The sequence below is a fragment of the Grus americana genome, chromosome 2 (assembly GCF_028858705.1).
Source record: "Grus americana isolate bGruAme1 chromosome 2, bGruAme1.mat, whole genome shotgun sequence".
Classification (NCBI taxonomy): domain Eukaryota; kingdom Metazoa; phylum Chordata; class Aves; order Gruiformes; family Gruidae; genus Grus; species Grus americana.
In genome coordinates this window covers 102,078,129-102,366,486 of record NC_072853.1, presented here as the reverse complement: position 1 = coordinate 102,366,486, position 288,358 = coordinate 102,078,129, and the positions used below count along the sequence as shown (strand labels likewise).

General features: G+C 41.3%; 6 protein-coding genes and 1 long non-coding RNA gene across 24 annotated transcripts in view; 3 read left to right on the top strand and 4 right to left on the bottom strand.

Annotated features, from left to right (window-relative positions):
* The first annotated feature begins 70,548 nt into the window (after positions 1-70,548).
* Positions 70,549-132,446, top strand: KIAA0319 (KIAA0319 ortholog). 9 transcript variants are annotated; one of them, XM_054816533.1, is made up of 21 exons: positions 70,549-70,686; positions 83,057-83,215; positions 92,077-92,849; positions 102,204-102,387; positions 104,533-104,631; positions 105,312-105,409; positions 105,791-105,878; positions 106,423-106,515; positions 107,150-107,282; positions 109,128-109,356; positions 111,182-111,305; positions 113,546-113,678; positions 114,563-114,711; positions 116,643-116,794; positions 118,357-118,495; positions 119,725-119,884; positions 121,180-121,322; positions 122,679-122,801; positions 124,198-124,288; positions 126,353-126,441; positions 127,299-132,446. In XM_054816533.1, the coding sequence occupies exons 2-21, from the start codon at positions 83,167-83,169 to the stop codon at positions 127,475-127,477; spliced, it is 3,228 nt and encodes a 1,075-aa protein (XP_054672508.1). In that variant the 5' UTR covers positions 70,549-70,686; positions 83,057-83,166; the 3' UTR covers positions 127,478-132,446. The 9 variants fall into 9 exon arrangements, with proteins under 9 accessions (XP_054672508.1, XP_054672505.1, XP_054672510.1 ...); XM_054816530.1 differs by having other exon boundaries at positions 126,350-126,441; XM_054816531.1 differs by having other exon boundaries at positions 70,645-70,746; positions 126,350-126,441.
* On the bottom strand, positions 121,432-145,525 carry ALDH5A1 (aldehyde dehydrogenase 5 family member A1). Of its 4 annotated transcripts, none has more exons than XR_008575861.1 (12): positions 144,772-145,525; positions 144,533-144,616; positions 143,391-143,561; positions 142,980-143,096; positions 142,398-142,541; positions 141,368-141,511; positions 139,741-139,899; positions 138,234-138,403; positions 137,417-137,475; positions 137,175-137,239; positions 136,699-136,836; positions 121,432-121,447 (listed from the first exon to the last, which is right to left on the bottom strand). XR_008575861.1 is itself a non-coding variant. In XM_054816539.1 (11 exons), exons 1-11 carry the CDS (start codon positions 145,477-145,479, stop codon positions 136,801-136,803), a joined length of 1,857 nt encoding a protein of 618 aa, XP_054672514.1. In that variant the 5' UTR covers positions 145,480-145,525; the 3' UTR covers positions 134,380-136,800. The 4 variants fall into 4 exon arrangements, 2 of the variants coding, with proteins under 2 accessions (XP_054672514.1, XP_054672513.1); XR_008575860.1 differs by lacking the exon at positions 121,432-121,447 and adding an exon at positions 134,380-134,702; XM_054816539.1 differs by lacking the exon at positions 121,432-121,447 and having other exon boundaries at positions 134,380-136,836.
* A 6,632-nt stretch (positions 145,526-152,157) lies between these two features.
* On the top strand, positions 152,158-179,149 carry GPLD1 (glycosylphosphatidylinositol specific phospholipase D1). 3 transcript variants are annotated; one of them, XM_054814993.1, is made up of 25 exons: positions 152,158-152,558; positions 155,378-155,433; positions 156,418-156,496; positions 158,502-158,599; positions 159,801-159,911; positions 160,180-160,228; positions 160,771-160,825; positions 165,093-165,200; positions 165,914-165,941; positions 166,029-166,168; positions 168,137-168,202; positions 168,764-168,884; positions 169,430-169,578; positions 170,505-170,691; positions 171,720-171,830; positions 172,839-172,913; positions 173,305-173,461; positions 174,195-174,336; positions 175,076-175,175; positions 175,268-175,361; positions 175,919-176,095; positions 176,399-176,559; positions 176,824-176,850; positions 176,946-176,996; positions 178,192-179,149. In XM_054814993.1, exons 1-25 carry the CDS (start codon positions 152,462-152,464, stop codon positions 178,267-178,269), a joined length of 2,517 nt encoding a protein of 838 aa, XP_054670968.1. In that variant the 5' UTR covers positions 152,158-152,461; the 3' UTR covers positions 178,270-179,149. The 3 variants fall into 3 exon arrangements, with proteins under 3 accessions (XP_054670968.1, XP_054670969.1, XP_054670970.1); XM_054814994.1 differs by lacking the exon at positions 155,378-155,433 and adding an exon at positions 157,069-157,177 and having other exon boundaries at positions 152,407-152,558; XM_054814995.1 differs by lacking the exon at positions 152,158-152,558 and adding an exon at positions 157,069-157,177 and having other exon boundaries at positions 155,415-155,433.
* MRS2 (magnesium transporter MRS2) lies at positions 176,885-192,505 on the bottom strand. Of its 2 annotated transcripts, XM_054814996.1 has the most exons (11): positions 192,200-192,503; positions 191,793-191,866; positions 190,527-190,563; positions 189,787-189,899; positions 189,145-189,318; positions 188,312-188,442; positions 187,494-187,610; positions 184,816-184,968; positions 183,601-183,718; positions 182,673-182,786; positions 176,885-181,599 (listed from the first exon to the last, which is right to left on the bottom strand). In XM_054814996.1, exons 1-11 carry the CDS (start codon positions 192,387-192,389, stop codon positions 181,489-181,491), a joined length of 1,332 nt encoding a protein of 443 aa, XP_054670971.1. In that variant the 5' UTR covers positions 192,390-192,503; the 3' UTR covers positions 176,885-181,488. The 2 variants fall into 2 exon arrangements, with proteins under 2 accessions (XP_054670971.1, XP_054670972.1); XM_054814997.1 differs by lacking the exon at positions 184,816-184,968 and having other exon boundaries at positions 192,200-192,505.
* A 1,405-nt stretch (positions 192,506-193,910) lies between these two features.
* Positions 193,911-199,686, bottom strand: LOC129203157 (uncharacterized). The gene is made up of 2 exons (XR_008575924.1): positions 199,528-199,686; positions 193,911-197,642 (listed from the first exon to the last, which is right to left on the bottom strand). It is a non-coding gene; the product is annotated as an uncharacterized LOC129203157 (long non-coding RNA).
* A 733-nt stretch (positions 199,687-200,419) lies between these two features.
* DCDC2 (doublecortin domain containing 2) lies at positions 200,420-273,124 on the top strand. Of its 3 annotated transcripts, XM_054817245.1 has the most exons (12): positions 200,420-200,862; positions 205,615-205,666; positions 217,997-218,011; positions 223,141-223,217; positions 223,332-223,463; positions 228,238-228,384; positions 229,522-229,576; positions 232,040-232,241; positions 254,593-254,693; positions 268,104-268,451; positions 269,418-269,449; positions 269,719-269,854. In XM_054817245.1, the coding sequence occupies exons 1-11, from the start codon at positions 200,570-200,572 to the stop codon at positions 269,424-269,426; spliced, it is 1,431 nt and encodes a 476-aa protein (XP_054673220.1). In that variant the 5' UTR covers positions 200,420-200,569; the 3' UTR covers positions 269,427-269,449; positions 269,719-269,854. The 3 variants fall into 3 exon arrangements, with proteins under 3 accessions (XP_054673220.1, XP_054673218.1, XP_054673219.1); XM_054817243.1 differs by lacking the exon at positions 269,418-269,449 and having other exon boundaries at positions 269,719-273,124; XM_054817244.1 differs by lacking the exons at positions 217,997-218,011; positions 269,418-269,449 and having other exon boundaries at positions 200,570-200,862; positions 269,719-273,124.
* An 11,076-nt stretch (positions 273,125-284,200) lies between these two features.
* Positions 284,201-288,358, bottom strand: part of NRSN1 (neurensin 1) — an 8,334-nt gene continuing 4,176 nt past the window's right edge. For both annotated transcript variants that reach the window (XM_054818200.1, XM_054818201.1), the window contains exons 2-3: positions 286,826-287,023; positions 284,201-285,778 (exon numbers count right to left, since the gene is read on the bottom strand). In XM_054818200.1, coding sequence (XP_054674175.1) covers positions 285,380-285,778; positions 286,826-287,014 — 588 coding nt within the window. In that variant the 5' untranslated portion in view covers positions 287,015-287,023 and the 3' untranslated portion in view covers positions 284,201-285,379. The remainder of the gene's footprint in view (positions 285,779-286,825; positions 287,024-288,358) is intronic.

The following is a 288,358-nucleotide window of genomic DNA, read 5'->3' as shown; positions in this document are numbered from 1 at the left end:
TGTGGTGCAGTTGACACGCTGGAGGGAAGGGATGCCATCCAGAGGGACCTTGACAGGCTGGAGAGGTGGGCCTGTGCGAACCTCAACAAGGCCAAGTGCAAGGTCCTGCACATGGGTTGGCACAATCCCAAGCACAACTATAGGCTGGGCAGGGAATGGATTGGGAGCAGCCCTGAGGAGAAGGACTTGGGAGTGTTGGTGGATGAGAAGCTCAACATGAGCCAGCAATGCACACCAGCAGCCCAGAAAGCCAACCCTAACCTGTGCTGCATCAAAAACGTCGTGACCAGCAGGTCGAGGGAGGTGGTTCTGCCCCTCTACTCTGCTCTCATGAGACTCCACCTGCAGTACTGCATCCAGCTCTGAGGGCCCCAGTACAAGAAAGACATGGAGCTGTTGGAGAGAGTCCAGAGGATGCCATGAAGTTGATCAGAGGGCTGGAGCACTTCTCCTCTGAAGACAGGCTGAGAGAGTTGGGGTTGTTCAGCCTGGAGAAGACAAGGCTCTGGGGTGACCTAATTGTGGCTTACCAGTACCTGAAGGGGCCTACAGGAAAGATGGAGAGGGACTGTTTACAGGGGCATGTAGTGACAGGACAAGGAGTAATGGGTTTAAACTAAAAGAGGGTAGATTTAGATTAGATGTTAGAAACAAATTCTTTACTGTTAGAGTGGTGAGGCACTGGCACAGGTTGCCCAGAGACGCTGTGGATGCCCCTTCCCTGGAAGTGTTCAAGGCCAGGCTGGATGGGGCTTTGGGCAACCTGCCCACAGCAGGGGGGTTGGAACTAGATGTTCTTTAAGGTCCCTTCCAAACCAAACCATTCTGTGATTCTATGATTCTATGAATATAAGCCAGACGAATCACCCTCAAGAAGTGTCTTTCTCTAGCTTGAATATTAAGGAAGCTTAGACAGCTAGCTCAGATTAGACACCTAATTTTTAGATAGATAAAATCAGTGAGATGAATCTGGCAAAAAGCCTGGACTGGATCACTGGAAAGTCTCCTTACTTTATATGTCTGCTTACTTTAGTCTGATGACAAAAGAGTCAGAACCTTAAGTCAGACCAAATTTTTACCCACAGTCCCTCTGCCCCTCTACTAACATTAGGTTTAATAGCTAAATAATTGTTAGGCCTGGATCTAATAGCAGGTCCCCTCCAGAGTTTATGAAGTTTTATAGATCAATCAGTCCCATACCCTTCACACCTATCAGTATATGCAGAGAAGCTCCATACAAAAATAGAGAAAACAATCCTAGCATACAGGGTAGTGCCCCACTATAACCTCTAAAATATGATACACTTTTCTTTGACTATGGGATTCAGGCAGGAGTTAAGACATGGACTGGAAATAATGGGCAGGGCATTATAGACGCTAGAGAACAGAAACCAGTGGAAGCTGGTATGGCTCCTTTCTTTCTACATTATGTTCTATCATGAAAAAAAAATATTCAATTATATGTGTCAGGGACATACCTTGATCCAATCAGTTCTCTACCAGAAAAAATATATGGGTTGGAACATATAGGATGGGAGATTTTAATCTATCCCTGACCATAAAGAAGGGCTGCTATGTATGCGCTAAATAGTAGTATAGTAGTATAGTATGGTAGTAGTACCCTTGTATATAAGTATGTGCCATTACAAATTGAGCATGTGGTAATATTGTCATCTGGATTATGTCCAAAAACCATACTACTTTCTGCACACCCAGAAGGCCAAATACTATAGCTTCCAATTATATAAAACTAACAGATTGTGGGACATTTGCCTTCAAGGGGCAATTCTGGATTTTCTGCTGAAAAAATATAATGGATTAAAAAACTAAGAAGACAGAAACATTTTAGCTGATTAGCTTGTCTAGTGCCAAGAATTCATTCAGATACATAAGTATGTATTATTTCTGGTATACATCGAAATGTGAAATGTGCCCCGCAACTTAAGAAGGATGTGCTCCACACTTAAGGTGGTCATTGAATGTGTCCAGAGGCAGGCACCAAAGCCGGTGAAGGGCTGAGCTCTTCTCCCTGGGATCCAGTGCCAGGACACATGGGAATGGCTCAAACCTCAGGGGAGTGTCAGACTTGACATTAAGAAACACCGAGAGGGTGCTCAAACCCTGGAATAGACTTCCTAGAGAAGTTGTCAATGCCCCATGCTGGTCAGTGTTGAAGAGGCACTCGGACAACACTCTGATTAACATGCTTTAACTTTTGGTCAGCCCTGAAGTGGCCAGGCAGTTGGACTTGATCATTGCTGTAGGTCTCTTTATACTCAACTCTTCTATGTCAGTCTATTCCATTCTGTTCCATTCTATTCGATTCAATTTCATTCAAACACCTTCCAATGCAGGAGATGGAAGTCCGGGGGTTTTCAGCTCAGTGCTGCTTCTCTTTGGATAAATAATACTGGGATAGGGAACTTCTCTCCCTTTCTGAGAGGTCCTCATGCTCTGAGGGCCTTTGAGACAGAGCTTATCAGTTAGCAATCGCAATGCACAAACCCCTCTAGGGCACAAACTCTGAACACCCTGGGCAGCCCAAGTACTGCACCCAGCAGGAACCGGACAAACCTTGGGGTGTTGTTTCCCATACCCCAGGCACGGGGATCTCACCTGTTCAGGTATTGTTCAGAATCACAGAGTGGTTGAGGTTGGCAGGGACCTCTGGAGGTCCTCCTGTTCAATCCTCCTGCTCAAGCAGGGCTGCCAAAAGTCAGTTGCCCAGGACCATGTGCAGACAGCTTCTGAATATCTCCAAGCAGGGAGACTCCACAACCTCCCTGGGCAACCTGTGCCAGTGCTTGGTCACCCTTATAGTGAAAAAGTGTTTTCTGACGTTCAGAGGGAACCTCCTCTCTTTCAGTTTGTGTCCATTGCCCCTTGTCCTGTCCCTGGGCACCACCGAAAGAACCTGGCTCTGTCCTCTTTGCACTCTCCCTTCAGGTATTTATTTATAGACACTGATAAGACTTCCCTTCGCCTTCTGTTCTCCAGACTGAGCAGTCCTGTCTCTCTCAGCCTTTCCTCATAGGAGAGATGCTCCAATCCCATCATCATCTTCATGGCCCTTTGCTGGACTCTCTCTGTCCATGTCTCTCTTTCACAGGGGAGCCCAGAACTGGACCCAGCACTCCCGCTGTGGCCTGAGCAGTGCTGCATAGAGGGGAAGGATCACCTCCCTCAACCTGCTGGCAACACTTCTCCTAACGCAGCCCAAATGCAGCCCAGGATAGCACTGGCCTTCTTTGCAGCAAGGGCACATTGCTAGCTTGTGTTCAACTTGGTGTCCAACAGGTGCCCCAGGTGCTTTTCTGCAAAGCCACTTTCCAACTGAGTGGCCCCCAGGATATACTGCTGCGTGGGGTTGTTCCTCCCCAGGTGCCGTTATGGTCTAGTCAATCGCCTGTGCTTAGTGGAAAGATCCACTTTGCTCCAAGTGGGTTAAGGAGATAGTACTGGGTGACCAGGAACGTTTTGTAAGATGAATGCAGCCAGCCTTCTTCTTGTACTTTTCTGTGCAATGTTAAATCTGTACTTTAAAGGTACCCCACATTTTCTGAGCACTCAAATCCGACAGGTGGATTTCCTCCAGTTACTCCTGAAAGCTCAGTGAAACAATATTCCCTATTTAAGCCTTTCTTGGACGCTGACCTGCCCGTACTTTCTTGAAGAATGCCACTTTGCATGCTGATGGTGAAGTGACAGGGAATAGGGGTTCTTCACACACATTCGCAGGATTTGGAAATGAGCTTGAGCTGTCTGTGCAAGCGGGGGCCCTGGGATTAGTAGGAGGGAGATTTCATATTATGTGCTTGATTGTAGTTCAGTATAGTCTCCAGTGCCCATTCTATAAAGTAAGCTTGCCTTCCTCATAGTTAAATGGGAATATTTGTTCCATCTTTTAAGAGACTTTTTCTCCTCTGTGGGGAAGAACTGCCCCCGAGGGCAGTAACAACCTCAATTACCCTGACCAGCCTCTCCTGGGGTCTCCACCTACCCTGCCCACAGCCTAGGAGCTCCATTTAAGCTCGGCCTAGGGCTATTGCTTCCTCCCTGAGCAGTGCTGCAGGAGTGCTGGTCTTCATTGCTCCAGATCCCAGCATGTTGGCTGCTTTTCTGGCTGTCTTGTCACTGTGGGCTCGCCTGGTCACTGTGGGGCTGTGTCTGACCTTGGCTGCACTGGCTGGACATGATCCTGACTTAACTTCCTGGTGTTTATCAGACCTGTGCTGTCACCATGGCCTTGCCTGGTGCTCTGGACTTGTAGCCACTTCTGGGGCTGCCCTGCTGCCTTACTGGGAAGGTCAGATAGGTCCTGCTGGCCTGGAGATCTCCATCCCTTGAGGAGCAGCCAGCTCTTGCTGTGCCTGGACTGGTAAGCAATCTTTCAGCCTGTTTCTAGATCTGGGGCAAAGCAGTTTAGATCAGCCTGGGTGTGTCAATGTGGTGGCAGAAAGTTTTTGTTTTGGTGGATTTTCTTCATTTGGTTGGCTGGTTGTTTTGGGTGGAGGTAGTTTGCTATTCTTTTTGAAATCATATTTTGGAAAATCAAGATCTGTAATTTAGCACAAAGATCTGAAAATAGCTGTATTATGAGATGTATTGGAAGTGCTGGCATGACCTTAGTTGGATAGGTTGGAGCCTGGGGATTGATGCTGTTTAAGGGAAGTCCGTCTCGTGAGTCTTGAGAGGCTTAAGCTGGGTCTGTATGTAGTAGCAACTCCAGAGCCAAGCACGCTTGGCTGGACTGATGACACTGGGTACTGTGTTACCCAAATACAACTGCACCCATTTGGATGCAGGCTGGCAGAGCTAGCACAGTACATGTGTAAGGCCCTGATAACAAGTGAATGTCGCAAACACCTGTCTTGACATGGACAGGGATGGGCTGATGATGACCAGCGAGTGTTGAACAAAGATGGAGCCTGTGGAGGCAGGATGATGTCTTGAGACCACTCCTCTATTCCTGAAACACGTAAACAAAGACCATCTGTGCCCTGTGCACCATGTGCCTGTGACACATCACCACTCACTTGGTCAGCCCTGAAGGGGTGGGGGGGGGGCAGTGAGACCCCCATGACCCCCACAACCCACCGACTCATTTCTAGAACATTTCTGAACATTCCTGAGCACATACTGTGCCTGCTTAGTGATGACAGACCCCCGCCTATGGGGTGGGCACATCAGGTTATAAAAAGGGGAAACATAAGTTTTTGGTGTGCACCCACCACCTGAAGACTACAACTACAAGCAGAGAACATTGCTGGATCCAAGGGTGGTGATATCTTCTCTCTCTCTCTCTTTTCTTTCTCTCTTTCTTTTCCTCTATATCACTCTCTTTGTCTCTAACAATTTTTGGCACATTAGGGTAATATTGTCACACGTTTTGCTAAACCCTTACCTTTCATAGTTCTGCTAAAGCTGCCAAGACTCTATCTTTTGTAGTTCCACTGAGTTTTAAGTAAATTTATGATTGGTTTGAACGTCTAAAGTAATTGTCATTACTCCTGATTACCACGCAGAGAATTAAAAAGTTAACCTCGCCCTCACCCCCTGAGTGGGATGGGACAATGTGGTCTCACACCATATGGGCCACCTGGCTTAGGCCACATGGTGTAGATGTGCCCTCCGTGGGGATGATCGGATATCGCCAGAGGAGAGTGTTCCCAAGGCCCAAGAGCAGTTCAGGATGCTATTTCTATGTTTCATGGCATCTTTTTCCTTGTCTCTAGCTCTCAAGAGAGAGTTGTCAGAAACTGCTTGCTGTGAGGGCAGGATGGGGTGGAGAGCATGGAGCACTGGCATTGCCATATGCCAGGCCACGCAACCTGGCACAGCAGGCTTATCAGCCTGTCACACAGTCCTGTGTTGCAACTGTGACCTCACTTTGGTCCCAAAGTAGTATTTTAAGGAACAAAATGCCTTTTTCTGTAGTCTGTATAAGAGCAGAGATCCTAATTTTAAGCAATAATTAGATCTTGGAAAGCTTTCCAAGAAAAGTAAAAGTCATTATTATGCCTGTTTGATGGATGAGATCAAAGTCTAGCACCTAGCTGAAAGGGAATGAGGTACTATGTCTTAAGGAGCTACCATCTGCAGCTGGACAGTAGCAGATACGCATGTCCTGGGCTCTAGGGCTGTTGAAAAATTCTTTTACCAAACAATGATTAGCTTTGAATTTAACAAGGCTAATGAGTGATTAATGTATACAGAGAAGATATCCTAACCTTTAGAATAGACACATCCTGGCATGATTGCCCAAACAGGGTTGACAAGGAAGAACAGCTTGGCCGGACAACAGAGCTGGGAAACATCCAAGGAGAAGAAATTGTCCTCAAGACCATAAAAGGGAAAAAGAAGTGGGGGGCTAAGTCCCCAAACGACCACCGATGACAACCCAAGACCCCCGTGCATGCGTAGTGTAGTTTTGCAACACCAGCATTATGTAAATAATATTCACCCAGGCTCTCAAACTCACCCTTGATGAGGCAAATACATTTAACCATATTCAAGTCGTTGATTGCAGGCTGTTGCTGAGGCCTTTCCCCATGATTTAGCTTTCTCTGTTATGCTACAATAAACTTAGCACAACCTTCCCACTCTTTTGAACAAGAAAACAGAATGGATCAAAACTCTGGCAACAGATTTCACTACTTCCCAGTAAAATGATGAAACTCATGGGAATTTAGAAGGATCAAAATGAAACAGTTGATTTTCTCCTGGTTCCTCAGAGAAAAATTGTTCTTCATCTGCTTCATTCATTATCAAACCATTTCATAAGCTTTGAATTTAATGTTGCAAGATATGCAGAAGCCCCTAGCTTCTGCAAGTTTGGGAATATACATGCAATTGTTGACTGATAACACACACCATGAATATGTGGGTGAAACTTACCTGTATTAAACATCTAAATCCTGTTAAGCTGATCCAGTCTATCAAGGAAAATTCTCCCCATTCGTTCCTGTCTTTTTTGTCTGCTCTGTTGGCAGGAAATCATTTAACCTTACACTAATGTAGCTCTCAGTATCTGTGTATAATCTTTACCTATCTCACATTTGTGCAGTGAGAAGTAATTTGTGTCCGAAGACACTTGGAGATTCTTAAAGTAAAGCCAGGCTTTTCTCTTATGTATGCAGTATTGCTCTTGGAGAAAAATGGAACTATGCTCAGTGTGCGAATGATATAATTATGGGGTCTGTCTTCGAGGAGTAGAAGGAAGATATTAGTTATCACAATGTGAGTGAACTTGGACTTCAATGCAAAATTTATAAAGAAGATACAAATGGATCATTTCTCCTAAATAGGGTAGGTCTTGGTGAATAATAGCATGAAAAAATACGCTCAATAAATGTGACCCTTACACTCATGGAAGTGCTCGTTTTTGAAGGAAGATTGCAATTTCTTTACTTTCTTTTTTTGTAGAGTCTTTTGCTGTATTGCTGATTTTAAGTATGTGAAAGGTGGTTACTGAAATTTGATCTCTTGTTAGGGGTAGCAACAAATCACATACTGTTATTTCTACTTCCTGACTGTATCAGCAGAATCCTTGTAATCAGGAAGATGCTTTAGGAATGCTACTGGGAATTTTAATCTAGCCTCCTGGATAACATAAAGAATAGAAGTTTTGAAAAAAAATTGTCAACCAATTTGTCAGTCCTGAGTGGCCAGGCCTCTCCTGAAGTGTTGCACCTAGAATATTTTGTCTCCTTTCTGATATATTGGTTGCACGCAGTTTAAAATTTACCTTGTCATCATATCTGCCCAAAAACCATTACATAAGCAAGTACAGTCCTAATTGAGATAGATCTTTTTCTACCTTTTTAATTAGTTCTAGAAAGGTTTTTAAAGGGGTTTACAAACTTAGATTATGCAGTGTCCCAGTTGCATAAAATCTATTGCTTGCCTTTTATTCATATGCATGCTTAAGATGACTTGTCTTTGTGTGCCTATGAGAATAGGTATTGATTCCTTGACAGACCATGTTAAGCAAACCAAAACCCAAAGGAAGTAAGTTTTCAAGCCTTTGTGACAGGTTTTGCTGTGTCTGCTGTGTTTAGAGATGAATGATTTGAGATGAAATGAAGGAACCTCAAAGAATTCGTGAGATATGGTAAGTTTGCACCAAGGTGAAAAAGTTCAGATATCTTTCTAGGTTTGCTCTGGAAGCAAACATTCTGAGTCTACATAACTGAATGGAAAAATTTCCAGTTTAAAATGGGCATGTTCAAAACTTCCTGCTTTTGGGATAGAGCAACAATATACATCAGCAGTATTCGTCAAAATTTTGCTCTTGGCTTTTTTCACATTTCTTCCAGCCCTAGCAGGTGTAAGGTAGCATGGGATATAATTTCACAGGAACAACATGCACAGGCATCATACGCAGATAACGCTACCATAAGAGTACGTTAAGGTTGGTATGTTGAAAGAACTTTCAGAATTGAAAATGACAAAAATTAAGGACTTTCTAACTTACAAGGACTGACTTTAACATCACTGATGGTATTTTAGTCATGCCCTTCTGACTGAAAATGTTTTTAAGCTTCTTACAACAACGAATCAATTCTTTTCCCTCATTTTCTTTTCATCTTGTAGCGTCATGCCGACAGCCATAAAAACCATCAACAGAAATGGGCTCTTTCGACTGACCACTCCAAAGCCTGGGACCAGAATAAAGGGGCGCAGTGTCAGATCGTTGTTCCCTGTGTGAACAAGTACCCAAAAGGGGGATGAAGCAGTCTTAGTGGAGTGGAGATCTACTGATGGCTGAGGGTGGTGAGCCTCAGGGCTCTTTGTTTCTGATCCAAGCCCAGGAAGAACATGCCACTTGCCCTTCTGCTCATTTTCTCCAGATTCTCTCTCCGCTGTCTCCTGTGCTTCCAGGTTGTCTGAGTCCTTTTTATTCCTAGGCCTGTATACAGGGGACCCATTCTCAGCTCTTCAACGGACAGATACAGCTGCTTAATACCTCTCTTTCTGGTCTTGCTCCTATAAGCCTGGAGGTTTCTCTTCTGATCACCCATATGTTGTTCCCCATTGCCTTCACAAAGTTCCTGCTCCCAGTTCCCTCCACTCTTTTCTCTTGTAAGATACGTCCCCTCCTTGCTACTTCCACATATCACACTAATCATGTTTCCAATTCCCATTTCTCTTGTCAACCTCCTTCCCTGCTCTCTGCTCTCATTCAATTACCTCCTCTAGGGAGACCTCTCGGGTATGATCACAAGTTCTGTGTGTGATAAATATTTATTCATTTACCACCTTAGATGGTTGGATCTGATTTTAGTGACTTTGGAGGTGATCAAAATGAGAGACAAAACTTGAATGAATTCTTATCCAAACCTGTCTATTTGCGGCTACTGATAAGCTGATTGGGATTTTTACTGTTTCGATTTTACAGAGTATTTCTCCAGCTGTATCATTCTCAGCTCTAAATTTCATGTGGAGGCTGCTCTCAGGGCCACCACTTGTCTTGTCAATAGTTTTATTTCTCAGCCCAGATGGGATGCCTGGCAAATGACCTTTCCCTAAGGGTCTTTTCATTTCTGCTGAAGAAGCCAGAGCTGGAATTACAGTCAACAGACTGTCAGGACAATGCTGCACCCAAGTTAGCAGTGACCTATTAGGTAATGTGGCTGTACTGCTATTTTTCTCTATATGGCACTGCAGTGAATGGATAGTCCAGGTAGTACAGAATCCTTACTCTGTGCTCTGCTGCCTCAGGGTGTTGCAAGGTGTGTACCATGAAAATTTCTTATGGATGCTTCACCATTACCTAGCTTTAGAGTAAGTGCAGTAGATAGATACTGGATGTCCAGTATTAACAAAATAGTACAGGTCAATTGCCAACAAAACATCCCAAATCTCAGGTGCTAACTGTGCTGCAGAGACAAATATAGTCAAGATCTCCAGGGCCACCTTACTTCCCTCCTGCCAACTTCGTAAAGTGGAGACTTTATCATAGATAGCGTGACAATGTGTGTCTTTCCCCTGAGCCTCCTTCCAGGCATTGCGACTTTGCTCGTCCTTTTGCCTAGGAGACTTTACAAGCTCAACACCTTCATTGGAGGCAGAGCATATGGAAATGAACTGCAGTGCAGCATCATGTGGTATGACAATGATTTTAAATTCTGTCATTATCACAGTTTAGCATTGTGGTGGCAGCTTTCCCTTAATTACTCCCTGGAGGGGAAAAACTGCTGATACTAACTAGACTGAGGCCATCTACTAAACCAAATGCCCTTTTTTAATTCTAAAAATTAAATATTTATTGTTCACAGGAGCATTTTGTTAAATAAAAAAACCCAAACAAACCACGAGAGAGAGAAAGAAAAAGGGTTGTGGAGATTTAGTTCATTGCCTCATGGGTGTCAGTGGCAGATATGGATGTGCATTGCTTCAAGAGGCCAAACTCCCTGTTGGCAGCAGGAATCAGAGATCTGACTCCAGGCAGGTCTGAGGGTCTCAGGTGGAGCTGAGCAGCAGTCATTTGAATGCTCATCTATACTCTCTCACTTTGAAGAGACTGTTAATTTTTTAAATCTCAGCTGCATTGGATGTTACATATTAGGTCCGTAGACTTTAGAGCATTAAATTCACTCTGAAGGTCTTTAAGAGAACTTAGCCCAGCATATTCTAGCCTTTTTTTTAACCTCTGCTTTCATGTCTCTTCCTATATGACGATGAAAAGTTTTCCTCACTTTTCTATGCTGCTCTGTTCATGCCTTCCATTCCTCTATAATGCCGCATACTCTTTCTCCCTCTCCTTTAAAGAGTTATGCAACGCATAACCAACTTGTTAACAAGGTGCATGTACTTTCCAAGTGAGAGCTGTCCTGCAGTCATTAGTGCTCAGTCTAGCAGAAGGCAGATGAGATTCTAGGAATGAGGAGATCTTGGTATTACTCCTAATTTTGCTTCTGCCCGGGTGTACAATTTTGGGCAAATCTCTTCTGCTGGCATCTGTTTTCCAATGAAAGGGAGATTCTACTTGCAATTGCTCAGCAGCCACTGATGCTTCAAGGTGGACCTGCTGCAACATGGACTTATCCACAGCCACAGACACTTTGGAGTGTCCTGCTCCCACCTGGACTCATCCACGGGTCACAGTCCCTTCAACTCAAGTTCACACTGGGGTTCTAGCCTGTCAGGGAGGCCCAGCAGCTGTGCCCAGTGCATGGCCACCAAGGGCAGGGACAGCCCCCTGGGCACAGGCCAGCACCGCAAAGGCTGGCCGGCCTGCCTGCCTTCCTTCCTAGGATTCTGGGTGGAGGGGTGATGGGCGGGGCTGCGCATGGGGGCCCCATCACCCCCACATCACAGTGCCACCGCCCGGCAACACAGCAGTCACAATGCCCCGGGGCAGGATAAATGGAGCATCCTCCCGTGTGCCGCTGCCAGAGCTGGCCTGAGGGCAGCTCAAAGACATCCAGGAGGAAGTCCTTGAGGAACCGGTGGAATTCGTCAGTGGAGGCTGAGGGAGGAAGATCTGGACGAGGCTGCTGGGTGTTCTCTGCTGCAAGGCCAGCTCCTAATGCTTATTGGATGGATGGATGGACAGATGGAAATCTTGCTTTAGCCATCGGGGAACAGACACAAGCCCCTCAGGAGATGAGAACCACCACCAGCCCCTGGAGGTGCCCAAAGCTATCAGGCCTTTTCCGCTGGATAGCAGTGGCAAGACCAAGGGAATGCCTTCTGGAGGAGCACTGCATAGCTCACCATCTTCATCCCTGGTGGAGCCAGGGACAGCAGCCGTAAGAAATGGGATGCAGAGATGTAGCAAGGGGTCCTGGTGCTTTGGGGCACCCACAGGTGTCCCGCCAGACACCCGCAGGAAGGATTCTTGCCCCCAAGGTCGATCAGGCCGGGGGCACTTGGCCACTCTGGGAAGCCCCTGAGATGGCTCCAGGCTGAGGGAGAATAGGGCTTGGGCATCTAGGTCCTGGGAGGTGTGACCAGCCGGTGGGAGGAGGAGAAGGAGGAGGAGTCCGGTCTTGCTCACATGCTCAGGGAATAGCCGATTGCCAGCGCTGGCTGGGGTCAGGAAGGAATTTTCCCCCGGGGCAGATTGGCACTGGTCCCCGGGGGTTTTTTGCCTTCCTCTGCAGCATTGAGCATGACCACTTGTCAGGGCAGGGCTCCTCTGGTCCCTTTTGGCTAGGTCACTGCCTGCTGCTGCTCATGCACCGCGAAGATGGCCCCTCGTGCCCTGCAGCTGGGGGGAGGAGGCTTTTTTTCCCCCACGGTGGGCTAGCAAGCGTCACCAGGGGTTTTTTGCCTTCCTCTGCGGCCTTGAGCACGGGCCCCTTGCCAGGCCTGCTTTGGGCCTTTTTGGCAAGGTGCCTGCTGCTCATGCTCCACGAAGGTGGCCCTCGTGCCCCGCATCCGGGGGGAGGAAGCTTTCTAGACCCCCAGGGCAGGCTCCAAGGGAGGCCCCCACGGGTTGCTTCTTGTCCTCTGTCGCATTGAGCACAGCCCCTTGTCAGGGCTCCTCTGGCCCCTTTCAGTTAGGGTCTTGCCTGCTGCTCTTGCACAGCCAAGGTGCCACTCTCTCGGGCCCTGGCTCTCTCAAGCTCTCTTGCCCAGTGCAGCTTCGTAGCGGGAGTGAGCTCTGCTCTTCCCTTGGCTCCCTTTCCCCAGGGGTTCTTGCTTGTGCAGAACAGCCGGTGTTTTTGAAGGGCTCCAGCCTTGCTGCACCATCAGAGCTGCTGCTCTGCAGCTCTCCCCACGGGCAATCCAAGTGCAGGGCAGGCACAAGAGCGCTTTTCACGTGTTGCTGGCCAAGAAGCACAGTGGAGCAAGTTTTCAAGGGAAAAAGTATGCTTGACATCGCTACACATCATACTTTTGAAAATCCCCCATGGTACCACACACCACTTCTATTGTGTGTGGTCGGTCCTGATCCTCATTCTTGATGTTCTTGCTCTTCGGGAAACAGGGACTGTTTGACCTGTATTCTATGACATGCCTTTGCCAGACTGCAAGGGATGGCTTTTCAAGCTAAACTGAAGAATGCATCAGCCTAATCCTGGCTACACATATGCATGGTGGTAATGCTTGTGAGCATCTGTGCTGAAACATTCAGTAAAATAAAATAATAAAATAAAATCATGTTTCCACTTGTAATCTTTGCGTTATGTGTCGTTCAAAGTAGTTTCGGAGCTGAAAACCCCCTAGCATTTCAGGCAATTAACAGTCTTGTCGTTTGACTCCCAGTAAGCACAGGGAATAGAACAGTTGGAAGGGACCTACAACGATCATCTAGTCCAACTGCCTGACCGCTTCAGGGCTGACCAAAAGTTAAAGCATGGCCTTAATGGCATTGTCCAAATAAACGCCTCAAACACTGGCAGGCATGGGGCATGGACCACCTCTCCAGGAAGACTGTTCCAGGGTTTGACCACCCTCTTGGTAAAGAAATGCTTCCTCATGGCAACTCTGAACCTTCCCTGACAGATGCAGCTTTGAGCTGTTCCCCCGCGCCCTGGCACTGGGTCCCAGGGGCAAAAGCTCAGCACCTGCCTCTCCTCTTACCTCTCCTCAGGAAGCTGTAGAGAGCAGTGAGGTCGCCCCTCATCATCCTGCTCTCCAGACTAGACAAACCCAAAGTCAGCTGCTCCTCAGAGGACATGCCTGCCAGCCCCTTCTCCAGCTTTGGTGCCCTCCTCTGGAGGCATTCGAGGACCTTCAGGTCCTTCTTAAATTGTGGGACCCAACTGATGGGATTACATTCTGGTAGGAATGCTGGAGACAGAACAGACTCCTTGCAAGGGAGTGATGTTTCCCTTGGCAGTGAAAGAAACAGCCTCAGCCTTGTCTTGTGGCCATCCTGGAGTGGGAGTGCTCAGGGACCACCTTTGGGCAGCAGAGCCAGGGCTGAGCTGAGATGCCCCGCGCAGCAGCGCTTGGGACTGGTGCTGGTGCAGGAGTAAATAAGGAATCTGGTTGTGACACATATTTGCAGACTCCACCTAGAACCACATATTGTGGTTCTATGCAGCCTAATGCATTCTTCATTGCCTTTTCCTTTTATATTTAAGCACAAATGTATTTTTAATTTGCCTCGAATACCATAAAAATTTCCTAACACCTTTCTAACCTTTGTCTCTCTTCCATGTATGTTTTGCATTTTTCAGTAGGAGGGACTCTCTTACCATATGATTTTGATGTGGTTTTACATAAGGAAAGCACAAACTTGTCTGGGGCTTAGTGCTGACGCTTCCAATAGTAAAGGACAACTAAGCAAAACAGATTGAAAGAAGCAGGATTCACCAGATGAACTCTGTTTTTTGCAAGTTAAGCTAAACTCTCAGTTCAGTCAGCAAAGTTTTTTCTGGAATTTAAATGTTTCTGCAGATCTTTTTAAGCAATGTAATGCTTAGCAAGCCCTTGCATAGAGAACTCACTCATCTCCTGTCCCTGTAGACTTTGCCTATACATCTGGTTTTGTTTTTAGCTTTGCTGTCTGAATAACAAGTTCTACATAGATAAATCAGTTTTGTTCAAGTTTAGAAAGATTACAGTCTGGGGCTTAACCCAAGTATAGGAAGGCTCAGGCCAAATGAAATTCTCAGAGATTTTGACGAACCAGCACAAAAGGGAAGGGGTGCAATGACAGTAGAGATTTCAGCTCTGCCTCCACAAGCAAAGAGGCTATGATTTATGTAGCTGTCATTACCTATTGCAAGATGCAATCCTAAGGAAGATGAAGGCATGAATAATTCATATTTTATGCTATTGGGCTGTTTCTCAAAATCCTTCCTTCAGGGTTTACCTTGACATAAGAGGTATACAAAGCACCTTGTCTGTATCAAGGCCTTTCAGTAAAAAAGTGGTGGTGGTTTAAGTAGCCTTAGACTTACAGATCCTGTCACCTCCAACAACCAGGGCTTGTGTGCTGGACTTAATAGGCACTTCTGGAAGTAGAGATAGGAAAGCTAAACTTAATTGCTTCCTTTTCTTTTCATAAAGCTTGGTAATTTTCAATGCCTTTATGCAAGCTCTCAAGCCAATTTTTAATGATTTAGGAAAACATTTGAGGACATGCTTTGATCCACCCTATTCGGCAAAGCACTTATGCACCTGTTTATGTGCCACTTCAACAGGTTGAAAGAGATGCTTAAGTGTCTGCTGAATAGCAAAAGATTACTGTCAGGACCTTAAGAGGGAGCTGTTTGAATTTAGTGATCACAGATACAGGTCCCAAAAAAGTGTCCAACCCTGTCTGCACTGAGAAGACCGGAGAGCAGAGTTGATTACACAGCAGCGCAAATGGCTGAGAAAAAGAAAAAGAAAAAAGGAAAAAGAAAAGTTTCCAGGATAACAAAGGAGACCTGGCAGTCCAGTAGTGGGACAGCTACACCAGCTGACAGGCTGAGAGACTGCTCCAAAATCCCCAGCGCACCTGCATATGTGGAGCCACATGTCATAGGAGTGAAAAATATATCCTGAGCTATAGAACTGCGAACTCAGCAACACTTCTGCAAGTTATCAGAGGAGTGAAATGGCCCTCATGTAAGTTTTTGTTGCCAGAAGGTTTCTCACCAAAAGAAAAAAAAAGTAATTTTGTCATTTTTACAGTATTAGGACTCCTAGAATGCATATTACCATAGTAATGAAAAATGGCCACACCTACAGGATTACATATAGTGTATGTATATAAAGTTAAATTGGGTGAGCCAGGTCAAAATGCTCTTGCTTATATACTGTGTGGAGTCCAGCTCAGGATAGTAAAGGGTGAGATGCAGGGTGGAGGGAACACGGGACAGGCAAAGCAAAGATTCATTCCATATTCTGTACCCACTGTGGGTGGCAAACACTTCCCAGCTCTCAAAGAACTGCCAGAAGTATAATAGGCTGCAGGAGAGACTGAGGCCATGATCCAGGGCCTGAATCTGCACAGGAAACCTATTGGGTAAAAGTCTCAGACAGTTTTAGGAAGCAGGGTACCCCAATGGATGTGGAAACAAGTAGTCTGACTGTGAGGAAAATTCCCATCAAACCTGATTTCTACCTAATTCCTGAGTGCATTAATGCCACTGTTTGCCTAAAGGAATTTAGTGTGACGGGCGCACCTGTTTATGCAGCCCAACATTTTCTGTCTAGCTGTGGCACGCGCCGGTGCTGCAGCGGGAAGTGAAATAAAAACAGCAGAAACCAGTTGCGGAAGGGGGATTTTCCAGGCAATTGGTAGAAGGTTCAAACATAATTGCCTGTAAAAATGACACAAACAAAAGATGATTGAGTCTCCTCTCAGAGGCACTCAGGTTATCAGCACATCATGTACCAAGGACGCAATGTTAGAAGTTTAATTTCTTGTTGCTGGGATTTGCCAAACAGCAATCTCACATCTTCAAATGGCATAGATGCCTTCTCCTGATGACTCTTCTTAGTCATTTTATCACTCCCCAGATGATTAGAAGTTTCCTGTATTCGTTTACCTCTAACATAGTCGTCGTCGTCTTCTTATCCCTCAGTTTCCACTCTGCTGCCATCTTCATATTTACCCCTACGGTGTATTAATAAGGAATCATCATATAACATTCCAACCTTTGGCTAAATTTGACAATCAGCTCATGTAATCTCATACCGGAGGTTTTGTTTGCTGGCTGTTCCCACAACCAGGCATTAGGCATTTTCTTTACCTGCTCCAGTGTAAATTTGCTTTTGTAACCATAGCTCACTGTAGCTAATGTCCCCAAAGAAGTCAATGTACAGTTTCATACAGTGTTACTGACTGCATGAAATGCTTCTGTTCTTAAAAAATATCTTGCCTTACAAAAATATCCTAAAACCACATTCATTTTTTCACGGCTGTATTGCTGTAGCAAATGGTGGGCATTCACCAGTTACCAGAAACACCAGATCTTCATTTCCTTAAAGCCTCCAGATGATGAGTCCAGTCCCAGAGTTCTATCTTGAGATATTTATGTTCAAAGTACATTTGCCTTTATTCATCCTTGAATGAATAAATTTGTACTTTGGGCTGTTCGGTCCTACCCCTTCACTCTTTTTTGTGTTTATTGTGTGCTGGAAGGGAAAGGATTTGTGATCTTGCTCCCTTTCTAGTGAAGTTTCACAGAAGGGACCACTCCCACACCTCTGGATGCAAAACATGGAAGTTAAATATTGGAATAAGAAAGGTACAAGAACGGGATACGTTTTATTGTACGTGTTTTACTTATTGAAAAGTACCAACCTGAGCTAACTGAAACTGTTTATGAACTCACTTGTACTTTGCCTTCCATATCCAACATACACCCTGAAAAATAAAGAACTGGAATGCTTCAGTTTAAAACAAAACTTAAATTTCTATTTTGTTTTTAAATATAGTTCTTTTGTTTTGAACACAGCGATGCTTCCCTAACTCAGAAACAAAATGGGGTGATTTGAAAATTTTGACGCAACCTCAAACATGTGTTTAACAATGCTCTCATTTTCACAAGGAAACCACATATTTTTTCCTTTTGAGTAACCTGAAACCAAACCCAGCCAGCAAGTGGAAAACAATGGTATTTGTACAGCTTTAGTTGATATGAAACTGCTCCTATTTCTTGTGGTGATTGCTGTGCAGAAAGTTCATAGAAATCTCACCCCTTGTGCCATATGCTTCTTTTTGTAACTCATTCTTCGCTAAGTAGAAATCAATTTCATTTTGTCTTTTGGAAAAACTGAGATGTAAGCCATGACCAGCTGCAAGCTTTTTTTTAGTATTATTATTTGTGTCTTTGCTGTTGAGGTGCAAAAGGCAAAATATTCCTATATTTATAAATTCAGAACCTAACTGTCTTGATAGTTATAAAGAATAAAGATTGTGTGGTAAATATTTTTGTCTGGAACAAAGCAAATCTGGTTTCAGTTCTTGTCGGTAACAGTGATTTCCAGTGTGACTTTGGTCAACTCGGTAAATCATTCTGAGCTTAGCTCCAGTCAGCTGTAATGCCAAAAGAATAGTGTTTCTTTTCTTCCACCTGTTGTGTAGTTTATTACAAACTCTTGAGGCAGGAACTGATTCTTTTCTATGCTTTTGTATGACGCTTAGCCCAAACTTTGTGGAAATAATTAATTTTTCAGTTTGTGGTCATTCTAAGAAGTAAAAAACTTGTATGTGTGGGTGAAATGAACAACTTTCTCCTCCAAGATATTTTATTACATTAAAAAAGGTTAAAAAAAAAAAGGTGGGTTGAATGAATTATAAAGCGGGTTTTTTTTCAAATTCAATTGTGAGGAAATACAAACATAAGCAATATTTTAATTAAATGTAGACTCTGGTTTAAGCCTGAAAGTTAAGTTTGAATTAAAATTAGAAGAAAGTTTTCTGACTAGAGAGAGATTTTGGGGGTTTTTTTCCTGGCATGAATGTCTAACTGAAACATTAGCATTTTTCTTCTCCTATAACAACATTTTTCAGGAGATGGTTTTGGTTCCAAAATTTGATCCAACTGTCTCCAACATGGTTAGATCCTGATTTTTGAAGGGAGCTGGAGGTGCTCTGTAGCAGTATGAGATACTGACCTCACTGCTTAACCTCAGCCCTTCCCTGGACTGATGTAATGGGGACTCAGAGTCTGTCCTGCTGATGAGGTAAGGGAGTTCAGAAGCCATTTCTTCAGCCTGTTGGAAAATTACCTGTAAATTTGCTAGCGATTTCCTGTGTGTATATGTACGTATGTCCTGGCATGGCTCAAACACTGAAATAATAAGCAGATATTGACTTCCACCAAGATATCTGCTTCCCTGAGCAACTGTTTGTCAATTAATTGATGCAGTATTGGCAAGCATCTAATTCCCTGTTAGGGGAGGGCTGCCTGCTGGTAGTGACTTCTCACTGCCAGCTGCAGGTATTTCATTACAGAAGAGATGTCTTTGGTGTAAAGGAGGGGGTCATGCATGATTGTTGGAAATCAGGAGGACTTCTGTTTAATTATTTAAAAGACATTTTAAAAAATACATCAGTTTTAGCATTTTAATTAATTCTGGTGGATTTTGTGCATGCTCAGTTTAGGATATGTTGACTTTTAACCCGTTAATATATCCCTTTAAGTCAGAAACGCAACAAGCTAGTTGCACAATTAACACCAACAGTAGTCAAGGGATGCAAAAGCTAATATTGCAGTAGTAACATTATCTCCACCGGGCTACACAAGTCAGTGTGGCCTACATTCAAAGACATGACCAAAACACTCAAAAGAGTGAATATAAGCTCCAGTTAAAGTCAAGGGACACCAGCCCCAGCTGCTCTGAATTAGTGTAATTCCAGAAAAAAATGTTGGCATCATGTCAGTTTATACATGTTGACCCCACAGGCTTGGCTCAGTTAAAACCTGCAGTTCAAATACGGATGTGGACGCTTTCAGAGAACAGCCCTGCAGCATGCTTGGCAAGTGGATAGATGGATAGATGGATAGATGGATAGAGATAGATAGATAGATAGATAGATAGATAATACCCTGATACAGAAATACTTCTTGGACACATGCTTAAATTGTGTCACTAACGAAGGTAATTGTGCATTTACATCCACGGGAGGCAATCTCTGTCCGAGCCCCCACGTTTACTTGTGAGCATGGATGGTGGTTTTAACTAACTTTTATTACTGTCTTGAGGGAGATGCGTTTCAGAATGTGGATTTTCCCTGTTGTTCCTGAGGAGGCTGTTACCTGTGCATGCATATTCCTTGCTCTGAGATGGCATTTCAGGGCCTCGTATGACTCTTCCAGTGCATCTGTTAATGGTTGCTGACATACCGCAGCCTCACACACTTACCTGCTAACGAAATTGTTCAGGGTTTATGTGCAGACACATGTTAGAGAGCAGTGCCTGGCTTCTGATGTGTCAAAAAAAATCTTTCAGAAACAGTTCAGTGGCAAAGCCACAAGTTAGAGTTGTTTATCCTTGTCAACAGACTGAACTAACGGCTTTTGTCACGAGAAATGTTGAGATTAAATAAGAGGGTGTAGGGGAGGAAAAGTTGTTATTGTTGGTATTATGTGTATGCACAGCAAGCAGGTTAGACGGCATTTCTTTTCATATGGTATGACATCCCGGTATGAGGAATACCTTAAAGACTTGTTAACATCACTGGCCTGGAGTCTGCAGGAATCGGTATGGTTGGAAGGGAATGCAGATCTTGTTGAAACACAGCACAATCTAAACTTTTTCAGGTCATTTTAAAAGCAGGACTCTGACGACTTGCAGCCAGTAAAGATTTCAGTCCACCGCCTGTAAAAATTGGGCGTGTTAGACCATTGGTTCTGGAGAAATCTCAACTGGGTCATTGCATTTCTCACGCCCTTCTGAGTGGTCCCTACAGTTTCATGAGGAAAATCTGGTTTCAGTTGCATATGGGATTTTTCAGGTTCGTTTTTGGTCTGTCACATGATGCTGCTGTGTTTTCTTGTGCCATGGATGAGGTTGTATAGCAGTGATGTGTGACGTGTATAAATTGTTCACTGTCTGGCTATGATATGCGAGAAAACATGGACCTGAGAAGAAATCGGTCTTTTGCAATCCTGTGACTGCATTGTTTATCTTTTCCTATTGACTCTACCTTTCCTGCAATTTAGTTAAAAATTTCCTGTTCAACTTTCAGGAGCAGCCAGTCCTGTAATATACATAACTAAAATTTACCTTCTAGGACTTACACATATATACATATAACCTTTGTTTAAAAGCCTCTGAAATGCATCTGTGCTCCATATGGTTCGCAAGGTGGCATAGCACATGAGGTTCATTGGCTTGTGACTAGACTGACATCACCATTTGTCAGCAGCGCAGTGCACCACATCACAGCACACTCAAATGAATGAGATATCTGGGAGATACCAGCCAGAATTCTTTTTCTTCTTTCTTTTCCTTTCTCTCTCTGTGCTAGCATAGGGCTTGAACATGACCACGCTGTGGCTCCAGCAGAAATGCTGCAGCATGCTGTGGGATCCAGTTTGGCTCCCCACTGCGAAGGGAGAGGTCTGTGAGAAGACTGGGAAATGCGACTGGTGGTTTTTTCATCTTCTGCTGAAATATTCTGTGACTCTGCTGGGATGTGTGGGCAGGCAGGAGGAACTCAACTCCTGTCAGCAGCTTGTTGCAAATCCTGCTGGAGCCTTTTTTTCTTTTTCAAAATGAGCACACATTTTTTGGTACTTTGTTGATAGTTGGGTTTTTCTAAACCTATTTAAAGCCTTATTGGTTTTTGTGTCTACCTGAACCTCTTACAAGTAGAATAGGCAGGTCTGTGGCACAAGAGCCAACTGTATTTTTGACCTGTCCATTTACCAAAATGCTAAAGAGGAAGGAAAAGCAGTGGTGCTTGAACAATGGCTATTCTGGACTCAAAGCCGTAAGTCTGTGCTGTTGGACTGGTGCTGACACTTCCTTCCAGCAACGGTTGTCAGACCAAGAAGAACTCTATTAACACTTTATGTCATAGAAGGGGTTTTTTTGCCCAGAAAAAAAGGTTGGCAAGGCTTAATCTGTGCTGTGTTGAGTCCTAAGCAGATGAATTTGCTTATGGAAAGCAACCGAACAATTTGCTGTGTGGCCTCTCTTCTCTTCTTTCTGCCTTAACCCCTATACTGGTATCCTCCAGAAACCAGTACTACTTCTGACAGTTCCCCGGTGCAAATTCTGTGGTTTAGAGGGGTGTGGATTTATTTGGGAACACGTAAGCAGGTTCCAAAGCCACACTGTATTCAGACCAGAAATGTTGTTGCTGGATGCAGGTTCCTATTATCTTCATGAATAAGGGAAAGAACCAATGGGTTCAGGAATTTGAGATGCCAAGGAAAACTGCCTGAAACCAGAATAAAACCAAATACAGTACACATCATGAGACAGAGAGGAGTTTGATCCAGTTATGGGAAAAATATCAACACAGCTGTGTGCTGTAGATGACCCTTTATGCACTATTTTGCTGTTACAACTGTTTTCACGGGATACCACTGCAATTACTTTTTAAATTATTATTATTTAAATGCAGTAGTGCTTTTTCCTTATGCTTCACGTAAGCCAAAAGAATGTCATCTTTGCTGTAAATCCTCTGTATTACAGCCAGCCAAATTCTTACTTTAAACTTGAGTTCATAAAGCAACTGTAATTCTCGCCATAAGCAGAGAAAAATCCTCCAGGTTTTTGGGGGTTTTTTTGGTTGTTTTGGGTTTTTTGGGGGTTTTTTTTGTAAAAAAGTTGAAAGAAAAGCTGGGCCCTGTGGTGGGTCCTTGTCACTCACCACAGGCCACATCCATCTGTGCTCAATGCGTCCTCTGAACAAGCATACCCAAGTGTTGCAACCACACACACTCGGGACTGTTTTCCAGGCATAAATATCAGGAGCAAAGCAAATGAACACAGTGAATTTTAAATAGCAAGTAGTATTGTCACTACATCTTTTCAGAGAGAGAGGTGTATTCAGCAAAGTTAAGGAGGATGAAGTTAAAGTGATTCTGCAAGTTAACTTAGGTGCAAATTGGATTTACTTGCAGTATAGAGGACGAACTGTGGATTTTGTATTTAGGTATGTTTAGGTTGGCTGGACTATCAGGCTCAAAGTGTGGTGATCAGCAGCACAAAGTCTATGCTGGCAGGTGGTTGTCAGTGGAGACCATCAAGGTTCAGCACTGAGGCCAATATTATTTAGTGTTTTTATTAATGATGGGATGATGGGAGAGAGTGGAGTCTCTTCAAGTTCGTGGACAATACCAAATTGGTGAGATTGGTGAGAGCAGTCAGTATGTTGGCAGGGAGAGCTGCTATTCAGAGGAACAGGACAGGTTGGAGAAATGTGACGGGAACCCCGTGAAGTTCAACAGAGGAAAATCTGAAGTCCTGCACCCAGGACAAAATAAGCCCATGCCACAGCAGAGGCCAAGAGCTAGCTGCACAGGAAGTAGCTCTGAAGGAAAAAGAGCCAGCAGTGCCCCCTTCCAGCCAAGAAGGGCAGACATATTCCAGCCTGCACCTGTAAGAGTGCAGCCAGCAGGTCTAGGGGAAGCGATTCTGTTCAATGCAGGTGCAAGTTAGGTACCTTAACATAAGTGGTCTAAGTCGCATCCACAAGGACTAGCTAAGCCAATGCCAATACTGACATAGATCAGTGCAGTTCAAAATCACAACTTTTTGGGGGTGTTCAGGGTGTTTTGTTTTTTTGAAGAGATTAATTTTAATGCCACAATGTCTCTCACATTTCAGAGAAACACCAGATTGTTAACTACAAGGTCATTCTCCTCCTTTCCTTGCCAAAGTTGGATCTGTAGCTTGCAACATAAATTACTTAGAAGAGTATAAACAGAAATCTCTCCCGGTGATCATGCAATAGTCATGATTGCTAAAGGACGGAAGAGAGACAACCTTTGTAAGAACAAATATTTTTTTCCTGCTATATCTTCTCATGTAAGAAAATGTGCTTTCAGGCTGACATGATCTGGTCTGTTTACCAAGAAGCTATTCCTAATTGAGGTGCAAGTTATATTTACAGCTGGGTGGGCTGGAATTCACTGAGGACAAACAAAACAGCCAAGATTGTAATCACCACAGTAGCAAGGGCGGGGGGGGGGGGGGGCGGCGCAACAGTCTAAAGTCAGAAGAAAACCCGAAGCAGCTTAAAAACTTGTTCAATTTATCCATCTCAGTCAGCTGGTCCGGTAAAATAGTTTACTTCTCTTTACAAACCTGGCTTCTTGGAATAATTGCAGAGAAGACAGGTCACTTGTCAGCTGGCACCAAAAATATTTTAGTTCCATTAACTTTGTGAGGTTAAGGCAGCTTGTGCCAGCTGAAGATCTTTTGAGCACCGCATATATTGAATGTGCCCTTCATTGGGCTGTGTTTGCTCCTCCCATCTGGCAACTTCAGTTCAAGCAGAGAATGAGTGACAAAGCAAGGGGGGTGATGACATCTGTCACACTTAGTGTCTGCTAGTAAAAGTAACAGAAACACAACCTGCCAGGGTGGTAGGAGGAGGGAATGAGTTCAACCCTGGCAGGAGTTGGTGGGCAGATGATGGCATCTCTTTGCATTATGTGACTAATAGAGGTCACTGTTAATAGCTTGCAAATCATCCCATGGCAATTTTCTCTGAAATGCTAGGACAACGTGCATGATACTGATACGCGCTTGTCTTTCATTTGGAGGTGTTAAGAAAGCAAATTGATATGCTCTTTTTTCCCCCTTTCTTTTCCTCTGAAGAGATACATGGTCTGTTAAACTTTTGTAAATATTTGAAATATACTCAAGAGTGCATTTTCAACTCCTGGACTAAGCTATGGTTTGGAAGATGTAAATTACAAGAGATCATACCATATTTTTTTCTAATAGCCTGTATTCTGTAACAATTTTATCTGTGTTTTGAAAAAGTGTTCCGCAAGAGATGTACTCTGATGGTTCAATGAGTCCACTTGGAAGTACGTTCCACTTTGCACGACTAATTATCTTTATTAGTTCTGTACCTTGAGAGTGTTTCAGCAGAGCATTTAGGACTGTCAAATTCTATTAAGCATAAATGAGCTTATGGAGGAAATAATTTGGAACTGTGTGCAAATGGTGATACCTTAAGAGGTTTAACTGAGTGTTCAGCTAGGTGGTTTTGCCACTTATTAAAGAAAAGAAAAAAAAAGAAAAGAAGAAAAAAAGAGAGAATATATTTTTTCATTTATTTGGGCGGAGAGTGCCTTATGTCTTTGGAATGGCAGCCTTCCCTCTGTGGTGGTTTACCCTCGGCTGGACGCCAAGTGTCCACCAAGCCGCTCTATCACTCCCCTCCTCAGCAAGGCAGGGAAGGGAGAAAATAAGATGGAAAAAACAACTCCAAACTAGTGGGTCAAGATAAAGGCCGTTTAATGTAGCTAAAGCAAAAGGCCGTGCGTAGAAGCAAAGCAAAAAGGAAAAGATTATTCTCTACTTCCCATCAGCAGGCGATGTCCGGCCACTTCCTGGGAAGCAGGGCTGCAGTACATGTACTCGTTACTCTGGAAGTCAAACACTGTAAAAAAACCTAAATGCCCCCACCCTGTTCCTCCCCCTATTCTCAGTTTCTTATTGCTGAGCAGACGTCATATGGTATGGAATATCCCTTTGGTCAGTTTGGGTCAGCTGTCCTGGCTGTGTCCCCTCCCAAGATCTTGCCCACCCCCAGCCTGCTGCTGAGGCGGAGGAAGAAATGTTAGAGTCAGCCTTGATGTGTGCTGGCACTACTCAGTAGCAGCCAAAAACACTGGTGTGCTATCAACACCTTGCTAGCTACCAGTACGCACCACAGCATTATGAGGGCTGCTGTGGGGAGAATTAACGCCATCTCAGCCAGGCCCAATACACCCTCATAAATAAATGTGGAAAATCTTACAGCTTCTACATGCAAGCAACTGATGACTAAGATAACAGGTTGCTACCATTTTGTAATCAGCACAGCTCAAAAGTGTCATTTTATTGGTATAATGAAATTTGAGTAGTAAAGGAGTGCTACATAAACCATGATGTTTTTCTGAAGTGCCTCTTCTCTCCAGGAATTGAACTGCAGAGATCAGACAGGAAATAAGCAAGGCCAGTACTTGCATGGTTTAGGAATCCAGTAAAAGATGCTTCTAACCCATCCTCTGCCATGTACTGTTTGTGAAAGCCACAGTAGCTGTGGAGTTTCTGTCGAGCTACACCCACACGCACTAAGGTCTCTGGGATGAATTACAAAATGATCTGTCTCACCTGAGTTGCGGGACAAAACTATGGAGAACACCAGGGGAAAGTGCTGAGACCCAGGGAAAGGATTTTGTTAGTGGTAAACAGGAAAATTAAACTCTAGAGGAAGGCTGTGGTGGTGTAAAGTGTGTCTTGCTTGATTTCCCTAGACAGCTCAATTTCATTGAATGCCATTAGTGCTTACATTCAAGACGGTGCATGTATTACTCATGCTGGAACTACTGTCCTCAGCTCTCGGGAAGTTTGGCTTTCCTCCCTCCAACAGACTCTTTAGCATCTCCAACTTGCTCTTTCTCTCCTTTTGTCTGTGGTTGATATTTGCTCCGTGGTTAAAGGGGACCAATATGGAAATGACGAATTCTCTGTACTAGCAGAAAGGACGTACCAATTATTGTGAGCTAGAGAGTGTTTCCTTTTGCTTGAAGTACTGCCTTTCCCACTGCTCCTCTTCCTCTGGAGTTAGTTATCATTCTGGTTTGGGGTATGCCGTAATAAGGAGCACAGCAAGATGTCTGTGACAAAGGCACAAGTGGACGCGTTTGATTTCCAGAGAGTGACAGAATGGTTGAGGTTGGAAGGGACTTCTGAAGATCACCTGGTCCAACCCCCTGCTCAAGCAGGGCCATCTAGAGCAGGCTGCCCAGGACTATGTCCATGCAGCTTTTGAATATCTTCAAGGGTGGAGATCTTTTGAAATAATTTTACAAGTACCAGTGAAAATAGAGCATGAAAGACTTGAGAGTTACTTGTGTTAGCTGTGAAACATCTAGCTACAGCCAAAGATTTATTATGGCAGTCCCTCTGTTGCTGCAAAAGGGCAGCAGAAAGGGTGTTCAGAAGTAGAGATTTCTGTAATGCTGTTAAATGGACCCTTTTGCTCTTTGCTTTATAGTCAACACTTAAAAACACACCCCAAACTAGAAGAGGGATATAACTGCTCATGGCAGTGGAGAAAATGTTGGTATTACATTGAAAATAGAAGGCACAGACATAGCCCTAAGAAGGTGAAGACTGACTATAACACTATAGCTTATACTGATGTTTACAACATGATTTTCAAAGTCTCCTTCTTTAAAGCAAATTAGCTGTAGAATTCACAAAATGCTCCACACAGAGGATGCTTCTCCCTGTGAAGTGACTGAAGAAGCTTCATAGCCGTGTCCAGACACCTTGAGAGTATTCAATGTACCATGTAGTCATCTCTCAGTCCTAAGTGGAGTGGGAATAACTTCATGGCAGTCAACAAAATGACGCAACTCTGATATTTGAAGGCAAAAAAGTCTAGGACAAAGCATAGAACACTGCTGCTGTAAGTCTTTTTGCAGAGCCAAGCACTGAGAAGTTAGGAATGCCAGCTATATTTTTCTAGGCAATTTTATTTTTGCCCTCTTGTATGTGTCCATTATTATTTTCAATTGCATGCTGAGCAGAACTTAAAATCTGTTTGTCATTGTCTCCCCTCATTCTGTAAAGAGGTGGTACAGCTGAATTTATAGAAAAATTGAAAGTTTTCGTTTCAATTTCCTTTTTGTGGGTAGGCTGGGTAAAAATGCCAACAGAAAGCGCATGTGTAAAGAACACATGATGCAACCGGATTGGGAAGCTTTTATCTCTTTTTGCTAGTGTTGTTCCAGAGTCAATCGAATGCCCCTTTGCCACCAGGGGATGTCTTTGAGAACTTCCTCTCCTGCAACCTGCTGCAGGTTGCTGCTGTGTACGGTGATGAATGTTACGCCCAGTAAAGACTGGTCTCATGTGGCTTTGTGGCCTGTTATGAGACAGATATGGCATCCAAAACCACGCAGGCTTTTTAACGTCTTTGGAGCATTCACAGTGCCACCCGTATCTGGAATCCCTGAGGCCTGGTAAAGGTTGTGCTAGTACTGACACCTCTCTGCCTCTCTCTACACAGCTACTATGCACAACTTAGTATAATAAAGATTCTAATGTGGGTGAAATTGCCTAGCTGATTGAAAAGCTCTTTGGGGGAGGATGACATATCACCTGTGTATGAGCATCTGTGTTTTTAAAAGGAAAAGGATAGTATCTTTAATAGACCATTTGGAGAAAATGCAGAACCCTTGGGAACTGAGCCTTTTTTAAGGTTAATAGCATATCTCTTTTTTCTTCAGCTCTTTTAGGTGATCCAATAAAATGTGCTTCCTCTCATTACAAGCTTTGTGTTTTCTAGCTTTAAAGCCTCGTGGCTGCAGCACCAATGACTACGCTCAGAGTGGTGCAGGAAAATGAGTAAATAACATAAAGCCATTTTCCAGGACAACAAGGAGTAAAACTGTTTAGTGGTGAGTGTCCTTCCTGCTGCTTACAGAGGCTTTCTTGGCATCTAATTGCTCTGCTAACCAATGTATGAGGCATGCTCTGTGTGGCTAAGAAGAACTACAACTACCTCCTTCGATAGGTACATTTCTTTGCTCTGCCTCTCCAAGCTGTCGTTACACTTGCTTACCTTCTTCCTTGATCTTTCTCATACTGATTCTTCTATGCAAAATTTGTGTCATCTTGGATTAGAGCTCATAGCTATCTGTGATGACAGTTTGTCAGCACTGCCCTTCAGATTCCTTGACTGTGCATTAGTAAGTTGGTAATTGATGTTTAAAATTTAGTGATTTATCGTTAAAACCAGACACATGCTCTGCTCACAGGTAGCTGATTGTCTATTGCAGTCATCCTCCTCCTTGATGACTCTAGCAGTAACTTAGTGCTTTTCTCCATACTGACTTCCACAGATCTTGCACGGTTTCTTGTATAATAACTTTTTCAAGGAAAAGTATGAACAATATTTGGTATGAGTTCTTATTCTTCTGGGAGGAGGATACAAAATTAAGGTCCAACTTCTGCCAGAGTCAGCACTAGTAGCAGAATTCGGAGAGTAGGGGTCAGGCACGTTACAGCTTTCATGCTAGGATGATGACATGGGCTCTAATACACTCTCTGTGTTTTTCTGAAGTCAGAGAAAAGTCCTTTGCCTTCCCTGGTGGCAGAATTAGGCCAGCTCTGCGCATGGCAAAAATGCTGTCCCTTTTTGGGGAAGCCAGAGCCAAGACTTGGACTGTCACATGGGAGATGTCACTCAGGTTTGCCTGGCCCTCTGGCAGTGTGCCTTTGCACCTTCAGCCAATTCCAAAATTTTGCTTTCTCCTTCCTGAAACAAATCATAATTTTTGTTATACAAAGCAATTAGCCATTTAGATGAAGTCTCAGATATTTTAATGAACCATAACACACTATAATCTCATGCTTGATCAATTAATTTTTCACATCATTTTTCCTATATCACACCGCTTATAAAACGTGAAGAGCATGGCTGCAAAATGTTCAGTGAATAAGGTAGGGTTGGGGATTTTTCTGAAGACATATGAAAGGTTTTTTTGCCGTTGGCTGATACATTGAAATGTGATGGAGCTATCAAGTTAAAGCAGTGCAGGTTCCTTCAGGGTGTGCACAGAGCATATTGTCATATAGGCAGAGACCTGTGGCCCCTCCAGGTGTGTGTCTGGGGTAGTACATGCTCCGGAATCATGTCCCTTATCCAGGGTAAATGGTGAAATCCCTTGCTTCTAGGTATCGGATAAATGCTTTATCTATCATGGTAATAAGCCCATTTTTATGTATGTTTTTAAGGAAACACACACGAATGTCACTGAAGTTACAACTTTTAAATCGTCATTTGCGGAATAGGAGCTTGAAATCAAAATACTGTCTGGAGAGGAAAAATATGGAAATGGTTAGGAATAAGAGCAGTAATCACAATGTGGTAAGTGTGTCTTAGACTTAAATAGCCTAAGGCAAGCTGTAACTCTTTTTAATAATGATGGGATACAGGCGTGATGCCCTACCTGAGTAATTTTAAAATAATTTTCATGTAAGGGACATGTTACCAAATTCATGACAGTGAAGTTCAATTACCAATTTATAAAGTGGTATGATACTGCTGTGTACTGCAGTCTAAGAATATTGATTTTACTTTTTTTAGTATACTTATTATTTTAAAGCACTAAGTAAGATTTTTTCTTCCAGACCAAGAGAAGGAATTGGACTATTTCATAAGAGCCTCAACTGATCCTACAAATGTTTCTGCTTATGCTTGGCTTTACTCATGAGCAATGTATTGGAGCTGTGTTAAACAGAAGGTTGCAAGATCAGGCCCTAATTTAAGAGGACATCGTGATTGAGCTACTAAACAGGAGAAAGACAAGGGATGTAGCACAATGTTTAACTACACTACCTATGGGCATTGTATCAAGAGCAAGCTGTGGCTTTACATTCAAGATACTGTTGTCTTGTTTTTTCTTAAGACATCAAATTTAAGCCCTGATCCTGGGACATACTGAAAGAGCCTATGCATACTGAGGTCAGTGGGAAGGAATGAAGCAAAGAATCTTGTAAATCAGCCCTTTAGGCATTTTTTTATTTTTTACTTTATTTTATTATAATAATATTTTATTATTTCCCTCTCACTTTAAGAATAGCTGAAATCTGCTTTTTTAGTTCTGAGTCTTAACCATTTAGTGCTTCCACTGATGACATTTGTTTCACCATTCCTTAACGGTTCTCCTGTGCTCCCAATCTGTTTCCAGAAGCTTTTAGTATCCCACTCTCTGGTCATGAACCCTCACTGACAACATAGTTATGGTTCCTTCATTTCCTCTTTTCCAGCCCTAGAGGGGAGAAGATGCTGTGGTAATGAGCACAGATATTTCAGAAGAACATACAAGTCTCAGATTATAGCGAGAAGCAGCACGAGCTATTGGATCGGTTACTAATTACCGACTCAGAGACAAAAGAACTTGAAGGAAATAGGGATAAAATAGAAGTTACCAGGGGTTGTTAATTCCTGGAACTGAGTCTGAGACAGTGGAATTTTATAACACTGCAGATTGGAGGTAAAATTTGTATTGTGTAAGGTCACCCACCTGTTTTATGAAAATGGTCTCTGAAGGATCTATAACCAAGTTTACAGAATGTTAATAATTTTAGCTTAATGATGAAGTGCATTCACAAGAATGCTTTGTTATTTTTGCTGGTGGCTTTTAGACTCTACTGTCCATGAAAAGTAAGCAGAAAGATTCTGGCAAAAGGCTCTCATATTTAAATGCAACTTCAGTCAGAGTTATTGTGCACAACAGGCTTGTAGTAGGCTTGTTAGACACATTCTCCGGTTTTCTTCGTCAAACCTACGGTTCAGATTGCATACGTGGACAAATGTTGCAGGATTTGACTGATGCAATGTGGTATGTACCATACAGGCAGCTCATCTCCAAGACACCAATTCTCATGAGCGAGAGTATCTCTGAAATACAGTCACCCCTGCTGCAAGATTTCTGAAGGATCAATGCTTGGGTATCACTAACTGCTCTCCTATTTACTGAGAAAGAGTTACAGTGCTGATATGCCTTCAGAAATTTATGTACAGAGAAACAGTAATACTTTCACTATGTATACATATAGCCTTTGGTCTTCCTTTTTATTCTCTTAAATCCAGTATGACCTGAACAATAGCTTACAATGAAACTACCTCCACTCCTAGTAATGTTCCCCCGAAGGGAATGTGTTTTGGTGTGCTTACCTAAGTATTGACTTTCTTACCACTTCATTTTCTTCTGAACAAGAAGGAAACTCAGTGCTCAATTTAATGTGTAAAAAAAAAAAAAATTAAATACCAGCTGTCAGAAAGAGATACATCATTTTTTCAAACCTATGTAGATATATAACATTCACCCTGTTCTTTAAGATTTGCTGCCAACAAATACAACATTTCTGTTAAAAAACATATACTTAAATGAATTTCCTGAAGTTGTTCGCTTTAAAGTATGAAATGGGGCAGGAGGCTGTCTTTCTCAGTCCTCTTGTGATACCTGTGAATATTGAAATATTAAGATCAATTCAAGCAATTAGAGCCATTGCTCAACAGATGTAACCAAACAAAAGGGAAACCATTGTAACTTAGAAAATAATTAGTTGTAAGATAAGAAGCTCTGGAACAATCTCATTTTAAACAGCTTGGCCTTGGAAGAACAGATGCGCAAAGATAAGAAAGTTACACGGTGATCACAAAACCAGCCTTGAGGGATAAGGTGTACGTGATACCAGGACTGAGTCTGAAGACCCCCGACGACCACCCGGAGGTGCCAACAAACATGTGCAAAAGACATTAGCATATGCTAACAAGTTCCCAGACAATCCATGAATGTGATAAGCACTACTCGGAAATATACTGAATATGTATATTAACATAGTATAAATACTTGCTAGTTTTGTCTTTTGGTGTGCAGGTTAGGTGGAGTTATCCCCCGTGCACCCAGCACTGCAATAAAGAATGCCTGCTTTCTAAAACTTCAAAATAAGTCTTAGAGAGTGAATTATTTTGCCGCTTTCTGGTAACATGGTCATCACCATCCAATTCAAACAGGTGTTGTGTGCAGACGCTGTTTCCACTGTTCAGCACTCTTAATGAATTTAGTCCTGTTAGATGCACCATAAAATGAACTTGTGGAAGTTTATGCAGACACAAAATCCAGGCTGGCTCTGTTTTACCTAGACCCACCACTGTTTATTGCCACCTCCGTGACAGCGAGGAGATGAGAGTATGTTGGGTTTCCTCACCTTGGGCTGCAAGGTCAGCCTCGCTAGCCCACATTTTTAGTACACACACATTGTCCACCACTGCTGCTCCTGGTATGGGGATTGCCACAGGCAGAGATGTCCTAAACCGCTGCCTGCTTGCAGATTGACTCCGTATTTAGATCCTCTCTGTCCCAAATATTACAAGTGGCCTTTGAAAATATCTCCTTTATGTCCAGAAATAACCTACGGTCACTGTTTACCTGCGGTAGCTTCTGCTTGCCCGTGAGTGCTGTGCAGAACCACTGGGCTCAGTGTAACAACCAGCCCTGCAGCGAGTGAGCTCATACAGCACGGCACAAGCATGGGGCAGTCCGTGGCACCTCCCCAGCCCCGCACAAGGGAACACTGCAGCGAGGCAGCTGCAAAGACATGACCCCAGAGGGATGCGTGGCCTGAATCCTGCTGTCCTCACTGCGTGTGCCCCCTGCCAGGCGAAGGGGTGCTGGGTGACTGTGGTGCTGCTGCTGGCATCTGGCCAAAACATCTCAGAGCATACGGGCCTTGCTCGTATCATCGCTCCCTCAGTGTTTCCCCTTGGTAGACTCATACCAGAACTACAGCTTTTGTTGAAGTCTCCTGTCAACAGAGGTGGAGAGGTGTCTGCAGAGCAGGGGACACAGGACAGCCCTGGGCTGGTTGAGGAGCAGGGGGCTCCGGCTGGCCTGGACATGCATTGCCCATCTCTGCAGCACAACCGAGCTCAGCTCCCCACGGCTGCTGGCACAGGCAGCTCCAAAAACTGTTCAGCCCTGGCAGGCAGGGCCAGTCCTGGGCTCCTCTGGAAGGGCAATGGGAGGGAGACGTCGTCTTTGCAGCCCGAGGAGGTCGGGAGCCAGGGATGTTTCCATCCCCCCTTTCTGTGGGTGCAGGGGATGAGCGGTATTGTCTGTTGCTTAATCCTGAGAGACGGTAGATCATTCTTTTTTGGCACACCTTTGCAGTTCTCCTATTTAAAGCAATTCTTTGTATATAAGATGTTCCGATACCGGTAACTATCACAACTTATTTCCTCTGCGTTTCTGCAGAGTATGATTTTCTGTATCTTACTTAATAATGCCTGAGCAATTGATTTGGTATTTTTTCCTGCTGTTGATACCACATTTTAACAGATTGTTCTCACTGAAGCAATCACTAAACAGTCAGTTATAAACCTGGTGGACTTGGCAGGGAGCAAAAGGCAAAAATCCTCAGGATCTGAAAGAGACAGATTGAAGGAAGGAATGCGTGTCAGTCTAAGTCTAACCACATTTAGAGAGACATGGAGACAGAAAAAAAAAAAAAAAAATTGCAGCGTACTTGAATGAACAGGCTGCACGTGACATTGCTTTCTTGCTCTCTGATGCAGTAGTGGCACTGTTTTCGTCCAGAAAAGGAAGACCGCCCTAGAAAGAAAATTCCCATTCACAGTTGATTACATCAGCGATGAGTTGCTTGGGGATCTCACTGTAAGACCATAACAAGAGGAGAGTGAAGCAGCGGGCGGGAGTCAGCTCTGAGGAGCAGAACTGCTTGGGAAAGGGGTGGATTCTTTCCAGACGAGCAAGAGAAGTGGGATAACCGGCTGCAGTTATTGGACTTCTCGATAGAGGTGCAGCTGGTTGTTACTTTTGTGTTGCTAATTGGTATCGCTGAAGGGTTACGTGAAGAAACGGAGACAATATATATGCTCAGGAAAGTGTGCCTATACTCTGCTGTCATTTTAAATATCTAAGGAAATATAGATCACGGTCCCAAATTAGCAGGGTACTGAAGTGCCTTTCCAACTTGCAGTGCCCTGGTGAAGTTTTGTGATCCCTATTTTACAGATAGGAAATTAAAGTCGGCTTTGGCAAACACCAGCAGCTGAGAACTGCGTCCGGATTGCACAATCTCACCCGGAGATAATCCCGAATGGCAAAAAGGGACACTAAGAAGCAGTCAAAAGCGCTAAGTTTACTCCCGCTCCTTTATGAAGAGGATGAAGAGCAGCTGAATGTATCTTTTCCAACCAGCCGAGGCGCAGCCGGTGCCTGGGTGCCGCGAACTCCCTGACGCTGATAGCCTTGACACACCGCGGCCGACACCCGTGTGGAAGACGGGGTGCTGCCGCTACTGCTGCTGCTGCTGCTGCTCATCATCATCATCACCACCATCATCATCATCATCATCGTCACCTGCGCGGAGCCCCCCGCCTGGCTGCGCGGAGCCGCCCGCGGGAGGGAAGCGAGGCGGCTGCAGCCGGGCGAAGTTGACGCGACTCAAACCCTCCCCGGCCCCAAACTTGCTGCGGGTGGGGAAGCAAGGTCCCGGCGGCGGGGCTCGGCGGCTTTTCTTCCGGGAGGGGAGGTGGGGCCGGGGAAGCGGCGCTCCGGCCGTGGGGTCGGTCCCCTCGGCCTGGGCCAGCCGCGGAGCGTCCTGGTGCGGGTGGGCGCCGAGCCCCCCCTCCACGGCCGGGCCCCGCCGGCCGCCGCCGCTGTCCGCGGTGCTGAAGCTCCGCTAGGGGCGGGGGGCAGGAGGGGCAGGAGGAGCAGGAGGAAGAGGAGGCGGCGGGCGGACCGGCGGAGCCCCCGACGGCCGTCAGTGTCTGCGGGGCGGGGGCGCGGGGGGACGCGGAACCGCCGGGTCTCCCCGCAGCCGCCGCCGGCACCCAGCCGCTGCTGCCGCTTCCTCGGCGCGGGGTTTGCCCAAGTGGCGGCGGGTCGTGCAGCCCTGAGCCTGAGGGGGAAGGCAGGGGGTTCCCGAGTGTGTGCGGGGGAAAAGCCCACCCTCGGGCATCTCCCTCCTTCACAGCGAGGAGCCACGGGGGCTTGTTTAGAAGTAGAGCGCCGTTTGCTCTGGCGCTGGTGTGATGTGGGAAGGGGGCCGGAATCGTTGCGAGGAAGCGCATCACTGGAAATTGGGTTAAGCCTTCCGGTTTTCTTAGGCAGTCGTCCGGGTAGAGCTTTAGGATGAGGAACGAGCTTGGTGAGTGGTAGGAGTTTCTTGCTGGGGTGCTGGCTGTTTGAAATTGCTCCCTCTGTCTCAAAACTGACGCAGCTCGGATTTCCACTCTTGCTCTGCGTGTCTGCTCTGTCCAAAACTTTGCCCGTTGCTGTCCTTCAGTTTCCAAACAGCACGCCGCACTTTTCGGATGATTTCAAGTCGTCCAGTGTGTTTTATTCAGTCAAGAGTACTAAAAGCGTAAGTCTCGATAGTGCATGGGTTAAAAAATCTTTAATGTGTTGCACAGGAAGGCAGGGATGTAATCTCAAGATGAAAACATTACGAAGCCTAATAATACTAATCTAACTACATGCAAAGTGTGGCTCCTCACTGTGAAGTGCAGGATCTCTCCTGAGAAGACTTGACCATGCTGACCTTTTCCTTCCATACCGTTTCCATCCTATTTTAATATCGCCTGTCTAACTCCTAATTTTCTTCTTGACACTGGGCTCAAGATGCCATTTACCTGGAACTTGAGTTGAAGGAATTAATTTGGCATTAAAACAGATTGTAGAGCACTTGGCACTTTTTCTTCCCCTCTGAGTGGTTTATAGGTTCATGGGCTTCAAATACTTTAAAAATCTTGCTGCAGTGCATGACCAGTGTTGTAGTTGTTTCAGTTTAGAGGGATTACTGTGCCAAGCCTCGAGGCAATGGTCTGCAGCTGACACTTCTAAATGAATTCACACCTGAATGAGCACATTCACAGGGTGTTTGGTGTTGCTTAGCTGCACATTCTAGATCTAAATATTTCTCAAGATTGTTCTCAGCAATGATATCACCCTTTCTTTTGTTGCAGCCAGATGAAGTATTTTTTAAGACTCATGCCAGGAACATGTACAAATGTTAGCTAAGCAGTGTCAAAGGTAATAGGAAATAGATTTCCTCACTTATGCTGTAACCCACAGAATTAAACTTAGGAATGCTGCCTTACACTGGCTGCGAAATGAAACAAGTAGACATGATATGTGTCTTGCAATTGATCCAGTTTCACTGGAGGAGAGCAAAAGACAGTCAGGAACTATTTGATTTGACTGGGTTTTGCTTGCACCCAACTCAGAGGCTCAGTTTTAGCCTGGGCTTAAGCGATCGGTGGGGCGGAGGTACAGTGCTCTTATGGGAGTTCCTGGAGACACCGTTCCTCAAGGGACTTACCTGGTAGTTTCCTGAGCTCTGGGGAGTATGGGTACAGAGCTGGTGGGAAATGAAATCTGCTATTTTGTTCGCTTCCCATCACATATGTCAAAGACAGGGCCTGACACAATTCATCCTGAAATGCCACAAATACCAGCATGTGGCCTTTCCACTTATGAACATTTGCATCCACTTCAGAGCAAAATATATTTCAGTTACCATTTGAAAAGGCATAAATTAATGAAACTTCAATTTATCTCTAATGATTTGTTGATCATAAGGCCTCAGGCAGTAGAGGAAAAAGGTTTGTGCTGACAGAGTGCACCAGCCTGTCTACATCACATGAATTACCAGCAACTTGTTATCACACAAGATAAAGGTAGGAAAACAGTCAAGCCCTCATTTGTTAATTAGCGCTAAAAACTTAGGAATTAACTCCTCTTTTCAGCACAGGGGCTTTTTCCTGAAAAACTGATGCATCTATCATTATCAGTGACTGCTTGCCCTCCAGCTTTTCCCCACTGATTTACTGCTGTCTTTGTGTTCAGTTGAACTCTGGTTTCTCTGATGCCTTCAGAGGCATTTCCTGGCCCTCAATCAAGAACCTGAAAAGTCCACCTGAGGCAAGAGTGCTCTTTTCCACGGCTGGCACGCAAACAAACATCGCGTGTTGTCTCCTGGCAACCTAACCATCCTTCATAGAGCCCACAGATGTTAAAGTGCTCTTTCATCTCGCTCCTCCTCCATGAAACGATGAGAACTTGACACATTAACTGCAATGAGCATGAAGGATGAGAGGACTCAGTAAGCTGCTTTGTTTCTCTGCCCAAGCACCAAACAGTCCCAGTCCTTGCAGTCGGACAGCACAGTCGTTAGTGAGGTTCTGGTTAGTCATCTTTTGCTTCACGCAGTGTGGGAGTGTGGGAATGACAGATCTTTCCGCTAGATTAATGAAATATGCTATGTAGAACTCTTAGCATTCCTGGGACTACGTTATCTGTGGCAAGTCTGTGGTTGAAATGTGATATATTTGGTTTGGATACCTTTTTGAATTATTTTTTTTTTTATCTGTAAACATTTCATGTAATCTGGGGGACACATGATTAAGCTAGACTTGTGCATGCATACATTAGAACAATGGGCACCACTTCAAAGTCCTAAAGGCCTAAAGGATGGTAGGAGATAGTTTTAATGTCATGCTTTCATCCATTGGACTCTGTTACACTGTTAGCCACATCATTATCTCTTCCAGCTCAAGGTGTGATTTACATCCGATACCACTGAGAAAACAGGAGGGGAAAGGAGAAAAGAGTTGCGAGTGGCGGAACATTTTGACTTTTAGGGGATTTGAGCTGCAAATGTAAGTGTACAAAAGGATTTCCTAAGATCAACAAAAATACTTAAGAGGTTTTAACTTGACTTTTAGGGAAACAGCATTCTTTGAGTTGAGAACTTAGAAGCCCTTACTTTGTTAACAGACAACATTTTGTCAGACACCTGCCATTCTTTACATGCTGTGTTCTTTCCATGGACCTTTATTGATTGTTTTTTATTTTTGTCTCCTCCTCTACTGTCTTCATTGATGATCATTTCCTAAGACATCTCGAGCTATATCTTATAATGAATGCAAATTTACAGAAAGTGCCTGATTTCTGGCAATATGTGCATACAAAAATAGTTTTTAGAAGTCTATATTAATTACTTACTTATGGTGCCTCAGGGCTCTAGTGCTGGCTGTTTATGGAAAAAAGAATAATTTAGGAAGCTAAATTTGTATTAAACAAGTGAGATGTCTATCTCTCAATTGGGCTCTTGAGGACTGTTTCAGCGCAAGAGCATGCAGTGCTGATAAAACTTGCTAATTGCTGGCTGGCAATGCAGTTACTGCTATGAAATAGGAAAGACCAGAATCCAGTCCATCTTAACTAGCTGAAAATGCGTAAACCCAGTAAAATACTAATTTGATCTGAAGGTTTTTGCTAGATATGTGGCCAAGGTATTGCTGTGAAAAACTACATGTCTGACGTTATTTCAATGTGGTGATATCTGGCTCTCAGAGTAGCAGGGGCATGTTGCCAAAATGCTAATAAGGGATTTTCAGAAAACATACCATTTAGTCAATGGTTGGTGTGCCCTCAGCCTTCTGATCCAAAGCACAGACCTCTGATATTTCAGCCAATGGAATAATGAGTACAGCGGTACAAGACTTTATAACCCTTTTGAGCATATAAGCTGCACGCTGCCAGTAGTTTGTTCGATTAATAATCTATGTGTAACAACATATCTGGCAAGCTTCTAGAAGAGATAACAGTGGTTAGCAGGAAGCTTGCATTTTATCTTGATGGTAGAAAAGGTTGTGGTGAGAATCATAGTTTGAGAAAGCACATAGTCTAAAAGGCAGGTTTTAAATAGATTCGTTTTGTATTTAAATAATGGACTCATCCAATTCTTCCCGCTGTCTCATTTAAAAATGCCCTGATACTTCTAATCCATGTGAATATAGTTATTTCCCTAGTAGTAAAGACTGGGGATGAAAAAAAAGATATTGAACACCTTCTAGTGGAGGAGATGGAAATCATAGTCCAGGGTTTTTCAGCTCAGTGCTGCTTCTCTTTGGATAAATAATACTGGGATAGGGAACTTCTCTCCCTTTCTGAGAGGTCCTCATGCTCTGAGGGCCTTTGAGACAGAGCTTATCAGTTAGCAATCGCAATGCACAAACCCCTCTAGGGCACAAACTCTGAACACCCTGGGCAGCCCAAGTACTGCACCCAGCAGGAACCGGACAAACCTTGGGGTGTTGTTTCCCATACCCCAGGCACGGGGATCTCACCTGTTCAGGTATTGTTCAGAATCACAGAGTGGTTGAGGTTGGCAGGGACCTCTGGAGGTCCTCCTGTTCAATCCTCCTGCTCAAGCAGGGCTGCCAAAAGTCAGTTGCCCAGGACCATGTGCAGACAGCTTCTGAATATCTCCAAGCAGGGAGACTCCACAGCTTCCCCGGGCAATGTGAGGACACTGGGTTTGTCTTGTTTGGACAGAAGAAGGCTGAGGGGCAACCTCATTGTTCTCTCCAGCTTCCTGAGGAGGGGAAGTGGAGAGGGAGGTGCTGAACTCTTCTCCCTGGGACTCAGTACCAGGATACGTGGGAATGGTCAAAGGTCAGGGGAGGGTCGGACTTGACATGAGGAAACATGTCTTTACCGACAGGGTGCTCAAACCCTGGAACAGGCTTCCTAGAGAGGTGGTCAATGCCCCATGCTGGTCAGTGTTGAAGAGGCATTTGGACAACACCCTAATTAATGTGCTTTAACATTTGGTCAGCCCTGAAGTGGTTGGGCAATTGGACTTGATCATTGCTGTAAATCCCTTCCAGCTCAACTCAATCAACTCAACTCAACTCAACTCTTCAATTCAGATTGATTAGATTCCATGCTATGCTTTGGTATTCTATGCTATTCAGCTCTTTTCCTGGCATTAGTTGAATAATGATGAAACTATTATTTTCCTGATTTGCCAGTCATTTCTCAGCTGTAAATACACTTTCATGCACACACATCACAAAGGTTACAGGTCGTAACAAGATTTTATTTTATTTTTCTGAATCTATTTAGGAGCAGATACTCAGAAGCATTAACAAAAAGCACATGTGTAGGCTGATGCAATCCTCAGTTTAGTTTGAAAAAACTTCATTTGCGGTCTGGCAAAGGAAAGGTAGAGCTACAGAAAGTCACAAATCCCCTATGTCTTGTGGAGAGCTGGATGCTATTGATACTGCATGAGGAACAGCAATTTCCGGCTGACTTGTGCCTCTTTTGACAAGGAGTTAATGGCAGAGTTAGCATCCATCACAGTTGCTATGAACTCCTCCTCTGGTGGGTGAGCATTCACAAGCTGTCCTCGAAATGCAAACACTTTGAAGTTCCTAGCCCATCCTTGAAGTGCAACCATGATAGTCTGATGAAAGGGAGAAACTCCTAATAACTGGGATTTCCGCAGAGCATCCTGTCCTGCACATAATGGATCGACAGGTGTTCCGTATCCCAAAGGCGTTCTTCTTCCCAGAGCACTGACGGAATGAAAGAACAGTTGCTGACAGCTAACCTCCAGCAGCTCCTGGGAGCAGCTGGTGGGAACAACTGTCCTCCAGGACCGTACTGACAGATCCAGATGGCAACACTGAACTGGCTTCCACCAGTGGTGACACCGAACCAGACCCAAGCAGGGTCAGATACATAAACACAATGCACGCACAGATGATCAAAAGGCTTTTATTACCTTGGTGTCCCAACAGGAGTTCTCCTGTAGTTTCCTGAGTGAGGTAAGCAGCAAGCAGGGAGATCCTTGGCACCACGGAGTGACGCCTCATGGTGGCGAACAAAGGGCATGAGCTTATGAAGCTTTTATGTGAGAATGCGCATGTGCAATAAATCTGTGTGATGCAATGGCTAACGGACAGCCTTGCAAGCAGACATGCAAAAAGTGCATGGCCAGCTACAGAGAAGGCGCATGACAGAGGAACCTAGCCAGGGACAACATAAGTAACAATATGCTACAATGTGGAATAGAAATTTCTGTTGCCTTAACAAAGCATAAAGGGATTTATTACAAGGAATCTGGGAGACAGCTGTACTGATCTCCATTGCCTATCTCCTCGCCATTCTTCTGCACTAACTGTACACCTAAATTCGAGCTGGGCCTGGCATCCATCAGAGCAGAGGACAAAACTTTGGCACCAACAATCCCAAACTGTGAGTGGGGCATTGCTGGAGTGGTCAAAGGAAGCCAGGATCTGGCTCAGCCCTTGCCTTCCCAGGGCACCCGAGCTGACACCTGTGCCACCGGTGCAACTGCAGTGCAAGGATCATGCATTGTATTACCCATTTTATTACTGTGCTGGTTTATCTCTTTTTCCTTTGTTTATCTAAGCAACACATTTGCAAGTTGTGAGGATGAGATAACATTTTCCATGTTGCTGGCTGAGCTAGTGTTTTACGCTGAATCCTAAAACTGTAACCTGTCCCTTGTCATTGCCAATCAAAGACCTAAAAAAAAATGTGTTAAATTAATGTAAAGTAGAACAAGTACTTGAGAATTGCTTGCTTTAATTGCCTTTTTTGTTTCCCCTTTCCGCATTCAGACTTCACATCTTTTCATCACATTTTTTAGTATCGTTCATGAAACATAGTCTTTTTCCTGGATTCACACAGTTAAATACCTCTGCACACCAGGGTACGATTACTGAATTTATTAATTGATGATTATGTCTGCTTAATAACTTAAAGTTAAGCACAGGTGAAGGACCATATATGAGAGGCAGAAAGATCATAAACTTCCATGAAATATCATGGAATCCACAACTCTGGGTAGAGTGAAATAACGATATTGAAATATTCTACTATCTATTCGTGTGCTAGCCTGTGACATTTAGATTTATGAGTACATCATGTTTTCAAAGTATTTATTTCACTTGAAAGAGAGTAATAATTTTATACAAATGAAACCTTCCTGTAAGACAGATGAGATATATTGAACAAAAGATAACCTTTTCCACCAAAACCAAGAAGGTCCAAGGGAATAGCTTTCTGGACTAAGCCCTAGCAAAGGATAATGTTTCTCTAAGGAAAGAAAAAAAAGTATAAGATAAAAGAAATTGCAAGGAAGTCCACCTGTAGAAAGCCATCCTGGACAAGAAGATGAGATTGCTTTGTGGTTTAACACAAAACAAAGTTTCTGTGTTTTTTATTAAAGCCTAAATACTCCTTGGTGAATTGTATCTCCTATTAGTCCTCCCAAAAGTAAATTCAAAAGGATCTTTCATGTAAGTGGATGTAGCTCCATTTAACTCTAAGCCATTAAGGAGTTCATTTAGCGTTAAGATTTTTAATACAGCACGAGAAACGCATTAAAGCTGAAGGTTTCTCATTTATTTGCAGTAAGTCTTTAATAACTATATGAAAGATAAAATATATAGATATTTTTACACAAAATATTTTAAAATATTTAACAAATAAATGCTTGCTCTAGAAGTAAAACAACCATTTTTGCACCCTTTTCACGTACATGCTCTCTTACATCTGAAAAAGGCATTTGATTTTCAAGCAATTTGGATAAAGTAAAATCATGTGAGAATTATCACATATAAAACAAAGATTTATTAAATGTACAGGGCACTGCATTAAGAACCCAAACATAAATAATTAGAGGTGCAAAGCTGACATGCAGTAATGCATCATCTGCTTACTTTTTCATAAAAGTGGAATGACTTTATTTCATTTAAAAAAAAAAAAAAAAAAAGGCATTGTAGTAAGTTAAAATATCTTTACTTCTGAATGAGAACACCAGAACATTCATTCAATGTATTTTACCTTTAAATATTTGATCTTAACTTTTCTAATTGTCCAACCAGAGATGTCCTGGGAGTTGTAGGAGTGATTGAAATTTCCTTATAAAATGGTTGACATTAGTTACACCTGTTGAGAAGGAGGTAAGGGGAGTATGAAGGAGGGGGTTATGCAAGGCAAGACTAAAACCACTTCCATTTCCCTTGCTTTGAATAGATGGAGTCCTCCAAAATAATGTGACAGATATGCGTGTCAGAACCTTTACCATACAGGGTTTCAGTTTTTGTTGTTCTAGGTAATAAATCACTGAGAGATTCAGCAGAATATCTCCACAGTAGATTAACTTCAATAAATTAGAGATAATGCATTGTGGATTTATAATATCTCCAGACTGTCCTTACATTAGATTAAGTTAGCTTCAGAGCAAGTAACAGAATAATGGTCAGAAATCTCCTGGGGCACAAGGAAGACCGTAAGACATACCTGGATTCAATCTAGACTGTTACGAAGGAAAGCCCAGCCAACTTTTTTCCATAACTGTTTGCCTGACTGCTATAAAATGTCCCTCAAAAAAAGGTTATAATGTGTTAAAAAGTGATAAACAATGGTAATTCTAGAGGAAGATGTATGTCAGAATAAAAGACCTTAATTAGCTTCTGGAAAGAGTCATTCAAAAGATCAAATGATTCAAATGATAGAGTAAAACTGAACTGTAATTCATAATTCATTGTCAAAGCATAACATATATGCCTACATTTAGTGGCTTAAAATTAGATGCCTTCATGGAAAATAATGCCCATATTGTTGAGAGTCAAACAGATAACCTAATACTTTTGTATCATGTATAAAGTGGTGTGAGTTTGGGGGTTTTGCATTGGTTTTTTTTGTTTGGGGCTTTTTTGGGTTTTTTTTTAAGAATGTTTTTATTGAAGGAATTACCCTTAAAAAAGGTATGATTACTATCCAAATGTTTTTGTCATTTCATTAAGCACTTTTTTCTTACCTACTCAATTGCCTTAACATCTTGGAGACATTAAAATTTTGGTGTTTTTTCTTTTTTCAGAGTCTTATGTAGAAGTCCTACTCTCATTGTTCACAGGACCAAGCACTCCAAAAGCTGCCTGCATGTTTGTGAACCTAACTGAAGTAAAAATAAGTATTTTAAAAGTTTCATGATGAGGTTAGCCAGCACTGAGGTCTGCTCCAACTCCTTTTCTTGCTTCGTTTCCCTGTGAAGTCCTTTACACAAGTACTTGGTCAGACCTGCTTGCATGATACCTGGTTCATGGAAGATGCATCTGTTTTGGGTGGGGGGAAAGGCAGTCTGCTTGGTTAATTTCCAGTTACAAACTTCTCAAGGACTGAAAGTGGTGGGGAAAAAAATGATCGGAGTAGACGAAGAGTGGTTATTGACCCTTTCAGTAATAGCTGATCATGAAACTGCTTCCTCTTTCAAGGAATTTTTACTCTGCATTTCTCCTTATGGGGACTAGGACTTTATATAGAAAGTCTATCTTTGAAACATATTGATTGTTTTGAATCTTTTATGAACTTAGAACAAAAGAAGGTTTGTAATTTAACAGTAATACTAGCAAATTAAAGGAGAAACCTAACAGAGCAAAAATGTTTGGGAAGTGTTAACTGAGCATGAATTTAGAAAGGAGAGGGAAAAAATCAAGGTAGGAAAAATAATATCCAGCTGGATGAAACATAATATAATACAATATGTTACTTTTTATGTATAACCTTAATTTTTTTTCCTTTCCACAACTGTAAACCATTTTCTATGTAATAAGGATAAATGCAGTAAATACAAATAAAATGCATAGCAGAGTATCAGAGAGCTGGATTACTCTTACACATTCGCACATCATTTATTTTCAAATTATTCCCAAAAATTGAATTTGCCTCCGCTTACTTTTTTCAGTGTTCTAGCATGCTCATGCTTCATCAGTCATAGGGACTAAATCATGAAAAGAAGCAGGTCTAAAAGATTAAGTTGGGGTAATTAAATTAATGCAGTGAAATTACAACACTGACCTTAAAAATCTAGCAGATTTTTCATACTCAATTTTTACGTTTAAGACAGTGCACAGCATCCAAGTCCATCACATCTTCTTTTGGCTTCCTGTCAGCAAGCTCCAACCATGCAGTAGTGTCGCCTACCGGGTTCCCGTGGGGCACAGCAGTGAGGTCCCACAGGACGTTGTCTTCACCACACCATGCCGCCAGGCACTTCGTCTTCCCTGGGCACTGCTGGCTGACCTCCGTAATCAGGGACCTTCCAGATTCATATGCATTGGAGACTGGGCTGTTAGTCGAATTCAGTTTGTATATGATTACTGCAGAAGGTTAAGCTGAAGGAGGGTGGAATTAGATTATATATTAGGAAGAAATTCTTCACTGTGAGGGTGGTGAGGCACTGGAACAGGTTGCCCAGAGAAGCTGTGGATGCCCCCTCCCTGGAAGTGTTCAAGGCCAGGTTGGATGGGGCTTTGGGCAACGTGGTCTAGTGGAGGGTGTCCCCGCCCATGGCAGCGGGGTTGGACCTAGATGATCTTTGATGTCCCTTCCAATCCAAACCATTCTATCGTTCTATGATTCTATGATTCTATGACTGATTACTGCAGGTATGTGCATCTTACCTGTCCCCCCACCAGCCCTCTGGCAAGCGTGGGTAGCCACGCAGCAGACTCATGGATGGGATTTCAGCACAGAATACAAATCTTCTGAGGACCCAGCTGTGCACCATGTTAACCTACACTGAATACAGGCTGCTGCTTCTCCTTCCATCTCATCACTACCTCTACCAACAAGAGAGAGATGAAGCATCTGGTTTCTGCCCAAGCTATTTCTTTCTCAGTTACAAATGTTTGTTTACCTGTGTTGGTACAGAAGTGTTAACCGAAGCAAACAAACAGCAAACATTTCTTTTTTTGTCACTAGTATTAGCGGTTGTGACTTGGGATGCGTGGAGTCACTTTTTGAGGGTCTCTTGCATGCTGTCCCAGCATGTTTGCTTACTATTTCACTGTTACACTCTAACTGAAAATTCTGGAATGGTGGGTTCTTTCAGCATCTGCTGCAAATTAAACAACTGTCTCCTATATATGCCCCAATCACATAACACAATACTCTGGAGAAAAAAGAAGCTTTCGTTATTGATGCAGGGAAAAAAATGTAGCCGGCACTGGATGGTGTACTGAAAGCCATGTTCCAGCCCAGAGCAAACTTGGATGGCTAATTTTATGTGCCAATGAAAGAAAAAAAAGAAAAAAGAAAAGAAAAAAGAAAAGAAAAGATGCAAATTAACTAAAGGAATGTGAACTGTACCTACAATAATAATATTACAAATTACATCCAGAATGATGTGGATGGGGTTTTGGCTTTAACTGTATTTTTTTGGCTTTTTTGATACACTTTATTTATTCATTTAAACAGAAACTTTTTATGTTCTTAGCATTTAATATCAATTTTGTCCTTAGAGTAGGTTGGAGTGGGATATGCTGAAAGAGGACACTAGATTTTTGTGTGTCTTCTGAACATAAAAATATTTTTACACTACTGAAATTATAGAAAATCCAAGCAAATACGAAGGGTTCCTTTAGAGATATCAACATGACCCCACATCATGGACAGATTCTATATTCTAATAAGCAAAATTTCTTGATTTTAATAAGCAAAAAGAGTGTGTTTTAAAGTGTGCTGGCTCTACACAGTTACATTCACACAGCCAAAAACCTCACTGAGAGGAAAACTGTCTAATCAAGGTAAGGAGTATGATCCACATAAGATTTCTCTGCTGCCTTCCAATAAAAACGCAAGCAAGATGTCTGGAAAACTCTTAACCTTGCATAGATATAAATTTTCTTTAGGCTAGAAAAGCTGCCTTCTTTACACAGTGATAAAAATAGATAGATAGAGCCCTTTTCCATGCTGTGACTGAACTGGCTGGCTGTGGTGATGCTATCGGGCAGTTCCCATGAAGCCAAACTTTTCGATTGAAGCATATCCTTCCTAGCAGGTCAGAGCTGTGCACAAAAAAACCCCAACAAACCCAAACCAAACAAAATCCAAACAGAACACAATTTGTCTGAATAAAGTGAGCTTTTCTCTAGCTAAATATTCTATTAAGTTCTCCCTTGCCAAAGTCTCTCACACACGTTATGTTGACAGATAAAGGTCAGTTACAGTCTGGTTATCTACTTTGTTCTAAAGAACTGTGACTGGTACTTGATACATATGTTTCTTATTATTTAACCAAAAAATCCCCAAACAAACAAATAATAATAAAAAAAACCCCCTCACAACCTTTGAAGCCTTTTTCAAATTAGTAGAGCTAAAACCAATTGGTTGTTTATGCTGTAAGGAGTTATCGTACGTGCTTCACTGATCCCACAGCGACCTGGTAGAGAATAAAGCAAAGGCTTCCAGGGAGGAAGCTCTGTGGGTCTGGGTGCTGCAAAATGTTGTTGGACATACCCAGAAGGCTCTCGGGGCAGAGCAGATTGCAGAACACTCTCGGCATATACTGGATTGAAGAGCACTGTGAAAAACAGAATATATTTCATAGGAAAGCCTTCACAAATATATCGCAAGAACAAACAAGAGCGGCAATAATTTCATGCACATCCTTCTGAGGCCTTCAGAGGATTAAGGTACAGTGCTGGGTAGATGTTATGTGGAGGTGATCGCCAGAGCACAGATGTTGAAATGGACAGAGCCAGATATTTAAGACCACAGAGTTCATGGAACCCAAAATACCAGAGGATTTGAGTATCTAAGTTAGACAGGATGCACCAGAATTCACCAGTAGCTGCCTAACTAGAGATTTTCAAGGGTAGGGAGTATCTACGGAAGGAAATGTAGTTTATTCAGCATGCTTAGCACTTAACTGTCTAAATATGCAGACTCCAAGTAGCAAGACTGGACAATTCCACATTTAAGAGACATCCAAATATACATCTATTATTATATACATTTTAAAATACATCTAATTATTATCCTGGAGCTGCAGTGCAGCATACAGATCTATAGTCAGCTTTGCTGCAAGCAGCAACTGAAGCCTGCTGACGGGAGAGACTACACCCTGGGAGATCTGGGTGGCATGTTGTTGCAGGGTTTTTTTAATGATCATTTAAATAGAATAAATATGTCTGATTAAAAGATATAAAGAAGCAGATGTTTATGATGAAAAAATGTACTATCTTGCAGAATTGTAGACACATCTGCACTCTTCCTCTCTCATCATCTCTGGATTACACTTACTTATACCTGAAGATTTTTCCCTTGTTACTGTTTTCCTCCATCTAATACAAGAAATGTAGTTGAAGGCACTGTTCTTAAAGAGGTGTCTGAGCCCTTTTCATAAAAAGGATGCAACGACCGGCAGCAGTGAAGTGGCAGGTCGTGGCAGATCACACTGGGATAGCTAGAAAATTCATATCAATTTCCACTAAAAAAATGCACTGTTGGTGCAAGATTTTAATTTGCTCCCATCGTATTGGGATGCAGAGAGGTAACAATGCATCAGCTAAGTAGTAAGATAAAAACAGATGGCTAAAAAAATGGAAGATAAGTAATCACAGGACAAAGGGCAGAGACTGACGCGAGAAATAGAAGAGACTGAACATAAAAAAAAGTGTTAAAACCATTCATAAATCTCAGAGCAAAGATGTATACCTGCTCATATTTGTAGAAGCTTAATATTTTGGAATTTGTTTTGAAGTATTTTCCCTCTGAAGATAGTAAATATTGTAACATTTCCCAGCAGAGAGTCATTTTTGAAGATTAGTGAAAATAAAATTTATTTTCATAATCTTTATTCATTCTAAACTTGTTTTACACTAATTTCCCACCTTAGTGACTTAGTAGTCTTGTGCAGCATCCAAACTACAGTGCTAATTACTTGGAAACTCATCTATAACATCTGACTTTAACTGATGTTATAGAAGATAACAATATGAAATAATTTCTGGTTCCGCAAATTTCAGAACTGGATTTACTTTCTTGCTTACTATGCACGTTTAATGTAGATATTTTATATAGACTTTCAGAATAAGTAAAAAATGTATGCGAGATATACGACACTATATATGAATACAGTAAAAATCAGGACTTTCTGAATTGTTTTGTGCTAACATTGTAAATTTTAGTCAACAATCACATATAACCATCATGCCCCAGCACGTAACTGTACATAACTGTAGATTTGCTTCTACTGAGATTAAATATGTTCCTTCACGATACCCTCACCATTGTGATTAGTAACAATCCCTAATGTTGACAATCTCTATTTGATCCTTCTGCTCTAATCATAAAAATAGGATATAAAGCACATTGTTTACCTTGGCAAAGTGATGGACTGAAAAAGGTCTAATATCCAGTAGCAATGTTATACCTGGTTCATAAACAACCCTGTCTCACAAGAGAAACCCGAGAGCAGACAGCATAACAGTCTGACTCTTGAGAAACATTACAAGATGAAATCTTCCTTCCGACTTTTAACTCCCAGCTCCTGCTTTTGTTAGTGAAATTTAAAGGTTTTTTCCTGATTTTTTGGGGGGAGGTTGATTCTGTGATGTTTTCCCCTACTTTGAATGCTGAAGCCAAAGCTCAGTATCTTTCACTTAAGTGCTACCAGCAATAATCAAACCAGGGAAACAGAACATATTTGCTGAATGCATCTACGTTTGTTCCCCTTCCCTTCAGGTTCACTACAGACAGCAGTTTTTCTTTCTTATCTGATATCATTTCTCATATTTGTGTGAAGAGAGCACAGAGTGCAATCTAGTTTGGCAACCTTGAAGTTGTATTAATGATAATTAATGTAATGATATATATCATCACATATTATGATATGCCTATATCATGGCTTATTTGCACAAGTCAGCTACAAATTATAACAAAAATTCTGTGCACCAGCCTGTCACCAAGAATATCTACAGTGAAGATTCTTAAATTATGCCACTGAGCCTTTCCCCACATGTGGATTTTCAATAACATAAAAAAAGTGTCTCTGTTTTTTTCCCAGAAATTTATGTTCAGCAAACCTACTTCTTATTCGAGTGCAGAAATGTTTCTCAAAGAGTCAAACTGTTATGCTGTCTGCTTCTCTGCCTTCTCAAAGTGGTCTCCAAAACGTCACTCATGCTTTGCCTAAAACGTTATTGTTATTGCAATACTTAATGACATAGTGGTATTTTTTGGCACCTGTATAATAAGAGTCAAACACATTTGGTCACAAGTAATTTCAGTAAATCATAGACCTTCTTCTGATGTTTTGATTTAATTTTGCTGGTTACATCTATTGCATGAAAAATCGGTATTATGCGTCACCAAAAGCAATCATTGTGCAAAAGTCTTTGCAGACATATTGCATCTCCTCTTACTGTTTCTACATTATCCCAACAAGTATGAGCAATAGACACATGGCAGTATAACTTTACATGGAAACAATACCAAAACTGTGGCGTGCTCATGCTACCAAGGTCTCACTGTAAGGGCAACACAAGTCCTGTGCACGTTTACAAATACTTCTGCACACTGCGGCATTGCACCAACCCTGCTTCTGCCTCTGCACTTCTCTCTTCCCAAAGCAGGGCCAGTAACGCCACCGGTATAGCTGCTGCTATTCTCCACCGCGACAAGATGGGTTGAAAGTGAGCCACAACCCCTCATCTCCTGAAAGCAGGACTGCTCCTCTTCAGGTGCAGGGGGGAAAAGAGGGGTACGACCAGGTGTGAGTGGGGACAGATGGGGTTATCCCCACACCTCCTGTACTGCAAGAGAGAGGGGCAAGAGAGGAAAGGGGAAACACCTCATGCAGCAATTTGCGCCACACTGAGGTTCTTCAGGTGAAATTTTAGCCTAACCGGGCCCTCCAGTTGATTTGTCTGGACAGAAGATTGAAGGGCGACCACCCCCAATTACTGCCTAATAATTACTGCCATCTGTTAAGGGAGACAAGATGCAGATACCTCAGTGTCTCAGTATCCCTTTATCTGCAAGTTTTCTCATTGGGATGTTTCCCAAAAATTATACCTACAGGTGTTTTAAACACATAAAAAGGCATTAAAAAGCAATAATAAAAAGTTACAACAAACGCACTGAATTTGCTGTAATATTTAGCATTTGAAGATTGTAGGGCTTGCTCTGCAGGATAGTAATTCCAATCAGCAGTTACTATCCATGACATTTTATTCCATTTCATTGAGTTCTGCCATCCAACTACCCATACAGACCTAGGAAAGAGTTGTATCAGTATTAGCAGACAGTCTTACTGTAAAACTGCTTTATTGGAAAGCAGTCAAATTGCACCTTGTTCACAATGTATTAATGAAAAAATGCTATGATGTTATTAATGCTCTATTGTTTCAATTGATTCATATCTACAACTGAACTTGGAAGAAAGTTTTGGAAGATATTATGGAGCCAAAATGGAAGAGCCCAAGGAAATGTCCAAGATAAAATAGTATATTCTTATTTTACATTAAACTGCTTAGAAAATTGTATTAAAGGATATAATTTCATTTTTCACAGTGTTAGTATATGAAGATCTGAAACTACAGACTGATGGAATAAGTAGAAGAGAAACTAAAAAGGTAACAACAAACAATTAAGCTAAAAAAATCTTCAGCCTGATGTCTGCATTTATACACAACAGTATTGGCTATATAAATGATTACAGAACTATTCTAGCACTTACAGAATGTCACATAGTACATATGGATAAATGCAACAGGACAGTTTCCAAATACGCTGGAAGAGAAATGTGAGAGAGAGATTAAGCATCTTCTAGCTTGCAATAGTAAAACATACAACTTCATTAAATTAATCTTGTGACCTGGAAGTTCATCATTCCTTTTTACTACTTAATGTTGCTGCAAACAATTAATTTATATACCTAGATTTAAATAGACTGGCTTCACCGTTTAAAAATTCATGACTAAAAGTTCTGAAATTTTCCATTTATGCAGACCGTAAGACTTCCCCATGCTATGCATCTGGAAAAAGACAAGAAATGCGATGGATGAAGTGGTGAAAGCTGAGTGAATTTTGCAATGAAATAAAGGAGGAAAGAAATGGGGAAAAAGAAAGGAAGAAAAAGAGGAAAGGGGAGGAAAAATATACTCACAAATACCAAATTTATTTATCTAGATTAGCATACCATATTTTAGAATACCCTTTACAAAATACTTTAGACTCCGAGGCATCTGTGAGTTAAGGCTGGGTGAGAGAAAACTTGGCTACATCCCACTGGAAATCCGACCAGCTCCTTTTGCATGGATGTGACACCATTACCAAGATCAGCCAGTTCCAAAGTGAAAGAAAAAAAAAAAATCTCTCTTAATAATTTTTTCATCATGTAGTAAGCTTGTAGCGATTTGACATGTTTTAGGTAAAACATGATGTCTCTATTTAATCCCTATTTATCAATTAAAATTATCATGTTGTTCCTGCTATGATGATAAAAAAATTAGTCACACTCTACTGAAGCTGATATAAATGACTGTCATTTAGATGATTCTGCAAAAAAAAAATTCCTATTGTACTTCACTGAAAGAGATCAACAATTTTCTCTTGCTGAATGAACATCACTCCTCATTCCAGACCAAAAAGCATGTCCAAAGTAGGCTCAATCATATTGTTAGGAAGGAAAACATTAAGATGCAAAATTAGCATATGTGCAATGTTTGGCTCAGAACCTGCTATAACAAAATCCTCTACTATGTAAGCCAATGAATTTGCTTGGCTTACGCTGCTTACAAGGCACAGAGGACAATATGAGATGCTTGCTAAACAGTAATATACATCCTTTGGAAAGAAGAACTCCACTCTGGTGACAGAAGTTTGAAATAGGTTGAACTTCAAGCAAAAAAATTCTTTATACTAATCACTCAAAGTTTGCATAAGGATCCTTAAAATAAAATGTATGAATCTTGACAGTTGGACCCAAAGACGCTGCTTGTGTTGAAAGAGATGGCTGAGACAGATAGATTACAATTTACATAGATTGACCTCATGTTACCAGTACAAGCAACATCAGGAACTCTTCTGACTTATCAAAAGAAATGTGACAATAAACAAATTTGAGACTTTCTGTAGGTAATGGAAAATAGAAGAGTTGGAGACTTCTTGGGGTGCATGGATTTTACAGCCGCCCTGCCAGAACTGCAAAATCACCTGAGATTAAAAACAGAGTCAGATCCTTTAATTTTGCAAACCTCTGTCAAAACAAATAACTTATGGATTTAAATAAACCATCAGCAAAAAAACCACCTGGCCCATTAAGTTTTAGGTGAAACTTTCATCCCATTTAATATGCTGCTAAATCCTATATAATACAGAATACTACACATGGAAATGAGCTCTATGGAGGGGATCTTTGGAGGTCTGAGGTGTGCGATCCAGCAGGTCAGTAGATAAGCTGGGAAATCAACAATGCTAGGAAAAAAAAGTAGTGCTTATCTAAAAAAATAAACTTGGCAGATTAAAATCAGGAAATAGATAAAATAGATGTATGGGGTGCAGGCTCCCAGGCAGGGGGGCTGCAAGGCACAGCTGAGGGGAGCTGGTGGCACCTCTGAAGTTGTTATCCCCAAGTGTTTAAATATCTGCCTTCTTTGTTTCTTGATACCCAAATCAGTAATTATATATTTATGTTAGGTGGCAATAAATTAAGTTAAATTCCCCAATTCGAGACTGTTTAGCCCATGACAACAAATACAGCACTATTTAGATTAAAAAACAGTTAGTTGAATTGTGTGGGATTTGGTTTGAATTTTATTTTTCACTCTAATAAGAATTTATCCTTAAAGTTGAGCTGCTTGGAGTTGTCAAGATTGCTAATAATATCTTGTATTTCAGCTTTTCATACTGAAATATCACAAAATATTTTATAAATTACAGCTACTGGTCATCCAGCTTCCTGACAATTACAGCACACCCAGTAACAAAGGGTAAAGAATAAATTTGGCAATGGAAATGACAGGCACATTTAATTAAACATACATTTTTCAACTGCCTTTGGAAAAAAACCCAGAACAGCTGACTGCCTTCCAGGAACAAGAATTCACCACCAGAAAATTACCTCTAATGCCTTCTCAAAAAGAACATTTTGTGGAGCCAGTCCATCTAGAAACAGTAGCAGGAGCTTTCTTCAGCCACAAAATATCAGTCAGATGTTTGGGGTTTTTTTAACTTCAGTCCAACAGGAGAAAAAGAACAAAATTTCCTTAGATTTGCCACTTCTGGGGCAAGCATAGTTCAGGCTAACGTATTTTGCAATTAGATCTATCTGAAACATCTCTGATAAAAATATCAGTATTTCCACCTTTGGGCTACATTCAGAATTCTACGATACCCTTAATCATACACATTCATGCAAGGTAGAGTTGATCATAGTACCTGTTGAAAATAAATAAATATTTAAACCTGATTTTCTTTCATTGAAATTGCATACTACTGAAAGTGGCAGCTGCTTCAAACAGAGCACTGGTTCCTTCAGCATTTTGAGGGTGATCATTACTCTCACATATTTGCTAAAAGTGAAAATTATATTCTTCAACAGATTTTTAATACATCAGAATGAAGTTTTAACAGCTAGGGAGTGAAGAAACATTGTGATAGGGAAATTTAATTTTCAGTTCCGTTTCAAAAAATCCAGTTTATTGTATAGCATGTGTCAAATAAAACATTGTATTCTGTTTCTTCTTCAGGTTCTGGGCAAGTGAGGACCTGAGAGTAAAATTTTCAGATAGTGGTACATGCAAATTTCAAACTTTGCCTTTGACAAAAAATGGAGGATTTTAGGCAGAATATCTTTTTTCTTCTGGCACTCTTTGTCTATTTAAAAGTAGCAAAAGATTCAAAGCCACTGCATGAATAATTCATACTGAAGTCATCCTGGGCAAGATTTTCAGAAGCAGATTTTTCATTCTCTTCATGCTCTGAATGGAAATGTAAATGTCCTTATGTAGAATATGTTTCTATGTACACTGGTTATACGTTCAGTGGTTTCATAGAAACGGAAGTTTTCCAGAGAATTCCCCAGCTTTACTACTTAAAATTGCACACCCTAACGATTAAAAATACAGATATTATTATGCAATTCCATACATAAGATGATTATTTTATGTTCTTTTTGCCCTGTGTTCATTAGATATTGGGTATTTGCTAATTTTTGCTTTAGCATTTCTCTTGCCCTGCTAAAGTTTCTCGTCCTCAGCAGATCTGCTGAAGTGTGACTGACAAAAGATGTTCAGGCTGACGAAGAATCTGTGACTAAAAGAGGAGGTTGCTGGGGAAAGAGGAAAAAAATGTGCCTATTCTCTGCTTTAAAAGCTTAAATGCAGTGAGATGTCCAGATCAGACTCAGATTTATGTTGTGACTGGCTTTGAAATGTAACTGTTTCTCTTGTACCATAGTTTTCAGAACATTTCCAAAAAGTTTCTTACAGGGCTTGTCACTATAAGCTGTGAAGTTGCAGGAAAGGAATGCTTCCCACTCCTCTTTTGTTTCCCCAAAGCTGATGACTGATGAATACAGGTTACTGATTTCAGCTATGTTATTTTCCTCACTTACTATGTCTGAATCTCTGTATTTATCTTTGGGTCCTTAACTAATGCTTGAGTAAATCACACAAAAATTAGAGAAGTCATTTAGAATGAGGTAACTAATTTTCAATGTTCATTTAGTTAATAACTAGTGGTTTGATCTTGATTTTCAAATAAATTACTAGGTTGCACATAGTGCTCTAATCATTTGGACAAGTTAATGCATTCTATACACTGTGCAAGTTATTTGTTTCAATTATCTGTTGATAGCCAATGAAAGGAGGAAGGGAGGATCTTTGTCAAATACGACACACAGTATTTTCATTAATGATGGAACAGAAAGGCAGAATAATGAATAACTTTGGATGAAGGAATAGTGAACAACATTCCTCCAATCCCATTAGCATCAATGTTAATGGGTTTAGTATTGTAGCTATTTTCACCAGTGCTTCAGAGTATTCTGCTCTACAGTCACAGTTGTGGCACCACAAACACAGCAAACCACCGGTATTTTACGCACATGCACCTTTCTAACCGATCAGCTGGCTTTACCTGCTCCCTGTGCTAAAGCCAGATTGCTCAATAGGAGCTGGTGCTACTTCAGCTACTTTTAATACATTTTAATTTTTTTGTTACACAATGCTAGCATTTTTACAATCTCATTACATACACAGACAGATTCAGACTGAGCGTGAAGCCCTTTACGTCTCATCACAGGAATGGCCAATACTTATGTGCAATATTAATTTACCCCAGGTTTCCTCATCGTTCGTGGCCTCTTGTTTCTGTTTGAATTAGTCAGTGTCCTGAATCAGCATGAGTCCACTGGACATTGGACACAAATAAATCAAACTCGTTGTTCTCCAATAAGGTATTTGATATGGACCAGTCTCCTGCAGTTCAGAGACCCCACTGGAAAGACAGTGAAAAAGTCCATGAAAGTACAGAAAATCAACTCACTAGAAAAAGGGGCTGCTAAACACTATGGCACTGATTTTTTTTTTCCAAATATTTACAGCTAGCAGCATTTGGGGGAGGGTTAATTGGAGCAGCTCAAAGCAGAGGGTACTTAGGTTTATCTTCAAAATTCCATTCAAAAGAAGGGAAGTCCAGAGAGTCTTAGGAATGCTTGGCCCATTTTTAAATATTCTTGAAAAGTAATTTAGCTCTGAAAGAGCTTGGGAAAGAGCAGCTCAAATGTTCAAAGTCTGCCAAAGTCAAAGTCTTACAGTGGAGAGTGATTGCCAGCTTTAAAATGTTTCTGCCTACCTGCAAAGATAGAAAAGCTACAGAAGAGAAAAAAAGTCAGTAAATCCATAGCTGCTTCTTCAATGTATTAAAAAAATCCTTTTAGATTTTTTGAAACTAAAATCCAGCAGTTGTTTTAGATTTTTGCTTTTCTGGAAGATAATATTTAGCTTTTCTGGTATTTTTATATACTTTAAGTTCTTTTTAGTGCCATGGAGTACGAAATTAGAAAATCTCTCAAACCATCTCTAAAGAAATAGCAGTGTTAGATATCTCATAAAATAACCGTCAGTGCAATTTATTAACATATATCTAAATTAAAGAAAGCTACAAGAAAGGACAGGTGAAGTAGCTTATATTTTCCTCAAGTTACAAGGTCATATGCAAACCATTATTGCAGAGCAGCCATTTACAGTCATGCTTTTCTAAGAGTGGTTTGTTTATGTACTATACTCTTACTCACATCAGCCTCAGTAAATATCTCCTGATTGGCTTAGCAGCTCAGGTTTCAATCTTTTATGATGTGGTAATTCTATTAGATATCCATCCTAGCATTATTTCCTCTGTTCTTTTCACTACTCACGTATTTTGTTTCTCTAGCTAGTCAATCCCATTTTTAGGAGCCATCCTTTTGTATGGCTGAGCTTTTGGAGTTTTAGAATGTCATTGTACGTTCCTAGTAAGAAACACTAGCCTAAAACCCCTCACCTTCATCCTAACAATAATTAAACTGTTATTTGTCTGCTTTATTAGACAAACTAACCATATTTCTCTCTTATCTTTCACTTTTCTCACATTTCTTTCAACTTGCTAGTGACCTTCACTGCTGCTGTCCGAAATGTCTCCCATTTCATTAAACCTCTTTTTTAGCAGTTAATTTGACTTCAGATATCTCAGTATCTGACTTCTTGTTGTAAAAGTCTCTGTCTGTAATTACCTTTCTATTCTTTGACTTCAAGCAGCTTTGTCTGTACCCTAAATCAGTGCTGGAGATTTTTCCTACAGTAAGCTTGATGACACCATTTATAATTGTCATTTATTCCAACACTTTCTCCTTTCCTTGCAATTCCTTTCCAGGGTGAATATCTGCCATCTGTATTCTTTCCTTCTCCCTGATTTAAGAAGAAATAAATAAATTTGTCAGATACCCTCTCTGGACTGCTTCCCAACATCCCAGAGTGAGCCTGGGGCAGTAAGCTATCATGAATATACCTCCTACTGCCCTTACACTTCCCTTTTCGATGCAGTAGCCAGCCACCATGAGGCAAAGGCAGTTTTATGTATATTAACCTTCAGCTGCAAGTTTAATTATCTCACTGCAGTAACCTTAGTCCCCTCTGCTTTGTCCCTGCCGTGTTCTCCCACCAGGCTCAGCAGTAAGGACTCCAGAGCCGTACAAAAGACGCAGCATGAGAATTCAAGGTGAAGAAAGAAAGGACCAAGCCTCCTGCACCGAGTCTTAGATCTCCTCTCCTCCACGTCAGTTTCTTCTCAAAGGATGCTGTGTTGTTCCTAGATAAAAGTACCCTGTTAAAAAATAAGTTAAACGTCTTTTTTAACAGGAATTTGCTGACTTGCTTCCCATCCGTAGCAGTTCCCCGGGTACCGCTGAAGCCAGTTGCAGTTTTCTACTGCAGCTGTAGAGAGCAGTCGAGACCAGACGGATCAGAGGGGTTTCAGATTTCTTCTTTCAGACTGTCTTCCCCTATTTCTCAGGCAAAAGTCTTGATCTGAGCATCTTACTCAAAACAGCAACAGATATCATTTTTCATTATGAAAGTACTTTATGTGATTTGACTACTCTTAGGCCTTCAGAAACCTGTTTCTTGAATGACATAGGAGGATAGTTTATTTCAAAGCCAAATCAAGGCCGGATCAGAATTCAGTAATTCCCTGAATGACATCTAAACCAGATACTGACTAAAGAATATCCCCACAGTGCAAGGATAATTTATTCCTTTGGAGAGATACTCCTGGGGAACCTTTGCTACGGTATTTGTATGATGCTAATCTATGCAGGGAGGTACAGGAATGTACACGCATTTGGTGCAGTGAACTGGCAATATAAGCTATTGTGCAGGAATTCACAAATGCTCTGCGCTTAGTGGATGCACGTACAGAACAACAGAACTCAATTAATTGATCTAAGTGTGATCAGAAAGGAAAAGGTTATGGAGAAGTGACATCTCATTTTTCTTTGTCATATGTTTTGTATGTAGCTTTTTGCTGGATGTTTTTTAGTGATAAGACATAAGTCATTCCAAATGATTAATTTCAAGATAATATCTCCAGATATTAAACATCGATTGTTTCCTATGTCATGTAGGTAGGTTAGATTATCCAATTTCCCATAAACATTGTTTTTGGTCTCCATGGTTACTCAGGTGATGCTGGCATTTCTCTTCCACACCATTGGTTGCCAAGGATACAAATTGTTATAAAATACAGCAGCTACAAGTCAAGACTGCAGGGGTACAGTCCTTCTGCATGCGGCACTTAGACATAATAAATTTTGCTTGACACAGCGTTTGAATCCTGAAGGTATTTTCAGTGGAGTTCTTTGAGTTAACCAAGTTAGTATGTTTGTTAATAAGAGGATGCTCACCAAAGCTATCAAATGTAAAATGCATACGGCATAACTACATTGCCTGAAATAAAGCACTTGAGTGCTTTCTGGCAAAGACAGGAATATCCCAATCCTAACTATATTATTCTCAAATAGAATTCCAACCCAGACCAAAGGAAACTGAATCAGAGCAGAATGCTTTCTACATTTAAAGCCAATATTACTTTACCAACAGGGATAATCTCCTGCACTGTACAACAGCTGCTTGTTAAAAAGAATTATGAATATTTGCACATGTCTGCTGCACTATGTAAGCTGACAAAATGAGACAAAACAGCCTATAAACACAGAAAGAGACAGAATAGGAAGTGCACTTGGCTAAGTTTGTGTTTTTCTGCCCACAAAATTGCAAAGACAATTCATGTGGACATTCATATAGTTAAGTATCTGAGCTGCAAGCAGAATATACAGCTGAAATAATTGAACTGTATTCAGGAACTGAACCCTTAATGATCTACATCAGATTGCATATAAAAATAGATGCTGTTTGTAATTTTGCAGTTCATATCTATTAAAAAATAACCCCCTGCATTTTCATTAGAACACTGTTCTCTAAACTCTAAGCTTTTCAATTATTTCAAATTGAAAGAATAAAAGAATAGCTATACTTTTCAGACATGTGACCCCATAAAAACAAGCAACTTGCTGAAAATTAATCACTTCTTACTGTGTAAAAACTCAAAAATTGCTAGTGTGCTATAGCACATTATATTGTCCTAGTAGCTATAATATTTACCCTTAAAAAGACAAAGCAAAATATAATTTGAAAAAACCTTCTCAATATTGTTGCTGTCTGAAATGACAGATCACATTTCTCAGACATAATGTGACTGTGAATGAAAAATACCTTTCCTCCCATGAAAGAGAAGATTTTCTTGAAGATTTTTTTTTTTTTACAGATGTTCATTTTCTGACTTACGTACCAGAAATCCTGAGTATCAAGTACCTAAAATAAAATCTCGAAGTGTTTTTTGTTCTGTCTTGTGATTTTTTGGAACTGTTCTTGCCAAATGGACAACTCTTCATTTCATTTTATAAGACGCTATATTTAAATCTGATCACACAGAGAATTGTTTTTTAATCAATATAGGAAATTTTTAGTCATTTCTTCACAATATTAACAACATATTCACAGTAACTTTTTAATGCACAAAATGTATGCAATAATTAGAAAAAATAGAAATGGCTTTCATTTCTGAAACATACACTATCCTTATAAAGTTAGATAAAGTTAATGGACAGTCTCAACATCTGATTAGGAACATAATACAAGAATAATTTCCAGAGACCCAGAGTTTGCCTTTTAAAATATTATATTGCAATTTTAAATAGTTGACCATTCTTATACTAAGACATTACAGAATCTGTGACAGGAGTCTGATTAGCTGCAGAACACAAAAGATTGTTTGGGGGTTTTTTTAATATAATTAGGTATTGTTCTTCCGTCAAATTTCCCACTTTCCTTTTTTTAAACAGGTTTTACTGACTTACCTCAAAGTTCGCGGTTTCAGTTTCTTAGCTGATTAAGAATGCTAGTAGCCAGCTGATTAAACAACTCCATGAAGAGATTTGCAAATTTATAATAATCATGCTTTATTTAGGGCCAATTCTATTAACTGTAGTTGGGGAATGACTTCTTAAGCTACCAGTGTTATAAACCTAAGGCATTAAAATTACATCTGGAATTCATTAGGAAGTTGCAAGCTTTATGCGAAAGCTAGTCCCCAAAGCACCCTGAACGAAGCAGAAAACATGCTAGTAACACTGTTAAAAGTGTTGATATAAAGTACAGAGCTAAATCTTTGCTATCTTTAGGCTTGCTCGGAACACAAAAATAAAATCTGGATGTTTAGCTCCAACATTAGTGAGCTTTTGAGTCCAGGATTTTGATGTGATCCATTATTCAAGATCTGGCTGAAACCACCTTTCTAGAAGAGTTGCGCTCTAATCCATGAAACATGCTTCTGTGCAGCAGAAAATAGCTGCGTAAACAATAGTGTAGATCTAGTAGCAGAGAAAATATACTGCAGAATTTCAGCAACACTGAAGAAAATTGTGTAAAGCAAGAATATGCTGCACAGTGCATGGTGTGGGTGTTTAGGAAATCAGACTTGTCTGATGCCTCTTCTGAGCCACTTCTTTGAAAATTCAACCTCCCTATGCTTTCTATCAGCTGCCAAGTTGTGGGAGTTTGAAGCTTTAGAGCTTTATTTCTTCTTGCCAACGGATGGTATGGAAACTCAGAGCTAACACAGGTTCAAAAGGAACTTGAGTGCTCATGGACTAGAAATACACAGACACTGAAATACCACAATCTGCTCACAAATGCCGAGCCAAATGCAGCTAGGTGCTGGGCAGATGTTAAAGCTAGAGTGTACGTTTTTCCCTAGCCATTTACTTTTGGCAACGATATGGGACAGGATACTGCACTAGGTGAACTTTTGGGTTGACTGCACTTACGTAAGAAATGTTTGACATTTAATTTTAATAAGCAGCTCTCCAATATAACAGAGGGTAAGAATGAGTGTTACATGGAAGATTCGGCTCGAGATAAAATTACACGGTGAGATATAAAAACACTTGAAGCTCAGCCTGGCTAATTACGAATAGCTTGGATTTTTTGTTCTGGGCCCTCCATCGCTTCCTGTAACTATAAAGATATGGTTATAAAAATGGACCATGATGACACCATTTCTTTTTTCAAGAACCTCTATCTGCTTTAATATGCCTATTCCAGTCAGCTATTCCTTTTTGGAAGGGTGGCCTCACAGGGCAATTTCTTGTTGAGTATCTTTGCCAGCAGGGACTGGACCAGGTCACGGAGCCATGTGAGAAACCAGAAAGGCAGCAGGGCCAGTCATTTTACTCTAAATATGTGTTAACTATGTCAATGTGTTTAATTCCTCTGTTTCCACAGCTGACTTGGTTTTAAGGACTGATTAAGACTATGGGGATCAACTATTGCAGGCAACAGTGACGAACTTTCAAAACTTGAGGGAAAGACTTCTGCAGGGATCCAAAGGGAAAGAGCCGCCGTCCCAGTGCCGCACACCCCTCCGCTGCCGTGGAGCCTCAGCGCCGGCCCTGGAGGGTGTTAGCCTGGCCCTCCTGAGCCATGCATTGTGCCCCCCAGGGCACAGTCACTTGTGGGGGAGCTTGCCCTGCTCAAGTAATAGGTTGCCCTCGTCCTGTCGCCATGGGGCTGCATGCCTCTCTGTTGCAATGGGTCATGGCATGTAAGTACAAATGTGAGATCACCAAGAACATTTGAATTGAGGAGAGGGTTAGTCAGTGTGAAGTAACCCTTCCTCTTAGATTAGGAGCCCTGCTTACCTCCTGGCCTCAACAAGCTGCCCAGGTGTAAAGAAGAGTCACATTTAAACACAGCTCTTTGTTATTTTTGGCTTCTTTCATTATTTTTGTTTTGGCAACCATGATATGACAATTGCAATAATATTGCCATAATATTTTAAAGGAACTGTTCTCAACGTGCCCAAAAAGCTTCTCAGCAGTAACACTCAGCTTAGAAACATCAGTGTGAAGTCTCATGAAAGCTAAGCCAGAAGACTCCGCGCTTGATTTATTCAGTTATGTTCCCAAATAACTAAAAGCTCATGAAATCCTAAGATACATATTACTTTTTACAGAACAGCTCTCAAACATACCAGCAGGAGAAAGAGTACTTGGGGTGGGGTTTTTTTCTTTTCATTTTGAAAAGGTTTTTTGTTTGCTTAGACTTTCAAGGAAATTATGATGATAGAGAAAAGTGGGGTTTAACTTCGCTCATGGTTTCCCATGTTGCCATACTGTGTCTTTTATGTGTCTTCATACTCCTTTGGCCTATGTGTGGTTTTACAAGGAATGAATCTGATGTTGAATTAAATGACTGTCCCCAGTTTAAGTGACTGGGAACATTTCAGTGCTAAGTGAATTGGACTGAACTCGGTGGAAAGAAGGTTTTTTTGTACCAATATTCAAGTCTAATCCTAACCCTTGCATAGATATGAGAACTGGGACTGTGATTTAAACAATACCAGTGGTATGAAATTTGGGAGTCGAGTATCAAATCATCAGTGCCAGTTGATGCAAAAAAGACAGTCTAGCTAAGACTCACAATGTCAGTTGAAAGTTACTGGCGTTCTAAGGAGTTACTTCTGTACCAGTTGACTTTAGACCTCAAGAGAGGTTATCTCTCTGCATCAGTAACTTTGCCGGAGCAAGTCTTCCCTGTGCTCCTGCAGCTGGCTGTGAGCGACAATGCTGGCACAAGCCACTAATGCCAGCACACACAAATAGCGCTCACACCTTTGGATTTGCTGCATGCTCCCTTCTTCCTCACTAAGAGGAAAGAAACGTCATGGGGTTTGCTTTCACCACTTAACATCTCTTTCCCCTCCCTGGTAGATGGAACCAAAGGATTCATGGGGAAGGTGAAGACAGGGGATGGCAATTTAACATCTGCAAGGATCCTGGAGAAAGGGGAAACACAATAAACTCGTGCTTTGCCAAAGAAACACCAGTTTACATGGCCTCCTGCATTAGGGCTACTTTTGTTTGTGTGGGCACCTTCTGGACTATTTTGAAAGATATGAAAAAGGCTAATGGCTGATGTTGTAGGATACGTTTTTCATTTGGGGAAGAAAGAAAAGAAAAAAAAAGGGTTGAGACCTGTGTGTGATTCAGCACAATGCCTAAACTGCAGATCCATCTCTAGCATTGACTAACTGACCCCTCCTTTGATTGGCAGTGTTTCTTAACCTTTGAAATAGTGAGTGAGCAGGCAAAGCCACAGTAACAGCAGAAAATCATGTTATCATGACTGAAAGTATACACCTAAAGAACATTTATGCTCTTAACTATAGGGAGTAATCTGAAACCATAACTAAAATTATTTTACAAAGAGGAGGTACATGGAAGATGAAAGCTATAAATATCACACATCATATAAAGGTTTGGAAGTCAATTTGATACAAGGACAAAGAAGACATATCCAAAATTACCTATATTATGGCAACACCTGCAATACCATGACTATTGTTATGGTTGGTGCACAAAGTAAAAGTCCTTGCCCTATAGCTCTTAACTGAGAAGGTAAAACAATGCTAAGAGTGGAAACAGTCAACAAGGAGAGAGTAAAGATGGGAATAATTACACAGAAACATATGGGTGTGTTTTGATGAGTAATTGGCATGATTTTCAGCTGTATCAGCTCAATGTGATTGGAAAATCTCCACAAAGGTTATGCTATCACTTCTTTGTCTTTTGGTGTGTTTTTACACAGCAGCAGGCAATCCAATACAAAATCCTACTGAAGACACAGCGCGTGCAGGTGCTGTCTTGAAACACCTAGTGTGGGTAAACCCCAAGCAGGGGTTACAGAGTGACTCCACTTAACTTCATTTGGGTAAAAGTTTCCAGGTTTTGTGTTCACTAAGAGTATAATAAAGATTCATAATAGCATCTTTTTATTTCTTGGAGACGAGGGATGCTGTGGAACACCAGTTCAGAGAAAACAGAAGCCCAGTGACAGAGAAGCCGTCAGTGCAACGCTGCCATTTTGGTAATGGCTGAGAAAATGGGAGGCTTAAACAGGAGATGTGTACCGTTAATTAGTGGTACCGTTATTTAGGTATACATGCATACATGACAAGAAATGGATCTACTAACATAAGGAAATGTTGCAAAACTACAGTTTTGATTAAGGAAAAGGGTAAAAGTATACATTTTCCTCAATGAAAGATAATCATAGAATCATAGAATGGGTTGGGTTGGAAGGGACCTCAAAGATCATCTAGTTCCAACCCCCCTGCCGTGGGCAGGGACACCCTCCACTAGACCAGGTTGCCCAAAGCCCCATCCAACCTGGTCTTAAACACTTCCAGAGATGGGGCATCCACAACCTCTCTGGGCAACCTGTTCCAGTGCCTCACCACTCTAACAAGAAAGAATTTCTTTCTAACATCTAATCTAAATCGACCCTCCTTCAGCTTAAACCCATTACCCCTTGTCCTGTCACTACACTCCCTCATAAACAGTCCCTCTCCAGCTTTCCTGTAGGCCCCCTTCAGGTACTGGTAAGCCGCAATTCGATCTCCCCAGAGCCTTCTTTTCTCCAGGCTGAACAACCCCAACTCTCTCAGCCTGTCCTCACAGGAGAGGTGCTCCAGCCCTCTGATCGGCTTCGTGGCCCTCCTCTGGACTCGCTCCAACAGCTCCATGTCTCTCCTGTACTGCGACCCCCAGAGCTGGACGCAGTACTGCAGGTGGGGTCTCACAAGAGCGGAGTAGAGGGGCAGGATCACCTCCCTTGACCTGCTGGTCACACCTCTTTTGATGCAGCCCAGGACACGGTTGGCTTTCTGGGCTGCCAGCGCACACTGCCAGCTCATGTTGAGCTTCTCATCAATCAATACCCCCAAGTCCTTCTCCTCAGGGCTGCTTTCAATCCATTCCTCGCCCAGCCTATAGCTGTGCTTGGGATTGCGCCGACCCACATGCAGGACCTTGCACTTGGCCTTGTTGAACTTCATGCGGTTCGCACGGGCCCACCTCTCCAGCCTGTCAAGGTCCCTCTGGATGGCATCCCTTCCCTCCAGCGTGTCGACCACACCACACTTGCTGAGGGTGCACTCGATCCCATTGTCCATGTTGCCAACAAAGATGTTGAACAGTGCTGGTCCCAGTACCGACCCCTGAGGAACACCACTCGTCACTGATCTCCACTTGGACATTGAGCCGTTGACCACAACTCTTTGAGTGCGACCATCCAGCCAATTCCTTATCCACTGAGTGGTCCATCCATTGAATCCATGTCTCTCCAATTTAGAGACAAGGATGTCATGTGGGACAGTGTCAAATGCCTTGCAGAAGTCCAGGTAGATGACGTCAGTTGCCCTTCCCTTGTCCACCAACGCTGTAACCCCATCATAAAAGGCCACCAAGTTTGTCAGGCATGATTTGCCCCTAGTGAAGCCGTGTTCGCTGTCACCAATCACCTCCTTATTTTCCATGTGCCTGAGCATAGTCTCCAGGAGGGTCTGCTCCATGATCTTGGCAGGCACAGAGGTGAGACTGACCAGCCTGTAGTTCCCTGGGTCTTCCTTTTTACCTTTCTTAAAAATGGGGGTAATGTTTCCCCTCTTCCAGTCGGCGGGAACTTCACCAGATTGCCAGGACTTCTCAAATATGATGGCGAGTGGCCTGGCCACTTCATCCACCAGTTCCCTCAAGAGCCGTGGATGCATCTCATCAGGTCCCATGGACTTATGCACCTTCAGGTTCCTTAGATATTCTCGAACCTGATCTTCTCCTACAGTGGACGGTTCTGCATTCTCCCAGTCCCTGCCTTTGCCTTCTGTGACCTGGGCAGTGTGGCTCAAGCACTTGCCAGTGAAGACTGAGGCAAAGAAGTCATTGAGTACCTCAGCCTTCTCCATATCCTGGGTAACCAGTTCACCCGTTTCATTCCAGAGGAGACCCACATTTTCCCTCGTCCTCCTTTTATAACTAACACACCTATAGAAGCTTTTCCTGTTGACCTTAACATCCCTGGCCAGATTTATTTCTACTAGGGCTTTGGCTTTCCTAACCTGCTCCCTGGCTGCTCGGACAGTTTCTCTGTATTCCTCCCAGGCTACCTGCCCTTGCTTCCACCCTCTGTAAGCTTCCTTTTTTTGTTTGACTTTGCCCAGGAGCTCCTTGTTCATCCATGGGGGCCTCTTGGTGTTTTTGCTTGACTTCCTCTTGGTTGGGATGAGCTTGGAGGAGGTGACCCTTGAATATTAGCCAGCTGTCTTGGGCCCCTCTTCCTTCCAGGGCTTTGTCCCATGGTATTCTACCAAGCAGATCCCTGAAGAGGCCAAAGTCTGCTCTCCTGAAGTCCAGGGTAGTGAGCTTGCTAATAATGTACTTCAGCGAAAGAAAGAAGGGAAGGATTATACCATGTTATTCTAACCTTTTGCACTCTTACTAGATTTCCTGATACTGTCACTGGTGGGACAGAGAAGCAGATAAAAACCTACTCAGAAATAATTTGTCAAGGCAGAAGCTTTACCTGGACACAGCAGTAGAAATAACATGTGAATATAACTGACAATGCTGGACAAATCTGGCCAGGAAGGGGAACTCAGCTCATTGTAGATTTCAAAAATTCTCACAATTATTGAGGAATCAGAAAAAAAATCTGTCTCAGATGCCTTGAACGTGAGTACTACCCTCTTTTTCAGTGTTGGCAGACACTTCCCTGAAATGAAACAGATCAAGTTTTTTTTTACCTGTTTAAGATGGGAAGTGGGGAAAGTGTATTTTCTGAAAAGCACAATACAATCTAACAAAGGTTAAGTATTGGTAACCAAAGTAGTGTATCTCCCAGACCTCTTTCTTTTGGAATAGATGTCACATGGAAAACTTCAAAGCAACTGGTTTAGCAAACCAGGCGAGAAGGGGAAAGGAGAGCAGGGTGGCGGGTGACTGTGAGGGCTGCACCAGCCCCCCAGGATGAGAAAAACCTTCCAATGTCATGCCTCAGGCCAGGGCTTCCCCACCACAGTATCAAGCTGCTCAGAAGGGCCATTTGGCAGTGATGGGGGGTGCACGTCAGAGGCAGACTCCAAAATGCCCCCTGGATGTCTGGCAGTGAGTTAGCTGTCCTGGGTGATGACAGCTTCACAAGGCTTTTTTCTGATCAAATGAATGCACTTGCTGTGGGAAGGCAGCTGGAGGTAACCAGATCAACATTTACCTGGAAGTCTATGTTTTGAAGTTTTAATGATTTTCAGATAGCATTATAGCACGCTAAGCCTATTATTTCATGAGGGTTAAGCCTATTAGTTCATCAATGATATGAAAGGCAAGAATTAGCTCAGCAAGAAAATATCATCTTAGAGCCTCAACCATCTGCAGTGAAGCTGCTTTCTCAGTCTGTTCTGCCATTTCATAGTGTTTCTGGAGTTTGCAGACTGTGAATAGACACCAGGTACTGCTGCTGGGTTTCTCGAATGGGAGCTGTTCGCTCTGATGCATTTGCGTAGGACTAGCTGTGTCCTGTTCATTCAATGGAGAAAGCAATCTGCTTGCAAGAAAGTCAAGGGCACTGGATCAGCTACTCCTGTGCCGAGAAAGCAAACAGAGGGACAGTCACTGCTCTCATGCTTTTCCCCCTGCTTGCACTAAGAAGGTGGGAGGTACCTCCTCACAGGACACGCAGAGGACTCCTCTCCCTAACCCTGTGCTGTGCTAAGGAGCTGTTTACATACCTGCACAGGTCATTCAAAAAGCACTAACATCAAGTATACAAGTGAATAATCTTTCCTGCAAAAGAAATTTAAAAAGTAATAAAATTGCGCCACTCAATCTGGTGCTTTTGCAGTCAGTAAAATTAGGATCGCACAACCATGCAAAGCATTGGAGGACAATACTCTTCCCCCACTGGGTCAGTAAACCAACCCTCAGTGCTGCCAGCAAGGCTGCAAGGCATGACAAATGGGGCTGCCTCACAAAGGAAAGACAGCCAGGCTTCCTCTCTACGTGCACATTTCCTCTTCAAAGTCAAGCAGCCTTGATCGACATTGGAAAAAATATAGCAGTCTTCTCATTGATCCTTTTGTGTTGTTATTAGAATAATTCTTAGGAGTCCACAAGATCCTTTTTACTTTAAATAAACAGAATTCAGTCTCCATAAGCTGGACAAAACAGCCAACACATGGAAATCACAGAAACTAAGGAATCAAAAGTGGCATAACAACATAGCAAAAAAAGTCTTTTAAAAATGTGAACAGACAATTCCTTTCGTCTCCTTCATATATATTCACAAGCAATCCTCTATTACAGTTCGGAGATTTAATTCCTTGCTTTACAGAGCAAGCACACGAGCTACGGGATCCCCATACCAAGGAAGATTCAAATAGCTCCAGGAAATGTCCTACAGACATTTGTTAAAAAAGTTGGTAAGGTGGGAATCAGAAGAGGAGATAAAAAGAGGAGGTAAAAGGAGTTGTATGCTCAAGAGATGACCTTTTTACATCTTTAGACCACTTTTATATTCATCATCCTGTAGCACCTGCAAAATACCATTTACCCCGAGTAAAGCGTTGGCAATTCATTAAAGACTAAGCAGGACTTGGGAATACACTAGCATCATTAGCAGGTGGAACAGAGAATTTGTGACCTTGACAGGCTGGTGCAAATCAGCATGAAACCTTTGCAATTAAAGTTTGAAATTCACAGCTTCTTGCGTTTTATTTCACTTGAAAATGAAATTGCTTGCTTAAAATGTTCCTAAGACAGACAAACCACTTCTCTATAGCACATGGACTTCAGTGTTGAGTAGAAAAATGCCTCCTTCTAAATGGAAATAGGCCAATTATTTCAAAATGTAATTGTAAAAATCTAAGAAATGAACAAACCATTTCTGCATGCTCTGACTGCAAACATGCCAGAGTCCCTCAGCAGAAAATGTGAATGAGGCAAGAACTAGGATAGAGCAAAATCAAAGACACAGAAATGTTGAATATTTTATTGAAAAGCTGTGCTGAATGAGCTATGAGTACTCTTACAGAGGCTTCAGACAGATACACCTGTCATTAGGACGCAGGGCTTTGCTAGCTGACACGTGTCAGGTCCCTAGCCCAATGTTTTTCAGAAAATTGGAAAGGTAAGAATCAGAAGGAAGGTAGGAGGAGGATGTGTAGACTGCGGGGGGGGGGGCTTGCCTCAGTGCAGCTCATGTCAGACGGGTGCTACCCTCCAACCACAGTCCCTGTGCAACCGGTGACTGTGGAAAATCCCTACCAGGAGTGACAGCGTCCCCAAAACATTGTACATGGACACAGAGCAGTCAGAAGTCATGCAGGTGGCGAAGGTCTGGAGACCTTCAGGCAACATGATGATACGATGGCTGTGGGATCCCACCTTCGAGGCCCCTTGGCAGACTAACAGGGATACTGCGGTCGCCTTTTGAGCACCTGTACGCAAAGTCGAGTGGCACAGAGGGCTCGGCTACCTTCTCACGAAAGCTTGGTGGTTCAACACTTCAAGACCTGGGAGCCTCTTGCTGCTTTTCTCCAGCAGCAGCACCGAGGCTGAGTCTCTGAAAAGGTAAAACCCCTTTCGGAGTAACCCTGCGGAAGGTAACACGGCTGTGCTGCAACTACACCCCGCTGCGGCGGGCGGGGGTGGCAGGCGGGGCGGACAGCCGTGAGAGCGGGACCGGCGCCGCCCGGCCCCGGCCGCCGAGGGGTTGACACTGGCCCCCTAGGCCTGGGGGCCACTTCGAGCTCGCAGCCCTGCTGGGGGGCGGCGCCATTTGCTGCCCCCTTCCCCTGCGTCCCTTCAGCGCCCCCTCCTCAAGATGGAGGCGCGGTGGCTCCTCGGCTTGCTGCCGGCAGTAAGCCCCCGCGCTCCCTCTGGGGATGTCCCGCGTCCCCGCCTGGGGGCCGCTTCCCACCACTCTTCTCCCTTCCTCGGGGTCGCTGCCGCTGCCCACAGGTGCGGATCCCTCCCCCTGCGTCGGGCTCGGCGGCCTCAGCACTGAGACAGCGACCGGCGGTGCGTGTTGCGGGGGGGGGGGTGTCTGGGCAGTGATCCTGCGCGGAAGGCGGCGGCCGCCCTCGGGAGGTGTGCGGAGGGACGGCGCCTGCTCCTGAGTCAGCAGTGGCGAGGAGGCGAGCGGCACCTCGCCGCCCGGCCCGGCCCCGCCGAGCGCCCCGGGCCCCCTCCACCACTGCGCCGGCTCCCAGTCCCTGGCGTCGCGCATCCGCGGCAGGAAGGGGGCCGTGGGGGCCCCGCCAGCTCCTGCCCTCCGCCGCCGCCGGGTAGGCTCGCCGCCGCGGCCTGGGTGCGGTCGCAGGTGGGGAAGGGGTGGAAAACGGAGTCGGTGAGTTAGCCAGTGAGTAACTTCCCGCGCTGAGCGCTGGGCTGCTGCCCCCGGCTCTCCGGCGAGGGGCTGGGGTCCGCGGGGAAGCGCAGCCCGGAGCCGCCCTGCAGGCGGTGTGAAGGGCCCCGGGGGAAGGAGTGCTCTGGCACCGCTGTGAGCGCCGTGCTGAAGTGCTAACGGGATTGCGGTAGTGAGGATCCGGGGAGTTCTCCCTCCTTCCTCCGCCTGCGTGTGGCAAAATGTGTGTCGGGTGCATATGCAACCTGTTAGGCCGGTTGCGTGGGGAGAAACAACAGTGGGCTGCGTTGGAGAAATGTCTATGCGTCTTGGTTTTTAATTTGCAGATAGATTTATTTATATACATATATTAAAATGTATATTATTATATATATTTATATATGAAGGATCAAAGAGTGTTGATGGGATGTTTTCTAAGTGTGTATGTGTATTTAGTAATACCTGATCTGAGGTCAGAAATCATAGCGTTATGTTGTCTTCTGTGTATGTGTGTATATATATATGTATATTTGGATATTTATATAACCAGAGAATGTAAGAATATTACTCTTGCCAAGTTGCTGTCCAGTCTTCTGTCAAAGTGTGTGTTTGTTACAGCCTAACCAGGTATTTGTTTGTGACTGGGGAGCGAGCGTAGTGCTAATGTTTATTATGTGAAATGCTTTGTCAAATTGCATTCTGAGCAGTAGAGCAGAGCTTAAACAGAAGAAAATACTGTGTGTGTGACTTTATTTTTTTTTTAATATTACTGCAGTTTTGACTGCTATCTACATTGTGATTGCTTTACAAAAACAGAAGACAGTTCCATCATTCCCCTGACCCCCTTCAGGAGCACGTCACAGATAACCTATGAACTAGTCAGATAGTTAAGGGAACAAAATGAAGCACAAACTGTTTGGCCTTCCGTTCTTCCCTGTGTGTGCGCTGTAGGAGCACTCTCATGTTCCTCATACTGACTGCATGACAAGATAGTGGAGTTGATATAGGATATAACGTCTTTTAAACCTTTTGGGGTAGGTTCTGTATCTGCCTTTGCCTTTAAAATATCTTGTAGTAGGAGACTGATCCTCAGCCACACAATATTTGTTTGCTTTGTTTAATTATCTGCTCCTTGTGTTTGCAAGGTTGATGGTTGCAGTTGATATTTCACAAATAAATATTGTCTTTGAGCCAAATCTGAATCATTAAAAACCTGGCATAGTTCAAAGTTAATAGGTGATACTGCCCATACTCATTTTGGTAGCTTAGATGATGGGAGTTGAGCTGCTCAGCACGTTACACATCAAATTGTGTGCCTGAGTAATGCAGGTAAGGTGACAGTGTATGTGTGCAAGCTTCATGGACTGATGCTTTTCCCTTAAGCACAAGCCAAAGGAAAACACAGTGTAGCCTGGATTTTACATTATTGAAGCTAATTGGAGTTATGGTCATGGTCTGTGGAGGAGGCTGTGCTCTGGGGATGGTTGCCTGGTTTAGTCTTTCCCTACCTTTTCCTGTGATGGAGGGCTGAGGGTGCACTTCTGAAAACTTCAGGTTCCACAGGAAACACATGCAAAGATGAATCTGTTAAATCTTCACTAGCTGCCTATCAGTGAGCTGCAATTCTGTCTAACGAGCTGCATGGAGTGAAGAAGTTTTGGTGACCTGGGCTTGCTGTAATTTAGTTCAGCTTTGCATATAGCTGACCTCTCACTGTGTTGGTTTTGGATGCTGTCTGATGAGGCTGCTGATTTCAGTGGTGTGGAGATGGGGGAGTTTCCACGGACAGGTTTCTGAAGCTGCTAGTGAAATAGCAATCAGCAATGCTTTAAAAACAGTTGATTCCCTCTCCTTCGCGTGTGCACAGACACGGTATCTGTTTCAGGTGGAGCCCTTCAGACCCTTTCCAGCTGTACCTTCTGTGGTGATGAATAAAGTAGGCTTGCTGTGGGATTATTCACGTATTGGTTGTATGGACTTCACTTACAGAGCTTTCCTTTAAGAAAACATGCGGTGATGCTTTATGTTTTCTAGGTTTGATAGTGGTACTAAATGTATAACCTTAGTAGGAAATTGGTAATCAGACGTGGAGTTGTGATCAAGTGCTGTATATCCAGCAGTCTCCAATTTCAGTGCTGTAGAGGAAGCACAGAACCTCTGTAATGGATATTGTACCCATGGGGAGAAATCCTTCCCACTGTCAGACAGTTAGCTTTCATTTTCTGTCACAAAGTGTCTTTCTGTACAAATTTATAATCTAATTTAACTGCAGATATAGTTACTCTTCCATTTAAGTACCTAATATCTTTCTGAATGGTGCCAGAGTATGACTGTTTAGTATTTTTCAGGATGATGTGACTTTGCACTGAGCAGATAGGAATTCAGTCAATCCAGTTGGAGGTAATATGAATGCAGTTAGCCTGATGCCAGTTTTTAGCTAGTCAGTGCTGATGAAGGGGCAGTTTAGTGGTTGTTTCCTGTCCTAATGCCTTTTCCTTGATAAATCTGTCCTCTGTACAGTTTATTAACTCTTCTGCATGTTACAAGGAGTTCCACTGGTTAAATATAGGTGGATTTTTAAAGAAATAAAATGTGCTCAATCATCTGAGGTGGAGCTCCAGAGGTTTGCATCTCAGGGGACTGTGTGTGCACACGTGTGCTTTATATGTTTATAACAAGCAAGTAGTTTTCGGAACAGCAGCGTTAATGAAAATTTTTGTGAATTTGTATCTTGAGGTCAAACAAGGATTTTTTCCATTGTCTTTGCACCTCTAGGTTTTTTTTCTACGTAGTCCCCTCTTTCCACAGACTGCACTGATGGTGTGACACATGGGCTACTATTTTCAGTTATGGAAATTGGATAACATGGTTTTTGGGGGTGGGCCTGTAGAAGTTCAAATTGCTGTTTTGCCTTCTCTGGTTTGTCTGTTTTTACAGAAATGATAGGAACTTAATTACCTGCTGGTAATCTGTTCTCCTCTGACTGAAATCAGTCGATGGCTTAAATGGTACTGTAAGTGAAAAAAGGGATCTATTTACACAGCTGTCAAGTTTTTTCTCTGCAGGAGAACAGGCTAACAATGGACATAAAACTTGGCATGGTCATGTAGGTGAAAAGACTTCTCCCTTTCTCGCCCTCCCTTCCTTAGCCAAGAAAATTTACTCATTTCTCTGCTCTTATATCAACACACAAAATTTCAAGTCTAGAAGTGGATGTACGTCATCCAGCTGCATTGAGTCTTTTCTTGAAGGTGATAAATAGCAAGACACAAATGGAGAGAGTGTTTATGCGCTTCACTTGCAAGATTTTGGCTTTGCTGGCTATCTACTGTTTTATCCATGCCACCTTATGCAAGCTTTTTTCCTGCAGTGTGCGCGATTGTATCTCAGGCAGTGGCTGGGCGTTCAATACTCTAATCTCAAAAATGGTCAATTAGCTTTGTTGACATTAGTACTTACATTGCTTGAGCCAGTCTCTGCCAATCAGTCTGTGAACAGCCCTGGAAGGGTATCATAAGTTAGATGCACTTATGTAACTTCTAAGTCTGGTTTTATAACACCATAGTCTTTTAATACAAAAATATTACTTAAAATCATAGAATCTTTTTGCTTGGAAAAGACCTTTAAGATCATCAAGTCCAACCATAAACGTAGCACTGCCAAGTCCACCACTAAACCATGTCCCTAAGCACCACACATACGTATCTTTTTCTTCAAGAATTACAGTAGTTCAGGAAATGGCACTTTAGGAAAAATTGTTGAAATCGTAAGAACTGCAGTACAGCAATGATGATTTGAATCAATTAATAGTTCCTTTTTATTTTTCAGGGCTTATAGTCTGAGTGGAGAAAAAGAAACACTTCTCAGTTTCAACCCAGTGCTATAGCAAAACTTTTGTTGTAGTTTTAGTATGGTCATTTTTGACCTTGAACAAGTGCAAAATAAATAAATTCTTGTGCTCTGTGTACTTATGTGATCCAGCTTAACCTATATATCTGAGTATCTTTCTTCTAACTCACCTTATAATTTACACAAGTTTCTCCAGAAGCATTATCCCTCACCTGCCAATTGTACCTCTGCTGCGAAAGGATGTCTCAGTATCTAGTCGGAGCCCTCTGTGTAGTGCATCTCACTGTATTTATTGCTTTCTGTCATAATGATACTTAAACTGGGAAGTGGATTATGACCACAACTTTTTCACACAAGCCTTCCTTCAGGCAGCTGTCAGACAGTAATAACTTTAAGTTCTACAAGCTTGAAAATTATTCATATCACCTTTTCTACGTGTGTATGTCTCCTACTTCCAGGCAGTCTGCTAAATCTAGTTTTCCATCCAGAGCTCAAAATTGGTGTTATGTACACCTGTTGGATAGTTGTTTTCTGTGGTCTGTTTTCCTGTTGTAAAAATAGTTAAATACTGGAAGAAGAGAGAAAGTCTGAAATACCTTTCCTGAGAGGCTTAGGAACAGGTTAAACAAAAATCCAAAGGAGGATGTAAGGATGCTTTGTCTTGCCTCTGGGCTGTGGTATGGACAAGATACCATCTGGTTCCTTCAAGCTCTCCCTTTCCAGGTCTCACTTCATGCTCACTGCAGAGTACATATTTGATGATAGCGGAGAGAATTAATAAGTGAGCCCATGTTCTTGTGAAAATGAAAAACATATGGAAACTAGAGTATGTTGTTTTAGAGGAATTGTCCAATAGTTTGCTTTTCTTCTGTGGGGGGGATATTTCTATGTCCCTGGCCTGTCAGTGGGGAGTACAGGGCTCTTGGATGTCTAATGGTCTCACTCTGCGTGACTAACTCCTACTGAGGTTAGCTTTTGATTTGTGGGTGCCCCCTCTGCGATGATCTGGCTGACCTCAGGACTACACAAATGTCTGTATTGCAAATCTAGTAGCAACAATTCTGAATTATTCTGACCTTTTCTAACTTAATATTGTATGCCATAATATGATGTAAATACTGACACTAATAATAGTGTTTTTATTTTTCTCTGCAGAGCAGTTCCACCATTCATTGGTGTTTTAAAAATATTTTTTCTTCCCTGCAAATAATTTTTGACACTATACACCCCTGCTAAGCATCTCATCTTTAGGATTTTCACTGTTGTTTGCTTTCTCCACAGCAGTTGTAATAAAGGCTGCTTAAATATTTTAGAATAAAATTACTCTTTCCATGAAGCACTGCTGTTTTGTTTTTATTTGTCTGATTGGTGTCACTTAGCAGTTGACAGAGCTGTGGGTGCCAATGGAACTAGTGGAGCATGCAGTCTGTCCAGTATAACATGGCAGGATATTCTCAGCTATTCAGTTTGTTGTTTTATCACCATTAACTTGCTGGTTTTGCCCTGAACTTGACCAAGGAAATTGATTTAGAGTTGGGGTGTAATGCCAATCTAATGTCAGCCTTCAACAAGACCTGTGGGAGCCTCTCTGAATAAAGCATAGACAGCTTTATCCTGTAGCTGCAGTAACTTTCCATCGGTAGTCATGGTTTTGTTTTCAAGAATAGGTATCTATTGTTAGAAAATTGTGTGAGAGGGGAAGGTGATTTTGCACAGGTCATAAGCATTGGTGACTCTGTGATATCTTCAACATCTGTTGAAGAGCTTGAAAATTATCCCCTTTATTTAGATGCCTAACCTGTGGCTGTTTTGATGATCTGTGTTCATACAGTAGCTGTTAATGTTAGAACTCCAAGTACCTGCACATGTCCCAGGTTTTTCTCTGTGTTATTAGGGACAAATGCTACTATCATGAAGTTTTTATTTTTCTCTCTTCTGCAGTATTAATATGACGTTTAGGCTCAGCTGTTAACTAACTGGCTCAGATATTAATGCATGTACAATAGCTGATGAAATAACTAATTTGAATTCTTCAAGAGGGGTGGATTTCCTGAAGGATTGTCTTGTATTATCTTTAATAGGCATGTTAACATGTGCGTGGGTGTATATGTATATATACACCTTCATTAATTGCAGGAGCACCAAATTGATAATGTGCTCATTTACTCAGCCATCTTGCTTTGTTAGAGATGCTGTCAGTTCAAAAATGGGAGTGTTGCTTTGGCTGTGGCTTGAGTTTCAGATGCTGTTTCAGTATTTCTTTTGGCATGTTGCCTCGGTTAATGACCAGAAGGGCAAGGAGGTGAGAAGCCCCTGCTTGCCTTTCCCACTCTCCTGGAGGCTTCTGCTGTCTGGCATTGCTCTTTGGCTGTGCCACTTGTTCCTGTCTCTGATTTTGTTAGCTTGAAGGGGTTCTGCTACACCTTTTGTAGCATCAGTGTACTACCTTATGCTGTATTTGCTGTTGTGCAGCTCTAGGATTTGAATGTATTCCCAGATGCAGCTAATAAAGTCCGTACACATTCTCACTGTTATAGCCCTGGTCTAATTATTTGTAGGGGGTGGCAATATAGTTCTGCTCTAAGGGAGAAAGTTACTTGAGTCTGCATTAAAGTCCAGGTGAACCAAAATGCGGAGTGAGATTTGAGGTGGAGGAGAGGGGGAGAATACAGGCAATTCCTTTTCCTTGGCAAGCTGTTGTACTTCATGTGTTTTCTCCCGAAAGATGTTGTTGTCCTGGTCAGCAACCGCATATGTTCAAAAGATTGTAAAGTCAAACTGCTTGTATTGAGGGGTCAGTTCAGAATTCCCCCTTCTGTTGGCTAGAGCACCACCAAAAGCTGTCAGCTGGAACAGAAAAACATAATGGCCTTCAGGGTAAGGCAATATATATATATAACCCATGTATATTTTTACCATACTTGCCTATACACTTCTCAAGGCTGCCATCCCTCATCTGGGTAAGAGTGCAAGTCAGACTTGAACTGTTAAGAGCCAAGAAAAGCCAAAGTCATTACCAGCAGTGCTACCTGCTCGTACTGTTACAAAAATAACAGGCTTTGTGATATCAGTGAAGGATAAAGATTTGGCTAGAAAATTAATCTCATGGTCTTTCTAAGTTTTTTTTAACTGCTGGAATCTCATGGCTGGCCGCCTTCTTAAATTTTAATGTCTCTTGTGTTTGTGTGATAAAACTTGCACTTGTGGGGAACAGTACAGTATTATGGGGAAGATGAAAGGAGCACTGCATGCATACACTGCAGCAGTGTTTACTGTCTTAAGTATTTAAGAAAGCATGCAGTTTCTGGTGGTTATGTTCTCATCGGTGGATCAGAAGCTATGCACTGAATTGTGACTGCAGGTGCTTTGTGTCAGAGCTTGATCGTAATATCAGGAAATGCAAGCTAGTTTTGCAGTGAATGCAAGCTCTTTTATTATGTGGAAATTAAACATCAATACATGTGCAGCCACAACGAAGCATGGGAGGACACAGTGCTACTTTTGTGCGTTCACTGTATCCTCACATGCTGTCCCCCCTAAGTATTCTATGGAGATTGTGCATGCAGTTCAAAGTCTGGCATTTTGCAGCTTTGGTAACTCATATTTTCTTAATATAAATCAAAAAAAACCCCAAAACACAGCTGTTTACTCCAAGTACTTGTGTTTCTCAACTCAGGATAATGCTGCAAAAATCTGGATCATTTGCATGATCTCTTAGTGTTGCTAGAAGTAATCATGTGGAGTCCTCAGTCAGCTCTTCTGTAGGATATAGAAGCTGCTACTTGGCTCCTTTTAGTGGCAGTGAGATTGTGAAGTTGGCCTTGCAGAGGAAAAAGACCTATAAAATAAACAAAATTATTTTTCTGCTTTCCGATTGGGGTTAATTCTGACCTCGTGATGTTCTGATACGGAGACTGGTGCATTTTTCCTTAGGCTAAAGGACTGAAAGTCTTTCTTGGGCATCTGGTCCATTTGTCTGCTTCTGGGAATTAGTGAAGGTTACAGCAAATGCACAACATCTCAGAGACCTTGAGTTTAAGTAATAAGCTCTTCTGCAAATCACAGTTTTTGGTGGCTAACAACTTTCCCAAATCTAGAGAGATTTCCATAGAAACAGGAAAAAGGCCCTGTGTGAAACTGTGCTCTTATTATTGTACTATCTTCCTTTCCTCTGTCTGCTGAGGTAATGTGTTAGAATAAATGCACAGATGATTAGTATGGGCAGGTGTACGTCAGTGGGTTCAGCTGGAAAGGCTTAAGAAGTCATCTGTTTTCAACTGGAGATCCCTGCCTGTGTAGCTGAGAGCCAGGATAAATTCACCAAGGGAAAGTCATGCTTGCCCAACCCATTAGTCATTTCATTGTTGAAGTCTGGTTTGGTGGATGAAGGGAGAACGGTGGATATTGCCTACCTTGATTTCAGTAAGGCTTTTGACATGTTCCCATAACATCCTTGTAGTGAAGCTGTTGAAGTAAGGGCTGTGTAAGCAGATAGTGAGGTGGATTGAAAACTGGCTGAATGGCTGTGCCCAGAGGGTGATGGTCAGTGGCACAAAGTCTAGTTGGAGACTGGTAACTAGCGGTGTACCCCAGGGATCAGTACTGCATCCAGTCCTGTTCAACATCTCCATTAATGATCTGGGTGATGGGGCAGAGTGTAACCCCAGCAAGTTTGCTGATGACACGAACTTTGAAGGAGTGGCCATAGGGTTGTGCTGCCATCCAGAGGGATCTCGGCAGGCTGGAGAAATGGGCTGACAGAAACCTCATGAAGTTCAGCAAGTGGAAGTGCCCATGGAGAAGAACAACTCCACATATCAGTACGTGCTGGGGACCACCCAGCTGTAAAGCAAATGAGCAGAAAATGACCTAGGGGTCCTGGTGGACATCAAGGTGACCATGAGCCAGCACTGTGCCCTTGCCACAAAGAAGGCTAATCATATCCTGGGCTGCATTACGAGCAATATTGATAGAAGGTGTAGGGAGGTGATCCTTCCCCTCTACTCAGCACTGGTAAGGCCAGTCCTGGGGTCCTGCATCTAATTCTGGGCTCCCCAGCACAGAACAGATATGGAGCTATGGGAGAGAGTCCACTGAAGATGATTAAGGGACTGGAGCATCTCTACTATGAGGAAAGGCTGAGTGAGCTGGGGCTGTTCAGCCTGGAGAAGGCTTGGAGGGAATTCTTAAGTGTGTACAAATACCTGGAGGGAGGGTGTAAAGAAGATTACTGGCACCCAGTGATGGGCCAGGAAGCAGCGGGCACAAACTGAAACGAGGTTCCCTCTGAACATCAGGAAACACTTTTTCACTGTGAGGGTGACCAGATACTGGTACAGGTTGCTCACAGAGGTTGTGGAGTCTCCATCCCTGGAGATACTCAGATCTGTCTGGACATGGTTCTTGGCAGCCTGCTCCAGGTTCCTTGAGCAGACAATATGACCTCCAGAAGTCCCTTCCAACCTCAACCATTCTGTGGATTGATTGTGTGAGTCCGCATAGTTCATTTCAGTCCAAAATGAAACAATTTCATTTGCATCACCTTTACAGTGAAATAAAAAGATGATGTTCCATGTCGTGGGAATTTCAGGACTGACTTAAACACTCTTCCTCTCCTATGCTGAAACGCTCGTTTCTGTTCATTTGCTGATGATACTGTGCCCTGACACTGCCCCAGGCTCAGCCACTTCAGTGGCTGTGTTCTAAGTGATACATTTGGAATGATTTGGCTTAAAAAATAAGAACTTTCGGGCTTTTTCTCTGTTACAAAACCAGATAACTTTATAGTTGATGGAAGGACAGAAGAGCAATTGGGGAATGCAAGACAGTAAAAAATGGCCCTGTTGCTGAAGAGTTTGTATCATAGAAGTAGTGCCTGGAAGCATCTAGACAACTTGTTGCTCTTTCTAAGGTGAAGCCTTACTAGATTAGTCCTAGTCACTACAGAGGAGCACAGCTATGTGTATTCTGTCAGGAATTGCTTCCTGAGAGAACATCTAACTGCGGATATCAAAATACTGTCATGCCAGAAGCAGCGTAATGTTGTTGTGTGGTGTGTTTTGGTTTTTTTGGTGACGGTTATTTCTTGTGATTAGAGATAATTTTTGTAATTGTGCAGCATATGAATAAATTGGGAGACCAGCTTACTCTTCAGTGTTCTGGGCACTTTGCAGCTGCCTTAGGAAGGGGACTTTTGTTGATGTTGGATAGAACAAGGGTCATGGAAGTCAAGTTATGTTTTAAATCAAGTATCAGGGCTTTTGGAAAGTTAATAATAGTCTTTCCTGGTTTTGCAAGGAGCTTGCCCAAAACCTTATCTTTTTGTACTTGGGACTTGTTTTTAAATCTATTTTTTTCTTTTTTCTTACTTTAATGATGTTTTGTGGTCATTTTGTTTGTCTTGAGCAGAGTTAGTGTTTGCACCACAGACTTGAGGAAAAGTTGTCAGATTCTAGTACTCTCTGAGCAGGTTCTTTTAGATATCCCATGTGTGGAGGGTGTAATGTTTAATAACACATTTCTTATTTGGAGATACTTGGTGTGACGCAGGATTTCTGATTTAGCAGAGCAATAGAAAATATACTGAAATCACAATGCAAATGTACATTACACTTAGCAAAATATATAGCAATGACAGTTTACTGTTCAATTGCAATACCAATGTGATTCCTGTTACTGGTCTCTATAATGTTTGCTGTTGTGACACTGGGTGTCCCCCATCACTTGGAAGGGACAAGTGGGTTGAAGTCAGCTCAAGCCCATTGCTCTCTTCAAAATTCTTTTGTTAGTTGTTCAGTTTTTATGCTAATGGGCTGAGCCACATAGTCACTTCCCCCATGCTAGTCTGGTTAGCTCGGGAGATACTCACACTCTTTAATGATCTAAATGAACAAACATTTACACCACCAGTTGATCCACTCAACTATTGATAGGTGTTTAACAACACCTGTTGCCTAAAACAAAGACCAACCTCTGGTCCCCTTTGTGTTGAGATAAGTACACGGCTTGCTTTGCCAAAGCTGTGGTCACTCACACCCCACCTTATTCCCTGAGATCCCTGGGCACGTTGCCCTTGCCAGTCTCCTCCGAGACTTCGTCCATGTAGGGGTTTATTGGTGATTGACAAATGTACAAGTTGCAGATACGGGTCCAGTTGCTCCTGTGCTTTACAGACCTGCCATCTGTAAAAGATCCTTTCTCAGAGAGCAGAAATCCAGCTGCTGAGCTGCCTGGGGCTTCTACGCTAGTTCAGTCAGCCTTAGCAAGAGTGGCGTGTCTAAGTAACTTCCTTCTTCCCTTTGCAAGGGAGAAAAGCAAGATGGTCTGTCATCGTATAAGATTGTGTGTGGTAAGGAACCTGCCAAGAGCAGCCACTTAGCAACATTTCTATCACGTGTAGATATAGCTAGCTGAAATATGAAAGTCATTACCTTTCCTAAGTCAGGTAATCAACATCAAAGGGAATTGACTGGGATGCTCTGCCTTGAGAAGGGCTATTCTCAAAAAAACCCCACAAAAAACCACTGGCATTTACTTAGGATCCTTTATATGGGAGGAGTTGCGAGTTTGACTAAACTTTTATCCTGACTTGAGTAATGTTGCTTTGAACTGTTCGTTCCTTACTAGACCTATTTGTTGCTTCTGCTGCCTTATTTGGAGAATTTAGTGTCCTGGCAAGGAACGTCCTCTTAGAAATTCCTGAGAGGTGTCTGCTTGCGTTACCGTGATAGCTGAGAGAATAGCTTGAGCTCTGCCTCAAGAGCTGACTTAACACTGCATGGATTTTAGCATGGACAATACTGTCAGTGATTCCTCAGTTAAGGGTACCTGCTAGTTTTTGTTTAAAGTCAGAGCAAAACCAGGGTCTGGATAACTGCAGACAGAATATTTTTGGGGTTTGAGGTACGGGAGCCCAAGCATGCAAATCTTTCTGGGATATTTTTGCATCTGCAGAAAATGAGATTTCCAGGTAGGTAATTTGTTCTGAATCTTCAGCTTGCCTGATCTACTGTGTCATCCATCAAGAAGTCAGGAAGTAATAATAAAGCCTGCATTTAACCTGTCTATTGGCTTTTACTGTGACATTGTAATTAGTGCTGACATCTGACCTATTTTGTCTTGTGCTGTCTGTTACAGTGCTTCATGGCCACAGAAGGCTACTAAACAATATTAGAGGAAGCCAACATTAAGACGCATAATTTCCACGCAGCTGGTTGGAAAAGTTGTCACTGCCTTCCTGGTGCAGCATGGCATTTGGACTTGGTGTTCTCTGCCTGTTACTATGGGCAATAACAGGTAGGAGTTTACTTCTTGTGTATCTGAATCACACAGAACGAGTGAAACAAATGCTTCTGGAGTGTATATGCAGGTGAGAATGAAATATGAATAAGGCAAGAGCTGGGAAATCTTGTGACTCCTCAGTGCAAAAACTTCTTGTAAGGTACAGCTTCATAACTGCCGGTTGATTGCAGCACAGAAATGCAGTTGTGAGTAGCTGTTTGGAGCCAGTTTCTTAATAAGGCTGTTTGAGGGGAGATGCATAGTGGGAGAGTTCAAAGAGTTTACGTTCTCTTTCTCTTGCAGGACAGCAATTTAAGAATGATGTGTTGCTTGTTTTCTAAGCTACTTTTTTTCTTCTGATTTATGAGAAGCATAAATGCATTTGTTTACATTTCTCACCTCATCATCCACTCTATAGACATGTATTTCCTTTCAAAGACCACAGGAAAGTCCTGTAAGGTTCTGCTTCAGCCACAGAGATAGGTAAATTAATTCCATAATCAGACAAATGAAAAATGATAGTAATTCTTAATACTGTCTCTGTGTTATAGGGAGACAATCTGGTGCAGGCAGTTTTGACATGGCAACTACAGAACAATATATGGAAACATGGGGTTTATTTCTTTAAAAAACAGTGTTTGAAATCTGGCTGTGAAGATACCAGCAGTATCTATATTAGCAGGAATTGAGAAAATAATACTCAGTTATCTGGCTTTCATCTCCTGTAGTATAAACAGGATTGGATGTTTAATGAGGGAGAGCCTTGCTAATGTGCTAAGACTTAAATTGACTACTGAATTTGGAAATGTTGGATGAGGGGGAGGATAGGCATTAACTACAGCTGTGCTTGTAGCTGGTTTGAAGTAGTCCTCAAGATCACCCTGAGGATCTCATAGTGCCAAGCTTTTTGAAGAAAACGTGGAGCTGAGGTTTTTGTTGCTGTAGTAAACAGTAAGTATGCCTTTTGTAAATAAGTAAAATGCTCTCCTTTGAGATACTGAATACCTGCTGTAAGGTCCATCTTTACGAAAAAAAACCACAGGAACTTAAATAGAAGGCAATAATGTGCAGTAAACACTGAATTTTGGCTGTAGAGAATGTCACAGTTTTATGCTTTTGATAATGCTGTTAATTGCTAGCAGGCTAGAATGTCCTCCATGTGCATATGTAAATTCTTGTTTTTATTCTTTAGTTGCAATTTTGCTACTCTCTCTTGATTTATCTGAGAACAAGACCATTGCACTCAGACTGCTGGCTGGATTCCAAGCCTCTCCCTTTATCTCCACACAGTGTTTAGGGGCTAATACATTCTAGTATTGCATATTATTTAGGATAAATTTTAATATTAATTTATATCCAGCTCAATGATTTGCAGTATTTTCCATCCAGTTAATATTAACTCTAACTAAACTGGAAGGTACTTGCTGATTTTCAGGATCTGTTTGCTGAAATACATCAGTGGATGCTCACCTTTAAGTCAAAAGGACTTATTTTTTGAGCAAGCTTTAAGATGAATTGACTCAGGCTCAGAAAGTTGCTAGATGTTCATTTTGCAGTTTTTCTCTGCACATGAGCTTGTACTTTTAAAGGCTAGTTTTTCTTCAAAAAAAAGTTTTCTTACCACTTGTTTTAACTTAAGATGATGAGAAGGCAGACTTACTATAAGAAAGGCTTGACATTGCATCATTGAGAGAATAGAGAATTGGGCTCGCTAGTGAATATCTTCAGAAGGTTATTGAAGAATATGCTCTGGTTTGTCAAAAGAAATTGAGGTGAGCTACTCTCTCCCATTTCAATGACGTTTATTTGTTTTCTTATTTTGTGTGTGATGGCTTTTGGCTCATACTGTTTGACTGCTTTTCATGAATGTGGTGAGTTAGCCTTGGCCTTTCCATGGGTGCAGTCCTTCAGGAACAGACTGCTCCAGCGTGGATCCCCCCATGGGGTCACAGGTCCTGCCAGAAAATGTGCTTCTGTGTGGGCTTCTGTCCACAGTTCGTGCCAGGAGGCTGCTCCAGTGTGACTCTCCATAGGGCCACAGCTTCCTTCAGGGCTCATCCACCTACTTTGGCATGGGATCCTCCACTGGCTGCAGGCGGATATCTGCTCCACCATTAACCTCCATGGACTGCAGGAGGACAACCTGCTTCACCATGGTTTTCACCACTGGCTGCAGGGGGATCTCTGCTCTAGTGCCTGGAGCACCTCCTCCCCCTCATTCTTCACTGACCTGAATGTCTGCATGGTTGTTTCTCTTGCATCTTCTCACTCCTCTCTCCTGGCTGCTGCTGTTGTGCAGTGTTTTTTACCCCTTCTTAAATATGTTATCACAGAGGTGCTACCAGTGCCATTAATTGGCTCAGCCTTTGGCCAGCAGTGGGTTCCTCTTGGAACTGGCTCTGTTTGACATGGGGTCATCTTCAGGTGTCTTTGCACAGAAGCCACACCTGCAGTCCATTTTCCCCCACCCCCCAACTACCAAACCTTGCTACATAAGCCAAATACAATGAAAAACAAAGCTAGGAGAGTAGGCAGATCACCTAATGGGTACAGGTATCTACCACTGACTAATGTTTGTGCCTCTCGGGAGACTTGAGGTGGATGTGGAAGTAGGTAGTGTGTACCATGTATACCATGTACCATGTCTCTGTCACTCAGTGTTCCATGCGATTTGATTGACTTCCCAAACCTGTGGATGCAGCTCCTGATTTCTCCACATAGGCGTTCCTTATAATGCCAGTCTCATTTCACTGGTTTATATCCATTCATTGGTGAAATCAGCTTATATTGAAATAGATTTAAGTTATTCTGGCTGTTAATAAAAATCAATATTTTTATGCTAATGCATCCAAAAATGATTTTGGTTTTCTTATGGGAGATAAAAGATACTGCTTTGCACCACAGAAACTTTTTTCACTTTGTTTACTTTGTAACTAGAAATCCAACACCTTGGAATCAATTCAGTCTAGCTCTCATCTTGAGCGGGATTATTCTAATCTGGCATTTGAGGCAGACCTTGCAAAATACTGCTATTGAAATGCATTTCTGCAAATATAATAGCGTTCTCATGGCTGACTCTTTTTTCTCGTACTGTGTATTCATACTGTGGTGCTTTGTTCTGAGATTAGCCACTCTAACAAATATGCAAAGATGGATTGGCAGGTAATTGCAGTCACAGATGTTGTGCAGTTTAGTCTCCTGTTCTTAACTCCACGCAGCCCAGCCATACACTACATGGCCCAGAGTCTTTGCTAGACATTACCAGTATCCCTTTCTTTACTCTAGAGGAGAGTGTTTCCAAGTACATTACAAGCCATCAATTTTCAACACATTTCACTACTGCTTTCTTGGACTTTGAAGAATAAGATGAATGCCTTTTCTTCCCACGTATCTAACGTGTGAAACACAGGCCAGGAGTGTCAGAGGACACTTTAAGATGTAGGTATGCCTTTGAAATGACAGTGGAACCAGTAGCCTGGGGTCCCAGTGCATTCTTTGTACTTATACTGCCCTGGCTAGGTGTTCTAGTAATGTGTTCTGGTTCACGCAGGTTTTTCCGGAGAGACAAGGTGGTGTAGTGCCTGATTATGATCTCTGAGATTATAGTGAGTTATGCAGTATGCCAGGTTAGTTCACATCATCCGTGTCTCTGTTGGAAGTGATCTGGTGTTTCCTGGTGGAGGGATGTAGTGGCTGCACCCATGCATCTACCCTTCTAGTCCCCAGCTGCAAATATCCAGTGTCACTGATGGGATAAACGAGCTGAGTGATTCAGTGTGCTTCGATGCTCATGTCTAAATTAAGGGGAGAATGGGCTGTAGGTTGAATGAATCATTTTGACAGGCCAAATGTGGTCTGCAGTTTGGGCACACTTGGATTGTGAGCGTATCCACAGCCTGGTTTAAAAAAAAAAAAAAGGTGGGGGGGGGAGGGAAAGTGCTCTTAAGTGTTCTTTAGGTGTGGGTTTGTCTTTTTTTTTCTTTTTTCTTTTTCCCTCTTTAAATAGCATTGATTTATTAGTGACAAACAGGGATGATAACAGTTCATGGAATGAAGACAGTACTTGGAGAGGACCATCAGGCCCTCTGAACTAATTAGGGAGCTTTGATAGATCCTGGACAGGGGAAGTGAATGATAAACATCATAAAGGCTATTGTAATGGCCACAAAAGCTTTGTAGCTCATTGTTTGTAGATGTAACTAGAATACTATTGGCTTAGTTTTGTGTAAGGATTTGCTTTTACATAACTGAGCATTTTTTTAATCTATTTGTTCTCTTTTTCCTCCCCTTGCAGTGCTTAATCTGCAGTCAGCATCCTTACTGAGGCCCAAAAGAGCACTTTGGTATCCTGTATGTATCCCTGTTTAAAGACCTGTGAGATTTCAGGGAAAGGAAGAGGAAACACCAAATAACCTAAAAGCAGCCTGTAGAAAAAGAATGAAAACACATTCATGGTGTAGCAAGATGTTAGCTGTTGCTAGAGGAACTGATGCAATGACATAGCAAATGTTGATGAAGTTCTCAGTAATACGGCTTTTCTGGGTTTCAGGACAGTACTTTCTATAGGCCCTTACTAAAGCTGCTGGAGTATAAGCCTTTTTCAGCATTTATGATTTAAAGCGTGCTTTTTAAGAGTTTATAACTCTGCTATGGAAATCGGCTCTAGATTAAAAATTGGAGTTCAAGTTCTCCTCTTGGGTGACTGCAATTAAAAAAAAAAAAGTTATTTTTATTTTGCTTCCAGAAGCTTATCAGAATGGTTTCAATGTGTTGTTATGGTGACAGGAAAACCAAAACTTATTTCTTACTAATACAGCATCTTTCCTCTCAAAATTTACCAAAATGAGGTACAAGTTACTTGGATAAATTAAAAAAAAAAAATTAACCCTAAAAATAGAATGGAACTAGTTTGATGCTTAAAGAGAGGGGAGGGAGTAGATGTCAAGAAAGCCGAGACAGTCATACTCTTCCTGTAGGAAACTGCTGTAGGACCTTCCATGCTCATGTAGTTCAGAGGCTTTCAGTCCATGAGAATAGTGTGCCACATGAGCTCTCAGTCCTGTGCTGCCAGCAAGAAGGTAATGGAAGGTGATTCTGGTCAAATGTGACTTTTCTTGGTGCAAGGTCTGAATCTGAGCTCTTCTCTATTTACACATTCCCTGTTGCCCCTTTCTGCTTCTTGTTGTAGTGCTTGCTGCTAGGGAAAACAAATAGACCAGCTCACAAGTGGATAGTTCTGTTCTTGCAGGGTTTCAGACTGGTGTAATTATCCATGATGAACCCAGTGTTAGTATACTGTCACAATTTACTGCTTACCGACTAAAGAATATTTGCCTCCAAGTCATTGAAGTGCTCATGGTTGTGTGGGCCTGCCAAAGAGGGAGGAAAGCATCTGTTAGGTTTTGCAGTTAGTCTCCATGTCCAGTCGAGGAAAGGTCTCCAGCCAGCTCCGACAGAGGAACAGCTGTGTTCCTGCTGGGCTCTTGCCATCAGTGGACGCAGGCACCAAGATGTGAAAGAGTGGCAGCTCAGAGAAGGGTGTTTCCTCACTAAAGGAAGAAATTTCTTTATAATGAAGCTATATTCCACAGTGTGACTGTTAATTAGGGTTTTGGTGGGGGGTATGGAGTTTTTTCAGGCTTGTCTGACTAGGTCTCTGGATATGTCAGTGTTGTCCTATGGTAGACATAACAAGGTACAGCTAAAAAGAAGGGAAACACTTGGCTTACAGAACTTTTAGGCTGTTGATGGCCCAGGCACCAGAAGGCTTTCAGTGCTCAGGATAAAGGGAAGCAGTCTTTCTCTTGGTAACCTGAATGAATACTTCTGAAACAATAAGCAGAATTGTGTGATGCTATTTTTTTGCCATTACTAGTCAGAGTAGAACAGTCCTTTAATTTCTGAGTTCAGTTAACTAAAGGAAGACAGCTGTGCTACAACCTCAGACAGCAGGTAATGGTTTAGCAGACATAAATGTTACTAGTGACCTTTCATGTGGCACACTTTCAGTAAATTTTCTGTCAATAAGAGACCTCACTATTTCTTACTTGAGCCCATTGCAGACTTGAGATTCGATGGGGTGAAGGGGAACGTGAAATTAGAGATCAGATTAAGTTCACTCTGAGTAGACCTAGTGTCAGACTGAAATAACCTGCTAAACTCATCCATTCTTGCCCACCTACTGCTAGAGTTTAACTCAGGTGTAACTAGCTGAAGCAAGAGATGGAACTTTGATTACTTTGATATTTGGATGACACTGTTAGATTTAATTTAGAGTTGGTGGGAAAATAATTCTCCCATTGTACAGAAACTCTGAAACTTAATGTTTTTTTCCATTTCTTATCAGGATGAAACCAAGGCCAGGGGTAACTCGCCTTGAAAAAGGGGGTAGCTAAGGTCTGTGGCTAGGATGCTTGCTTGGGAGATTTAGGTTCAAAGTCATGCATTATCTTAGGAATATGCTGGACTTGTTTCTCTCTATGGCTAATAAACACCATTAATTTTGTGAGAGGTTGACTCTGCAGTGTAATAGCTGATGTATCGAACTGAAAGTGGCAGAGAGTTGAAGCTTGCTTTGACATCAGGCTGAGTGAGGACTTGAAGTCTAGGCTCAGGTTTGGATTATTCCAATTGCGTAAGTCTTTCTCTAAGACAATTGTTGGTCATTCTTTTGTGAACAAATAAATAATGAAACTTTCAAATTTATTTTAACAGGTTGGTCACTTTCTCCTTGAGGGATGAGGTAGAGAAGGGAAGGGATGAAGATGACCCTCAAAGGAGTTTTTTGACCCACCTTAATACTGCTGTTCCTAAAGTATTAATTGCAGTGAGTTGCTAGTGACCTAATATTGCACATTCACACAGAGTCATGTTTCTGTTTTACCCTATTAAAGGCCTGTTTCTCATCTCCCTGCTGACTTACAGGATTAACTAATTTGAAAGGTTGAAAAAGGACAGAATGGTTAAATGGGCTGCCTGACTCCTATACTGCATTTTAACCCAGAGCTCTGCTAGCTGCCCTGTCCTAAGTTGTGCAGACAACTTAAAGACTTGTGAGTCTCTGCCAGGGTCTTAAGCTCTTGGAGGTGAAGGGAATGTAGAGGAATGAATTACATACAATGTGAAAGAAAAAAAATGCAGAAATCCTGAGCATCTCCTGGGTACAGATAAAGACACTTCATGTCTGGGCTATGTTAGAACAGGATAGATTGTTTTAAATTCATGTTCCCCTGGAGAGATTTTTTTTTTTCCACTGAAAGTGTAAAGTTGAAGAGAAAACAGCATCCTAGCTCTGTGTGAAGGGGTAGCTGGAGTCAGAAAAATGGTACTTGAAGCTGTTTATCCTTTTTGGCAGCTTCCTATTCAGCTATACCTATTTGCAAGTCATTGATCTTTTTTAAAAAAAAAATCTGGGTTTGTTTCATGTTTTTCCTTACCCCAAATAGCTAGCTCTGCAAAACAGTCATAAAGTCTTGTCTTCTCTATCCCTCAGTGTGTTGTGCAATTACTTTGTTTTGGTTTGGGGTTTTTGCATTGAACCTAACCTACTTTGCAAGCTGTACATTGATCCCAGGCAGTATGATGCCCCACAGGTATTTCAGTAGCTGTATCCAGATCATGTATTGTGTTCCGCAGTTCAACCCAGAAGGCGTGGTGGCACCTGTAGTGTGGTGGTTCGACACACTGCATGCATAGGAAAATCTCTGCATCTCCAAGGCTCTGGGTCATGGTCAGACCGAGCCCCTATTGCTGGCCTGTTCCTGCTCTTTGATTTAATTTTCCTGTCCATCAGCTCAACAGGTTTGAGCTGAAATCTATTAGTCAAGCTACCTTCTTCTTTTTATCTTGGCATGTGCTCTCATGAATAATGAGGTTTCTGCTGCCAGAACTCAAAGCTTTGTTAATGACATGCAAGGCAGGCAGAGTCAACTTTGTCTTCCATTACTGTGTTAGCTCCGCAGTGGTGGCATATTGTTTTCATGGGTTGAGTTAGCAAGTCTAGTTGAAAAGCCTGTTAAAAAGAATGTCCTGGTTTTACTCAACTGTTTTTTGAAGCATGATCAGGTTTTTCAAGTTGCATTTTGGAGAGGGAACTTCTGAAGAGCAGTTATAACCTATAACCAGGAAAAAAAACCACCTACAAAAGATGTTAAAAATTGACACATACACTATGTTGATTCATGCTTGATTTAAACACTTTGCACTCAGTCTGTGATGTGCTATGAAAATAATTCTAATGTCATACTAAAAGATTACAGCTTCACTGCAAAGGAGGTGAAGATGCTTCTGCAGCAAGCTCTTGGGATTTCACATGAACTAGTGGTTAAAGCAGCAGAAGTTTGGGAATTTGATCCAGCTTTTATATTAAGCCCAGCAATTACGTTGATGTGAGGGACTCTTCATGAAGTTCAAGTGAGATGGCAAATGTTTCTCCTGTGTAGATTTTTGCTGCCTTCTCCCTCAAATGGAACAATGCCATGTTACAGCATCTTATTTGAGCTTTGTTTTAAAACATGTTTTGCTGACTATGCTGTGGGGGTAATGGAGGTGCCCCATGATTTTTTTAATATTCCCTACTCTGTTCTTAAGTATTGGCAACTTACTTTAATCTCTTTATATATTTGTAGCAAGGGAGTAAGAGGTACTTTGCAAAACATATCAAGATCCCACACTGGAAAATCCTCTGAAGTATAAATACTACTGAAAAGGGGCATGTTGAAAAAACAGTGGTGATGTTAGTGAAAGAAAATGAGTTTATTTAAGCAAGGTACCACCTGTCTTTATCTTGTCTCCTGTAATAAGCCATTTTTGGTGACAGTAAACTTTATTATGGCTTGGTTGTAGTGTTGTACCTTATGTTGGTGGTGTTGTTTCAGGTTCCACTTGTGAGCAGTGCCGAGAAGGAGCCATGTACTCAGGTGCAGTAATATCTCCCAACTTAGAAACCACTAAAATTATGCGAGTTCCTCATGCTATGTCAGTGTCCGACTGCATTGCAGCATGTTGTGACCTCTCTGGTTGTGACTTGTCCTGGATGTTTGAACGACGCTGTTACATCGTGAACTGCCAACACAAAGAGAATTGTGAACCTAAAAAAATTGAAACTGTAAAGTCCTATCTTACTTTTGTGCTGAGGCCTTCTCAGAGACCAGCCTCGCTGCTAGGATTTGGGCAAGTGATCCCAAGCATGGTCCACTCTGTGGGACTCCAGAATGAGCCGTCTGATGAAGTGAGTAGCCTGAAGGAGCTGTCTCTGCTTGGCAAAGATCCCAGCCTTGAGGAGATACCTGAATACATTGATGATTATAAAGAGTTGGAGCAAGACCCCTTTCAGGTCAGCATCAAACATGAACGGAAGGAGAGCACGGATTATGCTGACTGGGGCCTGATGGTAGCAGGTGAAAACAGCTTCAACTCTTCAGTGGGTGATGGTGGAGATAACCAGGAAGACTTTGCTGAAAAGAAAGGGGAGGCTGGGAAGGCGGAAAGCCTTCTGAATAAAAATGGCTCTGAATTGAGCTTTGTCACTGAACACTCCATAGAGAGGTTATCATCTCTGCCAGAGATTACGCCATTCCCCAGGAAGACATCTGAAAGTGAAGCAGCTGTTCAACTCCTTGCACAACCTGATGATGCTTTGCAAAAAGAGGTATGTGTGCCCCTCAGGAAGCAGCAGAGTACGGTGAGGCTGCTTTGAAATTGTTTTCATTTTCAAATCAAATTAGGTTATTGCTTTGTAATGTAACCTTAACACTCAAATGACTTAGTCCTATTACAGTGTAGAAAAGGCTGAAGGGGAGAGGATTGTCTTAATAGGCAGATGAATCACTAAAGGACTCTCTTCTGTCAGATGATAAGGAGCAGACCTCCTTTTGGGACACTGTGGGGTTTCCTTGGAAGTGTACGCCAGGGCTTGGACCTGGTGTAATAGGAGTGTTGTGGTATTCTTCCATTCTGACCATTGGCAACTCATTAGAAGAAGTTAGCTGAGCAATACTAGCGGACCCTCTAGTTTCTGAAGGCCAAGACCAGTAAACATAAGGTCCTCCATCAATAAAATAAAGCCTGTTCTATGGGTTTCATGTTGTTAGGGCGTAGTGGTGGTACAAATGTAACGGTGCTGAGTAAATACCTTTTGTAATGCTTTTAAAACATATGAGAGAGACAAGGTACATAAGGGGGGACCGTGGTAGGTTTGGGCCATAATGTACAGCAGAATAAAGTGGATAAGGTGGTGCGTTTTTTTCCTCAGAATCCTTTTCTTAAGTCTGGCAATAAGAAAAACAAGTTAAATAGTTAAAACCTAATTTAGATACTTAAGTAAGATGCACCTGTTCTCTATTTATGTCAACCAGTTTGATCAGTTGCAACTAAAGGAGCTCTGGTTCCTTAAGAACAAGGTGGGATCAGTGGGAAAGTTGAAACAGGGTGTAAAGTCAACATTTACTGGTATTGACACACACCCCTGCTAAAGGGAAGAGGAAATTAAGTAACGTTAGCTGCTAAATTTCACCAGATTTTGTAACCAGCATCTACCTACCTCTTGCTGTAAAAATAATTTCTTGCCATTACTGTAGGGAAGTAAAATACAGGTAAATAATAAAGTTGCATGAAATCTGTGACAACTGAGGTTCTTGGAGGGGATGACTGAAATGGCAAAAGTATGTGTGGAGAACAGCAAGTCTTAAGACACATGCTAACTTGGATGCCATTGGAGCCTAGAGGTGTGGCAGTTTCTGGACTCGGCTTTGAGATCTTCTAGATATTCTGTAAATTTCTCGTATTCTTGGGGTGCTCTGGGAGTGCTGTGAGGAACATGAGTGGTTGCTACAGCTGGGAGAGGACAGCTAGCAGAGGTGGGGGCCTCTAGCAGCTTCTCAAAGCTCTGTCAGCTGTTCTTGATCAAAGGGTGCTTTGGGCTTTTGCCCTAGTTGGCTTATGATCAGGGAGGGTGGTGCACTCTTTCAGCAGGTGCTAGGGGGAGGCCTAGGAGCTCTGCCTAGAGATGGCAGTGAGCTAGGAAAGAGCTTTATGGGGCGGGGCTGGCAAGCCAGCTGTTGTGGGCAACATTAGGGTGCGTGTCTGCTCCAGACTGCCTGGTCAGGAAGAAGTAGATGAAGCCTTCAGGCAACTAGGAGGAGCCTCATATTCACAGCTCTTTGTCCTCATGAGGGATTTAAGCCACCCTGATACCTACTGGGAAGGCAAGAGAGCAGGGCATAAGCAGTGCAGGAGGTTTTTGGAGTGCATTGATGGTAACTTCTTGACAGAGGTGATTGGAGAGCTGACAAGGAGAGAGGCTCTGCTGGACCTTGCAGGCAAGGAGGGACTGGTCAGGGATGTGACCATGAGGCGGTGGAGTTCAGGCTCCTTAGAGAAGGTGAGAATAAGTCAAAAAGCAAGGTCATGGCCATGGGCATCAGGAGAGCAGCCTTTGGCCTGTTGTTAGTGGGGACCATGAAAGCTGGTTGCTTGTCAAGGATCACCACCTCCAGGCTTGAGATAGCCTGCGATTTTTATGATCGACCAAGTGATCTGGAGTGTATTGCCACAAACGAGAAGAGATTAGAACTTGTCTCCATGTGTATGGAAGACTATTTGATATCGGGTAAAGTGCTGTTGCACGTTGAAAAGTGAGTACTGCTTCTGCAAGCAGAGTTCACAGAAGACTTGTTTTAAAACAAGTATCTACCATGCAGACCTTGAAATGAGCATAAATTAACATGGGAGTTTAGGTGAAAGGGATAGAGACTATTTGGGTTTTTTCTATTAGTATGCAAAAAGTGTGTATAAATGTACATGCAAAAAGTATGATACCAAAGTACACCATCCTGTTTAACCACAGCCAGCAACTAAGCACTGCACAGCCAGTCTCTAACTCCCATGGTGGGATGGGGGTGATAGTCGGAACAATAGAAGTAAGAAAACTCGTGGGTTGAGATAAAGACTGTTTAATGGATGAAGCAAAAGCTGTGCACTCAAGCAAAGCAAAACAAGGAATTCATTCACCACTTCCCATTGGCAGGCAGGTGCTCAGCCATCCCCAGGAAAGCAGGAGTCCATCATGCGTAACGGTGACTTGGGAAGACAAACGCCATCACTCTGAACATCCTCCCCAACCTTCTTCTTCCAACAGCCTCATATGCTGAGCATGATGTCATATGGTATGGAATATCCCTTTGGTCAGTTGGGGTCAGCTGTCCCAGCTGTGCCCCCTCCCAACTCCTTGTGCACCCCCAGCCCACTCGCTGGTGGGGCGTTGTGAGAAGCAGCACAGGCCTTGGCTCTGTGTAAGCACTGCTCAGCAGTAACAAAAACATCCCTGTGTTATCAATGCTGTTTTCAGCACAAATCCAAACCATAGCCCCATACCTGCTGCTGTGAAGAAAATTATCTCTATCCCAGCCAAAACCAGCACAGTCTCCACCCCTTATTCCATACAATTTATGTCATGCTCAGGTCCCACACTATCCGATACAACCTCATTAATCCTCACCAATATCCCATCCAATACAATCCTCATTAAACCCTACCACACTTCCCATCCTTTGATACAATACATGGCTATCATTCCCTTAGTTTATGGACCACCCCTATAAAATGTCCACAGAATGTCCACTGAGTTCATTTAGCCTGTGACCTTGGGCTCCATCTGTTATGGTGGTCACTCAGGACAGGAGAGGTGGTGTGTTGTGTGGAGTTGCTGGGCACCAAAGCCAGCTCAGGTTGGGTCACTGCTGCACTTGCGCTGCTTCTTGTAAGGCTTGTCCTCCACTGATTCGGATAGTTCCTGCTGTAGTAATTCCTATAACATGCCACTCAAATCCTGGGTTACAACAATGTAATGGTATTTACATACTGATGACATTAACAGACTGACATTCTGTCATGCACTAGAGTTGCAGTACTAACAAAGGGCAATAGCTGAGCTGTTTTTACAAAGTTCAAATTAAAGAAACCCAACCACCGCTGTACTAAGGTCATCTCCCCTTTTTTCTCCCATCTGCTATGGGAAACTAACAAGCATCTTCTAGTTACAGCCTGTGCTGTGTGCTGGAAATTAAGCAATGACAAGAACCTGCAGTGGCTCCATGGACCACCATGTTTGTACACTTTGGGTGTGCAGTAAGACTTGAAGCTTGCCTCCATTGTGTTTTGCCGGCAAACAGAAGCCACAGTTGCTCTATGCTAAGCTTTAGCCAATTGTCTCAGTCTCTGCTGACTGAACTGCTTATGCCTTGTGCCTTAGAGAAGCCATACAACGTGGAGTTCACCTAAAGCGTGTGGCAAACAGAGCTGAGCAAATTGTTCCCCATCTCTGACTGATCATGTGAATACAGCTTTATGGAAGTTGACATTTCACATCTTGGAGTGGTAACAATATATATGGCCAAACCTACTTTGTAAATCTCTACTTTGATTTTGCCACCCCAGACAGAGTAGAAAGATTTTGCTTTCTCTTTGTGCACTGCCTGTGTAGATGGGAGTTTATTGTGAAGTGGAATGGAGAGAAACCTTTTTCTCACTGGGACACTGAGGAGGTGTTCCTGTGTGGTCTTTACATTATGCCGGCACAGCCATTGAAATTCCTGTGGAAAGGCTGAGGAATGAGCTTGCTTCTTTCAGTGCAGAAGGGACAAAGCTCCAAAACTGGGTCAGTCTTTAGCCCCAGCTGGTAGTGACATTGAAGAGCTGATAAGACAACTGTAGTTAGAAGGTGATCTGGCAGTGCTCTGCTAGCAGAGCTGTAGAGGGTTGATGGGATAGCATTGAAAGCCGTTCATGAAACGTGTTGTGAAATGACTCTAAAGGCTCTCTATTAATGTAGAGAAAGGTTAAGAATCTGGAGAAGCTGAAGATTTTGGGAAACTGCCAGAGCCTGTGCAGTCTTGGTTTCCTAAGTGGGAATCTTTTGAATTTAGACATTTGTAGAGAAATGAAGATGATGAACAGTTTTGACGAACGCTTTTCCCTGGCCTTCCCCAGGTTCAACTTCAGTCCAGACACATCTCCTCTCCCCTTCCTAGTCTCCACTCCCCTTCTTTTCACTGCACATTACACTCAGTCCCTTTGGTGAGGTGACAGGCAACACAGGAGCTTGGGGTCAGTCCATGCTGGTTTCCATTTTGCCACTTGTTGCTTCTTTCTATTCTGTCACTGTTCCTTCCTTCTTACTTGTTTCCTCTGCTCTGGTGTGACCTTCTCTGTGGGCCTCAGTCCCCTGGGAGGTGGCATGAAGTGCCTCTATCCAGGAGGGTATCTCCAGCCCTACGCCAAATAATGTCCCCTTCCACATGTTCTCTCTCGTGTCTGCTGTTATCTGTCCCCCCAACCTCCTCCCGTGTCTCCTGCCCCCAGTGGTTACTGTCCTTTCTTAACTATGCCTGAGTGGTTGCAGTGTTGGTGTGTGGTGGCTTGTTTCCATCCATTGCCAAACTGTCTGGGACCACAGGGGTGGCCCCTGCAGCCAGTCCCCTGCCACCCCCTGCTGATTATGTCTGACACAAACTTCGGGCTTGGCTTCAAGTTTTTCTGGTTTGAGAACTGCACTTTTGACTCTCGTGAAAAAAGATGTTGCCTGTGATGAATTCTGGTGATAGGATTTCCTCCTTATGTGTCTCTTTCTCCAGCAGGTAGACATTTGAATCAAATCTTGTATGGATTGTTCAGGCACGTATTTGTGTTTCCTTCTGAAAAAATGTTTCTTTGGAAACAAAATTTTGTTATTAAAGAAACTTTAAGTTTTTATACTACGTGAAAAATGTCAAGATGTCTCCGAACAGTTTTCTCACTGTATGTGATCCGAACTACCTCTCAAACTGTTATGATTTTGTATGGGTTATGAAAATATGAAGGTCTTAAAACCATTTTTGCTAATAACTTTAATGAAATTCCCTCTGTTTATTACATGTTATACAGTATTTTCCTATCTCCTGCTTAATTCTGCCACAGCAATTCAACAGCTCTGTTCCTAGATCTGTGCTGATACACTCCCTCCTGCAGCTTCCAGACAAAGCTGTTTTGACAAGCAAGTCGGTGGCAAAAATGCAGGTCCCTCCCTTCACAGTAGTCAGCAGGATGCAGTGTCCTCAGGTGCTGTGTTCTTTGAGCAAGGACCTGGAGAGGGATTTTAAACTGAGACCAGCCAAACACAGGCCTCCGGAGTCTGTGCCCTGGGACCATCCTTGCCATAAATGCAGTCAGGTGTAGAGGGCTTCTGTACATGACTTGGGATAGACCACATAGGGTTTGTCACTTAACTCAGTAACCTGGTTTTGGGTTTACATCAGAGTTCGGAGTGTTCCTTTGGACTGTCATCCTCTAGCAGCTCAATAACGTGAATATATTTAGAAATCTGTACAGAGTAAATGATCTCAAGCTGCCCGAAACAGAAATCTGCAGTACTGCCCATCTTTGAAGCGAGATACCTGTGAAGTATTAATTATCTTTTAAAAATTTCCAGGTAACTGCTGATCTGTTAAGCAAGGTTAGGTTTTTTCAGATCTAAGCAGTAGCTGGAATCTGGCTATGTTGATGATGCAATGTTTCAAACATTTATTCCATAGGTTAGGCCTGACTTGATTCTTGAGTTTATTGCATTTGCAGGAATAATGGTGCGGTCAAAATGCATAAAGCTCTACTTAAGAAAGCTCAAGATGGCTGACAGAATATATGTGGTGAAAAGCCTTTTAATATCTGATTGGTATGCCCTCAGAATTGATATTTAAGAGTTAGAATGAAGTGGAATATCAGAAATGTTTATATTTTATTCTGGCTCTGTTTTAATTTTGAGGCCTGAGAACGCTGAACAGTCCTGTTTGGTTAAAAATGCCTTGACTTGATCCCTAGGGGATATATAAGACTTCTGAAAGATGGTTTGATATTTAGATTTACCTGTCAAAAATTATTCTTTCTTGAAGTCTGCACTTCATGTCATACAGTATGATGGTTTGCTCTTTTGCCACTCCCCAACTACACAATTAGTAGAGGTGATACTTGCGTGAAATCAGACAGATAACTGAATGGAGGGAAGGAAGGAGAAGCAGACCAGTAACAGAGAAACATTTCGCTGACAGAGCTGGTTACCATAAGCTTTTCCAGATAAATGAGAGCAAATGGCATTGCAGTTTTGTAGTAGTCATATGTGCAGAGGGACATGGGGGATACACTGCTGGGGAAGCAGTCGTATAAAACACAACACAAGCAGGTCTTGACTCACCAGAGTCCTGATCAATTGCCTTTAGGAGTACTTGGGGAAGATGCTTCCTTGAGGGGGAAAGATGGATTGCCTGGAGGATCAGGACAGAGGAAGGCAGCATGGTTGGGCTTGTCCTTCCCATTCATGGGGAGAAAAGAAAGCACCCAATCTGTGGGGTCAGCCAGGGACTAGAAGTGGGAATGATGCTGTTGCCTGTACAGTAACTCTGAGCTTCCCCAGGGAAATGCATGATATTTTTTTTTTCCTTTTCGATTATGGAGTTGTTCTTGTTTTCTCAAGGGATCTACACTCAAGTCAAATCCTGAGAACTGAAGGACATGGGCCCTCATGGTTAGTGTGTTTATTTTGTAACAAACAGTAGTGGCTGTACAGGTGGGTAAAAGCAAACAGGAAAACCACAAAGCCCATGCCAACGGAACTGCCTACCCTACTCACTCCCAGAAAGAGTCTTCCTTTTCTTTCCTTTTCCTTTTATTTCCCAAGCTGGAATTTAGGTTAATCTTGCCCTACACATCTGCTCCAGCCTATTTCTCAGTAATAGTTTCTGAGAGCTCAGTTTCTTTTATTGGCCCTGCCCCAATTATCTGCTGCATGCTAACATTCTTAATTTGAGCTATCTTTTTGGCTGTGGCACTGCTTCAGATGTGGCAGTGCCACAGGGCACCTTTTTTGACTGCAGAGTCTTGCCTAGGCTTGCTGACTGAAGAGGTGTTTGATGCCATTGCAGAAGAGAGTGTCCCAGGAAAGGTATGTTTGAGGCGACTTTGTTCCCACCTGTCCTAGAAAGCCAGGATGGCTGCTTCTCAGCTGATAGATTGGCAAAGGGCCAGGAGAGGAGGAAAGCCAGATGAAGCTCAGAAATGTAGATTTCCCTTGGGTTTGGAAGGCAAAGAAACACTTTGGTTTGCCAAAGTGTGGTAAAGAAGATCTTTGTGGAAGATGTGGGATGGAGTGAGTTTGTAAAGCAGAGCTGTCTGGAAGAAAAGCCTTTTGTCAAGGTATGAGGCAGGATGGGTTTAGGGCTCTGCCTGTGTGTGATAATGTTGCCAAGGGTGATATTCCTGCTGAGGGCCTGGACTTGGCATGCAGAGGGAGCTGTAGTCCCTAATCCTGTTGTCGGTATCCCAACTGGTCAGAGAGGTCTTTTGCTGTCTGCATATTGAGTAGAGCTGGAGGTCACAAAGGTGCTTGCTTCGTCTGCGTTATGGACCCATCTGGAGGTGCAGCTCTTGGTGTGGTCCTTGGCATCCTCCCAGGGTAGGGAGCCACAGTCCCCAACACTCCTATCACTGTCCCAGCTGCGCAGGGATCTTTTCTCTCTGTCTTCATTGAAGGCAGAGATGGAGTTGCAGATGGCTTCCATGCTGTCTTGTTTCCTCGCAGGCAGGGAAGCAACAGTCCCTGGCATTGATTTCACATTCCCAGCTGCACAGGGAGCTTTTCCTCCTGCCCACATCCAAGGCAGAGCTGCTCTGATTTCCTAGGGAGGCAACAGACTGCAGAGTGAAAGTGGAGCACCTGAAATCTGAAGCTGAGAGCTGGGACTGTTCATCCTTGAGCAGAGACAGTTCAGGGGGATCTTATCGATGTATATAAACAACTGATGGCAGGAATGAAGAAGATGAAGTCAGGTTCTTTTCAGTGCTGTCCAGTGACAGGACAAGAGGCAACGGACACAAATTGAAATACAAGGAATTCTATTTCAACATTAAAAACCATCTTTTTATTTTTTCCTGTGAGGATGGTCAAACACTGGAACAGGTTTTCCAGAGGTGTTGTGGATTCGCTATCCTTGGAAATATTAAAAACCTGACTGGACACGGCTCTGAGCAATCTGCTGTAGCTGACCCTGCTTTGAGGAAAGGAGTTGGACTAGACTTATCTCCAAAGGTCCCTTTCCACCTCAGCCATTCTGTGATACAAGCGTGCATTTTACCATCCTTCATAATCCTATGCTTCACTTAATAGATTATGTACAAATAATAGCAGTATGTGATGCTTCATGTGCCACACACAGTACCCAAACTGGCAAAATGCTTTTCTCTAGATGTTAGGTCAGAAATAAGTCTTGAGAATATAAGGAAAAACTGTTGGCCCATTCAGACTAATGTGTCTTTGAAAAGTGATGGGACCAGAGAAGGGGGCAAGGTGATGGGCAAGGCTGACATAATGCTGAGTTATTCCTGCAAAACTTGCTATGTCCTTTGCTGCAGTTCTGATTTACTACCAAGGTGGGTCAGTGAGAAGAACACTACTGAAGTGTGACTGAAGTGGGCATTTGATTAGTGGTGAGGAAGTAAGAAGGCATGAGCGAGTTCTGGTCTGAGCAGATAGAGTAAGAGGCAATGATTCTGTTATGTTTGTTTGTATACAGCATGAACACAATAATATTCACCACACAGACTTTGTCATTGACTTTTAAAGGTTTATGACTATATTTAGATCTGTCCTACTGTTCTTTATTATTTTGAGAACTGATAGCTTTAGTTGTATTCCAGGTTACCTCATTTTGATGACCATGGCCTACCCTGTTCTGCATCTGAAACTTGGAAAATGATTAGTATTTCTCACAAAACCTGATGAGGGAGGGGGAAAAACCTCCACAAACAACCCACCAAACAAAACAGTGTTCCTTTGATAGATATTCTGTATATGAATAAAACCTCCTAGTAACATGAATCAGTAGGTTCACACTACGTGCTTTTTAAAAAACAGCATACTTCTAAATCTAGAAATGTGGAAAGTGGCTCACTTATGACAACTCTTTCCTTAATTCAATTTCAGGCTGCTACGCCTTCCCCTTCTTCAGACAAACTGGATTTCTCCCCAGGTGTGTCAGAGAAAACCCAGACTCCCACAATGGCCCCAGAGAATGTCACTGAAGGTGGAATCACACTACTTTCCACTAATACTGTGTCACCTGAGCCCATGCAGCAATTCACACCACCTGCTACTGATGCTAAAGCAGGTAATGTTCTGACATAGCCGGAGATCTGAGGGGTACCTGCAGGTTGGATGGTGGGTGGGGATGGCTTTACTAATGTCAGACTTCCAACCTGGTTTTAGTTACAAGCTTGCTCTTTATCCAAATGTAACATCCTCCCACTTTAAGCATGTCAACCTAGAGTAACACTGCAAACTCCAGACCCCTTAGCCAGTTACTTCTGAGGCAGAACTGATCAAATCCATCATTAGTGGGAAATTATAACTCAAGCAAACATAGCAAAGCAAAAAGCACAGATTAAGGGCCTTTTTAAAATGGGTTCATTTTTATACTTGGTGAGAAATACCTAAGGCTTTCTGGACTTTCACAATAGCCTCTTCTAGGCATGCTGTTATTTTTATGTGACTCTTGAGAACATTTCTCCTTCCTAGAAACTTTTCAGTAGGGTTCCCACCATATATAGCTGTCAGATATCATGCAGGAACATTGGTGGGACCTGAGGAAGCCTAGCCCTTAGCGGGGGAGAACATGGCCTCCTCATCCTGGGGAAAACAAAGTTTTACTCTAATTCCGAAGCTGTGAGGAAGCTTATAAGATTTCCAGCTGCAGAGCAAAAGTTTTTATTTTGAAAACAGGACATGTTTAACCACTATGTCCTCTGTAGTTGTGTTAAATTCTATGTGTATGTTAGAGTATCTCCTTTCTCCTGCTGAGTTTCCTGCCTCCCTGTGCACCCTGACAAAGGGTTAGAAGGGCCACAAGAAGCAGGGAAGCACAAATGTGTGTTCTTCTGCACTCCTGATGTACTGAGGGATATGGAGAGCTAAGCCCTTTGGTTCCTGGTAGAGCAAATCTGGTTTGGGACATTCTCAGCACCCTCTGCCACGCTGTAACCTGCCAGCCAGAATAGCTGTAGGAGATCGCAAGAAGAGATGAGCTACAAGAGATCCTTCTCCAAGGCAATGGATCATCATTACCATTGAGTATTGACTAGGCAGCTCCTCCTTCACAGGAGGAGGCTGAAGAGGACTCAAAAAGGAGCTTGGAAGAAGCTGAAGGGAAGGTTGTGGTGAAACTCACCATAAGTACTGCTTTGTACAAAGGTTACCTTAGGTTTGTGCATGCTCAGCCCCACTGTCTTGGAAGTCTCAAAGACAATCCCTCCTTCTCTCCTTTGGTCATCACCCTTATCTAGACATTTTATTCTCATCTCAAGTGGAAGTCAAAGGATTTTTAGAAGTACAGACCTCCACTCCACTGGTGTCTAGGGCTTCTTTCAATGAGCAATTACGGAGCCTTGGGTGCACTTAAGTAGCAGTGACAGAAAGTGTGCTGTCACTGTGGCCTCTTCACTTCATCCATTTTTAGACCTGTCAGCTGCCACTGCTGAGTAGCCTCTTGCTCATCTATTCAGAGTTTGCAAGTTGGACATTTAGACACTAGTGAACTTGGAGAACCTTTGTTCTGTGGGTTCCCAATATTAAAAGGAAGACATTTAAAACCTTTGAAATATAGATCTACGGGAACCTTTCCTGAAGTTATGCTTTGGTATGTTTCTGTTGGGGACTGGATTTGTGGACTTTGGCATTTTTGGAAGAGGAAAGAGTTTTCACAGATGAGAACTAGGAGGGTGTTCCTCGATGGCAAATACATTGAATGTGCAGTTCAGCTACAAAAAAACACCTTTGCCCTGCTGCACTAGTGGAATTTTTAAAAGGGACACTGAGCTGGTCATTGAGGTGTGCCACACAAACATAGAAGTAATGCTTCTTGGTGAAAGAAGACATGATATTAGAGTTCTAGTATAGGCTATGTTACTTTATTTAATAAGGTTTGTTCTAGTGCAAATGGCTTTTTTGTCTTCTGTAATTGCATATTTTTTAATTCCCTCTTTTCTTTAAAACAGAAGTAGGGGAAATGACACTTCATATTTAGGGAAGAAGAAAAATTCTGGTTTGGTAAAAGGTGAAGGAGCCATAGTCATGATTATAATAGATTGTTATTTGACTATGTATTGAGGAATATTTTTTTTTTAACTTACCCTTGCCTATTCACTGTAGAGTGTTTGTCAAATTTTACTTAATCCATTACAAATAATATCTGAAGATACTAAATTTATATCCATCCAATCTGTTAAAACATAATGTACTTATTCTGTCTTAAATACAGTAAAAGAACTTATTGTATCTGCTGGAGATAACATACAAGTGATGCTACCCAAAAATGAGGTGGAACTGAATGCCTTTGTTGTCCCGCCACCGCCTACAGGTGAGTTGAAAGGTCTTGCCATTAAAGGAGATGCACACACTACCAACCTGTAAATGCAGACAAGTCCTGAGTTACGTGAACATCCACACCTCAGGATAAAAACATTTTTCTCATCTCCTAAAACTCCCTATTTTGTGGCTCCAACTGCAGAGACGACTTCCTCCTTTGGATTGATGATATTTTTATTTTTAAGTGGTTTTTATTTTCAGAACCTGAACTCATTAGCCAAATGGTTCAATAGAAGGCCTGTAGTTCCTACCAAAAGATGATGTGAGCCAGGTCATAGTATCTTGCTGTAAAGCAAAGGTGGGGGAAAGTAGGTTCTGAATGCAACATTTACCTTAAAACTACCAGCTTTCAAGCTGCAGCAGCAAAGAATACATATTTCATAGGTAGCTATGTAAAATGCATTCACTTCATGTGAAGCTGTTTTTTCTGAGGAAGTCAGGTATTTGTGAAGTCCATTACATCCTTTCTGCTTTACCAAGTTACAGCACGCTGTGGAAGCTTAACATCTGTTCGTACTGCTTGATTTTGCAGGCTCAAACAGTAGCAGTCATGATTTCCTACTGTAGCATTTTATCTAACGGATAGCGAACTTGATATTTTTTTTTTTTTTGTTTCCTGGGCTTATCTCGAAGGTAAAACTGATTACTCTTATGCTGTGTTATTGCTCTTAGAAACAGCCTACACCTATGAGTGGAGCTTAATTACTCACCCTTCTGACTATGGCGGTGAAATGGAGCGCAGGCACAGCCAGACTTTGAAGCTCTCTCATGTGAGTGAGTTGTAAGCTCAGACCTGTTGTGTTTGTGTGGTCCTTTCACAGGAGTGTAACCTGTGGGGAAGGGCACCTTGATTCAAGGAATGACTGACAGAGTCATCTTCACTTGCATGTGTCACCAAATCTTTGCCAGATTAGAAGTGTCTTTTTTGGAGTGCTCTAATAATTTTCTAAGAGTAAAAATTCCAAAGTGCTTGCTTTGTATTCCTCACTGCTGGGCAGTGACTAGTGGCCTTTTATGTATGTGTTTATAAAAGGAGCTCTAGGTTTTTAGATATCCAGACTTTTCTCTGTTTACAATATAATTGGCACATTTATGCATACTGCTTTTGTATAATTCTACATGTAACCATAATTGTTCTGTGTTTGTCTCAGTTATCGGTGGGACTTTATGCCTTCAAAGTGATGGTGTCTGGTGAAAATGCCTTTGGTGAAGGTTTTGTAAATGTCACAGTCAAACCAGGTAAATTGGTTGGCTAAAATAAATTAATTTCTTCAACGCAAGTAGTTGTACAACATGCTTATCTAATAGTCTGTCAGTTACTATCTGTCAAAGGCATCTGGTAGTCCAGTCATGCAGAGATGTTTCATACCTTGGTGTCTATAAAGCATTTTAAGGAAGTACGGTTAAGGATCTTGCTTACTGTGTTTAAGTGCTTTCTGGCCTTGTACCCTCCTCGGGCAAGACCTGAGAAAGCATCATGCCACCTTTTATGGTCCTCTTCTCCATAACAACTAGGAACAGCAATTAGGTGCTGAGCTGGCTCTAGAGGTCCAGGTCTGATCTAAATTACACCAGCCAGAAGTGACTGCAGCGGAAGACTGCTGTGTCAGTGTGCTACTCTTCCATAATTTTTTCTGACCCTCGTCCAAAAAGGACAGCAGATGCTGCAAAGCTGTCAATCCTAGATTTAGATCACAGGGGACTATTGATCTGTAGAATTATCAGATTAGTCTTGCCTGGGCTTTCACTACTTTTTTTTCTCTTCTCCCCATCTTTCTCACAGCAGTCAGAGTTAACCAGCCACCTGTTGCCGTTGCTTCACCCAAAGTACAGGAAGTGTCTTTGCCTACAACTTCTACCTTCATTGATGGCAGTCGTATGTACTGGACCATCCTGTGCTTATATCCTCTGTTTTTAATATAGAGTTACAACATTATTTGTCAATTACAAGTGAAATTCCTTCTTCTTGCTCAGAAGTTCCCTGAAACGTGATGTATTTCAGGGATTTGAGTCCAGTTATAAATTACTTTAATAAATAAAAAAGTGATAAGATGCAGCCCACTTGGGGGGTGAGATACAGTGTATTGGAGGCTGCTCCAAACAGCAGCTACTCTTACAGCTTCACCCTGCCCTGCCCAGAAGGCCTTTATGCCAGAGCAACCAGAGGCCATGGTAGAGAGCTGTCATGATGAGGGTATGGGTATGATGAGATAAGTGTGTTCATAATTACTGAGAGCAGACAGCTTGGAATGTGCAGAATCTGAGATTGATTTTTTTTTTTTTTTTTTTTAATTTGTGTGTGTGTGAAGAATTTCTTGTTTGTTTAGATAAACCATACCAAATGTAGCTTGGAATCTGTGGTTTTAACAGCTATGGTACATAAACCCTGATTGAATATGCTTGAAAAGATAATTGCAGAAAACCAATTAGGGATCAGTGCGTGAAAGACTGTAGTGTTCATTCCAGCAATTGCTACAAGAAACTGATCTGTTTTTCTTTAATGAACATAGAAAGTATAGATGATACGAAGATAGTGAGTTACCACTGGGAGGAAATTAAAGGTCCTTTGCGAGAGCAGAAGGCATCTGCTGACACACCTGTCTTGCACTTGTCTAACCTTGTTCCTGGAAACTACACTTTCAGGTACCTGCACGCGTACTTTCCTTTGGGGTTTTAACTATTTCTGTGATGTCAGCTAAGTATTTCTCTTTGTGCTCACATGTACCTCCTCAAAGAAAAAACTTAATTTTTCTTCTGCATGCTGTTACCTTTCATTTTGCACAATGGAGAAACACAGGGAGCTTAAAAAGTGCTTGCAGTGATTTTGTGATACTTTACGACACAAAGTTATGGAAACAAAGTACCAGAAATTAAATACCTCCCACTCCCTGCAATAACAACTGTGACAGAATGTATCTCCCTCCCCTGCCCCTCCCCCCCCCCCCCCCCCCCCCCAGCTTAGAAGTTGGCAAGTGTCCTGAGATGAGACTCTGCAGTCAGGCTGTGAAAGTCATCCCCTGGAGGGTGGTTGCAGTCAGAACAGTATTGAGAGACTGATCCTCGCAAGGCAGTGTTGTGTGCTGATTTTGAGTCATTCCGTTCTTCATAAAAGCCTTTGCCTTGCTACTGTTTTCCTCCATTTATGCACTACTGAATCTGGATTTTGTCCAGACAATGGAAGCAATGGTTGTGGTTCTGGGTGTTTTAGTTAAAACCAGAGTTCATTTTGTGAACTTTTTAACTTAAAGCCTAGTCTGCACAGAGGCAGACTTCCCACTGACCCAGCCTGGATTATCTGGCTGCCAGTGGGTAACAGCCTACCAGTCAATATATTATGTATCAATGTAGCATCAGCAGAATGTTGAAGCCAGCATACATGTATGTCAAATGTGGTGCTTTGCATAAGCCTCACCAAAACTTGCATATCTTCAACTTTAATTCTGTGTTCTTTACTGGAATTGTTCCATATTGTACAGTGGCAGAAATGAGCATAGGATTTTTTCTGTATTAAAAAGGGCAGAGCTCGCTTATAAGCAATGCTCTAAACATGTTCCAAACCCTAGGCAATTAAGAAATCACTTGCTATATCTCTGTACCTTTGCGGGGAGGCTGAGGTGCTTGAACAATAGATCAGTGTGTTCAAGCTTACAGGAAATTAGCTGGTCAACAAAATCCAGTGCTGCTGATATGCATGGATGTGCACCCACTGCAAAAGTATGTGTTCCCTAATGAGAGAATTAATGAGCACTAGTTTTGTTCCTACTCAGGGAAAGCTTCCAGTGTTCAGCTGTATGCAGTTATCACGAGATGTGAATAAGAGATGTAGTTGGTTTCCACACTGTGCAGGGTAGCCTTTCATCACTTTCAGGTGTCTGCAGCAGTTTCATTTTAAGATGATTAGTCATTGCATTTCTGAGAGTCAGTAGTGCTTTTTTTAAACCCTGTACTTTCTTAGTTTTGTGATTTGACATCTGCAAAAATCTGAGCTGATGTTAAGCTCTGTTAAAATTAATAATTGTGCCAAAAAGAAATAAGAAGTTAGGAACTGCTACTATGCTATAAGCAGAGCTTCTGAACATGCAGAGTAGTTTTGGATGTAGGTGTTAACAGGAACTGTTCCACTGTGAGTGATGAATGAAATCCCTGGTTTTCACAGAGTAAATTTTTAAAAGAATTTGCAGTGAAATATGTTTGAAATTGCTGGAGTTGCCACTGACTGCAGGGAAAGGGTTTCATTTGGGATCCAGAATTGCTAGACTTTAAGAAAAAAAAAAAAAAAGTTTGAAAGCTGTGTTTGAAAACAGTCTTCTGAATTTCTTTCCCACCTTAGTTGAGGACTTTGAAGCAGAAGTTCATATAATCTAATCAGTGGCTCTGTTTCAGGTGGTGTTTTTGCTCTCTGAGTGCCAGAAAAGGTTGAACTTTGAACTTAGGACTTGGCAGAAGTCCAGTCATAACAGATTTCCAATATTGTTTTTCCTGTTGTAGACTCACAGTGATTGATTCAGATGGAGCCGCTAACTCCACCATTGCATCTCTGACTGTCAACAAACCAGTGGATTACCCACCTATTGCCAATGCAGGACCTAATCAGGCAGTCACCTTGCCCCAGAACTTCATCACGCTGAATGGAAACCAGAGCAGCGATGACCATGAAATTGTCAGCTATGAGTGGTCGCTCAGTCCCAAAAGCAAAGGCAAAGTTGTAGCAATGCAGGTATGTCTATTTCTCCTTACATAGTATTGGAAAGCTCTTTTTCTTTGCCTCTAATGTGAGCAAATACATACCGAAGTAGCTACTCAGAAGCACTGAAATATCTAAAGTGCCTTTCTGCTCCCCCCACCACCCCGATGTATTCTTCTCATCCCTCCCACCTCCCCCCTGATTCCTGTTGCCATTTCTGATTCTTGCTATTGTTTATTCCCTGGTGGTTTGGAAAGGCTTCAAGTTCACAATGTCTGTCCTTGGACCCTAGAGCCTGCTCCACAGGTTTCCATGTTCTGAGAGGCTAGAAGACTGTTTTTGGGAGAATGTGGGGGTAGTCAGGGTTTTCTTGTAACACCTTCTTCTGCAGAAAGTAGGACGCAAACAGAAACTTAATTTTCTGAGTGAAAGATGACAAGACTTTTGGCAGTGTTATGCAGCCGTGCTCTGAGGTAGGGGTTTTTTACGCTCACTAAAACATAGGTATCCTGTGAAAGCTAACTGAATTTGTTCTCTTATTTTCATGGCTTTATTTTTTTTTTAAATCTGAGAAAAGTTAATAAAAATTTTCAGTAGACTTGCACTCAGTAAGTTGGAGGTTCTTGTAGCTCTGTAGGTAGTTGAGGTAATTAATGTAATGAAGCCAGCTGAACCTCAGAAGCCATTTTTTGAGACATGGTTTCTGCTATGCTGCAGAAATGTTGCTCTATACCTTCAGAACTGGAAAGAGATCACTTTGTAGATCTGTTTAGGAAAGGAGTAACATTGATGCAAGCATATACTGTAGAGGCAATTACGAAACTATGGAAGGGCTTATAGCTTAATGGCTTATTTCTGTTCATTTACCAAGATAAACACTTTCCAAAAGCATCAACACAACCTGAACTTGTAGGTTTTAAGAGCTATTCAATCATAAAGCAATCTTCCTGAAAGAAGGGAATGACTGCTTGAGACAATCTAATGGATTCTTTGGGTATTTAATGTGGAGATGCAAGAGCAGTTTACAGTTTCTTTTCAAGAGCATGGTAATCTTTTTTGTGTGCCTAAAGTCGAGGATGCTGGTCTCAGGTGTGTTACATTGTATCCATGGTTAGAGTGCAATGTAACAAGTACCTCTGATGGTTAGTTAATCATTTATCTAGTCCCTTAGTTCTCATTATCATCTTTATCCAAAAAAGATAACCTAATTGCATTGTGATTTGTTATTCCTCATATGAGACATGCCACAAATGTTCATTTTATTAGCAAAAGGACCTATAGCTGGGCCCAGTCATTTTATGAGCTTATACAGATATCAGCTGATACTGCTAGAAGAGTATATTAAACAAGTCAACTCCATCCTGAGTATGCTTTTTCCATAAACCTATCTGGCTGGGATGAAGTCAAGCTTGGTTTTGTGTTTAACCATTTTTAGAAATATTATATTAAAGAATGTCATGATGTTTGTTTTTAAAGTATCTCTAAGGAAATGGAATAAGCTGTAGTAATTTCTATCAGTGTTTAATTTCCTAATTGAGAAAGTCAGTGTGTCCATGAGTTTTACAATTATTGTTCAGAAATAATGCAGCAATTATACCAGCATAAAAAATTAAGGTTTATTGTTCTATAGATATTTCTCTGGGCTATAGGGACAGTTGCAATAATGAATACATTACATCTGTCTGTCAAATTTTATGTTGCCTCTTTGTCTGCAAGATGCTTAAACTGCTTGCTCAAACACTGTGTTTATTATGAATTAAAACAAATTTTTTCTTCACATTTACTCTGTAAGACCTTTTATAATCCATGAGCATTTCTGTTTTATCTCACGCTCCCTCTTTTTATGAATGCTATGTAGGGAGTACGGACGCCGTACCTCCAGTTATCTGCAATGCAGGAGGGAGATTATACGTTTCAGCTGACTGTTACAGACTCTGCGAGGCAGCGGTCCACGGCTGAGGTCACACTGATTGTGCAGCCTGGTAAGTCAGCTGCAGGCAGGGCTGGGTCCCTTGGGGTGGGCTAGCCTGATGCCTTAGCACTGTCCTCAAATGCCTCATCTCCCCGCATTGCAGCACTGAGATGGCAGTCTGAATGTCTGGTATCCCTGCATCAAGGACTCTTCCACCTCCATTTTCTGTCAAAGCAAACAGGAAAAAGAACTGTAGAATTGTAGAATGCCTAGGTGGTGATCCTAAGGGCTCACACCGGCCTGATTACGTAAGTCAGCCTGCAGAGATGTGAGTGTACTTCTAAAAGCTGAAATGTAGCTCTGAGTTTAATATCCTCCAAAATCTGTTTTGCAAAGCTGTTCAGAGTATCAGTCAGTGCTTTGCTCATTTTTCTTACTGTTTTGCAGTTCTCCAAGAATCCTTGTGTGATTTCAGTTCTCACTAGAATTGCATTGCCCTTCCTAGGGAAAAGTTTCAAGTAAGGAATTTTCAAAAGCTGCATCTTTCACACATTTGTTTAGATTTGGGAGCCAAGTGATGAATTGAGCCCAAAATGTCCAGCCCTCATGAGATTTTTTTTTTTTTTTGTAATATGTTTGCCTGTTGCATCCAAAGTGGCCTTTTCTGCCTGTCTGAAGGTCTCACATTCCACCGTGGGGCAATGTTTTATCTTCCTGTTGTTGCTTATTACACATCTTTTTGTAGATGACCCCTTCTGGAAAAACTTTACAGTAGGCATTTACTGCAGAAATCAAGAATGTGAATTGGAAGTACAGTGTGTGGAGGTGTCTTTTAGACCTGTTATAGTGTGGAACTAGGAGGATGCTCTTGTCTAAGTCAGGTCTAAGGGGAAAATAAATATCCAGGAAAATGGTAGCGTTGCCAGTTTTACCTTGCCACAAAAGCAGAAGTTGAAAACAGAATAAGAGGTTATATGTTTCTGTACTAAATTCTCAAAGGCTCTAAATTGGCATTAACCTAGTGGTGTCATGTTGACCTGGAGCAGCAGAAAACCTCAGCCAGTATCTTCTTCGAGGACAAAGAACAGCAATGACACCAAGCTGTGTGTGGTCGACACGCTGGAGGGAAGGGATGCCATCCAGAGGGACCTTGACAGGCCTGTGCAAACCGCATGAAGTTCAGCGAGGCCAAGTGCAAGGTCCTGCATGTGGGTCAGTGCAATCCCAAGCACAGCTACAGGCTGGGTACAGAAAGCAGCCCTGAGGAGGAGGACTTGGGGGTATCGATTGATGAGAAGCTCAGCATGAGCCAGCAGTGTGCGCTTGCAGCCCAGAAAGCCAACCGTGTCCCGAGCTGCATCAAAAGAGGCATGACCAGCAGGTCGAGGGAGGTGATCCTGCCCCTCTACTCCGCTCTTGTGAGACCCCACCTGGAGTACTGCGTCCAGCTCTGGGGGTCGCAGTACAGGAGAGACATGGAGCTGTTGGAGCGAGTCCAAAGGAGGGCCACGAAGCTGATCGGAGGGATGGAGCACCTCTCCTGTGAGGACAGGCTGAGAGAGTTGGGGTTGTTCAGCCTGGAGAAAAGAAGGCTCTGGGGAGATCTAATTGTGGCTTACCAGTACCTGAAGGGGCCTACAGGAAAGCTGGAGAGGGACTGTTTATGAGGGAGTGTAGTGACAGGACAAGGGGTAATGGGTTTAAGCTGAAGGAGGGTCGATTTAGATTAGATGTTAGGAAGAAATTCTTTCCTGTGAGGGTGGTGAGGCACTGGCACAGGTTGCCCAGAGAGGTTGTGGATGCCCCCTCCCTGGAAGTGTTTAAGGCCAGGTTGGATGGGTCTTTGGGCAACGTGGTCTAGTGGAGGGTGTCCCTGCCCACAGCAGGGGGGTTGGAACTAGATGGTCTTTGAGGTCCCTTCCAACCCAAACCATTCTGTGATTCTATGAACCGTATTTATGTGGGTGGTTTTGAAAGGGATGCAATGGTGGAACAAGGAGAATACACCACCACTCTTGTTATACAACTTTTCACACAGTGCATTGAGCATGGTGCAAAATTCTTGGAATGTGACTGTGCCTTTGATATGATTGTGAAAAAGGGAAGTACTTGCTGTGGGTTTTGCCTTGTTGCAGAGCTGGTTGTTCCCACCCAGTATTTTCTGCTGGCTTGTGCACATTATATTTGTGATTTTTACCTTTGAGCCAATATATCAAATTTGTAGTGTAATATTCTGCGTAAAGTCTTCTCTCTGGCAGTCCTTGCCAGTGACTACCTAGCAAAGTCGTACACTAAATATTATTTTTACAGAAAATAACAGCCCTCCAGTAGCAGTCGCTGGCCCTGACAAGGAATTGACTTTCCCAGTAGAAAGTACTACACTGGATGGAAGCAAAAGCCAAGATGACCAAGGCATTGTCTTCTATCACTGGGAAAATATCAGGTATCCAGAGGCTTTACTAATCTGCATTAAAATAGAGAACAAAGTGAAAGTGATTGTGTGCCAGAGCCTCTTATGCAATTGTGTTGGGTGATGCACTGTTTGAGAACTGCTTTGAGGCTCTTCCTGCTCAGGTGGTAATAGGGTGAGAGACAGAAACTGTAAGTTCAACTTGGAAAGCTTAGGCAATCTCTGCCTGTGTTTTCCAATGTGTTGGTTTGAGGCCAACTGTTATAAAGTTAAAAGAAAATGACAGGAACTTCCTTGTCTCCTGTTAAAAAGTGAGTAACAGGCTTGGGTACCATCCTGTACAAAGTTTTCCCATTAGTGCTTAGAATTAGGGTTTCTAAGTCACTTGTTTGTTGAATAATAAAGTAAATTGACAATCTGTTTAGCCTGAGCTTTCAGTAGTAGGTGACTAAAGCACTCTTGAATGATGATTGACAGTGTTTTACAAATCTTTGTAATTGTATGTTTATATGCAAAACTAATTGATCCTTAACAAAAGGACAAGGTATTAGCTCATGCAGCTGTTGTATCCATGGTACAGGAAGAGGTTTATTGGCACCCTGTGTATGTCGTGAGCGGCTCTTAGAGCAACAGTGTTTGCATGCTCCCGTGAAATAATACAGCGAGGAGGTTGAACTTCTGGGGTGCATTTTCTACTCTTCTAATAACTGGGTATGTGATGCTTGGGTGCTTTGAATATCTTGCAGAAAATGGATTTATGAATTCTCTGAACTAAACTCATGACTCCTATAGTTCTTTAACCATCAGTGTTTATAGCAGCAGTAGAACAACAATATACATAAAAGCAAATGAGCGATGCTGCTGTAAGAACAATGTGGCTGTCTGTGCAGGATTATTTTTGAGATGTTTTGTTTCAGTGGACCAAGCTCAGTACAGATGGAAAATGGCAACAAAGCAATAGCAACTGTGACTGGTCTTCAGGTTGGTACCTATCGCTTCAGGCTGACCGTGAAAGACCAACAGGGCTTAAGCAGTGCATCTGTGCTTTCTATTACTGTGAAGGAAGGTAAGCCTAGTTGCTGCTTCTTAGGATATGATAGGCAACTTGCCAGTTAATTCAATCATTGACAGACTGTAAAGGAAATTGGAACAGAAAAGGATAATGTATCTGTTGTCATATTTCAAGGGTATTCAAGAATAGTTACTGCTATTTTGTAATAAAGTAATATTGTGAGTGACTGGCAGAAGTAACTTCACTTACTGCAAGCTTTTTTAAAGTTAAATATATTTAGAATTAGTTGTAATAAAAATGCTCCAAAATACTGTTTTTGACCATGGTGTGTCTCCTTCATTAAGAGGATATGTTTTTATTTTATTCTCAAAGTTAAGCTTTGAGCAGAAAGGCAATTTTACTGTGGATTTTAAGTAACATCCAAGAAATGAGGTCTCAGAGTATACCAATTTCCACTTAAAAACTTAATATTAAAAGACCTATATTTTTTTATACAGAGACACAGTTGCTGTGGTGTTTTTTATTTTTTTCTTCCAGTGTGCATGCTGTAGAAGAGGCTTTAGGGTAATAATACTTACTTTGTGAGATAAAAGGTACTGTCAGGTACTCCTGACAGATTTCATAGTGTTGACTTATGTTGCATCCTCAAGTTTGCAGGTGGTGATAATCCAACCATCTTTTGCTTCATTTTGTTCCTTACGGAGTGATTTTAGCAATTTCCATGGGCCTATGCCTCCTTTTAAAGAAGATGGCATAGTACATTTCAAATCTCTTTTGGTCCAGAGTTTGGCTTTCTGTTGCATGTCTTGTTTTTTGAGGGGAGAGGTGCACTCTGGCTCTGCAAGTGTGGTACCTGTACCATTTATGAAATGATAGTAGAGTTGCAGCAAAATCTTAGCTGCTGACTTTTTTGAAAACAATGCAGCCTTGATTCTTTTCCACTTGGTATCACTGCAGAAGAAATGCGTGTTGGAGAAGCTGGACTCAGTTTTACCTATGGGTATCCTTGGTTGAACTGTTCCAGGGTTTGTTAGGTATTTAGTCAGAAATATATGGCAAGAGCTCTGCGCAGATGTGTCTCGTGGTCTCATTCATGCTGTGAGGTGTAGCCACAGTGTACTGATTACCATCATAGATTCAAGTATGCTTCAATAGCCAAGTTTAATCAACTGGTTTATTTGAAAGAGACAAGAAGATCGCTTGTATCACAGAGAACTCTACATTGTTCTAGAGAATAGAGTTACAGCCAATGCCCTGGACATCTGCCCAAAGTTGATTTATTTATCTCCAACCTAATATTCACACCAGCGAGGTATTTCACTCAGCCTTACAGCTTCCTGGAGCTCTGTCTTTGCATTCTAAACAAAACTCATTGATGTCTGGTTTCTGGAAAGAGAATGTTCATGTTTGTTTGGTATTTTTTGGCCATACTTCAATGCATGCCTTAATTTCACTGCTACCGGTAAGCAAAAAGCATTCGGGAACTGGGTTTACTCTAAGTTTCCTGAATACACTTTGCCTAAATACAGGCATTGTGAAGATGTAAGACCTTACACAAGCTTCTATTAGGTAATAAGTGATTCTCAAGAGGACAAGAGCCCAGCATGGTGATCTCATGCTGGGCTGCGTTTCTAAGTAGGCAGAAAATCTCTCTGCTTGACTGAGAACTGACACAGAAGTTATTTTGAGACTGTAAATAGACTGTAAATGCTTTTTGAAAAAGAGTTTTTTGAATGGTACCTCTTATTGGTATTCTCCTCATGGTGCAGCTCTGCTTTTCTCAGGTTGTAATAATCCCGGAGCCAAATTCTGTATTACCCACTCATCCTTTCCCTGTACCTTTGACACGAGATTCTGTTGTTACTGCCTGTAATCATCAGGTAAAGAATTGCAGTGTGAGTGTATTGGCAATGGCAGGTCACATTTTGCATGTTTTGAAAGCAAATCCTTCTCAAATCCTTCTCCTCCACTATTTTTATGGCTAGAAAACAACAGTCCACCCCGGGCGCATGCTGGTGGGAAGCATGTTCTAGTGCTTCCAAATAACTCTGTTACCTTGGATGGCTCAAGGTCTGCTGATGACCAGGGGATTGTCTCGTATTTGTGGATTCGAGATGGCCAAAGCCCAGCAGCTGGGGTAAGTTTCTTGAAGGTTGTAAGTGGAGTCAAATTCATCTCTTGTTATGAATGTAGCATCACTGCAGCAAGGCAAGCGGGTACAACTCATAAGATGCTATGAGGCATGGTGCCTGTTTCTGGTTTGTCTCCCCTGCTCTCCCTAATACTTTGATTCAAGGGGCTTGTGACATTTTCAGTATTGTAGAGTATGGTAGCTACGTAAGAGGACTGCAGCAATGTGGACCTGGTTGGGAAAGACTCAAGACAGAAGAATGAAGTTGTGGCTCTTTAAAAGTACCAAGATAGTACCAGGCTAATGTGTTTGAGAGAAAAATCATCTGAAATCTAGATATTCCAAAGGAGGAAGGCTCAGAGAGAGCAAGTAGTGCTGATAAAGACTAAGGAACCATGTCTAGTACCAGATGAGGTGAAACTTGCAGTTTAAGATAAAAATGGTGTTTGGCATTATATGTGTAGATACCTTGCCTGGCAGACCGCAGTGAATAGTCTGGATCATTAGGGCAGTGGAGTCTGGTCTCCGAGTGAGGGCAGACAGTAGAAGTACCTCATGGTAAACTGAGGTTTATATGTCAGCTACTAATACTGTGATAACTCCTTTTGCCTATCCACGCAAAGTGTTGTGGACAGCTCTTCACAGTCAGGAAGATAGCGGCAAATTGGCAAAAACTGGGAGAGGAGAAACAGCAAAATGATAACAAAGCTTCTAGAAGCAATTCACATAAGGGTATGAGAAGAGTTGAAGAGGTTTAGCTTAAAATATAGCTGGCAGGGATAACAGTTGGAAATACATTAAATCCAAGGAAAGGAAATAATTTGGATTGTAAGAAAGCAGAACTAAGGATACTGGAGTAAAATTGAGTAAGAATAATGTAACTGTCTAGGATTTTCAAGCAGGTGAGTACTTGAGAATGTCAGCTGTTCTGTGGTTTTTTTTTTTAAATGAGAATATCCATACTATGCAAACATCCTCATCCTCGTTCTGTGATTCTGTGAACTCCCACTTCCAAGTTTGTATTACTCTGCTATAGTGGTAGGTCACATTTGTCCCAAAAGCCATAGCAAGAACTCACATTCAGATACCTGAATTGATAGTCACTCCTGTGACTTTCTCAGAGGATATAATTGGAGAATCACGGAATGGTAGGAATTGGAAGGGCCCTCTAGTCCAACCCCCCTGCTAGAGCAGGATCACCTAGAGCAGGTTACAGAGGATCGCATCCGGGCAGGCTTTGAATATCTCCAGAGAAGGAGACTCCACAGCCTCTCTGGGCAACCTGTTCCAGTGCTCAGTCACCCTCAAAGTCAAGAAGTTTTTCCTCATACTGAGATGGAACTTCCTGTCTTCCGGTTTGTGCCCGTTGCCCTTGTCCTGTCACTGGGCACCATTGAGAAGAGCCTAGCCCCCTCCTCTAGACATCCGCCCTTTAGGTAGTCATAAGCGTTGATGAGATCCCGTTTCAGTCTTCTCCAGGCTAAACAGACCCAAGCTCTCTTAACCTTTCCTCATGAGAGAGATGCTTCTGTCCCCTAAATAATCATCCCAGTACCTTTTTTTTGCAGGATGTGATCTATGGCTCAGACCACGAGGCAGTACTGCAGCTAACTAATCTGGTGGAAGGAACCTACACTTTTCACTTGAAAGTGACGGATGCCAAAGGAGACTCAGATATTGATTCAGCAACTGTTGAAGTGCGGCCTGGTATGACAATTAAAAGGTCATCGATACGTTGTGAATACCTCATCTTTGTTCTCCTTTTCACTTATGTATTTCAACATTGATAAGATTCTCAAGTTAAAACACAAAGCAAGCGGGTCTCTCCATACCTTCTTGTTGTCAGGATTCTTAACTACCAATTACACCATTGCCTTACTGGAAGCCTAAATAAATAAAAATCATACTTCTAGTTAATATTTTCATTAGTTTTTGTTGCTTTTTGTTCATTGTAGGTTTTTGTTTCTTTTTTTCTGGTTGTTAATCTGTTTGGCCAAGGGAAAGGGACGGGAGCTGAGCATTAAGTTTAGGTAGAAACGCTGCACTTGTGTGTTTGATGGTTGAAAGTGTGTTTATGCTTGTTTTCTTCCTTTCATCCTAAAGGACAAAAACCTCAAAGAATTTAAGGGTTTCTTAAATTGTCTTTTCATGCTTTGATATTGCTCATGTATAGACTTATTTTCAAATGCAGGATAAATGGCTATGTGATGGAAGCATAAGTTGAGGTTTCAGGAAATGAGTTTGAAATCATGGGTCTGTCCGAGATTTCTTGTTTGTCTGGTTCCTGGGCAATGATTTTATTTCTGTTCCTCACTTTATTGTTGAATGTAGTCCAAATAATTGGGTCAGGATTCTCATTGGATATCTGTGAAGCTTGTTTTGTTTGCAAGGCACTCTAGAAGTTCAAGTATTATTTAACAGAACCCTCAGTTTATGCAGGTAAACATATTTGATATTTCTCAAATTGACCGTCGTCATTTCGACTCGCTCACACAGTCTTGCATGCTACCATACGAGTCCATCTTTGCCTCCCTTTTCCTGGGTGGTAGCCAGTAGTAGATAACTAGCAGGGAACTGAAGAATTAGACTCACCTATTCCTTACCTCTGACCATAAGATGGCAGCATTTAGGGGAACAGAAGTTGCTATTCTGCGCAGAGATGTGTTAATGCTGAACAGAAGTACACATTGAAGTGCTTTCTTTCAACTGATAAGCTTTGTTGCTATCTAAGGAGCCACCAGGTTTGTTTCAGAGGCAATGTGGAAATATAGGCTAAGTACTTTCTTAGAACACAAAAGGGTTAGGGCATAAGCGATATGGGTCACGTGCAGGAAAATACAGTATTAATAAATACTTTTGAGTACTGCATGTTGTCTTCAGTTGGTACTGAAATATTTGCCAGGATCTGAAAGAATAGCATGTTGTTCTTCTGTCAGATCCCAAGAGGAGTGGTCTGGTGGAGCTGATTCTGCAAGTTGGAGTAGGACAGCTGAGTGAACAGCAAAAGGACACCCTGGTGAGACAGCTGGCTGTATTACTGAATGTTTTGGATTCAGATATCAAAGTTCAGAAGATACAAGCCTACTCAGATATAAGGTACAAAGATATCCTGCGGTGCCAGGAAGATTTGTGATTTTCATTGACTCTTTCACAGCTCATAATTAGTTGCAAAATAATCATTTCTGAGATGACAAAAAAATGCTATAGCTCGTAACAGGATATACTTTAAAAGGTGAATTTCTTCTGCTGTGGTAGAAAATTGATGAAGTAAGCTCTCTGGAGGCTCAGAACTGACATGTTTTGTTTAGAAAAAAAAAATTTAAAATTCTCTGTATAGGTTTTTTTTATTTATTCCTTTAAATAAAATGTGTGCATATATTTCAGCGTTTTTATTCCATACAGTGCTATTATTTTTTCCAAATGCTGGCTGGAGTGAGACAGACAGACTTTCTCACAGTGAAGTAGGCATTATATTGCAAAATAAGGTTCCAGCTGTATCTAACCAAACCTGTTTTACTCCCCTTCTCTTCTACTTCCTTTCTAAGGTTTTGGTATTCCCAGTGTTTTATAAACATTTTCCCAGGTAACTGGTGACAAAAATTATTTTTTTTGCAGAGAAAACTACACAGCGGATACTCCTAAGTGTGGTATATTACTCTGAAGTAGAAATACCCCCTCTACTTGGTGTAGAGGGGTGGAGATAGCTGTGCATACCCAGAGAGAACTTCTCACCATGATTGGCAGAACCTGTTGACATGAGTTATCTTTACTTCTTGTTAACTGGTTGGTAATTTAAAACCCATTTTGGTGTCTGTCTAGCTCTCTGGGAAACTCTTGAAATTTAAAAACAGTTTGGAAAATTAATCACAGCTTCCAATTACTGCTTTTCAGATAAAGATGTTCCCTGAAGTGGAACGGGATGAAATCAACAGCACCCAACTTGGGGGGGGAATAATCCAGGGGGAGGAGGGAGGGTTCCCACATGAATTTCTCTGGCTCCCTTGCTTCTGAGCTTTTCTTTCTCTTAAATGCAGTTTCCCAAAGTTACTCATACTGCTTTGTGACAGATTCTGGATGAGAGTGGGGGAGGCAAATGTATACATAATTACTCTTAAAGCGAGCATCAGTAAGATCAAGGAGGGAATTGCATTTCCTGTTGTCCTCACCGTTCTTCTATGAAACTGAGAAGCCAGAGAACTGCTGGTGCTCCCTGCTCAGAATGAAGCCCATGGTGTTTGAATGGAGTTGACTGATCCATGGACAGAGTTCCCTAATCTTTGTCAGTGGTGACATTTGCTTTCCAGAAACAAACAAAACCAAAGGCTGTAAACTGAATGCCTGACACAAGTGATCTTTGACAGCAGTCATGACCTTAGCTGTTCTTTCTGCAGCACTGCGGTTGTGTTCTACGTGCAGAATGGGCATCCTTCCAAGGTGATCAAGGCATCAGATGTCTCACGAACTCTGCATGTGCAGCTTTTGAAAGAGAAGGCTGATTTTCTGCTTTTTAAAGTCCTGCGGGTTGACACGGCTGGTATGTTTTGGATCATGCTTGCTCATCTTAGAACTTTGCAGGGCATTTGGCTAACACGGCAACCTGGAAACAGTGCGTGAAGGCTTTCTGTCTGCCATCTGGTGTCTGGGCTTCGATGTAGCTTTCTGAAAGATGACGTTGAAGACAATAATTAAAATGCTTGATCATTTGTAGTAGACAGGTGCCACTTGTGTTCTTTCAAAAGACATCATCTGCAACAGCAGGCAAAAGCACATCTTAATCTGGTCTGCATCAGGAATGAGGATAAAGATACCCCGCTCATACCATCTTTTGTTGGAAGATGGGCACAACTTAATACAGCCATGATACAGAATGTTTCCTGTCCCTGGTTCCTTCAAGGCTTTTAGTATTCAGGAATAGGCTTGTAATGTAATACGGTTTTGTCTGTCTGTATCAGGCAAAATGCTCAGGTGATCACTGTGTTATAACCTAGTCTTCTAATATTTGCAATGTAGACAGGCTGCTGGGGTTTCTTATAATGAACTTTTTCTTTTCCCCAGAAAGATGCTTGAACTTCTAAGCCTATTTTAAACTTCACTAATAATGTGAACCCTTTATGATACTCGGATATTGCAGATATGACTTCGTCATTTAAAACCGGGACATAATCATCCAAATGCAAACAAAATGAGTGACCTCTGGCAATAAAATAGTCATTGATAGTAAATTCTGTTTTTACCTGTTGAAAAGGACTGTTCTATTATAAATGTACTTTGATTACTGAACTGTGTAGGTGTCACTTGAGAATAGGCATTAACATTTTTCTTGGCATAGCAAATCTGCTACTTTTAAGTTTTAAGGGGAATAGCTTCTTAATTTAGTCTGATATGATGCATTGATCTAGCAATAGCTTCTACTATAAGTGTATGAGGTATGTAAATGTTCTAGCCTCAAATGCTGTAATTCATTTTTGAAATATTGAAATATACTGTAGTTTATTGGAGCGATGCTTGTCTTTCTAGTACCTGAGAATGCCAATATTCCTCGGTTCTCAGATGCTTCAGAAGTTCTTACAACCAGGTTATAAAGAAAGGAGCAGGTCTAAATTCCACAACTTTAATTCATCTTTATTTCTGGTTAGAATAAACTGTTCTTGACTTGCCTACAATTTCAGTATTGCATGCATAAGATATATTCTTGTCATTCTTTTCACAGCCAGCAGACTGCCAAACAGTAAATCTGTTTAATGCCTATCACCAAAGGAAAGGGAGATTTAAAAAAATATCAGAATGTTATGAACTAGATGCTTTACCACCAATCTAGTCTTGCAGTAAGAGGATGTGTGACAAGTTGTCCATTTACACAACTGACCCTATCTTTGGTTTTGTTCTTTAGCCTGTCTTTTAAAATGTTCTGGACATGGACACTGTGACCCCATAACAAAGCGCTGCATTTGCTACCAGCTGTGGATGGAAAACTTAATTCATCGTTATCTAAATGATGGAGAGAGTAATTGTGGTGAGTAATAACGTGTCATCCTGTGAGACTGTTGATTATTTGGTGTCAGAATGGGGAGTGCTTAGGAGGAAGATGCTGAGGGAAGACTGAAACACTCTCTTTATTTTCCAGCTCAGCAATATCTTTCTATAGAAAGATATTTGAATAACGTCTTGAAATGGTAATGTCTTGACAGTAGTAGCTATATTTAAAATATTTTAAAAGTTTAAATTTTAAAAAGTATCATTGTTTGAGGAAAAAAAGCATGACAACTTTGTCATGGGAGAGAGATGTTGCAACAATTTGGGGCCAGTGGGAAGGGTTGTTGAGTAGCGTGGGCATTGCAAAGCTTTTGAGTAGTATTCATCTGATTGTTGCCAAGCTGAAAAAAAGAGGCAACAGCTTAGATTCTCTGAGTGGGTAATTGATGCTTCTGTGCCAGAAGTATGATCTGACCTAAGGAAAGAAAACAGCAGTGTTCTGGACTAAGCAATAGAGTCACCTTTAAAAGCTCGACTTTTTAGCATGATTAATTTCACTGTTTCTTTCAGTTTGCCTGTTGCACCTGGGAAATGCAATTTAGTTTCACCAGCTTAACCACATCTATATTCTGTGGCACACCTAACATATAAGCTAAGCCTCTCTATTTCAAATATTTAATAGTTTTAAGTTAACTAAATTGATCTTCTACTTAAGTTGAAATAAAGCTCAACTCTTAGTATTGTGTAGGCTTGGAGACATTTGCTGAGCAATGAACCAGTCTTCAAGTAAACTTACAGAAATTCATAAGGAGCTTGCTACAAGTAATTAAGTAACCGTGGGCCCTGTGTCTGTCTGCTAGTGAGCAAATATTAATTGACCAACCAAAATGGGACCATAGGTTGTAAGCCTGAGGCTGGGACCTCCTGCAGCCCTGCCCTAATGCTGTGTTGTTCCAGAGTGTAATAACAATAGTGAGCATACACATGTTGGACTTCATTCTTGCACATCTCTCTGTAGCCTTCTCATGTTTTGGATTTACAAATGTAAGCGTGCAGGTAGAAAGATCTGTCTCTAGTCAGCTGCTCTTTTAAAGCACTACTAAAATGACAGACCCAGAGTACACCTATGTTTATTTCAGTTAGAGAATGACAACTGAGGTGGTAACCATGCCCTCTTGGCTTTCAGTTCCCACACAGACATCAAGTATCTGGGGATGGTAGAAGGTATTGGAGTGGAAGAAAATTTTCAAACATGCATTTTCAATTTAGAAGCTTAAGACTTTTTAGGGATTATTCTGAGAATATGAAGGTGCTAAGTTTTCCTGAGCTCCTGTTACCACTCCCCATTCCTCAGGACTGGTTATTTTCATGGGGTTGTATTAGAAATTATCCTATTCATATTCCTTTGCAAAGCACTGTTGTGTTTCTTTTTTCAGAGTGGAGTATACTCTATGTGACTGTATCTGGTTTTATTTTGATTGTGGTCACGGTAGGGCTTGCCTGGTTCTGCATCTGCTGCTGCAAAAGGTATGTGATTTGTGTTTGGTTTTGATGGCTTATGTGCAAAAACTGCAGACAACTGTCACATTTCAGTCCAGTCCTTAGCACTAAACCACTGAACTCTTTTCAGACATGAGGAGCTTCCTATAGCTATTTCTGTATAGACACACTTTCATTCAAAAAAGCAGTATCCGTTTGTGACTCTCTGCTCTTCTGTATTTTGAAAAACAAAAAGCTGACATTGGGCTATCCTTCATATTAAGAAATAATTTATGTTAAAATGTTGACTGCATACTGCAGATCTCCCTGGTCTCCCACTGAGCCCTCCAGGTACTCCATGCTAAGAAAAAAGAGGTACACCCTGAAGGTCACTGATGTAGGAGTGTTCTAGGCCATGGGAAGGGACTTGCTCCTAACCTGCTGTCTCCCTTGGACAGGAAGGGTGGACATATGGCTGCATCTGGCTGGCAGGCAAGGAGATCTCAGTCGCGCAAACCTCTTGCTTCTTCTTTCCTTAAAGAATTTTGCCTGCTACTGTATGTTGTTTCCCTCTCTGCCCTCCCCCACTTCTAGTCATCCCTAGCAAGCTGCTAAGAAATTCTCTTTCAAGTGACAAGTCCCTGCAAGTTCTGTAACTACAGCAAGTGTTTTTGTTGCTGCTCAAAAAGCCCAGCAAATAGATACCTTGTTCAGGTGTTAGCAAAAATGAAAAGCTGTCAAAATCTTTCTGGATTTTCAACTTTTTCTATGGTGTCTTTGCAATATGTAAAGGATGCTGTTTGAAATGCATGGGAGTTGATACTGCTTTCCTTTTTATGATTGAAGGAACGGTGCTGTTGGTAGAAAGGTTTAAATAGAAGTGTGTCCCACTCCCTGCCCGCCCCTGCCCCCAGTGTGGGGTGGAACCTCACAACCCCATGTGGATTTGGTGAGAAAGGGATTGTTTATGGAGTTCAGCTGCTTCTGTCCTTTGTCCTCATGTGGCTTGTGCCAGAGTGTGGGCTGGTTGATACAGGTACATGTAAAAAAGAGGAGGAAAATGCTGCACAGGTCAGAATGCCAAGAGATGCCCTGTGCCTTGTGGACGACACTACAGGAAAAAGATACACTGCAGTCCAAGATTTGGCTAGAGTTTTAAAGGTTTTAAAGGCTGTTTTGAGTTGCCAAGTGAACTCCATTTTTTAGAAGACTGTAGAGGGGAGGCCGAGTTGCTGGCTATTGCTGTAATGTAGGCTGAGCACTGTGCAATCTGGGTCAGAGTGCTTCTGCAGACGTTCCCAGGGTCAATCCTTGCCTTGACAAAGGGCACATCAAAGTTATGAGAAAAAGGGCCAGAAAAATGCCTGAGGTGTGACAGCATCTTCTAGGAGGTCCCCCCTTGGTTTCATGTGTGAATGCCCTTATTTCTACCCTGAAATCCTCTGTTCATTCCCTCTTGATCCAGTACAACAATCCTCTAGCTCCAGGACTTTCCCTTCTGTATTAATGAGCAAATCAGGAACTCCTGAAATAGATGAAACTTAACATAGAGATGATGATGTTTGCAGCACTGTGGAAGTAGATGCTGGGGAAGGATTTAAATGAAAGAACAGGTGTGGATTTGCCTACAGACCAGCAGGTTTTTTTCCCTGCATATGTATGAGGGAGGCAATTTCCATTTTTTTTCTGGTCTTTTCTGTAAGCATAACCAGACAAGAACCACTTAAATTCTGTCAGTTAAAAAAAATAATAATTAGAGACTAACCAATTCACAGAAATATTTGAAAACAAATTGAACACTACCTTATGTCTAGTTGCTATGCTGAAATTGAACAAACTGAACCCCTGTGGCCTAGGAAAGCAAGGCAATCTTTCTTGCTTTCTTCATCTTTACGTATGAGAGAGAAAAAATAAATTACACCCTCTGGTCCAGATTGTACAGCTGCTTTATTCAGATATAAACTGGAACAGCTCTTTTTAAGTGGAAGCGAGAAAGTACAATGAGGTTCTGTATATCGAGGTATGCAGCTATGTGTGTGAAAAGGGAGAGAGAGCGGATTTATTTGTGTACATGGGAACTAAATGTCTTTGTGGTAACTTTCTTTTTAGCAGAAAGAGGACGAAGATAAGAAAGAAAACAAAATACACCATCCTAGATAACATAGATGAACAGGAGAGGATGGAGCTACGACCCAAATACAGTAAGCGCTGTCTGTTTCAGCTGGGAGCTCATCCACCAAGCTTACAGTCAATGTATTTGAATTGACACCTGCAGTTAGGAGGAGCCCAGAAGCTGCCCTACAAGTTTGGGAATGAGTGACAGAGGCAAGCGTAGACAGTGAAATGGTTGGGGGAGAATCATTTCATTTCTTGCATGAGGCCTTGGGCTCAGCCACTGCTCTGAACTTCTTCATTGATCTTAACTTAGAACATGTAATTGTTCCACAGACACCACCACGTAACCCTTCCTCCCCTGCACATGCTTTAATTTGGAGCTGATTTTATTGGTGTGCAGCACTTCCCTCCTGGCCCCTAAGTGTCCTGTTAAACATCACTAGACTTCAGCTGCTACCCTCTGTTCACATATATTGTGATTTACGTGAGTTTCAGTTTTTAGCAGGGGACGTATTGAAATCCAGGGAAATAAAATCATCCTGAGAAACTGCTGTCCTACAAAGACAGACATAACATTTCTGTAGAAACCATGACCTTTCATTGCCACTCGTGTTAGACAGAGTGGAAAGACTAATTTCCAGATTCAAGCTATTAAAAGTACATTAGCTACGTACTAAGATAATCTAATTGTTTCAAATTTAAACCCATATATTCATACTTCAGAGCCATAAGCTGATGGGCGTGCTGTCAAGTCAGAAGAGTATCTGCCCGACAGTATATGATACCTCCTAGGCCAGTTTTTATATCGGTGGTGCACGCTATTATGATGGATTGCAGAGAATGTTTTTACTTATCTTTCATATCACAGCAGAGGAGAGGATGGTTAGATGTTACTAAAAAGTGAAACCTTTCTGATGAGCTTGTTTTGTGTTTTTACTATCAGGTATAAAACACAGAAGTACAGAACACAACTCCAGTCTGATGGTCTCCGAGTCAGAGTTTGACAGTGATCAGGATACTATCTTCAGCAGAGAAAAGATTGAAAGAGAGAATCCTAAAACCCTCATGAATGGATCCATCAGAAACGGAGTTTCCTTCAGCTACAGTTCCAAAGACAGATAATTGAATGAGGGTAAAAGCACAGAACATGCTCGTCCAACACATCTGAAACATGTTGGCCCACCTCTGTTTTTCCAGAACCGAAAACTTCCTAAAATACCAACTAATTGCAGATGAAAAGGTAAATTTCTAGCACAGTTAGGGGAGAGAAGGAGGAAGAATTAGATGGTCAGCTAACTCCTTTTGTCACCATTATAGGAACAAGGAAGAGCACATCTTATTTCTTGCATGTTCCATGCTGTATGTTTGTCTGAACTTCAGAAGGCCTTTTTTCCTGTATTGCTGCTAAAAAACTAGCCAGGGCTGTTAAGCTACTAACAATGGTAACTGAAATGCATATAGATCTGTGTCCTGTGCTCCTACCTCTCTCTTGGAGAAGCAGTGTGATTATAATGCTGACCTAAACCAGTGAAAGCCAATATAGATAAATTCCCTTGCAACTATAGAGAGCAATATGTGACCACAGGCTCAATCTTCATTTTCAGTTTAGGTTGGGAACACAGAGAGCAAGCATTTTCAGTGCGTTGTATTTATCTCTGTGCTTTATGACTTCCTTTTCTAGGGTAGTGCTCATCAGATGGAAATGTCTTTGTTTTCAAAGGAAGTGTACAATTTAGGAGTTGCACTTAATCAGCTGTAATGTAATGTGGTACATCTGTGTCCTGTAGGATGCAATGTTCCCAATATTTACTTAGAAAGTATGGTGTCTGCAAGGAAGTCCAGCCTTAGGTTGCTTCTGTAATGATGGAGGTGCTTTGGCTCCCTGGAGTCTGCCATGTCCAGCCAGGAAACAGTAGCAGAAAGGCAGGAAGGACTCAGTGCAGTGTGCCTTCAGAAGGATTTTGAGCATCCCAAACAACTTTTTGCTTAGCACTTTTAAGGAGCTTTGGACCTTTAAGACTGAACCCTCAGCTGAGTTTTCATCTGTCAGCCTCAGTGCTCCATTAAAGAATGTGCCAGGCATTCGTGTAGTGAAATGCTTGTGGTGAAGTACCCTATGTGGAGCAGGAGGTTCAACACCTACCTTCGTTGTCATGGGAATTGGTACTGAGGAAGGTTTTAGCTTGAGCACTTTTCCTGTGTGGCTATTCAGTGACTAGATATGTTGGTCTAAAGAGATCCCTTTAGGTGTTTGGGAAGGGTAGGTGTGTTGGAGTTCTGATGTTCTTGCTTGCAGTCTGGATAATTTCTTTACAGCATGCTTATTAGGCTTTGTACTGTTCTTGAAATCCCAGACTGAAGACCTGGCTTTTACACATACGCCTCACTTGTGGGGGCATCTGTGTCAGCAGTACTGTCTGGCCACAACATCTGCCTTTCCTGAGGGTGCTTTACTGACATGCCGGAGTCTTCAGCTGAGCTGGAGGCATGGTGTGTTCTGAGGGAGGAAACATTCCTCCGGGAACATTTTGGACAGGTTTTTTAACTTTTTTTTTTTTTAATCGGTGGTGGAGAATCCATTAACAGAGAAGGGTAGAGTAGTATAGAGATCAAGGGGAGCAGATCAGAAGGGTTGGGGAGGGGATGTAGTCCACCTCCATCATGAGGAATAATTTGGTGGAGAATTTTGGGGCTTTCTCCATCTTTTCATAGAAGTCCAACACAACAGAGTAGTTGGGTTGAACACTGTGGCTTCTATGCTTCTCTTATTAATGGAGTTGGGCAAAAGTCAGAAGAACAGTCTAGGCTGGAAGGAATATGTAGTCAAAAGTTGCAGCAATGTTATGCTCATACCTGGTTTCATACCTTTGATTCTCAAATGCAGCCAGCAACAGTCCCTAAGGCAACTGATGCTGCACTGAGGACTGTTTATCCTGTGCCCAGCCCTACATCTCTCTGGAGAGCTGAGTGTGGCTGCAGGAGTCATAGTGTTGGGAGAAGCTGCGAAGAGCTAAAAAGGGCTAATGCAAGTGTTTTCCATGTTTTTCCCATACCCACCAGCAAGATGCAGTATAAATGCTATGAATTGCTTTCTTCAGAAGCCAAGTTTTAACTCTGTGTATGGGGGTTTTAGGCTATTTATTGAAACAAATCTACTTTATCTCATTCTCCCCCTTCTTGTGTGTGTGTGCATATATATATATTTTTAATAAGTTGGTCAATAAAAGGAAGGACATCAATTGATGTGTTTCAATTTCTGTTCCAGAGGTGTTAAAATAATAACGCAATGTTCACTTTAAAGCATTCCTGAGGAAAGTTAAGGCCTACTCAAATACTATTTTTTTTTTTCATTTTTAAATCAAAATGTTGGACTTAATCCATTCTGCACAAATTCCTAAAATGGTTTAGCAGGAATTATGCTCTTGGAAACATGCATTTGAAAAAAAAAAGGGGGGGGGGGAGAGAAGTTGCATAGGCAACTACAACTTTGTATTGGCCACGCTGCCATTAATGCTTCTGCTAAATACTGTATCCAGTGTGCCTTTATCTGTAAACTTACAGGACATGTTAGTGTAGTCAGCACCATCTTTCAGTTTTGTGAAGGCAGTCACTTGCGTGTTTTGGGTTTATTTTACATTTTTAAAGCTGGTGGTGAAGCCTAGGGGGGGTAGTTCTTTCAAGGAATTAAAACTCAGACATCTTTTTTTTTAAAAAAAAACAACAACAAAATTAAAGGCTGATTCTCTAGTAAAACAACTACAGGAGTCATAAACCTGCTTTCCTCAATGCTGCAGAATTCCCAGGGCTGTTTCCCCTCACACATACACTGTGGGCTCTGCTCTTTGGATTGGTGGCAAGTTCTTGTGCCATGAGAACATCTGCATGATTTGACTAAGTATTTCTCGCTCTAACAAATACGAACCACTAGACCTATTTCTTATTGCATAAGGCCCTAGCAAGTGGAAGCTGCTTACTAAATTCTGTTCTCTAGATGGTGCTTTGACGTCTTCATTGCTAACAGTATTTTAGTTACATTTTAAAAGTTGAATATAGTTTAAATTTTTGAGCTGCTTCTAATTTTACTGATTTGCTTCTTCCGCCTCCTTGGAAGGAGAAGTCATTCGTCATACATAAGATTGGGCTTGCTCTTAATATGAAACTTGCACGAAAGTTAAAAATAATAGTTTCTGGCTCTGTGAATTTGTGATATCACATGTTAGTGTCACTTGGCCAAGCATGATTTCTTTTTTTTCCCCAGGAATTTAGGAGAGACTATAGCAAGCCTTGTATCTTGATTCAGTGTAATTCTCATGTCTAGAACTGTTGCTTCCTTGCAGAATGTCAGGTCTACCTGAAGTGAAAGCATCAGAAAACTAGCTGTTTAAGGTGCAAACATAATGGTGGATTTCTGATGCTATCTTCTAGTTTGGGTTACTATGGGTTTGAAGCAGGTTCTCAGTCCTCATGTTTACTTCCACACGCCATTTTCCTTCGTATACAGAAAGAGTGCTGGCAGCTTCATTGTGAAATAGGGATATTCCTGTCTTGTCTGCACTGAAAAGCAGAGGAGACTGATACAGCCTGTCATGTATGGCTTAAAGTTCACTGAAAATAAAGAATAAATTCAGTTTGGCTCTCATAAGATAGTGCCTCTCTGTGAAGGCAAATGGTGTGCTGATACTTAATAGTGCATCATAGCCTTGGTGTAAGTGCTAGATTTTCATTTGCATCTTGGTTTTACATTTACACATGCTGATGCATGCACAAGCAGAAATTGTCCAGCTGTGTAAAAGGACTGCCTTTTGTTTGCATTTTAAGTAAGGAGTATATTTTGGAAAAAAAACTTATCATTCCTGCCTGAGGCATTAAACAGGTTCAGTACTCAGCTTCCATACTCAATGCATTGTATACACAGCACAAAACTGCCATGCGGTGAACAGGTCATTGGCTTGTGATTTTTAGTTTTCTCAACCAAAACACTACTGCAGTATGAAACAAAATTTACCGTGGCAGATCCACTGAGATACACATACAAATTCTCTGTCCTATGGTTCAGCCTTTCATAGTAACCGAGTAGGTTGCGGAGAAATTCAAGCAAAATGTGAACAGTCTAATTGCAGAGAATTTTTTTATTTGGGATGAGGAAGAAAAAAATTATTCCTGTTTCATGTGTAAGAATACATTTTCAACTGCATCCTTTTAGGTAAATGGAGTCTTAGCAGTCTCCCTCTGTCACATGCATCAGATACAGGTACTGTTCAGGCATCTGTTTTGTGCTGTCAGATGGTTTGCTTATATGATGCTGATTTTCCTTTTATTTCTTGGTCTCTTGTGGGCAAACAGAAGTGAGCAAACATGCAAAGAACTTAACAGTGTATGAACTTAACAGAGAGTGAGTGCATGTTTTCTATGCTGAGCTTAAACTTTCCTTAAACTGTTCTGATATTCTTGAAATAAGTGAGATCTTAAGCAAATTTCCTGTTCCTGTTTTAAGCCTGAAGTGAAAATAGTTTTGCCCATCAATATACTGATAATGGGCTGTAGTCAGCTGGAGCTGTGGAATGATGGCAATAAAATGACAGCTAGTTTAGTCTTCTGAGCCATTTATGTGAAGTTTGAGAGAGGTAAACATTCCTCTAGAAGAAGGGAAATGGGATAGAGATGAATTAAAGTTTCTTAACATGAGCTATTGCTTGTCAGTGATCCCTAACTAGACTACTAATCCCATACTTCTGCAGCAAAGGAGAATCCATTTCATATACCTTTTAGGTCCTGAACTCCCCAAGGCAAGGGAGGGAACCTTAAAGAAGAGAAATAAAATTTAAAAAAGGAGGGAGAAAAGGCAAATAATTTTTTTCTTTTGCACAGGCTACGAATGAAGTGCAGATGAGCCGCACATCAGTAGTTTGGCTCTGTATTGAAGTACTTCTCCCTGTGGGTGGATGGGTGAGCTATTACAGAATTTATATTAGGAATCTGTTTCTAGAACATGTTATTTATTGCAAATGGTAATGTATTGTAACTGGAACCCTTTCTGAGCTGAAATTATTACATTTATGTAACTACTAATAAAGTTTTGTCTTTCCTTCTAGGAACTTGTCAGGTATTCCTTTAGACATGGTATTCTGTATTGGACTCAACACTCAAGTCAGGCAAATAGTGGTATGTTGTATGCCAAAGCTTATGTCTGTCCTCAAACATAAAAGCAGTTGCAGCATGTGATCCCTTCCCTTCCTACTGACAAAACAGTGGTTTTTTTCAGAGAGGTAACATAATTCAGAACATCAAAGAGCAGGGGAAAAAAAATTACTGCAGTTAACAGTAAGGGTTTTCACGTGCTGCTTGTCCTTACTTGGTTTAATTGGCTGTGTGCAAATAATTCAACAGCTGTCATGCCAAGTGTGGTGGCTTCACAAGTTTTGTGGCTTACTGTAGAGTGAATCCAGTACTTGTTTGTTTGTAATGACAGTGACTGCTTTGCAGTAATCAGAGGTGCTAGTGTGCAGTGTAACCCCCTGCTGTTAGCGAGGGGTAGGTTATGGTGCCTGTTTCTGACCTGGGAAAGAAAATTCCACGCATCAGTGTGTGTGAAGTTTGTGCTAAATAATAATAAAAGGTACTATGAAATAAAAGTGTCCTTCTGTAAGGAAAAAAATACACCATAAAAGCAACTTTACGTGGTTATAAGGTGCTACAGTCTACATGGTGCCTCTTATGTTCATACTTGACTCCTACAAGGAAATACTGGCTGCTAGAAGAGCCGATGAGATACATACACAGTGTCTTTTATTGAAGAATTGCCCATTTGTTACTGCACTGTAGGCTTTGGCAACAGCAGTTGCCTCCCCCCTCCCCTTCAAGTAGGCTAATGTAAACCTCTAGCCTTGTGCTGCAGAAGATAACCAGGGGTGGTTCCTAAACAACTCAAGCCGGTTGTGCCAAGCAGCTTCAGCATTCACTGATAAAGTGAATAAACTCACAGGATAGCCCAACACATGCCTGATCTTGAACAGTAAAAATGACTTTACTCTGTGCAAACCTTTTAAACTGCTGTTCACGTTCTGTGAGTTAATCATGAAAGCACAATTAAACATGAAAGCATAAAACGTGTCTAAAAACACTAGTGTCTGGGAAATGGATTGGCTGCAGAACACCAGCCTGCTTAAACATTTCCTTGATCTTGGTGACCAGAAAGTGCATAAACAAAATGAAGTACTAGATATGGTCAGGCTTGAGATACTTCTCAGTATGTCTATCTTCACCAGTGCTGGGTCAGCATTACAAGCATCAAGAGCCTCCCTCACTTGTTCTGAGCACCCACTGTCACTTTGCCAGCTCAGCATAGCAATGGACAAGTATTACCTAGAATGACTTGCCAAAAAAAGCTTCTGCACTGTTGTTGGAGAGAATTTCTGCCTGTTTAAGCTAAAAATGTCAGTGTCTAGTAGAACAGGTAAACATAGTGTCTAAGAGTTTATTACACAGAGAGGACAGGCAGGGAGGAGGGGTGTCAAACAGCAGCTGTTTAAAGGGTAACATAAGAAAGTAAAATGGAAATTGGCCATGACTATGTCGGGTTGGAAATTAGAAGACCGTTTCTGAGGCTTCAAAAACTGTATTAACTAAATGGAAATAAAGCCTCCAAAAATCTATTTTAAATCTTAATAAGTGGAAAGTTATACAAGTAATGATATCCTGAAAGCAGGGAAAGGCACTCTTATTCACAAAGCTGTATTTTATGCTGAATCAAACATTTAAACACAAGACTTGCATATAAAATTACTGATGGCATATTAGTATGCCAGAGTAGTCTCATCTATTTGATTTAGATTCAAGGGACTGTAATTGGGGTAACCAAAATCTTGCACCTCATGAACATGTGGATGCAAAGAAGTGTCTTCTTCCAGTGCTAAAGATGGCAGAACAAAAAATTCTGTGCAAATCTGAGAGACTGAACTTAATGTGGCTGCTGTCAGTTTGTTAGTTCAGCATTGAATAAGGTAATAAACCACACAATGCAGTGCTTTCACAGAAGTTATTTATTAACTGAAAACACTTACCATCAGTTCTGATACCCAGAAATTACTAAACTATCACAAATGCAATCAACATAACTGAGGTGTGAGAATTCAAGTATATCTTTTGTTGAAGAATTACAGCTTTTGGTATGAAGACAACTTTAAGATTATTCTGTGCGTAACTGATGTAGACCTTATTGACACAAGGATACTATGCTGGAATCCAATCACAATCCAATCTAGACAAAGGTATTTTTAAAGTTTATTACATACCTTATCTTTAATTATGCTTTGTGCTTGTTATCAGGCATAGTAAAAGGTATTATTTGCTAGAAAAAAAGTAAACAGTAATTTTAACAATGCTATTCTCAGAAAAGACATAAAGATTTTAAATGCACCAACGCATTAGATCAGTAACTTTGGAATGAATAGAGCAGCGGGTTCAAGAATTTATCTTCCAACTGCACTGTCCCAGGAAGTACACCCACATTCAAGACTGCACTGTCATACAGCAGTAAATGAGACAACTTTAATTTTGATCTTATACTGCAGTTGACAGGCAGACATATTTTAAGTCTGTGCAATTTCAGTGGCAGATATTCTACCTGTGTGCAGTACCTGTAAGCATACTTGCATCACTGAATTGTGGTACCCAGGCACCAAGTTATGACTTTCTTCTACCTAGTTACTCTTTCCAGTAAGAAATAAACACTTATTGGTAGCCAAGGCTGGCAAACAGCTGCCTCTTCCACAACACTCTATTCCCCAAATTCAGGCAGCCTGTGTGCTCAATAGTGTAATTTAATAGTGTAATTTAGAAGTTGGCTATAAGAAAATTTCTTGCGACTAGTGTAGAAATAGGCCATCCTTTTTTTTGTTCTTGACAACAAGCACATATGCTGCAACTGATAACAGTATCAAGTCTTCACTATCTTAAATGCTCAGTTTTGGTGCACTGGGGAAATCACTGAAGGACAATAATTGTCCTTTAACCACCCTTAGGTTGGCACAATGCACACACACTCTACTGACAAATAATGTGCTCCAGACCCACCTGGTCTCAAGTGTTATACAAATATAACCATAAAAAATACTTAGAAATAATAAGTAGCAGTCAATGCTACCTTATGTGCGCTTTAAAAAAACACTGTGAAACTCAGTTCCAGCTTGCCTTCTCCCCACCCCCCCAAGTCTTGTGTTACCTGGTACCTCTTTGCCTGATTGGATAAAATATCTTAAAATATCCCATTTCACAGCGTACGTTCATTAGTGTATAGGAAGAAGAGCTCTGTTACCTTCTTTTATTTATTTTTAATTATTAATGGATAAAACCTCAACAAATAAAGTTAACCAACACAGGAAACAAAATTTATTCTCCTTAGCTTCTGCAGTTCTGATTATTTGCCAAATTAACATTGCACATTTTTTTAAAGTGCTTCTTTTGACTGCCATTAAAATAGTATTTCATGTTAAGGAAGCTTTACATCATCTTTGGAAGATAATTAGAATAGGTGATGTGCAGAAGTCTCACCTCTAATCACTTCTATTTAAATCTTTATTAGGTCCCAAGTTAGCCAAGTTCCAAGGTTTTTAAATGTTCCTTCCTAATGGACATTCACCTGTGTAACCACAATCCAATTCAAGGCACAAAGCCCATAGGAATGGAACCATCTGTCTGCTTATGTTCTTTGGAAGTAGTGAGTAATGTTCTTTAGACACTGAGCAACATCTACATCAATGACTGTACTTCTACCCAAGGAGAGTCATTTTCTTTGCATGGAAGGGAGTTTACTTATATCATGATGTCACCACTTCTGCTTCCTTACACAGCCCTTATAGGGTTCCCTTACCATTCTGCAAGTTATTCCTCCAAGTAAGCATCCCATTTTCCTCTTGCTACTCACTAAGTCAGCACCTCCTTGTCCTGCACTGTCCTGTTCCCAGGACTGCCGGGGCTCACAAACATCAAACAAGGGCTGTATTTGATCCCAGGTGTGCAAGCTGTTAGGCACAAGTTACAGCTCTTTGCTCAGAAGCCCAAAGCTGAACAGCTGGCATCTCTGCAGCCAGCATTAACATGCACTGAAAATGCTGTCTGTTTGCCTGTGCAGATGCCTAGCTGTAGCTAAAGACAATTCCTCACCTTTCATAAGCATCAGATTCTCCCAAAATTAAAAAAAAAAAGACACACCTGCTTCTAAAAGGTCACATAACCACATTAGAAAATGTATTTACACAAACCTCTAAAGGGAAACTGCCGTCCCCAAAGCCTTCCACACTGAAACATTAGAGGCAGTAGAAAACGGTAGTCTAGTTTCCACTTACCATAGGTTATGATCTGTTTTCATGATGCACAAGTTCTCAAGTCCTCCCAGTTATACAGGGGTAATCCGAGAATAATAAATGTGCATTCTCCCCTACTCCTTACTAAAAATGATGGACACTGACCACATTGCTGAAAAACTGAATGTATAAATAAAGAACATGTGAAAACATATGGCAGCACAGAATACTGTAAATATCTACACAAACAAAACAGGGTTGCTTAGTTTTAAAGAAGGTAGAAGTTGCATTCAGGCTTATTTATGGTTCAAGAAGCTTATTAAAACTACAGCACTATTTTCCAAGCTGTTGGGATTGTGCTTTTTGAAGATTTTTTTTTATAAGCCTCCAAAGCAGACGTATTTTATTTCTAAGTATTCATCAATGCCATATTTTGAACCTTCTCGCCCTAAGCCAGACTGTTTCACCCCACCAAAAGGACTCTCCACCGAGGAGACTATGCCTTCGTTAACACCAACCATTCCAACTTCCAGCTGTTCTGCAACTCTCCATATCTGAGCTGGATCTTGGGAGTAGAAATATCCTGCCATGCAGACACAGAGATACAGGAAGGAAAATTGAAATCAGGAAGAACAATTGCAGAAGACTGTGAAAAATAGCCTTACTGCCATGATGTCTGCCGTTGCATTAAAAATCATCATCTCATAACACTAAAGCTAATAAAATGACAGAAATACATTTATCTGACAGAGAGGCATACCTGCTAAACCCACATTAGCTGCGTTTGCTATAGCAATAGCTTCTGCTTCAGTCTCAAATCTGTCAATATAAAGAGAAAAATTACAAGTAAGGCCTGCAGTTCATTTACCATCTTGCTGACTTAGTGACAAGAAGCAGCTTCACCAGAAATAAAAAAAGTCAAGATGCAGTTTTTTCCCCAAAAGTGTATTGTAAACATCTAATTTAATTTTCACTTTGAAGCAATGGAGGAATTTCTACCACTTCTCTTAAACCACAGTTAAGTAGTTAAGATTGCCTTTATCCTCCCTAGATAATGACAGCTAAAACATTTACTTCACATGTGTTTGTCCACCAATTTTCCCAGTTACACAAGCACTCTCAACTATGAGAGAGAACCATTATGTTCTTCCATTGCATGCAGTTGCTCTGGATGGAGGCAGGGAAGGTTTTAAGGAGAAAAAGAGAGCTCCAAGTCATCCTTCGTCACAAAAACTTAGGACTAGCAAATCACATGACAAAGTGCGAAGTCCTGCCTCCTACTTCATACCACAAATCATGAAGTTGATGAGGGTTTTGCTGCTACCTACCCTTGCTTAACTGCTGATGCAATTTAAAAGAAAAATCATTTTCAAAAAGTTGCAGAGATGCTAAAATCATGTCAAGAGAGAGAAAAAAAGGAACCACATATCCAAAGGAAGTTTTCACATGTGTACCCCAGTCTTATTAAAAGACTCGTGACTGTACAAAAATATCTTTTGGCAAACTGTCATTCAAAATATTTATTCAAAATATTTTTTTTAATTACTATTTTTAATCTGGAAAATGAATAATCTTACTTGATAACTGGTGCTAAAGGGCCAAATGTCTCCTCTTGGGTGCAAAGCATTTTTGTTGTAACGTTACTAAGTAGTGTTGGCTCAAAGAAATTCTTCCCCAAGCTGTGTCGTTTCCCTCCAGTCACGATAGATGCTCCTTGAGAAACTGCATCATTAATGTGTCTTTCTACCTGAGGCATGGAAACCAAAAATCTCAAAGTTAGCATTTAGGAATGAACAACAGCATATCTTCCACTCAAGAAATAATACCCTCCAGTATTAAACAGAAGATTTGGAAGAGAGGTTTATACTTTACAGAAGACCATTTGCAATATTATTTAAAGTTTCTCTGGAATTTTTATTCCTCTCAGTCTGAGATAATTTCAGAGGGATAAATTATGAGTATGGTCCCAGTCTCACGGATATTAAAGATTCAGCTTTTCTGTTGAAATGAAAGGATTACATCTAACACGGGAAAAAGTCTTTGCAGGACTAAGAATTACACCTGATAGCCATGAACAAGCACTATGAAAAGAGAAGTACAGGACTGTAATTTAAAGAGAAGCAGACAACTTTCGAGATGGTACTGGCAAGAACATTTTCCACCCCCTACATCTACAATTCATCCAAAGACCAGGAAGTGATGAAAACTAAAGTAGCAGTCTCCACCTAGAATACTGTCCTTTGAAATTACAGAAAGGCAGTGAAGTGACTATACACAGTGCTTGCCTGTTTGTGTGTGTAGATGTATATGATCTTTTGTGATGCAAAGGGAAGGCACGAAGGAAAGAAATCAAAGGACTGTATCCTTTGTCTCCCAAATAACTCTGAATATTTTCATATTCTATTATCTTATAAACAGAAGGAATCTGGCAGCATTCAAATGGATTCAGACTAAGCCTACATATAACTGAGCCGTAGTATCTTACAAAGTATAAAACACGTAATTTAATAATCTTTAACCTTAGGAAGGGTGAATTATTATAGCAAATGCGACTTACTGTGATTTAAAAAAATATAACTTCTTGGAGTCATGAGTCATCCAACACAGAAGACCCAAACCATGCATGTAAGGTTTCGAGTGATTACAACATCCAGAGCTCTGCTATTTTTAACCTCAATGTATTATTCTGCTTAGCTTTTGCCAAACAGAGGCACTGTTCTTCAAAATAAGCTGTCATTCACAGTGCTTCAGAATTGCAGGATCACCATACAACTCTCACAGTGTATCCAATTTGAGTAAATGTTCTTGAGAATAGCTAGGAAGTAATCTGGAAGAATCAGTTTCTCCTAAAGGAGAAATCTCTTTTTCCCTTAAAAATAGGAAAGTAGGGGAATGATACATTAACTGGCCACATCTGTTCATGTATATATATACACATGGACTTGGAGGGTGGAACACACTTCCAGCCACCCTGCAAAAACACCCTAACAAAAAAAGTGTGAAAAAAGTGAAATATCAATCTGAAGTTACTTTACGGATCATAAAAAGGAAATCAAGGTGTCAAAATGAATTTTTTTTTAATACCTTCTCCACTGCTTTTTCATTAATTAGTGGCCCTTGGGTGGTTTTTGCATCAAATCCACTTCCAACATGTAGTTCTCTCTCTATAGCTTTAGCAAACTTTTCCACAAATTTGTCATGGATTCCCTTTTGCACCAGGAAGCGGTTTGTGCAAACACAGGTCTGGAAATAAACATGAAAAGGAAAAACAAACAGTAGTTTATATTGTATTTATCAATGATTCTGGCCTTCATGACAGACTATCAGGTTACTACAGTGATCTGACCTCTGCCTCTTCTCCATCATCCTAAGGTGTCACCTAGTTTTGCCACTTCTTTCATCACCCCACTCACTATAGAAATACAACTTCAACAAGTATGTGTGTGAAATATGCCATACTGCTAAGTTTAAGTCACTTACACTGGGAAAAGGTTTTGTGAGTTCTGTGGACTCTGATATATGGATCAACCAAGGTGCAGCAGCTGCGAGAAATACTTTCTAATTACAGACTGCAGAGTGCTGGACTGAGCAGCAGAACTTCACATCACACTTGGGGGCATTGGGTCTTTTTTTCTAATGCCTTCATTAATTGAGTTTGAGTTTGCCTTCTTCCTGGAATTTGTTTGTAAGTGCTTTCAGTGGCCTACTTATTTGTGCTACCCCTTTGCTCTGACTGCACGCTATTTTGATTTGCTGCTCTCAAAAGTAACAGCTACTTTATCCTTCTATGCAGCAGCAGAGGTGCCTTTTATGGTAGATCTTGTACAATCTGTGTCTGATCACTCAGTGGTCCTTGTCTACATTCCAATCTATTTTGTTTCCTTTCTTTCTTCCCAAGACTAGTCTTATGCTTTCTTCTTGTGTTATTCAAGTAACATTTTCCTAACCAATGACCTCCCAATCCTACCGAAAACTTGCTGCTTCTCCAAAGTTGCATGTTCACATATAGAGGTAATACTCATAAGGCTGGAACAGTCTCCACACAGCCTTGTTCAGCTGACTGTTCTGGAAAATGATGCTCTTCAAATTTTTTTCACTCCAAGTAAAATACATCTGAAGCAATCTAAGCTTGAAGCCCGTCTATCACTTCTTTTAAGCTCTTCATTGTGGAAATATCTAGCCATGTGTGTCTTAACAGATTTCAATCCCCTTAACTCCTGCTGGGCGCTTTCAGAACACAACAACAGACTTGAATCAAAGACACAATCTTACATATAGAAACATCTATCATAGGACTTGAAGCCATTATTTTAAGAAATGGCTAGGCACATGTTACAAAACATAATCCTGAGAACTGAGGTGGGATGGTGTCTCCTCACAGTTCTAGTTCTCCAATGAATTTAACGCTAACAAAGCATATAACAAAATGTCTTATAACTTCTCATGTTCCTGCGAGGGGTCCTAGTGCACATCTTCCTTCTTAGTGATATTATGGACTGCCATGTATGTTGTGAAAGTACGTGGGATTTTACAGTGGTGTTACTCAGACCTGCTGATAACTGGCTTGAGTGCCCAGAGCCATGTGTGAGTCCAGCATCTTTCTCTTCACAATGAAGTGTTCTATGCTTTCCTTTTACACAAAATAGCTTATTTACAACTTAAGCGATAGCTCTTCACTTTCCAGAAACAAGAACAAAAAGGTTACTCTTACCTGCCCAGAGTTTCTATACTTAGAAGCAAGGGCTCCTGCAACAGCACGGTCCACGTTGGCGCTGTCAAACACTATAAAAGGAGCATGTCCTCCAAGCTCCATGGAAACTCGCTTCACAGTGCCAGCTGCGTGTTTCAGGAGTATCTGTAGGCAACAGAGGAGACACAGAAATCTGTACCTCTACCAGATGTGAACTATGGAACCACAGATGGAAGGCAGTGAAAAACTAACCCTGGCAGGGAATTAATCTGTGTCTTCTCTATAAAGCTAGACTATCTGTTTTCTCCTATGACAAAAGCAAGGACTAATTTCCTTCATTAAAATCTTTCGAGATGAAATTCTGGCCAAGAAATAACGAAGAGAAGGATTTTCATCAACTTCAGTTCAGGTCAGGCTTTTATACACTAATATTGTCACTCTTGTTTGCTTGTTCTTTTCTTTTTTGGTAATAAAAATCTTGACTACTCTTACAAAATTTCTCCAAGACCTGACAGAACTGGGGATTAAGATTTGCCTTGATATCGGACTCTTTCTTCATTCTGCATATGGCCTTCCTGTAGAATTCTGGCATGTTCTAGCCACATTCTGCAGTTTTATTGATTTCATTAGAGACAGTGACGAGTAAGATTGCTTGTCGACTAAGGTTGATAGGGGAGTTGCAAGGGCCTCACTTCTCTAACACTTTTTCTCAACTGCAGAAGCCATTCCTGAGTAGTACCTTTGGAACTCAATTTCAGTGTTACTAGTATATTGTCACCCTATGATATGAAACAAGAGCATCTTGTACAGAACTGTTCACATTATAATTTAGTAAAGGGCAATTATCCAGAAGTTGCACACAGGCATCCTTCTGTGAAGTACTGATACTAAAGTAAATAGGCAGTATCTCAAGAAATACAAAATTATTTGGACAATCTGTGTACAGCAGCCAGAAAAGAAGGCAGCTCTGTATAAAGGCACACACTTTCCCCCTACTTCTCCAGTATAACCACAGTAATAATCTTCAAGGATATTCTGTGCACTTATGTACCTTTCCTGTTGCTGTAGAGCCAGTAAAAGATATTTTGGCTACCAATGGATCAGTGCACAGAACTTCCCCTACAGCTGCTGTCTGTTGTCTGGAACAAGGAACAACATTATACACTCCCGCTGGAATTCCAGCCTGGTTTGCAAGCTGCAACAAAAGAAACACAGAATTTGCGTGATCAGTGCATTTTGTATGAGGGATAGTCACTTAATGTTTATTTACTGTTTTGAAGAAACCAGTCCAAGTCAATGGAAGCCGCAACTGCACAGCACAACAACTAGTAACAGATGCCATGGTGTCAAGAGAGCAGCTTTGCTCCAGTTTAAGCTGGCTGTCATTCAAAGTAACCAAAGGAAAGACATAAAGATGTTTTGTGTAGTTAAATGGCCAGGTCCTCTTTGAGGCTCTAGACCATATTAGAGGCAACTTTCAAAGATTCTTACTAAACTAAAACCTCTGGATCAATTCAGCCAACGTGTCCTTCCTTTATGTATGAATTTGGCCAAAGTTATCCTTGAAGCCCATCTGACTCCCCATTTACAGCTTCAGTCCATTGCCAATGTAAAGCTTAGCATAAAAGCTCACCTCCCCAAGAGCTAATGCTGATAAAGGTGTGTCTTCTGCAGGTTTCACTACCACTGTACAGCCAGCTGCCAGAGCTGCACCAACCTTCCGGGTAATCATAGCGCTGGGGAAATTCCACTAGGATGAGAGAGAAAAGTACAATAAAACTTGTGAAAATTTTGCCTCTTGCTTTTGCAGAAATAGCTGACATTTTCTGTAATTACATGATAACCTAAAGAGACCTGCACAACGTGCTTTGTCCTAAGCGAACATGACAAAGAAGCTCTGCCAATCCAGAAAGACGCGAGCACAAGGTAGAAATAAAACTTTACAGGGGTGTTTCCTTGGCAGGAGGAGCCACAAGGCCACAGCCCCATGCTGTGGGCTAAGCTGAAAACCTTCATATGATTTGAAAAATTCAGCTATGCTTACTGGGGTTATAATGGCTGCCACTCCTACTGGCTGCTTCAGCACCAGGATTCTTCTGTCATTTGCAGATGCTGGAATGACATCACCATAAACCCGGCGAGCTTCCTCCGCAAACCACTCCAGAAACGAGGCAGAATACAGGATTTCACCCTGAGCTTCTTTCAGAGGCTTCCCCTTTGATTAAATCAGATTGAAGCAGTAAAAACAAATTCAAGTCATTTCAGAGTTTCTGTTTTTTTCAGAGGAGTACTTTATAATCCCCTATCATGTACATTGCAGTCTCCAAAAAATGATTATATGATTGCAGCAGCAATAGTTGTGTGGCTTCAATATACCATCATTGTATAGTCAGCATTTTGTATGTTGTGCCTGGATTCACACCTGCCCAAGACAAGGAGCTGGAATAGCAAATGTAGCATGTGTTTATTTACAAACTCTGCAGTTAGCTGCTTTTACCATTCTGAAGAAGTTGGAAATCACGACACTTGTTTTGGGGAGCATTACTCTGGACTACCTCCAGATCTGATCCTGTGGCCTGAACGAGCATTAGCAGCTGGGACCCACAGAGGAGCTACTGAAGTACCCTCCAGCATGGTTTTATCCAGGATACCAGTCTGTGAGCTCCCAGACTGCTCTGTGATGCAAACCAAAGCACACCGAGTGAATCCAACTTGGAGACTTGCTTTAAAAGTACTGTAATTTTTTTCTGAGTCAATGAAACTGATAAACATTTCTGCCACGAAGACCACAGCTTAGGTTGATGTATGCTTTTGTATACCATGAAGCACAATGTGGGGCTGATTTCTGCTGGATTGTTAGGTACTACGATCATCAAATGCAGTGTATGTATGTCAGAAAGAGAAACGTTTGCAACGTTATCCATTGACCTAACGGTGAGATGTGAATGCGCAATGTGTCCGCTAGCCTCAACTTTTTTAACTAATAAAAAAAAGATGTGGTGGCTAACTGGTGAAATGCGTACAGGTGCTTTGACGGCTGTCGGTTTTATTTTATTTCAGTGTCAGCATCCCTGTGTTACGTTTCGAAAAAGGCTGAAAGCTAGCACAGGGCAGTGCCCATGATGACAGGGGCCGCCGGCTCCGCGCCGCCCCCCCGGCAGAGGCGGGTCCCGCCGCCGTACTCACGTTCTCGGCTGTTATGATCCTCGCCAGCTCCTCCTTGTTCTCCATCATCAGCTCGTACCATCCGCGGAGCCGCACGCTCCTCTCCTAGGAAGGGAGAAAGTTGCCGTGGCCGCCGCCTGGGACGAACTTCACGGAGGGGAAAGGGAAGCCCCAGACCTCCCCGCCCCGGCCGCCTTCCGACCCAGGCAGCGCAAGGAGCTTCGCCGTCCCGGCGGGCGCCATCTTCCGTGGCCGCTCACCTTGGCGGGGAGGCGGCCCCAGGCGGCGCCGGCCTCATGCGCGGCCCGCACGGCCGCCCGCGCCTCGGCTGGCCCGCAGTCGGCCACCCGGCCCAGCTCCTCGCCGCTGGCCGGGTCCTGCACGGGGAAAGCGGCGGGTATCTCCACCCAGCGGCCGCCCACCAGGCCGCCCCGGCGCACCAGGGCGGTGGGCAGCGCATAGCTGCTGCGCCGGGTCGCCGCCGAACCCGGGGACGGAGCGGGGAATAAGAGGAGGCGGCGGGCGGCGGTGACCTGTCGCGTCAGTAGGTTCGCCATGGCCGCGCACCGACCGCAAGCAGCGAAGCCCGGGCCGGGCCCGCCCGCACCGCCTCGGAGGAGGAGCTGCGGAGGGGCCGGGCTAGGAGCGGCTTCTCGCTGGGGCACGGCGGGTGGGCACTCGGGTATAGGGACTTCGTCTGCGTTTGCAGGGGCTGCTGCTTGCCGGAGTCCCGTTTCCTCAGCCCCATCGAGACCCCTCCGGAGGGAGAGAGGAGGCTTGTGCTCGAGGGCTGTGGTCGCACTGGGCCAGTGGCCCTCGCCTCCAAGTCCCACGGCGGCTGCGGTCAGTCTCTGGCAAGAGGGCCGTGACAAGCCCCTGCCCGGTACCACCATCTCGCTGGGGACCGGCGTGGCTGTGCCGTGTGTGCTAGCCTCACCTGCAGGCTGAGCAGTGGCCTGGCACGGCATGGCAGCCAGGCCAAGGTTTGCATGGAGGATGGCTGGAGCTGCAGTGAGCCCAGCCGCTGCAGTCAGACAGAACTTGATAGCAGTGTGGCAGGAGCGCTCTCATGATTTACCTCAGTATATCAATTGAGCTTTCAATTTGGATCATCAGACCCAAACGTATGTGTTATAGTTGAATTGAGACAAACAGAGTCCAAAGTAAATTCAATCTGTATTTATTAAGGTAGGAAAGCAAAAGCAGCGCTGGGCGGCCGGAGAGTCGCAGCTCCACCAAAGGCTCGCCAGGTAGAAAAGCAAAAGCAGCGCTGGGCGGCCGGGGAGCCGCGGCTCCGCCAAGGGCTCGCGAATTCAAACAAGCTAAACAGCCCCCTTTATAGGTTGATTTTCGCGCCTTTCTGCTTCTTCGGTTATCGTGGCTCCTCCAAGTCTGGGTAGTTTGTTACAGAGATACAAGTTGTCATAGTAACATAGCACTGCAATTTGCAACATTTTGGTTAAGCCTCGCCAAACAGGATGTTCTCTGGTGCAGCATGGTGCAGAAAGATTGCTTTTTCTCATCTAACCCATTTTGATCACCAAATTACCTCCAATTACTTATTACAATCCCCCCTTTTTCTATTTATAAGTAATTTGTTGATCAAACCTAGACAACACTTCACAAACCGCGTCCAATTCAGGATCCTTGCTTGGTATAATTTTCATCTCCAATTCTGACTATCAATAGGATAACAACTTTTCTTGTCCCCACGGTTCGGTACCTCTCTGCCTTCCTCGTCTACTCTTTAGCAGAGAGCAACGGGATATTAATATCTTCTCGGCAGCAGCAGGTAGTCTTCAGGGGAATTTAGCTGTTATCCTGTTAATAATTTAGAGTGAGTTATCTCTCAAATATATTTCCACCTGTTTGGTTGTTGGGCCCGTTTCTAGGCGAATCTTATAGCACACTGTACAATAAGGTTGTCTCTTAAATGAAACACAGGACCATTTACAATTTAAACATTGGCAAACAACCCAACATAAATACCCGGGTTTCAAGCAGGGTATTCCCCGGAGATCTAATTTCACAACAAAAGGGAAAAACCTGAGGGGTTCCTATTAGTTTGTATAGTCCACCCCCCCGTTTGGTCAGGTATTCTTTCTTCACTTCAAGGTGACCTCTTGTAGTGTATTTGGAACCACTGATCTGGAGTGATTCATTTACCGGTCTCGTTTTTCCTTATCTTCATTCGGAGGTCTCCTGGTTCCGATGTTACAGTCCACCTTTCTGGGAAGATAGGTCCCTTAATTCTGCTGGCATGAGTCCACCCTTTTTCCGCTGTCCGTACAGCTGTATAAGTAGAACAACAAAGGGTCCTTCCCAACGAGGCGTCAGGGAGGCTTCTTTCCGAGTTTTGATTAGTACCTGGTCTCCAGGCTGGATTCAGTGTATGGAAATGTCCAAGGGAGGTCTTTGTACTACCAAACCTTTCTTTCTTAGTTCTTGTCTCCTTTTTGTCAGTTCTAAAATATATTCTGTTAAAATTTTATCTTCGACCTTCGGGTGCTCTACTAATAATCCAAAGTCATAAGGCATCCCATACAACATTTCAAAGGGGGATATACCAGTATCTGTCCTTGGTTGAGTTCTAATGTAAAGCAAGGTCAGCGATAGACATTTAACCCAATTCAATTTTGTTTCCACCATAAGTTTGGTTAGGTGTTTATTTCCCCATTCATTCTTTCTACTTTCCCGGAACTCTGTGGGTGCCAGGGAGTATGGTATTCCCATTTTGTACCAAACAATTCAGTTGTTTCTTTACGTCTTTGCAGTAGTCCTTACCACTGGAAAGGCTTCTACAAAGTACGTAAGATGATCAACCAAGACTAATAAATACTGATATCTCCCAACCTTCGGCAATTCAGTGAAATCCACCTGTATTTTCTCAAAGGGTCTTTTAGCCAGTTCACGACCTCCTTGAACCTTTTCCGTAAGTTGTCGTTTATTCACTTTGTGACAGGTTAAACATCCCTCTAAAATCCTTTTAGGTAGACCGTATATTCCAACACAGGCATAGTTTGTTTTGAACTGATCTACTAAAGCCTGAATTCCCCAATGGGTTTTATGGTGTAATTTATTCAGTATTCCCCTAGAAGAATTTCTCTGCCATCTGGTAGCAGCCATTTATCACCATCTTTTTTGCTCCAATTTGTTTTAGTTTATCCAATTCCTGGAGAGTGAAAGCCTTATCTATTTTTCCTCTTACTGTGTGGGTTAGTCCCTTCTGATGTCCCTTTACATGGACTATAGCTATCTTTAGTGGACCCCTTAAAGCCTTTAATACCTCTTGGATTAGTTTTTCATGTACTAATCTCTTTCCCTGGGTGTTAATTAAGCCTCTCTCCTCCCAAATTTTTCCAAAAGTATGTACCACCCCAAAGGCATATTTTGAATCGGTATAAATGGTTCCAATTTTATTCTCCAAAAGTTTTAATCCTCTCAGTATGGCTTATAACTCACACACTTGTGCGGACCAAGCTTTACTTAATGGTCTTGATTCTTTTATCTGAAAGGTGCACCCATCCACAATAGCATATCCCAATTTCCGTTGTCCTTCAACCACTCGTGAGGAGCCATTCACAAATAATTTCTCTCCATATCGGACTCCTCGAATGTTATGGAGGGTGTATACCTTACTACCAGTTAAGGCAGTTCCTTGTAACAGCACTTTTGCTGGAGCTCCCGCCACTCTCCTGAACAATCCCTAATCCACTTCAGTCAAAATCAGCCACCTTAATGTAGCTAAAGCAGGCTGATTTCGAAGCAGGCTGGGACACAGGAGGGTTAAGAGACATCCAGCCACACGCAGAGCTCCTGCAAAACCAGCGCAAGACTGCAGGACACCAGTGTGCTCAGCCATGGCAACAAGGATGTGTCTCTCTCCCTGACCTATAGAGCAGAGGAGCTAGGAGGGACACACACCTTCTCCTTTATCTCAGGGAGCTGATAAAGCAGTTAGGGAAACAACCTCGCAAAAGCAAAGAGCAGCATACACATGAGCAAACTTGCTTTAGTTCACCTCCCAAGGTGACCTTTCCAACCTCTTCTACCAATAACGCAGTGGCTACTATTGCTTGTAAGCAAGGGGGCCACCTGCGGCTTACAGGATCCAGTATTTTAGAATAATATCCTACAGACTTTCTCTGTCCTACCCACCCTTGGGTCAGGACCCCATAGGCTGTCCCGTTTTCCACATTGATAAAAAGTTGAAAGGGTTTACGGATATTGGGTAAACTGAGGACAGGTGCTTTTATCAGGTCTCTTTTCATGTTTTCCCAACGCTCATCTTGAAGGGTCCATTTTACTAACCCGTTCTTGGTTAGTTTTTTCATACAGAAATTTTATCTTACTGCTGTAATTTTCTATCCACTGTCGCCCAATACCCTAATAATCCCAATAACTGTCTTATCTGTCTTTTATTAGTGGGCGCTGTTAGAGACAAAATTCCTTTCACTCTTTCAGGATCTAATTTTGTGTCATTTCGTGAGCCAATGCCCCAAATATTTTTACCTCTTCTTCAGTAAACTGCAATTTGGACTTTGAGACCTTCAATCCCTTAAGGCCTAAAAGCAAAATAGTCTCTACATTCTTTTTCTAAGGGACAGGCCCAAAAAGCATCCTTTAAATCTGTAACACTATACCATTTATAGTCTGAACTTAACCAATTAAGTATAGTGTGCGGGTTAGCTACCACAGGAAACCGGGTAATGGTACGTTTGTTTATAGCTCTCAGATCTTGTACTAAGCGATAGGACCCATCCGGCTTCTTTATGGGCAATATGGGCTAAAAGCCTCTCAATTATTGGCTGTAACCCTTCTCTCCCTTCTCTGGGGATGGGATACTGTTTTATCCTAATTGGCTGGTCTGGGTCTTTTATAGAGATCGTGATCGGTTCGATATTTAATTTTCCCACCAATCCTGGGCTATACCAAGTTTCTGGATTAATCTTGGCTTTATCTTCTGCAGTTAATAAGCATAATCTTACTTTTAATTTCTCCTGATCTACTTCCAAATTAATTCCTAATTCCACCATCAGATCTCGTCCCAAAAGATTATACTCAGCTTCTGGGACCAGTAAAAATGTTCCCATTCCATATTTATTGCGGGCTTCTATTGCTACATTTCTTATCAGGGGCACCTTGAAAGGTTCCCCCTTTGCACCAATTCAATTTTATCAAGGGGTCGGTAACCTTAGGGGTTCCCAGCAAATAGAGCCCCTGACCCCCCTAATCTTCCTTAAAAATCTCCTCCTGCATTCTTTTCCGACAATTCCTCTGCAGATGTCCCTTTTTGTGACAATAAACCTGCCAATCTTCTATTTTCTCTAACTTTTTCCGTATATCCATCCAAGATTTAGTTACAAATCGAGTTTTCAGCAGGGCTTGACCCACTTGGCTATTGGGGTCCAACCCAGAATATAGCTGCAAACTATTTCTCAATCTCTCCAGCCATTCGGTGGGGGTTTCATCTTTCCTCTGTTGTTCATTAAAGGCCTTATTAATATTTTGCCCTCTGGGTACAGAATCTCTAATCAGGGGATTAGATGAATTATATTCCGGATTATCATAGAATTATCATATTCCGGAGATCAACCATATTATTTCTATGTGCAGGGTCTTGATTGTCCCAATTGGGCCGCTGTAGGGGCCATTTTACATCTCCGGCGGGACCATGCTGATGCCTCTGATCCCAATGTCTCATGCCTGCCGTTTTAATCATCCCTCGCTCTTCATTTGTGAACAAGATCTTCAAAATAGACTCCATCTCGTCCCAAGTGTAAATGTTGGGTCCGAGGAATTGATCAAAACGTTCTGCTACGCCTAATGGGTCCTCTAACAAGTGTCCCATTTCTTTTTTAAATTCCCTCACATCCCCGGAGCTGAGAGGTACAGATACAAATCCAACTCCAGGTTGCGCCCACCCCCATAGCGGTTTCCCTTAACGGATACAATAAATTTTCCTCTCTTCTTTCTCTAGTTTGACTTCTAGTTATTATTCGATTAGAAGGAGGAGCATCTTCCCCAGGGTCTGGGGGTGCTGTTGGAGGGAGATCCGCCTCAAGTTCTTGTGGTAGCAGAGGAGGGGGAACATAGGGTGGGGGAGACGCTGGAGGTTCGTCTATATCCCACCTTTTCTTAAACAAATTAGCGGTCTGAGCCATGCCCAGAATCCATAAAAAGGCATATTCATTCTCCTCCTTATTAAATGTTCGTTTGTTAACATATATATTTAATTGTCGACATATCCAATCCTCCAAAGATCCATAAATTGGCCAATATAAATCTTTTCTTATCTGTTTTCCTTCCCATACTTTCATACAATAATGGACCATTTTCTTCCTAGGCTTCCCTTCTCGAGAAGGGGTATCATCCCAATATTATCTTCCTAGACTTCCCTTTTCGAGAAGGGGAAAGAATTCCCTTTTCGAGAAGGGGGACCATCCCAATATCGAATCATTTGACCTAAAGGGCTATCTTGGGGTATGTCAGGGAGCCCACCCCCACCCCGTATCTCCTGCATGGAAACAGAAGCCTTACTTTCCTCCTGTCCCATCTTCCGAAAGTGCCTTCTCTCACTCGAAATTCACTCGCTTCCCTCCGTTCGTGGCCCACGCCCTCGCGGACAATGGGAACCGCACTATTAGGAGGTCCACACTCGCTTCGCCCGGCGGACTACTAAGCCCAGTGGACGTCTCAGTCACTCGCACTCCGGGTACCCAAACCCGACCGAACGGAACCGCAATATACTTACTCACTCCCGAGTCTTCATCCGGCTCTTCGTGCACAAAAATTACGGGAAATGCAGGATCTCTTTTCTTTTCTTTTCTCTTTTTTTTTTTTTTTTTTTTTTTTTTTGCTTTCCTATCTCAGTTCGGAAAATCCAGGTGAGCTAAGTCGGAATCTCCTCCGGGACCATCCGAGGATGGGGCGCCCTCCCAGAGTTGAAGTCCGAGTCGGCTGTCTGGATCCGAGTCACGGCACCAAATTTGTTATAGTTGAATTGAGACAAACAGAGTCCAAAGTAAATTCAATCTGTATTTATTAAGGTAGGAAAGCAAAAGCAGCGCTGGGCGGCCGGAGAGTCGCAGCTCCACCAAAGGCTCGCCAGGTAGAAAAGCAAAAGCAGCGCTGGGCGGCCGGGGAGCCGCGGCTCCGCCAAGGGCTCGCAAATTCAAACAAGCTAAGCAGCCTCCTTTATAGGTTGATTTTCGCGCCTTTCTGCTTCTTCGGTTATCGTGGCTCCTCCAAGTCTGGGTAGTTTGTTACAGAGATACAAGTTGTCATAGTAACATAGCACTGCAATTTGCAACATTTTGGTTAAGCCTCGCCAAACAGGATGTTCTCTGGTGCAGCATGGTGCAGAAAGATTGCTTTTTCTCATCTAACCCATTTTGATCACCAAATTACCTCCAATTACTTATTACAGTATGTGTGCAACGTCCTATCAGCTCACCAAAGCTTACGAATTCATACTGCCTACAACTCAGGATGTGTTTCTACTCAGGGTGTTTCTACTCAGGGTGTTTCTACTAATACCACTTTGACAATAATTGGCTTTAATTTTTTGTAAGGTCTGATGTACCTGTTGTAAGGCAAGTGCACCATGAGCTGGATGAACTGTGGGAGGATGCTCTTTTCTGCCATGCTTTTGTGCGTTAACAGAAACCTCACTGCTGCTATGTAGTGATGGCACTTACACTGCCCAAACCCCAGAGATTTTACAGAATTTGAGAAGGGAAAACACCTATAGGTTATTTCTTTTTTTATAAATTACTTTGTCTGAGGTAGAGAAAAGCATTGGTATAGAGTAGCCTTTCAAATACGGCAGTTGTTTACTTGCTGTGTCAGCAATATGTCTGAAAGAAAAGGCATGCTCCGTAACCTGCATTTCAAAGGTCACAGTGCTACTGCTCCAGGCTTCTGAAAATCACGGTTTGAGACAGCATCATGGCTGGTTTGAAGATTTGGTCTGTTTTGCAGGTTATACTATACCATTTCTGTCAAAGATGTATCCCAAGTGGAATTTCAACACACGTTGAAATAGGTAAGGCATGTTCAGAATGAATTTTCGTGTCTTTTGAGTTGCTTGGGAAGAGAAGTAAATTCAGATTCGGCTGGAAAAGCAAAGGGAGGAGATAAAGTAATGAGCGTTCTACATAACTAAAAAACCAAAAGTGAATAACACAGGATAGATGAGTATTTTGGTTTTGGAGTTTGAAACTTTACTGTTTTTATAAGCAAAATGCTTAAATCAAGTTGGTTGCGTATTTTTCCGTCTTCTAAAACACAGGCATTATGTAACTGGAATGTTTGTGAGTCTAATGTAGACAGGGTTTGGTTTGGAGAAAGGAGAGGAATACTTTACACAATTCATGGGATTGTTATGTTTAAGCTAGAGAATAACACAGATCATTTGTGGTAGCTCTGTTTTCAAATTACCATGTATTAATTTTACCATACCTGCATAAAATAGATAAAATGCTGTAATGTGTTTGTATCTGTGACTAACGTCATGAAAATTTTGTTCTGTGTCTTTTCCTGGTAGGTGCTATCTGTAGCCTGAACAGCCTAGATTTGTAGAGAATGAAGGAGAGAACTGAGTGAACATCAAAGTGGGGAAATATTTCTGTTTTGAATTTCTTGTTTGCATGGGTTATTTTAAAAATCTGGTTTCTGCTGTAGTTCTTGCAGGAACACTCATGAGTAGTGTGAGGTTATTCTGGAATGTTTACTCATAATAAAATGTCAGTTTTAATTGTTTGTTCTTCTATTTCTGATTCTAAATCCATTGCTCAAACAAATAGTAAAACGTATGATGTCGTCTCTGTTCAGACTTTAACTACTGAATACATGCAACTTTGAACAAGTTAAAGGCTGGGATTATTCATGGCATTTGTTTGAGACTGAGAGTACATTCCCTCACTGACTGTTGCACCCTTGGTCAGCACCCTGCAACCATTCACTTTTCCTAACGATATGTCAAGAAACACACAGTACTCCGTAGAAGTCACACTGCCTGAGGTTAGGCAAGTGCAAGCTTTGCAGGCTCCAGGATTTAATTACCAATTATGAGTTTCTGAAAACTTGCAATAAAACATTTGGCAGCATAGAGTGTATTTGCAAGAAATCTACGAAGAGAAACGGGAGCTTACAGATCTGTCCCAAAGCAGTCATTTTTTTTCTAATCAAGGAAGCATATTGCAGAAAACCTGCATTTGTATAATTTAAAGATGATGTTTGTCTGAGGAATAGTATGTACACTGAGCTATTGGGTCGCAGTTTACAACAGTTTTTGTCCATTTGTCTGAAAATGACGTTAAACTGGGTTCAGCTCTGATGTTGCTAAAATAAGTGCTTTTATTAGTGTGCAAATAAAAGTCGATGATGATAAGATGCTGAAAGTTATTGCCAAATCCCAAAACTGAGTATTCCGGGGAAAAAAAACAACAAACCAAACAAACTATAGAAAGGAACTCCTGACTCAAAACCAGCACCGAAGTCTATCCTGGACAGACTTCTGAAAGTACTTTTAAAATGGTGAAAAGCTCTGCCTGTTCAAAATGTTGATCATGTTCGGTGTGCTCGGCAGAGCTGTGCTGTGTCCTACTTGCCAAGGCCTGGTTGCTGGAGGCTCTCCCCCGCCCCCGTCCCAGGGCTCCCGTCAGACCCGCGGGGCTCTGTGTCACTGTGGGGATCCATCACGAAATTCGTCATAAAGGTGAACTAGGACCTGGGCCCACATGAGGAATGAGAGAAGTCGGGGGGGACGGGAGACAGGAAAAGCAAACTGTCAAACTGAGGGTCTCCTGCACTGGAAATAGAGATGTGTGTTGAAAGGGCTGAGCCTTAAAATGATAGACTTGTTTTTATTGTTATTTGTAAGTTATTTCTGTTTTGGTGCAAGTTTGGTCCTTAAGATATCGTAACATGTTTGTGTAGGGATGGTTTAGATCAGTGGGTAAAATCCAAAGCGAAAGATTGTTCAAACCCACAGAGTTTTTACAGAATGAGAGTGGTTTGGGGTTTTTTTGATGTGATTTATTTGGTAAGGATCAAATTAAATTCAGCATATTCTGGGTTATCTGATCAGTCTTGGTTTGTAAATAGCTTTAAGTGAGGAGTAAGACTTCGTGTGGGAAGGCAAGACAATAACCCATGCATGCATTTTCAACCAAATACTTTCAGAGGCGATGTTGGGTATTTTTTGAATAGCGTTAATAGATTATCCCTGGGATCTAACATTAATTAGAAGGAGACATCATTAAAGAAAAATTATGTCAGTTTGTTTCATTCTTGTGTTACTCTTGCTCAATAAATATTTTGGCAGCAAGAATGTCTGCCTGTTCATTGAGTAAATAGTATTATTTACCTTGCTGACTTTAGATTTTTGTTGGTTTTCATACATGTTAAAAATTAACCAAACTGTTAAACATCCGCATTGATTCCTTAGATACTTTTTTCAATGTTAAGGGCAACAGCAAAACTTTACAGCAAGACTTTTATGATCCATACTTTGTATGTGCTGGGTGCGATATGTGACAGTTCACTGCCGTAGCTCAGTTCTGGGCACAGGGAATTCCTTTTCCCTGCGGTTAAGGACTTCCAGCTTTGTTGGGCAGTTTGGGAGCTGAGGACTAGAGAGAGACTGAAGAAACCTCAGTGTCCAGATGTGCCTCAGAAACAGCGTTTCCTTATCAGCTCCCTCTCATGCACAGCGTTTTCTGAGAAGTCATGTTTCATGTGCCTGTGCCACTTGGCTGAGATACGATGATGCGGTGTATTCTGGTTTTGATCATGCTTCTAACAAAACATGGGCCTGCCCACAGTACCTATAAATTAATACTTCAATATGTTGTTTTTCAGCACATAGAGCTCTGGAATTTTTCATTAAGCGTGAAGGGAATGTTAATTATAGACAGGTAGGAAGCATATTATTGCTTAATTGTGTAGGCCTTTCTTCTGAGTGTTTTTATGTCTGTCTTCTTGCCTTTATTATTTATTTGCAGTAATATTTGTGTAACTAGTGTGTCTAGACTGTGTTTTTACCTTGTTTTGTTGAAAATCATTTGACTCCTCCTGAATGCTATTGCAAATATGTAGTAATTATAATAATGTGTATCTACTGTGTGTGGTTTCTCACGTTTTTTCCCATCATGTTAAGTCATACCCTCCATGGGTAGTTGTATTAGACAAATCAGTAGAGGACTTTTGGAAAGGAGATTTAATAAGCAGCAATATGTTTAGCAAATATGAATAGCAAAATGACAGCAAGGTTTTGAAGTTGTCCACCACGTATATAATTTAACCAATTTCTGATTGGTGCAAATAGCTTTTTCTTTCATGGGCTGTATCCAGCAGAGCACTATATGCATGTGGACAGTTTTCATAAACATATAAACAAAACACATATGTGTTTTGTGTTTAAAACAATTTTAATATCCTTTAGCAAAATGTAGAGATGACCATTTTATGTAAGTTAATCTTTTATCAAAGTAGGAGATCACTCAAGGGAAGTATTCACATTGTCTGCAGTAGACAGCTGTGCTGTGATTCAGAGGATGGAAGATAGTAGACCAGGCTTTGTGGCTAGTCCAAGAGGAGGAGGCCACCTTCAGAAGGTGACTTCACCAGTACTTAAGTTAGATGATATGAATACTTTCCTAAATGGCCTTTCAAATTACAGCGTATACTGATTAGTTTAGTTTTGCTTACAAGTATTTTTGCAAGGGGGGGAGTGGTATGGGATGATTGGGGATGGTGATGACACTGAAATAACATATTTTACCAAGATAATAGTTGTATCTTGGTAGATATTTAAATTTTATCTTCAATATTGGCAGTGAACTGTGGTTTTGTGCTCTACAGTAGCATTCTGATTCCTCTTTTCCCCATCCTTTTCCCAGTTATTACTAAACCACCAAGATGCATTTCAGGCTGGGAGCATTTATCCTGATGCCTTTTATCCTTCAATCTGCAAAAGTGGTAAGAAAAGCTTTATAAGTCCAATGTTGTAACAGCTGTATTTCTATGTGAAAATCCTACAGAATTTAGTAGGGTTGAAAATAGTTATGTTGTAAGAAATTAAGTATGGCCAAAAATACCTTCCTGCAAAAACTTCCATCTTTTTTGTTAGTATTTTGAGCCTTTTTGTAGAACTATATAAGAAAACAATACATTTGAAAATGTTTTAAGAAAGTAACTTTTGAGTAAATTTAACTATTTAATGTGTAGGGCAATTTGATAGAAGGATGGTGTTTGACTAAATTAGGTCAGATGACTGAGTACTGTCTTGGGGAGAAACTGAGAGAACAAAATGATCTTTTTTTCTAAGTTTTAGGGAAAGCCTAGAGCTAATTTCTATATTAGGAAGTATTAGTTTCTATCAGATGAGTCACAAAGATGATAGGAGAATATAAAAGCTCACAAAACCAAAATTGTGTAGGACTTGCTGGGGAAGGGGGGAAGTGGGGAAGTGTAACGTCCCAGTTTAAAGCCTTTCTTTTTCAGACTGCTGTCTTTTGCCTTTTTCTGTTTGAAATTAATGCCAGTCTTAGTTTTGGTGCTTGCAGATCTAAAGACTGCACTACAAAATGAGCACCCTGTTGCGATGGCTGTAAAGAGTATGTCTTGACTTGCAGCTGGTCCCCTGTTTTTTCAACTCTGGTAGGTCAGCTCTTGATCATAATCAGCTTCTCCAGCAACACCGGAGCTATAAAACAGCCAGCTAGGGCTGGGTCCGGGATATTTGCTACTAAAGTGGTAAATCTGGATCGCAAGGAATTAGCAAAAAGGTCAAAGACGGCCTGTCCTCCAGCAAACAAGCTATTAGAATGTTTAGGCAGATACCAGAGACAAGGCAGTGATACGTAGTTTGTGTGAGGATATCTGGCCAATTGATTGTTGAGATCTTACTGAAAGTCTAAAGAATGGGAGGTGGTTTATTTTAGTGGGTCATGCAAATTCAGATCTATTAAATTCAAAGTTTTCTTAGGATCTTTGTTGGGTTTGCCTCATCTTTTCATGTTTTTCAGCTGAGTTCCAGTGCCTCCACTTATGTCAGTATTTGTTTATCCTGCCTCAAACTGTAAAATCCTTGTTCATTTTTCCAAGGATACTTTCCCCATCTTTTCTCATCGCCTGCTCTAGAGTTTTAAATCACACAGTGGCAGCTAGGCTTCTCATTGTTTCTCAGTCATAGGTCTCAGTCATTGTGCTGCTTAGTCTCGTCACGTCAGCATCGCTTTGCCCTCAGCTTTATGTAGGTACACAGAATTTTTTAGGCAAGGTCACTGTTAAATCCTACGTAATCTTTTCTGCATAAGTCCAAGTGAGAGCAATAATTGATGCTTCAAAGGAAAACCTGATTTTTCCTGCTTTCCTCTGCCGCCCTTCTGCTCCTACACTGACTGTATCTTGGCAAGTTTGCCATTCTGTTGAAAATGATGATGATAATGATGGCAATGACGACGACATAGTCCTCCTCTGCTCTGTGGAAACTGATACCTGTCCCAAAGCATGATATTTTGAGTTGGCTGCTATGCCCATCAGCTTTTCTGCCATACAATTTGATGCATTTGTTTAGTCAACAGTTTCTCTGTCAGGTCTGTTTATCCTTTCCACTTGGGAGGCAGTTTTTCATTGCACTGTACCTACTCACAGGCATAGAGAAAGGGAGCAGGCACAAAATCCTCTGATGCTTCAAACAAAAATCATGGAAGTTAAATCTAGTATCTCTTTTGACAGTACAAATCATACAAAAATACATCTCATTTGGCTCTTCTCATATTAAGTGGATTGCAAAATGTAATTTCTGCGTGATACGAAATTGAACAAAAGTCTATGGGTTTTTTTCATGGAGAAAAATGTTTCCTTTTTCTTTCTTTTTTTTCCACCTTTTTTCCCGTCTTCCCATCTTCCCTTCTTCCCTTTTCTTCTTTTTTTCCCCCAAGAAAAAAAATCAAATACTGATATAATTTTATTGCAATAGGAATATTCCATGGTGTGTCTGAAGACACTCACTGGTCACCATTTCTCAGTACAAGTATTTACTACATCAGAAGGAAATATCCTCAGCCATGGGAAGAGGTAAGAAAATTTCTTTAACTTTTGACTTTGCTTTCTACTGTTTTCTTCACTTTCACTTGTTGTTGCAATTTCATCCTTTGGAAAGTGTAGGAAAAAATAACAGATTTTTAAATTAAGGTCTCCACTGATACAGGAAAATTTTAAATCCTATTTTCATCTTTACCAGACAAAGTTATGGTTTCCATATCAGTTATCTCCAATGTGGTCTGGTGCTTATGTTATATTTCATAGGTCCAAACTTTCAAATGTGAGTGGTGGTCTTGCATTATTGTCAGATCTAGTTGAGTGTTTGCCACTTGAAAACTAGGCATCTTTTAGAATTCTCACTTGTGAAATTTTGGACTTAGTCTTGATTTGCTCTTTTTTATGGTATATGAGCTGCATAGGAGGAGAGGAAAAACAAATAGTTAAATTGAGAATGATTTTAAAGGTTATATTGTTTTCTTTTCCTTACTGGAGAATTTGCCATTCGCTCTCTGCTCAAGAGAGTCATACAGGTGCAGCAGCATTTGAGAGCATATACTCTTTAAAACCTAAATAAGTCTGCCTGCCTTTTGACTGGCCATTGGCGATACTGATCTTGTGAACTATTAACCCTTGGGAGGTATAAATCCATCAAAAACTATGATTCAATGACAGATTTTTAAAAGACTTCTGGAACTTACGGTGATGCAATGCAGAAAAGTCTTTTCTGGAGAAATGAAATTTCTGTTGCTGATAAATTTATTTCAAGTAACTTTTTTGTTTGTAGGAATAAGATAAGTTATTTTATGCCTGGGCTTTAATCAGGCACTTTTACAGTGAAAAGCACTTGCATAGGAATGTCTTTCTCTGCTCTGTGTGTCTGCACAACACCCATGGTGGTAGAGGGGGTTCACTCCTTGGAAGTAGAAGTGTTTGTCCTCTGTCCAGAAAAACACTTTAGTACACATCTAACTTGAAGCGCACGGGTTGTCCTGACATCAACCGCGTAATTTTGTGGCCTTGGACTGTATGAAGTGCTTAAAGCTTCTCAAGTCACAAAAAGTGACTCCGGCATCAAGGAATGAGTGGTCAACACTTTGTCATACTAAACTCTTGGATTGTAAGAGTTTCTCACCTATATCCCTGTATAATGCACTAACCTATAATGCTCACCAGTTCTTAAAGACAAGAGTAAAATTGCTGACATCATTACTACACGTGGATTGTTGTTGTGTAGGCTACAGAGAAGCTGGTGGCTTTCCTGTTTGGAATTGCCTCACATATGGTGGCAGATGTTAGCTGGCATAGTCTGGGCATCGACCAAGGATTTCTAAGGGCCATGGGAGAAGTAAGTCTGTATTATTATATTTATTGATATAAGTGGATTTACTGGAATTGATAGCTTAGCTTTGGACTCTGGTGGGGAGGGAAGAGAAAAGCTGGAGCCCTGTTTCGGGAAGATTTTCAGAGATGTAATGCCACAAACTCCATAAGAACAAAGTTGATCAGGTTTGAGACCTGTAAACTTCAGGGCTGCTTGGACAATTTGTTTCTGTTCATATGTTTGTATGGAAGGATGTGTAAAATAAACAGACAGTTCTCTTGTTTTTCTCCAGATTGATTTTCATGGTTCGTACTCAGAGGCTCACAGTGTTGGCGATTTTGGTAATGTTTCTGTTTGCTGATCATAGATCCTTCCATTGGAATAACTAGTCCCCTTCAAAACCACAGTGGCTGACTCTGGCTTTTACCCTGTGCAATGCAGGAGCCAAGAATGAGTCATATGGACACTGTATTCTCACTCTTCCCCCATAGTCTGCAAAGCCCTGCTATCCCTGTCCTCATGCTCCATGTTTCAGGAGATGTGATTGGGCGTATGGACACTTGTATCAAAGCCAAAACACAGGCTGAAGGGTGCTAAAGTTTAAATGGAGTCACTACTGTGATTTTGAATTTTACATTATTCTTATTTTCTGGAAGTATATAAATTATGCAGCGTACTTTCAGGTGAACCATTTATGTATTCTCAATACACAGATGGAGGATCTACCATATAAATACAGATAGCAGAGCCATACATAGCTCCGTCTGCGCTATTATCCATGATAGGTACTTAACGGGTTTGTTTTGTTGGGCTTTGGGGGTTTTTTTGGTGGGAATTTTAGGTTTTCTGTGTGTGTGTGTGTTTTTCACTCTTCCATCTGCAGGAGGAGATGTCCTGAGTCAGTTTGAGCTGGACTTCAGTTATCTGGCATCAAATTGGTAAGATAATGAGGTTATGTTCTTTAGTAATTATTTCTGCTTACTCTGTATATTCACTGTATTTAAAATAAAATGCTGTCCTTCTTTATCTTTCTCTCAAAAGAAACCCTTGCAGCTTTTGGAATTTTTAGAATCATAGAATCATAGAATGGTTTGGGTTGGAAGGGACCTCAAAGATCATCTAGTTCCAACCCCCCTGCTGTGGGCAGGGACACCCTCCACTAGACCACGTTGCCCAAAGACCCATCCAACCTGGCCTTAAACACTTCCAGGGATGGGGCCTCCACAACCTCTCTGGGCAACCTGTTCCAGTGCCTCACCACTCTAACAGGAAAGAATTTCTTTCTAACATCTAATCTAAAGCGACCCTCCTTCAGCTGAAACCCATTACCCCTTGTCCTGTCACTACACTCCCTGATAAACAGTCCCTCCCCATCTTTCCTGTAGGCCCCTTCAGGTACTGGTAAGCCGCAATTCGATCTCCCTGGAGCCTTCTCTTCTCCAGGCTGAACAACCCCAACTCTCTCAGCCTGTCCTCACAGGAGGGGTGCTCCAGCCCTCTCATCAGCTTCATGGCCCTCCTCTGGACTTGCTCCAACAGCTCCATGTCTCTCCTGTACTGGGGCCCCCAGAGCTGGATGCAGTACTCCAGGTGGGGTCTCACAAGAGCGGAGTAGAGGGGCAGGATCACCTCCCTTGACCTGCTGGTCACACCTCTTTTGATGCAGCCCAGGACACGGTTGGCTTTCTGGGCTGCAAGCGCACACTGCGAGCTCATGTTGAGCTTCTCATCAATCAATACCCCCAAGTCCTTCTCCTCAGGGCTGCTTTCAATCCATTCCTCGCCCAGCCTGTAGCTGTGCTTGGGATTGCACCAACCCATGTGCAGGACCTTGCGCTTGGCCTTGTTGAACTTCATGCGGTTCGCACGGGCCCACCTCTCCAGCCTGTCAGGGTCCCTCTGGATGGCATCCCTTCCCTCCAGTGTGTTGACCACACCACACAGCTCGGTGTCACTGGCAAACTTGCTGAGGGTGCACTCGATCCCACTGTCCATGTCACCGACAAAGATGTTAAACAGTGCCGGTCCCAGTACCGACCCCTGAGGAATGCCACTCGTCACCATTTTCCACTTGGACATTGAGCCGTTGACCACAACTCTTTGAGTGCGACCATCCAGCCAATTCCTTATCCACTGAGTGGTCCATCCATTGAATCCATGTCTCTCCAATTTAGAGACAAGGATGTCATGTGGGACAGTGTCAAATGCCTTGCACAAGTCCAGATAGATGATGTCAGTTGCCCTTGCCTTATCCACGGATGCTGTAACCCCATCATAAAAGGCCACCAAGTTTGTCAGGCGTGATTTCCCCCTAGTGAAGCCGTGTTGGCTGTCACCAATCACCTCCTTATTTTCCATGTGCCTGAGCATAGTCTCCAGGAGGGTCTGCTCCATGATCTTGGCAGGCACGGAGGTGAGACTGACCGGCCTGTAATTCCCTGGGTCTTCCTTTTTACCCTTCTTAAAAATGGGGGTTATGTTCCCCCTCTTCCAGTCGGCGGGAACTTCACCAGACTGCCAGGACTTCTCAAATATGATGGCGAGTGGCCTGGCCACTTCATCCACCAGTTCCCTCAAGAGCCGTGGATGCAAGACCCTCATCAGGTCCCATGGACTTGTGCACCTTCAGGTTCTTTAGATATTCTCAAACCTGATCTTCTCCTACAGTGGGCGGTTCTGCATTCTCCCAGTCCCTGCCTTTGCCTTCTATGACCTGGGCAGTGTGGCTCAAGCACTTGCCAGTGAAGACTGAGGCAAAGAAGTCGTTGAGTACTCCATATCCTGGGTAACCAGTTCACCTGTTTTATTCCGGAAGGGACCCACATTTTCCCTCATCCTCCTTTTATCACTGACATACCTATAGAAGCTTTTCTTGTTGTCCTTGACATCCCTGGCCAGACTAATTTCTGTCAGGGCTTTGGCTTTCCTAACCTGATCCCTGGCTGCTCGGACAGTTTCTCTGTATTCTTCCCAGGCTACCTGCCCTTGCTTCCACCCTCTGTAGGCTTCCTTTTTTTGTTTGACTTTGCCCAGGAGCTCCTTGTTCATCCATGGGGGCCTCTTGGTGGATTTGCTTGACTTCCTCTTGGTTGGGATGTATCGCTCCTGAGCTTGGAGGAGGTGACCCTTGAATATTAGCCAGCTGTCTTGGGCCCCTCTTCCTTCCAGGGCTTTGTCCCATGGTATTCTACCAAGCAGATCCCTGAAGAGGCCAAAGTCTGCTCTCCTGAAGTCCAGGGTATTGAGCTTGCTGTGCGCTCTCCTCGCTGCCCTGAGGATCCTGAATTCCACCATTTTGTGGTCACTGCAGCCAAGGCTACCCTTGAGCTTGACATCCCCTACCAGGCCCTCCTTATTGGTGAGAATAAGGTCCAGCATGGCACCTCTCCTTATGGGCCTCTCTATCACTTGGAGGAGAAAGTTGTCATTGACACATTCCAGGAACTTCCTGGATTGCTTGCGCGCAGCTGCATTGTCCTTCCAGCAGATGTCAGGGTGGTTGAAGTCCCCCATAAGGACCAGGGCTTGTGAGCATGAGGCTGCTCCTATCTGCCTATAGAGGGCTTCATCCGCTCAGTCTCCCTGGTCAGGTGGCCTGTAGCAGACCCCTGCTATGATGTCCCCTGCCCCAGCCCTCCCTTTAATCCTGGCCCATAGGCTCTCGGTGGGCTCCTCCTCCATCCCCAGATGGTCACTTGACATGCACTCCAGCTGGTCGTTGACATAGAGGGCAATGCCCCCTCCTTGCCTGCCCTGCCTGTCCTTCCTAAAGAGCCTGTACCCTTCCATCCCAACACTCCAGTCATAGGAGCTATCCCACCACGTCTCTGTAATGCCAATAATGTCATAGCCTTGCAGGCACACACACGTCTCCAGCTCCTCTTGTTTGTTCCCTATGCTCCATGTGTTCGTGTAGAGGCATTTCAGTTGTGCCCCCGATGAGGCTGACTTATTGGCTGGTGTGGCTGGGATTCTTTTGATGTATCTTCCCAGTGTTACCCCATTGGTTCCTGTTGCATCCAGAGGCCCCGGCTCGTCTCCTCTAGGCTTCGAGCATGCTGTAGTGCATCCAGCACGTCTCTGAGCAGTAGGCCGAGGGCCCTCGCCAGCTCCCCGTCCCTCCAACCTGGGCACATCATCCCACATGTCGCTCCAAGCCCGATGTTATCCCCTTCCCCCTTCGAGCCTAGTATAAAGCTCTGTCGATGAGCCCCGCTAGTTCCTGGGCAAAGATCCTCTTCCCCCTTTGAGAGAGATGAATCCCATCAGGGTTCATCAAGCCCGGTGCTGTGTAGGCCACCCCATTGTCAGAGAACCCAAAGTTGTGGCGCTGACACCAGCCACAGAGCCATGCATTTATGGACTGCGTCCGCCTGTTCCACCCACCATTGCCGAGCTTGGTATTTCTTATATGCATGTTTGCTGTTCCCTGTCAACAAAAACTGGAAGGACAGAAGAAAAAAGAGTTTTACATATGGGAACACAGCAAGAAAGATTAAATTATTTATCTCCTTAATTACATATAAAATAATCAGTGAAAAATGTTTGCTGGAGTATCCTAGCAATTAGTTAAGTAACTCAGTTAAATAAATCTCACTTAGATTTCCATTTAAAGTTTTGGAAGTTGGGAATGTTTATGGTTATAGATGCTGTGGAATTCAGACAGGTTTTAAAAGCATAAAAAGAAGCAGCAGTTTCAGATGTACATAATTTTTTTCTCACAGTTTTTAACTTAAAAAATTCACGTGCCTTTTTTTCTGCTGATAAAGTAGGTCATTTGAGTTGCTTGGTTTAAGTAGGATGTAGTTCATCTAGGTGTAGAAGGCACCGTTCATTAATAAAACTCTGGCATAGCTATGGGAAATGCCTGTTTGGCTGGGAATAGATTTGGCACAGCAGAGAGTTGGAGGACATCCTCCAAGATTATGTGATCACACAGGGAGTGTGGAAACTCTGCCAGCAGCAGCCATAGGGGAATGGTTCTACACGTTTCTGAGTTTGAACCTAAACAGGAGGAGAGCGTGGTGCGGAGAGTAATTGCACCTGCAATCCTGTTCTTTCTGGCATTTGTAAATCTTCATGATCTTCTATAGTCTTTTGAAATTTAGAATATTTTAAAGCAGGCTATTTTTATTACAAAAACTGTAATCTTTTATCAGGTGATGTGGAAAAACTCTTGTTATAATACTTTCATCTTGTTTTTAGGTATGTACCTGTCAAAGACCTAGCAGCTATCTATAAGGAGTTTTATGGAAGAGAGATCATAACTGAAAGCACAATTACTGACTGTACTTACCTGCTGTTTCTTGAACTGTAAGTTGAATGGCTTTGTCTAGGTTTTCATAAGTGAAGCATATGTAGGAAAATGGTGATAATCCTATTTGAAATGCTAGCTCTGAAATTTATGCGTTAAGGCCAGTAAAAAGACCTCCAAATCATAAAAACCCTGAATTTTTTTAATGGCTAGAATACAAATTTGGACTGCTTAATAACTATTAAGTTCATTATTACACCACAGATTCAGCATCTTAGCTATTTAACATGTCTATGCGTGCAATGCATTATGTCTATTTATGTGAGAACAGCTGTGTCTTCAAGTACCATTGCATTGTGGCACGTTAGCAAAATAATTTTCATGTACTGAAGGAGTAGTGTACATACCTAAGTAGATGGCTTACCTACGCTTTATGGAGATCCTTTCAAGTGCAAGAATAATTCAAAAGAGACTTTTGAGGTATGGCAATGTGTGCTTTTGAATATCCTGAACAGTCTAGCTGTATCCTTTATTTCAGTTAATTACCAATAGTCATACAGCATTTACAAACACTGTGAATCTCTCCAAATGAAGGGCAGCAATAAAGTTAAGATCATTACTTCTCATATTACAGCTTTTAAAAATATATTAACAGCCAACAAGGAAATGTAATGACTTGCATAGTACCATACAGAAGACTTGAAAAGAACTGTTTAAATAATTAAATACTACTAAATGAACCAAATTTACTTCCGAAGATTTTTTTTTTCAGGCATGGAGAAAGGCTTGCTGTTGCCAAGGTTGGTCTTCTGTTTTCCTTTTAAAAATTAACATATAGCATGAAGACAATGTAATCCATCTTACTAAGTATGTTTCTTGTCTCTTAGCTTTTTCCAACATATGCTAGCAAATCTCCATTTCTGGTGGAGAAGTTCCACGAGTATTTCCTCGGAGGAGTGGATGACATGGTGTTCTGGACAAACAATATTTTTGAGCTGACGAGCCATATGCTAGAGAATGGAACCAGGTATAGCTGTGTTTCCTGCAATATGAAACACAGTAGTCAAATTCTGACACTCATTTAATTGTTCTTCTGAAGGCAGTTTTTTTTCCTAGAAGAGGTGCTGAGCTTTAAATTCTCACTTGGACAAAGGGATTTCTGTGGCTGTTTTTTACCTGGGTGCACAGGATGACAAAGGCCTTGAGTTCCCATTTGTTACATGTTCACACTCCTTCCACCAGGCAAGACTCTGGCATGCCCAGCTGATACTCGACAGGGAACATTTGGGGCAATCTTCAAGATGTACTCAAGGGCCTGCTTAAATGTTGCATAGCCATGCCCTGAGGTTCTCCCTGGCCTGTCATCAGCCAGCAAGGATGTCCCTTCCTAGGGGAGGGCAGATATTGCCTTTAGACACTGAAGACAGATAGGATTAGAAAGAGTAAGAGTATATATTCTAGTGTTGGAAGCTCAGGCTTGTACGCAGAATATCATATTTTTAATAGAAGTTCTGGCCATGTACAGCTCTGTTACAAGTGTAACCTTACTGTAAATAACTTTATAAAACCAACAGTGGCAATTCATCCATCCATTTATATAGAAAATACCACTGCAGCTATTTTGGGAAATGATGTTTGAAATACAATATGGCATAATCTGTTGTATTCTTTGTTCCAGAATGACACTTTCATTAAAAGTGCTTTAGATTATTAGAATTAGCAAAGCCTGTTGCAATAAGTTTCCTTTAAGAGTTATATGATGACATGTGAGATTCATGTAGAACCTAATCGAGGTGTGATGGGTTGACCCTGGCTGGAGGCCAGTTGCCCCCCAAAGCCACTCTATCACTCCCCTCGTCAGCTGGACAGAGGAGAGAAAATATAACAAAAGGCTCATGGGTTGAAATAAGGACAAGGAGAGACCACTCACCAATTACTGTCACAGGCAAAACAGACTCAACTGTGGGAAATTAGTTTATTACCAATCAAATCAGAGTTGAGTAATGAGATATAAAACCAAATCTTAAAAACACCTTTCCCTGACCCCTCCCTTCTTCCCAGGCTCACCTTCACTCCCAATTTCTCTACTTCCTCTCTGCCAGCAGCACAGGGACACGGGGAATGGGAGTTGTGGTCAGGTCATCACACGTTGTTTCTGCTGCTCCTTCCCCCTCAGGGGAGGACTCCTCACACTGTTCCCATGCTCTAGCGTGGGGTCCCTCCCACGAGAGACAGTCCTCCACATACTTCTCCAGCGTGAGTCCTTCCCACGGGCTGCTGTTCTTCACGTACTGCTCCAGCATGGGTCCCCTGCAGGGTCACAAGTCCTGCCAGCAAACCTGCTCCAGTGTGGGCTCCTCTCTCCACGGGTCCACAGGTCCTGCCAGGAGCCTGCTCAAGCACGGACTTCCCACCCAGGTGTCTCGACGTGCTTTGGCGTGGTGTCCTCCACGGGCTGCACGTGGATATCTGCTCAACCATCAACCTCCGTGGGCTGGAGCGCCTCCTCTCCCTCCTTCTTCACGGACTTTGGTGTCTGCAAAGTTGTTCCTCTCATATATTTTCACTCCTCTCTCCAGCTGCGATTGTGTAGTTTTTTCCCTGTTTTTTTCCCCCTTTCTTAACTATGTTATCCCAGAGGTGCTACCACTGTTGCTGATGGCCTCGGACTTGGCCAGCGGCGGGTCCGTCTTGGAGTCGGCTGGCATTGGCTCTGTCAGACATGGGGGCAGCTGCTAGGAGCTTCTCACAGAAGGCACCTCTGTAGCCCCCCTGCTACCAAAACCTGGCCACGCAAACCCAATACACAAAGTCATTAAATTAAATATCAAAGGGGTTTCTCAGTTTTGTAATGATGCTCTGATTTTGAATAAGCAGGGTTTCTTGAGAAAACTGATGACTTCCAACAGAGGAATCAGTAAGGGTAAAAGTTGTATTTTTAGTTTCACTTCAGTTGCGGGAAAATCTTTAAAATGCATTCTGCATATTTCTTTAGTGGCTGCTTCCTGCCTGAGAACCCTCTGTTTATAAACTGCACAAGGGAGCACAAGGACAGCTATGTGTAAGTATAACCCTGAAGGTTCAAAGGTTTACTGATGAAAGGAGAGTCCTCCACTAATGTGGACAGGGAGCTACTGAAAATTAGAGATCTTCTGGTTTATCTTTTTGTGAGTGAATTTGAGATTCTTTTAACATGCATAAATAAGCTTTGTATAGGGGAACTGTGCAGAACCTAGGAGAGACTTTTACCTTCCAGCCTAAGGACAAGAATACTTACCTAGCACTTGCAGTGCTAAGTCTTCACACTTTATTTGGTTGTCACTCTTTGTTCTGCTAATCATGAAACTACTGATTCATCTTTACCCTTACCATAGCTAAATTATCTCCTGACTTATGTACAGAAATATGGAACTCAGCTGTTTGGAGCACAAGTGTATGTATTCCTCTGGCAAACATCTCAAGAGAAACCAGCTTAATTGTTATCTCTTGAGAACTCCCTTTATATATGGGAGAAATGGCCACCTGATTGCACGCAATATGATTGCTTCTCCTAGCTTCCCTGTAAAATACTCAAGTCATTAATTCAGTTATATTGTTATTACTGCCTTCTTTATTTTAACAGAAACAAGCAATCAAAAAATGAACATCACAAGAATACAGCTTCTTTGCTTACAAAAACACTTGAAAAGAATATAAATTATACAGAGAGAGGAGTTCACTTCAACATACAGTCTTGGGCAACAGTAAGTGAGAAGTGACAGATGTGTCAGGTAAAATTCAGCTCTGTATAAAATTGTTTTAATTTCTGTCTGTGATGCTGCGTGATGGAGCAGGGTCTCTGGATATTAACAGTAGCCTGTGACTTCACTTCATGGAGATTCCAGCAGCCATTGTTAATACATATATTTATATGTACATTGTATATATTAAATTTTTACACTTTGCTCATTGTATAGTGAAGTTAGAACACATCTTGCAGTGCCAAAATGACAAAATATATCTTTAGTACTTACACTTTAGTATTTACATTTTACAGAATCATATGGTTGCTTTTGGGGGTTAAGAAGTCCCAACAAAGCATAGCAGTGAACAATTAGCAGTGGTCCATTTAGAGAATACAGATTTTTATCTCTTTCTAAAATGGTGCTTATGACCTGAGACAGAGTCCACTTAGATCAATGTGGTGTTTTCCATTGTCGGTGACTTGGTTTTGAGGTGCTCCATAATGTTACAGAGTTTCAGTCTGCGTTTTAACCATTCTTGTGTCTCTCTATTATTTTTATTTCAGAACTCCCTCCGCTTGATAAACCGTGCTTTTGCAACCAATGTCTGGAAAACATTAGCAGCTCCACATGAAAAATCTTCATCTTCATCAAAGTACATCTCCAAACCAGCAGCTTCATATTTTCTGTCTTCACCCTATGCTAGACTTGGATGGTTGGTAATTTTTTTCTTCCCACCTCCCTCTTACTTTCTGAAAATTTTGAGTACCCACCAAAATATTTATGTTTATTCTTTGGATACTTTTTTAAAGTGACAGCCCAAATCAATTAGTGGTACAAATCTGGCTGAATGGCTTACATTGGCTGGCCAAAATAACCAGTTAACCTGTAAGACCTTTCTTTCAGATGTCAGCGTAAGCGTCTTTTTGTCAGTACTGAATAAAATTGTATCAAGAACAAAATTTCCATTCAAATGTGAATTGTAGCCAGATAACCTCTTTCTTTGGAAGGGTTGTCTTGTCATTTTTTTTACATTCTCTCCATAGTGAAGGACCTCAGTGCTCTGTGTGATCAAGCTCAAAATGGAAGGAGATCCAACATCGACTCTAGTTCTGAACAGTATAGGAGTGTTGTTACCCTTTTTTGGTTATTGGTTGATGTTTGCGCAGAATTGTCTGTCCAGAATTGATCACTGATGGTGCCTCGCTAGTGTTCTTGGAAACACTACAACACCAGTAGGAGTTCAAAGATAGATTCAGAACACAGAAGGAGGCCAGAGAGATTCTAGCTTTACCTACAACAGGGAAGAGTAATGAAATAAATTTGCATTGCTGCTCATCTTGCTTTATTTCTTCTGACTCAAAAATTCTTGAGTTTACTTCACAGCAGCCAAATGAACAGTAGTTAGTTCTTTTCTCTCCATGTTCCCTCTCTAAACTCCAACACGTTACTGAGACCTGTGATCCCTTTGTTCATCTACTTTAAAGTCCATTAGTTAAATCAGAGGTTCAGTGAAAAAGATCCTTAATTTCATCTTTTGTATTCTGTGTCATATGACAGAAGTACAAGTATTCGTTTTCTGCTAATGTTTGGTAGTCTGGAAGCTAATGCTATGATTTTGTTGACTCCCTTGCTGTACAGGGCAATGGTCTCAGCTGACCTAAACCAGGACGGATATGAAGATCTGGTGGTTGGAGCACCAGGGTACAGCACACTGGGCCATGTTCAGATAGGACGGGTGTACGTGGTCTATGGCAACCAGTCAGGTTTGCCGCCAGAGGACATGGATCTAGATGGGAAAGCTGACCAAGTACTGCAGGGTCATCAGGTGAGGGGTCAAGTCCGATTGTCACTTTTTTTTTTTTTTTTTTCCCTGAAAATGTGGTAAATTTTGACTGTGCAACAGTATCATTAGTATGTATGAAGATTATTCCTGAAATGCCTGTGCTGGTAAAACGATGCCATATGCTTTTCAAGAAAAATAACAGTTACTTAAGTCACAGGAACAATTAAAGCAACGGTGATCTGTAGTTTCCCTTTTATTACTGTGCTAGATAAGTGGGCATTAGAACATAATTTGCCCTTGAATAAAACTGAGGTAGTGTCTCTTTAAGTCACAGTATAGCTCATTCGGGTCCCCGCATTTAAGGAAATACTGTGATTTTTCTCTTCCTTTTTCATCTAAAATTATTCATTCAATATAAGCGTCAATTCCTTTGAAATACCTTTTTCATTAATTGATAACTTCTCACAAAGCCATTGTTTGTCTTTAGTAAGAGTACACATTATTTTTAAAAAAAGAGAAAACTACAATTTGACATGATGGTGGCTGGCTTGTAACTGAGAAACAGGATCTTTTTGACTAATAAAGACGATCCTCTGTAGAAAATATCTTTATTCACAAAGAAAAGAATAGAGAGAGGTGAGATGCATTTCCTTTTAATCTGTTTCTGTGGTTATAAACTGTGGAGTAACAGCCGCTGTCGTCTTAGAGTGTTTTAGGGGTTCACAGCTATAATGCTGTTAACAGGAAAGATCATAAGCTTAACATCAATGATGCACTAGGCTCAGAAGAGGAAACAGCAAAGCAGCACCATATGGTGTTCAGTTATCTTACATTTTAACACTTCCACATCCTCAAACAGAACGGTTGACTCTGGGTTAGTGTATTAGTATGACAGTTATTACTTGGGAGAACAGTGTCGCTAAGAAAATCTTTAGAATTGTTGGGCTACATTTTTGTCATCTCTGTTTCCAGTTCTTCCCTGTGCTGTGATTGCAAATGTGCATTAGGTTTTGTTGGTTTTGTCTTGAAAACATCTGTTATTTTCATGACAGCAATCCCTCTTCTTTTAGCCTTCAGGAAGATTTGGTTCTGCCTTGGCAGTCCTTGACTTCAATGAGGATGGAGTGCCAGATCTGGCAATTGGCGCACCTTCTGTGGGATCTCAGTTTCTTACTTACAAAGTAAGCCACGCACATGGGTTTGTTGGGGTTTTTTCCCTCTGGACAGAACATTTTTATCAATACATATTTTTTTGAACAGTGAAGTGAGAGAGAGAATTTCTGTTGTAGCTTGAGGTGACATGGTAATTTAAACACAAAGGCTTATAACCTTTGTGGGTACTTTGACTAGAGCAATGACAGCTATCTGTATTTCTCTTTCAGTGGCCTTTTTGCACATTAGAAACCCAAATCAGATTGCAACTTTGCAGCACTGACGTGCTGGAAATGTAAGGAGCCATTCATGAAATACAAGTGTACCCTTTTTATTTAGGAACAGCGAGTCTGGAATGGACCTCATGGGTCAGTGAGCCTTGTCACCTGCTGTCACAGGCCAACAGATGATACCTAAACTGTGATATGAACACAGACACGCTTGCTAAAATAATGAAGTTAGAGAGGCTTAATGACATGCAGCCTACCAGATAAACCCATGCAATGGTCCCTGAGTATTTTTGGCCCACACAAACTGAGAGGCAAAATGTTTTGGTTTAAAACACATCCATTAAGCTTAAAACTCTTCAGAATTTCAGATACTAACTTAGCTGCCTAAATAGGAATTTAAATGCTTTTATGTAGACCCACTAGTATGGAAAATTGCATGCCTCCATTGTGCCTGGCACTGTGTGCCATTGCATTGAATAATAATTAACAAAATTTGAGCCACCTGAATGTATGTGTAAGGAATGTAATGCACGCTATACTGTCCTTGCTCCTTACCCACAGTATGATGAAAATGTATTTCTCTGTACTTCTCTAGTTTGTTGTCTGTTTATAGCATTACCCATTACAGCTTGGGTATTAGGTTTGGGGTGGAAAAGACGGTATTATGAGAAGGTTCTGATAGGAAAAATGCAGTTGCATTAATAGCCCTTACAGAACCATTTCACTCCCTGTGCTTTGTCTTGGATTTCATACTTGATGCTGACATGCAGATGCTCTCATGCTGTATTTGTTTTTCCTGCTGTTTAGGGTGCTGTGTATGTCTATTTTGGCATGGAGGGAAGAGGCTTGGCATCTCAACCAAACGTTACCATAACTTGTCAGGTATATTGATCAGGCTAACACAGGGCTACATAAACAGGAGGGGAGATAAAGGGGAAAGGGGTTTTTTGTGGGCTTAAAAACCCATTAAAATCAAACTTCTAATTGCAAGGGAATTTGGACTGCTGGGGTTGGTGCAAGCTGGTGCTTGCCTAGGTTGGTTGTATGTGGGAAAGACATTTATACTCCAGTGCAGGGGAAGCAGCAGGGTGAACAGAAAGATGTATAGCCCTCCAAAAAAACCCCAAAGAAAACAAAATTGAAGTCAGGGAGTGGAAGGGTAATTTGATCAGAAGCGGACAAAGTTAGCTCTTTAGAAGTAAATTGCTCTATTTTGTTACAGAATTGGTGGTTTTGAGTTCCATTTCAGGCTCAAACTAACTGTTTATTGCAGTACTCCTACTGTAATCTTGGTTGGTCCCTCCTGGCAGCTGATGTTGATGGGGATGGAAGTGCTGATCTGGTTGTGGGGTCTCCATATGCACCTGGTGGTGGGCAGCAGAGAGGATTTGTGGTTGCATTTTACTCTTATTTCAACAGGAGTGACCAAGGTAATATTTATTGAGTAAATTACTCCTCCCATATTTTACGGGACTGTTCATTTTTATCATTTTGTACACTCCTTCATGTGGCTAAAGAGGAATGCTACAAGTGAATGCAGCTAATGTGTACAGGTGATGAGGATTGTTGTGAATGAGGGAGGAAGGGCCACATATGGAGCTAAATAAAGTTAATAGGGGTTGGGCAGGATACACACATGATTCTGACGAAACTCTGAATATCTAATTGAGATTTCCAATAATGCTTAATTTTTATAGCTTATTATACTTCATGTAAAATTAGAAACCACAAGAAAAATGGGTTTCAAAACACTGCTGGCTGATGTTTTTGCAAAACCAAAACACAGAATGAATGATTTGAATTAAAACCAGAATTATATGATGCTCCCCCACCCTTGAAGAATTACAAGTTCTGATAAACAGTTTCGATGTTGTCCTATCCTTAAGGAGGAGTCAGTAGTTTAGGGCAGGCTTGACTGATAGCTCTCATGTACTTTGTGTAGGCTACTGCAAGGATTTAGAAGCAGGCTGTGTTGAATAAAGGCTTTCACCAGCCAGTACAGTTGCAGACCAAGCAAGTGAAGTTAATAACTGGTGCCATATCATGGACAGTGTAACTTTGCTTATAGGAACTTGTCATAGGATGAATTGGTGGAGAATTGCTAACGGATTTTTATATGCTAGGGTACACCAAGACTTAATTCATATTTTTCTGCTCTGTCAGGACTTCTGTCAGTAGAGGATGCCAACTGGATGGTGAAGGGCGAAGAAAACTATGCTTGGTTTGGATTTTCACTTGACAGCTGCCAGCTGGAGAACGTAACACTGCTGCTGATTGGTAGCCCTACATGGAAGAGTTGTGCTGGGTGTGTTGTACATGACTACTTGCTCTCCTCCATTCTGCCTTACTTCTGCAATGGTTAAGATTCATAATAGATTAGAATTCAAGCTTCTCAGGAAGTTTCCTCTTTGTCCTGCTTAGAATATTTTTATTGAATTCATATTTTTATGCCTTCATCCTTCCTCATGAAGTGGAGGATGTCTTTAGACACTTTGTATCAAGGGTCTTTTTTATTTAGAGACACTTAATAATTTGGTGGGTTTTCTTCCCCAGAGAGGTGGTAAATGCCCCATCCCTGGAAACATGCAGGGTCAGGTTGGATGGGGCTCTGAGCAACCTGATCTAGTTGAAGATGTCCCTGCTCATTGCAGGGGGGTTGGACTAGATGACATTTAAAGGCCTCTTCCAACCCAAACCATTCTGTGATTCTGTGATTCTTTGGGAGGGGGCACAAAAATGCTAACAGGTAAGCATGCCTATAATAATCCTATAGAGAGCACTTACTTTGAGATAGTATTTTTAAAAGCAAACCAAACACAAAAATGTATTGGGTGATAAAGAAGTGGATAGACAGATCAAGTCTGTGCCCTAAATGTCTTGTAACTAGTTAGAATAAGCATGGGAATTACTAAAATAGATTTCTAGAATTTGGCAGCCACTGTTATTCCAAATGAAAAGGGGAAAACATTTTAAGAGGAGCAATCCTAGCTGAATGTATAAAAATAGGTTGTTACATAAAAGTATATTTTGCATTGTAATTCAAGCTGCAATCCCTCTTCATCGGATGTCAGACAGAGTGTTGGGAAGGTGTATGGGTATAACCCACCAAGCACAAAGCACTGGTTTGCATTAACTGGAGACAAGGTATGGCTCTTCTATAGTATGGGACCTCATGAATAATTTGAAATAAAGTGACATTCTGTAGCAATGACATTGGTCTTTTAAAAATCTAACAGGCAATGGGCAGAATGGGTTTGTCTTTGGCCAGTGGTGTGATGTCTGTGGCTGGGATCACAAGGACAGTTTTGGTGGTGGGTGCACCTACTGCAGGTACGTCTTCTGAAAATCGGGACATTTGTTTCTATATGGGCAGAGGATAGATAAAAAGTTAGAAAAGGGACCATTTAATTTCCATGAAATTAAAAAAAATAAAATAGAAATAATCACTGTAATCACCTACAAGTGCCTTACATGTAGAGTTCCGTGTACTATGCCTCAACTTCAGTGGGTTTTTTCCTTCCTTAAAATTAGTTTAGCAGCATTATTACCTTGCATTATTTATTTAGCAGTGATTTGCTAGTAGACTGCATATTTGTTGGAATTGAAACAACACAGTAATTTGCCCTTACTCTGGTAGTGGGTAGTAAGGAATTAGGAAAGTAAAAATGTAGAAACTTGAATGCATTTTTTCCCCTGCGACTGTTGCTAAGAGATTGTTTCTATGCTAGTTAGTGTTCATGCCATATAACGTTTGATCTTATTCATAAATTATATTCATTTTGTCCATGTTATGTAATGCCAGTATTATCTGCTGTCAGTGTATTGCAAGTACTGAACCTAAGTTCCTGTGTCTGACACTCAATTTCTGTTACTTCTTTGTTCTCCAGATAGCCTGTCTAGGATTTCATTTATATCCTCTGTGCTGCACCAAGCTGGACTGGCTCTGGTATATGATCTGACAGACAGCGCCAAGCCTTCTTTGCTCAGCACATTCAGTGGGGACAGGAGTATTTCTCGCTTTGGAGGAGATATATACTTAAGTGACCTGGATAATGATGGACTAGGTAAAGCTTGATGAATCTAGATCAGAGGTGAAATGTTTTACTTTTGGCAACAGGAAGACTGGTCACCCACATACTCATACTATAAGTGCTAAACACAGTCTGCTTCCTTACTTGACTTGTATCAGTATTCCATCGTGCCTTGTGGCTCTAAAATCCCAAGCAACTCAGTCAGGAATTGAAACATTTTAACTGTCATCATTAATAGGAATTGTGGCATCTAGAGGTACGTAAATGCCAACTCTCATGTTTTGGTTTAGCATTATTTCACTTCTGATGCATTATGCCAACTTGAAATATTTGCAGATGAAATGATTGTGACATCCCCACTGCGAACTAGCAGTATCACCACAATACTGTTTGGTGGGGCAGCTGGCCGTGTTTACGTTTACAATGGAAAGCAGACATCCCTGGGGAATGTGACAGACCACTGCAAATCATGGATATCTCCCTGTCCTGAGGACTGGGTAAGAAAACATAAAAGTGAAATCGGGACATGAGGTCATAATGACAGCTAATTAATTACATCTAGTACAAATATGTAGTGTGTTCTGACTTGGTTTCAGAAAACAGGTGGTTTACTTATGTTTCTGAATCTATGTGTTTTGGTTCCTCCTGTTCATTCTTGAATTACTTTGCTGTTTAGGAGTCAGGGTTATTGCACTGGTCTTCTACTCTCCCAGTGTGGTTCTCTCCACTGACTTTTTATTTTCTTTTTTTTTCTTCTTCAGGCACAGTATGTCCTGATTTCTCCTGAGGTAAATAACCAGAAAACAAACTACTGAGAGAAATGAAAAAGTCCCACTTTAAAAAAATAACAAACAGCATTATAAAAAGCAATGTTATTTTATAGGAATTATCAAGATTTGGGAGTTCTGTTATCACTGTTAAAGCTGAAAGAAAGGTGAGAAAAATTACTGTTGTCGGTTGCTTTGTAGCATCTTTCTACGTCACTTGCATATACTAGCCAACACCTGACATACGGATCTTACTCATTTGCAGAAGTCTTAAGTGCTTTATATAGTTAATTAAGTTTTCATTTCAGTCATTCTCTGAACTGATAATTAAAACCATTTTATAGGTGGATGAACTATGGAGTTGCCAAAATTTTGGCACCTGACACCTGAATTGAAAGAGATCACCTTAAAATGGCCTGAAATCTAAACTACTTAGGAATTTGCTGAAAGGTTGCATGGTATAAGCGTAGGTGCCAGCTGGCTTTCCTGTTCTTGCCAACCTTTATGCAAAGTGGATCCTCAGCTATGAAGTAAACAAGGCACCGAACCACCCCTCTTATTTAGTATTTACAGACTTGCTGTCCTAGCTATCACTTGCAGTGAACGCTGTTCGTATGTCAAGAATTTCCAGGCATAGAGAGGCACAGTTCTTTCTTGAATGGTTTTGGATGTATTTGTGTAGCTGTTTCTCTTTGTTTCCTTCAGATGCTCACTATTTTTACCAAAAATCAATCCCTCTGTTTGTATGATGCACTGAGGAACCTTTTTTCCAGCTTGAAGGTTACTTAGTGCTTGTTCACTTGAGGGGAGTCCGACGTTCTGCTTACTCTGATGTAACCTGTGTGAGAACTGAGGTTCTCTGTGTGAGTACTGAGAAAGCCTCAGTGCTAGGTTGAGGAGGGGCGTGACTCATCTTCAACAAATGGTGTTTGACTTCTTGCTGTTAAAACATGCAATGGAGAAACACCTGGAACTGTAAATGCTTCTAACCTAGGTTAGGGTGTGTAATCCAACACCTGAAACACAGGCACCTCTCCCAGCAGTTCTGCTCCTTTGCTATGGCACCAGCCCAGTCCACACTCCAGCTTAATCTGTATTCACCTGACCCCTGAGAAACAGTTTATATTGGCAAGAGATTTATTTGTCTGGCTCCTGTTTCTTCCAGTTCCCCAAACAAAATAAAGTCTGTTTGCCAAATCAGTTTGTTAGCCTCTATTCTGATGAGGTGGGTTGCTCTCATTTCTCATCACATTTCTGTATGACACTAATGATATGGACAAAATCTGGTTTCCGTTAGGGAAGCTGAAGGCAATCATTCACCCACAGTTGCATTTTACTAACCCTTGTTCTGTATCTCCACAGAAAGAAGTTGTGGTGGCAGCAGAGAGAAGTTCAGCAAAAGCTCGACTTGGTGGAAGGGTTTTTGTCTACTCACTCTAAAAGTTCATGGCAGCCTTTAAGACCAGGGCACAGCTGGTCATTTAGTGAAGAATCTCTTAGTATCTGTGATACTTTCCTTAACCCATACAAACCAACAACCATGCTGACCATGTGACAGCAAACTTTTGATAGATAGATGCCTCAGGAAGCTAGATGGGGTCCTAGGTAGTATTCAGGGAAGGAGGGATGGTCACTGTTTTTAAGTGAAGGGGAATATGAGCAGTCACGGTGGTCTGACTTACAAACCAACCAAAGCTCTCTCAGTCATATAAAAGCACAAACTAATTCTGTTGTGAGCAGTAGCATCACTTAACCCAGAACAACCTAGTCTGAAAACCTTGAAGAGGCTGAAGTGAGCAGGCAGCTAGAGTGTGGTAGAAATTTTTTGGCTGTATAAGGAATGTTCAGTGACCACCTTCTTTACTGGTCAGATTTGAGTATTTTCTTGACAAAACCTGGAAAGAATAGCAAATAATTTACAACTCCTTGTATATGGCAATACAGACAAGGATTCTAAGCTATCAAAAGTTGCTGTCAAAATAACAGAGCTGCCCCACTTCCACGCTTAAGCCAGATGAAAGGTGAGTGCCAACAAAAAGGGGTGCCTGTCTCTAGCAATCCTTGGGGTGTAGAATAGCTGCCATCTCCCAGGGAGAGAAGCACAAGCAAACTAACGAAGTTTTAGGAAACGCTTTTGCACTCATGGCTGAGATGACTCTGATAGCCTTCATGTTTTCATGTAAAATTCCATAACTGTTGTAGCTTAGAATTTTTAACAGCTTTTATTGTTAACAGTATTGTCTTCAACTAATTAACACTAATTTTGTATGATGCAGGTTTAAGTGTGCATCAATTATCTATTAAACAACTTGAACAGCAAGATGTGATGCTATTATTACCAACACTACTCCATACATACATGTACACGTATTTTCTCTCTTGCCTCCTCCACAAACAAAGCATTATTTTTATTTCAAATAACACAAGTCAGTGGAAAATCACAGAACTCTAAAGGTCATACTCCAAGATGACACACCTCAACCTATCTTCTTAAGAATTGTCTTGGTCAGGGAGGTTGATTTTTTTTTAAAAAATAAAAAAGGCAAGGTGAACACTAGCTTGCTGAGATCTGTTTTGGGGACTTGACTTGCCCAAATAGCAGAACACTTAGAAAGTTTAAAATCTGAACTTTATGAAAGTAACTGATGGAACTGGGAGCACAGTACTTACCTTACAAATCTGTGAACTGTGGTGCGAGGCAAAACAAGCAGTGTATTTATAAGGGCAGAGTAAAAAGAGTTTTCCTTTTTAAATGAAAATTAATGAAACCAGCATGTTCTGGAGCAATTCCATTCTGAACATACAGCCTCCACATACAGCCTCCACTGGCTTTGTTTTTTTCTAGGTTTGACCTCAGAGCAATTTTATTGCACATGAATACATTTTGATGAAACTGTAAGAAAACCATTAAGTGTTTGCATGTGTCTGTAGGGAGAAAGGCAATCTTGTAAAAGATGTGTCTGTCAGTGCTTTTATTGTGCTTTAAGTCAGCTATGTACAGGAAAAGGAGTCAATACAGTTCACAGAAGCCTCTCTGCACGAGACACAGCTTGGAAAGCTTATGCGAAAGCTTCCAAAACAGCTGCACCAACACGTTTCAATCCCGGCCTAATGCAACTACAGCTTGGTTGAAAACATCAGCATCCCACATTCCCTCACGCACTGGGCTTTCCTGGGGCTTACCGGCCAAGGTGTGTATGTGAGCCATTGTTTTTTCCACTGGATTACTCAGTTTAGAGGTTTTATATATTTCTACCTGCTAAGCAAAAAGGCTGCAAAAAATTCAGCTAAAAATCTTAAACACATTACAAATCCCATTAATTTTTTTCACCTTCTCATGCCTTTTATCTGTAGTCGAAGTCCCATGCAGAGCAAGAACAACTGTTTGAAAATAATTACGTACAACCAAACCAGGATCACAAGCCTGTATAATTCTGATTTCTGTACCTTTTCATTCCCATTTTTGAGTCATTAGTCCTGAGTAAAAATGTTCACAGCCTCAGTTACTGTCTTTTCCAACCCCTACCAATACAGTGATTTATCTGGTGGCACTTAAGGAGCTACTCAGTGTATGTTACAGAGAGGTTAAAAAAAAAAAACAAAGAAAAACTAGACAGTTTGTGACTCAATTTGGAAGGATTTCATGCTCCTTCTACAGAGAAACCAGTGGAGAACTATGCCCTTGGAGTTCAGCAATAAATCCTGAGAGAAAACACAAATAGTGGGCCTAAGAACTTTACTCCGTCCTTCAGTCCATCGCAAGACACCAGGCTTCCACACCCGTTACTAACCTGGCTACTTACTGTGGTGCCCACCAGTCCGTGCATTGTCCTGTCTTCTTGCGGGGAGAAGACAGAAAGCAGAGCCCAGCTCAAGAGAAATCAACAACTGGATTGTTGATTGTTACCAGCACTTGAATCAGTCTTTATGGCGATGTGAGGAGTCGTTAAACTGAAGCTCTACCAACAGGGCAGATGGCAAGCACAGGCCTGCATTATCAGTAGGCCCGCTTTCCTTGTTACTAAAACTGCATACATTTGGGGCCTAAATTAATTGCTAAGGAATACCCAAGATAAGCAGCTACATTTCAAGGCCTGTTATTGCTCACTTTTAAAATAAGGGAAACTATTATCTCTGGTTAGTGCCAATTTAGAGGTGATGCTTCACAAGAGATGCATGTATGCTTTTTGCTTTGGAAAATCTGTTCTCTGCAGTTAAGTAGGGCCTTAAAAATCCATTCGAACAGTGGCTTTCTCTTTGATATTTGAAGTCAGATTCCTAAATGTGCAGCTCAGAACCAGAATTATTGATGAATGCTGACTGCTGTCATCCTTGAAGCTGAAAATACCATTCTCTTTAAGAAAGGCCATTATGTAAAGTATTTGACAGAAGCACTTGAAATGAGAAAGCCCAAAAAAATAAGTACACGCATGTGATACACAAAACTAATGGAACATACATGGGGTAGAGGTGAGATTACTGTGGAAAACACGTCACTGTTTTCCCTTGTGTTTCTCTCCTTTTGTGTGTAAGCATTAAAATCTCACTATAGGTTTTTGGCACAAAATATATATTAAATTAACAAATTTAGAAATTCTTGCAAGGAAAGTGTCCCAAGTCCACCCTGTAACAAAAAAAGTCCCTTTGTTCCTGCTGTTCCTATTGGTTTGTTAATGTGCTTCTGCTCAGCCCAAATGTTTCTGCTTTAAGGTTGTTCTTTATCTCCACTCTTCCAGCTGTTGGTTGGGATTTTTTGAGAACTGCAGGAACCTAGACAAGATAGAAAGTAGTCTGTAATTACATGAGAAGCTGCTCTATATGCGGCAGAAGGAAATAAAGCTTCACAGAGGCTGAACCCTGATTTTTCTCCTCTTTATTTTCTGAATGCTACCTCTGGCTTCTCCCTCCTTAATCCCTTTCAATACGTTTCTCCAAGGCAGTCAGTATGTGCTGGAGTTGGCTTTGAGCAACCCTTAAGGATAATCCAGTCAGCTGTAGCCACGATGAACAATCCACAACAAACTACTTCCATCTGCCTCTTAGTGGTGAGGGAGGGGAAGGAAGAAGGGGAGTTTATCTGGGTCTCCCTTTCTCTCGTTTTGTCACTTGTAGCAACTTAACTTTTGAATCCATTGATACTTCCCTGTTACAAACACCAAAGCACAGAATAGAGGTGGACAACACAGTCCCACAAACTCTGGCAGAAAAGGGTAGTCAACAGGGAAACGACCCACACAAAATCTCGCTAATCTGAAGACGGTCTCCTTGGAAATCTTCATACAGCTTGGTACAATTGGGCTCTACAATGCCATCAGCATCAATGGCGAAGATGGCTGGTGTGCACATGAGGAGCTGTTGCAAACTTCGTATTGGGAGTCAGGACACCACAACCCTGGCATCATTCTCCAGAGATGTTACAGCTAGTACCTGTTCTCATTGTCCTTTTGTCTTTACCTTCTCTTGTATGAGACAGAGACCACAGTCCCAGAGTTAGCATGTGGGTGGGAGGAGGAGGGCAGCATCCCCAATGTCCCTCACTATGAGCACACTGCTGTGGCAGCTGAGAGCCAATTGGGGCAGCTTCTACCATCAGCCTCAGCTTCACTTCTGGCCACAGCGAGCTGTGTCTTACTGCTCAAGTGTATCTTTTTGCCAGTGCTGGGCTTCCTACCAAGTTCAATCCAGCTAGAGAGAACCTTCTACTTTGCCACGTCAGGGAGCAGCCACTGAGCTGAATTCCCCCGTGCTCTGTAGCCCACCCCCCTACAATGCCTTACTTCCTGCTTTAGAAATTAACCATACATGCAGAGTCTGAAGCAGAAACCCCAGGCAGCCATACGTACATGAGGAGGTAGTGGAGGTTCTAGGTGCCGCCCAAGGAAGGAAAGCAAGCGCCGCCATATCAGACCGCTTCCCAGAAACATAATCCCCGTCACCAACCAAAATATTCTGGGGTCCTACCAACAGAACATTCCCATTAGCCATGCAACTCTCTCTTCAGAAGAGTGATTATCCAAAGATAATCTCTCACTTCCTACCAGTGTTCTCATCCTCTATGGGAGGAAGTGGTAAACTTTACCACCAACAGCCAAGCTCTACCTTGGGAAAAGGGCTGTTTCATAGCAAAGCATTTTATTTAGGAATCACTCTAGTGTATTCTGTTACTGTCCCATGCAGTTTTCTTTCCATCCATTTGGAAATTCAAGCTTTCCAATGAACATGGAAAGGAAGAAGTCTTTTTCTTCTTTTTTTTTACAGACAGCATGTGCAATTGTAAATTTGTACCCTGAGCCTGTACCCCCACCAGTCTGGGTATAACCATGTAATTGGTAGTAGCATATTTCCTCTGGTGTGTTGGAAACACCCTGGCTGCTTGCCAGGTGCCCTTGTATCTGGAAGACAAAATTGGGCTTTTGAGCAGAACAGATGACCATGAGAGAAACCTGAATATTGTTTTATAGTTGGTCCTGATTCAACCATAATTTTGTCTTCCTGTTTTTCTTCTGTGGACATTACACAGACAAAAAAACCTGCAATAACGTGCAGTTAGCCGTAACACAATTTGCTTACAAAAAAGTGACTGCCCTAACACATGAATTATGTTAGGGACTAAACATAATTTAGTTTTAAGGACTAAATTATGTTACTTCACACACTAATATAAATCTGGAGCTTTACCTATGGAAAGAATTGAGTTGTACTGACTATAAAATGCAGTATAAGATCAAGTGACATTTTATGTCACTGATAAAAGCAGAATTCGTTCCTTACCTCTTCAAGAGATGACTCCAAGTTCATACCAAATGCAACTCCTATGAGTCCAAAGAGAGAGAGAGAGAAAGTCCCCATAGTCAGCTGCAAGTTCAGTCTCATCATCACATTACGGTGGCTAAAGAAGGGAGAAACATCTGTAAGGAGAACTCAAAAATTGATTTGCTGCCTAAATTCTCAAATTCCACACAGCGTGCCCTAAAACCAAACAGTGAAACAGAGGAAGTCATCCTGGAATTAGGCAACCCAGTAACAAAACTCACGAAACAACAGTATAAAGAGGCTATCGTTTTGAAATTGCTGCATCAGGATACCTCTAAGGCAACAGGTTGTACTTCATCATCAGCAGACCTTCCGGCATTGCTCTCTTCTTAGAAGTGTATATACACAGAGTAGCAGTAAATTTCCAAGGAAATTTGTGTTCTGCTACCACTAACTGGCTGAATTTATATGTCTGTATTCACAAGCAACAAAAATTTACTGTTACCTTGCAAATGAATATATTTACAAAGAAGTAAAGTCGGTAAATGCTATGGACTATAAACTTGAGTGTGCTTTGGAGAATTCCATATTCAAGTCTTCCCCAAAAGGATTTTTGTGGTTTCCTGATGCAGAATCCACCAATTGCTTCTACAGATAACTCCCCAGTAAAGAGGAGAAGGAATATTAAACACTGACCTCAGAGACAGAGAGTGGCATGTGCTTGCAAATGCAAGCTGATTATTTTTCAGTAAGAAAGCTGGCTAGTGGTGAAAACTGTAGCACACAGAGAGAAAAATACTCATTCTGAAGTTATTAATTCTTGTATCACTCCATAGAGCAATAATGCAAGTTGTACTGAACACCAAGTAGCCTGGCCAGACTCTTAAAAAGAGTTTCATTTTTGCTGAATTAAGAGCACACTTTCCTGAGTAGAATTTTATTTTGCCCCTAAATTTGCAGACATTTCCTCTAGTGAATAGCTCCCCTGAAGGATCTTGAAGAAGCTTGATTTCTCCTGCTAGTGAAAACTGATGCCTAGCTAGACAAGTGTCTTGTTGCTTTGCTTTATCCAGTTCACTGATGAAAGTGCAATGCAGCTTCTTGTGCTGTGACTGCAAGTTCATTCAAACTCTCATGAAGATGGAATTTCCTTGTAGGCAGTGATTTGAGAAAGACCGGGCAGCATTAAGTTCTGCTCAGCTTTTGGCAGTCCCAATAGATAGGGTAGCTAACCTGTCCAGGTTGATAAAGACGATGCTTTCTGAGTCGTCGATCAGTACTCTGAGTTCTCGAGCTTCATTTGCAAGATCTTCTGCTTGTCTGTAATAGTTCTCCAGCAGCAGCTCCATTTCCTCTGCATGGTCAATCCCAGACGTACTCTCCTCACTGTGAGCAACATTTCATATTTTTCTGGTTAGCTTCACGTTGTACAGAAGCATATCATTGATGTGTTAAGATAAGGCACATAGGAGTTGTGCGGGACAGCCAACAAGAGTGCTGTTAGACACTAGATCTCAAAATCCAATCTTTTCAGTGAGGAATCAATACCAACAGCTTAAAATAAAAGGCATATTTTTATGCTCATCAGCACAGGCAGTCAATTATTTTGAGTAGAGCAGTTAGCATTTGATGTGCTCAAGGCATGCACAACACCACAAATCTTACTTTTTCAGATATTAAAAAGTTATAAAGCTATAAAATTTATAAATAATATAAAATTTATATATTGCTATAAATGTTTGTATTACTATAAAGTTATTCTAAAGCGCTGACATTTTTGAAAGGAGTTTTTTTTTGGTGCCCTCAAGTGGTGGAAGCTAGTAACAGTGCAGTCAAAAACTCCCAAGAATAAAACATAACCAAAAGTCAACATGCAAACAATTACACAGTGAAGGAGATGTTTTAGGGGTATATTAAAATAGTTTAGTAGTAAGGTGTTTCAGCTATACACAGTAATTACTGCAAAAAGGTTTTGGGAGCATGAAGCAGCCTAAGAGTAGGCGTCAAAGGGAAGATGCTGCTCTCCTAAGTCTGAGACATTTTCATCTTACTTCATGGTCGGACTGCTGGCGCAGCAGCCTTTGCTGGAATAGGTATGTAGGTTTCTGGCAGTGTACTGGATTGTTTGCTGTGTAGAGATGAAAGCTAAGGAACTCAAGATCCACAAGAGCTTGGAAAGTAGCAGCAAAGCCAGGAAGATTCTTCATAATTTTTTCTTTTGTAGCATGACCTCATTTCTCTAGAGACTAAACTTTTTAAAGAATCTCCTGGCATTGCTGACTGTTAGAGGAACCTCTCTGAAATGGTTTTCCAAGAAAATAGTGATATGTCTTAAGAATCAACCCATGTAAGCGCCCTGGGGACCTTTAACAGAGCCTCTAGTTTCTCTCTTATGGGGCAGAAACTTTGAGTTAGGCTGCTTTTAAAGCCCTTCAGACCTTGAGGGTCTTATTGCACGCACATGAGAGGAGTTGTGGACTTGAAAGCCTTAGAGCACTATCTGCTGTATTACAGATTCAGCTCAAGGTCCTATTTGATGACTATCTTTACATCGGCTCCTCTGTGGATATACAAAGGGAAACAACAGGCATAAGGACTTGAAAACAACTGCCATCTGATTTGCTTTCATTAATTAGCCTCCATCTGTCTCACGAGTCTTTGACAGCCTGCCATCCCTTCACACAAAAATATAATGTCTGTCTCATCTTTCTGGGCTCAGCTCACCATTCCTGCTGCAAATGATCTCTGATGGCACCTATGGGCCTGACTGGGTTCCTCCACACCTTCTCAGGCTTCTTGAGTTCATCGAGTATCACACATCACCTGCATCAATCCTGAGTCCACATACGTCCAGCTGGCCTGCAAACGTGCTGTCGTGGCTAGCGTTTCCTCGTGTGCCTTGTGCACAGACTGTCTTGCTACATCCTGCAGCATGGCTCCAGCTCCACAAAACCTCCCACCAGCTCTCCTACCCGTCTGCACTGGTGATGTCTGCAAGAGGGGATGACTTCAGGTTTCTCCTGACATAAGAGTGTAAGGTGACCACTTCTGGAACACAGAGTTTCTGCTGCACATTGAGACTAAGCTCTGCAGGGCAAGATACTATCTCCTGATTTCAAACCCATGCTACTCTGTGAACAGTATTAATACCCACATGCAGCGTGGTTAGGCAAAAGCATTACTTGGCAACTTTGCAAAGGACCTTGAAAAGTAGTTTTTGTTATTTACTTAAACATAAAACACGTCTGTATGCCCAAGATTTAAATGCAATTCAGCCCAAAACATATTGGGATCTGATGGACATTATCCTTCTGCTTTCCAGTTTTTGTTAAGGTGACCAGTGCTGCTGCTGTGTGTGGTCTTTCATCAGAATCTGAGAGAGTGCATCTGACAATTTCTGCATGTACATTTTTTCCTGAAATGCTGCTCTTCAGGTGCACAACAAGATTGCTCCAGGGCCTCTTCCCTGCTGGGGAGCAAAAAGCTAGAAGCAAGGTGTTCAGAACACTTCTAACAAAGAAGTGCGGTGTCTCACCTATTCAAGGCAAGCTTTAAAATGTGCTGCTTTTTTTGGTGAAACTGAAGAAAATTCTTCCAGTAAGTGTTAATCTGTATTGAAAAATAGCATTTGCTTTTTCTCCTCCTACATCCTGCTCCCATCCCATTACATACTAGATAAGCTGGCCTGCAATGCCAAGAACTATTTGAAGCTGCCTAATATAACTAGTACTAGTGGAGCCCCTCTCCAATCAAATACAATGATTTCTGAAGCGGTAAGCATTAGGGCTTAAAAAAAAATTAGAAAGTCTTTTTCTTTCTGCTTTTTGGCAGGGAACACACAGTTTAGTGTTCAAGTTCTCCTTAAACAAAACACACTTTTAAAAAAGTATGTGGTTTCAAAATATACATACAATACTTGTGGATCAGTCCATTTAGACAGACAGAGCTCTTCTATTACTTCTTCTTCATCTAAGATCTCCAGAATTGTTTCTTTGAAAACTTTAAGATCTGTTTCCAGTTCTGACAAGCTGAAGAAAGAACAGGCAAAAGGTCAAGTAATCCCCACTGGCACCAGCACACAAAGGTAATCTCTAAATGAGTTTGCCAGCCAGCACCCTCGCCAGATGGAGCGGCCAGGGAAGATTTCCTTGTGGGGTTCTAAGAGCTCCTTCAAAAAGTTCTCTACAGGCCACACACTTAGCAGTGGCAGTGATCTGTCTGGGGAACCAGCAAACTACAGACACACGCTGAAAGGGATTCAGATGTGTTTTCTGGATATACTCCTAAGTCAGAAAAAACAAGCACTCCATGAGCACGCAGGGAGTGCACATTTGCACCATCATATCAGAGAGGCAAATACACGAAGGTACCAGCGTATTAGTACTAGTAACCTTAAAGCATAGATAGATCCAAAGGCTAATCTTGTCTTACATTATGGGGAACATTTTCATGATGCTATTTTGTTCTCTTAGGTATTATTTTGTTCTGTCAGATGCTATTTAAGAAGCTCAACTGTATTTCTGACAACTCAGAATAGATTTCCCTTTTTCTGTTTTTCCCCATATCACTAGGTATTTCATATACCGATTTTTACATTTACAAATAAGATGCACAACCCAGCATTACAATGGTCTAGAAAATTCGTATTAGATACCATTTTTCTAACATTTAATCGCACGTAATTTTCTACGGTCATCTTCTAGTCTCTTCACAGCTTACTCTTATTTACCTCTTGCCATTTTGCAGGAGAATGTGTAGTTTACTCCTATCCACAGACAAAAGCTTGGGGTCCACTAGAGCTTCCAGTGTCTCAAGGATCTGAGGCTGCAAAGTGTTAAGTCTCCCCTGCAGTTTGCTGATCTAGATAACAACATGATCCTTTATAAGAATTAAAGCAATCCCTTTAGAATGACTTGGGCAACTGACTCCTGTCTCTGAACACAGAATTCACAGTAACAGGCAGTTAACACAATCTGCTTTCCAAAGCCCGGGAAATACCTGCCACAGGGATACCACTTACAAGATAAAGCCAGTGCAAAATACAGAATTTTATAAAAGTGATTTGCACTGAACTGAAACCCAGGGACAACAAGGCCGATAAAGCTAAAACACTATTTGTCTAGCAGTGTCATATTAGCATTAGCAAGCATAGGTTTTTAAGGCTGGCTAGAACTCATGATCTGACTCCTGCCCAAGAGGCCAAAAAACCTCAGCACTTCTCCATGACTTCTATCTCACCTAAAGCATGTCTCTAGAAAGGTAGGTATTCTGACTTGTTTTTTATCTGTCCAAATGATGGTGAAGCCATCACATCCTTAGAAAAGTTGTTCCAAAAATGAACTTTTCAATTAGCACTTTCTTGGGAAGGGAATGGAAACACACATACACACAAAACCATAAAAACTAAACCAACAAAAGCTAAAACCAAAAAAAGAGCTCTTACAGTAAGTGTGGAATACATATACAAATGTGTATGTATGAATATTAATGCAAAAAGAAAATCATACTGTCCTATGTAGCAACAACTTTCAGAACAACTGAAATAAAAACGATATAGCTCACCCGGTACTGCAGGATTGCTTCTATGGCTCGGAATTCAAAGGGCAGGGAATATGTAACTAGTTGACCTTCCCCAGCCAGCTGAGATGCTAGTTCATTGATGAGCCAGTGTTCCAGATTTAAATTACGATAATCTAGTATCAGAAGAAACTCTGGTGTTATGACAGCCTTCAAGAACTGAAAAAGATAGTAGTACATGTAGGAATATGGAAAGAAACCTCTCTGAAGATTTCTGTCTTCTCATGACTCTGTAGCACATTTGATAATTTAGGCTTTGATAAAGACACTCTTCAAATGTCTTTTCAGGCAGAAAAATAACAGAATCTCATGCTAACTGTGAACCAGTGTATTTTCCGTGGTTCAGACACAGCACTGTGCTAGTGGTGTTGTGATTGAGAAGAGGCTCCTTGTTAAGTCTTTACTTCTACGTCAGTAATGTTTCACCTGTGCTCAACTAGGAAAATGGTCATTAACATGAACTGTTGGTAAACCCATATCTCTGATTCCTAGGCAGAGCTCCAAAGACACGTTTACTGCTGAACTGCATGTCATAGAAAGCTGGTATTAAAAGAACCATACAAGAAAATGCAAGTGCAAGGATAAAACCTGGTTCAAGTTTACGCTCAGCTATAGGGAAACCATTACCTCCATTCTCACGATGATCCTGTTGTTTCTAGTTGCAATGCTCATTAGGTGTTGAAATCTTAGATCTCGAGCTTGAAGACCCAATTCCTGGTATAATTCTGTTTTCTTCTTTTCTATCATAAAAATATTTTTAGAGAAAGACATTTAGAGGACAAGCAGGTATGTTCCGAAATTACATTTTAGTGGCTTACTAAGTCCCACAAAAGGAAAAAAAAAAACCAAAACTGTGCTATCTTTAAAACGGTTTTCCTCCCATTGATTCCTCAATGTAATTTATTTTTTACAAAGTTTAGAAGACTGTATCTGGAGTGGAAAGAGAAAAATTCTAGATATAAGTGAAAAAGTTGGCCATGACAATTAATTTCATGCCAGAAATCAAGTGACTCATTTGAGAAAGCACATGTAATACTACAGGAAGGGAAACACAAGGCAGGGAAAGTAGCATGCTGATCAAAAAGGGAAAAAACAAAGCAAAAATTGCCTTCCTGTGAGAGATGGTATATGTTATTTTCAAGGCATTACTTAAAAATATACAAAAATTGTAACAATAAAGATGCTATGAATACCAACAGAAGGCAGCAAAACAGAGGAAATGTCGCAACATCCCAAATAAACACAGTGAAGTATCCCAAATACAATTTTCTATCCATGTAGATTCCCAGTTGAGCTTTTCTGTATTGGACAAAGAAAAAAGACAAACAAAACCCAAAAAATCAAACAAAACTACAATGAAAACTCACCGAAATAGGTAGTATTTCCCTCTTTGTCAAACTTCATCTAAAGGAGTGGAAAAAATTATTTTTTTTTTCACAGAACTACTATAAAACAAGAAATCAGTTTCTAAAATTCATTGCACTTGACTAGAAGTCAAATGGAAAATACGCTATGAAGAAAAAGCAACTTTTTATGCCCTCTCTTCACAGTTCATCCCAATTAAGAAAAATATTGCACCAAATTGCCACATAATTTGCAGTGTTTGTATGCACACCAAGCAAAACCAGTGTCATCTGCATGACCATGTTCCTACTTAAACCTTGGGATGATTTACAGAGGATCAGACTTGTTTAGGCAGGAAAGGGCATCCTACATTCTGATTTACAAATTTTGCTACTTCCTCTGGAGCAATCTGAAAAATTTACAAATAAAATTTTAAAAGTAAAGATTACCACAAATTGGGTAGTTAGGCCTTGTGCCCATGTCAAGTACTACATTAACATGCTATTCAGCTAGTAACACACATCTAAATCCTTCTTGTCTTACCACCTGTCATTCAAATTATTCATTTAACACTTGCATCTCCTAGTAAAATTATTTTATTAGAAAAACTGCAATGTCTGGCTTAATCAGAAAGTTTACCATTTTGCTTATAAACCATGTAGCTTAGTTCCATATTACTGGCTTTAAAAATAACTTTCCATGAATTAAACACACCTGAGCACAGATTCCAGTAGAGCTGCAACAAGGGTTACATGGCCACAAGGACCTAGCTGCTTGACCTTGGTGCAGAACGACTGCTTTTTGCTCTCAACAAGGAGGCCTTACCTTCCCTTAAATGCACTAATAACGTCAATCAAGCAGTTTGCAAATGGCTTTCATTCTCATTTTAAAAAAGAATATACAGAGAGCTTATTTTTCCCCCAAATCCTACGTTTGCTTCGAATTACATCTACCAAGACACAGGAATAACATTTCTAAAAAGCATCAGCAAACCTTGAAAAGCTTAACAAGAACCCTTCTGACTGCAGCACTTTTAAGAGTTGACCTGCCTTGACAATTAAAGCAAGAGAACTTCCAGCAGATGCTTTATGTTAGAAAAACATCTTGGTGAATGCTGTATACCAATTGGTCTTCAAGTCAGAATACCTGAGAATTTAGAACTAGGGATGTTCTTTGAGAGACAAATCCATCTGGTGTTACGATGCTAAAAAAAAAAAAAAAAAAGACGAAAAAGCACCGTCATCTTGCCCAAGCAGCCCTCCTTGGTGGAAGCACATGCACGTACTTACCACTGCAAAAACAGGAGACACGCTAGCTAAGGTGGCTTGGGAGGCCTCTGTTGTGGCATGTTGGTAAAATTTACCTGAAGAAAGACAGAAGGTTTCTACTTCCAGCACATGCATTTTAATTATGTGGTGCCCCGCTATAAGCCATCTACATACTGCACTGGCACAGAAACTGAGAACCTGGATCGTTAGAAGGCTCCTACGAGCAGAGCCCGGGCAGGAGGCCGTTACCGCACCGAGCGTGGCTACAGCCGGTTTGGTTTCCCAGTCCCCGGCCGGGGTGTCACCCTCGCTGCCCGCATGGCCAGGCCGGCTGGGGCGCACAGCGGGGCCGCCGCCGCGCGAGACCAGGGCCCGGCCGGCGGCGAGCCCGGCCCAGCCCCGGCCCCAGCCCCAGCCCCGCCGCTTACCCGCCCATCGCAGGGCCCGGGCGCCCGGCGGCACCGACACCCCCGCGGGCCGGCCCTGTCCCGGCGGCAGCCCCAGTGCGGCCCGTAGGCGGGACCCGCCGCCCGCCCAGCCGCGGGGCGCGCAGCAGCAGCCCCGCGCGGCCCCGCGGGGGCGGCCCAGAGCGCGTGGGAGCAGTCCGGCGCGCAGCATAGGCGCGCGCGCCCCGCACAACTCCCGGCACGGCACAGCCCGGCCCGGCCCGGCCCTGCCCGGCCCGGCGCAGCGTGGCTCCCAGCGCGCAGCCGCGGCGAAGGAGGAGCCCGGGCGGCTGCGGAGTTACCCCTGAGGAGCCTGGGAGGAGCTCGACTGACGTAGGCTACGGGCTGGGTACCGGGCTGGAGCTTGCTCCTGGCCTCGCCGCCGGCGGGCGCTGGGTGCGGGCGGAGCCGGTAACGGAGCGGCGGCCGCAGCCTGCGGCACCCGACGTGCCGGTCACCGCGACGTGTGCGGGTCTGCAGCTGCGGAGGTGTCCCCTCACGGGCCGGGCAGCCCCGGGCCCAGCTCCGACCTGCAGACGTGTTCGTAACGCGCGTAAGCCTCGTGGTGGCTGGGATTTGCCTTACCACGTCGGCCGCTTGAAGATTTTACTTTTGACGTGCGGGTTTGTTCCAAGTGTAGAACAATTCTGCCCCCAGTAAAGGTCTTGCAATTAAATTTCCTTGCCCTACTCGTGTATCCAAAATAGACAAGCTGGTTGGTTGAGGTTTAAAAGTTTAATTTGTAACATACCAGCTTCCACTATTATATATTATTTTTAAACTACAGCTTTCATGCGCAAAAGGATGATGCAGAGAGTACGAATGTCCTTCCTTTGGTTCTGCCGAAGCGTGTAAATCAGCACGAAGGCAAAGTCTGTTGAAAGCCCTGCAGCAGGACATACTATCAAAATGTTCTCACAGCACTCGTTGCTACTTAGTGAGGAAGTAAAAGAGGAAGTGATTATGCTGCTAATGAAATGATTTGTACAGCGTGGCTGCCCCAACAGGAGTGCACAAATGTGAACGCCATCCTGTACGCAGGTCTGAGTTTTGAATACAAGGGGGTCGGGGCCAAATTCTGCTCTCAGCTGGGCTGTAAGTTAAAGGGAAGTCACCTCAGGGCAGACGCTGTCCCCTGCTTCCCTACACCACATCATCTCTGCATTTGTGTGTCTGGATATATATACAGTAACACACATAGGTGAGCATTTGTTCAAGGTGGATTCATGTGTACAGAATCAAAAGGATGGTTTATGCACACTTTGCGCAAAGATAAATGACTTCACAAGGAAGTAATTAAATAAAGTTCCTTACTAGTTATATACAGCATGTGTGTGTAGCCTGAAGCCATCAGAGGTTTTCAGTTTCAGGGTAAGCATGCCCAAATGCAAATGTTGGCCGCCTTTATACTTGATAAAAAGCTGAAATTTACTGAAATGGGAGTATTTTAGCTCTAGTTTTGGTTAATCACAGCAGGTGGCAGTGTGTACAAGAGTAATTTAATACTCTTGGATGTCAGAGATACTTAAACAAAATTCGTAAATACTAGACAGCACAGAAAATAGTGCAGGAGAGCAGGAAACGAACATACACCGTTGCTGGCAACTAAACACCGTTGCTGGCAACTAATGACAGCTTATGTTGACGCTGTATGTTTAGAATGCAAAAGCTAGGGAAGCATCTGAAGAATATCTGCCAGAAATTTACATTTAATGAATTTGCAGTAAGTCTCACACAGCTGACATTTCACGCTCTTCAGTAAAAAAAGGGAAAAGATACCGGGTTGATCTGTTTGTTTTCCTTTGTCCATCTGTTATTCTGGCTGCTTACACAACAGACATGTTGGAAATAAGACGACATAACTTCACACTGAATATATGTTGATACGAACTTTGATACGTATGGTATAATAGGTCAGTATACCAGTAAGTATTGGTATTGTATCTCATTGTAGCTGCATGAACAGTCATCATCATAGTTGTCGGAAGGGTAGACAATAACCAAATATCACCTCTGTCTTTAGAGGTGAAGGCAATGCATTGGTGTGAGCCGGGGTTAACTGATGAGGCACAGACAGAATGTCTAATTTTATACTGCTGCTGACAAAAGATAACTGGAGATCTAGCACTGCCATCTATTTACTGCAGCTCTACATACCAATAAGCTGCTTGTTGCTTCTGCTGTCCGCACGTGCCAGGTATCCCGCCTGGCCTGCAGTGCCAACCTTCGGGAGCAGTTTGCTGTATTTAATAAAAAAAATAATGAGTCAAGCTCATCTGCTGTTTGTGGAAGAAGCTCATTGACAGAAACAGGCATGTTCTCTGTTCAGCCAAAATGAGATGATAGTTCCTGCACAGGCTTGCTTAGCCATGAAATTGCCATCCAAATCAGAAGCCATTTGTGAGGTTGAATTATGTGAGCAACTAGTTCCACTGTCAGCTGAATGTCAGTGCAGACGTGAGGGACTGGTCTGATTGCAGCTGGGGTATGTGGAAGAGAAAGAGCAGAAATTCCAAAGAAAAAACACACAGAATGAGAAGGAAAGCGTAGGTATCATCAGAGGAGTCCTTATAAATCTATACTGAAGTAAAGCTCAGAGAACTTTTTGGTAAAATTATGGTAGAAAGGCATATAGATGTCTGTCTACAGAGAAATTATCTTCTAGTGTATGATTTGTACATTTATTCGATCCTGTTTGTATACAAGGATGTGCCTGAACATATTACCTGTTTCTTCTCCTAAAAGAAATGCTCACAGGACCCCCATTTTATTCATGTTGAGGAAAAAACAAACAAAACCCCAACCAAAACCCAAAAAACAGATTAACCAAAAAACCATGTTTGCTTCCAGACAGTAGATGAGTGTCTAGTGGGTGACGAGTGCAGCTGAACAGAGAGAAAGAAAAGGAAAGACCCCATGGAAAACTTAAAATACATAATATTCATATTTAGAATAATTTATCTTATGTGAATGAATCAGGAATACTCAATTGATAACCTCAGGTACCTTGATCAAAGGTGACCACAGTAACACACTGAGAAACCTTTGCCAAGAAGAGATGACTGCAAGACCACATGAAAGGTATTGTTCAACTTTTTCCCTACTTGAGCTAACCACCTGGAATTTGTTTCTCCATGGAGTACCATTTCCTCAGGTGCCTCTAAGTGTTTGCCAAAGCCTTTTCCCTGTGTAACCCTTTATCATCTCAGCTGCCTCAAGAATACTGTTAGAAACACCTGTGTCATCAAAAGCCATAGCTTAAACTGTGATTGTCTAATGCAAATTGTCTAAGCAAAAATAATTGATCCTGGTATTCTAAGAAGTTTTTGATCTGGCAATTGTATAAGTAGGTGAAATTGCTACGACATGGGCTTTAAAATTTACAACTGCATCAGTACATCAGTATTTTGTTTCCTCCAGTTTGTGTGTGTGCATGAGAGTTGAACCACCTGGTATTTATGTACTGTCAATGCAGACAGTCCGATTACCCCAGAATTACAACAGGGAAGAAAGCGGCTGCTATTGCTTAGTCTGATTTTTAGATAAACTGCACAAAGGTGTAGTTATTGTGATTCTCGGCACTGCGTGCAATAGAGCAAGCTGAATTTCGTTCTCTGTGTTTAGAAACATTATCTTTACCCGTTCTGTACATTCTATTGGTCTTTTCTTCAGCACTAGGACATGTTCCCATCCTCATGTTTTGCTGTCACTAAGCGTTGTCAGGGACCTGCAACAAGCTGCAAAATCTTTCCTGGTCCGGAAATGGCAGAGACCTCATGGCATTTTGCTGCAGAAAAAGTGACCCTGTTTGATGCTATGTCACTATGCTATGGCTCTGTTCTCATCACAGGGAGTGTGCTTGTTGCGCAGCCTCAAGTTCATCATGATCCTGACACACAACCCACACACAACCCGACTGACGTGGTCTTGTGCATCAACCTCAAGTAAGATGAGAGGTCTGACATTACTCCATCATAAAAAAATTATGTGTCTCTGCATTTATCTTAATTGTGTCAGTGGGTTCAGCAGCTTGTCTCATTACTGTTGAGAATGTGATAGCAGATAGCTTAGAAACTAAAACAATAGTGGGGAGGTCAGGCCCTGGAAAGGCTAGAAGGAGCATATTCTCATGGATGAAGACTGTGCCATCACAGGCTGAAGTGTTTGAGCTTTTCTTAGCTTTCAGGCAGCGGTTGTACTTAGGCAAGATGGAAAATGTGCTGACTTTATACTGCACTGGAAAGACTCTGGGTTTGTTTTGGTTTATTCCTATTACTGAAGAAAATAAAAGGTATTGTTCTGAAAAGGTCGGTGTGAAATGGTGAGCTCTGTAGCCCATGGTGGGCCCATGAGTGCTCTTCAGGGGCTGAATTTGAAGGTGTTGCCTTAAGAGCAATAAAGTGGTGAGATTCCACTGTAGCACAAGTAGGGGGGATAGGGGGCAGAAATGCAAGCAGCTGAATTTGAAAGACAAAGTCTTCAGAGGAATAGCTATTAGCTATGTAAAGGTTAAACAATGGGCAAAATTCTGCATTGCAATCCTTCAAAGGATTCAGAATATACTCCTAGTTTTGGAGAAAGATTTTGCCCGCCAGTTCTAGGCTGCTTTGAGGCTAGCGGTGTGCTGATACCATATTTTATTGCAGTCCACAAAGGTGATTGTAACTAGCATGGCCACAGGCAAAGACCAACAGTATTTTGGAGTGGCACGAGGATTGAAATGGATGCACAAGCAAAATATTCAGTGGCTTATTCCTATGCCAAAGATGATGTGTGATTGCAAATTAGGCCTAAGATCACCAGAAGTGGTAGAATCTGGCACAAAATAGCAGATAGTTGATGTATCACTACTTGACTGCAGAACAGCGTGAAGGTCACCAGCATTTTTTTGTTTTTACACATAAGCATATTTTTAATACAAATTTTCATTTCAGGTTGCAATAGATCAATGTTAAACAGTATTAATTTGAGGATGGTAAATGCTTGGTTCTCCCCTTTATTAGTTAGAAGAAAACCAGCAGCAAGGAAAGAAATTTAACTGTTAACCAGTAACAGTAGCATATTTGACTTCTTTCACCCTGAAATTGCTCCTTTTGTAATGGTTAACTGCCCTGTTGTAACTCACAGCAGGGGGGTAATTTTCCCATCAGAGGAGGTAAGATAAAAGGGAAGAAAAATTCCTTCCATCACATGTGTTGAAATCCATTTGGAAGAACAATCATTACTGTACACTAAACAATTCCAGGTAGGAAGATCTAGACTAGTTTTAGTCTTGCAACTATCAGTGGGGAAAAGGGGCTGTTAAAGGAATTCAGTTTGAATTTCATGCATTTTCTGTTTATTTTCTCTCAGGTTTTATGGCTTCTTGTACCCAAGGTGTGGCAAAAATCCAGTGGAATCAGTCTCTATTTCATTATGCAGCTTCCTGGAAAGAACAAAGCAGGCAGCATTAAAAAGTATAGCCAAAATTCACGTCCCCTGCATGCCTAAAGTGTTTTCAAGTAAAGAAAACTTATCTGTAGTCAGAATTTGTTTGGACACATCAGAGATTCATCTGTTCATTGAATAAGCCCCTAAGATGCACGCTTGATTGATTTTTTTTACATTTTTTAATAATCTGAGGAGATTAAAAAAAATCTACTATTCTGATAACAAAATATCCAAAGTTACTTACTTCCCAAACATTGGACAGTCTGGAGATGTTTGGCTGAGAATCAGCAAGAAAAATGCAGCTTTAAGTGGATCATTTCTTTACAAAGTCTTCTAAATAGTTTAAGATGAAAATAGTATCAGGGTAATTTCATGATCTGATATATTTATCTGTGAAATCTAAGGGAGTCTTCTGATGATGGTAGAGGCTGGATCTGGTCCTTAATGTGTATATTAATATATATTTATATATGTTATATCTACTATGTAGAATTATAGAAATTGTTTGATTTAGGAAAGAATGCAAAATTAACCCAATTTGACTTTACATTATGTTATCTGAACAACAAATAGGTTATTTTACATTTTTTATCTATTGTTTTTCTGGTTTACTCTGTTGATGTATTTTTGTTAAAAATAGATTTGCCCAAGGATATTATTCTGATTTATCAGGCTACTGGTTCATGGTGTATTTTGAATTTGACCTTGGTTTAGTGGGGCAAGTCACCTCTGAGTCTGACTAACTGAAGTTATCCAGAGAGAATTGCAAGTTTGGGCCAGTTCAGCAGAAGCGATATTAGCTCTTGTGACAGGTCACAGATTCTTAAGAGAACAAATTATATCAGATTCACTCAGCCAAAGAACGATAGGAATACTGAAAAGCTTTTAAATATTTCAAGAATGCAAATAACTAAATAAACGTACCCACTTACTGAGGGAGTGCAGTTTAGTTTTGTGTTACTAGCAAATTTTGCCCCTTCAGATGGTAGGATGAGGAAAAAGCACCCAACAGTGTTCATATCATTTACATATCATATTGAAAATTCAGAGGGCATCATGTTAGTAGGCACATAAAAAAAATAAAAAAATCAATTGCCCATACAGATATGCAATTAATTTGTGTAGTCTAAGAGCCTAATTTCAACACTACTGATATTTTTTCCCCTGCAAGATCACAGCCCAGCTTTATTTCTGAATTGCAGCAAATGTAAACAGCAAATGGCAACAGGCGACCTGGAGGAAAGATCCAGTTTTCAGGTGGGATTTTTAATAACTGACAAGAAGAAGAAGTAAGAACGGAATAAATAATGGTAGGTATGATTTTTCAGTGGTTCCTTTGCTTTGTACGTGGACCATCCTGCACACACAAGTGGTAATCATTAGATGTTAATAATGAACCAAAGGCAGAATCAGGCACCAAATAACTACATCTCCAGTGGAGAAAGCATAGATTATAATCCTCAAAGGATTATGGAAAAGAAGCCAGGGCAGAGAGCCTGAAGCAGTGACTCATGTAGAAACCGCCTTTTGGTGACGGCTATGGCTTGCCCCTGCCTGCACGCCAGGCTAGCTGCACAGCGTTTTCATGACCTTGATCTGGCAAGTCTAGTAAAAGTCTGTTTTATACCTGAGAGGGGAAAACCTGACTCCCTTAGTAAGAAATCCCAAGAAGAGTTGGCCAGATATGAATGAAATACGTGTTTTTTCAGGCATCCCTTCTCCTCCACCCCTTCCTCTGCTGGCCGGGCTACCCGCCCCAGCGGGGTCAAACCTGGCCGGTGCCGGACCGCAGCCTGCCACCGCCTCAAACTCCCGGCCCTTTATGGCGGGGCCAGAGCCCGCGACGGGACAGATTCGCGGGTGATTAATCCTGTACTCACCGACACCCGTGTGAAGGGCGGCCCAGGGGATCGCTACCGGCGAGTAACCGCCGCTCGGCTGCGGCCCGGCTCACGCGGAGCCGCCATGTCACTGCAGCTCCGCCTCGCCCGGCCCCGCTGCCGCTTTCTCCCCACCCCACTGGCCGTGGTCGCTGTGGGAGCGCTGAGACGGCTCAACTTGCCGCCGCCGCTCCCTCCTCAGGGCGGCTCAGGCGCCCGGCCATCCCTCGTGGCCGGGAGCCCCAGCGCGCTGCCGGGGAGAGGCGGCGGTAGGCAGCGCTTCGGCCGCCGGGGAGGAGGAGGAGGCAGAGCGGGGACTTCCCTCGCTCGCACAAGTGCGCAGCCCTTGGTCCGGTTCCCTCTGCCCCCGTTGCCCCCGCGTCCCTCTCCCCGCCTCTGGGCATGACACCGCTTCGTCCTCCTTCCCCCAGCCATTGCCTGGTGAATAATTCAGCCGAGTTTTGTGCTGTCCCGCCCCTGGCGTGGCCGGTGGCTCTGGGTCTGTCGGCCTCCTGGCTAGGCAGGGAGGAGGGCGAGCACATGCGGGATAAAGTTTCCCGAGGAAATCGGGGTGGTAGCGGCAAGCCGCTTTCCGTGATGGCAAAGCCGGAGGATGAAGACTCTGGGAGGTCACGGGTTCCCTGCAATCCCATTTCTTCTTGTGTCGGATCTACTTCCATGCAATGTTTTCCTTCGCCTGGGTTAGTGTAATCCGCGTTAACCCCCCCCAAGCGCCAGGGAGCAACAAGAGCTGGTTGCCTAGGGAGAGCCGCTCTTGAAATGCTGAGCAGAGCTGTGCCACGAGCCCCGGGGAGGCTGTAATCCCTCCCCCCGGCGCCGGGATCCCTCCTCTGCCTCCCTGGAGGTGGGCCCTGGTGCCCAGGCTCCGGCGTGGGTGTGGACGCTTCACCCACCCCTGGCAGGGAGTTGTCAGGGCAGAGACGAGAGGGGTCCTCAGGCAGGAACCCTCTCCTGAGTAAACAGGCGCGGGCAGCGCGTCGGGGGCAGCTTGGGCTGCACAGGAGGTCCAAAGCCACCGAGCATGACTAGTCCTGGCACGAAGGGGTCGTGGCTCTCGCAGCCGATGGTGAAGAGCGTGCTGGTGTATCGCAACGGGGACCCTTTCTTCCCGGGGCGCCGCATCGTCATCAATGAGAAGAAAGTGTCCAACTTTGAGGTCTTCCTAAAAGAGGTGACAGGAGGGGTGAAGGCACCCTTTGGAGCTGTGCGTAACATCTATACCCCCCGGGGTGGGCATCGTGTCCGGCAGCTGGAGGAGCTTCAGAGCGGAGAGCAGTATGTGGCTGGTGGCAAGGAAGCCTTCAAGAAACTCAAGTGAGTGGCTAAAAAGTAACATAAGATTTATATAGAACTTGAATATCAGAATTTGAGGTTTGGCACTATGGCAATACTTCAGAGGACCCGCCCCACCTCATCTGTTTTATTAGGCATTGCACAAAGACGACTGAAAGGCTGTGACCCAAGGCAAAAAGAAAGGTACTTGTAACAGATAAAACTGCGAAAGAGCTTTAGAGGCAAGCCACAGAAAGGCTGCAGTTACAGTCACATAGTGCCATTTCCTTGACATGACAGTAGAAAAGGAGAAGCAACCCTTTAACACAAAGGACATGCGAGGATGGCACTTGTGATGTGCGTGCTTAACTGAGAGGCAAGTGTCAGTATTCATGCTCTGTGGTAACAGAAAGCTGTAGAAAGGTTGAGTGTTGACAGTCCTGCCATGAAGTTGATGAGCCTGGGAATTTAATTCCCAACACCTCCTTTCTTATTTTTAAAAAGACTAACATATTTTATCCAGCTATCCATCTCTCCATCACTTCTGTTAATTTTGGGTAGGTATATAGCCTTTTTATGACCAGAATAGCTGAATTCCTCCTGTTATTTAAAAGATGACTGTTTGCTTTCTTGTCCCTGCGCAGACACCAAGAATTAAGCTGACAGTTGCTCTGTTTTCTAGTGAGTGACTGGGAGAATATTGTGGAGGAGATCTGGGCTTTTAGGTGTGTTTCCAGAGTGGCTGTGCATGTGATCAGTAATGGTTCTTAATTCTGGCAGTGAATTTCATGGTCTCAATTTCCTGATTACATGTTTTGTTCAGTCTTTGTGAGCGTTTTTCCTACAGTTGAATTAAAAAGAAATCTCAAAATGAACAATCCCTTTCTGAAGGTGATTGGAAATTTATATGCTAAACTACCAGCTTTGCAGGACCTCACTCATCTTGGTTTTGTAGAGTTGAGGACACCATATTTTTCAGCAAAGCTCGTTATGTTTCAGGACAAAACTCTCTGTGTAATGAACAGGATCTCTATCAGCGCTCTTATCACTTTTGTCACTGTCTGCTTCTGAAGATTTATTGAAGTTTCTTGCATTTCGGTGGCGAAGCTAGAGAGAAAGATATATGACAGGCTAAATATAAGCCCCTTTCGCTCTGTATTCTCTTCCATGGCAAATGCAGTGCTCAACTCGCAATAAAGATCTACTGTATCTTTATTGTAGTAAATCCTGTGATTCTGTGGATGGCTTAAAGTTGTTAGTTGTCAGCACATCATGTTTCACCTCCCTAAATGTGTTTTATGTTCGACAGACAGGCTAAAAGTCAGTCAGTGTTTGGCATTAGCATGCACTGTGTAGAGAATTGGGCTCTCTGGATTTATTTTGGGTGGGAAAAAGCATTTCTTTTTATCATTTCATGATTTATGATTACAGTTTTAGAGCAAGAGCTTTTCAGACTTTTATGGTTGCAGCATGCAACAAGATACCAAAGTATTTAAGGTCAATGAAGAGAATACTTTAAGAAAAGCTAACTTAAAGGACTTGGCAAAAGCAGGCTATTTGATATATCCCTTGATAATATGCCATAGTCCTGTGCCATAGGGAGGATAAATGGGATGACTTGAGATCTTTTCCATTTCTGCATTCAGAGTTGGAGTTCTTCACTATTAGTATTTATTTATATAGTGCTGTAAATGTTGGCAGTGCTTTTACAAGCATTATTTAAGACAGGCTGAAGGACTTAATGTTGATCTTGTTCTTAACTGGGTTGTAGATAGAATGATAATTAGGGAGATATCTTAGCCAGAAAAGTCAGAGGAGATGGCGTTAGTTGAAAGGGACAGTTTTCTGAAAGGAATTGAAGGAATTAAATAAAAGAGCCTATGTTTGTGTATGTGTCACAGGCAAAGATAAAGCAGCTGCAGCTGTGGGAGACCAAAGCATCTGCCCTAAAGGATCTGAGTCTGGTCTGATAGTAGCAAGAAGTTTGTACACCTTTAACAATTTTTTTGCAGTAATGCTTGTTGGACACGTTCATTGCTGTGATAGACTATGCAGGGCTGAACTTTGAAATGGAGGCTTGTGGCACTGATGTGTGGGAGTGTGATGGAAAGGAGAGGGTATCCAAGGAGAAGCAGAAGCTGAAAGTGTCATTGCTCCACTTCAAGCGGTGCATTTGTTTCTTCTCAGATGCCTTATTCTGAGAACTCAATCTTTTTCTTCCCTGTCTGCAGTAAATTCTAGACTAAACCACACTCACCTTTAGCATGTGAATCTGTCATTCCAAGCCCTGAATCTTAATATGTTGAGATAGATACTTCTGAGGATATATAGTCAATATAAACTGCTAATATGTTTCATTTTTTAAATAAAAATAAGGTAATCAGCATTTAAAAATTCTACTTTCAGAAAAATATGTACAACTTTGCTTTAAAGGAAGAATCAGTAGCCAATGTTAGGAATTTCCGTAAAATATATCAAGTTTCCCAGATTGTTTTGTCATTTACTGGTGTGCTAAGTGAATACAAACTTTTTTGGTGTATATGTGGTGAGGTGTGTTGGTATGTTTTAGTTGTTGCAGTTGTGAGTGAGAATGCACCTTCAGGCCGGCATCCATGTGGAGTTCTTCCCTGAAAGAAAACTGTCTACGCTGGAGCTGGTTTCAATTTTTAGCCTTTTCTTTAGCATGCTGCTCTACCCTCCTCCTTCCTTTGCCCATTCACTTGTATCTGTGCTCATTAATTAATGGTAGATCATTGTCCTTTCTCCAGCAGTGTCTCTTTAAACAACACTGTAGTTTCATCACTGGCTTGGATAGTCATTGAGTGGAAGTATTTCTGCTTTCTTAGCAAGTGGGAATACTTTTGTAAAGTTTTTGGTCCTGGAGTTTTTTTGCGTGCCTTTATCCCAAGAAAAGCCTTTGGACCTCAGATTTGTAGATCCCTGAAATCTGACAACTGAATGCCCAGACCTCTGCCTAGTGAATTTAAGCCTTTGGCTATATATTTGCTTTTCTTTGTCACTTTTCTCAGTTCTCCTTGAGGTAATTCACAGATGCCCAAAAAACAAGAACCACAGTCAGCAGGTTACAGGCTATTGGAACTATTTTGTCTGAGACATTTATTTCTTTTCAGTCTTGTAGGCTTCTTTAAGAAGACTTTTTTTTTTTTTTTTTTTTTTCCTCAAGAGAACTCATTCCTTCTCACATGGAGAAGCTTGAAACAGTTTGGTTTTAAACATGAGTCTTGGACACATTGTTTTCCTACATTGCTACATTTGCCTTTTTCCAAAGCATCTGTGCACACTTTCAAGCATTGCCTGGAAGCATTGCTGTCTTACTGTCCCCACATACTTAAGTCTTGAAATTCTTGTGACCATTCTGTGGTACTTTGATAAATGATGACCGTTCCTTCAAAGAATGAATGATTTCTTTCTCTCTCTCTCTCTCTTTTTTCTCTCTTTTTTTTTTTCCTTCATTCAGGTCTCATGAATTCTGAACTTTTGGCAGGCGGAAAAGTTTCCTCTGGCAAACAAACATTATCCTAGTCATTAACATTACATGTTAACAGCATGACATTACTGGAAGGCTGGAGATGTACTGTGGGCTCTGAGGTCTTTTGGTGAGCCTTCACTGATGTTTGCCATCAGGTATACCTGCCTTTCTCAGGTAGGGTCTTCTAGTCTTAAAAGCCTGGCAAAGCACCTGTGGTTTCCCACTGAAAGTGGGACTAGGGAGAACCCATAACAAATGCCCATCACCTAGTGTTGGATTAGATGATCCCAGTGTAGAATAGATATCCCAGCCATTCTTGTTCTTGTGTTTAGCTCTTGGCAGAAGGTGCTGAAAGGTGCTGTTGTACTGAGTTATAACTGCCCACAAAGGAGTCTCATTCTACAACACTGAGAACTAGAAGTATTTTGCAGTGCCAGCAGCTACTGAGAGCTGCACTCATGAGAAAAGCTGTTCTCATGGCTCTCGGAGCGCTGACAAGGGAGAAGAGTTAGTGTAGTCTGGGTACCTGGATAGTTGCCTGTTTGCCAGTCTATGGGCTACTCATGCTTATATAAACCCTTTCTTTGGAAAGGCAACACATAGCTAATCCATCATTGTGTCTTTTAACTAACACTTTTGTATTAATGCAGTGTTTTTGTGGGAATACGCACTCTGATGGAGTGCAGTATTGTTTAAATAGATGTATTTTGTTTTCTTGTCCAGTTGAGGCTTGTATTTTGTCTATTCATAAAATAATTGTGAAAATGTTATTGGTTCATTACAGCCATGAGAAAACAGGATATACAGTGTTCAGATGTGTCCGTGTCCGTGTCCTGTTGAAACACAAGTGGTGTAGATCCTTTTAAACTTTAGTTGGTGCCCTGGTTTAAACTTGGGTATGGAGGAAAGCTTTAAATTTATTAGAGACTTACTGTGAGAAACTAAGAGACAGGATGATGACTTTGAAAACTCTGGTAAGTTGATAATGTGCTGAGATTCAGTGATCTACCTCACAGTAGTATGTGAGCTTCTTTCTGACAAGGGGGTTACTGATGGTCTGTTCTGATCACCAGTGACTTGAAGGTAGATAGTTCGTTCTCCTCCACCTTTTGTAATAGCCCAGGAGGCTAGCTTGCAGATTTATATTAACACTCCTTCAATAAAATCTTGAATTAGTTACTTTTTAATGTTATTTTGAGGTATGATAAATTTAAAAAGCTTAATGTATGGAAAAAATGTAGAAATATTTCTCTTGTGTAAGTTAGATACTTCTCTAAATAATCAATACTGTTTTCCTTCCACAGCTATTTGGACATCGGTGAAACAAAGAAAAAACCTGCGGAAGTCAATAACGAGGTAGGATGTCTGAAATATTTAAGAAGTAAACATGCAGTTAAGATTAGTGACATGCCTGCATTTATGTTATGTTTAATAATAATACAAATATCTAGAATTCTGAACATATTTTTAAAGTGATTATTACTCTTACTGCTCTGAGCATGATGCACTGATTGCCTTTCACTCAGCTTTCTGAATTGCTGCATCCAGCTAAAAACTTTCAGTAAAGAAAATCTCATGGTGCCATCATTGGATCTGGTCATAAACCCAAGGGACATTCTTTTTTTTTTTTTTTTTTTTTTTTTTTTTTGTGCAGAAAAAGGTAGTGGGAATGAGAGTTTAGGGTATTTTAGACCAACAAATTTTCTTCAAAACTTGGTATTTTCTCTGAAGAAGGGACATTTTTGTTTGAAAAAAATCACACTTAGTTGAAATGTTTTTCCCAGTCGCTGCCACTGTCAGTTGTAAATGTCTAACTAGTTCTAGTCCATAATTCTCCAAACTCACCTGTTTCTCTTGAATAGTGCTACATTATAGCCTGAGGAGGTAACTGCAGGCTTCAAAAAACAGTATGAGGATTTTTGTGAGATGTGTGACTCTGCATTATTTGTACTGTTCTATTCTGTATGGAGATAGCAATGATTCCCAGGAAATATTTGAATTACAGCTTCTGCCTGACAAGAAGCATCAGCTCACAATTTCTTCCATTTCTTTTGCCTTGTGATCTCATGCCACATTTTCAGCAATTTAATGGTTTGTGCAGCAGGTGCTTCCAGACTGTGGGACACCTTGTACCTGAAGACCCGCAAAATTGAGGGCTTAGTGTCGTAATGACGCTTGCTGTGATACTTGGATACTTCTTATTGAGAGGCTGCATTTGATCATAACTTTGTAACATGGTTTTTTTTTTTTCTTTCAAATGGGCACAATCAACAGGAAGATCAAATTGAAGTCAGAGATTTGATATGCTGCTACAAGTAACATATAAATTTACTCTAAGTTAAATTTTTGCCCAGTTTGTTTATTTATGCAATCAACCAGAACATTGTAGAAATAGTTTTGTTGGTTTTGTGTAGCCATTCACATCTCCCTGTTGTGTGGATCTTTTTTACAAAGGGAAGAGAACAATTTTAAAAAATAGGAAAAATTAATTAAACACTGATGAGGCAGCAGGGTTATTCTCTACGCTGATGTGTATATGAAACTGAGCAACACACCTTCACATATGTACTATCTAAGCTTTTCCATGTCTTTTATTCATAAATTCTATTTTTGACCTCCAGCATTTTCTTATTCCAGTCCTGGGTTTCCTCTGATCAAGTTTTGTGAATCTTGCTGAAACTAGCTACTTGCAGGGTGCACAGACAGAGAATCAAGTAATTTATCTCACTTTTAATAGTGATATAAATAAGATGTTATTATTTTGGGGGGAGATAAAATGTTTGTACAGCAGCAGTATTTTACTAACCTGAACCTTCAACACATAAAACATAGGTCTGAACCAAAAACCTCACCTTTGGATGGATGACCAGTCTTTGCTACTTTTTCTGAACACCTGAATGCGTGGATAGCACCATATTTTATGCTAAAACAGTATCTAGGTAAAAAAGAAAATTATTCTTACATATCCAGGATGAGAAAGAGAGAACTTGAGGAAATTGCTTCTAATTACCTCTGAAAATGCAGTGGTTTGCATTCACTACTATGTGTGACTCACATTAACAGTGTGCAATATGACTAATTCCATATGCCCTTGGCTGAGAAGGTAGCCATCTTCATGGACAACTCTTAACCAAATCTCCAATACTGGCAGTTATCAGGACAACGACAGGCTTGCTACTTTAAGGCTAGCTTTAAGGCTGATGATTTTGCTTCAAATTCGTAGACGATTCTCAGTATAATAGAAATTCTGTGCAGTTGGAGAAGTAGTTGTAGAAATTGTGGGGTTTTTACTTACAGTTGCATGTTCGGTAAGAGAGGCTTCCATTACTCCTGGAATCAGTGCTCATTGTATATTATCCTAATACTTTCAGCCGTCTCTCAGGGCTTTGAAGTAAACCAGCAAAACCCATCAATTATCTCATCTTTCTTCCTATTTGACTTATATTTGCAATCTCCATGATCTCTGTGGAGAGCTTAACTCCCCACTCTGAGTTTAACTTTATGTAATTGATTTATTTGGGGAGAGGAGTCATAAAAATGAGATGAAACCTAGTAATAGTCTACAGATTTTTATCTGGGCTTATGAATAACACAATTGTTTTCATGCCCTAATCATTTAGTCCTAGGAATGAACTTTCAGGGGGCTAGTAACAGAAGTTTTAATGCCTAAATATATTTATGTTAAAACAATGTGAGGAAGCGAGTTCTTTTTTTACTTTTTTTCAGGCATTCACTTAGAAATCAAGAACCTAGATGCGTTTTAGGACTAGGAGGGCAGCAGTATGCCTACAGTTTTGTTCTCTTCGATTCTGCGGGATTTGCATCAGCAAATAAAAAAATCATGTTTTTCCATGAAGCCCGGTAGCAGTCTCTGATGCTAGCCTACAAAGGTGTTTTACTTTCCTAAGGCATTGTTTTAGATTGAGTTTCAGAAGTAAAACCCTCCCTGTTTGTTTCATTAGAAGAAGAAAAAAATCGTTGTATGTGTGAATGGCAACATTACTAAAGAAACAAATTTATGGCTCAGTCCTGCAAGCACAACAAGGTGTAATTTGTGAATCGTCTCAATGACTTCAGTATGAAGATTACTATGGAGTTATGCATGTACAGAGAAATTTGTGGGTCAGGTCTGAATTTCTAGTGTTCTAGTGGGCTGGGGTTGGGGCAGGAGAAAATAAATTAATAAAATTATTTGGTTGATTATTTGGCTCACTGCAGCTTTGCGAGCTCCTTGTGGATCAGGGACCCATGTGCTAGGTGTTGAATAAAAAGCTCACTGGTGGCCTCACGGACAGCTCCAGGCTAACATTAGGGTGTGTTTTCAGACTGATCTTTGTCAGGGCAATTCCTGCTCTCTTTGTGCTGGTGCTGAAGTATTAACCTGCTCTCCTTCATTAGCTCCACCTCTTATCCCCCCACCCCCCCCTTTTCCTTCCCCTTCCTTCCCTTCTTTTCTGCCCAAATGTTTTTAGAACATGATATAATTTGTCAGGGCTCGCAGAAGGAGATGGTCTTGGAGCTATTAGAGCTGGCTTGCCCTAGACCAAGTTTTGGAAGCACATTGACCTGGTAGTGATGACAGTTTTTCTGTACCTGCATAGTGCCATATATCAAGGATCTGAAAACTTTAAAAAGCTAGCACAGAAACAGTATGAGAAATTAATGTTCAGTGATTAAGGATAATATCATCATGCTTAGATAAAAGGATACCAATTCTACTTGTATGAAGCCCATTTAATTTGGCATTTCCTCCCTGATGAGTGTTTCTTGGTACAGGTTTTTCTCCAGTAAAACAATTACAAATATCTATTTCCGATTCTGGTTAGTGAGGAGGGAGGCAAAAGGAAGATCTTATGCAGCAGCTGTACACTGTGTATTTGTATGCAGCTGTAGGTTTTCTTTTGTGTAAGTTAAACTGTCAAATGTTTGCAATCTGCTTTTGGGAGTACTTTAATGTTATCCTTTGAAGGCAGCATCTCAATTACTTTAAATTTACATAAAACTAGAAAATGTGTGGCAAACTAGAATTAAACAAGAGGAGCTCTGGGGAAGGTTTCATCAAGAAGCTCTTAATGGGTTCATTGCTGTGTTGTAACAACACACCTACTTTATGTAATATGTAATTCATTAAGCACTATCCACCTTTTTAATGTGAGAAGTGGAACATGCAAATAGATGTGATTGTGTGTAAGATGGGTTGGGATAGTTTGGGAGGACACATTTTTTTTCTGTCTAAACAGCTAGGTTTATAGATGAGGGTCTATACCACCAAATACATTATTATAGTATCAGTAGCTGATTTCACCACAGGCTGTCTTCTGTGAAAGATGAATGAGGTAGAAAGAGTGTATTACATGTCCCCCATCAGTAGTGTCAGCATCCAAAAGCACATAAGCTGACCAATGCAAGAAAGCTTCTATTTCTACTTTTTCTAGTGTATCAATTGCATACAGCAGTTTAATTTCAAGGGCTTTTCTTTTAAAAAAAAACATTGTTTTAAAGATAGTTGAAAGATAGTTTAAAGATGGTTGATAGTTTTAAAGATAGTTGAAGCATGACAGTAATAACAATGCTCTTAAAATCTTGCAAAATAACTATAGTCTTGGTCTGTGAGTCCCATCTATCAATCAGAGTTGGGTCTTCTAAAAAAAATATTATTTTAAAAGCCCTTATTCTACTACTGATATAAACCAGGTTTCAAGGTGGTCTTCGATGAAATCATCTCATTATCAGTTAGTATTTCTGATATCAATGATAGATTTCTTTAATCCAGTGTCTAGTTTCTTAAAATCTAGTTTACCAATCCAAGGCCTCCAAGCAACTGAAATAAATGGGCCAAATGCTCAGCTGATGGAAAATAGGAATTTTTATTGACCTATCTATCTCAGATGTGGACTTCAACTTATAGCCCTGTTCTTCTGGGTAAAGTTTTGTAGACCAGTGTCAGTATAGGATGATGAATGAGGGAGAGCCACTCTGATATCTTACTGCAGGATGATATAATTTATGATAGAAACAAAGCGCATGAAAATGATACTGAACATTTATTAAATGTTTCTAAGTAGCAGGAGTTCCAGTATTGTCACTTCAAGTGATGTCTGTAGTTCAGTGATCATTGACTTCAGTAGACTTTCAGCCATGCCCAGGGCCAGGAAGGAGGTGGGATGCCATTGGTTTTGCAAAAATACCAATGCTAGTTGTGGTACTTTAAAAGTTACTGGATTTCAAAGATAGTTAGATGCCTTGATACCATTTTTGCTTTTGCAAATCTTCCTCAGGCTGTTGGACATATGCATGTGATGAAGGGAATGGTTCAAGAGAAAATTGATAACTATGCAGAAGAAAGGAAGGAGTTTAGAATGAGAAAGACCTGCAAGATCCTTTTCACTTCAGACCGTCAGTCTGCTATTTGTTTAGTTTCACATTAACACCTGATATCAGTTCCCTGTTTTCTGAGATAATCTTCATGCAGTAACATTTGAACAATTATGAAGCATATCCTCACAAGTTATCCTCTGCTGCATGCTGTTAGATCTGGTGGGATTTGAAAGCCACATCTCTGTGTCTTCATCCACTGTTGTGCATTGGGCACTTCCTTGCCTGTTTGTACTTTGCTCTCCTTAGCAATAGGAGCAGCGCAGCAGTTTAGGAAAAGCCCCTTAGTTCTCATGCTGCTGTAACACCAGATCAGTGTGCCACTCAGCTGGTTTTCACAGTGCCACAAACTCACTTGACTAGTAGTGAATATGATGGTCCAAAGCATGGGCTGTGGGTTATGAAGGGGGAGAAAGAAAAGATCAAATCAGAGCTAAAGGCAGTGAGCAGCATTGGTGGAGAGAGAGAGACAGCCTGTATGAACAAATTTGTATCTGGCTCAAGCATTTTACTGATATGGCAGTAGTCTTTCCCTTCTGTTTTGCTGTTTATCTTGGCAGGTAAGTGATGACGTGTTTCTTGCACTGTAGCATTGTGGTAATTGTTCTGCATGGAAGACTGGAGCAAGTTTCCTAGGAAAAGTCTGATTTTTCAATTCCCATTTGATGGCCTCTGCAACAAGCTAATCCCCCAGAATTGTCACATCCCATCCTAGTTTAGACTTTTTGGGGAGAGAGTGATGGTAGAGACTAAGTTCAGATTTCTACCTTCTCCCTCCTTCAACCAATGACCACAGTAAGGGTGAAAGAAGACACGTGTCCGAGAAACATGGGAAAATTGTGTGTCAGTCTCAGCAAATGGCAGCCAGGTTCTTGGCTGTTTTAAATCCTCTGGCAGAGCCCTTATGCTGTAATATGTCTCAAAATTTTTTACAGTTGTGTTACTGGTAGGAAAAGTAGTAATAAGATTTCATCCTGACCGAAGCTAAAGCTTTGATACAAACTATTGCTCAGGTATGTTTCCATCCATCACTTCTTTTGGCAACTGAGCTTCTTGTTTTGCAAGACAGATCCCTTTTGTACTGAAGGTGATCTGCAAGTACAAATACATTTTAAATGATGTGCTTGAGGAATCTAACAATTAATCTCTTGAGGAAGTATGGACCAACAGAGTTACCATTTGTTTATTACAAGCTTAATTGTTTGTAAAAGGTAATGAATGTTATTTTCCAATTATAATGTGTAAAGTATGGACATATATATTTCTCTAGGCACTATCGCTGATCTAGATGATCTCTCCCTGTGCACTCAAACAGATGAATTTTACTTATCATTGGGGATGGGTAATCTGCTGAAGAATTGAGATTTTGTATTTGCAAATCCTGTGGGCAACTATTTGTTTAAAATTCTTTGTTCCACAATAATGTGTTCAGCTGAAACCTCCTTTCTTCTTTGACTTCTTATGAGCAACAATTTTTTAAACACACTCAAGTATACAGACTTTGCAATGTGTTATTGTAAAAGCAAATAATTGCAGGCATCTAAGAAAAGCAGACATATTTTGATATTGAAGAACCAGTCTCTTGCAACCGAAAGAAAAAAGGAAGTTGTAGTGTCTGTATGAAACAGCATTTATTATCAGAAGTTCATAGTAGACCTGCAATAAGCTGCTTTACTGACCATATAGATAGGTTTGCCCTTGGTTGATAGCAGACAGATTTTCTTAGGTAGTAAAAACATTGAGGTTTTCTGTCTGTGCCTCACTTTTTCTCCTGGGTTTCTAGGACAAGGTGATTGTGTGGCAAACTCTGACACAAGTATTTTTTGTGCAGCTCAAGATTCGTTGTCATTTGTGTTCCACTTGAATTTTTTTACAGACTTATATTCTAGAAAAGCATTTATAAAGTTATTAAAGAAACTCTACTTACATATCTTACTCTATGTAAGGCATATCAAGAGTTAGCTCTATACTATAGAGAGATAAGGATGGTGTAGACTGCTTTGCTTAGATTCACCACTGTTTTTTATGATGTTTAAGCAATGAAAACATCCTGGTCCACATTTTATGACACTTGCCTACTTACGGTGTGTTCATAACATTATCACCCATCGATTGGGAACAGCTGTAGAGCGGTAGGTATGAAAATGGCTGTTGTAAGAGCTGGTTGGGGCAAGTGTATAGCTGGTTGAGGAAAGGCCACTTTACACAGTTTCTTTGAGTGGTGGGTTCATTCTGCAGTGCTGTCATTTAGCATTAGAAGTGGCTGTGACTGGCTCTTGGACTGTCAGATTCAGTGATGCGTGTCAGGGTCCCTGGTGAGAGGAATGTGCTAGGGACTCTCTGCCCACCACCTACCAGGTCTTGTCCTACCTTTCCAGCTCCATGTTCCTCCCATCTTCAGCCTGGGTACCCTTCTGCAGTTCTGTTGCCTCATATGTAGTAGTTATGTCCTCATCACATTTTTCCAGTGATTCATCACATTTTTTTCACTGTTTTGCATAAATGTATTTTATTGTTCCATAACTCTATTTCAATTGCAGCTTCTTCTTTTATCGGGTGATCTAGGTGTGGTCACACTTGGAGGAGTATTTCTAGAATGGAATAATCAATATTTTTACTAATGATTCTTCAGAGGATTAGTAAAGATTTCTCAAAGCTTTCATACATGTATGACCTGAACATTTCTATCTGCATGCAATCCCAGAAATCTCTCTCTAGTGAAAACACTTGATAATCACCAGGATTTGAATGAGTGTTTGAACATTTTGAAACTTTTTAATTTATTTTTCTGATCCAGTGCCTGTCTATCCTCATGTTGGTCACAGGCTGGATGACACAGACATGTGCTACATGGAGTAGAGCACATTTGCTTGCTAGGGAACTTCACAGAGTGTGTCCGTTCCAGTGACTGCAGAATGAAACTGTGACTGCCAGAATGTGCCTTGTACTGGTGGTCTCCATCTGCAGCACATCAGCTTAGTACTGCTCATGCTGTGAGGTCTTGTGGGCCAGACTTGGTTAATCGGCAGATCACAGCCTAGATCAGTTGACCACTGCGTTCTTGGTGAGATCCTGGGCCAGGAAAGGTTCCCTAGTTGTCCAGTGCTGACAGAAGAGGTGAGTGGGCACCATGACAGGGGGATGTGAGGTGGAAAATGCAATGTTTGAGACTCAGTAGATCTGAACTTACCATCAGAATTTTTAAAAAAAGCATCTGAGATGTTGCTATAAAAGTATTTTGACGAGCTGCCATTTATCTGTTTCCCTCTGTTCCTCTATATTTTAAAATTAAATTATTTTAGTATAATTTATGGTAATTGTTTCTTCTGCATCCTTTAAGTGCAATTTTGTTGCTAGACAGTGGAGTCACCACTCATCTGTTGGCAGTGATATGATTGGATTAATTTGTAAAAATTGAATTTTGGAAGTTTATAATGTTGTCTTGATTTCACAAATTATTTTGGTATATTTATGCTGGATATACTTTGTCCCTAACGTACTTGCATATTTTTTCCAAGTACATTCTCATGAAAAATCCCAGTATTTATAATTATTGTTTATTTCAAACCTAGCATTTGTCATATCTGACAAATAATGTACATGTCTAATCATAAGAAAAAACTTGTCATGTTTCAGTGAGTGGACTCTTGATTCACGTTAACTTTTATCTATCAATTAGAAATGGTTCATTGATATTTTCTCTGGACAGGAGGTAGTTTTATGAGGGTAATGGAGTGCCCGAATAGATATTAGAAAAGATCCCAGCATGTGCAAATTACAGTCATTTGATACCAAAACAACCTATCTTCACAAGATATTCTTTCCTAAGAATTAGAAACGAACAAACATAATTGGTGCTACCCAAAATTATTGTACACAAAATATTTGTATGTCTGAAAATGAATTGTGTATAAAGGTCCACTTCATATTCCTGTGCCAATATGCAAAACCAAACCCTTTTGCTACTCCGTATCTGACCAGTTTGATTTCTTCTACTGCTGGTGTCACAGACTGAGTAAGGAATTTCTCATTTTCTGATGTCGGATTAATTAGGAATTTTACTGTAGGTGTAGTTTAGGGAATAAGACTATCCAAATGTAAAGATTAAAAAAAATGTGATATACATCTTTGATCTCCTGAGCAACATCTTTAATAGTTAAATTTTATATGTCATTGTTTGGTATTTAGTATCCTGGTAACATAATTAGCACAACAAGACATACAAAACAGATACTCTTCTTGAGAGTTCATAATCTTAATACCAGGAGGAATCAGAGAACTGACCAGATATCCAGTTAAAACATAAGCTATGTCCTTTTTTCTATTTGAGCCTGTAAATTAATAAAATTTATCTTTATATAGTTCTGTATACCTGAACTGTGTAATTCTGAGTATTTTAATTAACAGCTTACAGATGGATTTAGTGGATTTTGGAGCAACAGAAAGACTTGTAGAGGTTTTGGTTCATGCCACTGGAGATTTCATGGTCTGTGTTGACCTTGATATGAAACTTGAAAGTTGGTCTTTTCCTTGATTAACATGCCTGCCTTGTTCTGTAGGGTAACTGCTCTTTCTGGTCTGTGGGGAGGCTGGGAGGAAGGGAAGAGATGCCAGTACTGAAGCTTTTAATGAGTCACGTTAGTCTCATTACAAACTTGTTGCTGCATACTGAATTGACTTACTGGAAACACTAACAACTTTTACCTTTGATTAAAAATGATGAAAAAAAAAAAAAGATTTTTTAGGGGCTGCTTTTTGTTCTTCAGCTGTCACTGTTCACAGGCTCAGGCCCTTCTGATCGGCCACAAAGGCCAGAGACTTCCTTTTGGTTTAAATGAATCTAAGGAATCTGGGGAAAATACACAAATTGTGCCAGGCAAAAATGGTCAGAATTGGCAGTATTATGTTAGTTACAGAAACGAGCATCACAGTCTATTTTGCTTAAATAAAAATCTACATTATTGATCCTACCATTGTGTGTGTTGTAAGCAGTGTAGGGTATAGCATCATGCAACTCAGAGAAGAAATAGGAGCTATTTTGGGGATCCAGAAGCAACACAGGTGTGATCTATTTTAGAGCACTGTGCAGGCTAATTGCCTGGGTAGATAAGGCCATGCCAATATCTGATTTATCCCAGCTGAAGACCTGGCCCCTAATCCAATGCCCCAAAACTATGACAGATCCTATGTGAAACATTTTTCCTTCCAGAGCTTAGCTAGATGGAGTGAGACTTACCCCCCAGATGCAGAGGGGATATGAACTCCATTTCACTTACTGTGGCTGGAAAGGAGGGTGATTTACCTTGAATAAATACTTTGGGAATTTTGTATGAGACTTGCAGCCTAGAAGGCTCCCTGAATCAGTACATGACTGGTTGTTCTGGCATAGTTCATTTCTGGCTCATCTATGCTTTATGTGGGCTGAAAAGTTTGTGTACTGCCGTGGTGTTGTGACCTATTTACGTAAGCCTGGAAATCCGGTCAGTTAATAGCAGTTTGAGTGGTGCTTTGTATCCATACCAGTAGAAAGGCTAGTAGTCTCTTGCTCAAGGCTCTTCTGTACTATCCAGTGTACCATCTAGCAATGCAAAGTAGCCAGGGGAATGTAGATATTCAGGTTAATTAATGCATACGATAACTAAAATGGTTTTGTACTGACCAAACACCTCAGTGAGTTTGACTCTGCATCTTTCATCAAATGTATAAAAATGCTCATATAAAAAAAGTTGCATTTCCATGAAATAGGTAAGATAAGATGTTTCCTATGCTGTAATAGCTTTAGAAACCTTATCGTTCTAATTTGCTTTTGATCACTGAACCTTGAACATTCTTTTCTTTACACATCATCACAGGGTGGTGATGGTGTGTATAAATGGGGTTTTGGTTCTTTTGACCCCAGTTCTACCCTAGGGGAATGCAAATATTTGTTCTCAATTTTCCTGGGCACATTGATTAACAAACTTGCAAAGCCATGGGTCATTGCATGAACTGATAAATTTGGAATGTGACATTGTGTTGAAATATTTAAAACTTCAAAAGGTTAATTATGAAGTGACATGAGTAATGAGTGAGATGTTCATAGTACCCAAGTCTATGTTAATACAGCAATAAGAAACACCAGCTCTTAAACCTGTATAAATCAAACCAGCACAGAGCACTTCATTCAGGGAGGTTATGGGTTTTGACTTGTTTTGCTGCCATCCAGGATAGTTTTATAAATACATGTAAACCTGTAAATCTTGCAATTATTCAGTTGCCACCTTTGACGGGGGGCACTTCTGGTAAGAAAAGGAAATAAATCAGATAGTCATACCATTTCTTAGCTATGGATAAGTAGCCTGTGTCTTCATGGCAGCCTGTGAAAGTGCTGCCATACCTCTGTATTTAGCATGTCTCTATTTAATATGCACTGGAGGGAAAAGGAAAGCTAAGAATGGCATGTTTCTATTTGAAACTACTCTCAAGTGCATAAAAGTCACCTTTTTAGAAACTAAATATGCAGTGTGGTATGTTCAGAGAACAATTAAAATACTATTTAATGAACTGCATAGTTTTCTGATATGAAAGGATTGATTCTCTGAAGTGTCACATGCCTCTTGCAAGTCCCGAGTAGCCAACAGGAGGTTGGGTAGTTTACTGGGTCTTTCCCACTTTCCAGTCTATATTTGAATAATAAGAGTGAAAAGTATAACGTAGCATTCATAGAAGCAAAAACTTTATGCGTGGAGATCAGCAAATAGGTTCACACCAACCAAACCGAATGCACATTATTTTGCTGCATCTCCATTTTAGGGATTATGGTTTTTACCTTTTACTAGTTAACATATTTCTGAAGAAAGAAGTGAAAACCGTTCTTTTTTACCTGTTTATTTCAAACCAGTGTGTGTGTGTTGCTCAGAGTCCTTAACGAATAGCCTTTCTCAGTGATGATTTCCTTGTAATGTCATATATGTAACATTCTGTTCCCAATGTAAAACTTCTTTGACTTAGAAGCATTACACAAGCAAGCCCATCCATAATGTTCTAAAAAGGAATAACACGGTTTTAGTTGATCTTCAGTCTTTCATGTGGTCAGCTAAACATATACACAATAGAAATTTTTGTATGAAAATTATATTAAATTAGTGTATAAGTATATGCATACACACACATTATATACATGCATACACATGTGGATAGGCACATGCTAATTCAAAATTGTTTTCTTACAAAAACTATTTTTCATATGCATGCATATGATAGTATGATTCCCTGAGGTAATGGTTTGGCTGCTGATCTTTTTCTTTTTTTTTTTTTTTTTTTTGCCAACAGTCAACAGTGGAAGATGTAAGTACCTAAAGTGGATTGTGCAATGTGTTGTACGTGTTTGCTAAGTGTTTTGTATGTGTTTGTTAAACATTGTTAATATTTAGCATATATTTTAGTATAAGGGAAAAAATGTATAGAATGTTGTTATAAAGCAGCTGTGAAGCTGTGGATTTTTTTTACCATGTTTCAGTTAGATGTTGATCTGCATCTTGGCTTTGTATTTTCAAAGGGATGTTAGGAGGCACTCAGCTACAGCTAACATTCAGCAACACAAATTCAACCACAGTGAATTATGGCTGAAGGTAAAAGCTGGGCTCTAAGAGACTCTCTGTAGAATGTATTCCAAAATCTGAGTGTTTAGAGAGATCTCAAACACTGCAGGTTGATCCCCACTCCCAGAATCTAACCTGTGTTGAGTTTAGCTGCCTTGTTTTTTCCCAGACTCTGCAAGGTGCTCTGCAAAGTTATTTAACAGGTGGTAACTCCTTTCTGAAGCAAGAAAGATCCATGCTGCTGTTGGTATAAGGGACACTGTGGGAAATAATAAATTCTTTGTGGAATAGAAAGGTAAAAATTATGGTGGTTTTGAGTGTCTGTGATCCCATGGTGTATTTCCAACTATGTTTAGCTCTTGTTGCCTTGCAAATTCTCATTTAATTGATTGCCTCCAGTTTACTTAAAGTTCCCTCTGAGTTTCAACTGATAAAATGCTTTCTCCTTCCTCCTCTAAATGCTTTGTGTTACTGCTGTATGTTGTCATGTAATATCTCAGATGAGTATCTCATCACAAATTATGAAATGTTGGCAACATTTGTCAGTAGGATATGGAAGGCGCCCTTGATTGGGTCTTTTCAAACAAACTGAAATTGTACAAAATTTAAAGATAAAATCATAATGGAGCCAGACCATTGATTAATGTAAATCTGCTTACAATTGCTGACGTAAATGGGAAAGTGCTGATTTACATCAGCTGAGAATGCGGCTAGTGAAATTAAAAGAAAACAGAGGGTTTAGGGGGCTAGTGATGCTGGTCTCTTAATGTAAGCACAAACTTTCACCCAAGACCACATCGTTGTTAATATGTAACTCTGCAGTGCCAGAGGGGTCAGGCTATTCCAGACACTGCAACGCTGTGGTACCTCCTACAAACAAAATAGGAGCAGAACCACTTATTCTTTAATTAAATCCTGGATCACGTCTTCCACTGGGGTGGTTTGGCATAACTCCAGATTCTTCAAAGGAACTAGATTGATTTACAGTGGCTGAGCACTTGGTCTGTTATTAAAGTATACTTCTGTATATTGAAATTATGTGGCTTGCTTTTCATAACCTTAAATAGTTTAACATTGGTCGGACAGAAGTTGTTCTCAACTCTATGAGGTAGTAACTTGAAGACTGTGCCAAAAAAACCTCCCAAAAAACCAAACCCCAGAAAACCTAGGACAGTCAGGTTAATTAGAAGAACAGTGTATAGGGTGGTTTGTTTGTTTGTTTCTCTTTTCTTAAAATCACTGCAGTACAGATTTAGCCAAACTGTTTATTAAGAGAGTGGCTTAAGAGCAGGCTAGGGTAGCTTGTGCCAAGTTTTTGTGCTGCTGTACTTGGAGAGCTTGATGTATAATGCTGTAGCCAGGACATTTATTGGGCATCTGCAAGAGTTCTCTTGTGCATTGTGGAGTACTATATTATACTATACTGTAGTTGCTTGCATGTCTGCTTCAAAATTAAAGGTGTTGTACACAGCTTATTTGCAGCACCCCTGTGCAGGCACTTCTCTCTGGGGTTTTTGTTTGTTTGTTTGTTTTTAATTTTCTTATAATTTATATATTTATTTTCTCTTTTCCTCTCTCTCATTTGCAGCATCAGTGTCCTTGTGTCCTGGATGAATATAAAGAGTTTATCTTTCTTTTGGCCCCTGAAGCAAATCAGGTGTAAAACGTGCCTTCAGGAGGCAAGGAGTCCTAAAGACTTTAGTCATTTCTCCTCTTCCAGACAAACAATTATAGCCTAAACATCTGCCTAAGAGTATGTGGGACCCCAAGGAAAGATACAGTATGCTTGCCCCCACTGTTCACATCAGGTGTGGCAAAAGACTCTTCAGAGAGTTCTGTGTCACCGTAGTTCAGCATCTGCTTCATTTAGTCTGGGCTACTGTGTTCCAGGCTCCCAGAAACTGAGGTCTTATCTGTGCACTGTGTTAAGTACTTGTGGGTGTTTTAATACTGTCATAGTCATCTTAGTGTTTCCATGCACTGATTTTTGTGGTGTTACATTAGCAAATGTAATATTGCACTAACATTTTTTTCACCTTTTAATACAGGAGGTACATTTATTTAAACATGCTTAGCAAAACAATGGAAGTTTGTATTTTGTTCTGGTTTAGGTAGAAAAGACAAATATCAAGTCTCCACCCAAGCTGGTCCCGTCTTATAGTCCCCTGCAGTTTGCTTGTTTAAGAGCCGGGCTGACTTAGGCCACAGAAGGCTTAATGACTCTTTGAGAAAGTAACCCAACAGACTTGCAAGCTGATGCTACAGTATCTATTATTGGCAGAAATACAATCCTTTGAATAATAAATGAGCCCTAACATCTGTCAGGTTGCTTGTTTTCTCAGGGGCCCACTGATTGGGCTGCATGCAATAACATGATGGCCTTCTGAGGAGCCTACATCAAAATTAATGGTTTCATCAGCTTGCAGGAACAACTAAATAATTGGGCACAGCTGGGACTATCCTAAAGGGCTTCTTTATGCTTAGCAAATGCTTTCTAACTAGTTCCAGTAAAGCATGGATCATTGAAACCTGGGTGTTGCAGACTGAATCAGAGAACTTGGTTTGATAGACTGTTTGGAGTGTGTGAGAGTATAGGTATCAACAGCGTAAGTGAGCATTGGGAATGGAAAGGAATCCATTTTCAGAAAAAGTGATATAAGGCTTTGCTAGTTACATATATTGAAAACTTTATAGGGGATTGGCCTGGCAACCTAGAAGCTGGTGACGTAAATGACAAGTTATACTCTGAAAAATGTGCTTTGAATGTTTCTGCAAGACTGGCTGAGCTCCTAAATTATTTGGCAGTCTCCAAAAATTTCTTTGCCTCCCCTAATGAGCTGTATGATAACAACCTCTTACTCTCTTTCCAAGCCTGTAGTAGCAGGTGTGAATCTTCCACCTGAATCAGAGCACACTGGAATTAACAGCAAGTCTGTGAATTGCAATTACTTTAGGCATTCTTGGGCATTAAGGCATAGCTTATGTACAGTCTACTATAAAATTTCTCATTGTATGAGACCAAGACAAACAAGTATCTAGGACATAGATCTTAAGGAGTAAACGTGCTGCCTAGAAATTTGCTTGCATGAAGGGGAGGTCCTCAGCCATTCCAGGAGCCTGCTTTCTAGCCTGGTCCACAAGCATTGCTGGCACAATGCAGCAATAGCATCTTTCTTGCTGTCTCTCCTCTTGTAGAAGTCTCTGGCCAAAATATCCCTTTGCACTGAGTTTCAGATCATCATGCCCCTACTGCTGCTAATTGCTTCTGTTTAGTCACTTTGCTGGGCAAAAGCTAACTCTGCCTTCCTCCATCCATGACCAGTGTAGGCCTTCATGTCCTCTGAGTCCCTCAGAAAACAGAAGATTGGGAGGGCTACGCTGCTCACAAGGGCTTTTGAGAAAGATGGGAAGCTGAAGTGAGTTGAATTCAGAATAGATACTGTTCTTTTTCAGCAGACATTGAGAAAAGATTTTGTTCAACAGGTTTACCTCTTACTGTTTTTCACTTGAAGTGATTGTATATCAAGGAATGCCAGTTTTGCTTTTGTTTTGTTGGTTGCTTTTTCCCCTAAGAGAGCTATTTTAGCTCCAGAATTTATGTGCTTGATGCAGAATTTGCTGTGTGAGGTTCTTTGGGTTATATGGGGAGTCAGATTTTATTGTTTTAGTAATCATTTTTAGCTAATTTGAAATATCAGGTAGGTTGAGCGCCTCTCTTGCTTTTTTCATTATATACAAGAGAAAGATCTGGAAAGCAATCCTATCAGTACTAAATGAATTTGTGTGAAAATCCATGTAAAGACCTAAAGCACTGGAGCCCACACCATTTTCCATAAAATAAATGAGACATATTGGTTAAGTTAGCACAGAGTGTGATAAAACTGCAATACATCACATCATTAGACTGCTTTACATAATGACTGGAATGTTGCCACTTTAAATAAACTTTGTACATCTACTTGAAAGCAGATCTCTCTATATGCTGGCTATTATAGTGTTTTTCAGAAACGTAGGCAACTTGTTAATGCATGTACTGTGATTTCTGAATGTTTCTTTGGGTTTGACACCTTATTTTGATTTGCAAATTATGAAGAATTAACAACATCTTTCTAATGGTTTTGGAGTTTGGGTTTATCACTTCTGTTTTTTTTTCATTTGAAAGTGTGTTTATAAATGTAGTAGGGAATGCTAGGTAGGTGGTATTGTGTAACTTTCTGTTTGGTATAATGACATTAATGTTGAGCCACCTGATTGATCTCAATGCAATGTCTGTTCAAAAGAGTACAGGGAATAAGTAGCTGGGAATTAAATAGCCTATGTTTTACTCTGAGAGCTAAAAATCTGCAGTTGCCCTCACCTGTGAGTCATTGCTCTAAAATGAGCATAGTATTCAACAACCTTTATAAATCACTGATGGATTTGGATGTAAACACCCATACAAGAGCAAAAGTACATATTACATAATAGCAGAAAGACCTAGAGATAGCATTTATTGTTAGAAAGAGAAGATGGTTTCATTGCCTGTGTCACAGTTATGAGCAGTAAAGCAAGAACAGCATTTGGGAGTGTTGCTTTGGGTCTCTAGGAACAACAGCTAAGAAGTCACCAAAGATGTCCATACAATTCTGAGCTCTTAGTGGAAATGTTGTACCATGCTGCACTGTGGTATACTATGTTGTGATGGTTGTTCGACATGTATATAAACCTGCAGCAGTAATAATATATGCTCTGTAGAAAGTGAAGTTAGAATGGAATAAAATGTATGTTTTAAAAACAGGAACTGCAGATACGTTGCCCCCCTTTCTGATGGTGGTCAGGGCAAACTCTTTCCCAATGTGAAGACTGAGTGATTGCTAATTCTTTTTGTCCTTGCAGGTCAAGCCAGTTACTCACAGTAGAATCACTGTGTCAGCACGATTTCGAAAACCACTACAGGAGCCCTACACTATTTTGTAAGTAGAATTCTCGGTTAGTGAACTGCCATTTCGGGGGGTGGTGGTGTCTTAAGTTCAGATGAGTTTTGTTTAAAATGCTCCTCCAAATTATTTTACTTCACTTTATTTCAGCCTGATTGCTAATGGAGACCTCATTAGCCCTGTAGTGCGCCTCCTCATTCCCAGGAAAACACTGAATCACTGGGATCATATTCTCGAAATGGTTACAGGAAAAGTTACCCTCAGAAGTGGAGCTGTTCACAGGTATCAGGAAGCTGAATATTTGCAAGATACATTTGATATGTGTAGATATGTTTTTAAAAATCCATAGGTAGATATAATGGATCATTCCTGCTTCACAGGAAATTCCACTATAAGAAAATTGAAATACATTGAAACACTGTAAAATGGAAATACATTGACTCCAAGTAACCTTCACATTTCATTCCAACTGCTATTTAAAAAAACCCAAAACAACCCCAAACAACCAATTTGTTTCAACTGTTATTTCTTGGTTAAATATTTAGTTAACAGACATGTAATAATACTATAATAATGCAATATATTTAATATTAATAGTTAAATTACAGGTCAGAATAAAATAAATGATCACAGTAAAGTTGATGTTTGGAATGTGCAATAATAGATGCAATCCCTGTTACCTTTTAATTTTGATAGTTCTTTAAATCCATTGGGGCAAACAATTTCAGGGAAAATATCATAGATTCTTTAGGTTTTGAAGACCTGTGCTATGACTAGGATGTGCTTTATACTCCACCAGCTCAGCCTCCTAATAAGAACCAAGGCCAAAGTTGTAGTTGGGGGTTTGCCAGTTCCAGTATCTCAGCTAGTCTGAGTTGTGGTATCCCAGGAATAGGAGGTGACCTCTTGGATAGGTAAGTTGCAGTCCCTTAATGCTTTTACGATGTAAAATAAGCTCTCTGAAATAGGATCTGGTGGTGGTTGTAAGTTTTAGAGCAAAATGATATACACAATTTCCATGAGAAGCATTGCAGTGTAAGCAGGCTGCCAGGGTGTATACAGGGAAATTACTGACATTCCAGTGTTGCCCCATGCAGAGCACATTACAGAAATCCCTTCCTCTAGATGGGAAAGGGCCTTTTGTGGAAAATCATTCTTCGCGGCTTACGCAACGTCTGATGCTAAGCTGCGAAAATCTTTCTCAAATCAGGGAAAATAAAGTACTCTCTCAGTTCTTCTGATTGCTTTCCCAGAGCTGATACAGACGATAAAAGATTAAGGTAATGCTATCTGTTGACTATTAGCTCTCATCTAATTTTTCCCCTCAGCCCTGCATTTCTTTGCTCCTATTATCTGGCTAGTTAGCACTTTTACTTGCAGTAAACTTGCACACGTGTTGCAGCTTTCTGGATCTAATTCGTGGCTAGCGTAACTCAGAAGTGAGCAAAGTAACAGCTGTTTACAACGTATCAATTTGTTCTGCTCTCAGGTTGTTCAGCAATTTAAAGACCTTTCACACTTTATTCTCATTACTCGGTGTCACTCCTTGGTGAAATCGAATGATGTACATGAAAGCATAAATCATTCTGTACGTAGCTAGGATTGCTTTTAAGAAGTTCCCTTCAGCGCTCAGTTTTAATCCTTTAAAAAATTAGATAATGTACATGACATTTTGAATTACTGAATGTTTTCTTTTTTCTGGTTTTCTATTAACCCAGTTTTCATTTTCTTTTCCTTAAAATGCTAGGAGTACCTATCAAATAAAGTGATCGTTGTTCTTTAATAAGTTATACATTAATTGTTGGGGTTTACTGAAACTATGTTAGTATCCTGTGAGACCACTGATGCTGGGAAGATATAATTTCTCATTAAAGAAGGATAAGTGGGATTATGAGAACCTGCATTATATACATGGCAGGTTAGGGGTTTTTTCCATGTTATTAAAAGACATGCAAAGCTGCCACATCTTACGCAGTTTCACATGTGGCTTTTAAAAAAAAAAAATTTGCTTATCCCAATCAGAATAGGGATGTAAGTAAGAAATATAAGAGAGGAGAAAATGAAAAAGTAGCTTTTCTGCTTGCCAGATTGTGCGTGGGGATGGGGTACGGCTACCTGATGGGCAGGTACGTGGTGCTTCAGCAGCTGGGAATTTATTGATATTGGTCCCACAAGAAGTTGCATCTTTGCTGTCTTCTTTGTCAGCTTATATGCTTGCTTTGCTTTGGTTGCCACTTTTTGGCTTGGATTCAGGAGGGAAAATGGAAGTCCACTAACATAGAATGATAGAATGGTTTGGGTTGGAAAGGACCTCAAAGATCATCTAGTTCCAACCCCCCTGCCGTGGGCAGGGACACCCTCCACTAGACCACGTTGCCCAAAGCCCCATCCAACCTGGCCTTGAACACTTCCAGGGAGGGGGCATCCACAGCTTCTCTGGGCAACCTGTTCCAGTGCCTCACCACCCTCACAGTGAAGAATTTTTTCCTTATATATAATCTAAATCTACCCTGTTTTAGTTTAAACTCATTACCCCTTGTCCTATCACTCCATGCCCTTGTAAACAGTCCCTCTCCAGCTTTTCTGTAGGCCCCCTTCAGGTACTGGAAGGCTGCTCTAAGGTCTCCCTGGACCTTTCTCTTCTCCAGGCTGAACATGCCACAGGACAAGCCCTAGGTCATCCCCCAGTGACCATAAGAAGTGACCACAAGGACATCTTTGTTGCATAATACTAGCTAGAGAGAACCCAGGTGGTCTGTGAATGGTTGTGACCAGGTGGGTGGGTAGAAGGTTTCAGAAGTAAGTGTCACAAAACTTGTGTGATGCTTGTTAAGTCAATAGTTATTTATTTGTTTGAAGTTCCATTTTTTAAAAATGCATTTTTAATTTCACTTTCATCTTCAGTGACTAATTATGTTTGATTTAGATACTGTGATTATTATTTTCAGGATGAAAAATACAACTAGAGATTGCCAGATAATCCATAACATTCTCAGGAGTTATATTAAGCAAACAGCTCTTGTACATTAAAAATAACATTAAAACACAAGCGAAGTGAAGGATCAGGAACAAAAACCCACAGTCACGTTTGTATGTACCTCTATATACCTGCAGCACCATAGAAATATATAAAACAGTTCTTAAATGATGGTACACTGATTTGCTGTTTTTTCCCCCCTGAATTCCCCAAAACAAAATGTAATCTAGCAGAACACAGTGAGATTAATTCAGAAGTAGGCTTCTTGCTGACTTTTAGATTGCTTGCTTTATTTTCATTGTTTGTGTGTAACTGATGTTGTCTGCACGGTAGTGAAAATTGCTCTTAGAATTGCTTGGCATGCCTGTGAAATGTTTGCACTAAAAAGTTAATATAAGTAATATAAAGGAGGTGCTTCAGAGTTAGCATACTTCTTTGCAAGGAAGCAGAAATGTGGTCAAGATTTTAAAAAGCTGCAATTTCACCTCTGAGAACTTGCAGTCTTTGCACTCAGAAAACCAAGGTACTTCTGTATGGCAGGAGACACCTAGAAAATCAAGGTACTTTCATGAGGGGAATATAAGAAAAACATGGACACACTGGAGCAAGCACAGCAAAGAGCCACAAAGATGAAGAGCTTGAAGATACCTGTCATGTGAGGAGGGCTGGGAGAGCTGGGACTCTGCAGCCTGAGAAAGCTCAGGGGAATCTTGTTAATGTGTATAAATACCTGGTGGGAACAAGTGAAGAAGTCAGAGCTGGGCTCCGCTCAGTGGTGCTCAGTGACAGGACAAGAGGCAATGGGCACAAACTGAAATACAGGAAATTCCACTTGAACAGAAGAAAAAAAAAATTTACTGTAGGGGTCATCAAACACTGGAACAGGTTGCCCAGAGACGTTGTGGAGTCTTCGTCCTTGTAGTTATTCAAAACACACCTGGACACAGTCCCGAGGAGTCTACTCTAGTTGCTCTTGCTCTGTGCAGGGACTAGGCGGTCTCCAGAGATTGTGTCCAACCTCAGCTGTTCTGTGATTCTGGTTCTATAACCTGCATAATTTTTTTTTGGTCTTTATTCAAAGTTGTGCCAATATGTGTATGAACTTAAGCAGATTTTCTGTATTAAATTGAGAATTTTTGCACTTTTTAAGTCAGGGGTGTTCTCAAGGTAGGCTCTGTTCTACAAGATTCATTGTATAGGTGTATATATAATTTTATATCTCCTTGCATTGTGTTGAAATTTAAGAGTAACACATGCAGTAACTCCTGTAGAAGACTTCTAGAAAGGCAATTAAGATAGCCATTCAGCATTCCTGCATTTAAAACTTAAATGCAAAACTGTTAATGTTGAATTTTTAATTAAATATAGATATTGTTGAGTTTTAGAATATGCTTCAGAGGAGAGAGCTTATTTATTATTTATTATGGATTGTTTCCTCCTTCCTCATTGTTTTGACTGTCCTTAAACAAAATCACAAACTTGACAATGAAGTAATTGGGATAGCATAGAAATAATGTGTTGACCACCCCTGCCCTCCCCCTCTTCCTCCAGCCCCTAATGCATTTCTTCCTTCTCAGTAAAGTGTACAATCAGAAATTATTATAGTAAAAATCTACCTGGTGTAATAGATATATTGACTATTGGTATTGTAGGTGCCTAAGATACACAGCTGCTTCTTATAATGTATCATTGTATTTCCTGCTACTCCCAGCCTTACCCCACCAGGTACAGCCATGTTCCAACTATCTGAACCCATGGAATAGATCCCTTCCACAGTATCAGGGGAAAAGGCATTAAAGACCTTTGAAGTACAAAGTAATTTATTTCATTTTAGAAATTATGAGAGTATTTAATCTGTTATAGCACTTCATTAGTTTTATATAAACTGTGATTTAGGTCATTATTTTGCTCTGTCTTGTCTCTTTTGTTTATGTAGCAACTGATCATTGTATGGCATCCACTGTACTTTACCGGGTATCATATCTGGAAATTCAATATGATCTAGTGAGTTTAGATTAACATAGCTTTCAATGCTCTTAATATACCTAATTGAATGTTAAGCATTTTTATATTTCTCAGGCTTTACACTTTAGGTGGAAAACTTGTTCAGAATGGGTCAGACTTGGAGAATGGGCAAATTTATGTTGCAGTGGGTAGAGAAAAATTTAAGAAGTTGCCCTATGGTGATCTGCTGTTTAGCAAATCTGCAGTGAGAAGGCCACAGGGGTAAGTTCTATACATGTGTAATATACTTCTCACGTGCTTGTGTGTGTCAATTTTTTTACAAAGTAGCACCGGTAAAGTACAAAATCATTCTGAGAATGAAGGGTGGATGGATGGGTTAATATGGATGCAAAACATTATTGACTACTTCTGACAAAGTTGAGATAACAAAAACAAAAGAGAAAATGGAAATTCAGAAGACTATTTCACCTCATAAACATGCCATTGATCATGTATCACAAAATTAGTGTCAAAGAAAGGATTATTTTGACCTCATTTAGGGGGTTTTGTTGTTGTTTTTTGTGGGTTTTTTTGTTTTGTTTTGTGGGGGCTTTTTGTTTGGTTTTTTGTTATTTGTTTTTTTTTTCCTGGGGTACATATATGTACAGCTGGATGAGTTTGAGTGCAGCTATACCAGTCTAGATCTACTCTTGCTTGGTTATGTTTTGTGGAATACATACTCCCTTAAGAATGCTTTATGTTTGGGTCCATTTTTTGAGGCTATTATTATCACATAATAGAGTCCTGAACTGGAAGTCTGTAAGGAGAAACTTGGCCTTTTAGTATCTTTGGAAAACATGAAAATTGGGAGCCATTTCACTGAAATAAATGGAAATTTGTCCCACAATTGCTGTACTTCAGAGAATTTGTCCCATATTCTGCATGTAAACTGAGGTGTAATTTATATATATATACTTTTTAGTGAGCAATTGTAGACAATGTGAACAACTCAAAAGTATTTTGGGAAACAGTATTTGCAACAAATGAATTTAAGGACAGTGAAAAGCTGTGTTGATCAATTGATGTAAACGGTTATGTTGAAATTGCTGGAACTTTTCTTTATAATAGTTGTAAGGATCTTTCACACGGTAATTCACTGAATACTGCTCTGCAAATATTTTATATATAAAGTATGCATTGTGGGGAAATGTAATGCATTTGTTTGAATAAGCTAATGATTATATGTTTAAATATAGTCTAGTGAACAGAAATGAGTGATTCTTAGTAAAAACATGCAGTGAATAAAACAATTAACTCTGTCGCCATAGCCGACTTGGTGTTATCTGACTTGGTAATAGATACATAGTGTCTGTGATAGTGACAGTGTACACGATTATAAGATACGGCTTATTTCCGCAGTTCCAAAGTCTCTGTACTACCTCCGATTGTGGGATCTCGGAAGTCTAAAGGCAGTGTAAGTATCAAGTGCCATAATAAAGTTTGTTTCTAATTTTGCTTAATTCTGGCAGATAGAAAGTCTCTGTCCTTTGGGTTTTAATTAAATCTGAAGAGAAAAATTCCACAGCCACCTGGTGGTATGCTTATTAAAGCTTGGTGAATCTGTAGCTATTTGCAGTGTCAATTAGACAAAAGAAATCTGAGAAAATATTATTGCAATAATGGCTGCTTTATTTTTTATAAAACCTTCAATAGTAAAGATCAACTGCTGCCTTTGTGTATTTATTTATTTATTCAAATTATACACCTTAAGGAAAAACACAGAACCTTTTATAAAATGTCTTGCAGAAAATGGTATTTCTGCATGCTGAGTCTGAATAACGCCATAAACCAGTTTCCTATCTGATGTGTTTTGTCCTAGCTAACCATTAAATACAGATCTTGAGCCTCCACTGCTTTGTAGCCTGTATAGCTGTTTATATGTGTACAAAATGAGTTCACTGTGGCTTTAAACTATGCCAGATCAGAATATAAATATCTGTTTGCACTAATTATGTACAAGTGCAGTTTACTGTACAAGACAGTGGAGAGTCAGACTCACAGTCTGTCATTTTGATTGTGGTGATTGATCATGTCCATTCACTGATTACAAAACAAAAAGGCCTGGTGCCAGTAAACAAAATAAGCAATAAAATATACAAGTCTCTGTTGCATTCTGTTGAAATTCAGTAGAAGATGGAACCTCAGTAAAGAACATACTTGTAAGTGATGTTTGTTTTTAAAATGTGAGCTTTGCAATTCTAGCATTCTTAAGAATAACTCATTAACAGTTTAAACTTCTTGCCTCTTCTACTATTACTTAACAGCACATACAGAAAATTATTTGATATTCACTTTTATTCCATTGGGATTGTAAAAAAAGACCAGTGCTCAAATATTTGACATGCTGATAACAAGTGTCAAAACTTGAGGCAGGAATATGCATTACTGCTCTTAAATATCTAATGCAACGCTTGAACTGGTATAGATCATGCAATTGTTTGCTTCAATTTGATATTTACACTTTTTTACTATTGTTACTTGGGAGTAACAGTTTCCAGTTTGAATTAGAAAAGGCTGAAATTTTGCCATGCCCTCATTTCTCTTTATACAGAAACGATAAGTGGTAGTTTTGATGGCATTGGTAGATAAATGATAGATTAGATGGTGAAAGCTAGATGGCATTTAAGTAAGATGTTTTAAACAGAACTGATTTCTTCCAATTATATGACAACTAGAAGAATCACATAAAAATATAATAACGTATGCAGGATTTTGTCCAGGACCTATTTTTATGAATTATTTTAATTTTATATAGGTATTACCTTTTAACTTTAGCAGTGAGGTGAAAATAAATTGTCCCTGACCATTGCAGAATGAAAGGCCGTTCTGGTGGACAAGTTCTAAAATGACATGAATTGTTCATGCAGCTACACTAAGCAAAACAATGAAGTAGAATATATTTGTCTTCCATGATTTAGCTCACTTGGTGATAAGGTGAACAGTTGCAGATACTGATAAGGTTTTCTGCCCTATCTGCTTGAGTATTTTGTTGTTACATGGAGTGTTTTGACAGAAGTGGATTAGGAAGAAACTGCATGTGCTGTTAGACTGGAAAAAGTAGGAGGCTGACAGCCTCTAATGGGAGGCAATGGTGAGGGTGTTCAGTTGGTAAAGTAGTACGATAGAAACAGCACACTAAAGGGCTGCTATATACAGTTCAGGTTTTTAAAATGTTGATTGTGAACAGATTTAGACTGAAGAAAAATCTGTATAAATAATAAAATCTCTGGCTAGTACACCCAGGATAATATGTACATCAGAGCTGTAAAAATATAAGGACCAGGTTTCTGGTTCTGTTTCTAGATACACCACAGAGCAAGCAGAGGAACTGATGGATGTCCTTGGAGGTAATTCAGAGGCGATGTGTTGGCAGACCCCTTTCTAAGTGTCCACTTGGCAGTCAGTGTTACTGCCACATGAAGCCTGTCTTCCTCTTCAGCTGCTTTTGACACTTAGCAGATTAATGCCCATGTCTCATTTACGCAGGCAATCAATTATTGACAAGTTATATATGTTACATCTTGTGACTTCCCACACGTATGCATAGATGAGATATAGCTGTATATCATATGTGTGCATGTATAGATTCACTTAGCTGTTCTTTTCATCAAATGAAGCGCTATTCCTTAAAATAAATGCGTTATTTTCTTCTGTGAGTTGTTGAGGAGCATTTAATCAGTCGGATCATATAGTAAGTTGATGTGATAGTTTTCTGGATAGTGTAAGATATTGTTTAAGTGTACTGATTGTAAATTAATATGCTTTTTTAACACCTTATACAAATCCTTAGTATTACAAGGTTGAAATAATATTGAAATGAAAAAAAAAACCAACTTTGTCGTATTCATCATGGATAATTACATACACTTCATTTCAGGGAAACGATCGGCAGTCTAAATCTACCGTTGGATCCAGTGACCCAGGAGAAAACAGTTCCTCACCTCAGCCTCCCAAAGGGAAAGACAAAAAAAGCCAGAATCTAGAGGATTCTGTGTCCAGACGACACTTTTCTAACAACTCTGCAAAAGTAAAACAGACAGTAAGAGTAAGAGCTTCCACAGGAGTCCTTCAAGATACTGGTCAGTACCAAGATAAACACTACTGTAGCATAGTAGCAGCATATCGTAGCTTTTGATCTTCAGTTAAAACAGTGCAACAGTGGAATAATATGCTTGTATAGTTCTTGAATTGCCCGTTTACTCTGGCTAACTAAATTTACAGAAGTTCTTTCTGCTCAAGAAATGTACCTATGTGTAACCACTACATTTCTGGCTTCATTTACATGCCACAGGAGGCTGTGTATGATATTTGGTATGCCTAGGAAGTTAAACTAATATGGTCCTATCTTTATGCTTTTGATAAAAGCATAATAGACAACATATTTTGACCATTTTCCCACTGTTCTGCTCAGCAAAAAAATGAAGAAAAGGAGCTGGTCTGCTCAAAGAACATCTCGCTCTCCCTGAGGATCCCTGGTTAGCTACCTGGTTCTATATAACAAAATGACTAGACCCTGGGGGAATAACACAAACACGAACTCCAGTTAGCCAATACCTCCTGTGACTAATCATACAGCAGGACTGCTGGAGGCACTTTCAGAATTTCTCTCCCACTGTGCTGTGACAGCAATTTAGAAATTTAATCATAAACATCCTCTTTGAAGAACTGCTTTTCTTATCTTATGGTGTGATATTTCCCCTGCGCTCCATATTTTTCTAATGGCTAGAAGACTGTCTCCTCGCTACAGATATTGCTGACATGCTAGGATGGCTATTTTTCCTCATTAGTTATAGTTCCAAAAGTCATTAATACAGGGCAATTAATATCTGCCAGGAGAAATAAATTATATTTTTCATAGCATTTGATATTTCTTCTCACTGCTGTTTAAGTGTTAATAATTGTCTGCAATAACAAATCGTGGCCTAAAACTTCAGCATATGTCATCCAACAGCACAGTTTTGTACCTCTGCTTGTCTAGAATCATGAGTTGTAAGTTTACTTTGAGTCAGGACCAGGTTTATAAATTTGAGTTTTAAAAGATCAATGAAATACAATCTTTTATAACATAATTGTCTTTTCAAGAGTAAGCTTGTTGAATTTCAGGTTTATTTTAGTCTTGATTCAAATACCATTCTATCCTTTTGCTGGTAAGTGGACATAATTTTAGCCAACTCTTTTACTCTTTTTTTTTCTTCTTACTGTAGAATGACAATTATAGTGAAAGTGACTGGAAACATTTGTCCTTTATAACTGAATATACTCTTCTCCTTGAAATTATCATGGTGTATCTCCACTATTTACAGATTGAGTGATGTATGCTAAAAACATGAGGGAGAGACTACCAGAGCTGACCTCTCAGAAGAGGCCTTGCGTGCTTGGCTTACCAGTTTTAAAGGCTCAGAATCATTATGTAAGACGCAAAGATACCATGGATACCCTCAATCATTGACATATTTTCTTTTTTTTTTGAAACAGATGCTTTGACTTCTGTTGGGAAATGCCAGTACAGAATTCTTTATACAGAGCTCAAAATCCCCATGTTGTAATCTAGTCTCCTGTTCAGAGTACTGAACTGCTCTGAACCTCTACTTGTGACTAGGCAGATCTCGGTCAGACCTCTTACATTAAGAACAGCCAAGCCACGTAGCTTTTTCTGATAGGTATAGTGCCATTATGGTGATTTTCTATATGCTGTTTTTTCTGGCCTGAGGATTTTTTAAGTAAAGTTTCTACAGATGTTTCCTGGAAGCAAATGGACCCCTCTTGCCAAGGTAAGAGAAATTTGTTCTTTGCCTCTGTCAGCCTTGCATTAAGTTATCAGAGTTTTCTGATTGCTTTCTTTCATTTCCCAGTGGAGGTAAGAGTACTAGAAGAACCAATAGTTTCTCTGTCCTTTCAGCAAGCAGTGACTAAGAGACAAATCTTAGTTCGGTAGGTAGCAGACAAATATAGGGAGATATTTATCTCTCCATATTTAGCACTAGTGCTGCTTCACCTGCTGACAGAAATGATTAGAAATCAAGTTTATTGAAGAAGTGACTGCTTGCTTCTCACTTCGGCTTTTCCATGCTTTGTGAATCTTGCATAACTAGGAGAAGCTATTCAAGGCAGATAGTTCTCTGATCTGAGCTAAAGTGTATGTTGGAAGAAGCTCTTTCTTGCTCCTCTGTTTATCCTCCATGTATGAAGACCTGCTAGCTGAAGTGGGAACGGGTGGTTTGATGTGTGTGCTGTTCTGCAAGTCTAGATAGACCTAGCTGGTCATGCAGGGAGTCGCTGAGGGAGATGAAGTTCTAGGTTGAATTCAGACAACAGTATGGGATGAGAAATCCAGAGCCATGTAATGGATTTCTGTTGGGGTGCAATCCCTGCTTTCAGTGAATCTCTGTTGATGAGGAGTCATATACTAAGCCAGTGAGAACTGTTTTCTTTTGCCAAGCACAAAAAGCAAACCATCTCATGCTTCTGTGAGTCTTTAGGCCAACCACAGTGATAATTGCAGACTTGTGAACATCTACAGACTTATCTTTCTCCAGTTAAATTCCCCAATATTTGTTCAGCCAGATCAAGTGGAAAACATTCCAGGAAATAGTTCCTTTAAGCTTCTCATCAAAAGGTTACTGTTCAAAGTGATTTTCAGCCTTGTTTGTATTTTAACAAAAGGAGCTTCCTTGTTACTACATTATTCTAGTTCTGCTTAAATGTATTTGCCACATGACTCAAACGAAATTTAATGAAGTTATATTTATTTATTTTCTCCTTTCCTTTCTGGTTCTGTTTTTCTTTCTGGTATTTTGCAGTAAGTATGAAAATTTTTTTTTTCTGTTATCAAGAGCAAAAGTAGGATGTCCCATTTCCTACATTTTGATTTATGAGCCCTCAGTAAAACTAGCTAATAGCCTATATTCACCATTTCACGTGAGAAACCATTTGTAGTTGCTCTGAGTCTGTTAGCTCTTAGTGGAACAATTTTTTTGCTATGGCATTTTTTTAAATTAGTGGTTTATCATTGTGTGGAAAACATGTGAAGGGTACATGAAGCACTGGAGAGAGATCCCACTTGTCCCATTTCTTTCCCTTTAGTCATTCTGGCTGAAAATTTGTAAGGGAGTGCTCCAGGTCCTTTAAAATCCACAGAGGTTTTATTTGTTTGTTTTTGATTATTTCCCCTCCCCAGAAGAGGTATAGCTGTGCTTGTTGCAATAGTTTTTGTCATAATAGTCAAGCAACGTATCTGAACGACATTCTGAAAAAATTGTGTCTCATTGTAAGACAGAGTAACTCTGCCTCTGTGACCAGTTTACTTTCTGACTTGTCTGAGGTCTAACCAAACCTTTTGGCAAGAGCTGATACTGTTGGCAAAACATCTGAGGTTTCTCTTGACCCACTGAGGCAAGTGGCATGTGTCACCACTTAAGGAGAAACAGAAATGTTCTTCTGGAAGTGAATGGCATTTGAAGTGCAGTGTTGGAGAAGAGGCCGAGTCAGGAATATGGAAGAGTGCTAATAGCTGTTGCTGCTTCTACTGCAGGAAGCAGGCAAGTCCTTCTTATCAAATGATATGTTTTTTCATAATCACCTTGTTAACCCAGCCAAACTGAAGACTCTACACTGAGTGCAGTTCCTTTTTGTTTTGTTCTGAAGCATGGTGAATTGGGTAACTTACCTGTATAATGGTAAAATCTAAAAATTCACATTTAATCCAGTGATAACTGTATACAGGAACTTTTTAATGTGCTATTGTTGTGAATGCAGCACAAAAATATAGGAAACTATTTAATACTGAAATAATTAATGTGCCAGAGAAAATGTCATGTATTTAAGCATTAACATTAAGCACTAAAATGCACCTATAAAATTGTTAGTGGTACCTAACACCACTCAATTACTTTGAAATTGAGTGCCTCAATGTACTTAATATACACATTTCCCTAGGATGCACTAATGCCTTTCAGAGAGATAGGAAATGTCTAGATTTATAGCTGCAATTGTTGAAATTTACCCTTATCTTTGAGAATCTCTGGAGACAGCATTTCTTTTCTAAAATATTTTCTTTATTAGTGTGATGGTAGTTTTACAGCTGGAACTATTCCTGAGCTATATACTAATAATAGGTTGTGTGTTACTCAGATGATAACTTTTCTAGGTTTTATGCATGCAGATGGATGTTTTACTTTATTTCTATTGAAATGTAAAAGAGAAGCTAACACACCATGCCATGTTTGGTAACCAAACTCTATCACTGTATGTTCCTTTTCATTGTTCTTTCCCATGTAAATGAACAGCAGGCTTCTCTCTGGAGAGTCAAAAGCACTAGGAAATCCACGTGGGATGTGAAGAATTCTTAAATTGCTTTTGCACTTTTTTGCCCATATTTGTCTGCCTGTGAGAGACTGCAGCACTTGCAGGCAAAATTTGGGGAAAGAGGACAGCTCTTGAAAAATCAGAACAAAGATCTTTTCACTCAGGTCTGACCCTGTGTGGGAGCTCCACTTTAATCAGAACCTACGTAGCTTGTAGTGAACTAGTTCAAAGAAAATGTACTATACTGACCCCAAAAAGTCATCTTCTGTGTAGTTGTTGTCTCCTGAGTGTTTTTTCTGGTCACACTTCAAGTGACCTGAAGCACAGGCCAGGCAGGCTGTAGGAGCTGTGAGCTGTTAGTGTGAAGTGCTGCAGCTTCAGTGTCCTCCTGCCCTGCCAACCCTCCATGTCAAAGACTGCCCTTGACAGAAACCCAGTTGGACCGTAAAAATATAGGATTACAGAGGTCAGCATTACACCATATTTCTGTCCTTTATTATTTGAAGGGACTGAACTATTGTGTGATTTGTGATGATGTTAAACTTACTGCCAAAGGCATATTATTTTGTGACTTAATAGCCTGTTTTGCTATCAAGTTGGTTTCTTTATTTCTCATTAACTGAATATTTTTCACCCATGGGACTATCTATTGAGTTAAATATAGCACAGGAGCTTGATTAAGTATTTCCACCAAATTATCTATCTGCAGGTGGGAAGTGGAAGTTCTTAGCTGGTTGATTGATGTACATTTTAGAACAAAGGTAGGCAGTGGAGTAGTCCCCTTGAAATCTTTCCCTAGAGATCCTCATCAGTCAAATCAGCTTTACAAGCCCACTGACTACAGCTCTGTTAGCAGGAGATCTGAGAAACAAGTAGATGCGTTGAAGTAAGCGAAGTCTGAAACATTCTGCCCTCATCAACATTGGCATTGCTTTTATGGCACGTCGTAGGAGAGTCACCTGGCTTGGTTTTGACCTGTGAAGCTCTTTCTCTACCAGAAAAAAGCTCACAGCGGGGAAGTTGCACTACCATGTTTTCTTGCCAACCAAAGAAACAAACCAGTTTGCCTCTTTCAAGCAGACTAGCTTGTGGCTGGCTTCTCTGCCTGCTTCTTTTGACATACTAAGGTGACCTTTAGCATACCAGTGAAGCAGGAAAGAAAGAAGTGTTAGAAATATGCAAACACTGAAAATCTTTTCATACACAGATGACCTAATGTGTCAAGATCCTACAGCTTGTTGTTAATGGCTCAGTAGGCTGCTTGGGTTTAACCTGCCTGCTCATCTCTTGGTCCCATGGAGTACATCTGAATGTGCTTACCTTCTTTTTGAAATAAGAACAGAAAGTGTGAGGATCATCATTTGCAGTGTTCTTCAGAAAACAGATGTTCTGATATGTCATCTGAGGCACCAGATTCACCAGGCTGGTGCTATTTCCAGCTTTCTGTATGTCAAGCAACAGTGTTGTGATTGTTCTTGTCTAAGTGTTCCCAAACATAGATGCTACTGAAGTTGGATTTCAGCCCGCAGTTACAAATTTAATTTCTGCACTTTGCAGAAATCAATATCCTGAGTGGGTGGGTCTTCAAGCAAATTTGTAAGTTAAGCCCACTTCTTGTACCTGTGTCCTGCAGTGGTCATGGTCCTGTGGTAGGGAAGGCTTTCTCACCCAAGCCAGACTGTCTTTGACAACCTTTGTTCTGATTAACCCCATGGAGAGCTCCTAGTAGAGAAGAAGATCTGCAGAAGATCCCAACTCTATTTCTACTTGTCTTTTTTTATCACTAGGGGACACCTTGTAGGGAGTCATTGCTGTCTGCTATGCTTTCCATACTGTTGAGGTGGTGCATCAGAGAGAGGGTTACTTCTTTGCTGTTGACTGAACCAGTTGACCTTCAGCACCTTTCTAGTTTATGCTGTAGGGTGCTGTGGCACTTTCATACCTGTGTTATTGTCAATTGCTCATCTGTGAAGCGGAAGCTCTTAATAGTGTATGTATACATTTTTTATCTCCTTTTTTTAAAAGAAAATTCACAGTGAATAATCTTTTTTTGGGCCTTTCAGATTTTCTTCTTATTGCAGGTTTCATTAAGACTGAAGGGAGTAATAGGTAGAGAGCATCTAACTTATTTCTAGGGAAATAAACCTATTTCTGAGGAAATAATTTTTTTCTCATTGCTAGAATTGTTTGAATGTATCAATATGGCAAAGATTAATAATAATAAAGTGATGAATAAAAGGGTGCTCAGAGGCATTGCAAGATTTACTGATGAAGAATTCATTGTTGCTAAAAAAGTCAAAGTTTCTATGCAGAAAGCTAAGTAACCATCTAGATGATGCGATATCAAGTTAATGTTGGTAAAGTGAAAGCAATGCAGAAGGGTAGGTAAATGGCAAACTGAAATACTTTACAGGGTACTAATTTAGTGATAAAGGTTTAGAAAAATATTGATGAAGCCAGTTTTGTGAAAATCTCCTCTGACACTACAGCAGAGGTCGTTAAAAAGTCGGTGAGATGTTGTGATAGGTGGAGATAAAGAATAGTGAATATCACATGGTATAGAAAATCAATAGTTTGAGCTCATCTGTGATTCTTAGAAATCACATCTCAGAAAGGGGCAATGTAGATTTAGGAAAACCTCACAGGAAGAAAAAACAAATGGTTAGGGATCTAAAAAACTACACATGAAACAAAAGAACTTGGGATTTTTATTGCATCTAAAAGGAAGTCTTTTTATTTAAAAATCCTATGATACCCAGCACTATGGTAGATATTCCTAACAAACTGTGGATGTGATGTAAAATTTCATATATTAAGTTCTAAACCAGTTGCTAATTAGGAGTATTTCCAATCAAAGCATAGATTAGACAGCATCTGCCTACTGTTGGGTTTTTGTTTTCAGGGTTTTTGTTGGTTGTTTTTTTTCTTCTTCTTTTTTTTTTTTTTATCTCTCCCCCAGCCCCAAAGCATCCCATGCTGGCATTGTCAGATGTAGGGTACTGCTGTGGATGAACCACAGATCTGATCTGGTACAACAGTTTCTACAGTGCTACATTCTGCTTCTCAGAAAATCAGACCTGCCTTTTAAATAGTAGTCAGTGGAGGCTTAAAACTGGCTAGAAACACATAGTGGTGTTATTTTTGCACAAAGAGTGTGACAGTTTGCACATGGCACAGCTGGGAATGAACTCTTTTCTTCCTTTCTCCTACATCCTTCTAGCTCTCTGAAATGAGGCTTTTAGTGTCTACCATATAATAACTTTCTGTTTCCATATGAATGTGGTGGTAGTCTGGTTTCTCACAGAAGGGTTTTCTTAATGTCTTTTCAGATCTCTGATGTTGTTTTATCCTTACAGTAGCTGGTAAGTCTTCTTATGAAGGGTAAAATCATAGGAAAATAATTTAAGGAATTCTGGCAATAAATTAGCACAACTGACAGTAAGTGTACCATGCATTTAGTAATGGAGAATACTGGTAAATCAATAGACTTTTTAAGGCAGAGTGGAGATGTGAAGTAGAAAATACTCTTTGTTCTTACCCTCTTGATTTGTTTCAGGTCAATTATTTAGATAGTGCTAGTCTCTATAATTTTTGCTGCCAGAGTCTAAATATGTTGCTGTCTGAATATATTCATGAATATAAATTTTTATTAATCTGGGCACAAATGTGAATATATTTATGTCTATAGTACATTTATATAATCTCTGTATTGTACCATAAGACACATAGCCCTCTAAATTTCCAAATACATTGAGTCAATTTCTTCTGCAAGCGTATCTACAGAGGTCAATGATACTGTGATGTGGGTTGGTGCATCAAGATCTCTATTCTTCTGTTTGTCTCACTTTATTTGCCTTGTGTTTTGAATTCATTCCTGAAAGCATGGCTTTCATCTGTAAACTCACGTCTCAGATAAAGGTTTTGTAACCATTGTCAGGTCTGAATTTTGAGATCCCAGTGGTGAAGGGTGCTTCATATGAAAGGTTCTTGCAAGAGGAGGTGTGGGATTCTGCAGGAGATGATGTGGAGTCTGAAGTCAAGATGAACCACTATCAAAATAGCCAAATTTCAGAATGTGCTTAAGCATGGGGGCTTTTTTGTTGTTTTTGGTTTTGGTTTTTTTTTCAGCAAGTCATGCTAACATGCATGCTTAACCTTTTTAAGCGTACAGTCTAGGTTTCGTTTATTTTACTGAGACTCTGGCACTTGCTTAAAAGTAAAGGAGTGTGTTCACAAAGAGACTCAATCTGTCAGTCACTCACTTAACTGTGTCTTTGTTAGACTCACTCATGGGCTTAAATTTAAGCGTGGACATGTGAATTTGGAAGCTCAAGGCTTTACACACATTTACTCTTTGAAGAAGGAGCTATTATCCTAAACCTAAAATATATAAATCACCACACAAATCTTTGGGAAATCATAGGAGTTTGTTCGGTGCTATTATTTAATATTTAGTGGCAGTTTTCACACACATGGCGTCAGTATTATCATTAAACAATGTGGCTAAACCAGTTCATATTTCACAGGACACAATTTGTAGTCTCTGTTGCAGGAATAGAGCTAAAAGCTAATGATAAAACCTCAAAGAAGTATATCATTCCTAACTATATGAATTACTAGTGGCTGATATATCTTTCACAGAGACATATTATGGACCAAAAAAATATTCAGCATATATGTGATCATATGAGTATATCTGCTTTACTATATTGAGTGAAATAATCTATTAATGTCAGTGATATTGATAAAACAGATTTTAAAAATAATATATAAGCCAAGCCTTATAAAAGCTTCTCATCTCTACAGTGGTTGAGTGTAAACATGTGCCCATAACACCTTCATGTTTTATTCTCTTCTTCATTTACCAAGTAACAATGTTGTTAAAGATGCTTCTGGCCATTGTAAACTGCACAGTTTAAAATACAAAATGTATACACAGCTCAGATGAAACAGCTATGGACATATATGAATATCCTGTCCTTTTAATAAGGTGGTGTGAGTGTTCTAGTAGTTCAGTAGGAGGCTTATTGCATTTATTGTTTTCTTTTGAAGGTAATATTTTTAAAGGACTTATGGTTCAAACACTGGCATTTAAATAGTTCCTAGCTAACTTTTGAAGACTTTCAAGCTGAGTCAAACTTAATGGAGAGGATCAGATTAGTCCAGAGCCAGGATCCTGCTTTTTTTGGAAAGAGGAAAAACATATAATGTGCATTAGTACTTAGAAGTGTGCTACGAGTACTGCTATAATTAAAGTGAGGAATGCAGCCAACCTAGTATAGGTCAATTTACTCCTTAATGGGACTATCAGTATTTTCTGAGTGCAGCAGAACTGTCAGGTGACCCCAAGTTTGTGACAGATGCATTTCATACCTGCAATTTTCTCCTGTTCCTGACAGTATTATGGAAGAAGGCTTTATGTGTCTGTTAAACTTTGTTTCAGTTTGTTTTGGTTCATTCTGTGGCAACCATGATAGCTGTGGTGAGCTTACCCTAACAACTCTGTTCGCCGCTTATCAGTCTGGCCTCCCAGCACACTCTCCACCTCCTTTGCTTTGCTCCCTTCCTCTTCCCCTCCCATCCCTCCCCAGCTTTGCCTGTTCTTCCCCCTGCTCTTATCTTTCTTTTCCAGTTATTCTCTGATGCTTTTCCTTGGGTCCACGTGGCACTTCATTGATTTTATCTGACTTCGTCTGTTTTCTTTCCTTGCCATTTGTTGGTCTTTCTTTAAATAATCCTTTCTGTCTGGCACTGATTTACCATGGGTTCAACCCCCATTTCTGTCTTAGCCTTCCTGTTTGACTTTGGGTAGTTGCTTGGATATATTCTGCAGCCAGTGAAGCACCTACATGAAGACAAATGTGTGTAACGGGAGGCAGTTCAGCCCCCCTAAGTTGTTCCCACCACTTCTTTGAAACTTCCTTCGTGTGGCTAATGTTAGAGAGCAGCTGTGGAAATGCTTGGTTTGCCAAGGCTCTTGTGGAGTCACTGCATAGGGTCAGAGGTTGTGAATGGGAAGACGAAAGCTCTCCTAGTTTTTCTCTCCACCTGGTTATCACAAGCCTTTTCCTTTAATCAGTTTAGGAGCAGAGAGGATGTTCTCTTTTGACTATTTTTCTCCATCTTTTGTACTCAGCCATGTGTAGCTTTGCAACAGGTGGTGACACATGCTCAGGTTTTGAAGAGTAGACTTGTAAAGAGGCTGCATCAGCTGTGTAACAGGCATCTCTATGAAGTAACTTCATAGCTTGAAAAGTTTTCTCTAGACTTTATTCAAGTCATAATTTATAGCTTTGTAGCTTTCTTTTGGAGTGATTTATATCTCCAAGTCATTACCTGAGTGTGAAATACAACTTTTTTCTGACTGATACAAAGTTATTCTTTTGATTGTATCCATTACATATATGTCCTGATGCTCTTTAAAAAGTTCTTGTGTGTACTTGCAATTGTTGATTTATGGTCTATGACTTTTTTAAAGCAAAAGTATTTTTTGGTGCAATTGCAGTGTACTTTGTATTAAAATAATGGAAATATGATGAGAACTCAGAGCAAAGAATATTGGGGTTTTTGCATTTTAAGTATTCTTTACGAGTTAATGTGAATACTGTGCTACGACTGTGGAATAAGAATCTTTAATTGAGTTAAAAGAAAAGAAAACCAACAGGCAAACCCTGGACAAATTTTGTTTAAAGAACTGTTTAATTTTAACAAAAAAGCTTTGTTGAAGTTAATGTTTAAAATACTGAGCCTCTGGGCTTCAGAATATAAGTAAGTGACCATGGCTTACACTGGCACTCAGACATGCTGTGTGCATATTTGTATTTATCCTGTGCTTATATGCATTATTTACATGCATGCTGAGGACCCATCACGCTCCCCATTGGGTGTGAAAGGAGATTATACTGTTGGGACAGTATGTTAGGATTCAGGGGGCAGATGAAGGGTACATGTCCTTTTCTAAGTGTACTGCTTTTCTTCACCTGTTGTTCTCAGTACTTCTTCATGTACCAAAGACCTGCATTGTTATCCAGTCTGCCTTGAAAGAGCAGAATATAGGCTGTCGCTCTGTGTATTAGTGCAAGCTCTTCCCCTTCTCCTGATGCGTACGCTCTTAGTGCTCTGAAGTGTCTCCCTGTCAACAGGATCTTTCGCTCACTCTGTCCTGGTTTGTCACCTTGTCTCTGGGTGAGGTGGACTCCTGCAGCAGTTGTGTGACTAGTGGGACTGAAGTGGATGATAAAAGGGCTTTAAAAGCTGGTAATGAGGGTGGTTTATTCTATATCAAGGCTTTTCTGTTTCACCTGGATATGACTGAGATGCAGCTTCCCTCTTAGGCAAGCAACTAGTACCATACATTTGATTAGCTGTAGTGTTTCAGCTAGATGCAGCTAGCGGAAAGGAGCATTGCAGCTTTCTTCCCCGTTTGCTTGTGCCTTTTGAAATCTGCTTCAAACATATGTTTAAGGAGCAGACATTGAGAGGGAGGTGTACAAGTGGTGCTTTTGTTCTCTTCCTACCTTTGCCCACAAATGCCAAGCTGTAAGCTCTGCCCTTACAGGGTGAAGAGCAGAAGTAAGAGCAGGCATGAGCACACCAGAATTCTCAGCACATCCATTGTCTGTCCGCATTATTGGCTGTTAGCCAAAGTGCTGCACAGGCTCATAGCGTTCAAACTCTGCTAGCAAGAGTATACAGAGTAGCAGCTCTGTGTAGCAAGACCTAAAGGAGGATTATTTGCAAAGGCACCAGCTGTAGTGTGCGTGACCACGCCTTTGCCTTGTCTGTTCAGAAGGCTTGAACAGAAGTTCAGAAAAGACTGTTTATTTGGAAAGGTGGTTTGTTTCAATCTGATTTCCTATGGCAACAAGAAAGATGCAGTAAATCCTAAAGATTTCTTGACTGTGGTACACTTTCAGATGCCAGCTGCTCCTGGAAACTTGTGGAGGGCAAGATGCATCTTGCATACCTCCAACTGTATGAGGGTTAGAGGATTAATTCAAGCTGGGCTTCTAGGCTCCAGCCATCAAGAAGAGACAAGTGTATCTGGAGATGCCCATTCTCTCAGTTGACAGTGAAATTAGAAATTTAGCTTAGACCAGATGCTGAAGTATTGGATGTATCATGTATGTAATTACTGCCATGACACTTTCAGTTTCATTTTAGAGTGAGGAGTCTTACTCTGAAATGGAGATGGATTTTTGATGGAGAGCTAGAAGCCAGTTCCAGGAACACAGTGATAATGATTGCTCCGAGTAATACTTGGACCAGTATGGCTCCACTGTGTACTCTGAAGGCTCATTGCAGTTCCTCAGTTGGCTTTGCAGGTTTATTAAAAAAAATTCCTTCAAATTCAAAGGCTTTGGATTGGGTAAGAGAAGCACTTATCTCCATCTTACAATTTTTATTTTTTTTTTTCTGATGGACAGTGAAAAAGACTCTTGGCCTTTTAGTTGGCCGCATTTGTCTGTCACTGATGTGGGATTAATTTATTTTAATCTGAAACGAATAAACTGCACACTGAGTTTACACATGCACATTTTGAAGTGTAGTGAAAGAGATAAAAAGAAAATATGCATAGTCAAAAATGTATCCCATATTCTTTGCTGTCTTTGTTGCTGCCAATTTAGCAGTTATGTGGAATCTTCTCTCTTTTGAGTGCCAGACTGTTTGAAAGTGATTGTTTCCAGGGACTTAACAGCTGAAGAATTATGCTCATAGTGTATTTAGAGCTTAACCTAATCTTCCAACAGAGTTTAGTTGGGCTAGCCATGTATTTACTTTTAATTTCTTTTTTTAATACACCAAAAATTTCACTAGCATACCATTCATATTACAACTGATCCATGTCATAATCCTCTCAAATCAAGATGATTAAAGAATTTCTTAGTGTTGAAAACTCTTTGTGCAAGATTTAAATTCACCGCTTCTTAGAGCAAATCCAGTAGACTGAACTGGTGTTTTGGTTTTTGTAACCTATAAGGCATGCTATTAAAGTTATGACTGGACTCTCATTGCACTGGTAGAAACCTAAATAATATTGAATGTATTATATGTAACAGTAATTGCAATTGGAAATGTGAGGTTTAGAGCTTAGACCAGTGCAGCTGGTTCAGCAGAATTTGGGCTTATGAAAGTGACACCAAAAGTACATTTAATTCTCAGCATGTTGGTTTAAGGTTTAAAAAAAAAACCCACAAAACAAAAAACAGACCTACTTATTTTTTTGTTTGTGCCACATTCTGAAAATAGTATGCCGTATGAAGTTGAACAGGAAAGTAGCAAATTCAGAAGTGCAGTAGAAAATTCTTGTAACGGAGCACCATTCAAATCCAGTAGTTTAATTGTGGTCGTATGGCTGGCAAAGTAACGCCTCCCTTCCCCCCCGCCCCAAACTATAAAACAAGTTCTAGAGATAATAAATTGTGAAGTTCGAGTTCTTGCTATGATTTGGAAAAGTACTATAGTGGAAATGGGCTGAGCCACTCTACAGTTTTTCAGATCTAGTTTTGAGTATTATGAGGTCTTAGAAGTTAGCAATCATTTCAGTTTCCTGGTTTTGCTATTGGCTAAAACAAGAAAGAAAAAAGCCAACCCTTAATTAACAGAACATCAGGTATGGCAGCTGCTCCTCCTATCATGCTCTGAATTGCTTTCAACAAAATTATGAGCTTACCAAAGAGTATAGACCCAGACCGCTGAATATCAGCTGTGCATTGTGAGCTAAAACTGTTGTTGTCCATGTTTTCCTGCTGACAACTTTTAGGATTAAAAAGCTATGTGTCATTAAAATGTGGACACATAGACCATATCACTGCTGTGTTGTCAAAGCCAGCAAAAACTGTGCTGAAGGAAGAGCGATCATCTTGTTTCTTATTTGCAGAGATTTTACAGGACCTGTAGGTTTATTCCTCATATAAGAAGAGATAAATTCGCAGTCTATAGTAAGAAATGAGAACCTTTGTTGCTGTTAGTGTGTATTGTTACAGTGCTGAATCACGATAGCCAGAATATGCTAATGCCAGTGGGAAAATAAGATGATGGTCAAACTTGCGTCCTCTTTCATGGAGCACATGGTGAGTTTCTTTGGGTTTGCTTTTAGTAAAATGAATACACTGCAAAACATAAAGTGGGCAAATAGTACTTGGCAGCAGGAAAGTCACGTTGCTTAACTCGCTGCAGGGTGGAGCGTAGGTCTAGTGATGCTTAGTTTAGAATGACTGGACCAGGACAGACGGTTCAGGGCTTTTGCGTTTGCTTTGTGATAGTTTAGCCCTTAGGACCCAGCTGTACGCAAGAGAAGGCTGAGTTTTGGAACAGGCATGGAATTAAGAAAGATGTGGCTGAACAGGAGCTGCTTCATTAATATCAAAATGCAAATGGTCTTAATAATCTGTCATTTAAATAAATGAATAAATTAGATGCTTAGAAACACCGAGAATAAATGAGGTAAATGACTAAAGTAGGGAGAAGGGGAAAAAAGCACCTCATATTATGATATGCAGTCCTTATTTTTGTAGCTGTTTATGTATAAAGATGACTGCGCTATTGCACCTGACTAAGGCAACTTTTCCTTTACTCTAGCATTACCATGTTTCCTATCGTTAGACTGCTGCATACAAGGTCACCCTCTAGAAGTACCTTTTGGAGTTTCTGTTGAGGTAGTCAGATGTCAGCAGTCTCTAATGGTGTGAAATCTTATTAGAAATACAATATTTTCTGAAGAGAGGAACTAATTGCTTAGAAGCTTGAGGCTGCAATAGTATCAGATGAAGAAAAATACTTATTTTTTAATATTTCCAACAGTTTCATATTTATATTGCTACCATTTGCTCTTTAATTCCATTACTTTTTGATGACAGAAGTCACAGGCATGTACACACATGCAAACCTGTCACCAAGGCAGTGGCTTTTTGTTGGAATGGGCCTTGAACAACACTGATACTTTGAAATTTTAAACAAACAAACAAAACAGAAAAGAAAATTATGTTGTAGACAGGCATAAACGCATGCGTCCTCCCTATTCCTCATAGCATTCTATTGAATTTAATGAGCCGCAGATTTTTTTAATTTTGTTTGTAATTTGACTTAATTTTGCCTTTTTATGAGGCAGCCTCTGTGGTAAGTCACATTCTTTTTTTTTTTTTATAGTCACATTAACTTCCCTGCTTACATACAGAGCTTGCAGTTAGTAAATGCCTCTAATTTCCATAAAATATTCAGGGCAAGTTATTATTACAATGATTTTTTAAATCCCTACTACTAAACTTCAATCAGTTTAAAATTTGAAATGCATTAGTGACTGTATAATACTGTAATTTGTGTTGCAATAAATGTTTTACAGTCAATGCTGGTTAGGAAAGGAACTTATACAATACCCATTAATTGCTATGCTTAATTATTTAAAATATATAGATTTCTTATGAGTTGGTTCAATTTATAACTCAATTACTATTTAATAAAGTCATATAACTTTCTTGTTTATCAATGTGTACAGAAGGAGTTTAGCCAAAATACTGAATGGCATCAGACAGAAAATGATCTTTGTGCTTTAGCCAAGGTTTGCTCAGTTATACATGCACCAATTCGTTGCTTCTTTCTGTACATACCGAACTGAGTGATCACACAATACACTGACCATCTGTGTATTGAGACAACCGGTAACACGTATCAGGTGAAATGTTAGTGAAAATGCTTTGGGCATTTATAAATTTGCTGATGCTGATAATTAATCTGCTCTGTACCTATCAGGAGATTAGCCAGAAGTATGAAATACCTAGAAAATTCCCCTGAATGGTCAGTGGACTCCCTTTCACACAAATGAATTCTCAGAGGCTGCAAAGCCAGCATCACTGGCATGGGTAAGGGGACAGGACAGAGTAGGTAAGAAGAGTAGATGAAGATTCTTGTCTATTCAGATCCATTGTGCAAGAAACATAATTTACAACAGTCTTAATGTTGTCTTAAATTGTATTGGTTTTATTTGTCCATTTGCAACAAAATCACAGAGGTGAAAAAGGACTGTAGGAATACAGTACCACCTTTTCTTATCTTTGGTGAAACCAGCTGAGGACCAACCCACTTACTTCATGAAATAGACCTTGGCCAAGTACAATATCAGAAATCCCACACCCTATTTATCAGTCATCATCCTTTCTAAGCTTCTGATCCAAATCTGACCACTCTGCCTTTCTCCTACCCATAGCCTCTGGACCTGATTTCCAAAGTGTTAAGTCTTCTGAGAACATCCTCCCTCATATAATTTCACCACCTTTTTCTACTGAAAGTGTTCTCTTGTTCTTACTGTTTGTGTGGCTCTGTTGCTGCTAGCTGTAGAGGTTAGCCAGTAGGTGCCAGTGTATCAACAGCAGTATCATTTGACTTTGTTTAGGGCAGGCTGAGTTGGTTCACTGCTTTTTTGAGACACGAGCTACCTCTCTTCAGATGAGCAGTTATCAGGCTCCAAGTGTTCCCTTTCCTGGTAGCCCTTCACAAGGCTTTGGGGAATTCAGAGCTTGAAGCAGTCTGGATCTTCTTGATATTTCATCAGTCTTTCTCTCTGTGGGATCATGGAGCTGGAGAAGAGGTGAAATAGAGCATAACTCTTGAAGAACTTCCATAGGAAAGCGCTTGCAGTTGCAGTTTTTATTCATCTCTTGAGCCTGAAGCCAAAAAATACTGTAAGAATTCTTTCCCCAGACTGTAGAGCCACTATCAAGAGTCTTACTAAATAGCGTTTGTTGTAGGAATAAATAAGAATAAGAAATCAAGAAAAATACTTGCCTGGTAACAATGAGCATTTTTTCATTGTTGCTTTTTGCTTTGCCTCTGTCATAAATGAGTATGCGTGTGAGCGTCGGAACGTTGAAATTCAGTTGCAGATAGATACTAGTAAAATGGCATTTCTCTTCTCAGGCTTTCCTGAAGGGAGATTCCTTTAAGAATCTTAAATTGGCATGGGTGCCTGCTGGCTTGTTCTTTCTTCCCCTCTCATTCTTTCAAGCTTCTACTCTTCTGCTGCACATAACCCATTTTTTTGCCTTCCTGCCAGTGTGCTGGACCTCATTTCTTCCCTTAATTTTCATCTGTGTTTCCTCATCTTCCTATTTGCTTTTGTACAGTTCTTCATTCCACACATTTCTTCTAGCATTACTGTGCCCTCATCATCTTCCTCTATGTCCATATCCTCCAGCCTCTGCATAATGTCTCTCTCCAGTTGGCTGCTTCTCTTGAATGCCTTTTCCCTCTTATGATTAGTTTTTTTGCCCTTCTGTGGGTTGTTCTTTCTCCCTTTTGCCAGAATTACTGAACTTAACCCTGCTTTAAAATAATGAGAAATAATGGGAGATATGTGCTTATGTTACCTCACTTCTCTCTGTATAGGGTACAAAAAATACTGTTGATTTTAGCTCTATAGGTAGAGTATGCCACAGCTTGACTGTAAGGCTTGGACCTACCTTCCTTGCTTACCTCCTTTTAGAACTCTTTTGCCCTGATGATGCCATGACCCTGACTGTGGCCAATTCTCAATTAGTTTGATGCACAGAAAGTCAGAACTAGTATGAGGAGTATGTTTAATCTACAATATTTTATGAATGATTTGGGATAGGCATAAATGTTCCATCTAGTGGAAGTGCTGGGAATTCCCTTTTCAGTAAGATATGGTACTTGTTTCTAACTTTAATAGACATTGCAATATAAGCCCATAGCAATATAATACAATCGTAGAACCATAGAATGGTTTGGGTGGAAGGGACCTTAAAGGTCATCTAGTTCAAACCCCCCTGCCATGGGCAGGGACACCCTCCACTAGACCATGTTGCCCAAAGCCTCATCCAACCTGGCCTTGAACACTTCCAGGGATGGGGCATCCACAGCTTCTCTGGGCAACCTGTTCCAGTGCCTCACCACTCTAACAGGAAAGAATTTCTTCCTAACATCTAATCTAAATCTACCCTGTTTTAGTTTAAACCCATTACCCCTTGTCCTATCACTACACTCCCTCATAAACAGTCCCTCTCCATCTTTCCTGTAGGTCCTCTTCAGATACTGGGAGGCCGCAATTAGATCTCCCCAGAGCCTTCTCTTCTCCAGGCTGAACAACCCCAACTCTCTCAGCCTGTCCTCACAGGAGAGGTGCTCCAGCCCTCTGATCAGCTTCGTGGCCCTCCTCTGGACTCTCTCCAACAGCTCCATGTCTCTCCTGTACTGGGCCCCCCAGAGCTGGACGCAGTACTCCAGGAATGAAGACTTACAAAAATATTTTTTCATTTAATTTATAGCATTTTCTAAAATGCCTTCTTGTTTTTTCCTCCCTTAGAGATGTGTGTAGAAACTAACTAATGATTCAGAGACAGAGATGTGAAATATTGCATCAATAAGATTTTTTTTGGTGCTTTTTTCCCTAAATCAAAAAGCATTTCTGAAATATTACCTATAAAATATGAGGCAAACTTACCCAACCTAACACACTTGCTTGGAAGGTGCTGAGGAACTCAGAGCACTGATAATAGTGATTAATGTGGTCTGCAAACTCCTGCTGACAAGATCTTGACACAGAATCACATAAACAAAGAATATGTTGCCTTTTCACTTAGCTGCCCTCCTCCAGATATTCGTAAATTCACATGCAAAAAGAGTAGATATTTCTGGCTGAAGTAGAGTAGCAACACTAATAATGTTTACATTTTAAGCTATTTTCTTAATGCTCCATTTAATCAAGTTAATTTTTTAAAAATTGTTTTATAATTTTTGTATTTCTTTGCACTTTTGGTATCAAATGAAAAGTATGTGTCCTAGTGTAAGACTAATTTAATTCCTTGCCATTTTCTTCATAATTTTTTATCTGTTCAAGTGTTACAACTTTCCCATTTTTCAGTTAGTGTCACTTTTTTCTTTATCTGTTTTGTCACATTTCAGACCTAAGTGTTATTCTTCCTTCCCTGACTATTAATGGTACCTAGGTTTTGGACATTTGTCTTCCATACTCTCAGATTTGTGCAGAGGTAAATAACTCATTTCCCTTTTATTGTCAATTTTCTTATTTCCTTAAATAATTTTTTCTTTTCCTTTTCTGACAACAAATCTTTTCTGCCATCCTTTCAGAAATCAGCTAATGATCTTTTTGTGTTGCATGCATTTGCAATATGCTATTCTTTAACTACTTGTTTTCTTCAACGAATATAGCTGTTCTGACAATGGGATAATTTCCCGTTTTGTCTGAAAACACTGACCTTGAAGTTATTTTTGGTGACTTCTGTGGTTGCTATTCTTTGCCATTGCAGCCTGCCATGTAGTTTCGGCATCTTCCACGCTGTGGAAGAGCAGGAATGCTATTTCACTTTAGAGTGCTTTCCGTGCAAGACAAGGAACAGTGTTATCCTTGAGAGATGCTGGAAGGTTGTGCAGAGCAGTTTTCAACTAATCTCTTTACATTTATGACCAGCTTTCTGAGCAAACATCTCTTAGAAAGTGCTTGAAGGAAATCCCATGGGGATTTCGGTTTTTGCTTATTGAAATCGCCCTGTTGCTAGCTTTTTGGGTACACTCTTTTGAATGGGAAAGTTGGTCGCATGACCCAGGTAGGAATTTATTGTCTTCTTCCCTCTCCCTCACTTCCTCCTGGTTTCATGATTAAGGTTTTTGAAAATACTGCACATCTGTCTCCTTGTGTGGAGTTTAGTTGCTGGGTTGTTCAGCATAGCCCTGAGGCTGATCTATTCTTCTAAGGAGAGGTACTTTAAAATTGAGAATCCTCAACTCTTGAGATTAATTTTGTGGATTTGGCCTCAGGGTCAACACATGTTCATCTCCCTTGTACCTCCTTGTCTGCCAGAGAAAAACCTGATGAGAATTACCTCTGCACCAAAGTCCTTTTATCTCTAGAGGCCAGACAATTCCCATTTTGCTTGAAAGACTTGGGAATCTTGAAGGCAAAAGTGTTATTACAGAGTCTAAATGGAATGGTGGTGATATTAAATGCAGTTCTCTCAGACACTGATTTGACTTTTTATAGTTCAGTGAGCCAAGGAATCTAGGCCAAGGTTATTTTCTCAAGGTACTTAAGGGAAGGCCTTGAGTTAGGAGAGTCTTCACAGTGGCTTTCAAGGAACACATTACATTTTCCTCTCAGATTATGGTGGTGATCTATATCTCAGTCGAACGTCTATGATGAGAAGCAACAATGATAACATCAGGTAAGAGAAACGGAACCTTCTGTCCTTTAGAGAGCTCGGAAAAATGGGAAATGTGAAGCGCATTGATTATTTGAAAAAGTACATGCATTCAGATGCATTTTGTTGCTACTCTTAACCACTCCATGTTCTTACTGCTGAATTTGTCAAAAAAACTGTCTCGGCAAAGGTGGTCTGTAATGAGATATGTACACATAGATTGTCCAAGATTTACCATATTGCTAGCAAATATTGTATGTCCTTAGCTGGTTTCAGTGGAACATACTACAACAGATGCATTACATTTAGTAATCCCCCCCCCCCAAAAAAAAAGGAAATTAAGGAATGAAAATTATTATTTCCATGCTAATTATGAAGATGGGACCTTTTTCAAGATGTGCGAGATGTTTAGGATAAGAATCCAACCAATGATGCCAAGAATCCTGTGGTATTTCCAACACTGGTACTTTCAGAGGACAAGTAATATATCTTTTGGTGGAGTGGGGAGGTTCCTGTGGGACTGATGCTAAGGTACGCAAACTGCCATGTCCATGAGATAATCTCCTTCCTAAGATGCAGCCAGCAGTACCAATCTGGAATATTATTTGTGATGTTCCATAGACTTCCCCATTCCTACCTCTTCGTTTCAGGCTGTGAGAAAGGCTTTCATTTCTGGTGCTCTGGTCAGTGGCCTGTCAGTAGACATCTAAGGCCATCTGGAGGAGCTGGCACCTCCCCTCCAGTTAGCCAATTGCAGTGGTATGGTGTGCCAGTGAATTTTGTTCCCAGGGTAAACTCTGTCCTTGATTCTCGTAGTGATGAGAAAGTAATTGGAAAACTAACTTCTAGAGTAGTCAATGCTGCCTTTTTACGCAGGTTGGCTCTGGATTTCTCTAAGTCCTGGTTTTTTATCCATTCTTCTTCCTCTTTCTCACTGGTTCTGTGAATTGTTCAGTGCTTCACTAGAACTGTTTATTGCCCAGCAATGTAGGTGAATTTGCATGGTCAGTTGATGTCATCAAGTTCACATCCTTTTATGAAGAATTAAGAGACAATCCAAAACAGCACAAGTATTTTTCCCTCTTCCTTATTGTAGTTACTTAGTATGTGTCTTTCCCAGATAGATGGAGAGAGAGGGAGATGATTTGGAGTAACCTGTGCTCTTAATTTCTGGGCTGTTTTCAGTTTGGGGGTAAGGGAAAGAGGAATGTGTGTCACTTGGAAATTGTTTGTTCTCTGTATGTACGTGTCTTCATTTTCCTAGTTAGCTGATACTGAAAGACCCACTTAGAAACCTCGAAGACTCCTAGTTATTACTTACACTTGGGGAAAAAAAAACCCTCTAAAATTAAAGGTGTAAAATCTTTGCAAAATGGAATATCATTGTAAACATTAACCTTGTTAGCTAGGAGCATGTGCTTTTTTAATGCGAATGTGAAGTTTCAGCTTAATTCTACTTGCATGTGCCCAGGGGTGGGGAGTAACATTAATCCCACTGTTTCTGTTAATCTTTTACTCCTTTCCTGGGTCACCATGTTTGTTGTCAATTCAGAGCCTGAGATTTCTGCTGGATTTATGTTATAATGCTAATTAGAAGAGGGTACTGTTGTTGACTGTAGAAATAGAAGTAATATGTTGTTCTAAGGTATCAAGTTCAGATTTACTCCTGACCTTTGCCAGAAGTGAAGGAACTTCAGATCCAGGACTTTGTTCAGTCTCTGTTTCCTTTAATTTCCCCAAATGGTGCAGAATGTAAGTATTTATTATTAAAAAGGAAAGGAAAACAAATTGATGGTAATGGGAGATCGAAACCTTCATTAAAAGAACTGTATAGGGAATGGTGGCTCAGCTCAGAAATCTGCTCTCAGAAACAAAACTGAATGCAATTCAGTAGTTGTGCCACACAGTGTCACAATTGGACTTCACTTCCTTCCACTCTGTATCTTTCCCTTTGTAGGTGAAGATATTTACAAAGCCAGTGAAGAGCGATCTGAAATGTGGGGGGCAGCCGAAGTGCAGGAAGATGAAGATACTCGTGTAGAAGTTCCACTGGACCAGGTATTGACCGAGTTTTAAATAAATGGCTTTTTTTAGGATCACAGGTTGTGCGGTGTTTTCCTTTCCCCAGTTTCTTTCAAGTGTACAGCATAATTCTGTGGGGATGATTGTAACAGCTCAACAGTATGATTTCTTTTATGGGAGCTTAAGCAAATCTTCCTTTCTCTGTTACTGTGTCAAATATCAGTTACCTTTTCATCATACATCAGCTTGAGAACTGCTCTGAGAGCCCTTATAGAGCCTTAGAGAATTAGGACTCCTTACCTACCGTACAGATGCACCTGGATCGCAGTCCCTTTATACTGGGGACCAGTGTAAAGGGACTATGGCACAGAATCAAGGTCAGAATTCCTACAGTCCTGAATTACAAACATGTGTGGATTTCTCCAATTTTTATTAACACTGCCAGCACTTTCTTCTGTTGGAACAACAGGGTACTTAGGCAACTTTATCATTGTAAGACTTAGGCGCAATAAATAGGTCTTGATAACTCAACATAAGATTATATCCTCTTTGTTTTACTTGGTTTTTAAAAGAAACTCCTGTGAACTGAAATAATACAGGAAATAGGTAAGTCGATGTTTATTCCAATGAAATGGAGAGTAGAACTGCTTAAATTACTTGCTCAAAACTTACTTTTTTTTTTCCTGTTAGTGAATTGCTCACAAGACAGTCCTCTTTTTCATCTTAAGTGTTTGTAGGAATCTGCTAACTTGTTCAACTTTGTATCCAGTCCACAAGATGTTGCATTGTGCTTTTGGTGTCTGTTGATAATGGCTTGGAGCTAGCCACCTAGGCCGCAAATTAATATTTCTGATCCATGCTGCAGCATAAGGAATCACAGTTTACCCAATAGATTTCTCAGGCTAAAAATCATCCCAACAACACACAGGATTCTTGAGCATTTTTCTGACTTCCTGGTGGTCAGCTCAATGCTGAGGAACAATTGTTAATGTGAGATTGTAAACAAATGGGAGGGAGGGAGTTAAAAATAGTTGTTTCTAAATATGTTTTAAATATCTAGGGCACAAACGATGTGGGAGATTTCTGGAGTGTGTTGGAGACAATTTTTTGATGTAAGTAATGGGATACATGATTAGGAGAGGCATTCTGCTGGATTTGCTACTCATGAATAAAGAGAAGCTGGTTGGGGATGTGATACTCAGTGGCAGCCTTAGTTGCAGTGGCCATGAGACAATAGAGTTTAAGGCCCTGAAGGAAGTGGGGATGGCCAATAACAAAAACCCAACTAAACAAAAAAACCCTAAAAATAAAAAAAAAACCAAACCACAAACAACCCTGGAATTCAGGAGAGTGGACTTTGACTTGTTTGGGAAACTGGCAGGCAGGATCCTGTGCAAGGTTGCCCTGAAGTGCAGAGGAACACAGGAGATCTGGTTGATCTCCAGGGACATCTTACTCAAAGCACAAGAACTATCCCCACATGCAGGAAAACAAGCAGACATAGCAGGAGGCCAGTTTGAACAGAGCATTCCTGACCTCATTGTAAGAAGGGTAGAGTGTGGTAGGTAGAAGAGCAGATGGACTGTTAAGGAGCAGTATGGAGACATTGTCTGGGCATGTAGGGATGAAATTTGGAAAGCCAAAGCTTGTTGAGAAATGGGAACTGATGCTTATGATTGGGAATAGCCAACATGGATTTCCTACGGGCAAATCATACTTAACCAATCTTTTTGCCTCAGTGACGAAATACTGTCTCTGTGGATGAAGGGAGAGCAGTTATTGTCATTTATCTTGCTTTCAGCGAAGACTTCCATATTTGTAGGAGAAATTGGAAGAAGTGTGGTAGATGTGTGGAGGAAGGTATCCTTAAGGAAAGTAGGGACTTGGTTTGTGGGCTACAAGGTGGATGAAAAACTGGCTGGTTTGATGGGACTTAAAAAGTCAGTTGCTTAAAATTTAACTGGCACCTATTTATGGACAGTGGGTTTGATCATATAATCATAGAATGGTTTGGTTTGGAAGGGATCTCAAAGATCATCCAGTGCCTCACCACTCTAACAGGAAAGAATTTCTTTCTAACATCTAATCTAAAGCGACCCTCCTTCAGCTTAAACCCATTACCCCTTGTCCTGTCACTACACTCCCTGATAAACAGTCCCTCTCCAGCTTTCCTGTAGGCTCCCTTCAGGTACTGGTAAGCTGCAATTAGATCTCCCCAGAGCCTTCTTTTCTCCAGGCTGAACAACCCCAACTCTCTCAGCCTGTCCTCACAGGAGAGGTGCTCCAGCCCTCTGATCAGCTTCGTGGCCCTCCTCTGGACTCTCTCCAACAGCTCCATGTCTCTCCTGTACTGGGGCCTCCAGAGCTGGACGCAGTACTCCAGGTGGGGTCTCACAAGAGTGGAGTAGAGGGGCAGGATCACCTCCCTTGACCTTCTGGTCACACCTCTTTTGATGCAGCCCAGGACACGGTTGGCTTTCTGGGCTGCAAGCGCACACTGCCAGCTCATGTTGAGCTTCTCATCGATCAATACCCCCAAGTCCTTCTCCTTGGGGCTGCTTTCAATCCATTCCTCACCCAGCCTATAGTTGTGCTTGGGATTGCACTGACCCACACGCAGGACCTTGCACTTGGCCTTGTTGAACTTCATGTGGTTCGCACAGGCCCACCTCTCAAGCCTGTCAAGGTCCCTCTGGATGGCATCCCTTCCCTCCAGTGTGTCGACCACACCACACAGCTTGGTGTCCTCGGCAAACTTGCTGAGGGTGCACTCGATCCCATTGTCCATGTTGCCAACAAAGATGTTAAACAGTGCCGGTCCCAGTACCGACCCCCGAGGAACGCCACTCGTCACCATTTTCCACTTGGACATTGAGCCGTTGACCACAGCTCTGTGAGTGCGACCATCCAGCCAATTCCTTATCCACTGAGTGGTCCATCCATTGAATCCATGTCTCTCCAATTTAGAGACAAGGATGTCATGTGGGACAGTGTCAAATGCCTTGCACAAGTCCAGGTAGATGATGTCAGTTGCCCTTCCCTTATCCACGGATGCTGTAACCCCATCATAAAAGGCCACCAAGTTTGTCAGGCATGATTTGCCCTTAGTGAAGCCGTGTTGTCTGTCACCAATCACCTCCTTATTTTCCATGTGCCTGAGCATAGTCTCCAGGCATACTGGAGTCTACTGGGTCTGATATTTTTTAGCATTTTCATTGGTGACATGGATGATGGCACAGGATGCAGCCTTGTCCAGGCTCAGTAGTAAAGCCGAACTGTCATTATCAGGTGATACGCAGGCCTGCCTTTCAGACCAGTCTCAACAGCTTGAAGGAATGAGCTGATTCGAGCCTCATGAAGTTCAACAAAGAGAAACATGAAGTGGGCTACCTGGAACAGGATAACTGTGCATTGGTACAGTCAGGTGTTAGGCTGAGGAGCAACTCTGCAGGAGGGGCCATGCAGCTCTTGTGGCGATGAGTCAGCAGTGCTCCCTTTTGGTGATGAAGGTTGACTGTGCAGGCTGGGCTTATTTGTAAGGGAATGGATTATCTCCCTTGACTTGGCACCTCTGAGGTTGCAGCTAGAATATTTTGTTCAGTTTTGAGTCCTTCCCAGTACAAGAGAGGTATTTACAAACAGGAGAGAGTCCAGCACAGCAACACACTAAAACATGTAGGGGCTAGAGCCTATGACACAAGGAGATGCTTGGGGAACTGTGTTTGCCTCACCTTAAAGGCTGAGTAAGAGAAGGCAGATCAAATTGCTCTCTTCAGCCACAGATGGAGTTACAGAGAAGACAGAACCAGCCTTTTCTGTGTTGCACAGTGAAAGGATGAGGCAATGTTCAGAATTTGCAGCAAGGAAAATACTAATTGGACAGTGGGGAATCTTTCTCTTCAGTGATTTTTAAAACTAAACTGGACAGGTCCTCAAACAACCTATTTTTACTTTGAAGTTGGTCCAGCAGGGCACTGGCCTAGATGATCTCTGGAGCAGTTGTCTGTGGAGTGTGCACAGACCAGGGGGTATGAAAGACAATCCATTGGCGTGCAGGAAGAAAGTGTTAGAACTTCAGTAGTACATGTACATAATTTATAAATAAGTAAATATATTGAGAGTATGTGCTCAAAAATTTTTTACTGGTAAGGGTGTGCAATCAAAACAGTTTGGAGACCACTGCTCTGGAGGTCTCTTGCAACCTAATTGTTCTGTGATTCTGTATTTGTTAATATTTGATTATTTCAGTCTTATAATATTTTTTTTTTAGTAAGCTTTGGGTTTCTTGTGCTTACTATTTAGCTGGCTGATTTTTTTCAATTTATTTGAATTTGGTAAAAGAATACTAGACATACACATTTTTCTTGTCTTCATCCTTAAAAAAATGCCTGAGGGGAAAATAGACAGAAGTTTTATGAGCTTATACTTTGTTTTAAATTCTGCCTGCGATACCAATCTGTACATTATCAAAAGCCACATATGAAGTTGCTGCTGTAGCCTTTTTGAAGAATGGCACCATACCCATCTGAAAAAAAAAAATCTGGATCTCTCAATTTTATTTTAGGATGCTGTTTCTAAGAAGGGTCATTCTCAGTGATTTATTCACTTTAATGGGAAGGAGTATTGCTCAGCTATTTTATAGACATTGTTCTTGAAGACATATGAATCAGGTGATTGAAAAAGGTGAGAACATGACTGTCCTGGGCCATGATATATGGAATACCACAGCTGTGTCTTTTCACAGCAAATAGCTGCCCCAGCCTCAGAGACTTATGTGCTGAACAACTTTGGTCTCATCAGCCCTGTTAATTGCAGTTGTCCTTGTGAGGTGGTGTGATAATTAGGATGGGTTGGTTGTACTGATAGTAGTGACATTGGGGAAGAACATGCTGCCTGTCATCTTAATCTTTGTTTCTTTTGACATCCTGAAGTATATCCTGCCCTGGTCTTGACAGTGTAATAATCAAATTGAGAAATGATTAGCCTGTTTATTGGCCTCTGAAGGTGCATAAAGAATTCCTCTGGGTAGTGTAAAGCATTTGACAGTGTAAATTGGTTGTCAGGTCTTAGTTTTTAGGTTGACTGCAATTCATATGAAATCCAAGAGCCCTGGAGACGGCAGCCTTACTTCTCCATGGAGATGCTACAGGCAACAGCTCTGCCAGTGGGTCTCGTCAGTTTGCCTCAGCCAGAAGTTGATGCCTGTCACTAGGGAGGGGAGAATGGCTAACTCCACTGCCACTGCTGTACTTGACAGTGATAGCTGTGGTTGTTGATGCAGTTGCCAGTGAGCATGGGTTGTGCTGGCAAGCTTGCAAACCTAGGAGCTTGCTTAATACCTCTAAGCTCATGTACCAAGGCTCATGCATCATCCTTAGATGGAAAAATTTTTCAGTTGCTACCAACCGATTTTTCTAACTGGACAAGGAAGTGGAAGCAGGTGTGTTTGAGGGGAAAAAAATAAGAATCAGTAATGGACATTATTAATAATCTGATTTTCATATTTTCAGAAAAGCCAAATAAAGCACCAAAATTTATTGCAACTCAAGCCATGGTTTATTTCTCATTTCAAAACTTCATGTATATTTTCCTAGGTAATCTGGCAAGAAGCCAGGTCCTTCTGAGTAGCACTGAGTACGTTTTATTCCCAGATAACTGAGGTTACTCAGACCTTGGAAGCATTTAGCATTTTACATGTTCGGGTTCTTATTAATGACCAATTTAAATTGTTTTAAAATCTGTGATGTAAAGCTTTATAGCTTTTTCTTATCTGAACTGCAGTTTCTGTTATTGATAGAAATATGGAAAAGGACAGCCAGCCAAGGCTTGACTATCTTACATAATGCATAAATATTTACATGCCAGCTTTCACTAGAATGCTGACACTTCTGATATGCTATCATTTCCATCAGCCACATAAATGAGGTGTTGAAGATAGAGCTCAGTCTTTTTTTCTTTTTATGCACCTTCTCTGTCTTGCCATTTGGAGTACACGGTTGAACAAATGCCAGATTAGCCATTAACTAAACTTAGTGTAATACTGGCTAGACACCTGCTTATGTCCTATTCTGTAAAATGCTGTCTGCCAGCTGAGAACACATTAAAAGAACAGGATTTGCTTTACTCCAGACTAGCTGACAGTTGTAATTAAACATCAAGGAAGAAAAATCAGTGTTTTGTCTAAAACCAAGCCAGACCCTTCTGTTCTATATTCTGTACCAGACTTCAGCTTCCAAATACAAAATGGATAGTTTCTTCTTTTGACATGCAGACTTACTCCAGGTTGGTTGTTTACATCACTGTGTCAAGATCCATGGGAACAATTGTGCAAATAGCAAGGCAACAAGGTGGTTTTATTGCAGGTTTTGGTAAGGAGGCAGCAAAACAATACAAGTTTCTTATTTGAAATGGGAATTAAGTGTGTTACTTTGAGTTTACTGATAATAATATAAATTTATTCAAAGTACCTCTTTCTGAGACAGAAAATTTTCTAACTTGTAAAGTTTTCAGAACTACTACTTTTTCTTTGATTTTATATAAGTTGTGAAATACAAAAGTAGCAGTTGGTAGTAATAGTATTGAAATAACACTGCAAGTTTGCCTTGCTTTAGCCATTTCCGTAAGCATGGTGGTTGTTCTCCCACGCTGAGCCCTAGGGAGGTGGGGTAAGCACGACAGTTATGTGATGTGAAGCTGTCCAGTGCATGATCGCTAGAAGGAATTCAGGCATGTTGCTGTGCCAGCCTACTTTGCTGTGGGGTATATGATACTGGCTCTTAAGATGTAAGTGACGTACAATGAATCTGTTCCTCCCCCCTCCAGATTCATCATCCTCATCTCCCTCTCTCTCTGTTTATTTGTAAAAATCACTGGATGATAAATTTGTCTAAGGGGCACTGATTGGGGTTTTGTGTAAATGTTCACACTCTTGGCTCTTTCACTAGCCATTTGCTTTCCATTATTACAGACATGTTCACTGATTAATGCAGTCCTGATGCCACTCATTATTCCCCATTTCCTGGGATGTGATGTAATGTGAGATTGTGTAGCTCCCCTAGGTGCTCTCTCTGTAGCTGGAGTGTATCATCAGTAGCAGAAAATTTGCACCTTTCATTTTCAGTTTTCATTATGGAGTATACATTTTGCTTTAGAGACCCAAGATTCACATCAGTGAACAGAACAAAATGTTTATCTTCCCTATTGCTGAAGACAAAATGTTTGCATTGATTCAACATTAAAACAGGCTGACTGCTCGAAGAGACATTCCTTGGTTAAAAAGTCTAGAACTTTTCATGACAAAACATTTTGCACTACATCAGTAAGGATTTCAAAATGGCATTTGGAAAGAATGCATGCGAAACTTTTTATGCTTAAATTTTGCTACAAATGATGCAGTTGTAATTTAAGCCTTCTGGATTTTGAGTGCTAACGAGCAGATAAGATTTTTCCCTGCATGTTCTTCTTTCAGCTCCACTGATATACACTTAATTTTTTAATATTGTTTGTCTTTGTTAGATAGGGAAACTTATTCTGGTTGGTTCCTTGCAGCTCAGCGTGAGAACAGAGGTCTTCCCTCAGTTTCTGCATTGGATTACTATAATTTCTGAAGCTATAGCAGCAAGGTCTGATCTTTTCTTTAAAGGCCTGCGTGGTCCTCACTTCTGAGTAAAGCCTGCAAATGCAGTTCTGTTGTGAAACTAGTGTTGATACCACTTTGAAAAAAATTACCTCTCTCTGTGTGCATCTGCCTTGAAAGAATCTAGCAATCTTAGAGCAGACAATGTCTCAAACTGCTTAACTTTTAGGGCATTTTTCATTCACTGTAGAAGAGTCTGTTTCTGGAAGAAAAATAAAATTCTGTATTTCTGCAACCTTAGTAGGGCTTCTTTTTAAATGCTTGTCAATCTTCTCATTGTCTACAGGGATACTGAACAGATCATACTGTATTGTAGGGTGTGAAGTTTAGGTAAATTTTAATGTACACATGGAAAATGCTATGGAAAAACTAGATTGTCAGTGAAATAGATGGAGAAAAAATATCGTTGACTTAGGTACATCTTAAAAAATAAGGATCTGATCAGATGTTTTCTTCTCTGCCATGGCCATCTTGTGATTAAGGAATCATGCACGCTTCCAGTTATCGCACAACGAAACTGAAGAATGGAGTTTGAAAAGCTGTTTTTTCTACACTTCAGGTTACAGAGTTTCCATTCCAGTTAGACTTCTGGGTGCTTTGATCTTATGAAAATTTAGACTCTGTGGACTCAGGTGCTGCATTTGTTGTTAAAAAAAAAAAAAAAGCCGCATCCAACTCATAAAAAGGTTGGAGTTTAAATGTGGTGGGGATAAAGACTTTTTTGCCTGCAGGAGAAACAGTACATTTACTATGTGAGATGTGTAAGACTGAACTCTCAACTATTCGCTTGTTTTTAAGAGCCTGGGTTTTGTAAATGATGTGGAAGAGAAGAGGGCTGCTGTCACTTAGCAACCCTGTCTGGTTCGGGAACAAAATGTTTTGCTGTTGGAATCTGTGCAGTGCGGCTAGAAAGCATTCCCGACTAGGTAGAACCAGGGGCAGCTCTGTTCTGGAGAGGTTTGGTGTAAAGTTAAGTGTTCCTGATGCTGCATTTGTGAGATGGATTCATGCTGGTATTTGTGACCATTAAGATTTTTGTTGTCTACCTCATTGTTTGTCTGTTATGACCATTAGCCAAGTAAACACTTCCAAATGGCTTCAATAAAGCCAAATTATGTTTTACATTAATGGTACAAAATAGTTTCCGCCTTAAATGATTTCTGATACTGCACTTTTCAATATTCTAGTATCAGTCATGTACAAACCTTCTGAGAGGTTACATTAGCATCCCTAGAGGAAAAGAAGTCAAATGCTTCAATGTCTGAAGATTTCCTGACTTACTGCTTTTGAATGATGATGGCATTTGGTAATGTAGCTCTTAATGAGTGATAGCATGATAAGTGTAATTAGAATACATCTTTCTTTTTTAAACAGTCTGGTTTTGCTGAGATTAAAAATACCATCAAGCAATCATACTTCTTGAATGCAAAATGAAATTCACCCTGTTCCTCATCAACCTGCTAGTAAGTCAGGAGGTTTCCAGAAGGGAATCTGGGTCCATGTTTCCAGCATGAAGTTGAGAATTACTTCAGTTGCTCTACATGCCTTTGGTTGAATTATGCCTTTCAATACACATATACAAGTCTTTTGTCAGTGAGTCTTTTTATTGCTAGTCAATGACAAGCAAAGAATTGTGCTTACAGTCATGAAGGGATGGTTTGAAAACTAGTTATTCTAACCACTTTCAACCAGGAAACTGCAAAAACATCATCTTCACTTAAAAGATGCAGCCAGCAATACAAGAAAGAAGGTTACTTCCTATTTTCTTGCAACCATACAAAAGGCAAAATTACAAATTTACTCATACTTACTATGAGTAGTTCTGACTATAGGAGGAATGAGGGTAATCCATCACAGTCACCAGAAAAGTTCCCTGTCCTAGAAGTTCCTTATTTATCTGTGAAAATTACCTCAAAGAATAAGAATGTAGTCACCTCAAAGAATAAGAATGTAGTCACCTCATGCTTCTCTGGTCCTAGGTTAATTGCTGTCAGGTTCAAGTTGTGCTGCTGGTTTTTGGGCTGTGGACACAGGACTAAAGTAACACAGGAACACTTATCCTGTAGTTCGTTACAGTATACATGTCTAGTCACCCTGGGCTGCAACTGGCTGGGTGCTTCTAACTTGAATTTTTGAAGTTCCCCTTGTTCTCTCTTGTGACCCTGGAATCTCTCATGTCGACATGTTGGTATTAATATTTGATGCTCGTGTTTGTTTAGTTGTGTTACAAAGTGGTGAGAGACCTCAGTCACTCAGGCCTGGAGATACAGTTGGTTCTCTGGATTTGAGATACCCTGAGCTTTTACTGGAATCCTGAATGTAATGTACAACTTCCTGTGAGCCACCACGATGGCCGAAAGCTGAACTCTGACTTCTCATGTGCAAGAGGAGCAGCAGAGTCCCACATCTGTCTTGGCTATCCAGCCAATGCATTCCATATAGGAAGCTCTTACTGGGAATATTCTGGTTATTTAAAAGATGACTGATGAAAAGCTAAAAATTAAGATGTGAACTGTTACTGCTTTTACTTTAATATACAAGATCATTGCTGACTTCTAGAAATGAGTCTGATAACTTCTGCAAGGACATGTAAGTCTGAATCAGCATACCTGTTTTGCTTTCAGTATGCCCATCCTGATTTCTTCTGACTGAGAGCACAATTTGCAGTAACTTTGATGGCATTTTGTATAGTTTTAGGTGGAAGGACAGCCAGAGTGTATTGAATTCAATGAAAAGGTTCCCATTGACTCCAGGGAACTTTGAATTATACCCTGACCCAGCAGGCACTTAAATGTAGGCTTTAGTTCACTATTTTGAGTTCACTGAAATCACTGGAACTGTTCAAGAAGGTGAAGTTAGGCACATACAGCATTTACAGGCTTTGGACCATAAAAAACTCTGATTTTCTCCCTTTTTCTGTTTTCCTCCCTGCGTGTGTATATGCATATAAACATTCTCTTTCCCTAAATATGAAAAATCTAACTTTTGTGAAGTATATCTCTCAGTGAAGAAAGTGTACTTAAACTAGAGAATGCTAATATATGCATAACTAGTAGATCAATAAGATCTCAGTAGAAAGTATCATACTTCTTATGTAAAGAACAATGTATGATTTGGTGGGTCATTTTGGCCTTCAGTTCCCTCCCTACAGTCCTGTCTTAAGTCTGCTGTGCATTCTGAAATGCATCGTCTGTGGTCATATTCACATTTCACAGCCTACCTATGACTCTGCATGCAATGGGAACCATACTGCATTTTACATTACCTTGTGGAAGGTCTTTTCCTCTCAGTCAATGTTGGTTTTTACTTGTCTGAAATGTCTATTCTAATGTAGTGCAGCTTGAAAGGAGATTAAATGAAGAACACATTTTGCTTTCCAATTATTAGCTGTAAACATGACTTTATTCTTGTCAGTAGTAGTAATAACTGTTGTAGTAATATGCTCAGTTAACTTGAAATTTTCAGTTACTATAAAAACATTATACTTGCACTGATGGGATTTGTTTTACTGATCTTGTTTTGCACTATTATTTTTCAGGCAATTTAGCTTGACTGGTCAAGTTAAATTAGTTGAAATTTGAATGTTATTTCATGCCAGTTGCCTGTGAGCTTCCAGTGAGTTTCAGTACGCTTCAATAACACTGGGTTTATCTTCTATGTTACTCAGTTTTAACGCTTAAAAATTTTGCATGCACACCTATTTTAGACAGATAAGGTCTAATGAGTCTAACTAGCGTAGCACCTTAGGAAGTTACTGACCCTCGGTTGTCCATTGTGCTTCTATGCGAAAGACTGCTTCCACAGCAAGGAAACCAGTAAAAGCACATGCATTAGGATACATATGTTTACACTATGGCGTAAAGTCTACACACCATCTTCTGCAGTCCAAAATGAGCCACCATAACAAAGCAGTCCAGGCGAGGGCAGAGATTCTCTTCTGATTGTACCCACTGTCAGGTGGTAACAAGAGGCTGGAAATAATATCTTGGATGACTACAACAATAACTGAGAAAGCCTGGGTTTACTTTTCTTCTTTTCTTACCCCCTCTTCATTCAGTGTTTGTAATGTCATAGCAAGTAGATGTCATTAAGCAAAACCAAAATCGCTCACTTTTAGCTAGCCATGTCTCATGCATTTAATTTGTGCCACCTTCCCTATTTCTGGTCAGAATCCAGAGCTGCTAATTCCTTAGCAGACCGAAAACAAATTAATAGGTCACGTGTAAAACTAGTAGGTAACTTCTGAGAATTTACGAATCTACAGATTCTTTGCTATCTTTATGCGCTGGAGGTTACCAAAGGTGGCCCAAGTTTGCTTTGGATTGTGCCTTCTTTGAAAGTGTCTGTAAAGTCTTGGCTTGTTTAATTTTTGCTTTAGTGGTCAGCTTTACTTAAGGCCAGCTTGATGCTACCAGATGAAAGTGAGTCAGGAAGGCTTGAATAAAAACCACACAGAGACTACTGTACTTCAAAAATTACATATGGAGCCATTATTTATCTGTCAGGTAACCATGTAATATTTCTAGTAATTTGTCATTCTACAGATTATTACAATGCAATAACTTGTCCTTTTTGAAGCTGTGTCTGTGCAGTATTGTGCACTGGCATAATAAAGTTGTCTTATGCTGCTACTTAGATATCAAAGCAAAAGCAAGGTGTTTCATCAAGAGGCTTCAATCAATTGTTGGCATTGCTGAACTGGCTTTTACTAATATGTTGAAGGTGATGAGAGAATTCTTTTGAAATGTTTGTATTAGTGAGGGAAAGAGATTTTTAGAAGACATAACTTAGAGGTTTGCAGCAGGTAGCTGTGTGCATAAAGGAGCTGCTAATGATAGTAAAATTCCAAATGCTTTTGATTAAGAGATAATCTATTGCTCTCAGCTTGTTTGCTTTAGATTTAGAGTCTGATGAGGCTGTGTGGGAGGCAGACACCTCTCTTTATTTTCATTCATATCTTAGCACAAGTACATAAGTCATCTTGGCAGGGGGGGCATTGGTTCACTGAATAGTCAGGTGAATTTTCAAAGCTGAAACTGGAAGACAAATGACAAAAACTAGATAGTATGTGCATCAGTCTTCCAGGTTGTCATGAAATGATGCTGCTAGCAGCTTTATCTATAGTGAGTTTCTGCTTTCTCTTCTTCAGTATGGGACAAGGTACTGTTCCCCCTGTCTGCTGGTCCAACTCTGTGTAGGAAAAATTAATTCCTAAATATCAAACAAATCCTAACCATGCCACTGTACATAGGGGTCTTTGGGAAGGGAAATGATGTTATGGAAGTAATCAGTAGGTCTAACTCATCCTTGTTGCTACTGTTGTGTGGATGCAAAGACGACAGCCTGCACAACAGAACAATTGGCGTGGTATGGTCTGCTCCATAGGTAAAATGCTTCTTGGGGAACAGTTTGTGGGCTAGTGATGTATGGTATTTTATTGTGACAGGATTTTATAAACAATTAGGTACTAAATGCTAGAATGTCAGAGAACCTGGAATAGCTGCAAGAAAATAAGTGTTGGTGTATTAATTAAAGCTAGCACATTCCAGTTGTTTTGAGTATGGTCAAATGGATTAACCCAGTGTAATGTATTTAAACCTCACTAACACATTTTCTATATAGAACAGGAGTGCATTGTGGCATGTTAGTACAGGAGCATAATTTTCTGTCCAGGTAGACAAACCTCAAATTAGCATACTTACTCCCCAGTAATGATGTAATTGTGATTTTGATGTCTGTCACGTTTCAGAATTACGTGGAGCATTCTGATTAAAAATGCCTCATAATGCTGCTGCTTTTCCTTTCACCAGAGGCCAGCAGAAACTGTAGATGAAGAAGAAAATGCAGAAGAGGAAAATGACAGGGGAGAGGAAGCATATAAAAGAGAGGAAGAATATCCAGAAGTGAATGGAGAGGAAAGTGAGGAAACTATTAAAGAAAGAAGAGAAGTGGAAGAAAACAAGAAGAAATTAAATGAGAATTATGAAGCTGAAGCAGAAGAAACAGAGAATGTTGACCAAGCAGAGGAAAAGGAACTTATCGATTTAAATGGCAAGAAAAATAAAGAACGTGGTGAGGGAATGGAGCACTTGAACTATCAAGGTGATCTTCAGCCTGAAGAAGAAATAAAAGAGGAGGATTCTGACAGTCAGAACCAGGTGAGTGTTTATTTCAGTTTGTTGTTCTTAAGCTTTTTTTCCTCATTCATCTCAGCCTTAGGATTCTCAGCTAGTCTCCAAATAGCTCACTCCTGATAAGGTCCTGAGAGCGTTTATGAGAACTTCAGTTTGTGGGAAAAGCTGTTTTCTGTCTGTAGAGATCAGTTACATCAGTAATTACATTATATGCCCTCCAACTGAGAAAGCAGACTTTTTCACTATTTGATGAATCTGCATCTCCTGCTTTCCTGAGTATGCTGAATTTTGGAAAAAAGTAATAAAAAATATTCTTGCAATTTCCAGAAAAGCATAATCATTATATATTTCCACACTACATTGTCCTTTAGGACAGAGCAGAAGGATGTGTTCATGAAACCCCAATGCCTCATTATTTTGATGAGTTGACATTTACAGAAGTTGCATTTCATAAAAGGGTCTTGCCATTACTTTGTGAAAGTTTCATCTCCTTTTCTTAGAAATTGGAAAAGACAGTGGAGATGAACAAGATCCTCAAAGCAAGGATCTTTAATTAGTTTAAAAGCAAATATCACGTTAATTTAGGAGACACAGTAACATGCTGCTGGCTTAGATGGAGGCATGCAGCCCAGCAAAATAAAGTGGACTACCTTGGCTGTCAGATGAACTAACCAGCAAACAGAATGTGGGAAACAAAGTGTTTTATTTGATGGGGAGAATCCAGATCTGGGAAGAGTGAGATTCATGAGTGTCAGAAATAGAACAACTTGCTGCATATTCCCTGCCTATAGGCTGCTGAAAAATAGACTCTTCCTCTGCTTCTTGTGACAACTGGGGATGGTTTCTTGCACCTTGCAACTGGGCATTCTTCTGTTTCTGTATGACACACAAGAACATTTCTTAATTAAGAGAGCTGAGTAACGGTAACATTTTCTTGGGCCCTGAATTTATTCTATGCTTGATATATTGATTTTTTTTGTTTGTTTTTAGAAAAGCTGAAGTTATTTATGGAAGTGGAGAAAGTGAGTGAGCATTCATTTTAAATGGATATGTGGGTAACTGGATGTTTGATGAAAGAACTGGGGGGAACCTCTAGTTTGAGTGCTTTCTCCTTTGGAAGGTATATAAGTATAAGGTAAATAAAAATGTTAACGTGATCACTCTCAGAAAACATTTTTTCATGTTAAGAATACCTTGTGGAAATTTTAGTATGAAGTGCTAACACTGGATTGAAATGAAGTGAAATCTTTGTTACCTGATGAAGTTAATAGTACCTGTCCTTTTCCTCTAGGTCGATTCTCATCTTGAAAAAACATCCACAAATCCAAGGGTGACAATCACCAGCCCACAGGAAAGTGAAAGAAATGACCAGAGCAATGACTATGCTGCAGTTGCATAGATAGAAAAAATGTAATGAGCGGAAAATGAAAGATAATAATACTTAAAATATAAAGCATGTTATTTTTTGTGATTGATAACTTATAACGGGAAGATAGGTTGAGTACCCACATATTGAGTCTTGAGATGATAATGTCATATGGACTGATACAGAAAACAAACATTAATAGCTACTGAAAGAACATTGAATTATTTTTACAAGGTGAGATTTTGCGATAGAATTTGCAGGAGGAAATACAAGAGTACTGTATAGTAGTATTAGAAATAAATGAACTGTTCTGTGGTATAAGACGGTTAGCAGTAATAGAATAACCACAAAAATTATACTGTACCAGAAAAAGGAAAAAACCCCACTCAAATTCAATGTCAAAACTTCTTTGAAGATTTGTTCAGAAAAGAGAAACAATTTTTGACTTTTAATGAGGACATAAGTAGTTTTTCCTTTAACATTCCACATGATATGTATGATTTCCGGGCATAATATTAAGATATAATTAGAATACCTTCCTCACTTAATGAACTTATGCCCACAAAAAATGGTGTACTATAATGAGGTGTCAGTCCTAATGTTACTAAATAGTGGATTTGCAATGTATTAGAATCATTAGCTTTTACATTCATAAATAGCACTTATTTAGCAATGTCAATGGAGCCATTTTAACATGAGACACGTTAGGATGAGCCTGTCGGTTTTCTGTAAAAGTCGGCAACAATTGCAGCATTTATCAATCCTTTACATAGCCTTAATGGCTGGAAGTGCATCATCATCTTTTTGAGCAAGCTGACTCCTGATAGGCTGTGGCTTAATTTGCATTAGTAAATAAGGCATTGATCCACAGTATTAGTTCTTTTAATGACACCAATTCCATTGCTTTTACTGTTTCTCTCATAGTAATGGGAATAATTTGTTGTTCAGCCCTGAAAAAATACAGCCCTGAGCATAATTTCATTAATTATACAAAAGAAATAGTGGGTTTCCTTATCGTTAATGCTGGTAAATTATTACTATGAGAAACTAAATGTCATTTTTGTTGATTTCATGCCATTAAGACAAAAATTACATTTATGAACAAATTGAACTTTAAGCACTGTTTGAAGAATGTGAAGAACTGCTTGTCATGACTGAAACATACAAACGTCTTCACTTTTTCTACTAATAGTAGAAAAACATATTTTTCCAATGAAGTAGAAATACGTAGAGATCCTTCAGCATGTTTCTGAGTATTGGCAATATAAATATAAAAGCCACAATGTTAAAAGCCATAGGGACAGGGTTAGAACAGCTTGCCCTGCAGCATTTCTGAATTGTCTATGGTTTGTGTGTCCTTTGTTGAACTGTCTGACAAAGATCTGAGAGCATATTGCATTTGTGATCAGTTCAAAATAAGCTTCTAATTTAGCCAAGCTCTTAAGCAAGTATGTATGCTTCTTTTATTTGATACAGCAATTAAGCCTATGCACAAATATCTTTAATTTCACTGGGATTTAAGAAGACATTTAAAATTAAGCAGAAGTAAAAACCAACCAACCTTCCCCCCCTGCCCCAACAGAATGAATAAAAAAACTGTATGTGCTATTGAGGAAAAATGATGCACAGAAATCCTCTAGGTTCCTTTATAGTTAATCCTGCACTGGAATAATACATGCAGTAGCATTAAAAACCCTCAAAGAATACTTAACCAGCCAGAGAAGGCAGCTCTGTCTCCTCAGGGAGCTTAGGGGAATTCACCCGCTGAACCTTCTGTGCAAAGCTGACCAAGGAAAACGGCTAATGCTGCATCTTTTCTTACTTAGAGCTGAATGGCTCATATGCTTACCAGTGAGCATGGGCTTAAATGTATCGCTGCATCAAGACAAATGACAGTAATCTTGTATTGACATTACTATGAATGGGCTCTTTGCTTGAAGTTAACGGTGTACCAAATATAGGACTCTACTTGCTGTCATCTCATTGCGGATTAAGACTTGAACAACCTCTGAGATGTTCTTCATCCTCAAAAGTTTGAAGTTAAATTGACACCCAAAAATACCTGATGCAGTTATTTAATTTGGAGAACATTTGCCTCAAAATGTTGTACCTAGAAACGATATTTTGAAGAAACTGAGAGATTTGTACGGTGATGCTTTTCTCCTTTTGGTTTCTATTTATAGCTTCTGTCTGCCAACAGTTTCTGTCATTTCTTCCCTTTTCCCCAAATATTTGGTGTCTTCCATGCTTAAAAAACTTACAGATATCAATAAGAACAATTTAAAAGCTTAAACTAAAGTCTAGGGAAGTGTAATATGATCATTTTCTTTCATGGGAACATGAAATCCCCATGAATGTTGCTCAGCCTTTACAATGTTTTCCCCTGCTTTTTTTTTTTTTTTTTTCCTTGTAAGAAAGACAGGATATATTTCTTCAGAATAGCAAATCCAGCTTTTTGGAACTAGAGATATAACCGTTTTGTCATTCACCTCACAACACTGACAACATGAATTTTGTATCAGGTTCTTCTATATAGATAAATTAGTTTATGCATAACAAGCAATTCTGATGTTAAAGTAGAAATTAAACAAGAAGCATACAGGTGGTCTCGCTAATAGTTTTTTCTGTCTGGATATGCTGTGTGTGATGGCTTAACTCAGTTTTACATGCAAAATACATTATTTTCTTAAACTTATATGCAACAGTTCTGAGGTGTTTTTAAGATTTGTATTCTTGGTTTGGTTTTATTTTTAAAAATAATTTGATATTAAAGGGAACTAGCATACAGATATTTCTGTGTTTTGTCTCATATCAAGTCCAACCGTTAACTTAGCACTGCCAAGTCCACCACTAAACCACGTCCCTAAGTGCCACATCTACACATATTGCAACTGTGAAAGAAAATATGCTGACAATGTAGCTGTTACGTAGTTTTAAATCTGAGAATAATGGCACAGTTAAACTGGCCATTGGTTTTTAATGTCATCATTCAGGTTAAGACTGGATTATCGGTATGTATATACTGTTCAGCTGATACTCAGAAAATAACATGAGTTGTATGTGTTTACTGTCAATGCTTGAGAAAAGTACCAAAACTTCTAGATGTCTCCTTGCTGAAATTCTTAATTTCAGCAAAGCATTAAAGCATATGCTTAAATCCCGTAGGACTGCAGTTTTCATTATATTTTATCTAATGCTTTGGTGCTTTGACATATCAGAGCCAAAATGAAGTTTGTTTCTGGAAAGAAATGGGTGAAAATAAGGAAAATATAATCCCCACTCAGTCTCATCTAAAGTAAAGCAAAATAAACCTGCGTGCGGAAATGAAAAAGAATGTGTAAGTATTCTGATTACTTGAAAATATGGAGAAAGGATTGTGGCTTGAGTATTTTGATTGATTATCCCAAAGGTACATTAAAATAACTATTAGATAATAACTGTAAGTACAAAACAAAGTATCTCGAGGAAGGGTGTATTTATGAAGTAGTAGCAATAAGAATGATTTAATGGGATGCAGCTCAAGGATATATTGTTTTGGGTGGATGATAGCCTTCAATCTAAGTTTTAATCAAAAGAAATTCTTTAGACGTGGCAATAGACAGTAAAGCCTTCCACTATCTTTAGAGTATTGTACATGTGCAAGTTTGTATGCATTAACTTACAGGCATGTGTGTGAACACTGTAACTGAATGCATTCGCTGTGTGTTCACACATACTGCACACATAAATAATGTGCATATGTAATAATCTAATCTTGTTATATTGTTAGGGATTGGAAAAATTATTATTGTTTGTAGCTGAAATTTGCTATAATTATACAAGAAAATATAACTAAATCTAGTAATAACTAACTTCATAAAAAGGGTTACATATCTTTTTAAGTTATGTGTATACTTTGGTGCTTTGCTGAGCAGAATGTTTGAAACCCTGAAGTAAAATGGAAATAGCAGCCTAAAACTAACTGGGAGCTACATGGGTCATAAGGAATTTGACAGGGTTTGGAGAATTCAATAGAGAAAGGACAAGTCTCTACTACAACATGTGATATCAAAACTTTCAAAGGTCTTTAGTACTAGCCACAGTGCAAGGAACAACAGATTTAAACAAAGGGATATTTTGAAACAGTAGGCCGTATTCCAACAACCTATGCGGTTAACAGGAATGCTTTTAAATGTTCATATTTTTCTTGCAGTCACTTACAGCTGTGATGATACTTAGCTCTAATATTTGCAATTTTCTAAAGGAATTCCAAAGTCAATTATACTTTTCCCTTGTCCTCAGTGGGACTGAAATTTCATTCAACATACATGTTTTATTAGTTGAGATTTTCTACTCTCTAATCCTGGAAAAGGTTTCAAAATCTCTTGTTTGGTATAAACTAGGAGGAATCTAATTCTCTAAAATTATTCACAGTTCTGTATATGAAATACATGTAGATTCATGATTATGGTTAATAGATTTTTCAAAGGCATAGGTTTTATGCATACCATTTATACTGTGAACTCTCTGATTAGTGTCCATGCCTTTCAATGTAAAAACCAATGTCAGGTGTCTCTTCTGTAAGAATTGTTAGCCTGGATGCTCACTCTTCTATTCTGGACCCCAGCCTCTGTGCTGGCACCGATACGCGTGGGCAGCAGGTGGAGTCAAGCTCCTAATCCAAGCTCCCTCTGTAGAATAATTTTTGAAGGCATTTACTTTTTCTATACTCCAAAATAAAACATGAGAAAGTTTTGTCTGAGGCTAAATTCCTCTCCCAGATACCCATATTACAGCCTCAACACTGGTGATTTCAGGAGAGTGGTCCTGCCCTGTTCCAGGTGTGCAAAAAAGCACCATCCAGGTCTTCAAATCACCGCACTGCACACATTTGGCCTGTGTGGGTACACTGGCTCTGGTCCTCTAGGCTCTCCAAGTCATGACCGACAAAAAATTGCCCTCCAGAGGATGATACCAAGTATCCGAGATCCTGGCTGAGTCACCCTTAATGGAAGAGACAGCTTGAGAATTAGTCTAAAATGGGATGATGTGGAAGGACAATGCCCACTTGGGATATGCTTCAAAATCCTTCCCCTTCCTCTCCGACTTTGAAGAATCTGACTTTCACAGGAAGGAGAAACTTTGGCTGGTGCTTGCAAAAGGCAGTAATAGCCTGCAATAAAGCATAAATAACGTAATACCAAAGCACTGTTGACCCTGTAACACCTTTCAGTGGTGTTGGATGAACGGCGGGCCATGTCCAAAATGTCATTCCCTCTTCAGCATGGTCTGATTTCCTCCTGTCTGTTCAGAGACAAAGAAAAGGAACACTAAGAGTTATTCTGTGGATGCCCTTGCAACAAAGTTAGGCACTTTTTTTTTTTTTTAAACAAGCTTGAAATAAAGTATAGCTTGCGGAGGTGGTATGTAAATCAAAACCTGTACTATAAAGTGGCAGGATGCTTTTGTTAACAAAAAGCACGTATCTATAGAGAGTTGTATGCCCCCACCCTGCTACTTGTGGTTTGGGGTTTTCTTCTCCTTCAGCCTGTTTCCTGAGAAACTTTGGATGTGTGAAGCCTTGTTGTGGTTTAACCTGGCAGGCAGGTGAAACAAGCACTCAGCCATTCACTCACTCCTGCCCATTCAGTCGGACGGGGAAGAGAATCAGGAAAAAAAGGTAAAACTCATGGGCTGAGAAAAAGACAGTTTAATAGGATAGAAAAGGAAGAAAATAATAATAAGAATGATAAAAGAATATACAAAACAAGCGATGCATAGCACAATTGCTCACCTCTCTCTGACCGATGCCCAGCTAGTTCCCAAGCCACAGTTCCCCTCCAGCCACCTTCCCCCCAGTTACATGCTGAGCATGATGTCACATGGTATGGAATATCCCTTTGGCCAGTTTGGGTCAGCTGTCCTGGCTGTGCACCCTCAGCCTGCTCGCTGGTGGGGCGATGTGAGAAGCAGAAAAGTCCTTGACTTGGTGTTAATATGGCCTAGCAACAACCAAAACATCTGTGTGTTATCAACATTATTCTCATCCTAAGTCCAAAACACAGCACTATACCAGCTGCTAGGAAGAAAATTAATTCTATCCCAGCCAAAACCAGGACAGGCCCCCTGAGGGGTGTGGGGAAAAGTTAGAAAGGGACTGGGAGGTAATTGGAATTGGGTCTGCTTAAATAAAGGAGAAAAGTGCCAAAAGACAGAGGAGGGCCCTAGCACCACCAACCCAAACTTTTCTACAGTCGGTGGATCGGCCTTCGGGTGTCAGGGCTGCAGAGGCTGGAGCGGTATGAGGAGCATCCTCTGGCAGGCTGCACGCAGGAAGGGAGGCAGAGTCACCGTGGGTGTTACAGATCAAATTAGTGCTTGTGTTGGAAACTGACAATGAGAGTGACTCTTGCCCCTAAGTCTAAAGCACTTCAAGCCTCACCATTTGGAGTAAAATCACCTTTTCCTCATAGTGGGAGACCGTGTTGAGACATTGAACAAAAGGTTTTATAAAAAGAGTCTAAGGGAAACTACATTTCTTAAGACTCACTGCATTGCTTTCAAATCTTTTTAGAGCCATTCCTTCTCTCTTCTTTCTCATACCATCTATATCAGAAACTGAAAAAAAACCCAAAAAACTTGTCAGCTTTCAAATATGAAAACTTTTGAGTTTCTTCCTCCTTCAAAAACTGTTCAAGTCCACAGAATGAAAAAGGATTGCTAGAAGTTCATACTCCTAATCCAATGCATTATCTAGTAGGATAGATCCTGTCAAGATGCTGAAAACACTAAGATTACATCATTTATTTTTAAGTGAGATTAAAAAAAAAAAAAAAGGTAATCTTACTGAAATTAGTCATTAAGAAAACTGGTCCCCACCCTCTTTTTCTCCTGTAGCTGAGCAAGACTTGCTCACACTGTGAGCACACGTGCTGCACGCTGGCAACTGATCCAGCTTCTCCTCAGGTGAAACTTGTGACACGGCAACTCTGGCTCTCAGGGGTGTGGGGCTGGAATCGGCTCTGGCAGTGCGGCTGGTGCCAGCACCGCTGTCTCCCTTCTCCCTCCCCTTCCTCCTTTGCCCTGGAGACTTCAACCCTGCCGTAGCCGTACCTCTTGCGGAGCTGTGCTGGCTGGCTGTGCCCCTCACTCCTGGCCTTAGCTCACTTTCCCAGCACAGGTGAACTGTGTGAGTGAGGGTCAGTCCCCCGTTTCTCACAGCTGCAGCCTGGGAACCACGGCTGCTTGGGAGGAGATAAGTTGGAGGGAGTCTTTGGGACTCCTGCTTGAGAGACTGGGATCAGCGGGTCTTGGGAGGAAGGAAGGAAGGAAGGAGTGAGTGAGTGAGTACGTACGTACGTACGTACGTACGTACGTAAGTACCCCAGCACCCTAGCCAAAGCAGTTTCACAGGCAGAACCAGTTGAATGTCATAGAAGCAAGGAGCTGGGAATGAGGAGACTACAAAATCAATGCTTGAGGTACAAGGGAAGAGCTATTTTATTTGCAAGGACTTAGGGGATGGGTGCCATCCCTTTGTCTTTGTGCTCATGTGGGTGAGTGGATTCTCATGCTCTTGACGGAAGAAAATACCTTTGGACCTCAGTAATATGTAGATTTTTCTGCTTGTCTTAGTTGGGAAGGAATTCTGATTTGACTAAGGATTTGACTAATTTAAACTGTCTCGGTGATGAAGTGGTGGTGTTGGAGACGAGTAGTCATGCTGCTGCTGCACTTTGGATACCCAGCTCGGTATCCTCATGCAGGAACTGCCCTTGTTTCCTCAACTGCCACAGGCCATGGTTTCATTACTGCATACCATCTCTGCATCCTTCTGTTTCTCTGCTGCATTTGTTTCTTCCAGCTTCATTGTGATAAACTATATTTCTAAAAATAATGCCTGTGCTTCATGTTATTTCTCAGTTAGAGATTGTTGGTGCAAAGCTTGCATCCTCAGAGAAGTCTGAGCTTTACACCTTCCTCTGCCATTCTCTTATTGTTCCCACTGCCTCAAAGTTAGCTCCAAGCAGGAATTAACTTGGTATGCCAAGATTTGCATCCACTGTTTAAAAGTAGTCCCTCTCTGCAGAGGAAGGGAAGTGGATAAAGGCTATTTCTCCTTTTCACGCAACACCAGGCCTAGTTCAAGATGACCAAAGAGGTCATTGTTCAAAGCATCCTGACCACGTGGTTATAAGTGGCTTATCCCAGGACAAGGAAGGTAGGGTAGCTAAACCTCTTGGGTGCTTCTGGCTGGGGACCTGGCCCTCAAGCACACCTGATGCTTGCAGATGGGCCCGCATATGCGAAGGGAGGCAGCTGTCTGCTGCGGTAGCATCGTGCCCACTCATGGGGGTTAGAGCCTCTCCCTGGCAGAGCCTTCTCAAGTGCGAATTTCTGTGGGCAAACTGAAGCAGAGGGTGTTTTTTGCATAAGAGGTGTGGGGTGGGTTTTTTTTGGTGAGGGGCGGGCAGTTCATCTCTAAGGCCTTAAGATTAGTGTTAGGCTTTTTTCACTTACTAACTCCTCTCCACACTCAGATACACTGCTGCAGCTCTGCAGCAGGGAGAGCCACCGTGCTGCGAAGGGCCCTGAACTTGGCTGCTGGGGGGCGGGCAGGTGCCTGGCTTGTGGGCGGTGGAAGGAGATCGTGGTGTGCTGACTGACCTAGAAATGTTTGCCACTTCTTTCAGACAAATGCCTGCTTTCTGGAAGCCTGTTGCTTACACCAGGAAATGAAAGGGGCTATGCATATCTCTTCCCTATCAGGGCTCCTGTACCAAAAGGAGTGATGTACGTGTCAGGCGTACATCACTGGGTGGGTATCCAGCTCCATCCACCCATGGCTCATTTCCCTGGCACGTGGTGCTCCCAGCAGCTCTGTCCCCTTTGCTGCTCACCCCTGCTTACAAGCAACCAGCCTGTGCTGTATTAGTTCCCTCATGCGTGGGATGTAGGTTGTTGCCTTTGACACCTGGTTTCTGCACTTGGCTGTGTGCATGCCTTAACGCAAGTGTGATGTGTGCAGGAGAGACAGCCAGCAGCCTCCTTGCACAGCAGATCTGGAGATACTTTGGCGTACGCTTTGGGGTTCTTCTAAACCAACATCTGTGTGATCCACAACGGGGTATTTTGAAGGTGAGGACTCAGTGGCCTGGTCTACGCTGCTCTTGGAGAGGGGTTCAGGAACTGCCTTCTGTATGCCTGCCTGCTACATTGCTTGCAGACAGCCTGTATGAATAGACTTGGCAGTGTACCAGACAAGGACCAGAGTGCTCTCAACATGGATGCTGTGCATGCATCTGCAGAGAGAAAATGATCTGGCTATTGGTTCTGGAGCTACTTTTGAGCTGAGGCTTTTGGTTTATGCCATTGGTTCAGGCAGGGGAACTTCTGCGTGATCTGGAGGATGCTTTCCTGCCATACCTTAGGCTAAGCGTGTGTGCTGTCTGGAGAAAGAGCAGTTTAGGCAATGCTGGGGCACTCCTTGGAGGGCAGTCCCTGCTGTTGGAGGGATAATGGTAGGGCAGAGGACCCAGAGAATGCTCCACGTCAGGGCAAAGATTTGACGGCAGGTCATGTAGGCATATGGTTAAACACAGGACACGTTTAAACCAGCTAACTCAATCTATTGCTTTCCACAGTTACATGATCGCCCGGAGGTCAGCACAAGCTAGTTGCAGTCCATTCTTCTGTGGTTTTGAGCTATACAGGGGCTGGTTACATGTGCTGGTCATAAGTGCTCCAAGAGATGGTGATGTCTTACCCCGGGGAAATCTTAGACCATGGCTCTCAGGGCATGTGGAAGATCACGTGGCTCCTATGGTGTTTTTGGAAAAATGCTGGAGTTGCCCCTACTCTCAGAGCTCAGCTACAGGATAGAGCTGAAAGGAGATGGCACTGGCTCCTGTGGATATACGGGGTCTTGGTGACTGCCTCTCCTCCGCTCTGCGTTGATGGCATGCCTTGCTCTGGGCCAGCTCCGTCACCTCGGCTTCGCAAGGGGAGATGCAGATGGAGATGCAGAGGACCCCACTTGGTTGTGGCCTTGCAAAGCAGTGAGCCAGAGACCCAACTAGCCTCTAAGTGATGGATACTGGGGAACTCTCTGACAACCTGTGCTTCTCGGAGATAGTGGCAGTGTTCAGCAGTCTTTGAAGTAAATGCTTTTTTCTTGGCACAAACTTGCTGTGGTTTCAGGAGAAATCCCTTTACAAGGGTCGGGTGAGAGCTGAACCCAGTCTGAGCAAGAGCTGTCAGAAGAGACTTCTTCATTACAGTATATTAAAGGGAAAAATATGTTCTGACACTGAGGATGATGCACTTCTCCAAGAATAAGGTCCTCATGCTTGTCTAGCCATCTGTGGTGAGCAGAATATTGATGTTAAAAGTTGGGATTTTTTTAAATGTCTGCTTCCATGAAGATTTTAGCCACCGTATTTATGTTCTGGTCACAGGTTTTAGACCTGCAGCTAGTTTTTCTGTGCCTTCAATATTCAGTGATGGTCTCTTCTGATCTTCATTGAAAGATAACCAATATTGATGCTTGAAATGCTGCATTTTTCTAGATGTCCCCCAGGGATTCCTTCCCGCTTGCCTCCCCCTTCATCACCCTTCTGCCTGTGCTGCAGACCTGCCTCCCCCGTGCCGCTGTTTCAGGCAGGCATGTTTTGCACCCCCTCCAAGACGTGCCTGGGGCAGGGGTCCCTCTCACCTCACCCCTGCTGCCGCACCAAAAATAGATGCAGCGGCTGAGGAAGGAAATATCAGGGCGTGAGGTTCCTGAAGGAGGCAGGGAGAGAAAGAGCAGCAGACACTGAAGTCATTAGGCGAGTAGATGCAGGGAAATAATGACATTCCAGAAAGGCCTCTCTCTGGCTGAACAAGCATCCTCCCAGGCTCAGACTGGGGGGGTGCCTTTAGCTCGGCAATGGCCTGAAGCCGTGAGTGTTGAGGCTGAAATTGCTGGAACAGCATATCTAGTACATTGTTAAATTGACTAGCTTATTAGCAGTGTTTAAAAATGATCTGCCATCTTTATTTGCAAAAACCCATGAATGGTAAATTATGGAAGAAGTGGACCTGCAAAAAACAGCTGCAAACGGTTAGGCAAAACAATAAAAACAGTTACTTGCATGCTGTCTCTTCTGTTTGCGGGGCCGTTAGAAGTATTAGTCTGACTTACTGTTAATACGCAGAGATTATTTTCATAACAGTCCCTCTGTAAATTATCTGACAGCAAAACTGAGCTTTGCCCCGCTTAATGTATGTCAAGTGAACTAATGCAGGAAATGTGTGCTGTGTGGTCTGCCGCGCGTCCAGATAAGAGCTGAAGAAAATCAGGGCGCGGATGGATTGTTTGCCCAGAGATCAGAAGGCTCCAGAAGGAGCACACGCGCTTTCTAAATATCGGAAATAGGAGGAGGCTACGTGGGTCTCCCCATTTGCAATGATGTTCCCTGGGGACAAACTGCCATGGGGATGACCTGGCAAAACCCAAACATCGCTTCTGTAAGTGGTGCGCGGGCATCAACCCCAAATGGCCAGTGCGGGATAATGCTCTGTGGAGAGGCTGCTTCTCTCGGCAGTGGTGGGATGAGGAGGGAGCGAGGCTGTGCTCCAAAGCCCACTCAGGGAGCATCGTATTGCCTCGCTACCCCTGACATGCAGTGAGCTGAGAGGGCAGCCTGCTGTGTAATGGCAGGGTGACCCGTCACGGCTGAATGAGCCAAAGTGCTAATTCTTTTATTTTACCAAAATTGTTGCTCTGCTATTAGCTCTTTGATAGAAAGCTGCTGGTAAAATGCATCCAACTAAGGTTCTTGCAGCCTTTTGCTGTTTCGCTTGGATTTCACGTCCTTGGGGGCTGAACAGCCTCCCCAGTGTGCAGGTTCTGCTGCTGCTCTCCCCGTCAAACCTCTTTGTCTGCTGGCCACTGGTCTGGATGCTGCAGCCTCCCCGCTCTGCTCCTGCTGCTTTCGTGAAGAGCTGTTTGCTTGCACTTGTGTGTGATTAAAAGTCTCATACTTGGAAATGGCAGGCTGAGGCTGCAGCAGAAACTGGGAATTAAATCTGTTTACAGTCGGCTTCGGGAGGAGGGGACATTTCCGCGTCTCTGCCTGTGATTCACTGTGCAGTGGGAACAAATGGAAGATAAAGGGGTCAAGACAGCCTGGAGGGAGGAGGACGAACAGATGCTAAAGAGAAGCCTTTTCTGCACAGTGTGGTAGGGGAAGCAGACCTCACCTTCAGGAGAGCATGTATTAACAAAAATTAAGTCTGTGATTACCACTCAGAATGAAAAGTGTGATTTCTTTCACCACAATTGCATAGAAAACGGTGTTGGGCTATGGTTGTGTTTGTAATTTTAAGCCAAATGAGCCTAGAAGGGGGCAAGAAATAAAGTGAGCATGAAGAAACTGAAAGAAGCCTCTTGAGTGGGGAGGTCAGAGGATTAGAAAAAGAAGAGCTTGGCTGCTCAAGCCATATTTTATTTGCGCTAGGGAGGTCGTTAATGTGCTCTTTGGAAAGATGACGGGAGCCAGTGCTGAGAGGGGAAGTCCAGGCAGTCCTGGATTGCGCTGCAATTTGGTGGGGATGGGGAAAGGGAAAAAGATAGATGGTAGGGAAATGATATGTGTAGGGACAGGTTGCCCTCAGCCTCACTGGAAGGTTCCCAGAGAGCTTGGCTGCCCCTCGCTGCTCCTCAGCTGGAGGCCATATCACAGGCATTTTTCACGAGAACAGCAAGAAGCACATCTTCACTGCTCTTTGGCTGATGCTTCAGTTCCTGCACCAAAGGATGAAGGTGTTAAAACATTACAAGGAAATGGATCTTGAAAACATTTCTCACAAGTCTTAACTTTCCGGTATGTTATTAGTAGCAGAGTAACTTTCTGCTCAGTATTTCCACAAAAGCCCTGTGTGGCACTGATTCTCTACTATGAAGGATTGCAACCTCCAGAGGTCTCAATTCTGGAAAAGCTCTAAGCAACTGAAACAGGGGTTTAATGAGGTAAAACGTGTGTGGCAACATTAGCCGTGACAGTGTTACCAGCTTTGCTGCTGCTGCTAAATTCTAAACGCATCTCCTATCCCAGCAAGCTTCAGTAAGATCCTTGAGGGTTTTTCTTTTTCCCTGACACCTGGATAATGCCATGCATGACTCATCCTCGCTTCTACTGCCAAAGCATGTTCAGTTCTGCAGGAGCGATGCGCAACGTGACCAAACACCCAGTGCTTGTATCTGCTCTATTCATTACCTGCTGGGTCAGCTGTCCGCTGGACAAAAATTTAGCCACACCTGCACGTGTGTATCTGCACGTGGAGGTGTGTTTTAAGGAGACCTGTATACCCATACAGCTACTTTGGGTAAGCAAGCCCAGCCTGTGCTTCCCTTTCGCACTGGATTTTCAGTCAAACTTCCAGTACAATGCTAACAAAAGGCAGGTGGAGCAAAGGGACGCAGTAATGGCCACAGGAGCCCTCACTCTCATCTCCTTCGGTGAGCTTAAAATGTCACATTTCCTTTATGCACAGTTTTAATTAAAAACTCCCCATTGAAAGGTCAGGACAGCTTGACTCTCTGCTGCCCATGCACCGATAGCCCAACAGCAGTGAAAGCTAATAGCAGTAAACAAAATTCTTCCCAACCTGAAAAGAAAGCGCTGAGGACCCTCTCTACCTGGAGTAACTAAACAGCAGCAGTGACAGCCTGTCCCTGTGTCCCACCTCGTGAGGAATCACTACCCATCACCCCTGTTCTTGCTGGCTTACTTTATAAATAATACCCAGCTCCTCACCTTCACACTCTTCTCATCTTTTCCTCTTTAGTCCTACTTCATCTGCTTCTCCCCTAAGATTACAATCCTATTTTTAAGCATTGGGTGCAGCATACTCTTGCACTTCTAATAGGCAGGTGCCAGCGAATTCTCAGATGCACCAAAACCAACTTTGTTTCATTCTCTGTAATGGTGTGCATGTGACAAGCTCTTGACTAATCATCTTTGCCACGCTAATGTTTAGCAACGCAACTGCAGTGTCTAAGAGAGGTGCTTTATTTTCAGACGAAAACCTTACTTTCAATGCTGTTGTCAGCCACGATAATTATCGTAGAGTCAGCTGAAACTTCCAAACATGTATGTTCTGCTTTATTTAAGTTGTGGAAGTAGGAACCAAGTCACAGACCACAAAGTTTTATCAGCAAGGGAAAGAGCACAGCTGTTGCCATGTACCTGCTGTTAGCATGCTGGAATATGTTTATTTTTTTTTTATTCAGCACCAAAGTGACTTCCTTAGCTATGAAAACTGAAAACACAGACTGCAGTAACAGACCGGTGAGTTTCGACTGCTGATTTCTCCTTTCAAACTGAAATATTAGATTTGTAGAGAAATCTGTTTGACTAGAAAGAGACTTTTCACAAAATTCATGGTTGGCTCACGCCTAGAATTTTATTCAATCCATTCAAAAAATAGACAGAACTATAAGGTGGCACATATTGTCAGAGAGTACAAATGTCACATCTTTCTTTATACATTTTAATTTAAATCCATAGATTAAGACAGTGAAATAATTGCCCTGGGTGGGAAAATAATTAAGGGCCTTCTGTGAAAGGACAAGTCTTCAGATAAGCATTTACACAAAGGTATCTGGTTAAGCATAACTTTTTCTATCCTCTATAAAAATATAAACAGCATTTCAAAATGTCTTTAGATAAGTATGTCAAGGTCATCTAACATGGCATTAATGTACTGACAGAATATGGGGCCTGGGCACATCAAACTAGTTTTAGTAATCCATACCCAGCCAAAACTGAAACATTTTCTGTAAGGTTCAAACATAATACAATATAATGAAAGAAACAATATCAAACCAAAGATACATGAGGATGATGTTCCTCCTCCCATATGAATTCTTTACCTTTATTTTGTATTTTTTGTTAATATGGCAATGACTAAGAAGAAAGTGGCAGTTTTGCACAGGTTAGTTGTAACTCGGGATCAAGTATAACTTGCCTTTCCCAGAAAGTAACGTTGCTGGGAAGAGACATGTGCCAGGACTAGATTAAGGGCACTCGCTGTCATGTACATTTTACCTGTGCAGAATTACTTTGATACAGACTGTAGCATGTGACAGGAGGACAAGTGCAAATTACAAGGGCAGAATCTTGGCTTCCCAGACAGCGGAACCAGGCAGTAAAAGTAGGACTGAACAGTATTTTAAAGGCAAGAAGAAAATGAAACAAAAAGCCAGCTCATCTAAACTTTAAACAGTGGGATGTAGGGTGTTCCTGGTACAGCTGTCATAAATGCACCCTGTTTTCTAGGGATGCAATCCAATAAGCTAAACACCTAATCGTCATTGCAAGGACTTATTGATTCAACACAGATTAAAATGTTCAAATACACTGAATATATTGGTCACAGGTCTAATCACATAATTTCCCTTTTCCCAATGCTAAATTTGTATTGGAGCAGCTTCCCCATCAGCTGTGTGTTTGTATAGCAGAGCACTCGATGTTGTAACTGACTAGCACATATGCCAACAACAGCTGATATTTTCCAGTTAAAGTGATCTACAAGTGAGAAACAAAACCTAAGGAAAGGGTCAGGTTTCAGATAAAGGTTGCACACTTTGAACTTTGGACAAAGTGACGGGTATCTTTGATTCTCCCGGTGCTGGCGCTTTTGTGACTGGATTTGCATGGGCTTTTATATCAGCTATTCTCTCTTTAAATCTTTGCTGGAGGTACTTTTCTTCTTTGGAGTAACTTTTAGCAAAAGCAGACATCAGCAGACATGCCGCCACAGTGGACCCTCCAATGCAAAACAAGATTGCTCCAGCCAGCTTGCATATATCAAGGGACCCATTAAACTGAATGGCACGGGTATCCACCACCACAAAATCATCTTTCCCAAGAGCTTCAATTTTTGGTGGCACAAGAAAACCCACTACAAGAACTGTTAAACCTATCAGCATAAAAGCCGTCCCAGAGATGAGTCCGACCTGGAAAAAAAACACAACAAAAACAAAGAAACAAACAAAAAATTAATATACCTTTCCAGTTTTTAGTTGGTAAGTGGTCCTAGAAGGCACTTAGCTTTCAACAGTGCCTTGCAGGTACAGTTCTCTCTTCTAGGAAAAGGCTGGTATTTTTCTTTTAAGTCATATGTGGCCCTACTAGAACTAAAAATATATGGAGAAACTGTCTTTTTACAACTCATATTTATATAATTCAGTATTGACATTTCTGGAAACAATGGAATATGCATCTATACATTTAAATAGCATTTCCTGTTCAAAGGCCCCATCACAGAGAGGATCACAGTTCAACCCCAGTGCTGTGTGACTGATTGTTCAGCTTTAGGTGGTGGTTAGCACCAACAGTTCAGTCCCTGCTGACAGTCTGTGTAATATCCACCACTTGCTTTTACTCCATGAAATGTCATTCATTTGCAGGGATCAGAAGGGAGTTGCTATTGCCCTGAACAGGCTGTAGAATACTTCTAGCACATTTCAAGTAGAAGTGCAAAATTTGGTTAATAGGGAGTGGCCCTATCATCAAAGCAGAGGGGTTGGATTAAATGGCCTCACAGGCCCATTCCAACCTCTGGTGTCCTCCAGTTCTGTTGAGTTCCCTGACCCTAATTTGGGATCTTGCGGTTTTCTTGATTACCCAGATTTTCTCCAGATCACACAGTCCCAGAGTTACTGCTGTTAACCTACCACTCCTATTCCCAATAATCTGGCAGGAATATTGTGGGTGCAGAGCAGAGGTAAACTACACTTTCAAGCTATGGGTGGGGTTGCCCAGACAAGACTTTGATGTTTCAGTGACATGGCTCCATGTGACAGAGAAACTAGAGGATCCAAAGACCCCAGAACTCCCTTGGAAGCTGATATGTCCTGGTAAGAGTGCCCTGCTTTCAGACAGATGGTTATTCAGTCATCTCAGGGAAAACTGAGCAACAGAAGGCCTTTCTGGATGACTACCTAAAACAATTAGTTACATGGGAAAGTCTTGAAATGGGAGTAAACAGCAACGGGCAGTACCTTCCAGAATGCAGAGCTCCACCTGCTAGGCGATCTCTGGATCTGAAAATCATCCTCATACTCCCAAATTGAAGCTGTGCAGTCCTCATAAAACTGATGCAGGTAGGACCGAACTCCGTAGCGTTGGTACCCTCCCTCGGTGCTGCCCTGCGTATGCTTGGACCCGCAAACGTCAGCATAGGAGCTCATCCTTCCTACCTGCAATGAGAGGTTTCATGCAAAGCAGATGTGGCAGGAGAGCAAAGCAGGCTACAAACTCTCCAGACAACATGAAAAAAAGCAGCCCAGGAGAGACCTTTCCTTCACTTTTTTTCCAAACCAAGAAATGAGCTTGGTAGTTACATGTGGTGACTCAGCTCAAGCGAATCCAAGGCACTCGGCATCTTGGCACAGCGCAGCCTAAAGGTGCTGCAGAGGACATTCCCTCCCATACGCAGGATGCCCGCTCCCCATCTTTTGTACTAGTGTGCTACTGCGTTTCCGTGGAGATTGAAAAAAGCAGAATATATCAGGTGACAAAAGCCAGCATCCCTCAAGGGCTCATGTTGCCTCTCATCCAGACTGCTTCTATCGGTTAACTAGTTTGCAACCTTAGGAACTTTCCAAACTGCTGGGTAAGGTTTTTTAAATGTTTTTGCCTGAACTTTTGAAGTGTGGGATTAAGTGTTGATATAACACTCATAGCCATGAGAAACAGAGGCAAAATAAGTCCTAGAAAGATTGAAACTGTATATATCCTGTACTTAAATATGGATAATTAAAAATGAAAAAGATGGAATGCCATAACAGCACCATTCTGCTCACTGAAGTGAGTGAAATGGAAATGCTAAACTTGTAGCAAACCACTGCTCCCTCCAAGAAGTCAATGCTCAAGCTCCTGCTGACTTTAATAAAAAAATCAGAATTTTGTCTGCTATGAAAACTACCAACAATGTTCCCTACTCTTTCCACTTCATGGAAGTTCTCTTAACACACAATATTTATATTTAACTATGCAGGTTCCAGGCCTGAACTTGCTTGCACAGATATGATGCTACTGAATTCACTGAAGTAATACTAGCCCCTAAAAAAACTTCAGCAACAGGTCAATGTTGCTTAAGCTAACTTCTCTTTAAAGAAGTTCAAAAGGCCTTAGTCCAAAGGGAATTGTTAATCAGTACTTGCATCTGAATGTCACAGCTCAATTTATATCGGCTTCAAGCAGTTCATCTGATTGCCACAGCAATTTTACTTAGAGGGAAGGTCTGACATGCTCATGGCAGCTTGGACGTCCCAATTTTACAGCCCTACAGCCTTTTGCCTTTCGGGAATGTGTGATCCTCCTGGGTGTGAAGTACTGGAGTACGCAAGAAAAACAGACACTGCTGCATTTAAATTAAGCAGAAGCCAAAACGTATTGCTGGGGAATGGCAACAGCCTGAATGAGACTTTTGGCTGGCTCTGAAATCACTGCTGGTATAAGAGCGATCTTCCAGCCTTTTGGAATCTGACTGCATTCTTTGCTAAGGGATAAAGAGGTGTTTGCTTTTTCCT

Coding starts and splice junctions, on each gene's coding strand:
- DCDC2 (XM_054817243.1), top strand. CDS start 200,570: ATGACTAGTCCTGGCACGAAGGGGTCGTGGCTCTCGCAGCCGATGGTG. Junction 200,863..205,614: donor GAAGCCTTCAAGAAACTCAA/GTGAGTGGCTAA, acceptor TTCCTTCCACAG/CTATTTGGACATCGGTGAAA. Junction 223,464..228,237: donor AGAAGTGGAGCTGTTCACAG/GTATCAGGAAGC, acceptor TATATTTCTCAG/GCTTTACACTTTAGGTGGAA.
- ALDH5A1 (XM_054816538.1), bottom strand. CDS start 145,479: ATGCCGTGCCAGGCCACTGCTCAGCCTGCAGGTGAGGCTAGCACACAC. Junction 142,542..142,979: donor CAGCATTAGCTCTTGGGGAG/GTGAGCTTTTAT, acceptor CTTTTGTTGCAG/CTTGCAAACCAGGCTGGAAT. Junction 141,512..142,397: donor GCTCTACAGCAACAGGAAAG/GTACATAAGTGC, acceptor TGTTGCCTACAG/ATACTCCTGAAACACGCAGC.
- KIAA0319 (XM_054816530.1), top strand. CDS start 83,167: ATGGCATTTGGACTTGGTGTTCTCTGCCTGTTACTATGGGCAATAACA. Junction 105,410..105,790: donor AGACTTTGAAGCTCTCTCAT/GTGAGTGAGTTG, acceptor TGTTTGTCTCAG/TTATCGGTGGGACTTTATGC. Junction 124,289..126,349: donor TGCATCTGCTGCTGCAAAAG/GTATGTGATTTG, acceptor CTTTCTTTTTAG/CAGAAAGAGGACGAAGATAA.
- GPLD1 (XM_054814993.1), top strand. CDS start 152,462: ATGGCTGGTTTGAAGATTTGGTCTGTTTTGCAGGTTATACTATACCAT. Junction 152,559..155,377: donor TTCAACACACGTTGAAATAG/GTAAGGCATGTT, acceptor GTTGTTTTTCAG/CACATAGAGCTCTGGAATTT. Junction 165,942..166,028: donor AAAGGCTTGCTGTTGCCAAG/GTTGGTCTTCTG, acceptor CTTGTCTCTTAG/CTTTTTCCAACATATGCTAG.
- MRS2 (XM_054814996.1), bottom strand. CDS start 192,389: ATGCTGCGCGCCGGACTGCTCCCACGCGCTCTGGGCCGCCCCCGCGGG. Junction 189,900..190,526: donor GGGAAATACTACCTATTTCG/GTGAGTTTTCAT, acceptor TTTTTATGATAG/AAAAGAAGAAAACAGAATTA. Junction 188,443..189,144: donor AAGCAATCCTGCAGTACCGG/GTGAGCTATATC, acceptor GTTGTTATCTAG/ATCAGCAAACTGCAGGGGAG.